At 40.1% G+C, this 288,358-nt stretch overlaps 3 protein-coding genes across 3 annotated transcripts; 1 reads left to right on the forward strand and 2 right to left on the reverse strand.

The window, feature by feature from the left end:
- The first annotated feature begins 4,317 nt into the window (after positions 1–4,317).
- Positions 4,318–7,130, forward strand: LOC124789760 (piggyBac transposable element-derived protein 4-like). The gene is made up of 2 exons (XM_047257215.1): positions 4,318–5,575; positions 5,700–7,130. Exon 2 carries the CDS (start codon positions 5,816–5,818, stop codon positions 7,088–7,090), a length of 1,275 nt encoding a protein of 424 aa, XP_047113171.1. The 5' UTR covers positions 4,318–5,575; positions 5,700–5,815; the 3' UTR covers positions 7,091–7,130.
- An 805-nt stretch (positions 7,131–7,935) lies between these two features.
- Positions 7,936–59,466, reverse strand: LOC124789111 (tektin-2). The gene is made up of 7 exons (XM_047256398.1): positions 59,449–59,466; positions 54,895–55,124; positions 51,856–52,072; positions 49,645–49,859; positions 39,925–40,147; positions 9,039–9,262; positions 7,936–8,065 (listed from the first exon to the last, which is right to left on the reverse strand). The coding sequence occupies exons 2-7, from the start codon at positions 55,095–55,097 to the stop codon at positions 7,936–7,938; spliced, it is 1,212 nt and encodes a 403-aa protein (XP_047112354.1). The 5' UTR covers positions 55,098–55,124; positions 59,449–59,466.
- A 30,205-nt stretch (positions 59,467–89,671) lies between these two features.
- LOC124789455 (folylpolyglutamate synthase, mitochondrial-like) lies at positions 89,672–218,945 on the reverse strand. Its single transcript, XM_047256817.1, has 10 exons — positions 218,834–218,945; positions 210,426–210,478; positions 166,177–166,304; positions 159,371–159,617; positions 144,075–144,211; positions 137,416–137,599; positions 123,122–123,275; positions 109,470–109,680; positions 93,115–93,257; positions 89,672–90,145 (listed from the first exon to the last, which is right to left on the reverse strand). Exons 2-10 carry the CDS (start codon positions 210,474–210,476, stop codon positions 89,907–89,909), a joined length of 1,494 nt encoding a protein of 497 aa, XP_047112773.1. The 5' UTR covers positions 210,477–210,478; positions 218,834–218,945; the 3' UTR covers positions 89,672–89,906.
- Positions 218,946–288,358: the final 69,413 nt, after the last annotated feature.

A 288,358-nucleotide genomic window follows, 5' to 3' on the forward strand; every position in this document is an offset into this window, starting at 1 on the left:
GTCAATAAGTAACTGGAAGCACTGGTTAATTAGCAAAGACATGCTTAAGATCTTACAAAATAGACATCGCTGGTATATAGACCAGAGCTACCTCAAAATCAGTCTGGGTTTTGTAAAGGAAGAGTGACCAGAGATCAAACTGCCAACATCCAATGGATTATGGAGAAGGCAAGAGAGTTCCACAAAGATTTGTGTCTCTGCTTTATGGATTATGTTAAAGCCTTTGACTGTGATGATCACAATAAACATTGGGAAGTGCTCAAAAGCTTGCGAGTACCAGATCACCTCATTTACCTCATATGGAATTTATCCTCTGACCAAGAAGCCACAATGAAAACCATATATGGATCAATTAAGTGGGTCAAGATTCAGACAGCAGTATGGCAAGGCTGCATACTGTCACCTTATTTATTCAATCTTTATGCAGAGCACATTGTGAGGAATGTCAGGTTAGATGAAGAAGAAACTAGAATTAAAATAGCTGAATAAATATAAATAACCTTAGATATCAGTTGATGCCATACTGATGGCAGGAAGTGAGGAAAAGTTAAAGATCCTCTTACAGAAGGTGAAAGAAGAAAGTGCAATTCTGACTCTGTGCTCCCATAAACTAAAGAACACCAATTTCCTCTGGCCTGGACTTTATTCTGCAGACTTTCCGGGTTGAAATCCATTACTCCTATGATGCTATTCACCCATTTCATTCTCTACTGCCCTCTTCTCCTCGTGCCTTTGATCTTCCCCAGCATTAACGTCTTTTCCAGCACATGTCTTCTCATAGTGTGTCCAAAATAGGTCAGTTTCCGTTTGAGTATCAGACCTTCCAAGGAGCAGTTTGCTTTCATTTGAGGTAATACTGATCTTTTCATTCTCTTTTCAGTCCATGGGACTCTAAGGAATTTCTTCCAATGCCACAATTTAAAGGTGTCTTTCTATGCTGTTCATCCTTTCTTATCATCCAGATTTCATTTCTGTACATCACAACTGGAACACTAGCCCTTACTATACGAATCTTTGTTAAAGCTGTGTTTCTGCTCCTTAAAATATTGTCAAGGTTGGACATTGCCTTTCAGCCAAGTAACAAGTACCTATTGATTTTGTGGCTACAGTCATTGTTAGCAACAGAAATCTGAGAGCCAAGATAACTGAACATAGAAACTACCTCCATTGTTTCTCCTCTCATATGCCATGAAGCGATAGGGGTAGTTGCCATAATTTTCATTTTCTTGATGTTCAGCATTAGACCAGCCTTTGCATTTGATTCTTTCACCTTCCATCAGAGGATCTGTAACACTTCTTCTCTTGCACTTGGTTATATTTATATCCCAGCTATTTTAAGCCCAGTTTCTCCTTAATCTAACCTGACATTTCTCATAATGTGCTTTGCATACGGACTGAATAAATAAAGTGACAGTATGCAACCTTGCGAAACTCGTTTCTGAATCTTGACCCACTTAGTTACTCCATATATGGTTTTTCATTGTGGCTTCTTGGTCAGAGTATAAATTCCATATGTGGTAAATAAGGCGATCTGTTACTCACACATTTCTGAGTAACACCTTACCATACTCCTTTCTGAATCTTGACCCACCTATTTGATCCATATATGGATTTTCACTGTGGTGCCTGGGTCAGAGTATAAATTCCATATGATGTAAATGAGGTGATCTGGTACTCAAATGCTTTTGAGTACTTGCCATAGTTTACTGTGGTTGACACAGTGAAATGCTTTATTGCATAATCCATAAACATATTTCTGAAATTCTCTTGCCTTAGTCACAATCCATTGCTGTTGGACTTATGATCTCTGATCACTCTTCCTTTACAGAACCCAGCTTGTTTCCCAAGTAGCTCCGGTATATGTACCGGTGATGTCTATTTTGTAAGATTTTAAGCATATCTTTGCTAATTAACCAGTGCTTCTAGTTACTTATTGAACATAGTTTAATCATGGTTAGGACTTAGCCGCAAATGAAAGAACATGGTTCTAGAGACCTTTTCAAGTCTCAAACATCTATGATGTACATATGCAGACTGAAGCAATGAATTAAAATTTGTACCAAGCTCAGGATTTGAATGCGGCTTACCTGATCACTAGGCAGATGCACTAACCACTACACCACCCTGGCACATTGGTTTTTCACAACTGCATGGACTACACTGCATGCCTCCCTCTTCAGTCTGACTTCCCATTCCCATCTCAGCCCATGCGATGTTCCCCACTCGAACAGAATTTCAGAGCATCTTCAACTGTATTGGAATAGCACATTAGCATCAAACCAAAAGGGGGATCTTGCCTGACACCCAGGCTGAAATGAAACTATATGGTTCCACAGTCCTATTCAAGTCTCAAAAATCTATGATGTATATGTGCAGAGTGAAGTGTCAAATGAGATTTTGTACCAAGGATGGGATTCACTCAGTCTCCTGCTCCCTAGACAAATGCACTAACCACTAAGCCACCCTGGCAACCCTCTGTGATGCTGTTCGAGTTTAGGGGGAACACCAAGTTGGCTGAGGCATGGATGGGAACTTGGATTGAGGAGGGAGGCACACTAGGGTAGTCTGTGCAGTTCTGCAAATCCACTGTCCTATGGTGGTGTAGTGGTTAGCGCGTCTGCCTTACAAACGGGAGACCCAAGTTTGAATACCAGCCTAGGTACGAATTTTCATTCGTCACTTCAGTCTAAATATATACATCATAGATGTTTGAGACATTAAAAGATCTCTGGAACCATATAGTTTTATTTGATTAATGCCTGGGTTTCATGCAGAATTCCCCATTTTGTTCGATGCTGAGGTACTGTTCATTACAGTTGGAGAGCCTCTGCAGTGCTGTTCAAGTTTAGGGGGAATACTGAATGAGCTGAGGAGTGAATGGGAATTTGGATTGAGAAAGGAGGAGTGCTACAGTAGTCTGTACAGCCATGCAAAGTCACTGTGCCAGGGTGACATAGTGGTTAGCGCATCTGTCTGGTGAGCAGGAGACCCAGGTTTAAATCTCGGATGTGGTACAAACTTTCATTATTCATTTCAGTCTGTATATGTACATCAAAACTGTTCTAGCATAACCACAAGCACCAGAACAAAGAGGAAGAACACAAGACCAGAGAAGGCGGTGAGCTGATGTCAGCCAATAGCCTGCTGATGAGGACCATGCCACAACAGGAGCGACCTCTGCAAGAAGACAATATAAGTGCTGCTCCTGCCAGCCTCGGCCGGACATTAGTGGGCAGTATTTGCAGAGTATTAGCACGGCCTAGCTGAGTGTGCTATGGTAGCAGTTATTAGTGATCCACAAACTGTGTGTCAAACTTGCATGAACATTATATATAGCAAAGGACTCAGATGTATGTTGTATCTCACCCAATGCTTGTGACACCATTGTTATTTCATAGTTAAATGTTGTCAGTCTGCTTCATTGAAATAAAACTACTAATGTTATTTGATTGAATTGTTGTATAGCATTCCGAGAACGCAGCATCCCTCAGGCACCCTATAAGTGACTAGTGGGCTGGACCCCAGAAAAACACCCCTTATTTACATTTTTCCTCATACCTGTATGTGCTCAATAATCATTTAACTTTGTAGTTAACGCTACAACAAAAATTGTTGAAGGTTGCAGATGCCACCAATGACCCACTTGTCCTGTATCCAGCTAAAGGTATGACAAAGCTGCACTATGTTAATGATCATAGTGACATAATTGGGTTATGCAGAAGAGACATGTTTATTTAATTGCATAAGTGGCAATAGTTAAAAGCTATACATTTATCATGAAAAATTATGAGTCTACAACTAATATTGAATGTTTTCAATTATTTTTTCTGTTGTATCCTAGCCAGTAATGCCACCCGAGCCCGCTGCCCAAAGGTTGGCAGCATCAAAGTTCGGACGCCGTCCGCATAAGCAGCGCCAGCGATACAGGAAATCGCCGCAAGTCTGCGCGCGCCACCGCTGGCTTCTGGCTTCTTAAGCGCTGGAGTCGCGAGCGCTAGGACAGTTCTGTATTCGCCGCTCAGTTGTATACTCGCCACCGAATTGTGTACTAGCTAGTCAGTTGTGTGTTCATCGCAGCAGAGTTGTTGTTTGTCGTCAGCCGACGCTGACCTAGCCGCTCTGACTCGAACTAGACAGATTTCTGTAGACACCGAGTTCACTATTGTGTTTCTGTATCTTCACCAATAAAGATAAGTACCGACTTTTATTTAATCAGAGTGTTTGGGGTTTCATCTTTCTGTTTACTGTTCCAGCGGACCGGTCGGCCCGCTATTAAAAGTGTGGCGGTGACTTCGTAAGCCATTTCTACAGCCAAAGTGTTTGTCGCTACGAACACCGCCACAAAATTTTCTATGTCACTTCCTTCCCAAACCCATCCCCCTCCCCCAACTACTAGCCATGCTGCAGGTGTCTTAGCGCAGCGTATATTTTCCTAGTAGTAAGCTATATATGTATAGTTTGGTTCAAAATGCTCCAAGCATTGCAAAGTTAAACTTTGTCACACCTTTCTCAGCCATCCCACTCCTAAAAATTCAATTTCATCTGGACTGTCGCCAGTCAGCCTAGCAAACAGAAAAAAAACCTGTAGATTTGTTAGTAATAGAATTCAGTTTACATTATTTATAGACATTGCCCCCTTCACGTCTGCATCCCAGCCCTAATGCTGCTTAAAGTGTTTTATCCCAATGGTAATTTTTTTTCCACACAGTAAGTCATATATGTACCAAGTTTGGTTGAAATTGCTTTAGTTGTTCCAGAGTTAACACTAGCAGGACCAAGGGGCCAAATAGGCCCCTTTTCGATCTTTTCACTTGTTTTCTGAGCAAATTGTAAGTTTGACTAACTTGATATTTTGTGACTTTTCATCAGTCATATGAAATATTAATCAACATGTTTTGGAGTGTCCTATTTTTATTAGGTTGAGAAATATGAAGCTTACCATCTAGAAGGACAGCGGGGCCAATTTAGCTCCTCCGACATTTCTCTTTATTTAGAGGCTACTTCTTTGCAATACTGCATATCAAATCACATCAACTGTTGTCCCTTTGTTGTTCAAATATGCGACAACTATGTCATTCAATCCAGCGCTGATTGTTGGTTAGTTGACGCAAGGATTTCAGTTCTTGTCTGTTGTGACGGTATCTGAGAGTCGTCCCTGCAGTCATGAGCTACGGATACAAGAAGCGGCTAACAGACGCTGAAACACTAGCAGAACTGAGAAAAATAGAAGATAAAAGTTCAGGTGAAGAATTTGAGTTTTCCGACAGTGATCAGTACAATGAAGAAAGTGTAGTAGTTCCAGTATGTGCAAATGAAGAATGTGATTCGTGCAACGAATGTGATGATGTAAACACAGCCCAGGACAGTTTTCCGCTAAATTTAGGGGAAAATGAAGCTTCTACATCCAGCATGCCTTCTGATGTTCCAAATTCTAGCTCTATAAGATCAACAACCCGGACAACATTTGCTTCCCCTGGAAGTCAGTCAAAAACTGATACTGGGCAACCTACTGAATAAAATGAAACAGCAAAAGATGGGACTGTGTGTAAAATTGTACCAGTGGGTTCTAATGCAGGTCAGTAATATTTCTACTCTTTGTGTAGAGTTTTAGTTTGTAAAATTACAAGAACAGATATACTCAAATAATATCAGTACATTACACATTCTAAAAATACTGTTCTTTTTTCATATGTTTTCAGGTCATCTACAAAGTCATAACATTTTGCGGGAGAGCTCAGGACCAACATCATATACTAAAAGGAAAATTCAAAGTGGGAAACTTCTTAGTGCTTGGCAGTTAATTTTCAGTGCTTCCATGATGCGTCACATCAAGCACTGTACTGAAGCTGAGGCTCGTCATCGAACACAAGATGATTCCTGGACAGTAGACACTGAAGAACTGGATGCTTTTGTTGCCGTAATGTATGCAAGAGGAGTGTATGGGGCAAAGTATTTTCCTCTCAAAAGTCTATGGTCAACAGTATGGCGTCCTCTGTTTTTCAGACAAACTATGGGACAAAACAAAGTTATCGAAATAATGAAGTATATGAGGTTTGACACCAAGTCCACTAGATCTGAACGCCTCAAGGCTGACAAATTTGCTCTTGTCTCAGATACTTGGAATGCTTTCATAGAAAACAGGGTGTCATGCTATAAAACAGAACCTTATCTTACAGTTGATGAACAACTTTTGCTGTCTAAAACAAGATGCCCATTCACACAATATATTGCAAGCAAGTCAGATAAGTTTGGCATAAAATTCTGGTTACTTGTAGGTGTTTCTAGTAAATACATACTGAATGGATTCCCATACACTAGTGCTGATCCCCTTCGACTAGCTGACCAAGGCGTAGGTGAAAATGTTGTTCTTAGGCTCATGGGACCATACTTAGGCAAAAGTTTGAATGTCACTACTGACAGTCACTTTACTTCACTAAGCCTTGCACACCGTCTGAGGGCAGCATCCACAACTTTAGTAGGTACTTTGAACCGTAATCGAAGGGAGGTGCCTCCTGCTGCAAAGACCAGAAAACAAACACTCCACTCGACTATTGTGTATAAAAATGATGAGGGAACAACATCAACAGTTTATCAAGGGAAAACAAATAAGAATGTTTTGTTACTGAGTTCACTTCACTCTCATGTATCACTGTCTGATAGTCAGAAGAAGACTCCTGTAACAGTGCAATTCTACAATGAAACAAAATTTGGGTTCGATGTTGTCGATCAAATGACAAGAATGTGCTCTGCAAAAGCCGGTACAAGACATTGGCCAATGCATGTATTTTACAACATTCTTGATTTGGCTGCCATAAATTCCTGGGTGTTGTATAAGGAAGTGACTGGTATGCGACTTAGCAGGCGGAAGCATATTTTTGATTTGTGTGAAGAGCTTCAAGCGCAGTATGTATCACCAAGAAATAAAGAGCCAGACCAGAATCATGTAGACACTAAAGGCAGACCACAGAGGGCAACTAAGAGAGAGAAGTGTAAAATCCGTACCTCATGTAAAGGAAACCATACTGCTACTGTTTGTTCAGGTTGTGAGAAAGCAGTATGTGGCAAATCTGAGAAGAGAAGACGAGTGTGATATGACAAGTGCAGCAGTAAACAGTAGTGAACTACGGTGGAGAGAGAGAGAGGAGGAGAGAGAGAGAGAGAGAGAGAGAGAGAGAGAGAGAGAGAGAGAGAGAGAGAGAGAGAGAGAGTGTGTGTGTGTGTGTGTGTATAATGCATTTATTTTATTAATAAAAATTAACAAAAGCTATATATGTGTGTTACATTCCATTCACAATATGATCAAATAAACAAAAATAAACATGGCACCAATTTGGCCCTGTCGGTCCTTGTAGGTAGTAGCCTGCTCCTAGTGTTAAACTTCAATATTACCAATTTCCCATCCCAACCCCACAAATAGGGATGCCAGGGGATGTCTTAGTCCCCTGGTAACTGTTTCCTTATACTAAGTCACATTCGTGTACCAAGCTTGGTTGAAACTGCTCCTGATGTTCCACAGCTTTGGTAGATCATACACATACATACACAGCCATCCATTTTTATACTGTTGATTAATATCACGTAACAACCAAGCATTAACAGTGGACAGTGTACAAATGAAACAATAAATGATGCTGACTTTTTTCTGCCCCAGCATCTCTTGTTTTGTTCCACATGTTTAAAGGTGTATGCATGTGTGAATGAATCATCAAAAGTTCTATAAAAATGCTGTACCAAAATTACTGAAACATAAGTAAGCTGTAAACCACATGCTTTTATTACTAAAAAGTATCAATATTGTATACAAATGAAAATTAACATCTCAGTTGGTTACGGAATCTTCTTTGATGAATAACATGACGAGACCAAAGAACAAGTTGTATGTATATTACTGTAAGAATAATTCTTAAGCACAAAGTGGGAGGCAGCAGGATGAATCTACCTCTCATCAGGGTGCAATGCAGACCGTATGTCACAACAGCGGTTCAATAAAGTCAGAGCTTGGTTCTTGCAGTCGATATCGGCGGCCAGTCGTGCACTGTGCTGCTGCAGAACATTGTATGTTGCTCTGGAAGAATAGACATAGTCTAACATCATTTATCTTAAAAGTTTAACACAATAAGGCAAGTATTACAGATAAAAATCGTGTGTGTGTCTTGAGACAGCACAACTGATGCCACGCAATGACACGGACTTCAGTCACCCAGTATTTGAGAATGAGAGCGCTTTGCAACTTCCAACGAACTTTACAATCAGTTTCAAACTTTTATGAAACCTTTTATCACTGTCAACCCCCACGTAGTTCACTTTTTGTTTGAAATGGAGCACAAATTGTGCTGACTGTATTGTTACAGTTTTTCATAATGTCAGTATCTCATGACTTCCAACAAACTTCAAGAACAATTTCAAACCTCTTCTAATCTTTTTCTCGCTTAAATGCATAATGTCAAGTATTTGTCACAGCAACTCATTTGTAAAGTAATCAGACACATTTGAAGCTGTTTGATACATGGGTGTCTGATCCTTAAAAGAATCGGTGGTTTTGCTGCATCAGTATTATTTATTGTTCTACCTCTTATTTTTTTACAGATCATGTTATGTTGAAATTTTTTGACCACTAAAACTAGACCATATTTCTTAAATTTGTTATGTAGTAGACACTCCTCTCTCTGTACAAATATTTTAAACTATTATCAATATTATTTCCAATTATTAGGTGATACATAATATATTTCGAAATGGTGGTATGAACATTGTCAGAAATAAGAACTTAAAGGCCATGGTGTTCACAGTAGTGTAAGAGATGTGCTCATTGATGATCCTGAATTCATCCTAAATTGTTTATTTAAAATTGTGATCCAGACTACTGACTGCACTTTAGGGTTAAATTTTTTTTAATGTCATTTGATTAAACTTTCAAAATTTATTTTATTGCATGAAAAATAAAACTAGACATAGCTTATAAAATTTCTTGCTAAAATGTATGCACAGAACTCTCGAACAGTATTAGAAAGGAAAAAGAGTAGTCATGAATTCCTTACTTTGCATCAGCAATCTGCTGTGTGAGCTTTTGTCGAGACAGTTGGAGCTGGAGTAGTTCATTTTTTATTGTCTGTTGGGCATCATCATACAAAAGTTCTGCACGTGGCCGCCACAGACGTATCTCGAGACGTGACTCTGCCAACTTTGATGGACCTGTTTTATCAGCTAGAGCTTCTTCCAATAGCGAAATTTCACGATTTATAACACCCATTTCATTTTCAGTCTGGGGAAACAGAGGACAAGCTTTTGTTACTGGACAAGATGGTCAGCTTCATTTAAATTCTGAGTATAATAAGTATTTCTGGTGCCACTGAAATAAAGCAATGACCTTAATTCACAGATAATGTTAGAATAAAAAATAGGAGAAAAGAAAAACAATTGCATAATAAGCAATAGTATTTATTTCTCTCTCATTGTGACCTCTTTTCTCCACCAAATCTCCAACCAGCTGTGATATTTGTTGCTTTGTTAATTGATCCTTGTACAGTCCCATTCCCTTCAACCTCCTCTTCTCTTTGCCACATCTTGGAATGTCTGATGCTGAAAGCCAGCATTTCTGTCATCTTATATTCACATGTGATTTCTATAACTGTCTGATAGGTTAACAGTTTGCAAAACATATTACCATCTTCAAAAACGAGAAATAATGTGTGCAGTGTGGCTTCTGAAGAAAATATGCTGTGAATGTTAATGTATACTGAGGAGTTAACTTATTCTGTTGGGTGTAGGAGAAAGGTATGAAGGATTTTACCAAACAAGAAAAAAATTAGATAAAGAGAAATTAAATGAAGACATTTGCAGAACATACTTGCAGACCATGGGTCTGTGACCTCTTATAGTTTGTTGCCTTATATATGTGTTGTCTGTTCTTTCAGGTATATCCCAAAGAACAGACACTATTTTGATTCTGAAATCACTATGAATCAAGATACAATGGAATTAAAGACATTAGCTGCCAGTGGGCATTGATTTTATATGAGTGAAACAAGTTGAAAATTTGTGCCGGACTGGTATTCAAACTCCGATCTCTTGCTTTCAAGGTGGTGAGATGCCATGAGCAATGAGGCTGATGAGCAGGGGCTCTACATCAGTAGTGTGTGGTATAAGTTGAGAATTTGGGTCTGCTGGGAGGGGTGCTAGGGCAGTCCTCGTGCTTTTGCTGACCACTGTGTCCATATGGCATAGTGGTCAGCGCATCTGCCTGGTAAGCAGGAGAGCCAGATTCGAATCCCGGTTTGGCACAAATTTTCAACTTGCCCCACTGGTATAAAATTAATGCCCGCTGGCAGCTAATGTCTTTAATTCCTTTGTGTCTTGTTGCTTCAGCACCAAAATTACCTGTGAAAAAGAGTGACACAGTCCAAGGTGTGACATTGTAAGCACATTCCAGTGTGAGCTGTCCTTGAGCAGTCAACTACAAGAACCTTCACAGTACTACTCATTCTGAGATGTGGAGTAGCAGTTAAATTTACAAAATGAGAAAAGTAATACTGCATTTTCTTAGTATTAATTGTGACAGTAGTAGACAGTTGAACTAGAATCGTTAGAGAGAGGAGCATGATTCTCAGTTGGTCCGACACACACATTTTCAATAATTTGCTAGCTGCCATAAAAAGTTTAAATACTGATAAAGTTTGGTCTAAGAGGAACGTAAATGATTTGTTGGTGGTCAACTCCTTCTACTCCATTGACGAATTTTTTGGTAGAACCAACTGATTTGTATATATTACTGGTAATATCAAATAATGCAAGGAGGAGGAGGAGGAGGAGATTAGAGTTTAACGTCCCGTCGACAACTGTCCTGTCGACAACGAGGTCATTAGAAACGGAGTGCAAGCTCGGGTGAGGGAAGGATGCGGAAGGAAATCGGCTGTGCCCTTTCAAAGGAACCATCCCGGCATTTGCCTGAAGCGATTTAGGGAAGTCACGGAAAACTTAAATCAGGATGGCCGGAGACGGGATTGAACCGTCGACCTCCCGAATGCAAGTCCAGTGTGCTAACCACTGCGCCACCTCGCTCAGTCAAATAATGCAAGTATCAGTGCAGTAATGACAACATTGTAAGAAAGTGCTGTAAAATTATTTTGCCATTTGGTGATGCATGGCTACAACAGCCTAAGGATTATCATATGCAGCTCAGTGTATAGAACATTTACTTGTTTTGTAAAAGTTATATATTACCATTTAAATAAAAATACATTTTAAGATTTTTTTATTTATTCCACATTCACGTGAACCATTTCACCTGGAATCTATGGAAGGTACATATTCATTTTTCTTTGTAAATATTTATTGTGCATGGTTGTTGTTCTGGTTTGTTCCACACTCTGGATGATCTCCACACTATGCAACAAACATACTATGGAACAAAAAGTATATTTAATCTAAACTAATCTACAATAATGACTATTGATGATGGTGGAGACTCCATTAGCTCTGCACATTACCGCTTGCAAGTGTTTACATATTAGAAATGTCTTAAGTTTGTTAAAAGTAATGTAGATGTATTCACAGAATAATCTGGTATTGTAGAACAATACAGAAAATGAAACTTCACTTCACACTTTTTTTAAAAAATTGTAATTTTCAGAATGAAGATCTGATACGCAATAACTTGCCAATGGAAATAAGTTTGTTAAAAGTAATGTAGATGTATTCACAGAATAATCTGGTATTGTAGAATAAGACAAAAAATGAAACTTCACACTTTTTTAAAAATTGTAATTTTCAGAATGAAGATCTGACACGTAATAACTTGCCAATGGAAATGATATTTAAAAATAATAAACTAGGTCTATTTTCTTGTTTGGTTGGAATCTAAAAGTCCTCTTAGTTGTGACTGTCTGAACAGTACACCTGAAATTTTTGTGCAAATGAGTTCAAATAAATATAATAATTAAATGCAGAAATAATTTTGTAAAAGAAATATACACAATCCAGTCACATTAATCTGATCACCCCATATGCTCAACATCTACATGCGATAACGACTCACCGACGACAGGTAAGGCACTATCAGTGGAAGGTATACAGCATAAAGCAAACTGGGGAACGCAGAAAACAGTGCAGTCGTTGTCATTGTGTAGAAACAGAGCACTATATCTGACATCCAAAAGAATATGATCATTGGCTCTCGGGCCAAGGATGGAAGCATTTCTGAAACAGCTAAATTTGTAAACTGTTAACATATTGTTGTGGTTAAAGTATACTATGCATGGCAAAATGACACTATTCGAAACCAGTGCCGAGGCAACTGTGGTGCAACATAGGATATAGATGACAGGGGTGAACAATGGCTGCAGAGATTTGTACAGATGAATCGACATGCAACTGTTGAGCAAACAACCACCCACATGAACCAATGGGCTACCAACAGTGTCTCCTCAATGACCATTCAATGAACGTTGCTACATATGGGTTTCTGCAGCAGGTGCCTGGTTCATGCGCCCATACTGACTGCTGTCCATTGGGGATGAAGACTGGAATTTGCATGCCACTACTGCAACTGCATCTACATCTACATCTACATCCATACTCCGCAAGCCACCTGACGGTGTGTGGCGGAGGGTACCTTGAGTACCTCTATCGGTTCTCCCTTCTATTCCATTCTCGTATTGTTCGTGGAAAGAAGGATTGTCGGTATGCCTCTGTGTGGGCTCTAATCTCTCTGATTTTATCCTCATGGTCTCTTCGCGAGATATACGTAGGAGGGAGCAATATACTGCTTGACTCTTCGGTGAAGGTATGTTCTCGAAACTTTGACAAAAGCCCGTACCGAGCTACTGAGCGTCTCTCCTGCAGAGTCTTCCACTGGAGTTTATCTATCATCTCCGTAACGCTTTCGCGATTACTAAATGATCCTGTAATGAAGCGCGCTGCTCTCCGTTGGATCTTATCTATATCTTCTATCAACCCTGTCTGGTACGGATTCCACACTGCTGAGCAGTATTCAAGCAGTGGGCGAACAAGCGTACTGTAACCTACTTCCTTTGTTTTCGGATTGCATTTCCTTAGGATTCTTCCAATGAATCTCAGTCTGGCATCTGCTTTACCGACGATCAACATTATATGATCATTCCATTTTAAATCACTCCTAATGCGTACTCCCAGATAATTTATGGTATTAACTGCTTCCAGTTGCTGACCTGCTATTTTGTAGCTAAATGATAAAGGATCTATCTTTCTGTGTATTCACAGCACATTACACTTGTCTACATTGAGATTCAATTGCCATTCCCTGCACCATGTGTCAATTCGCTGCAGATCCTCCTGCATTTCAGTACAATTTTCCATTGTTACAACTTCTCGATACACCACAGCATCATCCGCAAAAAGCCTCAGTGAACTTCCGATGTCATCCACAAGGTCATTTATGTATATTGTGAATAGCAACGGTCCTATTGACATGTGCATCCACTGAGTTCCAACATGTGGCCTTTCCAGATGAATCACATTTTATGCTCCATGAGACAGATGGGCATTGATGTATATTGTGTGAAATGTCTTAAAGCAAATGCCCTGAATGTGTTATGGTCTATGGAATGTTTTCGTGGCATTCCTGGGGTGATCTTTTCATTCTGGAAGCCACAGTGGATCAACCCAAGCAAGCATCTATCCTTGCAAACCATGTCCATCCCTAAATGCAGTTTGTTTTTATTTGGCATGATGGCATCTACCAGCAGGACAACACAACATGTCACAGCTTACACTGTATGTGTGTGGTTCAAAGAGCACCACGACGATTCTACCATATTCCCCTGGCCACCACATTCCCTGTATTAAAACCCAGTCAAGAATCTGTGGGACCACCTCGAATGGCTGATTGCGCCGTGGATCATCAACCAAGAGACCTAGCACAGCTGGTTACAAGATTGGAGTCAGCATGGCTCCACATCCCTGTTGGAACCTTCCAGAACATCACTGACTCTCTTCCTGCACACCTTACAGCGGACTGTGCTGCAAAAGGTGGCTATTCGGGCTTTTGACAGGTGGTCACAATAATGTGGCACTGGTGCATTCAGTGTGTATGCCTGGAAGCACATTGGAGACGCTACTCCGGCAGCCATTGAGGGAACAGGATGCAACCAACTGCAGATTGTGGTGTATGTTAGAACAAATAATGTCTGTCGTCTGGGCTCTGAGGTCATTCTTGGGTCATTCCAGTGACTGGCATAGAAGGTTGAGAAGACCAGCTTTGCTTGTGGAGTTTAAATGGAGCTCACAATTTGCAGCATTGTCCCCAGAACTGATTGTGGCCCTTTGGTTCTGAGTCAAATGGAAGGACTGAACCAGAGACTTCAAAGGTTCCGTGACAAACTAGGCTGTGGCTTCCTGGGCTTGCACCATAGGGTTGAGAACTGTAGGGTCCCCCTAAATAGGTCAGGTGTGCACTATACATCAGAGGCTGCTACTGAGGCAGCTGACTGTGTGTAGGGGGCACGCAAGGGTTTTTAGATTAGGTGACTCTCCATCCAATGCAGATAATGATAACTGTAGGAAACCCAGCAGTACCTGTGTAAAATCGAAAGAAATGCATCCCATAGGTGAGAGTATTAAAATCCTAATGGTAAACTGCCGAAGCATTCGCAACAAGGTGCCAGAGTTTGAAGCGCTAATGAAAAGCAGTGAAGCTCACATAATACCAGGTACAGAAAGCTGGTTGAAACCTGAAACTGATAGTAGTGAGATTTTTGGGTAACATTTAAGTGTATATCGAAAGAATAGGCAAATGGCAAATGGAGGTGGTGGTTTTTGTGGCGGTGTTCGTAGCGACAAACACTTGGCTGTAGAAATGGCTTACGAAGTCACCGCCACACTTTTAATAGCGGGCCGACCGGTCCGCTGGAACAGTGAACAGAAAGATGAAAGCCCAAACACTCATATTAAATAAAAGTCGGTACTTATCTTTTATTAAGGAAGATACAGTAACACAGTCGTGAACTCGGTGTCTACAGAAATCTGTCTAGTTCGAGTTGGAGCGGCTAGGTCAGCGTCGGCTGACGACAAACAACAACTCTGCTGCGATGAACACCCAACTGACTAGCAAGTACACAATTCGGAGGCGAGTATACAACTGAGCGACGAATACAGAACTGTCCTAGCGCTCGCGACTCCAGCGCTTAAGAAGCCAGACGTCAGCGGTTGCGCGCGCAGACTTGCGGCGATTTGCTGTCTCGCTGGCGCTGCTTATGCGGACGGCGTCCGGACTTTGATACTGCCAACCTTTTGGCAGCGGGCTCGGGTGGCATTACTGGCTAGGACATAACACTCCTCCCCCCCAAATCGCCGCACCGTTGTTGAATAATGACGTGGCGAGCGTCGACGGCGGGGGAGGGGTCCGGCCGCAGGCGTAGCAGAAGAAAATGGGGTGGAGACTGTTGTCGGTGGCAGTCCCCGGTCCGCACCCCAGCATTGGCTGCGCGGGGCCCCGGGAAACACCGACTGAAAACCGAGGTCAGGGTGCACGCCTGTGACCACGGGCGCAGCTTCTGGTACTGGACGCGACGGGGCGTCGGGACCCACGAAGAGAGGCAGCGTCTCCTGACGCTGCGTCGACGGCTGCTGAGCGGGCGCCGGACAAGGCGCTGCGGTGTCAGACTCCTGGGGGGTGCCCAAGGAAAGCGGCTGCAGGACAGGCTGCACAGCCACCGCTTGGGAAGGCGGCCCGGCTGAGGCGTCGACGTCCATCAGCTCCGAAGGCGGTGGCGACTGAAGAGGGACCGCAGGCGCTGGAGCGACCACCTGGGGCGCTCCCGAATGAAGCTGCGCGGGAGGCATCAACGGGACGGGCTGTCGGCGTGGTAGTGGCGACGGCTGCTGCTGCTGCTGCTGCTGCTGCCCTGGGGGCGGCAGCGAAGTCGGATGGCGCAGCTGGAACCCGCCGCGGACCAAATCTGTGGACAAAGAACGAGCGGCAGAATCCGGGCGGTCAGCGCGGCGCAACTGGTTCTGATGCCTGCTGTGCACCCCAGTAGCACCTTGAACAGTATAAAAACCGCGACCCTGGACACTTATCACGGTACCACGTTCCCAACGACGGCGACCGTGATAAACTCTGAAAAAAACGGCGTTGTTGCGCTGAAAACGCGTGCGATGCTCAGAAGCGGCAGGTCGGTCCGGGGGGTGCAACAACCGTAGTAGGGTGCGGTGACGACGGCCGTGGAGAAGCTCTGCAGGCGAAGGGCCGTCACGTGGCGTGGTCCGGTACGACGACAGGAACGTGATGAGGGCCTGCTGACGAGAGTGCGTAGCACGAAGGCGGTCCATATGATCCTTGAATGTGCGTACAAAACGTTCCGCTGCACCATTCGATTGAGGGTGGAACGGCGGAGTAAGAACATGGCGAATGCCATTGGCAGAACAAAAACTTTCAAATTCAGCAGAGGTAAATTGTGGACCATTGTCAGACACTAAAACTTCTGGAAGACCCTGAATACAAAAAATTGAAGTCAACGCCTGTATAGTTTGTGCAGACGTTGTAGACTGCATGGGCACAACAAACGGAAAATTACTAAATGCATCTATCACGATGAGCCAACGAGAATTCCAATATGGACCAGCGAAATCAATATGCACTCGCTGCCAGGGACCGGCAGGGCGTGCCCACTCAAAATAGCGTTGAGGCGGAGCAGCTTGGTGTTCGGCACACGTCGAACAATCTGTAGACATCTGCGTAATCTGCTTATCAATGCCGATCCATGTACAATGACGGCGGGCAAGCTGCTTGGTGCGGACCACTCCCCAATGACCTTGATGCAACAAGGCGAGGACCTTGGATTGGAGCACTTGGGGAACCACTACACGAAGCTGGTCATTCTCGGTGCGTAACAGCAAAACTCCGTGCGAAACAGACAACAGATGACGTTGCGGATAATAGCGACGAACCACAGGATTCGATATGTCCTTTGCCTTGGACGGCCAACCACGTTGAACAAAACGTAATAGTAAACTCAGATGAGGATCCGTAGCTGTCTCACGTGCCACCTGACGATAATCAATCGGAAAATCCCGGAGGGATTGATGCTCATCGGCGTCAATCTGATGGCAAGAGTCTTCAGAGGAATCGAAGACATCATCCGCAGCAATCGGCAATCTAGAAAGCGCGTCAGCGTTTGCATGCTGAGCTGTAGGGCGATACAGTATCTCATACTGGTATTGTGATAACAAAAGAGCCCAACGTTGTAGTCTCTGAGCTGTCCGCTGAGGAACTGGTTTAGACGGATGAAACAGTGACGTCAGGGACTTGTGATCTGTTACTAAATAGAATGGTCTACCATAGAGGTAGTGATGGAATTTTGTGACACCGAACACAATAGCCAACGCTTCCTTGTCCAATTGGCTATAATTACACTGAGCTTTGTTGAGCAATTTAGATGCGAACGCAATAGGACGTTCGGTGTTGCCGACTCGGTGAGACAACACAGCACCGAGGCCGAAAGAAGATGCATCACAAGCTAACACCAGAGGCTTGTTAGGGTCGTAATGGACCAGACAACGATCATTCAATAAAGCCTCTTTAAGCTGCTGAAAGGCTGATTGGCAATCAGCTGACCACACAAACGGAACATTCTTACGGCGGAGACGATGCAACGGTGCAGCAATCTGAGATGCATTAGGTATAAATCTAATATAATATGTCAATTTGCCAAGAACTGCTTGCAATTCATGCAGATTGCGAGGGGCGGGCAAATCACGAATAGCTGCTAAATGTGACTGGGAGGGATGAATGCCTTGAGTATTAATAACATGTCCCAGATATTCCATCTCCGTAAGGAAAAATGAACATTTATCGATGTTGCAACGTAGGCCTGCCTGAGACAACACTTTAAACAAACACTCCAAATTACGGAAATGTTCAGCAGGCGTCCGACCGGACACAACAATATCGTCTAAATAGTTGCAACACGATGGCACATTAGCCAGAAGTTGAGACAAAAAACGCTGAAAAACAGCTGGAGCTGACGCACAACCAAAAGGCAAACGCAGAAAACGGAACAACCCCAACGACGTGTTTATGACAAAATACTGTTGTGATTGCTCATCGAGGGGCAATTGCAAATATGCTTCACGGAGATCAATTTTGGAAAAGAAACGAGCTTCCCCTAACTTATCCATCAGCTCGTCCGGCCTAGGCAAAGGAAAAGAATCAATGATAGTCTGAGGATTAACTGTCGACTTAAAATCAGCACACAAACGTAACTTGCCAGACGGTTTCTTTATAATAACTAAGGGAGAAGCCCACTGGCTCGCTGAAACGGGTTGAATAACACCGTTGTTTTGCCAACGACGAAGTTCATCTTCTACAGGTGCCCGGAGGGCGTGAGGCACTGGACGAGCACGACAAAATCGAGGCTGAGCGTTATCTTTTAACGTAATATGAGCGGCAAAGTTCGCAGCACAACCTAGTTCGTCTTTAAATATGTCACTGTATCGTTTACACAAATCGGTTATGCTGTCTTGAGGAACAACAACAGAATTAAGTTGCAACACATTGTCTTGGATAGACAGGCCAAACAAGTCAAAACAGTCCAATCCGAAAATGTTTACACTGTCTGTAGCGCGGAGCACTGTGAATGAAACTGTTTTTGTATTGCCACGGAATGTGGCTGGCACGCTACATACACCTAACACAGGAATTTGTTCGCCACTGTAAGTAGCCAAAGAATGTTTTGCCGCTGAAAGTTTAGGGCGGCCGATAGCCGCATACGTAGCACTATTTATGAGAGTCACAGACGCACCAGTGTCTAATTGAAAATTGAAGGTCTTATCCTGGATGCGTAGCTTCACAAATAGTTTATTACACTGTCTCTGGATCGGTGCAGTGGAGGCGGAAGACACAAAATCAGCGCGTTTAGCGCGTGTTCGCTGCTTACGACAACTCGTGGGTTGGGTGGGTGGAACAACAACTCCCGCTTCACTTGCAGTCTGTACATTACGTTTTACAGCGTTTGAATTACACTTGGGTCGCATAGCAGAGGGCTGGGTGGGTGGCTTATTGCGAACAAGTTTATTACCCACACGAACCGTGGAAGAGTCTTTAAATGCGACCTTCTGGGCGGGCTGGCTTTGAAGAACATGAATATCCATGGGCTGGGCAGCACTAGAATCGTTCTTGCGTTTACGCAAACAAACAGTCTGGATGTGTCCTTTCCTTTGACAAAAGTGACAAACCGCGTTTCTTAACGGGCAACGTTCACGAGGATGAGCAAGAACACACTTAGGGCAAGACTTAACTCTGGCATTTTGCACACGCGGCTGACGAATGTGTTTAACATGATGCGGCCGGCTAGTGTTTACAGTCTGACTGGGGCCGCGGGCGTGACATGACTTGCTTAGCACAGGCAATTTGAGAAATACATGGCTGATCTAACTCACACTCAGCATAGTCAAAAGTATCTTGGGCTTCAATGATGTTCACCACAGTCTCTAATGACGGGTCAGGCAACTTTAAGATAGCAGCACGAATATGAGAATCTGCAATGTTTTGAGTAATAGCGTCTCGTAACATGACATCACTGTAGGAAGCTCCACACACACAATTAAATCGGCACTGACGGGTGAGGCCCCGTAAATCTGTTAACCACTGTTTATTAGATTGATGTGGCAGTTTCTTTAATCTGAAGAACTTGAATCTGGCTGCTGCCACATGAACTCGCGACTCGAAATACTCAGCAAGCTTGTTAACAACAACGTCATAGTCTAAAGCTTCTGGCTGGGATTCCGGGAACAACTTACAAAGTAGTCGATAGATTTCCACGCCTGCAGTGGAAATTAAATAAAGCTGCCGCTCAGTACCTGTGATTGTGTAGACTGTCATGTGCGCCTGCAACTGCGCGAAATATTCTCGCCATTCTTCTCTGGATTCCTCAAAAGCCCGGAACTGTGGTGCTGCCTGTGCTTGTTCCTTTTGTGTTGGTGGATTAGCCGCTTGTTTGGCGATTGCTTCCACCAGACTTTGTATTTGCTGACTCTGTAACAAGATCAACTGTTGTAATTCGGCAGACATAGTGAACACAAATTAAACCAGCCCCCAAAAGTTTATCGCTATAATTAATATAACAAGAAGTAGTTGAACCAGCCCTGCACACGAGTTCGGAAGACCTCGTCGCCAGTTTTGTGGCGGTGTTCGTAGCGACAAACACTTGGCTGTATAAATGGCTTACAAAGTCACCGCCACACTTTTAATAGCGGGCCGACCGGTCCGCTGGAACAGTGAACAGAAAGATGAAAGCCCAAACACTCATATTAAATAAAAGTCGGTACTTATCTTTTATTACGGAAGATACAGTAACACAGTCGTGAACTCGGTGTCTACAGAAATCTGTCTGGTTCGAGTTGGAGCGGCTAGGTCAGCGTCGGCTGACGACAAACAACAACTCTGCTGCGATGAACACCCAACTGACTAGCAAGTACACAATTCGGAGGCGAGTATACAACTGAGCGACGAATACAGAACTGTCCTAGCGCTCGCGACTCCAGCGCTTAAGAAGCCAGACACCAGCGGTGGCGCGCGCAGACTTGCGGCGATTTGCTGTCTCGCTGGCGCTGCTTATGCGGACGGCATCCGGACTTTGATGCTGCCAACCTTTTGGCAGCGGGCTCGGGTGGCATTACTGGCTAGGACATAACAGTGGTATTTGTCACAATAGGCAAAACGCTCAAATCCACCGAGATAGAAAATGAAGCTGCATGTGAGATTGTTTGGAAAAGACTTAGTATCAGGGGTGGGCATTAACCATAATTGGACCCTTCTATAGCCCACCATGCCTATCTCCTGATGTAACCAAAAACTTTAGAGAAAACTTATACATAAGTTACCCAATCATACTGTAATCATCAGTGGAGACTTTAATCATCCAACAAATAATTGGGAAAACTACAATTTTGTTAGTGGTGGGCATGATAAAATGCCCTGTGAAATTTTACTGCATGCCCTGTCTTAAGACCACCTAGAACAGGTAGTTAGGAACCCCACTCATGGTGGAAATATATTGGATCTAATGGCAACAAACAGACCTGACATCTCTGAGTATGTCCACATCAAAACTATTATTAGTGGTTATGAGTGATAAAATATCAGTGGTTATAGTGTTCAGAAAAGACCCTTTTTTTAGGATAGAGAGGACAGAAAGAAACCAAGTTTTAAGAGAGGTTACGATTGAGACAAACCTTCAGTTTGAGAAAGAAACCAAAAAACATAATTCTAGCTAATTACATCAGCATAAACAGCTGTTGGTTAAGAGTTTTCAACAGTCAGCAGAAATTTCAACTCTACCCAATTTTAACTCAGTCAATGTGAAATGTCAGCTGTCTTTATTGCAACAAAATATTTGACGACTGAGAAATAAAATTAATGAATTAATTATCTGCATAGATGAATAAGAGTCCTCAAACCCAGATGACATAATTTGCCTCTCTGAACATCATGTGACCACTGGTATAGAACTTCTAAGTGTTACAGGATTTAGGTTAGCGTCTCACTTTTGTAGAGCAGAAATGGAGAAAGCAAGAGTTGTCACATTCGTCAGGAACTGTCATAAATTTAAGAACATAGACATTCATAAATTTTGCCTTGAACAGCATACGGAAGTATGTGCAACAGAAGTAGAATTTCACTAAAAATCCTTCATAATATGAAGTGTATATTGAGCACCTGCAGGTAAATTTAATCTGTTCATAAACCACCTTGAAGCTGTACCAGCCCATTTAACAACCAAAAACAAAGAAATAGTGGTTGCTGGTGACTTCAATGTAGATTTCCTTAAAGACTCTCCCAGTAAGAATTTATTTGAGTTAGTAACACTATCATTCAACTTAATTCCCACTGTAAAGTTCTCACTATGGTAGCCAATTGCTCACAAACAGCCATTGATAATATCTTTATTACAAAACCAATAGTCAATGGCCTCTCAGACCATGACATGCAGTTCCTTCTGTTAGACGGTAATACTGAACAGGATATAAAATCTGTTAATTATGTGCTCAAGAGTGTAATCAATAAGCCAAAAATTGATTATTTTAGGACACTTCTCAGAGACATTCACTGGAGTGATGTTTACAGTGCTCATGGCATGAATGAAAAATATAACACTTTTGCTAACAAAGTGCTTACCTTATTTGAACACTGTTTTTCCCAAAAACTAACCAAGGTTAGAGCAAACTCTACAAAGAAGCCATGAATTACTCAAGGAATAGAGGTATCTTGTAAAACAAAAAGAAAACTGTATTTGTCAATCCGAAACAGTTCTGATGTTTATGCTATAGCACATCACAAGAAATACTGCAAAATATTAAAGACTGTAATACAGACATCAAAGCAAATATATTAAAAAGAAAAGATAGTCATATCAGATAACAAAATAAAGGCAATATGGGATATAGTGAAGGAGGAGACCAGTAGAACCAGACATGAGGAGTGACAAATAGCATTAAGAGTAAATGATACATTGGTGACAGATGTGTATAGTGTTGCAGTGCTTTTTAACAAACATTTTATAACAGTTACTGAAAAGATGAGGTTGTCAGGTTCTGTAGATGCTGCTATGGAATACATCAGTCCAGACATTTCAAGTAACTTCCACAATACGAATTTGACCCTCGCTACCCCAGCAGAATTAGTGTCCATCATAAAATCTTTAAAACCAAAAACATCTAGTGGGTATGATGAAACATCAAAAAAGTTAATTAAAGACTGTGATTCTGAGTTAAGTAACATATTAAGCTATCTTTGTAACCAGTTGTTTATCAGTGGAATATTCTGTGAATGGTTGAAATATGTTGAAGTTAAGCTCCTGTTTAAGAAGGGAGATAAAGAAATAGCATCAAATTTCTGTCCAATTTCACTTTTGTCAGCATTCTCAAAAAATTTAGAAAAGGTAATGCACAATCAGCTTTATAATCATCTTATCACAAATAACACACTGTCAAAGTTGCAGTTCGGATTTCTAAAGAGTTCTGATATTGAGAAGGTTGTCTACACCTACAGTGAAAATGTACTTAATACATTAGACAAAAAATTGCAAGCAACTGGTATATTTTGGGATCTGTCAAAGGCATTTGACTGTGTAACTCACAGTATCATTTTAAGTAAATTAGAATATTTTGGTGTAACAGGAAATGTCTTCCCCTGAACCATAGACCTTGCCATTGGCGGGGAGACTTCTGTGCCTCAGCAATACAGATAGCCGTACTGTAGATACAAACATCCATACTGTAGGTGCAACCACAACTCAGGGGCATCTCTTGAGAGGCCAGACAAACATGTGGTTCCTGAAGAGGGGCAGCAGCCTTCTGAGTAGTTTCAGGCATAACAGTCTGGATGATTGATTGATCTGGCCTTGTAACACTAGCCAAAACAGCCTTGCTGTGCTGGTACTGCGAACGGCTGAAAGGAAGGGGAAACTACAGCCGTAATTTTTCCCGAGGGCATGCAGCTTTACTATATGGGTAAATGATGATGGTGTCCTCTTGGGTAAAATATTCTGGAGGTAAAATAGTCCCACATTCAGATCTCCAGCCTGGGACCACTCAGGAGGGCATCGTTATCAGGAGAATGGAAAGTCAGACCCTTAATCGGGCAGGTAGGTTAGAAAATCTAAAAAGGGAAATGGATAGCTTAAAGTCAGATATAGTAGGAATTAGTGAAGTTGGTTGGCCAGAGGAACTACACTTCTGGTCAGGTGAATATAGGGTTATAAATACAAAATCAAATAGGGGTAATGCAGGAGTAGAGTTAATAATGAATAAAAAAAATAGGAGTGCGGGTTAGCTACTACAAACAGCATAGTGAACGCATTATTGTGGCCAAGATAGACATGAAGCCCACGCCTACCACAGTTGTACAAGTTTATATGCCAACTAGCTCTGCAGATGATAAAGAGATTGATGAAATGTATGATGTTTTAAAAATAATTATTCAGATAGTGAAGGGAGACGAAAATTTAATAGTCATGGGTGACTGGAATTCGATATAGGAAAAGGAAGAGGAGGAAAAGAAGTAAGTGAATATGGAATGGGGGTAAGGAATGAAAGAAGAAGCTGCCTGGTAGAATTTTGCACAGAGCATAACTTAATCATAGCTAACACTTGATTTAAGTATCATGAAAGAATGTTGTATGCGTGAAAGAGGCATGGAGACCCTGGAAGATACCAGATTGATTATATAATGGTAAGACAGAGATTTAGGAACCAGGTTTTAAATTGTAAGACATTTCCAGGGCAGATGTAAACTCTGACCACAATCTATTGGTTATGAACTGTCGCTTAAAACTGAAGAAACTGCAAACAGGTGGGAATTTAAGGAGATGGGACCTGGATAAACTGACTAAACCAGAGGTTGTAGAGAGATTCAGAGAGAGCATTAGGAAATGATTGACAAGATCGGGGGAAAGAAATACAGTAGAAGAAGAATGGGGAGCTTTGAGAGATGAAATAGTGAAGACAGCAGAGGATCAAGTAGGTAAGAAGATGAGGGCTAATAGAAATCCTTGGGTAACAGAAGAGATATTGATTTTAATTGATGAAAGGAGAAAATATCAAAGTGCAGTAAATGAAGTACCCAAAAAGGAATACAAATGTCTCAAAAATGAGATCGACAGGAAGTGCAAAATGGCTAAGCAGGGTCAACTGTAAGGATGTAGAGACATATCTCATTAGGGGTAAGATAGATACTGCCTACAGGAAAATTAAAGAGACCTTTGGAGAAAAAGACAACCTCTTGTATGAATATCAAGAGCTCAGATGGAGACCCAGTTCTAAGCAAAGAAGGGAAGCAGAAAGGTGGAAGCAGTATATAGAGGGTTATACAAGGGCAATGTATTTGAGGACAATATTATGGAAATGGAAGAGGATGTAGGTGAAGATGAAATGGGAGATATGATACTGCATGAAGAGTCTGACAGAGCACTGAAAGAACTAAGTTGAAACAAGGCCACGGGAGTAGACAACATTCCATTAGAACTACTGACGGCCTTGGGAGAGCCAGTCCTGACAAAACTCTACCACCTGGTGAGCAAGATGTATGAGACAGGCAAAATACCCTCAGACTTCAAGAAGAATATAATAATTCCAATCCCAAAGAAAGTAGGTGTTGACAGACGTGAAAATTACTGAACTATCAGCTTAATAAGTCACGGCTGCAAAATACTAATGTGAATTCTTTACGGATGAAATGATAAACTGGTAGAAGCCGACTTCGGGGAAGATGATTTTGGATTTTGTAGAAATGTTGGAACACATGAGGCAATACTGACCCTATGACTTATCTTAGAAAATAGATTAAGGAAAGGCAAACCTATGTTTCTAGCATTTGTAGACTTAGAGAAAGGTTTTGACAATGTTGAGTGGAATACTCTCTTTCAAATTATGAAGGTGGCAGGGCTAAAATACAGGGAGCGAAAGGCAATTTAAAATTTTTACTGAAACCAGATGGCAGTTATAAGAGTTGAGGGACATGAAAGGGAAGCAGTGGTTGGGAAAGGAGTGAGACAGGGTTGTAGCCTATCCCCGATGATGTTGAATCTGTGTATTAAGCCAGCAGTATAGGAAAGAAAAGAAAAATTCAGAGTAGGAATTAAAGCCCATGGAGAAAAAATTAAAAGTTTGATGTTCACCAATGACATTGTAATTCTGTCAGAGACAGCAAAGGACCTGGAAAAGCAGCTGAATGGAATGGACAGTGTCTTGAAAGGAGGATATAAGGTGAACATCAACAAAAGCAAAACGAGGATAATGGAATGTAGTCGAATTAAGTCAGGTGATGCTGAGGGAATTAGATTAAAAAATGAGACACTTAAAGTAGTGGATGAGTTTTGTTATTTGGGGAGCAAAATGACTGATGATGGTCGAATTAGAGAGGATATAAAACGTAGGCTGGCAATGGCAAGGAAAGCATTTCCAAAGAAGAGAAATTTGTTAACATTGAGTATAGATTTAAGTGTCAGGAAGTCTTTTCTGAAAGTATTTGTATGGAGTGTAGCCAGGTATGGAAGCGAAACGTGGACGATAAATATTTTAGATGAAAAGAGAATAGAAGCTTTCAAAATGTGGTGCTACAGAAGAATGCTGAAGATTAAATGGGTCAATCACATAACTAATGAGGAGGTATTGAATAGAATTGGGGAGAAAAGAAATCTGTGGCACAACTTGACTAGAAGAAGGGAGTGGTTGGTAGGACATGTTCTGAGGCATCAAGGGATCACCAATTTAGTATTGGAGGGCAGTGTGGAGGTTAAAAATCATAGAGGGAGACCAAGATATAAATAATCTAAGCAGATTCAGAAGGATGTATGTTGCAGTAGGTACTGGGAGAGGAAGAAACTTGCACAGGATAGAATAGCATGGAGAGCTGCATCAAACCAGTCTCTGGACTGAAGACCACCACCATCACAACAACAATTACAGGAAATGCTGCAAAATGGTTCAAATCTTATATCTCTGGCAGGAAACAAAGGGTGTTATTAGGAAAGAGACATGTATTAAGCTATCAGGCATCATCCAACTGGGAACTAATTACATGTGGGGTCCCACAAGGTCCCATCTGAGGGCTCTTACTTTTCTTGTGTATATCAATGACCTTTCATCAATAACATTACCAGATGCCAAATTTGTTTTATTTGACAATGAAACAAACATTCCAATAAATAGCAAATCAAGTGTAGATCATCTAATAAAATATTTGTGGACATTAATCACTGGTTCCTAGCCAATTCTTTGTCGCTGAACTACATGCAATTCAGAACTTGTAAGGGGTGTCCCATGAGTATATGCCTAACATATGACGACAAGCAGACAGAAGAAGTGGACAGTGTTAAATTCTTGGGATTACAGCTTGATAATTAATTCAACTGGGAGGAGCACACCACAGAACTGCTGAAGCATCTTAACAGATCTCTATTTGCAATGCAAATTGTGTCAGACATAAGGGATATAAAAATGAAAAAGCTGGCATACTATGCTTACTTTCATTTGATGATGTCATATGGGATTATTTTTTGGGGTAATTCATCAAGCCAAGCTAAAGTTTCTTGGGCACAAAAACGTGCAATAAGAGTTATTTGTGGTGTGAACTCAAGGACGTCCTGCAGAAGCCTGTTTAGGGAACTAGGGATAGTAACTACTGCTTCCCAACATATTTATTCCTTAATGATATTTGTCATTGAAAATATATCACTTTTGCAAACCAACAGCTCAATTCATGGAATCAATGCTAGAAGTAAGAATAATCTTCACAAAGATTTAAAGTCACTTACTCTTGTACAAAAAGGTGTGCATTATTCAGGAACACACATTTTCAGTAACTTGCCAGCAGCCATAAAAAGCTTAACAACCAATGAAATTCACTTTGGGAGATGCCTAGAGCATAAAAAGAAAAACTTTTTTTTTCATTTTAAATTCAGTGCATTAATGCAATCTTAGTAAATGAATGTTTGTAAAATGATTCTTTCATATAGTGTTCATTATAAAAAATGATGATCATTCCACTTGGAACCTGTGGAAGGTTCATTAGCTTATTTGTTTCAGTTGTAAATATTTGTCATGTATTATTGTTCTTCTGACATATTCTATATCCTAGAGTACCTCCTCATTATGGATCAATTGGAATGAAAGTAAATCTAATCTAATCTACTAATCATGACACGGTTGTGGCAACAATGATTACCAAAGTACAAAGGACAACTAAAACAAGGAGAAATATATATATATATATATATATATATATATATATATATATATATATATATATAATAGGGAAACATTCCACGTGGGAAAAATATATTTAAAAACAAAGATGATGTGACTTACCATACGAAAGCGCTGGCAGGTCGATAGAAACACAAACAGACATATACATACACACAAAATTCAAGCTTTCGCAACAAACTGTTGCCTCATCAGGAAAGAGGGAAGGAGAGGGAAAGACGAAAGGATGTGGGTTTTAAGGGAAAGGGTAAGGAGTCATTCCAATCCCGGTAGCGGAAAGACTTACCTTGGGGGGAAAAAAGGACGGGTATACACTTGCACACACACACACATATCCATCCACACATATACAGACACAAGCAGACATATATATATATATATATATATATATATATATATATATATATATATATAAAAAAAAGCAAAGGTGATGTGACTTACCATACGAAAGCACTGGCAGGTCGATAGAAACACAAACAGACACATACATACACACAAAATTCTAGCTTTCGCAACCAATGGTTGCTTCGTCAGGAAAGAGGGAAGGACAGGGAAAGACGTAAGGATGTGGGTTTTAAGGGAGAGGGTAAGGAGTCATTCCAATCTCGGGAGCGGAAAGACTTACCTTGGGGGGAAAAAAGGACAGGTATACACTCACACACATGTCTGCTTGTGTCTGTATATGTGTGGATGGATATGTGTGTGTGTGCGCGAGTGTATACCCGTCCTTTTTTCCCCCTAAGGTAAGTCTTTCCGCTCCCGGGATTGGAATGATTCCTTACCCTCTCCCTTAAAACCCACTTCCTTTCGTCTTTCCCTCTCCTTCCCTCTTTCCTGATGAGGCAACAGTTTGTTGCGAAAGCTTGAATTTTGTGTGTATGTATGTGTCTGTTTGTGTTTGTATCGACCTGCCAGCGCTTTCGTATGGTAAGTCACATCATCTTTGTTTTTTATATATATATATATATATATATATATATATATATAAAAATAGAGGGAAACATTCCACGTAGGAAAAATATATCTAAAAACTAGGATGATGTGACTTACCAAATGAAAGTGCTGGCAGGTCGACAGACACACAAACAAACACAAACATACATACAAAATTCAAGCTTTCGCAACAAACTGTTGCCTCATCAGGAAAGAGGGAAGGAGAGGGAAAGACGAAAAGATGTGGGTTTTAAGGGAGAGGGTAAGGAGTCATTCCAATCCCGGGAGCGGAAAGACTTACCTTAGGGGGAAAAAGGGACGGGTATACACTCACACACACACATATCCATCCACACATATACAGACACAAGCAGACATATTTAAAGACAAAGAGTTTAGGCAGAGATGTCAGTCGAGGCAGAAGTGCAGAGGCAAAGATGTTGTTGAATGACAGGTGAGGTATGAGTGGCGGCAACTTGAAATTAGTGGAGATTGAGGCCTGGTGGATAACAGGAAGAGAGGATATATTGAAGAGCAAGTTCCCATCTCCTGAGTTCGGATAGGTTGGTGTTAGTGGGAAGTATCCAGATAACCCGGACGGTGTAACACTGCGCCAAGATGTGCTGGCCGTGCACCAAGGCATGTTTAGCCACAGGATGATCCTCATTACCAACAAACACTGTCTGCCTGTGTCCATTCATGCGAATGGACAGTTTGTTGCTGGTCATTCCCACATAGAATGCATCACAGTGTAGCCAGGTCGGTTGGTAGATCACGTGGGTGCTTTCACACGTGGCTCTGCCTTTGATCGTGTACACCTTCCGGGTTACAGGACTGGAGTAGGTGGTGGTGGGAGGGTGCATGGGACAGGTTTTACACCGGGGGCGGTTACAAGGGTAGGAGCCAGAGGGTAGGGAAGGTGGTTTGGGGATTTCATAGGGATGAACTAAGAGGTTACGAAGGTTAGGTGGACGGCGGAAAGACACTCTTGGTGGAGTGGGGAGGATTTCATGAAGGATGGATCTCATTTCAGGGCAGGATTTGAGGAAGTCGTATCCCTGCTGGAGAGCCACATTCAGAATCTGATCCAGTCCCAGAAAGTATCCTGTCACAAGTGGGGCACTTTTGTGGTTCTTCTGTGGGAGGTTCTGGGTTTGAGAGGATGAGGAAGTGGCTCTGGTTATTTGCTTCTGTACCAGGTCGGGAGGGTAGTTGCGGGATGCGAAAGCTGTTGTCAGGTTGTTGGTGTAATGCTTCAGGGATTCCGGACTGGAGCAGATTCGTTTGCCACGAAGACCTAGGCTGTAGGGAAGGGACCGTTTGATGTGGAATGGGTGGCAGCTGTCGTAATGGAGGTACGGTTGCTTGTTGGTCTCTCCCATCTACTCAATCTCCCACTTCCAGCTCCACTCCCTCCAAAACCTCAAAATTCCAATCAACACAATCTGGTACCACAACACCCTAATTCAGTAGTTAATCTTTCCTCCAAACCTCTCTCCCAATCCGAAACCTCTGTCCTATCCAAAGGCCTCACCTTCAGCCCCACTCCCAGATTCAACCAAACAGCCCTCATCAAAGATTTACTGTCCTACACTCGTACTCTCTGCTGGAAGTATCACTTTGCCACGAAGAAAAATGGTCCTAATCCTACCCCTAATGATCCAACTCCCCAAGACACTATCCAAATTGAACCCTGCCTGGAACAGTTCCGTCCTCCGTCACAGCGGGACCCACCTCCTCTTCCTCAAAATCACCCTCTCCAAACCTTCCAGGAATTTCTGACTTCCAGCCTTGCCTCTCAATCCTTCTTAAAAAACCTTAATCCTACTCCCAACATCACCACTGCTGAAGCCCAGGCTATCCGTGATCTGAAGGCTGACCGGTCCATCGTCATTCTTCCGGCGGACAAGGGTTCCACGACCGTGGTACTTGATCGTCGGGAGTATGTGGCTGAGGGACTGCGTCAGCTTTCAGACAACACCACATACAAAGTTTTCCAAGGTAATCCCATTCCTGATGTCCAGGCGGAGCTTCAAGGAATCCTCAGAACCTTAGGCCCCCTACAAAACCTTTCACCTGACTCCATCAACCTCCTGACCCCACCGACACCCCGCACCCCTACCTTCTACCTTCTTCCTAAAATTCACAAACCCAATCATCCCGGCTGCCCCATTGTAGCTGGTTACCAAGCCCCCACAGAACGTATCTCTGCCTACGTAGATCAACACCTTCAACCCATTACATGCAGTCTCCCGTCCTTCATCAAAGACACCAACCACTTTCTCGAACGCCTGGAATCCTTACCCAATCCGTTACCCCCAGAAACCATCCTTGTAACCATTGATGCCACTTCCTTATACACAAATATCCCGCACGTCCAGGGCCTCGCTGCGATGGAGCACTTCCTTTCACGCCGATCACCTGCCACCGTACCTAAAACCTCTTTCCTCATTACCTTAGCCAGCTTCATCCTGACCCACAACTTCTTCACTTTTGAAGACCAGACGTACCAACAATTAAAGGGAACAGCCATGGGTACCAGGACGGCCCCTTCATACGCCAACCTATTCATGGGTCACTTAGAGGAAGCCTTCTTGGTTACCCAGGCCTGCCAACCCAAAGTTTGGTACAGATTTATTGATGACATCTTCATGATCTGGACTCACAGTGAAGAAGAACTCCAGAATTTCCTCTCCAACCTCAACTCCTTTAGTTCCATTAGATTCACCTGGTCCTACTCCAAATCCCATGCCACTTTCCTTGATGTTGACCTCCACCTGTCCAATGGCCAGCTTCACATGTCCGTCCACTTCAAACCCACCAACAAGCAACAGTACCTCCATTACGACAGCTGCCACCCATTCCACATCAAACGGTCCCTTCCCTACAGCCTAGGTCTTCGTGGCAAACGAATCTGCTCCAGTCCGGAATCCCTGAAGCATTACACCAACAACCTGACAACAGCTTTCGCATCCCGCAACTACCCTCCCGACCTGGTACAGAAGCAAATAACCAGAGCCACTTCCTCATCCTCTCAAACCCAGAACCTCCCACAGAAGAACCACAAAAGTGCCCCACTTGTGACAGGATACTTTCCGGGACTGGATCAGATTCTGAATGTGGCTCTCCAGCAGGGATACGACTTCCTCAAACCCTGCCCTGAAATGAGATCCATCCTTCATGAAATCCTCCCCACTCCACCAAGAGTGTCTTTCCGCCGTCCACCTAACCTTCGTAACCTCTTAGTTCATCCCTATGAAATCCCCAAACCACCTGCCCTACCCTCTGGCTCCTACCCTTGTAACCGCCCCCGGTGTAAAACCTGTCCCATGCACCCTCCCACCACCACCTACTCCAGTCCTGTAACCCGGAAGGTGTACACGATCAAAGGCAGAGCCACGTGTGAAAGCACCCATGTGATCTACCAACTGACCTGGCTACACTGTGATGCATTCTATGTGGGAATGACCAGCAACAAACTGTCCATTCGCATGAATGGACACAGGCAGACAGTGTTTGTTGGTAATGAGGATCATCCTGTGGCTAAACATGCCTTGGTGCACGGCCAGCACATCTTGGCGCAGTGTTACACCGTCCGGGTTATCTGGATACTTCCCACTAACACCAACCTATCCGAACTCAGGAGATGGGAACTTGCTCTTCAATATATCCTCTCTTCCCGTTATCCGCCAGGCCTCAATCTCCGCTAATTTCAAGTTGCCGCCACTCATACCTCACCTGTCATTCAACAACATCTTTGCCTCTGCACTTCTGCCTCGACTGACATCTCTGCCCAAACTCTTTGTCTTTAAATATGTCTGCTTGTGTCTGTATATGTGTGGATGGATATGTGTGTGTGTGAGTGTATACCCGTCCCCTTTTCCCCCTAAGGTAAGTCTTTCCACTCCCGGGATTGGAATGACTCCTTACCCTCTCCCTTAAAACCCACATCCTTTCGTCTTTCCCTCTCCTTCCCTCTTTCCTGATGAGGCAACAGTTTGTTGCGAAAGCTTGAATTTTGTGTGTATGTTTGTGTTTGTTTGTGTGTCTGTCGACCTGCCAGCACTTTCATTTGGTAAGTCACATCATCTTTGTTTTTATATATATATAGACACACACAGTAAACTAGATAAAAAAATCAGTTATGTCGTATCTCAGTGAGGAACTTGAAAGTTGGAGCACAGGTCAGGAGCATGTAGAGGAAGTATGACTCAAATTTTAGAGAATAGTTGACCACGCACTGGATAGGCATGTACCCAGTAGAACAGTTCATAATGGGAGGGAACTTCCATGGTATACACTCATCATAAAGAAATTTCTAAAGATACAGAGATTACTGCATAATAGGTGTAAAACATAGTGTAAGGCTATAGATAGAGAGATGCTGAATGAAACACGTTTGGCTGTCAAGAGTGCAGTGCATGATGTCTTCAATGACTATTGTAGCAGAATATTGCCAAATGACATTTCACAGAATCCAAAGAAATCTGAACCTATATAAAAGCTGTTAGCAGCAGCAAAGTTAGTGTCCAGTTGTTAATGAATGAGACAGGAACTGAAATTGAGGGTACCAAATCAAAAGCTGAAATGCGTAACTGCTTTTTCAAATGATCCTTTAAAAAAGGAAAACACAGGAGAATTGCCCTAATTTAATCCTTGTATCACTGAAAAGGTGAATGAAATAAGTATAAGTGTCAGTGGTGTTGAGAAACAGCTGAAATCGTTAAAACTGAACAAACCTGTAGGGATCAATGGAACCCCTGTCAGATTCTATACTGAATTTGTGGCTGAGTTAGCCGCTCTCCTGGCTATAATGTATCATAGATCCCTCAAACAAAAAACTGTGCCCAGTTCTTGGAAAAAGTTATAGGTCACACACATCTATAAGAAGAGTAGTTAAAGTGATCCACAATACTAGCGTCCAATATCCTTGACATCAATTTGTTGTAGAATCTTAGGACATATTCTGAGCTCAAAGATAATGAAGTATCTTGAACAGTGTGACTTCTTCAGTGTCAACCAATATAGATTTTGAAAACATCGATCATAGGAAATACAACTCACACTTTTCTCAGACAACATACTGAAAGCTTCGGATCAAGTCAGTCAGTCAGATCCAGTGTTTCTTGATTACTGAAAAGCATTTGACTCAGTACCGCATCTACTCTTATCGTCAAAAGTACAATTATATGGTGTATCAAGTGAAATTTGTGACTGGATTGAGGACTCTTTGGTAGGGAGGGTACAGCATGTTAACTTGGATGGAGAGTCATCGACAGATGTAGAAGTAACTTAAGGTGGTAACATTTAAGTGTGTTGCGACCACTGCTGTTCATGTTGTGTATTAATGACCTTGCAGACAATAGTAAAATCAGGTTTTTGCAGATGATGCAGTTATCTATAATGAAGTACTATCTGAGATAATCTGTGTAAACATTAAGTCAGATCTTGATAAGATTTCAACATGGTACAGAAATTCGCAACTTGCTCTAAATGTTCAGAAATTTAAAATTTTCCGCTTCACAAAATGAAAAAATTGTAGTGTTCTAAGACTATAATATCAAGAGTCACTGTTGGAATCAGCCAACTTTTACAAATACCTGGATGTAACACTTTGTAGGGATATGACAGGGAATGATCACATAGGTTCAGCTGTGGGGTAAGCAGGTGGTAGACTTCAGTTTATTGGTAGAATACTGGGGACATGCAATCAGTCTACAAAAGAGATTGCTTACAAATCACTTGTGTGACCCATCCTACAATACTGCTGAAGTGTATGGGACCCATACCAGGCAGGACTAACAGGGGATATTGAACATATACAGAGGACAGAAAAGTGCAGCATGAGTGGGGTTTGTTTAACCAATGGCAGAGTGTCGTAGAGATTCTGAAGGAACTGAACTGACATACTTTTGAAGAGAGACATAAACTATACCAAGAAAGTCTGCTCTAGAGATATACAACAACCACGAACATACTGCTCACACAGGGATCATGAGGATAAGATTAGAATAATTATTGCATGCATAGAGGCATTCAAACAGTCATTCTTCCCATGCTCCACATGTTAATGGAACAAGAAGAAACCCTAGTAACTGGTACAATGGGACGTTCCCTCTGCCATGTATCTCATGGTTTGCAGAGTATAGATGTAGATATAGATGTAAATGTGACTGGACATAGTATTATAGTGCAAAATCTGTTTACACAGGGTTTTGCATTTACATAACTATAACTTAATCTATCACATAGTCGGGTCTGGTGGTCCAGTGGTAAAGCATGTGCATGGAAACCAAAACGTCGTGGGATCAAATCCTGGTCTGCCTTTAACCTAGTCTTCACCTCTCAGTAATGTGAAGATCTCCCAGAAACAACATGTGGTTTGGATTCCACATTAAACAGTAGGTCACTTTTCTCCATATGGATACCTGGGGTAGGTTGGGAATGTGAAGGTGGCCAAAGTGGTGTCCAATTAAAAGACTTGCATCAGGCCACTGAGCCACATGAAGTTATTAATTATTATTGTGTGTGTGTTTGTGTGGGTGTGTGTGTGTGGGGGGGGGGGGGGGGGGGGAGATAGATAGATAGATAGATAGATAGATAGAGAGAGAGAGAGAGAGAGAGAGAGAGAGAGAGAGAATACATTAAGGGAAGCGAATGCATATTACTTGTCCCATATCATAATGGATCTATTTTCCACCATCTGCATGTCTTGTACAAAAATGGACAAAAAATATCAATCCACTGGTCATTAAAACTGTAACACCACAAATAATGGCAAATCATGAAGTTTTACTTTTTATCTCCCTACAGTACAGTGGGAAAAATCCATGACTAAATTTAGAGGTGGCTAGGGGTGTCCAGAGTGTGAAATTTAGCAAACAGAACTGCCACATCTGGCAGAGACAATGACTCTAATCAGGGTGGGTGCTGAGTCAAAGTGAGCTTGGATGATCATTCCAAGCTGCTTCAGCAATATGCTAGAAGTCATCAGTTGTAGTTTGTTGTATTCAGCCTTCATCATGTTGCAGTTTTAATGAGCAGCAGTGTCTATAATAATAATACAAAATTAGCAGTCCTATAAGATGGATCTGTGGAACAATGAGTATTTGTTGTATTTGTAAATTTATTAGTACTCTCATTTGGTTAAATGATTTTTACTAGATGATAGTGGTAATTGCATCATTTAGCTAGTTAACTGAATGTCGTCCTTCCTAGGAATTCTTGTAGGCAAATATTTCCACTGAAAAGGTAGCCTATAGAAGGTATTGTACACACTTTGCTGCACAATTGATGTTCGCACAACAAGCAGTGTGGTGACATGTGACTATTTTCCTCTTAGCCATTGGTGAAGCAAAGTGCCACGTGATGCATCAGGCATTCAGAGTGACGAGAACATTTTCAACAATATAAACAGTGGTTCTGTAACTACCTTAGTAGTAACACAAGTTATAATTTACTATCAAAATGATTGCTCAACTGGGTGAAATACAAAAATAAATGAACAAAGCTAATAGTGACAAGATGCTTCACAAGAAAAGAAACCTTTTTTAAAAAAAGACAAACAAAGGGGTAAGAAGATCATAAAAGATACATGCTATTTAGGACTAATGTACAGGTGACATGACTCTCTCAACCAAAGGATCTGTTCTCAGCGGCCATAGTCTCTTTGCGGCTAACGTTTCCTGATTATTTACTTTTCTGTTCCCAGAATGAGATTTTCATTCTGCAGCGTAGATTAAAGCTATGTGCCAGATGGAGACTCAAACTCCAGACCTTTACCGTTTGTGGACGAATGCTGACTGGGTTATCCAAGCATGACTTATGAGCTGTCCTTACAGATTTACTTTTCTGTTAGCATTTAAAATAGATTCAACATAGTTCCTGTTTACAGTGCCCACGAAAGCCAATTCCTGTTCAGTAAATAACCAACACCAAACACAAAGTGCCATTTGTGGAGACGATTAAACTCAAGTTGTAATGTCTACCATCATGGTCACTTGACTAGAATATAAATGAGATGCTGAGATCCATAAGGGCCTAAAGCTCACCACCATCAGACCCACATTTAAGTGCATATCAGAGAAACTAGTGATACAGCTTTTCACGGATTTTCATACATATAATGTGTGCCTCACTATCAATGGTCATGTGCTTTAGGCCCTTATGACTCTCAGGGCCTCAAATGGATTACTGTATGATAAAATTCGTAACTTAATATACTATAACTCATTCAGAAACCAACAAAATAAGTTTACTGTAAGTAGAACTTTATCATCTTCCAATCTAATTTTACTATATAGTGAGTTAATTAGCATATCTGAGGAGTGTGCTATCATATAGCAGGATTTATGCTGAACAGACAAGGATAAAAGTCTGCCACAGTGTGCTACCACCTTATGGCACTGTCTTAAACTTCTAGTTGAGTGGCAAGGGCCAGCTGTGCACATCATGAACCATGCACAAATCCACATGTATTTGGCCGTAAGGCAATTCTGTCAAGCTCCTTAAAACATGTACAACTGAAGGTGTGCTCATGACCCTCATGCCAGTTTTCATGATGTTTAGAGGAACAGCAACGCGATAGATTTAAGTGCCATATCTCTCAAATTGCAGCATCTATGTTACACTTAACAGTATTCAAAGAAAAATAACCAACAATTCCACAAGGCGTCAAAATTTAGGGTGCTCTTGTGTTCTTACACAGCAGCTGCCATTGGGTGCCAATGAAAATATTCTCAGTGTGCTGAGAAAAATGTCAGACAGAATGGACCTCATTTTACATCTTGATTTTACGAAGTCATAGCCTTGTTGAAGCAGCTGATTAATATATTCAAGAGCAGCATAATACTGAGTGACAGGCATACTCACAGGCTGTTTCTGGAGGGATCAGCAGTACCAGGATTCAATGTGATGGCCTGGGAAGTCTGCTTTTGAACTAAGCTGGTGGGGTAATTACTTCCAATAAAGGCTGAGGTGAGAATGGTGGTGTATTACTATGCAGAATCTGCATCTGAACAAATATGTTTGTCTCAAATGGCAAGGCTTTATGGGAGGGAACATTTGACATGGAAAGAATGGCAACTGCCAAAATGTAAGTATTATTGATTTTTAGTAGGTTTAATGTTAACAGAAGTGTGTAGCTGACTCTTGGTAAAGAGGAGGTCAACATCAAGGAAAGCAGCATGGGATTCAGAATAGGGGCATGTGAAATTTAGTTGGGAGAATGTATTTAGAGATTCCAACCATTTTAATATGTTAGCTTTACCATGAGTCCATATGGCTATGATGTCATCAATGTATCTACACCAAACCAGGGGTTCTATGGGATCCCTGGTGTGGTTTTGATACACTGATGACATCTTTGGCAGATGGACTCATTGGTGATGCTGACTTTTACACTTAAATTATATTTTCAAAAACTGATTATTTTCATTGGTATACTAAACGATAATTTGTGCACCACAGTGGGACACAATGAAAATGAACCATGGACTGTTCAAATAACTAACTTCTGTTTCATTTAAAAACAACAAAGAACACATGTTTGCACTCTCTCTCTCTCTCTCTCTCTCTCTCTCTCTCTCTCTCTCTCTCTCTCTCTCACACACACACACACACACACACACACACACACACACACACACACACCAAGAGAGACCGGGTGGGGGGGGGAGGAGGGAGATAGGCTGTGGCTGTGTAGGGTGGGGTAGGTGAAAGAGTGAGATAGACTGTGTAGGGTGGGGTAGGTGAAAGGAATGAAGGAGAGGCAGTGGCTGGAGCAGCAATGTGGGACACATGAGCCTTCCTGGTTTGTTTAGGGCACACAATGAAGAAAACTTCCAGAGCTTTGTCTACCTATCATTGTGCTCTAAAGTGAGGAACACTGTTCCCACTTCTCCCAAAATGGTTTCCTGCCACCCACCCAGTCTACAACACATCCTGGTCCACCCTTGTAGCACACCTACATTCAGATCCTTGTCACATGAGTCATACCCCTACAGAATATCCAGGTGCAAAACCTGTCCTATGCATACCCCCAGCACAACCTATTCCAGTTCTTTTGCTGTAACATTTGCACAGCCCTTATATGGACATGATCAGCAGTAGACTGTCCACCCATATGATGGCCACTGCCAAACTGTGATCAAGAAGAAAGTTGACTTCACTGGGACAGAACATGCCACTCAGTGCAAAATGCTAGAGTTTAATGAATGTCTTACAATCCATGCCTTCTGGATCCTCCCCCCTCCCCAGTTCCAATTATAGCTCCTCTTAACTCCACAAATGGGAATTATCCTTCAAGACCACAATCTTCCAAATTCCTTCTCCGTAGCCCTTGTCTCGTACCTACCTCCATTCCCATCCCCCTGCCTTCCACCGCCCCCCCCCCCCCCCAAAATAAATCATATATGTCACCATGATTGATGTACTTATTAATCTCTACCCCCATTTCAACATTCAGTGTTTCACACAACCAGCTGTGTGTTTATATAGAGTGGCTGACATTGGTATCAGTAATGGATATGTCTATTGGTGCTTCAACACTGAAGGTAATTGGATCAAAGAAATGCAGCTGACAATGACTTTTGCCCTGTGCACTTGTACCCTTTTTGAGCCATCTGCAACTGAAAATAAGCGAAAGCTAGATTTAGAAGTCATGGATGGAGCAGATCGCTATTCTGACATAAAATTAAAGGCTTATCACATAATGTCTATCCATACACCTCCACTAGTAAGAAAACCTGTCCTCAATTTGAAGGTTAGTTTGAATACTGCAGTGCTTTTTGCAGTTCTGTTGCAGGTGGTACATCCCCAACCTCCTCAAATCACTGAACTAATTTACCCATCTATTTGTATGAGCTCCTACGGCAGGTGGTATACCCCTGTCCTCCTCCAATCTTTGAACTGTCTTAAACATCCATTTATAAAGGGCCTACAGTTTAACATGGGCTCCAAACCCCAGTGCAACTTTCCATTTTCACATTTACAAATGTTTGTTTGAGGTGAAAGAAGGAGTAAGTAACAAAAAAACCATAGATAGGGCTGACTGGGGTTGAACCTTTGGATTGTTGGCCTGGCACTTACTGAGTCATCAAGCCATATGCTATCTTCATCTAAATGTCAAAACTCTGAAATACCAGCTTGTGTATTCACCCACCATTGTGGCATGAGCCATTCAACACAAAACTAACAAATATTGAGTTTCTGTGTATGGTTCCCATTCTGGTGTATGTCTACTTTAATTCTCACCTCCTCCTTCTGCCACTGAAGTTCATCGTGGGCTCGCTGGACTTCATATATGCGTCTGCTGAGAGCATGGTCTGTATCAGAATGTTGGGCATGCAGTGAATTAGTGACATCCGCTCGCAATGAAAACATGTTCAAGCGTTGACTTCGAGACTTTTGAATTTCTTCTTCGGCTCTGTTCATATTAGATTCGGAAACTTGTTGCCATGTCTCATATGGGATACATCTGAAATGTCAAAAACAAATCAGTGGTCTTTATCAAACATCTTACAATTTTAGCCATTTGATGTTTTGAAAAAGCCAGAATTAAAGGAGTGGGGAGGAGATGTACAAAATAAAAAGTTCTACGGGATGTCAAATCAGTGAATACACAAGAGAAAAAGCAAAATTAAACTATCATTCATCTCATTTCCACAGTTTATTGGTAGAGCTGTGCACAGATTAGATTAGATTAGATTAGTACTTGTTCCATAGATCATGAATACAACACTTCGTAATGATGTGAAACGTGTCAGGTTAATAAAAGGTGTCTATACAAGATATTACATTACACAAAATATTACATGACACTTAATATTTTTAATTCTTTTTTTTTGGGGGGGGTTGGGGAAATTACCCACTTACTATATACAAAAATTCATCTAATGAGTAGAAGGAGTTGCCATTAAGAAATTCTTTTAATTTCCTTTTAAATGTTATATGGCTATCTGTCAGTCTTTTGCTGCTATTAGGTAAGTGACCAAAGACTTTTATGGCAGCATAATTTACCCCTTTCTGAGCCAAAGTTAGATTTAACCTTGAGTAGTGAAGATCATCCTTTCTCCTAGTGTTGTAGCCATGTACACTGCTATTACTTTTATATAAAATAGAAAGAAACATTCCACATGGGAAAAATATATTAAAAACAAAGATTCCATGACTTACCAAATGGGAAAGCGCTGGTAGATAGACACAATAAAAACACAAACACACACACACAATATGTGTGCTGGAAATGCCATCAATTCCATGTGAGCTTTTATTCTTGAAAGAGCTGTGTGTGTGTTTGTGTGTTTTTTTATTGTGTCTATCTACCAGCGCTTTCCCGTTTGGTAAGTCATGGAATCTTTGTTTTTAATATATATATTAAGACTTACCTTAGGGGGAAAAAAGGATAGGTATACCCTCGCACACACACACATATCCATCTGCACATGTGTGTGTGCGTGTGTGTGTGTGTGTGTGTGTGTGTGTGTGTGTTTATATATATATATATATATATATGGTTATAATAGAGGGAAACATTCCACGTAGGAAAAATATATCTAAGAACAAAGATGATGGGACTTACCAAATAAAAGTGCTGGCAGGTCGACAGACACACAAACAAACACAAACATACACACAAAATTCAAGCTTTCGCAACAAACTGTTGCCTCATCAGGAAAGAGGGAAGGAGAGGGGAAGACGAAAGGAAGTGGGTTTTAAGGGAGAGGGTAAGGAGTCATTCCAATCCCGGGAGCGGAAAGATTTACCTTAGAGGGAAAAAAGGACAGGTATTCACTCGCACACATGCACATATCTATCCACACATACAGACACAAGCAGACATATTTAAAGACAAAGAGTTTGGGCAGAGATGTCAGTCGAGGCAGAAGTGTAGAGGCAAAGAAGTTGTTGAAAGACAGGTGAGGTATGAGTGGCGGCAACTTGAAATTAGCGGAGATTGAGGCCTGGCGGATGACGAGAAGAGAGGATATACTGAAGGGCAAGTTCCCATCTCCGGAGTTCAGATAGGTTGGTGTGGGTGGGAAGTATCCAGATAACCCGGACGGTGTAACACTGTGCCAAGATGTGCTGGCTGTGCACCAAGGCATGTTTAGCCACAGGGTGATCCTCATTACCAACAAACACTGTCTGCCTGTGTCCATTCATGCGAATGGACAGTTTGTTGCTGGTCATTCCCACATAGAATGCATCACAGTGTAGGCAGGTCAGTTGGTAAATCACGTGGGTGCTTTCACACGTGGCTCTACCTTTGATCGTGTACACCTTCCGGGTTACGGGACTGGAGTAGGTGGTGGTGGGAGGGTGCATGGGACAGGTTTTGCATCAGGGGCGGTTACAAGGATAGGAGCCAGAGGGTAGGGAAGGTGGTTTGGGGATTTCATAGGGATGAACTAAGAGGTTACGAAGGTTAGGTGGACGGCGGAAAGACACTCTTGGCGGAGTGGGGAGGATTTCATGAAGGATGGATCTCATTTCAGGGCAGGATTTGAGGAAGTCGTATCCCTGCTGGAGAGCCACATTCAGAGTCTGGTCCAGTCCCGGAAAGTATCCTGTCACAAGTGGGGCACTTTTGTGGTTCTTCTGTGGGGGATTCTGGGTTTGAGGGGACGAGGAAGTGGCTCTGGTTATTTGCTTCTGTACCAGGTCGGGAGGGTAGTTGCGGGATGCGAAAGATGTTTTCAGGTTGTTGGTGTAATGATTCAGGGATTCCAGACTGGAGCAGATTCGTTTGCCACGAAGACCTAGGCTGTAGGGAAGGGACCGTTTGATGTGGAATGGGTGGCAGCTGTCATAATGGAGGTACTGTTGCTTGTTGGTGGGTTTGATGTGGACGGACGTGTGAAGTTGGCCATTGGACAGGTGGAGGTCAACGTCAAGGAAAGTGGCATGGGATTTGGAGTAGGACCAGGTGAATCTGATAGAACCAAAGGAGTTGAGGTTGGAGAGGAAATTCTGGAGTTCTTCTTCACTGTGAGTCCAGATGATGAAGATGTCATCAATAAATCTGTACCAAACTTTGGGTTGGCAGACTTGGGTAACCAAGAAGGCTTCCTCTAAGTGACCCATGAATAGGTTGGCGTACGAGGGGGCCATCCTGGTACCCATGGCTGTTCCCTTTAGTTGTTGGTATGTCTGGCCTTCAAAAGTGAAGAAGTTGTGGGTCAGGATGAAGCTGGCTAAGGTAATGAGGAAAGAGGTTTTAGGTAGGGTGGCAGGTGATCGGCGTGAAAGGAAGTGCTCCATCGCAGCGAGGCCCTGGACGAGTGGAATATTTGTGTATAAGGATGTGGCATCAATGGTTACAAGGATGGTTTCCGGGGGTAACAGATTGGGTAAGGATTCCAGGCGTTCAAGGAAGTGGTTGGTGTCTTTGATGAAGGATGGGAGACTGCATGTAATGGGTTGAAGGTGTTGATCTACGTAGGCAGAGATACGTTCTGTGGGGGATTGGTAACCCGCTACAATGGGGCGGCCGGGATGATTGGGTTTGTGGATTTTAGGAAGAAGGTAGAAGGTAGGGGTGCGGGGTGTCGGTGGGGTCAGGAGGTTGATGGAGTCAGGTGAAAGGTTTTGCAGGGGGCCTAAGGTTATGAGGATTCCTTGAAGCTCCCCGTGGAATGTTTCCTTATATATAAATATTTATATATATATATATATATATATATATATATATATATATATATATGTGTGTGTGTGTGTGTGTGTGTGTGTGTGTGTGTGTGTGTGTGTGTGTGTGTGTGTGTGCAGGATGGGATGAGCTCCAGCAATTATTCTGATTAAAAAAAAATTACACGCTTTTGTGCAATGAACACTCTTTTACTGAATGATGAGTTCCCCCAGAATATGATGCCATACAAAAGCAGAAAATGAAAATAGGCGTGGTAAGTTAATTTACTGAGATGTATATCACCAAAATTTGCAAAGACCCTAATAGCATAAGTAGCTGAACTCAAATGTTTCAGCAGATCCTCAGAGTGTTTTTTCCAGTTCAACCCTTCATCAATGCATACACCTAGAAATTTTGAATATTCTACCTTAGCTAGCGATTTCTGATCGAAGTCTATATTTATTAATGGTCATCCATTTACTGTGTGGAACTGTATATACTGTGTTTCATCAAAGTTTAATGAGAGCCCATTTGCAGAGAACCACTTAATGATTTTCTGAAAAACATCATTTACAATTTCACCAGTAAATTCTTGTCTGTTGGGTTTGATAGCTATACTTGTATCATTGGCAAAAAGTACCAGCTTTGCATCTTCATGAATATAGAATGGCAAGTCATTAATATATATTAAGAACAGCAGAGGACCCAAGACCAAACCTTGCGGCACACCATTCTTGATTGTTCTCCAGTTTAAGAAATCACCAGTTTTTTGCATATTATATGAACTGCTTATTTCAACTTTCTGCACTCTTCCAGTTAGGTATGATTTAAACCATTTGAGCACTGTCCCATTCATACCACAGTACTTGAGCTTATTTAGAAGTATTCCATGATTTACACAATCAAATGCCTTTGAGAGATCACAAAAATCCCAACAGGTGACTTCCGTGAAAGTATATATAGCAGTTTCCATTGAAAAACCCTTCTGAAAACCAAACTGACATTTTGTTAAAACTTTATTTTTACAAAGGTTTGAAGCTACTCTACAATACATTACTTTTTCAAGACTTTTGGATAAGGCTGTCAGAAGAGAGATTGGGTGGTAGTTGTTGACATCAGATGTATCCTCTTTTTTATGCAGTGGTTTAACAATGGCATACTTCAGTCTATCTGGGAAAATACCCTGCTTCAGAGAGCTATTATATATGTGGCTAAGAATCCCACTTATTTCTTGGGAACAAGCTTTTATTATTGTGCTGGAAATGCCATAAATTCCATGTGAGCTTTTATTCTTGAAAGAGTTTATCATCTTCCTAATTTCAGAAGGAGAGGTGGGTGGAATTTCAATTGTATCAAATGGTGTTGGTAAGGCCTCTTCCATCAACTGCCTTGCTTCTTTTAATGAACATTTAGATCCTATTTTCTCTATAACATTTAAAAAACAATTATTCAAAATGTTTTCAACTTCAGGCTTGTTGTTTGTCAAGTTTTCATTTGCTTTGATGGTGATGCCGTCATCCTGTACTCTTGGTTGCCCTGTCTCCCTTGAATAATATTCCAAAGTGTTTTGATTTTGTTATCAGAGGTATTAATCTCAGCCATGATGCACATTCTTCTGGACTTTTTAATAACCTTTCTTAATGTAGCACAGTAGTTTTTATAATATGTGGCTGTTTCTGTGTCATTACTCTTTCTTGTTGTTAGATACAGTTCCCTTTTGTGGTTACAAGATATTTTAATTCCTATAGTAAGCCAAGGTTTTTTGCATGGTTTCTTATAATTAGATTTAACTATTTTCTTGGGGAAACAGTTTTCAAATTCTTTTACAAGTGTATCATGAAATAAGTTATATTTTAAATTAGCATCAGGTTCCTTGAACACCTCATCCCAGTCTAACTGCTGAAGATTTTCTCTGAAATTTCTAATTGTTGAGTCATTAAGTGAACGCACAACTTTGGAGGGTAGTTTTGAATTACTGAATGGAGCTATGTCATATACTGTAACTAGCTGAGCGCCATAATCAGAAAGGCCATTCTCAACAGGACAAGAATTTATGTTTTTAAACCTATCTTGGTCTATAAAAAAAGGACAGAGAGACCATGGGTATGTGGGATGTTTGTGTAAAGGGATGTAGCATCTATGGTGACAAGAAAGGTTTCGGGTGGGAGAGGAGTTGGAATGGATTTGAGGCATTCTAGGAAGTGGTTTGTGTCTTTGATGTAGGATGGGAGTCTGCGGGTGATAGGTTGGAGGTGTTGGTCCACCAGAGCTGAGATACGTTCTGTTGGGGCTTTGAAGCCTGCCACAATGGGATGGCCAGGATGGTTCTCTTTGTGGATTTTGGGTAATAGGTAGAAGGTATGGGTACATGACTCAGGTGGAGTGAGTAGGTCTATGGAAGCCATTGTGAGGCCTTGTGAAGGATCTTGGATTTTTAGGATTTTCTGCAGATCAGTCTGGATGGAGGGAATGGGATCCTGGGTAACAGCTTTGTAGGTTGAGGTGTCGCAGAGTTGACGCAGTACTTCTGCCACATACTCCACACGGTCAAGTACCACAGTTGTGGACCCTTTATCCGCCGGGAGGATGACAGTAGAGTGGTCTGTTTTCAGCTCCTTAATGGCACGGTATTCAGCTGGGGTGATGGGGTGATGTTGGGGGTTTAAGTTGACAGCCACATGCTTCTATATGTTGCTCTAGACAAAACTTTTTTGTATCTAAGCTTTTTACACAGTGATAACTTTTGACATATAAGGCAACTCCTCTTCTCACCTTATTCTCTCTGCTCATATGTGCAGCTGGTTTATAACCACTGATATTTACATTTTCCATATCAGACACAATGTGATGCTCAGACAGGCATAGTATATCTATTACATTATCAGATTCAATGTCATCTAAACAAACCAGGAGCTCATCTACTTTATTCTTCAATCCCGGAATATTTTGGTGAAAACTGGAAACATTTTTTTTACTTTACTTTTGTGAGAATCTACTTTTTTTCTTTAATCCACCAGTATTTTGGTTAAATATGGTAACATTATTATTTACTTTCATATTGTGAGTATTTTGTGAGTTTTGGACCTCTTTAGCACCTGCCTGCCTGAACTTCTCATTGGACACTGATATTAGTCTAAAAAAGAGGTACACCCATGAGTACTAGTGTCCCCCCTTATGGATTTTGCTAACAACCCTGCCAGTTTACCCTTCCCTTTCCTATTGAGGTGTAGGCCACGTCTTGTGATATCCCCCCTATCAATAGCCTCGACAGGAACCAATCCAATGTCTGACAAAGCGGCCGCCCTACGCAACTGATCCGACTCCATATTTACCCTCCTGACAGAACCGTTCAACTGGGGCTGATCATGCCGCATGAAAGCAGGCACCAGCCCAACATTGGTATGGGTTGTTGCCGAGACTATTTTCTCCAGGTCACACTCAATACTGTAGCCCTTATCCCTATCAATACTGTTTCCCACTCCACCCACTATCATGACATGATCCAGCTTTGTGAAACCCTTGCACAAGGAACCTATATTCTCTACCACCTGCTCATATCCGGGTAAAAGCCAGTTTATGATATATGACAATATTCACAATAATAATTACTCATCAGTATCGTAACATACTTTTCATTGACATTATGTGCCACTGATGAACATGACTGCACAAAGTGACAACACTTGCCAGTTATAAATTTAGCTGGAAACTTGAGTCTGTAGGTATTTATGGAACATTTTGAAGACCCAGATACAGCAAAAGTCAGTCTCATTTCTTACATTGTGCCTACAACTGTTTTACCTCCCTGCAGCAAGGCATACAAGACAGCTTCAGTGAAGTTTGGAATGTAGTAGAAAGCTGCTGTAGAGCTGAGGCTGTAATGCTGTGTCCTGAGAAGAATGTAGCCCATGACTGACAGAGGCAAAGGCAAAAAGCAAACACTCCAGGTTTGAGTCTCAGTCCAGTATGCAATTTTAATCTCAAAAAGTTTCAGAACCAGATTATTAAATGTTCTGGCATTTTTACATTAGTATGTATTCAAAACAGTTTCTGTACTATGGCACTTGTCACTGAGTGCTAAGTATTCTAAGCCGTCATCTAATTTGCAAAATTAGAATACTATACCAAGCTTAAGACAATTTCTGACTCATTCAACACTGTTAGAGGGTCGCCTTTTAAGTTTTTACAAATGACCTCTGTATAGCACCACTGAGGCAGACATCACTATTGTTTTAAAATTTGTTAATGTTAAAACAATGGTAGTTCAGAAATTGGCCAAATAGTTTGTCTACAGTGAACACTGAAAGAAACAGTGTTATAAAAAAATGGAAATTTCATGTGAATGTGCCTGTTCGATAATTTTTATAATTTTTGTAAAGACCTTATTCAACATCAGTGCCTTGAGTCACTTCATTCAGCTTTAGGTAATCAGTCACCTTCAGGCAGCACAGTTTATGACTGGTTTGCTGAATTTTGCAAAGATCAAATGTGATCAGTTGCTGTCCCAAGAAACAATCACACTGTACACAACTCGATCGAAGAGGACCACCATATGACTGAGTGTGAGACAGGGGCATCCTTAGGCACATTCAGTTCAGCATTAAAATTTAGGTGTGAAAAAAGATCTGTTCTCGATGGATTCAGCACAATTTGACTTGAGCTCAAAAAGAGACTCTGTCAATTAGTGTATGGAAATGCTTTAAAAATTCAACCAAGCATGTGTAAAACCTGTCTATAAGATCATAACAGGATATGAAACTTTGATATATACATACAAGCTGGAAACTAAGCAGTAGACAATTGTTTGGGTGTTTCAAGATGAGCTGAAATCAGCAAAAGTGGTTCAGTTATGAAGTTCATCCAGAAAAGACTTGTTACTTTTATTACACAGGACATGTGGCCATTGCTTTAAAGGACTGACAAACAGTAAATGCTATATGAGAGGTTGTGTACCACAAGTCACTGATGCAATAAGAAAAAACAATTGAAAATATTGCATTGTTCTTCATTATGACAATGCCAGCTATTGCACAACTTGTCGAACAATCAAGCTAATATCTCATCACCTACATTCATCCGATTATCACTGACAACTTCTTTTTGTTCCAGTACATCAAACAAAATGTGCGTGGACAGTCATTTTCATCACGTCACGATGTAGCTGAATCTTTCAAAAAGCACAGTTTTGAGGTATGAGTATCAAAGTGTCAAAAATGTTTCCAAAATTGATACAAAGGCATACAGAACTGTATAAATTCTTATATTAAGGAACAACAAAATGGTTTGTATCAAAACTCTTTTGTTTTTCATTGAGTTTGTGAAAACTTAAAACAGGGCCCTCATATTCCAGATACTGAGTCATCTAATAAATGAGAATGGTTCTGTAGCACTATAAAACAGAAACTCAATATTGTAAATGCTGAAGGACTGGTAAGGAAAAGTCAGGTTGTGTACAATCTTCATGGTTTCAGATCAAGGATGGAGCAAGGCACTGCACTATCCTCTCTACTGTTCATCATTGTCATGCATGATATAATACAGAACAGAAAGAAAAGTTTTGGTGAACTCCATGCAGTTCCTTTGCTTATGATGTCATGATCTGAGATGGAGAAGAAGAGGAATTTCAGACCAGACTCAACATATGGAAATCACAGTTGCAGGAGTAAAACCTCACATGAGCAAGACCAAGACAGTGGTGATGCCAACCAACAGAGATGGGCATCCTGCAAGTGGGAAACTACGATACCACCAACTAGAGTGATCAGACAGTATTCCATAGCTCATGAAGTATAACCTCCAGGGACAATTTGATTAGACAGGAGATTATCAACAAAGTGCAGAAGATTTCTGAATTCTAACGACAAGTTAGAATCCTGTTATGGGACAACATGTTTTCAGAAAAAGCAAAAGCAGTGATAGTTAACAGTTAATTAATACCGGTATTGACCTATTGTACCAAATCATGAATTCTCACAGTATCATTGAGACTCCAAGCATCAAAAATGAAATTCCTTAGCTCCACTATCTAGAAGACCATGTCTGCTTGTGTCTGTGTATGTGCGGATGGATATGAGTGTGTGTGCGAGTGTATACCTGTCCTTTTTTCCCCCTAAGGTAAGTCTTTCCGCTCCCGGGATTGGAATGACTCCTTACCCTCTCCCTTAAAACCCACATCCTTTCGTCTTTCCCTCCCCTTCCCTCTTTCCTGATGAGGCAACAGTTTGTTGTGAAAGCTTGAATTTTGTGTGTATGTTTGTGTCTGTTTGTGTGTCTATCGACATGCCAGCGCTTTCGTTTGGTAAGTCACATCATCTTTGTTTTTACATATTATTGAGAAATATGCTCACTCTTTGGGATGTCTTGTTGGGTCCTGCCTGAACCCAATACCACTACTGGAGGGTTTCAGACCAAGTGCACTCTCATCCACTGCGATTGCCTCACCCTTGTTCTGCAGGTCTCTAGACAGCTGGTTGAGGCACTCCCCGAGTCTCTGCAGCTGCTCCCAGGCTGCCTTGCACTCTGCTTCCAGGTCATTCTTCTTCTGTTCTATCAGTCCCAGCTCCTGTACACAATAAACAATTTATAAGTGTAACAGTACAACCTTGGCATCTGAATATAGTTAGTGATTTGGGTTAATTTGTAATTTCAGAGTCTCTTACAACATATGGTGCAGTGGTATGTGTCAGCTGGTGAGATGGAACAGCAGTTGCCAGGGCACAGTTATGGCCATTACTGGCTAACCTGGTGGAAGTCTTGAAAAATGATGGGAATCTATGTATGATACCACATATAAACATAACAATATAATTAATATACTGGAGTCATTGAAGCAGGGATATTCATTTAGTTATGTAAAATTTCTAGGGCTGGCTGGATCTTGGGAGTAGTTCACTCTGTAGACTACTTGTAATTGCTGTTACATCTAATATATTTGACATTTGTGTTAATTGTGGTGAAAGTTACTGCCGACTAAAGAAACTTGTGGAATATTAAAAGTGTGTGGAAGCTGACAAGAAGAGGCAGTGCAGTTCTAGATTAGTATCAGTATGAGGAATAAAATACAAATGCCTGCTGTCAATAATTTTATCTCAAAACAAAAGATTGCCTTCAAAGTTTAATACAAGAAGCCTGTTCACTCACAACTGGATATTCAAAAATTGATGCAACTTTATGAAAGAATGCTTCTTTCTGTTGCATCTTCCTTGTTCAGTTGTTCATCACCCTTGATGTTTCAGTTGTACTGAGACTTGGAATGACTTTACAGAAAAATATTGTAAGTTTGCAACAAGCAAGTACTGCAAGATCTGAAAGAAGTGAAATATTGCAGATGGAACTAACAGACGCATAATCTTTGAGCCTCATGAAGTCCATGCAGTGCCTATCTGCCAAGTCTGGTGTCTCAGTTGGTGCCACCCAAGTGTTAAAAGTTGCACCCCTACAAACTTCATGCTACTAATGACCTTTTTAATTGAACACAATGGAAAAAGCGTATCTCTCTGTCAGTGCAGGGTTTCATTTCATCTATAATGTCAGATGGGAAAAAACTTCATGATTGGTTTTGGTTAGATGAGGCGCGGTTTCATCATGGTCGACATGTGATGCAGAGAATTCCTGTATTTGTGCTATAGTTGCACAAGTCTACTCTGCACACACAAAAAGTTTCAAGTTGATGAATCTTTTTCACATTCTTTCATGGCACAGTGAACAGTAATGCTATACACAGATGGTGCAAAAATTTGTAAACACCGTAATTGAAGACCAGCTACAGTGTAAGTGGTTTCAGAGGAAGAACGCATCATCTCGTTCAGCCAACAAAATCAGTTCATTCTTGGATAAGTGTTTTCACAGAGAAGAAATTCTGAAGGAATAGTAGTTCCACTGATCTCGAGATTTATCCCCACTTGACTTTTTCTTGTGGCTACAACTTGAGGATACTGCTTACAAAACTCACCCTCACATTATCCCTAAATTTCAGAATGAAAGTCAACAGTATGTTCCTGTTTTTGGATCTGAAGATGGATGTAGATCACAGCTGAAAAATAAAAATCAGTGATTGTCATCATGCATAATAAAAGAAAAAAAATCATTTTTCAATCACAGTCTCCTGAATGGACAATTACATCATATGTCACAAGTGGAAAAATTCAAATGGGGAAGCCACAACTGTGTAAGTCTATTTTGTGAAATGAAGAAGCCACACAACAGTTGCTTGACCAATGACCTTTTATTATATATATGAATGGTTCCAGAACACTTACAGTGCCATCACTTGGTGTAAAACATAAATCATTTAATCAGCCTCACTCCAATGTTGTCATGGAACCAAAAGTTCCATGTCAAAAGGATAAAAGGGGGGCCATAAATTTCATAAAAACCATTCCCTCTGTGCTATGTGACTGGGAACACATACAGATAAAAACAGTGTTCTGAAACCTGTCGTATATACAGTAAAAGATTTTTAATTAAGTAGCTGGTTTGTGGTTTCTTCATTTTACAAAATGGAGAAGTACACTTTGTAAAAGCAATGAGATCTCACTAGGAGGCCACTGAGGAGGTACCTTCTGCAGCTGCAGATGCACAGGGTCTCTAAGGAGGTCAGTGTCCAGTCTCTGGTCGATAGCCAGTTGGCACTCGACGGTCACGGCTCTCGGCACAGACAGCAACTCTAGCTGCCGCTGACACACAGCTTTCTCCTCCTCTAGGCGTTCCATCTCACAGACTGTTGCCGCCCTCTTCAATTCCAGCAGGTGTTCCACTCGGTGAACTTCGGTACATCTGTCAGCATATTAAGTAAAACCTAGCTAATGTCTGCCACACTATGGATTACATCATTTCTGCAGATCAATAGACAAGGGGTAATTGTCACCCTGAGAAGTGAATTATTATTCAAAATGGCAGACGGCATCAGTATCAAAAAGTGAGCCCCAGAGCTCCATTCTAGGGTCTTTTATTGTACTTAAATGATTTAGCCATAATACACATTGACCAGCAGGTCTGTTTAAAGATTACACTATGTGTTAATTGAAGGTAAGGATGCAAAAAAATTGTAGGCTCTATTTCGAACACCATAATATCCTAAAAATTAGTTCAATTTAAGTTGGTTGAAACTTGTCATCATAGAAACCCATTGGTCTGAAAACCAAGAGTTAAAAATGCCAGGAGATTAAAATAAATCAAGCATCAACATACTGAAGAAGTCGAAGCTGTAAAAGGTCTTCTAGCAATGTTCCAATGAAGACTGTCTGCTGTGCACCGATTGTCAGCATGTGTGTTTCTCTCACATTTGTAAGTTTATTGGTATTCAGTATTATGAATGGAGATGCAGAGTCGCAGATCGGCACAACAAAAAGGCTGTTCCAAATAAAGCTTTCGGCCCGTAAGGCTTTTGTGGAAACAATTGTTACAAAATGTTTCCACTGGAAAGTTGGTGTATAAAAAGCATTGTACACATTTTGCTGCACAACTGATGTTGAAGCAACTAGCAGTACAATTATGTACCATTGTATTTACCTCATTGCCCTTAATGATGTGTAATCAGAAATAAATTTTTCAGCCTCTGAAATACCTATTACTTTTTAGAGAAAACTTTAAGAACCTAACTCATGAAATAAGTATAGCTGTCATCATCCCACAGACCTTGTAATAGGAGATGGAACATGTAGCCAGACCCTGAGGAGTGTTTGCCTTTCATTAAACCCCTGGCTTGCTGCTGAATTCTAGGAGACGTAGGAAGCGAAACTTTAATCTCTTCACTCTAGGGTTCAGCAGCAATACAAAATCATAATATATAAGTTTAAATTATCCAAGTTACATGAGTTATACAAAGAAGGATACCATATCTTCTGCATGAGAAGAGATCATAACAGGCATCCCATAGAGTTAGATCAAGCGAGTAATACTGTTCTTGCTATATATCAATAATCTACCAATTTATTTGTATGAGGCAGCAGAATTAGTCCTTTTTGTAGATGATACAAATATTGTTGCCAAGATGTGCAATAAAGTATAAACAGCAGAAACAGTAAATAATGTTTTTGTAAAAGTTGTTAATGGTTTTGCACCAATGGGTTAACTTTGAACTTTTGAATAGACACAGCTCATCCAGTTTTGTACTCTCAAAAACACCATATCTCCTGTTAATGTATTGTACCAACAAAAATAAGAAACACTGTTGAAAGATTTAAGTTATTGTGTGCACATACTGATGAAAACTCAAACTGGAAACACAATATAGGAAACCTGCTAAAAAGTTTAGCTTCAGTTACTTTTGTCAAGAGAATTGTTGCCAAATAAATCACTTCATTATCATACTTCACAGATTTTTATTCACTGGTGTCCTACGTGATAATATTCTGGTGTATCTGCTCAGTTAGGCAAAAAGTATTCACTGTACAAAAGAAAGTAATTGTAATTACATGTGGGGTTCATACACGTACATCCTGGAGGAATCTCTTTAACCAACTGGGTGTATTAAGCCTAGCCTCACAGTGAATGAACTTTGTTCTCAACAATCCACTGCAGTTTTATGGTAGTAGAGACATTCATAAATACATTACTAGAGAGAAAAATGATCTGCACTTCACTGTAGTGAATCTACCTTAGGCACAGAAATGTGTGAAGTACACAGCTGTAAAACAGTTTGACAGTCTGCCTATGAAAATAAAATGTGTGGTGGATGGCAGCAGCAGAAGTGTTTTCTACAGCAGATGAAAGCTGTTTCTCTGTAACTCTTCCTCCTATGCCATAAAAGAATTCACAAAAAACATTATTAGTTAATGATTTTTAGATTATGTCTGCATATGTGCATCTAAATAAACATGTCTGATCTTAATTTATTGAGACATCTTCAACTGCAGTGTATGTTGTTGCCTGTCTCATATATACTTACTATTCTTCTAGTGAAGCTGTTGTCCTGGCTACACCACTAAGTAACCCTATCAGCAGAACATGCAAACTGTATGACAACTTTCCACAATGTTATTATGTTTGCACAAAGATTTCATTGTGATGTAGGCAGAAGAATAGCTTCATCAGAATAACAGCAAGCATACATGCAAAAAGACAGCAACACATACTGCCACTGAAGAGGCCTCAACAAATTGAGGCAAAATACATCTCACTAAACAAAATTTACATTAATTCAACTGCATATAGTCAGACATAAAATCATAATATCATATTACTCTATAAATGGACAGCATGCAACAACATAAATAATTTCCAGAATTGTGGAAAGTTGTCATACAGTTTGCATGTTCTGCTGATAGGGTTACTTAGTGGTGTAGCCAGGAGACGAGGTACTGGCAGAAGTAAAGCTGTGAGTACCGGGCGTGAGTCGTGCTTCGGTAGCTCAGTTGGTAGAGCACTTGCCCGCGAAAGGCAAAGGTCCCGAGTTCGAGTCTCGGTCGGGCACACAGTTTTAATCTGCCAGGAAGTTTCAAGTTACATAAATAATTTGTTTTAAATTTTCTATGCAATCTTTGTCCAGTCAACATGTTTCTCATCATACTCTTTACCATGAGTATGATATAAGAAAGATATTATTGGACAACTGAATTGAGTATAGAGTGTGCTGTCTGATCTGCATATTGTCTAACCTGTCTTGTAGAGATTGTGAACTTTGCAGCAGGCTCCAGTGTGTTGTGACAGCCGTGTCAGCACGCAGCTGGATACTCTCTTGTCGCAAGTCGTGAGCCTCCTTCCTCCTCCTGCGTGCTGTCTCTCGCAGCTCCTGAATGCGAGCATCCCAGTCTGCGACTGTTATGTGGTCAACAGGCTTTTCTGGTCGTCGGTCACACATTTTTTGTCATGAATAGTAGAGCAATTCCTATAGAGGAACAGTATATGTAACATAAGCAACAAATTGCTTTTGATAAATCTGAAATTTTTCATTTTGTGAGTCCATCTCCTTGTTGCATCACTGACCAACCAAGGTGAATTATTTCTGCTTGCATTTGATACAGTGATTTATTTACATCACTCATCATACATGTCACAAAAAGCGGGGAGTAAAATATAGAACCAGAAATATTCATGGAAATCCATCCACTAGCCTTAAGTTGGATTTAGATTCTGTATTTTCTTTAATTTTGATTCTTCAAATGTCATAACAAGACAAGTTTCTGGAATGAAAATGATTAGATGGAACAGACATAAAAGTGCTTGCTTATAATAAAGCACACTTAGTAGTAGATATTTCTGTACAAATTTATTGTCTTGTTTATTATAATTGAAACTGTGACCTTACACAAGTGGTATCCATAGCTCATTAAACTACACAATTATTAAGGGAAAAAATTCAGAGCCTTTACCAAGTTTGCTATTGAAATTACATATCACTGTTGGGAGAAGGATCAATATTTGTGCAGATAATCTTGTTTGCTCAATAACTGTATTACTTGCAAAGTAAAACTTTCGTAACCCAGCACAAAGTTTAATTTGAACCATGATCTAGTCTGCCAATGTGATTTGACAATTCAGTTTTGTTGGATAAGTATTTCCACAGTGGGTGAGTACATAGTCAAATTTTTCTCCCTCTGAGCAGAAGCATTTCCCAACCCAATTGAGACATAACAGTCCATTAAAACCAATTTTTTAAAAAATATTTTCAACCATAAATAGAAAATTTCTTATGTAAATACTATAGGGGTGTAGATAAACATGTACTTGTGGAATAGTCACTAACAAGTTAATTAGTATACTAAAATTGTATTGAAGAGTGTAGGTCCTGTAATTGGTAGGAATGTTCACTTCAGTATGAATCTTTTATAATTAATAAAAACATCCAAAGTATTGTTAATATTTCATGTTTGAGTATTTTCACATTTATAAAACATCAAATGGTTAAAGTTCGTTATATGTATTCGTTCTGTAAGTGCCAATGCAACTGATGGAATCAGACATTAATATATAGATAACAGTTTTAATTGTAATTTTATTAAAAAATCCTTTATAACAATACTGAGGATTGTTCGGATTTGTATATAAAGGGGCAGCCATATTGGCAAGTGAGTCAGTACTTTGTGTGTATTTGGACAGAAAGCATGTAGCTTGTTAAGATTCATTTCATTACTGTAAGTATGTTACTACTTATTTGAGTTTTGTAAAGATTCTTTGATATTCTTTGAGATTGTAATAAACACTCTATTGAAACATAATACAGGATTAAATATTGATTTGATCAAATAGTTAAATGTTACAGGAACTGTCTAAGAATCCAGGACTACAACTGCGACAGATCATCTGTAGCGATGAGTACAAGACCTTAAATCAAACTAATTCATAAAAACGTTTTACAGTTCACTGATATTTATAATAAGACAGCTAGTCCACCTAAGAAAGCAAAATTTTCTCCCTCTGAGCAGAAGCATTTCTCAACCCAATTCACTGATATTTGTAATACGACAACTAGTATGTCTAATGTGGTAGCAGATATCCACAATGTAAGACTGATACAAATCCAAACAAGCATCTCTGTATTCATCTATGGGGTACATTAGTGTAAAATAAACTAAGTCTTTTGATGCTATTATGAAACGTAGAGCTGCTACTCATCATACAATGGAGATGCTGAGTCACTGGTAGGCACAACAAAAAGATTGTCAAATAAGTAAGCTTTCACAAAAAAAGGCCTTTGTCAGAATTAGACAACTCTCTCTCTCTCTCTCTCTCTCTCTCTCTCTCTCTCTCTCTATGCAAACACAACTTACACACACACGACCACAGTCTCTGGCTGCATTTGCATAGTATGTGTGTGTATGTTGTCTAATTCTGACAAAGGCCTATTTGGTGAAAGCTTGCTTGTTTGACAGTCTTTTTGTTGTGTCTACCTGTGACTCAGCATCCCTGCTCTATGGTGAGTAGCAACTATCATTTTCATAATACTGTCATTATTCCATCCTGGATTTTCAATTGTTTAAACTAATTCTTTTGCCTCTTTGTAGCTTCTTGTCAATGCCCACATCACAAAACAGAGAGATCTGCATGTTCTGCTCACTTTACTTCTAACATGTTCAACAAAATTTAGGTATCTATGTCTTCATACATTCTACACAAACCATTGTACAGAAGTGGCAGAGGCAGTATTCTACTATTTCTAGTCATTCCCTTTCCTGCTCCATTCTCAAACAGAGTTCACAAAAACACTTTGGTTCCAAATCTCTGTACAAGAACTTGACCTTAAGCCATTTGGGGAAATGTACGTGAAAGGTCATAGAATCATTCAGTTGCAAATGTTGATCCTCTGAACTTTCTATATATTATTTCATAAAAAGAATTGCTTTAAATCCCAAAGGTTCATGTAGCAGTTTCATAGCAAATCAACCAATAGTAAATCTGGTAGCATGCATTTGAATTGCTTTTATGTTTTACATTAATCAAATCTGATAGAGAACCCAACCAACGTGTCTATTCAAATTTGGGAAAAAATTCCTGTGAATTACAGATGTAAGGAGGAAGATGGTGTCAAGAAGCTCCTGATAAATTTATGGTGAGTGGAAGAGGGAAAGCAGGTAGGGGGGGGGGGGGGGGGGGAGAGGGAGCAGCATACCAGAATAAGGACTTTTCTTTCCTCTTAGCTGAGCTGTATACAAGCCATAAGCAATAGTATAAGCACAGTTTGTAAACATCGGTAATGTATGTAGAAGAATATTCATATAATTAACATACTTTGAGATATTAAGTATTTTAAAATTGGTGATTTATAAAACTAAATAAAATTCGATTTCAGTGCTAGGTAAAAACGCAGAATTTCCTGAGATTTTATGAACTTTCAGAATTCCCTGAGATTTCCCCGATTTTTCAAGGTAAAATTTAATTCCCTGATAATTTCAAGCTTTCTAAAAGAATTGCCACACAGCCAAATACTCAAACAGTATTCAAGAATCACAGTGTTCAAGACATTCACCATGATCTTCTTCATAGGTGCCCTACAATTTTCCAGTAGACAACATATTTAATAACCAACTCCTTGAAGTAGCTCATAAGACTGGCATGGATAGTTCAAGGGATAAATACATTCAAAACACAGTTGTACATACATGTAGGCAAATCACAATCACTCCATGTTCTACCAAACAAATTAAGAATGTAATTAACACCTTCAAAATCAGAAGAAACTGTCAAGGAGTTGATAATACCTGAAGCACTAAAATCCTGTTCTTCACATATATGTAATGTTTTCTGTGACATACATAATTGTAGGGGATGCTTCCAGACAGACTGAAATACACTATTGTCAGACTCCTGTACAAGAAAGGCAGAAAGACATATTAATAATTACCAATCAGTCTCACTATTTACCTACTTCTCAAAGGTACTAGAAATGATTGTGCATGCAAGAATCAAAATGCACCTCTTTCAAAATAAGGTACTTTGTCAGTTTCAATTTCGGTTTCAGAAGATTTCCTCCACAGAATACACAAATTTGCAATTCACGAATCAGATTATACACAATTTAAATGACAAAACATTGGCAACTAGTATTTTCTGTGACTTGAGGAAACCTCTGATTGTTCAATTCACAGTATTCTAGCTGAAGATCCCAAATATTATGGTATGAAAGATCTTGCTGGTAATTGCTATGTATACATTTAGTTTTTGTATGTTTGCTTTTAAAGTCCTGTGTCACATATTTACATTCATGGCACGCAGTGCACATTTTAAGTAGTGACTAATGCAATATGATGGCTTAAACCATTTCAACCTTCATCTGTGAATATAGTCCAAGACCGAAACCGGTAGATGTTTGGGTGTAACATAAAAACAGCTGATGGTTCAAATATACATTTTATACAACTGCTTTTCATTCAGTCTTACTAAAAGGATGCACACATTAAGAACCCCAAGAAGTGTACACAATGAAAGGGCACCTTCAGAATGAGGAGTAGTAACTACATGTGTACCACAGAGATCAATATTGGATCTGCTGTTTTCTTGTATACAAATGACATCAAATAAGAAGAAATAGTTTCATTTGCTGATGATGCAACTATTATAAACGGACATCAAACAAGCAGAAATAGTTTCCTTTGCTGATGATGCAACTATTATAAACAAGCCTAAAGGAATAACTTCACCTGAAAATGTAAATAATCAATGAAAAATGCAAGATGGAATGTAATAATATTACAAGAAGGAAAGTTGCTACTCACCATACTGTGGAGAAGCTGAGTCACAGATAGGCACAACAAAAAGACTCTCACAATTAAAGCTTTTTGCTATTAAGGCCTTTCTCAACATTAGACACACATATGCAAACACACACACTCATGCAAACGCAACTCACACACAAACTCACAGTCTCAGGCAACTGAAACAACACTGCGAGCCACAGCACCAGTTCATAATAGGAGTGGTGACTGGGTGGGGATGAGGAGGAGTCTGGGGTGGGGAGGGGGAGGGATAGTATGGTGGAGGGCAGGAGAGGGGAGAGGGGTGGGTGGGAAGTAGTGGACGGGGAGAGAAATAAAAAGACTGGATGTGGTGGTGGAATGACAGCTGTGTAATGCTGGAATGGGAACAGGGAAGGGGCTGGATGGGTGAGGACAGTTACTAACGAAGGTTGAGGCCAGGAGGGTAACAGAAACTAGGATGTATTACACGGAAAGTTCCCACCTGCACAGTTCAGAAAAGCTGGTGTTGATGGTAAGAATCCATATGGCAAAGGCTGTGAAGCAGTCATTGAAATGAAGGATGTCATGTTTGGCAGCATGTTCGGCAACAGAGTGGTCCACTTGTTTCTTGGCCACAGTTTGTCGGTGGCCATTCATGTGGACAGACAGCTTGTTGGTTGTCATGTCTACATAGAATGCAGCACAGTGGTTGCAACTTAGCTTGTAGACCACATAACTGGTTTCACTGACTGTGAAGGAACATGATGTCCTTCATTTCAATGACTGCTTCATAGCCTGTGCCATATGGATCCTTCCCACAAACACCAGCTTTTCTGAATTGCGTAGGTGGGAACTTTCCCTGCAATACATCCTATGTCCCCGTAACCCTCCTCGCCTCAACCTTCGTTAGTCACTGTCCTCACCCATCCGGTCCTTTCCCTGTTCCCATTCCAGCACTACACAGCTGACATTCCACCAACATATCCGGTCTTTTTACTTTTCTTCTACTTCCCGTCCCCCCCCCTCCCCGCCTCTCCTCTGCCCTCCGTCTGACCTGCAGCACTTCACTGTCCACCACCCCCACCATACTATCCCTCCCCCTCCTCACCCCAGCCTCCTCCTTACCCCCACCCCATCGTCACTCTCATCATGCATTGGTGCTGCTGCTTGCAGTGTGCAGTGTGGTTTCAATTGCCTGAGACTGCAGTCGTGTGTACTAGTTTTGTGTGTGTGTGTGTGTGTGTGTGTGTGTGTGTAGTGTTGACAAAGGCCTTAATTGCCGAAAGCTTTAATTGTGAGAGTCTTTATGTTGTGCCTGTCTGCGACTAGCACCTCTGCTATATGGTGAGTGGCAACTTTCCTTCTGATAATGTTGAAAGTGCGAGTAATATTTTCTAGAAAATTAATAACTGATTCTCTGCAAATGAACTGTCACTAAACATAGATAAAACACAATACACAAATTCTGTACTGCACAAAGCTGACTGTACCATTTGAAATAAAATGCAAGGGGTAAATCAATAAATGAAACAGAATATTCAAAATTCGTATGTGTTTATACTGATAAGAACCTGAACTGGAAATCAAATGTTGCAGATCATCTTAAATATCTCAAGTTTGTAAGACTGGTCAGGCACAGTGAAAAAGCACTGCTAGATATTATAAAATACCAGACTAACACACACACACACACACACACACACACACACACACACACATATATATATACACGTTCATACATTCATAATTCACACACACATGACCACTGTCATCTCTAGGCGATAAAGCCTTATCAGTCTGTGTTCAGTGTGCTTGTCTGCCCCTCAGTGCCTCCTTTATAAGATGATTATCAATCTATCCTTTTCACAACGTGGGGTTATCAAGTTCGGTGAACAGTGCAATGGAGTATCTGAGACCAGTCTTTCAAAATAACTTCAGTAAAATGGAAATGACACTCACATCTCCCAAAGAAGTAGCATCCATCATAAAATCCTTAAAATCTAAGTATTGTAGTGGGTATGATAACATACCAATGAAGTTAACCTAAGAGTGCTCATGCACATTGAGTTCTATCTTAAGTTATTTGTGTAATCACTCTCTTATCAACAGAACATTTCCAGACTGCTAAAATATCATGAAGTTAAGCCTTTTTACAAAAAGGGGATAAAGAGATGCCATCAAACTATCAACCAATTTTACTTTTGCTGGCTTTCTCAAAAATATTTGAAAAGGTTGTGTTCAAGCATCTCCTTAAGCATCTGACTGAAAATAATATATTGTACAAGCCATAGTTTGGTTTTCTTAGGGGTTCTGATATGAAGAAACCTATTTACACTTAAGCAAGAATGTACTTAATTCATTAGATAATAAACTAGAGGCTACTGGCATTTTCTACGATCTGTCAAAAGCCTTTGACTGTGTGAACCACACCATTCCCCTAAGTAAATTAGAATATTACGGTGTCACTGGCAGTGCTGTGAAATGGTTTGAGTCTTATGTTACAGGAAACAAAGGGTGTCGTTGCAAAATAAATGTGCAATAAGCAGTCAGTCTTCATCTGATTGGGAATTAATTCCATGTGGTGTGCCTCAAGGTTCCATCTTGTGTCCATTGTTTTATGTTGTGTACATTAATGACCTCTCATCTGTTACACTGCCAGATGCTAAGTTTGTTTTGTTTGCAAATAATACAAACACTGCAATAAGTAGCAAGTCAAGTAAATATTTAGAAATAGATGCTAATCAAATTTTCACTGAAATTAATAAATGGTTTAAAGCTAATTCACTGTCATTAAACTTTGAAAAGACCCACTATATGCAGTTCAGAACCTATAAGAGATTTTCTTCCAGCACGCGTATAACATATGGAGACATGCAGATCAAAGATGTTGCCAGTGTTAAATTTCTGGGATTAAAACTCGATAATAAATTCAGTTGGGAAAGGCATACCAGAGAACTGCTTAAGTGCCTAAACAAGTCTGTATTTGCAGTGAGAATGATGTCAGATGTAGGAGATATAAATATAAAAAAAAAACTTGAATACTTTCATTTTATTATGTCATATGGGACTGTATGCTAGGATAAATCATCAAACCGAGCAAAAGTTTTTAGCATGCAAAAGTGAGTAATAAGAATTCTTTTGTAGTGTAAATCCAAGAACATAATGTAGAAACCTGTTCAAGGAACTTTGTATTCTAACCACTGCTTCTCAGTATATTTATTCCTTAATGAAATTTGTTGCAAGTAATATATCTCAATTACCAACTGATAGCTCAATACATAGTATCAATACCAGCAATAAGAACAATCTACATAAATACCTAAAATCTCTTACCTTTGTCTAAAAAGGGGTCCAATATTCAGTAACACACATTTTCAATAAATTGCCAGCAACCCTAAAAAACTTGGCTTCAGATAAAGCACAGTTTAAACAGAGTTTGAAAGATTTTTTGATAGGCAAACTCATTCTAATCTATAGATGAGTATCTTAAAATAGACTGTTGTTGTTGTTGTTGTTGTTGTTGTTGTTGGTGGTGGTGGTGGTGTTGGTGTCTTCAGTCCAGAGACTGGTCTGATGCAGCTCTCCATGTTACTCTATCCTGTGCAACCTCCTTCATATTCAGGTACCTACTGCAAGCTACATCCTTCGGAATCTGTTTAGTGTATTCATCTCTTGGTCTCCCTCTATGATTTTTACCCTCCACACTACCCTCCAATACTAAATTGGTGATCCCTTGATGCCTCAGAACATGTCTTACCAACCGATCCCTTCTTCTAGTCAAATTGTGCCACAAATTTCTCTTCTCCCCAGTTCTATTCAATACCTCCTTATTAGTTATGTGATCTATCCATCTAATCTTCAGCATTCTTCTGCAGCACCACATTTTGAAAGCTTCTACTCACTTCTTGTCCAAACTATTTCTCGTCCACGTTTCACTTCCATACATGGTTACACTCCATACAAATACTTTCAGAAAAGACTTCCTGACACTTAAATCTATACTCGATGTTAACAAATTTCTCTTCTTCAGAAACGCTTTCCTTGCCATTGCCAGGCTACATTTTATATCCTCTCTACTTCGACCATCATCAGTTATTTTGCTCCCCACATAGCAAAACTCATTTACTACTTTAAGTGCCTCATTTCCTAATCATTATTTTCATCATTACAGCAACACCAGCAACTGCTTCAAAACTTTTTTTGAATGAAAAACAGACCACAGTTGCACTAATTATGTTTGTACTAAATCTTACAAACATAATTAGTGCAACTGTGGGCTGTTTTTCATCCGGGGGGGGGGGGGGGGGGGGGGGGGGGGGGGGGGGGGGGGAAATCATTTTCTAATCTAATTCCCTCAGCATCACGTGATGTAATTCGACTACATTCCATTATCCTCGTTTTGCTTTTCTTGATGTTCATCTTATATCTTCCTTTCAAGACACTGTCTGCTCTTCCAGGTCCTTTACTGTCTCTGACAGAATTACAATGTCATTGGCAAACCTCAAAGTTTTTAATTTTTCTCCATGGATTTTAATTCCTACTCTGAATTTTTCTTTTGTTTCCTTTACCGTTTGCTCAATATACAGATTGAACACCATCTGGGATAGGCTACAACCCTGTCTCACTCCCTTCCCAACCACTGCTTCCCTTTCATGTCCCTCAACTCCTATAACTCCCATCTGGTTTCTGTACAAATTGTAAATAGCCTTTCGCTTCCTGTATTTTACCCCTACCACCTTCAGAATTTGAAAGAGAGTATTCCAGTCAATGTTGTCAAAAGCTTTCTCTAAGTCTACAAATGCTAGAAACATATGTTTGTCTTTCCTTAATCTATTTTCTAAGATAAGTCGTAGGGTCAGTTTTGCCTCCCGTGTTCCAACATTTCTACAAAATCCAAACTGATCTTTCCCAAGGTCGGGTTCTACCAGTTTTTCCATTCGTCTGCAAAGAACTCGCTTTAGTATTTTGCAGCTGTGACTTATTAACCGGATAGTTCAGTAATTTTCACACTTGTCAACACCTGCTTTCTTTGGAATTGGAATTATTACATTCTTCTTGAAGTCTGAGGGTATTTTGCCCGTCTTGTACATCTTGCTCAGCAGATGGTATCTATCAGTAGTTCTAATGGAATATTATCTCCTCCTGGGGCCTTGTTTCAACTTATGTCTTTCAGTGCTCTGTCAAATTCTTCACACAGTATCATATCTCCCATTTAATCATCATCTACGTCCTCTTCCTTGAGTGAGAGAGAAAAAAATCGGCAGCCTGCATGCAAGAATGATCAATCATCAAAATGTGAATGATTGGCACATGCGTAACTTCCAAACTGGCTCTGGACTTCCACGCACGACTTCTACTTTGGAACAGTCAATGGCAGGAGTAAACTTCCTTGAAACATCACCATTTAATTTAAAACTCCCTGGGTGTACCCAGCACGTTTTCTTCACAATTTATCTGTAGAACCTTCTGACTGAATTTCAAACTTGGACTGAAAGCTATGAATGCATTATGAACCTCGAAATTGTATATTTGTCTAGAAATGTATATATTTGTTGTAAATAACTGTCTAGCATTTTCATGTGTTATCATACAATAAATAAATAAATGTGCCTATCTGGCACTTGACACCTTCTACATATACTGAGTAGCAATCTATCCTTTTCATATTGTTGAAAATAGAATTGGATACATAAAAATACTTACTCTCCAAGTGGTGGCAGGAGGAAACACATATAAAAGTTACAGAAATGCGCAAGCTTTTGGAGCCAATGGCTCCTCCTCCTGGCAGAAGGGTTGAAGGAAAAGGGAGGTGGTCTCATCCCATGTGGTAAGTCTCTCCTGGCCCAGGGTTCTAGGTGAGTTTCCATAACTCTACTGTTTCCTAAATCTCACCAGTCCTTTTCCTTCATTCAACTTCCTTTCCCTTTTTCAGTCAGAAGAAGAAGCAACAGGCTCCAAAAGTGTGCGCATTTTCATAACATTTGTATGTATTTTCTCCTGCAGCCACTTATTAGATGTTTTTTATCTAACCAATAATATTTTCAAAAACTATTATTCCATCTCAGATTTTCCATTGTTTGGATACATGATATGAAATTTATTTAGAATAGTGTGGGCACTAACACTGTTATTTACCTTGTACTCTGTATCTGTTTCTCTTTATTGTTTTGAGTTGTTATGAAACAATAGATTTAATATTATAATGAATTCAAAAGTACTGTAAATCTTATGACTGTGAAAGTAATTGTAAACATAAAAACTGACTTGTTCCATGTCCTGGCAAGTTAAACACAGTAGAACCTATTGAATGTGAAATAAAAATAAATTATTTTGTTCTTATTCACACTGATATCTTAGCAAATAATGAAAGCACTGCAAAAGTTTTTGTGATCTATCCAGCAAATCAACTGCAGAAGAGGTGTACTCTTTAGAGTTCAGAATGAGTTTTAAATTCTGATGCAAAATACTACAACACGTTGCTGGTAGACATGAGGCTGGAAACTGGAAATGATCTGATGAATAAGAGAGTACTTTGTTAGCCACTCCTTCTACAGTTTAACAAATGTTTGGACTCTGGCATGTAATTTCTAGTTAACACTAGTGTTCAGATTAAACAGTTTTTAACTTCTCTGATATACAAAAAGCCAATTATGGTCTGTGAAATTGATGAAGTTACATCAGCGCTAAATACAGGGAGCCCAGCAAAGGAGTCATTCATTTCAAAATTAAAACAACGGTGACTCCAAGTTGGAATATCAACAATATTAGTAAAAGGATAGATTGCTACTCACTGTAAGGATGATTCACTCAGTTGCAGACAGCACAACAAAAAGATTTTTTTGTTGTGCCTATCTGCAACTCAACAGGTCATCTTTATGGTGGGTAGCAATCTATCCTTTTCTTAATATTGTTGATTTCAGAATGAAATACTTCAAAAACTAAGATCAATATGCATGTGCAACAAACCGCATGTTTACTGTGCAAGTTGTAAGAATTTTATACAGAAGTTTTAAAATATTTCAAAAAGCTGTCAGATGGTGCTATAATGACAATACATAGTTCTTATAAAAATTGTGCAGTAGCTCAGAGCAATCAGTTCCATCATTGAAACATGACAGGAGGTTAGCATACTGAAGAAAGAGGTTGATGAAATCTTATATTCCACCAAACAATGTGTTTTTCTGGTAAATGGAATGCCACAGGTTACAACACAGTCCTAGGGCAACAAGGCACAATTTTCAAACATGATGTAATGTTCCAAAAGAACCAAATTTCAGCAGACAGGCCGTGTGGCTGATGATCTAATTGAAAGTGCTGGTCCCAAGGCAAACTGTAGTTAATCCTGAAAATGTTAGCACGATTTCTGGAATTATTCAGCAAATTCCACGAAAATCCATCTGAAGAATTGCAGCAGAGGCTGGTCTGAAGCATTCCAGCAACCAGAAAATACTGAAACAGAGCCTAATGTTTCCATTCAAAACTCAAAGTCACCAGGTCATACCTGTATGAACTGTGTGACAGAGGCTTAACTTTGTGAAGCAGGTTCTCACAACTGTTGACAAAGGATTTGATGCTGGCTACATCTGGTTTACAGATGAAGCACACTTCCACCCGAATGGAGCCAGAAGAAACAAAATTGGCAATTTTAGGGTAACGAAAATCCCCATTTGTGGCAAGCAAAACCACTGTATTCTCCCAAAGTTACACTTTGGGCTGTGGTATGCAGCAGAGGCATTACTGGCCCTTTTTCCATGTGAGAAATGATCACTAGTGAACATTAACTTGAAATTTTGGAATACTTTGTCACCATTGGAGGATTAACAAGACAGAAAATGGTTCATGCAAGTTTGGGGTAGATTACATAGCATTGAGCACATGTTTCACTTTCTCGATGAGTTCTTTGGGAATAGAGTCGTTGCATTGGATTATTGCAAATTTACTGGTGCAGGGATCGATCGGCTTCCATATTCACCAGATCTAACTCCTTGTCACTACTTATTTGGGGGACACTGAAAAACACTGTCTACCAGAGTCATCCCACCCTCCTGTTGAGACACTATGGGATGTAATGCCAAATTTCATTGTTTGCCTGCATCTACTCTGTACTGCAAGTGGTGGACATTACATTTTAAAAAGATTGTGATGTGACTGCAAAGTATGCTTGCAGAGGATGAGTTTAATTGCACGCACTGATACTATACAAGTTACAACATCTGTTAGCACTTTTTTTAGCTATTTTGAAACTTCTGTATAAAATTCTTACAGCTTTCACTATAAACATACCTTTTGTTGCACTTGTCTATGAGTCTTAATTTTCGAGATATTTGATTTTGAAATCAGTAACAACCTCTTTGAGGTAGAAGATAAAACAGCATAGAGCAGGAGGAAGGTAAGTGCATTTTCTAGAGCAGCTGCCCCCTCCCCCTGTCCAGCCCACGCACACATCTTATACATATTGTAACTATTGGTATGAGTAGATTAGCTCTATTCATAATTGGATTTTACAGATATAGGACACAGTGGTTGTTCCTGCTTGTTAATGTATAATATGACTGATTCCACATCCATGAGGGCTCTCCTTCATGATGGAATTTGTGGAACATGACATGTGAATGAATGAGATGACAAATAAATGAATGAAGGGCTTTCTTAGATTAGAGAAGTGAACTCAAACGGGATGAGTGTTAATGGAAAAAAAGATCAAACAGGAAATGAAATCATATTTCAATGCACTGAAAAGGGGCAGGGGTGTCCTACTCAGAGGTGGTGTCTTCAGTGCGAAAGAATATGTAAGTCTCATTTTGAATAGTGTACTTCCAGGTAGTGTCAATACCAATATTACTGGATTATTGGTCTTGAAGTGGAACCAAGAAGAGCAGTAAGCTCTTCAGGAAACTGTCATTTATTACAGTACATGGAGAGCCATGATCAGATATCCTAAATGAAGATGATAATTGAACAAGAGGCAGAGTAAGTTCAAAGTAAAATCTAAACTGTACTCACGGAAAGTGGCTAAAAATGAATAGTCAGGTGTTTGAGATAATTTCAGTATAGAAGATTGCAGGACTGGGAGACCAGACATTGACATAATCATCATCATCATCATCATCATCATCATCGTCATCTTTAACAGGTTCCAGCCCTAGGCTGAATCTCTTTGGAACATAAGCCTCACCAGGTAGTTCTGTTTTCCCATCACCTTTCTGCATTCACTCTGGTCCAGTTCTAGCCTCTTTTTTTCAACACACTTATCCTAGCCTTTCTGCCATCTATCCCTTGGTCATTCTCTTCGCACCTCTATTTCATGTGTTTTCTTGGGAATCGTCTTGTTTCTCACTTGCTTTAAGTGCCCATACTACCTCAGCCTTGATGTTTCTATCCTGCTCTGCAAGGGTTCCTCTTCCGCTGTTTCCCTTGCCCTTTCATTCTTCATCCTCTCTCTCCTTGTTATTCCCATTTGGCTTCTGATGGAATGTCTTTCACATGCCTCTAATCTGCTTACATCATACTAATTTCTATATATTACTTCTTTGCCTTTTTGTGGGACGTCTTTGTTCCAAACCAGGCTGCTAACACTTTACAGGAATGCTTTACCCATTTGCTATGTTCACTGATATCTTTCTCATTTCTTCCATTTCCCACTACCATGCTTCCCAAGTACTTGACACTTCCCACTTCCTTCAATTGTCCATCTCCTATCCTTATTCAACTAGTTGGTCAAGCTTTCTTTCTAGTTGTAACATGAATTTCACATTTGTTTACATTACATTTTGTTCCATACTGTCTCTCAGTTTTTTCCCAAGCATCTAGCTGTTCCTGAATCTCATCCTCCCTGTCTCCCCAGATCACCAAGTCATCTGCAAACACCATTGCTTTCATCTTGTCTTCTCCAGTTTTTTCTGCCACCTTAGTCATAATCTCATAAAAGACCACAATGAAGAGGAAAGGTGACAATGCATTGCCCTGTTTCATACCACTCGTTTGCTGGAATCAAGCTGTCCTTTCATTTCCCACTTTCACACAACTCAGACTTCCACAGTGTATCTCAAACACTCTGCTTGTTGCCTCTTTTTCCACTCCCTTCTTTGTGTTGCTTCCCAGGCCTTTCTTCTTTTTCTGCATCAAGAAAGGCCATCACCACATCTACACTAAATTCCTAGTGATGCTCCTGAGGCTGTCTCAATGTGCATACGAGGTCAACAGTTGACCTCCCAGGTCTGAAGCCATGCTGTTCCTCTCTCAATTTCTTCTTGAGACTTATTCAGTTTATACTCTCCTGGATCTTTTCGTATTCCTGGGCAAAGTGTGACTCTCCTGTGGTTTCTACACTAGGGACTAGACGTTGTTTACAAAATAAATGTGTTTCAATATAACACAGTAACGGGGAGCATATCCTTGACAAAAAGGGAGTAATGGATTGAAACATTTTGTGAAAAGGGTTTGTTAACCCTTGTTTGTAACACTACACTGTTTCAAAAGGGGGATGGAATGCTGTGATGTGGAGGGTGTGCAAACATAAGTGAGTCATGCATTTATTGCTTATAGTCTGTACATTTGTTAGTCAATAGCCGCTCACTGAACAAGATGGCACAGTGTGTAAGGAACTGGACTCACTCAGGAGGAATGAGATTCAACTCCCCAGACGATCACCTATATTTAAGTCGTCTGTGGTTGTCCCTTTCTCACAAACAAGATCATACTCAGTTTCATTCTTTCTGTATTCTCATTCAGTTCAAGCTTGTGACCTTTCACCACTTACCATATCACTACTGAAAGGTCTTCCCATTCCACTCTCAAACACAGTGCAGGAACAATGTCTACTTAAACACCAGTAATTAGTCCAATATCATTTACTCTGTTCATATGAGAGTGATACACCGGGGGATGAAGTATAATTCTGGAATCTTCACTCAACACTGGTTCTCAAAACTTCACAAAGCAGGGTAGTTGACATCTATCTTCAAGCTTCTGCCATTTTAAGTTTTTCATGATACTCTCCTGTGAGTCAAGTATACCTGTCATTATATAATAATAATAATTATTATTATTATTATTAAATTCCAGTGTGATCAGTAAGTGTCAAAGTTTTTATTTCTTCTCCATGAACCCTAATACTCTCTCCAAATCTGTCCGTGGTTGTTGTACAGACTGAACAACATAAGAGAGAGTCTACAACCCTCTCACTCATTTTTCAACCACTGCTTCCCTTTCATGTCCTTTGACTCACAACTGCAGTCTGGTTTCTCTAAAGGTTGAAAATAACCTTTTGCTCCTTGTATTTTATCACTGATAATTTATTCCATTCCTCACTAAAAATGCACATAATTTTCTAAAAGAACTGTGATGATGATAATTACTGTTGTTATTATCACAGGTCTTTGAGGAAATTATGTGCATTTTTAATGAGGAATGGAATAAATTGTCATGATAAAATAGAGGGAGCAAAATGTTATTTGCAACTTTTGTAGGAACCAGACTGCAGTTGTGAGTCAAAGGACACAAAATGGAAGCAATAGTTGAGAAAGAAGTGAGAGTGTTGTAAGCTATATCTCATGTTATTCAATCTGTAAAATGATCAGACTGTGTAGGAAACCAAGGACAGATTTGGAGAAGGTACTAGTGTTCATCAAGAAAATAAAAACTTCGAGGCTTACTGATGACATTGAAATTCTCTCAATGAAGCAAAGGAATGGATAGTGTCTTGAAAAGAGGTTGTGAGTACCAAGAAAAGTGAAAGAAAGGTAATGAAATGTAATGGAAATAAATCAGGTAATGCTGAGGGAATTAAATTAGAAGATGAGGTCCCTGAGAGTAGTTGATGGGCTTTACTACTTAGGTAGGAAAACAATGGATGATGGCAAAGGTAAAGAGCATGTGTAATATGTAAACTGGCTGTAGCACGAAAAGCTTGCCTAGAATAGAGAAATATGCTAAAATTGAATACAAATTTAAGTGGTAGTAAGTCTGTTCTAAAAGTATTTATCTGAACTAAAGCCTTGTATGGAAGTGAAGTGTGGTTGGTAAAGAGTAAGGATCAGAAGAGAAAGGAAACTTTTGAAATGTGGTGGTACAGAGGAATGTGAAAAACTAGATTGATAGATCAGATAACTACTGAAGAGGCACTGATAAAACTGGGGAGGAAAGACCTTTATGAAACAACTTGCTTTAAAGAAGTAGTAATATGAGAGACCATATCCTCACTCATCAAACAACAGTTAATTTGGTGATGGACAGAAGTGTGGAAGAGTAAACATTGCAAAGAGAATACAGTTAGTAAATTCAAATACAATAGTTACATGGAGATAAACAGATTTGCACTGGTTAGGATAATGGGAAGATCTGGTTCAAACCAGTCTTCATATTAACAACTTGGACAAGTATGGAAGAAAATATAAATATTGTTTCATTAACATGCACAGAGCAGAATGTTTGCTTTTGCTTTATGCTCTTCCCATGGTCTATTATTATTTCAACTTTTAGATGTGGTATAAAAACTGGTGTTACACATACAATTATGAACTTACCATTACTAAAATGAGAGTTATATGACAGTTATAGATTATTCTGCGAATACAGAAATTTACTTCAAGGGATCTGATACTGATCACTGTAAATTACAATAACGGCTTAAGTACTCTTTTTGCCTCAGTTTTCATTACTGGCAATAAATGTATATATCTTATAAATAAGTAATGACAGTTGAAAGTGGCAGTTTACATAAAGCTTCATCTTCACACAAACCAACAAATCTACATCCAACAATATTATGAAAAGGACAGATTACCACTCTCCATGTAGATGAGACACTGATTCACAGACATGCACAATGAAGACCCTGCTACACATTTCACCTTTTGGCCAAAAAGCCTTCTTCTGAAGTAGAAAACACACACTGCTTCAGCAGAAAGCCTTTTGGCCAAAATCTAAAATGTATAGCAGTATTTGTGTTGTGCTTGTCTGCAACTCCATGTCTCCTCTATACGGTGAGTAGCAATCTATCCTTTTCATAATATTGTTATTATTTCATCCTGATTTTATGAAGGCAATATGATGTTGATTTGTCAGCAGACAAATTGTGGAAATTGAACTGCAATTTTAACAAAGTAAATGTAATAAAAATGGGCACTAGTCACTTGAGAAAATCCTCAGTTCTAGATTTGTTAAAATATTCCAACTTGAGGTGACCAATTAGAAAGCAACAGAAGATATTTCTGTGCAAGAAAAAATGGTGGAAAAATGTGAATACCTTTAAAGCTTGCTTTCATGTGGTCACCTTTAATAAGAGTCTGTATAAGATCTAGGCAGGGAGACCATGCAGCACAGCCTGTGGACATTAAAAACCATTTCTGTAAACTTTGTTTATGTAAACCAAACTGTTTCTCTCTCTTTTCTGTAATAATGCAATACAGTTCAAACTGTTTTTGAATATCACTGTTATTTTGGCCCTTAACTAAGTGCCAAAGATTTGTTGTTAAGTACTCAGGCTACTGGAACCAAGAAAGAGAGAGAGAGAGAAAAAAAATATATATTTCACAAATCTACAAAAAACAATTTTATTTTCAAAAAGTTAGTGCTTCAACTTTCATCACGATGCTTAGTAAATATTCATTGTTAATTATTTAGAGTGTAATTTCCAAATTTTGAAACATAACTCGTAATTTATGTTTCTGAGCCCACTAAACTGAATTTCCAACCACTCTGTGAAGAAGCTTGTACAGTTTACAATAACAAACTGTACAGTAGATAAATGTGCAATACAAAACAATTTCATTACATACCACTCCAAAAGCTAGGAAGACTGAAGACATTACATGGCAAATTTAACAAAACACTCATTAGTACACACCACTTAATTACTAAAACAGTAATACTACAATATGCTAAATTATCTTGAAATAGATAACTTGAAAACTATGGATCAGGTCCCTGCAAATATATAACTGTTATCAGACCACCTATGTAAATACAATTATCAGAGAACATATGGATAAACTGGAAAGTTTAATTATTTATATATTAATAACATGAATATTCTATTCTTTGTGAGTATATGAAATGGAGACCAACATATCCCATCCTGACTGGCTTCAGCAAGTGTAGTTAAACTTGTCAAATTAGGCTGAAACAGTGAGCTCTGTACCAAACCCAAACAAGTGTTCTGTTACTATGGTAACAAACTCTGTAAATATTGTGTTGATGGAGAGAAAATTCTCTCATGTTTCACATACATGTGTGTATTCTTTCTTTTTTAATTGGTAACAGATATTGGTTTCATGTATTAATTCAAACAATAAAACTGTTGTGATTATGCCAGTTATAAAAGTTGAAATAGGAACATAACAATTTTTACTGTCATGCTCAGTATTTTATATTTATTCTGGTTTAAATACACTTGTATTGAGCAAGTGTTACTAAATTACCCTGCTACATGTATTGTTAGATTTTGGCAAAAGATAAATGCAAAAACAAATCTTTTGAATGCTGTTTCCTCAAATTATACCTATAAATACTTTACTCAGTTACAAATGAAGTGAAAACAGATATTTAATTGACAACTACTGCTGCAGTGTTGATAAATAATCCAGCAAGTTGTAAGTAACTATTTCTATATTTGTACAAAGGAAGTTAGCTTGTTATTAATTCTCTAAGGACACATACTGTAATCCAACAAGCATTCAAATCATTTGGTGTGCATTTACTGGAAATACTTCATAAGCAATCATAAAAACCTAAATTTACTTTATTACTAAAAAAATTGCATATTTGCTAATTTAGAGGCGTATATTAGTGAACCTTATTATATTATGTTAATGAATACTGTATGCATCCCTCCACTTCTCATTTTAGTTAATCTTTAATATATTCTCTTTCTTCACATTTTGTGTAAATCACATGAGGAATGCTAGTCTTGCAAGCTTTGCAGGTAAGCTTCTGTGATGTTTGGAAGGTAGGAGATAAGGAACAAGCGGCAGTAGAGGTGAGAGAACACATTTGAGTCATACTCGGGTAGTTGAGACGTACAACATTGCCCACGAAAAGCAAAGGTTTTGAGTTCGAGTCTCAGCCCGCACACAGTTTTAATCTGCCAGGAAGTTTCAGTAATCATGTTGTGAACAAGTTAAACAATGGAAACTCCAGGGAGGAACATCAACAATGTAAGAAGCTTGCTACTCACCATGAAGATGACATGTCACGTTGCAACCAGGCATACTTAAGACAGTTGTGCCTGTCTGCAAATTAACGTTCATCTTTTCTTACGTAGTGCACAAGCTAATACATTTAGTTTACTTGGAAGACTTTGCCTGCTTGTACGGGATTTATATAGCTTATATAGTGCAGTGCAAAAAATTCAACACGGCCCCCTCTAGGCATAAGGCTACAAAATGACAATCTCTGCAAATTAATGGGAAAACAAATATCACTTACTAGCCATCCTTCTAAACATTACATGTTTATCTACAGTCAACAATAGAAATGCTTTGTCAAAAGTATGAAAAATAATCATTTTCACTGTTTTCATCATATTGTTCCACAAATATCAAGCAAGCAGTGATATAAAGAACAATATATTTGGTTTAACTGATGAAGCAGTAGCTTTCCTAACAATTTTATAGGTTCAGTTATATGCTACATAAGTGCAGACAGATTGCACCAGTCAAATGATGATAAATTGTTAATACAATCTACAGAATTAATATGAGAGTTGCCCCTCTCTGTTATACTATACCTTGACTTGTTCCACAACCCTGAAATTCTTCTTCATGAAGAGAGCTACAGGTTGCCATAAATGAAGTGTCAGGGACTGTCAATTTTAGAGGTTTTTATTTTTATTTTTTTTTAAATAACTTAAATGCGCACACACACACTCTCTCTCTCTCTCTCTCTCTCTCTCTCTCTCTCTCTCTCTCTCTGTGTGTGTGTGTGTGTGTGTGTGTGTGTGTGTGTGTGTGTGTGTGGCCTAACTGTGGTAAGTAAGGTTGGTTGTGGTGAATGTAGTAGCAGTGTGGGGAAAGGAGGGGGGCAGTAGGGTGGGATATACAAGGGGATAGCAGAAGAGGGAAGGACAAGAATATGTGAGCTACAGGCAGAGGTGGTGTTGTAGTGAGGAGCAGAGTTGAGGGAGGTTGCTATAGAAACAATCAAATATTGATTTATTTGTTTGTGCTTATTGCAGGTTTCAAACAATATGTACCCTCAGTTGGTATATGACACACAATAATACACTGCTCCTATGTTTCATACATCAGACAAAACTTGTTAGCTTCACTCGGGTAGCAATTGCAATGTACTTCTTGTTAATATTGGTACTGAGAATATCTTTTATATTGTTATGGTGTGATCATTTATTTGCACTGTAATAGATTCAGTTCCATTGATTATGCAGATTAATACCAAAAAATTTACAGTTATACTTTTACGTACAATAAATGAATATTTTCCCATTTTTGTGTAAGGGGACTAACTATGTTTCCTAGGAAACTATATTGACCAATCTACCCTGTTTTCACCATATATTCATTCACTGTAATTTTTAAATGTCGTCTTTTGTAATTTGGTGGACTATCAGAGATGCCACTTTCAATACATTGTTATCTTCTTTTACTTCCCTGACAGTGAAATTAAGCATGCATAAGTTGATACCCTATAGGCATCATTCCGTTTGAAGTTACTGTACATGAACTGTAATGTAATGAATACATACAGCAGATATATGGTGCACAGTTGCTTCATGTAATATACATTTTGTACATATAATTATACTTTTATTGTTATTTCTAATGTCTGCAAAAGCTATCGATTTGAAGATTCTATGAAAAATATGCAAATTAATTAATTAATTAATATGTGAATATAGCATCACAAAGTCTAAAACGAATATAGGTGTCCTATTTGTAATACAATAATGTTTCACTCCTGTTTCAGTCAGCTTTGTTTATTTTTCAATGTATTTTATATGGCAGTTTCTTGAGTTGCATCATCCATAACTCTTCCTCTTTCATACAATTATCACCCATGATACATTTCAGCTTATTGAACTGTGGCAATTCTGGAGAATCTAGGACAACTATTTCTCATTTATTTATACTCCACATTGCATCTGAGATAGAAGGAAAAGATGAAATGGGAGAAGTACATGAAAATCGCTCTGCTTCATAAAAACCAGGACCTAGTGTCACAGTAAGATATCCACAGGGAATAGTCTTATGATAACAATCATGAGCAATATGAAAGCAAGGCAACAGTCTGTGAAATGAACTGCTGAACGTTTTGAATGTATCTAAGGTATTACATTTGATAGATTAATAACAGATTCAACAAAAAAGACTAATATAGCAGAAAGATTGCCAAAATTTCTAGTTACCATTTAAACACGAGGGCATTCTATGACTACATTCTAAAAGGAAGCATGAAGATATAATCAGTTTGATAAATAATGCACCTTAACTGTTGATCACAACATTCAACACAAAAGGAAAACAGATTTTACAAACAGAAGTCTTCAAGCCTTCTGGTGGATATAGGGTATTGCTTCAATTTAACAAATAATATTAATACTGCAATTTAACTCTGATATCTGGCAGTTATAAGAGTCGAGGGACATGAAAGGGAAGCAGTGGTTGGGAAGGGAGTAAGACAGGGTTGTAGCCTCTCCCCGATGTTGTTCAATCTGTATATTGAGCAAGCAGTAAAGGAAACAAAAGAAAAATTCGGAGTAGGTATTAAAATTCATGGAGAAGAAATAAAAACTTTGAGGTTCGCCGATGACATTGTAATTCTGTCAGAGACAGCAAAGGACTTGGAAGAGCAGTTGAATGGAATGGACAGTGTCTTGAAAGGAGGATATAAGATGAACATCAACAAAAGCAAAACAAGGATAATGGAATGTAGTCTAATTAAGTCGGGTGATGCTGAGGGAATTAGATTAGGAAATGAGGCACTTAAAGTAGTAAAGGAGTTTTGCTATTTGGGGAGCAAAATAACTGATGATGGTCGAAGTAGAGAGGATATAAAATGTAGGCTGGCAATGGCAAGGAAAGCGTTTCTGAAGAAGAGAAATTTGTTAAAATCCAGTATTGATTTAAGTGTCAGGAAGTCATTTCTGAAAGTATTCGTATGGAAGTGAAACATGGACGATAAATAGTTTGGACAAGAAGAGAATAGAAGCTTTCGAAATGTGGTGCTACAGAAGAATGCTGAAGATTAGATGGGTAGATCACATAACTAATGAGGAAGTATTGAATAGGATTGGGGAGAAGAGAAATTTGTGGCACAACTTGACCAGAAGAAGGGATCGGTTGGTAGGACATGTTCTGAGGCATCAAGGGATCACCAATTTAGTATTGGAGGGCAGCGTGGAGGGTAAAAATCGTAGAGGGAGACCAAGAGATGAATACACTAAGCAGATTCAGAAGGATGTAGGTTGCAGTAGGTACTGGGAGATGAAAAATCTTGCACAGGATAGAGTAGCATGGAGAGCTGCATCAAACCAGTCTCAGGACTGAAGACCACAACAACAACAACATCTGTATCAGACCTCTACCAAAGACTATGCTCCTTATTTTTACAGATTAAGTATTTATACGATTCTTTTGCTGTTCAGAATAAGACTCCAGCACTGTAGTGCAGATTTACTTCTGTTATTACAAGAAATTATACACCATATAGGTGAACACTACTTTCTTAACAACATTAAACAATGGGATGGAATAACAATATGAATTAGGACAGACCAGTAAAACACTGATTCTTCAAAGAATCAAACTTCCTTGTGCAAAACTACTTTAAACTTCTGTTTACTTTAGAAATGAGTTAATGTGCTAAATATTCCACATTAAGGATGTAAGTGAGACAATGTGTAGAAAAATGTTTTAAATTATGGTTAAAGTTTGTTGGAAGTTGCCAAGTGGTCTCATTGTCAAATACTAGGTTAGAGTCTACGTCATTTGTACATCGTGAGCTATGCTGCCTCAAGACATATATTCAGTTTCTAAATGTAATACTTGTCTTAATGTGTTAAACCTTTAATGTAAGAGCATGAGCAGATTCTGACAGCATTTTAAATTTGGTCAGTAATTATATGAAATGCTGAAATTCAAATTTTTGTTACCCTGGAAGCCATTAGATATGCAAGCATCAACTGGATCTGCACACCATGAACCACCCAGTGTGGAGGCGACCATGGCGCTCTCTCTCTCTCTCTCTCTCTCTCTCTCTCTCTCTCTCTGTGTGTGTGTGTGTGTGTGTGTGTGTGTGTGTGTGTTACTGATGAATATGTCACAATTTATTACTACACAGATAATGTTTCATTAAAAGTATAATAATTATGTCGAGTGTACTGAAAACATATTTGTATTTTATATTTCAAAAGTTATTTGCGACAATTTTTACACTAAATGCAACCAAGTGTTGAAATGAGGTGACAAAAATCTTAGTATAATTTATGACTCAGTAATTGCATCTATAATTAAAAGTAACATTTATGCATTGTGATTACAAATTTTTAGATTTTTCTGATGAACGCTTTCTATATTGCATGATTTTATGTAATTAATCTCTGCATCAGGATAGTGTTATTCATAAATTTGTATGTAAAGAACAGCCATGTGACCCAGGACTGGAGCAACTGAATTACATTCTCTGCCAGGGTTTCGACTACCTCTCAACCTGCCCTGAAATGAGAAATGTCCTACCCATTATCCTTCCTACTCCTCCTGCAGTGGTATTCTGCCGCCCACCGAACCTACACAATATCCTCATCCATCCATACAGAGCTCCTGCTCCCAACACCTTGCCTCATGGCTCATGTCCCTGTAATAGATCTGGATGTTAAGACCTGTCTCATACATCCTCCCACCACTGCCAACTCCAGTCCAGTCACAAATATCACCTATCCCATCAAAGGCAGGGCTACCTGTGAAACTAGTCATGTGATCTCCAAGCTAAACTGCAGCCAGCAGAATTCGTGGTTATGTGTGTGCTGAGTTGTGGTCAGTGGGTGTGTGTCTATTTTTGACAAAGGCTTTGTTGGCCAAAAGCTTATCTTGTGACAGTCTTTTTGTTGTGCCTATCTGCAACTCAGCATCTCTGGTATATGGTGAGTAGCAACTAACCTTTTCATAATACTGGCAGACAGCTCTCAAATGCATTTGTTGAGCTGAGGGATGGTGAGAAGCATATAAAATAAACTTCAAATATATCAGATGGAATAATGTTTTGGGTTAACTCCTCTTTATGAAAGGAAGTGTTCAATACTAAAAAACGCACTGTAAGAATACTATATGGTGCTCACCCATGATTGTCTTGTTGACAATCTGTTTAAGGAGTTGCGCATTCTGACTACTGCTTCGCAGTATATTTACTCCCACATAAAGTTTGTTGGAAATAATCCACTACAGTTCAAAAGGAACAATGAAAAACATATTTACAACACTAGAAGGAAAAATGACATTCATTACTCCACTAAGGTTGTCCTTAGCACAAAAGGGTACATAATGCGGCAACAAAAATTTTTGATAACTAACCCTGACATAAAATGTCTAACAGAAATTAACGTAAAATTTGATAACAAACTTTTATCCTTGACAACTTCTTCTATTCTATAAAATAATTTCTATTATTGTAATGTAAAAAATGTGGCAGGTAGGAACACACACACACACACACACACACACACACACACACACACACACACACACACACACAGACAGACAGACAGACAGACAGAGAGAGGGAGAGCTTATAAATATTCAGCATGTAACCATATGTACAAATTAATTTGCAATGTGTATGTAAAGTGACTCATTCCATGCATTATGATTTATTGAGCAAATGATCCATGGAACATGAAACTAACTAACTACGAAAACAAAAGACTGTAATATAGAATCATTTTCATTATTTATTGCCTTTGTGGGTTCTTACTGAGATTGTATCATGGCTGAAGTGGGTCACTGGCAATTATAATTCTTAAGGGTACAGCTGAAGTGTGTGGCCAAGTTTACACAGCATAACCTGCACAGACAGCACTATACAGAGCTATATGTTAAACTCTGGAAGTTGAATGTAAAATCTCTTTGTATATGAAATGTTTGACGTTTCTATGTACTTTCATGAAATTGTTTTAAAGGGCTTCATTATCATCGTTGACTATAAATTTGTTTATTGATAAAATACACTTTTATTGCAATTTCAGCAATAAGACAATCATCAAGACCCTGAACGTACACACAAAATTTCAGTTATATAACTGCCACGCGCACGGCAGTTATATAATAAAATGACATATTATTCATTTTATGCTTCAGTACATGTAAAAACTTAAAAAAAAGACATGTAAGTATGTCATCTCCACAATTTTATGTTCAGTTTTTAACTAAAAACACTTCTACTTTAATCGAGACTGAGACTCTGTACATAATAAAAATGAGATCATTTACATGCAGTGTTATTGCTGCTATAATCTTTTACATAAATTACATCAAATAACTACACATATATAGTGTATTAGCTGCCATTAACTGACTTTCTGTCCAGACACAAAAGTGATGTTGCTTCAATCAAATGATGCAATGCTCTTCAGACCACAAAATTAGAAGTAGTGTTAATTGATGAGCTATCAAACACTAGCACAAATCTTGAGCACTGAAGAATACACACACACACACACACACACACACACACACACACACACAAAACCAGGGAATACAGAGTGTATTATCATTAACTGTATTTTTACAAATACAAATACTTCAATCACCTCCCTTTTTAACATCATGGTCATTTTTGTGACGTGTTTGTGGTAGGAAGTAGTATGATCAGAGGGAAACATTCCACGTAGGAAAAATATATCTAAAAACAAAGATGATGTAACTTACCAAATGAAAGTGCTGGCAGGTCGACAGACACACAAACGAACACAAACATACACACAAAATTCAAGCTGTCGCAACAAACTGTTGCCTCATCAGGAAAGAGGGAAGGAGAGGGAAAGACAAAAGGATGTGGGTTTTAAGGGAGAGGGTAAGGAGTCATTCCAATCCCGGGAGCGAGTGTATACCCGTCCTTTTTTCCCCCTAAGGTAAGTCTTTCCGCTCCCGGGATTGGAATGACTCCTTACCCTCTCCCTTAAAACCCACATCCTTTTGTCTTTCCCTCTCCTTCCCTATTTCCTGATGAGGCAACAGTTTGTTGCGAAAGCTTGAATTTTGTGTGTATGTTTGTGTTCGTTTGTGTGTCTGTCGACCTGCCAGCACTTTCATTTGGTAAGTCACATCATCTTATATATATATATATATATATAATCCAGAATTAAATAATCAGAAACTCTCAAGAACACTGCACCTCACCTAATTAACAACAAAAGGAGCTTATTTCTTGAGAATGGGAAGCAAATCATTTCAAATTTAATAAGTTGACTGTTAAGTCATTACAGGTTCTCACAAACACTTGTGGCATTTCCAACTCTGCTCTGAGATGATGATGTAGACAAATTTGAAAGTATTTAATGGGAGTATTATGCAAGTTAATATTACATGAAATATTACTGAAAATATTTTTTAATAATGTTTATTTAACATAAAATATACTATTAAAACGTAACATATAACAAGACTTCTTAGTTTCTATCCCAATTATAAAAAGCTTATATTAATTTTAAAATTAATCACAGAATACATCTCCTGTCACCTCAAATTTGTCTGTAAAAAATGTCACAGAATATTGTTCTTCCAGATTTGTCTGAGGCACTAATGACACTGCTGGCACCCTCCTCGAGTCACTCTTAGATATGCAGCACCTTGTGTATGGTAGGAGTTTTCATGTATAGATCCACTGTATATTATTGAACAAATGATAACAAACTAGATCTGTTGTATTGACTGGTTCTATAAGAGACTTCCACATTTTTTTAAAAAAAAAAAAAAAAAAAAAAAAAAAACAAACCTACAACAACTGCAATGTCACATGATTTAACATAGATAAGTACACTTACTATACTAATAATGCCTCACTGTGCGAGTAACACATTTACAAAGCAGCCATGTGACTTAAACAATAACAACTCACTTCCCTATAAATGAGTCTTACAACTTTTATAATGAATTACAAAATTACAATATGTCTATTACACTTCCCTCATTCTATTAGTGCTATAGATGATCACACATTGACTCTTATCACATTTTGATAAAAGAGTGATTCAAATGATCTATGGAACAAACTAATCAATGAGACAGCAAACATGAGACAAAAGAAGAGTCTTCTTGCATTCAAAATGGCCATTCATCATCATCATCATTTATTGCACATGCAGCTAAACAGGCCATTTAGGCCAACGGTAGAAGACAAAATATCCAAATACATAAACATAAAGCATAACAAAATGATCAACGCATCCAGTCCACAAATCATGAGTAAATACTCATAGAACAGTAAAATCACAAAAATTGATAACATATGCTTGCCCATTTGATTTCAAAGAATTATTTCATTTTTTGTTGGGTGATTGCAATTACTATCTAAATTCCTGATGATATATCAATGAAAGTAACCAGTTTTTGAAAATGTAATGTAATTGGTTAGATAAAAAAATCTACTCAGGAAGTGGCAGCAGGAGAACACATATGCAAAGGTATTAAAGTTCAATCCTATACACATGTGTTCTCTTGCCACTGTTTGGTGAGCAGACTTTTTATCTATCCAATAACATTATAAATTCCTAGGGAATATGACAAGAAAATACTGTGTGATGACATCTGTTTCAGTTCCAAGAAGTCTACACATTGAGTCTGACGCCATACAATGTATCATGCTTACATTATAACAGCATAAAATAAAACACACAGATAATTAACCGACAAGTAATACTGATGACAAATGGTATTGTTTGCTACAACTAAGAACCTTTAAGCTTCTACAATTGTTTCATAAGGCACATATATTTTTTTCCATACAGTGTATGTAATTCTGATGAGAAACTGTTGAGCAAATGCATTTATCATTATACATCAGAGTAACAGTTTGAATGAAGAATAAACATTAATAGCATATGAGATAGGAAAGTTATGTCTACCTATCAATTGCTCAAGCAGACACTGTTGGAGAAGGGTTGATATAAATTAATATAACTTTCCAACTCTTTTACTTCACACAGTTGACTAATTATTTCATCGATTCTGCCACCTCACCATGGGTGTTTTGGCACGAGCATAGTTATACAACCAAAACCAGTCACCAAGTACAAATAAATAATGATTTTACCTGTTTTAAGATAATGTTTTGATTATCGCTTACTGAAAGCTCAAATCCAAAGACTGTGTGTTGCTTAAGTATTTCCTCTGGTCACTAACCAACCTTTGTTATCGAACAATACTGTACGACATTACTACCAACTGATAAATACTGTATTTCATTTACCGGTGCTGTGTTCAAACTGTATGTGCTAGAATGAGTGCTGGAGCAGAACAAGATCCTTCTGATAGCACTTATGACTCCTCTTAGGAGAACAAATTCACAGTGCACACTGTCCATAGAAAAATAGCAAGAAAATTGTAGCTAGGAAGGGGGTGGGGGGTGGACATCTGTATGAATTGTAGAGGAAGAACAAGATTTGCCTGCAGTCAGATGGATGCAAGTTGCAGTAATTATGCAAAGGTGAATACTGCTTAGGACAGGGTAGCATAGAGCTTATTCCCTCTGTCACACTCCTCTTTCTGTAGTAGTCCACAATTTATTGTTAAATCAATTTCAGAGTATATGGTGATACATGTGTTCAGAAGTATATGTAATGTGGAGTTCACATGAAGTTTAGAGATATCTGTTTATACTTATCAATTGACAATCGTCATAGAGAACAAAATCTGTTGTTTATGTTAAGCTGTACACAGAGTGTCCCAGGAGGAATGGTCAATGTTCAAGAACATGAAATGAATGATTATTCAAAGTGCAAAAGCCTAGTAAACACTGACTTTAAAATGCATACCTTAAGAACTATGATCACTTGTTCATCTCTGCTAATGCGAAACACATCTCTTCTACTGAATAAGTGCCCATAACTCTTAAGGTATGCACTTTAGAGCCCATGTTTACTGGACTTTTTTTTACTTCGAATGATCTCCCCTCTCATACCCTGGAGTACTGAAATTTCCTCTTCGGACACCCTGTAGACATCTGTCTAATAACTGAACTCTATTAAAGAATGTCTGCACAAAAATGTGACTGCAGTTACACAAGTGAAGGACATGAAAGGAGGTAGTAGCTGAGAAGACGACCATCGTCAACGAATATGGCGGCGACCTGGGGAGAGGCCCCATTCTTACAATATTCTGGAGAGCCACAGCAGTGTTACTCCTGGTGTCAAAGTGTGGGAAGCCAATGCGTATCACTTCAGGTCATGGCTGGTAATGATTGTGGGAACTCTGACAGAGACCATAAATTACTGGTGGGATAATGGAAAATGAATCAGTGTGTGAAAAATAGAAAACAGAAGAAAATGGTGAGGATACAGGATTAGAAACTGAAGGAGAGTGAAAGTGCTGAGAAGTATAGAGAATTAATCACACAAAAATTTCCAAAAGAAGTTTTCTGCAATGCAGAAAAAGAATGGAGTTTATTGAAAGAGAATTTAGTCGAAGCAACACAAAATGTATGTGGTAGAACATCTGGAAAGGAAAAAGTAAGACAGGCAAGTCGGTGGGATGATACCACAATCCAAGCAGTTAAAAAAAATGGAGCACGGAGAAACTGGTGGAAAACTAAAAATAACAAGGACCATAAAAGATATATACAGGAAAAGGAGACGTGCAAAGAAATAGTGGAAACAGCAAGGAAAAAGGCATGGAAAGAGTTTACAAAAAAAATTGAAGAAGATGTAAACAGCAATAAGAAAATGTTCTATAAAATGATGAAAAATAAAAGGAAGGCTTCTGAAGTACCAGTAAAGATGGAAACAGAGGACGGTACTGCGATTGAAGATCCAGGGAATATAACAGATCTCTGGAGAGAACCTTTTAAGAAACTGTTAAACACTGAGAAGCACGTACACGAGGAAACAACAAATAGTGGAGAAATTGAGAGAAGTTGGGAAGCGGAAGTACGACAAATTACTCAGGATAAAATGTAAATACCTGTGAAGAAGATGAATGGGGGGAAAGCCCCAGGACCTGATAAGTGTCTGTGGACAAGATAAGAGCAGCAGGTCCAATGGGAATGCAGTGGCTGTAAAGAGTACTGCCAAGTGACGATTGGCAAACAGGAGACAAGTTCCCATCTTCAAAAAAACAGAATAAAAGACTTTGTAAAAACTACAGAGGAATAACCCTTATGAGTCATACAGCCAAGATTTTTGAAAGAATTTTACTAAATTGAATAAGTGAAAAGATAGAAAAGGACCTGAGTGAAGAACAGCATGGGTTTAGGGTAGGAAGAAGCATGATCTACCTGATGTTTTCTATCCGTCAACTGACGGAAAAAAGTTGGGATTATAAAAAAAGGGTGATAATGGTTTTTATAGACACAGAAAAGGCGTATGACTCAGTTAACAGGGAAAGACTCTGGGAAGAAATGAAGAAGATAGGTGTAGAAGATAGATACATTAAAGACAATATACAGAGGACACAACTGTAGAATTAGAACATCACTGGGGAACTTCTAAATAAGACAAGGACTTAAACAAGGAAGTATTCTATCCCCTGCACCTTTTAGTGTTGTGATGAATGGAATGAATAGCGCAGTTAAAGATATAGTAACAGAAAAAGGCAAATAGATGATTTTTGCAGACAATATGGTGATACGGGGCGATAAAGAGGTAGATGTACAGTTACAAGTTGATGTGTAGAAGGTAATAATGAAAAGGTATGGATTAAAAATAAATAAAGATAAGAGGGAAGTAATGGTGTTTGGAAGAGACAAAGGGATAAACAGGAATATTACTTTGAATGGAGAACCCCTCAAATGGTAGACAGTTTCACTTATTTAGGGAGTGAAATGTCTAGTGATGGAAGAATAACCAACGAAATTAATGGGAGGTTACTGAAGGGAGGCAATTTCTACTGCCGGCCGCTGTGACCGAGAAGTTCTAGGCACTTCGGTCCGGAACCGCGCTAGTGCTATGGTCGCAGGTTCGAATCCTGCCTCGGGCATGGATGTGTGTGATGTCCTTAGGTTCGTTAGGTTTAAGTAGTTCTAAGTCTACGGGACTGATGACTCAGATGTTAAGTCCCATAGTGCTCAGAGCCAGTTTCTACTAAACAATGAAACACCTGATTTGGAATAAGGAAGTTTCAGAAAAAGCAAAACTCCTTATGTATAATAGTTATTATTTCCCTATTGTCACCTATGGAGGAGAAACCTGGACAATGACAGAAAGGGACTAAAGCAGACTGCAAGCAGGGGAAATGAAATTTCTCAGAGCAGTTAAGGGAAAAGCAAGTATGGCCAGAGTAAGGAATGTAGATATTAGAAAGGACCATAAACAAGAAAGTATCAGAAAAAAAGAGATTAAGATGGCACAGGCATATTAAGAGGATGTGTGGGCGGAGACTACCCAAAATTATGAAAGAACTAAAGATGGATGGAAAAAGACCAAGAACACGGTGGAAAACAGGAGTGAGAATATCTGTGGAAAGGAGAGGTGTGACCTGACAGCTAGTGGAGGAAGAAACGTGGTTGGGGGACAGCCAAATGGAGAGGACTAGTCAGCACCCAGACCCGGCAGTAGCTGGATAAAACAAACAAACAACAGGTATCCAGGATGTCAAGCACCAGTTACACCAACTGAGAGGCAGCTTCGCACAGGAGAGTAAGACAGCATTACAACACCCTTCCCAACTGAATCAGTGCATGCATCCAGGCCAGAAGGGGTGCAATGTCATATTGATAAGTAGGCTCATGCTGACAAGTTCCTAGTAAACTAGAATTGATTTTATAATGACTGAAATAACATCACATATCCTCTCAAGCCACAGAGTTATTTCTTTTCCTCCTCCCCTTCTGGTTGATTCACTTCTTTTGACAGGTAGGATGCAACTAAGCTAAAAGGGGACAGAACAGGAGGGGAAATCCCCTTACTGCCGACTGAGACACATAAGAACTACCTCAGTTTTCAGAACTGCTAAGTTGTTTCCTTATGGAGGATTAGAAAGGAATGCTAGAATTACTCAAACCCCAGGATGAAAGGGCGCTACCGTCTGTGACGTTGAGACGAGACGGTTGAGAGGAAGGTATCAGAGAGTTGGATAACATTGCAGACAATGTTCTTTCTGTCTGAGCTAACCAGGCACAACTCAAGACATGCCCTCATGGCTTCAATTCTGCCAGAACCATTTTCTTACTTTTCATACATCACAAAAGCTCCTATACAGTAGAGCTCTGCTGGATTACCAACTGTTGAAGAAAGCATATTGTGGAGAAGTGGCTTACTGTTTCCAGTCTTTCAGTCTGCAGCTAATTGGGTGCTAGGTATGCTTTCTCTCTTACATAATGCAAATGATTTTGCTTACTAAGGACAAGCCTTTAATTAGCATTTTTTGCCTTCTTTACTGATCTGAAAAAGATTGCTAACAATTGAAACTGGTTATTAGGCTTATAGTAGTCATTGATATGATTAATAGTTAAAATTATTATAAAATAAATAAAGGATTACCAAGGAGTGTGTTACACAACAATATTGAAGACAGCACAACCAAATGACAAAGTAGAGACAGTGAACACTAAGGTGTACCACAGTACTTAAGTATTTTACACCCCCTAGGTGCTGAAGGTCTACTGGAAACCAAATCAAACGTGAAAGTAATTCCAAGGGATTACAGTACAATGCAATCAAATTTTGGACTACAATAAAGTCATTTAAAAGACAAGCAGTGACAAAGAAAGAATAAATATAGGAGTCTGTGTGTAAGGTATACAATATGCCCCACAGATAAATTTTAAGAAGAGAGTTTTTGAAGGAAAAAATTAGTATTTTTAATCTTAGTAAATAAAACCTGTCTGTTTCATTACTTCTGTCTCAATCTTGTGCTGCAGGACACAACAATATACAGACTGATACTGTAAATTCTCTTTTAAGAAATGTGTTTACTAAAGGCGATATACATTCCGAATGTTCACAATGTAAATGTCCATGCTGTAAATGTTTACTGGAGAAATGATAGTTTTATGGATCATGAAAGTCTTTAACAAATGCTGTTAAAAGAGAAAATGGCTACACAACATGAACAAATTATTGTATTTGTTCTGGAATGAATACTGACTCCTTTCAGTGTTTTAACGTGAGGGTATACAAGTCTGTAAGACAGCCTAACAATAATCCCAAAATAGTATTCTAAACTCTTAACCTGGAGCCAAAAATAAGTCAGGCATCAGAGGGCCGTCGTTTAGTATTAATAATATAAGTGACATACTGGACAATGAAATAAGAGCTCTTATATTGCTTTTTAGTGTATTTACAGGACATGGAAAAATATTTTGAAAAAGAAAAACAGCAGAAAAATCTACGATGACTTGCACAGAATTTGGATTTTTGTAACAATGAGCATTATTTTAACTGCTGATAAAATGGGGACAATGCACATAATGTAGTTACAGTATGTGAAATAATGAAGATGAAAGGCAACCCAAATTTCTCAATACTGAGTTAGATTCAGCTTTCTGGAAAGATTCCCGAAAATATTTTGCAGAAAAGTTATGTAATGCATATCAAATGTCTGAGAAGATCCTTATTTTAATGTAAATAATGAATTCAGGATGTAAGCTTAAAATCTGAATGAGAATGGTACAGAGTGGCTAGATAATAAAGGTGGAGGATGAATGTAAATTATAATCACCACCATAATAAAGTATTGTGAGGAAAAAGTTACCCTCAAAATATTTTGTGCCTGCACCTTCCCATTTCACTTGGAAAACAAGTATAATATCACAAAAACTGAAGCACATTTTTTCTGTCAGTGGACTTCATACTCATTAACACGTTTCTGTAAACACTTCTTCTGTCCAGAAATAATGTGTTGTACATTAAACTTTTTACCTGAATTCCTTTTTTGGCACACTTTTCACCTCTCCAAGAACATGTAACAAGATAAAATAGTTTATATGCTGGAACTTAAGGTTACCTCATTTTGAATAGTTTAAACACAAGAACATGAAGTACATAAAGAACGAGGGTACAAACACTGAAACTGCAAACTCACAAATCAAATTAACTTTCACTTTTAGAAGTATTTACAATGTCTTCTCATTTCACTGAAACCTTTATCACGAGCCCTCATCTACTTAAACACAACACAAATGGAATGTTTTTATTTTCAGCAGCAAGGCAAATGTTATCAACATGTGCCTATCAGAGACAGCATTTCTGTCAGAAGCATAACTTGCAGTATTCCATACTACGAGTTCTTGAAAATAACCGTATCAAGATATGCCTTCACGATCCATTGCATTGTACAAAGCTTTATCCTGTTCTGAGTATACACATACAGCCTCCTACTTCCTCAGATGCCGCTACATCACTGTCGGGACTGCAGCAGCTGCTCCTCTGGGTCCAGTAGGCTGAGTGCAGCCCCTACCAGGTGCAGGGATCCCGTGACCAACACGTGGCACGGACCCAGAGTCCTCACGTGAGACAGCGCGTCCTGCATGCAGTCCAGCCGGCACACACCTGTCGTGCACAGTGAGAGCCACGCCTCGCAGTTGTGATCGCAGCGCTCCAGTTGCTGTGCCAGTGTAGTCATCAAATTAGCTTGGTCTAAAACAAGGAAACGACAGTCAGAAGCTGATGCATAAGGTACAGTTCACTGAAAATGCAATTAAATCCCAAATGGGGACATTTATGCACTGAGCAGTAAAATGAAACTTTCTGAAGGGTAAAAATAGGACGTGTTTGATTGTGGTTGAGTCAAGAAATACTGCTATTGCTGTTAGAATAGTATTTATCACATCAAAATCATCTAATTGCTACAATATCCACCTTACCAGATTTGAAAATTTGTTGCCATCTCCAATTGTGATAGTTAACCCACAAACAACTTCATCATTACGTACAAAAACTCAAGTTACATGCATTCTGAACATCGTGAAATGACATAAAAGATGTCAATAAATTATACATTGTGCTGTTAAATGGTACGAATAGATATGATGTGTAATTCATTGACCTATTTTGTGTCATTTCTTGAGATTCAGAATGCATATAACTTGAGTGTACACAATATGGCAAAGCTGTTTGTGGATTAATTATCACTCCTGAAGATGGGAATATACAGCAGAAACCGATGATACGAATACTGTAGTACTTAGATTGTCCTGATGTAACAAATTACTATATAAACAATGATCTACTTTTTCCTAAATGCAAGCATTAATCCACGAAGTGATGTTATGAAACCGTGAAACATATTCCTGATGTGGACCCATAACACATGTTTCAACCTTCATAACATGTATCTGCAGCAATACAAACTGAGACACAAATGCTTAAGTATCTCATGAAAATGCCTACTTCGCCCACAATGGACCACAAATTGTCCACAAATTGACAGCATAACATTAATGCCAAAAGGGTGGCAGTGGTTGGACAGGACGCAAAATACTGCTTAGCCGAAAGTCTTCAGACTACTGACAGTCCAACAATCAAGTGATTTAGAAACAGTAAGTAAAGTTTGCACTCTTTAACTTAAGGCATAGAGGAGGCAAATATCTCAAGCGAGAAGAGTGGTATGGAGGTAGTGCATAAGCAATTATCCTCACTGTAGGCAGTGAGCTCTCTTTACTGAGTCATTGTAGGTAGCACCTTCGATGGACCAAAAACTACTTTGCCATTCATTCTGGCATACATACAACCCAAAGACAGAATCTTTACTCACCCCACAGCCCAAAAGATTATTTTAAGACAGCCACTATACAGAAAGTGCTACATGGAGGGTTTTCTGTTAGTTTTTACTTGAGGAAAAGTTAATTTCCTGTGCCTGAAGTGAGCCAGGAATGTCATTTTATGGAAGATTAGTTTAACACAAAAGAATGAGATGGTGTCAAATGCTGCAGTTTTTAACATGAAGGAAGGAAGGAAGAAGGAAGAAAGGGAATTGGGGGTTTAATTTTTTGTCACTTAGAGGTAGAACACAAGTTCAGAGAGGACAGGAATAGGTAAGGAAATTGGCCGTACTTTTTTTCAAAGAAACCATCCCAGCACACAATTCAGTGAAACAATGGAAGACCTAAAGAAATTTCTCCATTTACAATCAATGATATGAAATAAACGCCTAAGTGTGAATTTCAGTCAGCAGTGACCACCTTCAAATCTGAATACAAGCACAAAGTAATGAGATAAAACATGGATATGCCAGCATAATCATGTAAGGTAACAACATATGCACAGTGCGATGATGATAAAAATCATGTGTTTTCTAGGACTGTTACAAGCATACGAGATCTGTTTGAAAAATTCTGGAACTTTACCTGCAAATTTTTTCTATGCTTATCTTTTACTTTCTGTGCATGTCTCCTTCGAAATACTCTCTTTGACAATTGATACTCTGCTCCCAATGCTGTTTCCACTTCTGGAAGCAGTATCGGTATGCCTCTTGCTTTATCTCATTTGTTGCTGCAAATCTTCATCCTTTCAACAGGGTTTTCCAACTTTGGAAATAAAAAAAAGTCCGCCGGGGTCAGGGCTGGAGAGTACAGAGGATGAGGCAGCACAGTGATTTCATGTTTTGTGCAATAATCATGCATGACTCACGAGCCATGGGACGAACTTGGCAGTAACGCGATGCATTCCATGATACTGTGTCAGGATTTCATGAATGATCCAACTGAAATGTTACATTCTTCTGCAATCTCTCGGACAGTCATTCTTTGATTGGCCAACACAATTTTGTTGATGTTCCTGATATGAATGTCGCCGATAGACGTCAAAGGGCGTCCTGAATGAGGGTCATCTTTAACTTTAGTCCGGCCATTTCCAAACCATGTGAACCATTTGTAACACCGAGTACAGCTTAAGCACTCCTCACCATATGCTTACTGTGTCATTTGGTGTGTCTGTAAAGGTTTTCTTGAGTTTCGTGCAAAATTTAATGCAGATGTGTTGCTGCTCTAACTCTGCCATCTCGAAATTCGCAAACTGTGTAACACAACATTCACTCAATACAGCACTGAACAATAACTAACAGACATACAACAATGAAACTTCCGACAGTTACACATTAAATACAGGTGTGTGCAGGTATGCCAATCGCATTCTGCTCCAACACACCACTGATACGAAATTACGAATGTGCCAGAATTTTTTGAACAGACCTTGTACATTACAGAGGCTACCTGCAATTCTAAAATGTTACTTAGTTAAATGTGTCATAGATTATTTGAACGATTCTTTTATCAAAATGATATTGAACAAGTCAGTTTACAGGATACATACACATGATTAGTATTAACATCAATGAACACATTATTTGTAGTTCTTGTCAGGCAACTGCTCTTTTTCAACTGGATACTAGTTTAAAAGTCAATGAAATAGAAAGTGTTGTCCAGTAGAAATGATTTTAACACTTGCTTCACACTCTGTCAGACATGTTATGTTATTGGGCGAATGCACAGAAGTGAGAATGTGCTGTAAAATCTTCAGTGTACACAATGACCAATATTTTTACAATACTAGAACAGTGACTTAGAAACTTCCATGATTTAACACATTTATGCACCTCAGCAACTAACCTGATGATGAATCTACTGTTTTGCAGACAAGATTGGGGCAGAATACACACAAATCAAAGTTGCACTCTGTTAATGGTGCCAACAGTTGCACTGCATCTCTATCACCAGTTGCATTGAAAATTAGAACTCGCTTTGATGCATCACTGAAACAAAGAATTAGTTCTTAGAAAATCTGACAGTAACAGACTTGGAACAGAATTACATTAACTGTAGCACAATAAATAAATGATATACAACAGTGACAAGTGGACAGTACTAACTGAATTAAAGGCAAATGAAACGACCAAGTGGGTTGGGAAATGGCAGATAGAAAGGGAGAAAATTATATAGTGTCAAGCAGTTTTCTGGAGATCAGTTCACAGAAATGAAATTAGAAAAAGAAGACTACACAACAAAATTGAGGAGAGATCTTTCAGCATTTCAGATAGACATATATGTAGATAAAACACACACACACACACACACACACACACACACACACACACACACACAGAGAGAGAGAGAGAGAGAGAGAGAGAGAGAGAGGGAGAGGAGAGAGAGAGAGAGAGAGAGAGAGAGAGAGAGAGAGAGAGAGAGAGAGAGAGAGAGAGGGAGGGGGAGGGGGGAGGGAGGGAGGGAGGGAGGGAGGGAGAGAGAGAGAGGGAGAGAGAGAGAGAGAGAGATTTGGGGGGGGGGGGACAGAAAAATAACCATGTCTTCCCACATTTTGCGTTAATCTGTCATGAGATTCTCACCATCACGTTTCAAAATTCAAAAGAATTTTTACATCTTATACTTGCATTCTGCTGTCCCTTAAACTTAAACAGTATTGCTTTAGTAAAGATGCATCTAAGACTTTTTTAGTCACACAACCCCAACATAGTTGCTCTTCTACTTTCTGAAGTCAAGGCATCATTTTTGTGGTGTATACTTGTCAGCTACAGAAACACCAAAATTTCAACAGAATTCTAAAATCTAAATAGCATTAAAATTTCATACTGTGCATGAATCTGCTTTACTGTGCTGATACAATAACACAACAGGCAAAAAAGAGCTTTGGAACGAAGTGCCTTGAGAGAACAGATGGATACATAATGTGGTATAACATGCTGATAAAAGTAAACTTATTTTCATTGGAAGAACACCTTAGTAAACTATCTCCTTACTTCAATTTGGTAACTTCCCATTCCAGTGTGAAAATGACAGTGGCATTCTTATTTTCATTAAAAAACTATATTAAACTAGAGGACACAATTAAGGAAAATCTATCAAGCAGCTGTCGAAACAAGAACAAGACAAAAATTAACACATACCTGAAGGATTTCTAGCTTGTAGAAATCACAAATGGTACAGACAGAAAACAGATGAAAACAAGGTTAAGATTATGATGAATTTTGCATGTGGTTCATTAACAACAACAAGAAGGAAAGGATAGGTTGCTACTTGCCACATAGAAGAGGCACTGAATAGCAGACAGACACAATGAAAAAGAATCTCTGAAATGTTCAGTTTTCAAACTACATCCCCCATGAGAAGTAAAAAACACACATCCACACAAGCACAACTCTCACACACGCACACATTGCTATTGTCATCTCCAGGTGCTAAGGCACGACTGCAATTGCATCTGAGGTGAGCAGCAACCTAGCTGTGGTAGGTGGCACAGCCTCACCTATCAACCCTATCCTATCCCACCACATCCCTGCATGCTCCCACAGGCACCACTATCATCTCCCCCACCCTCCACCCTATTATCCTTCCTCCTTCCCACCACACACCTCTTCCATGCCTCCACTACCCACAACAACTAGATTAGTGCTGACTTCAGTCACAGTTGCTTTGGGCCTTAGCGCCTATACACTGTGGCCACGTGAGTGTGAGAGTTGTGCTTGTGTGAAGGTGGGTGTGTTTTCTACCTCTGATGAAGGACGTAATCTAAAAGCTAAACATTTCTAGCATTCTTTTTCATTGTGCCTGTCTGCTACTCAATGATGAGTAGCAATCTATCCTTTTCATATTGTTATTCCCACATGGAATTTCCATAGGTGGTTCAATGCTAGAGAATACTAAATCTCCTTCGCTCCTTTTTCATTTAAAATAAATGCGTGGGCATTTCTGTGGGTAGGAAAGTATAGGGTTCTTCGGCAATGTACCACTATGAGTTTATCTGTACCATGATGAGGATAATATGCATGACCTTGTGTTTACACTTGGTTATGCATCAACTTAACAATGACAACAGCAATATGATGCAAACAGTTTCTAAGTAATGCAAATTAAGTTCGTCACTTATTAATATACTGTTTTCTGGACGCATCACTTCTGTACAGTGGCTATCATAGAAAGAAGAATCTTTGGGGTGGGGGTTGAGTCAATGCAAACATTAAAACAGAAGTAGATTAGCACTGTGTTTTGGGCTGGAGCTTGAACCTTTTGCACCCAAGAGTTCTACTGATTGAGCTATCCAAGTATGATTCACAACCTGCCCTTACAGCCTCAGTTCCGCCAGTGCCCAGAGATGGCAGTGGCCGTGTGTGTGTGTGTGTGTGTGTGTGTGTGTGTGTGTGTGTGTGTGTGTGTGCGCGCGCCTTGAGGGATTAATAATTCTCAAAGAAAGGATACAACAAAGAAATGACTTAGCCATGGTCTAGGAGATTTTTTCCTGAAAATGTTTTCACTTCACAGCAAAATGTGCACTGTGTTTGAGTCACAGCTTGCACACAGTTCCAGTCTTCTATTGTCTTGATTCATACCTTCACTCACACCCATATTCCAAAAAATCCTTCTTTCTAAGACTGACACAATGAGCAGAACTTGTGCATTCATAAAACAATGTGTAAACAAATGATGAACATAATTCGTATTTTCTAGGAAATGTGTGCATCATATTATTGTTATCATTATTATGTTAGCTTTTCATACTTGTAGAAAGTTGTAAAACCGTTAGCTTACAGGGTCGCAGGTGGCTTCACACACAGGAGAGGAAAGGGTAGGATGAAGAGGAATAGTAAGGCTCAAGGCCACAAGACAAGTCACCCAGGATCCCGATGATGATGACGATGACATTTTCAAGGCACTCAATGGCACAGTTATCAGCATCCTTGCAGAATATGAGATAAATGCTTAGTGAGAATAAAGTCTTTCCTCAAAAGCAATCTTCTTAGTATAATTGTCCATGGACATGCCAAGAAACTTGAAGACTCTGGTAATGGCAAAAGATGCTTACTGATATATTACAATGGATAGTAAATATCATGCACGAGAGTGTGAATGTGTATCTGTTGATTCATTCCCTACACTAACAGGATATAATCATACTCCATAAAATGACAATTAGCAGAAAAAAATGCTGCAAGTTAATCCCTGGGTACAGATGTCTTGCTGACTACTAATAAAAACTGAGAAAGATCCAGGTACTCGGAGAACAAGTAAATGTTGGATAACAGTTAAATACCAGGCTATTACAAGGGCTTCAATAAAAGCCTGAAACTCAGTTAATAATGTACATCAAAAGAGAAATCAACAAACAGACAATCAAAATTGTAAAACTGTGATTCACATAATCACAGCTAGTTTGATTACTGAAAAAGAAAGAGTGAGCCAGTCACTCAGAGATACATTAAAGTAGTTTACCCAATTGGGACAGAACTCCATACAACACAAAAAACCTTAAAAATTATTTCCCACACCTGTCTCATTGTTATTTAAACAGTAGACAAATTGTTATCAAGAAAACTGCAGCCTTCTTGGCAGATTACAAAATGTGATCAAGTAAGCTGTGGCACACTGACAGCAGTATACAACAAGCACTGCACTCCGGTGGTTTTTCCTGCCAGAGGTGATGCCTATATGAAAGAGGACTGTGCCCTATTTGCAGTTGTTTCCAAGTCACTTCTTTCCATTTGTGTGGCTGGAACAATGTTCACCATGGCAAAACTGCAGGCCTCACCTGGCCTTAATTTGTTATTTTATATCTGTAAGCACACTTTCTCCCACCATGGATACTGAGTCAACTGCCACTAAGGGAACCTGGTTGCAAACTCCATGATTTTAAATTTGTCTACATTTTCAATCAACTACCATTTGGTGAACAGCGTGTCTTCTAGTTACATTATGAATATTTTCAATTCTGAGAAGGTGTTAATTAAATGTCAAATTTCAAAAGATACAAATAATTATCTAATTCAAACACAGATCATGTCATTATATTTTAAAAGCACGCTAGAGGCTTTTCCCTATATCATTTCACCATTTAATTTTAGCTACACATGATAATCCTTTTGTTTTCATCCAAGTTTACCACATTTTCAAAATCTTTCACCAATTGCCAAAATTAATAACATTTCAAGAAACTGGCAAACTGTTTTAGAAATCTGATTACTGTCTGTATAGCAACCCTGTCAGGGTGTTTCAAACATACTTTCATGATCTTTGGGGACAAGCTCTTTACATCAAAATGAGAAAAAAATGTCATATAAATCCATATAAAAAAATCCTGCATGTCAGAGTTACTAACGAGAGTTGACTTTCATCACCTTCCACGGAAACTTCTTTACATTTGTTTGTCTTCAATGTGTCCATTGTGCACTTGTAATACAGATTGTGAGTTAACTGCCTTTTGTGTTGTGTACTGTTGCATTGCCGAGACAGGACCTGTAGCACCACAGATTATGGACCGAGGAATACCGTGCGTTGCTCATACAACTGACTGGGAAGTTCTATGGGCTGTTGAAGAAGAGTCAAGTATCAGTGCAAGAAAAATGGTGCTAGCGTATGCTACATCTCCCAGTTCAGCACGGAGAATACTTCAGGAGCATCTCACGTATCCGTGTGGCCTCCAACATATGCAGGGCCTTCAGCCAGGGAGTAAACAAATTTCCAAACCAACACATATGGACCAATTGCAATCCTCATGCTACAGTACAGGTTAGACATCAACATCGTTAAAGATTGATGTGTGGGGTAGAACTGCAGGTGACTGGTAAGGTCACATGTTTTCTCAGCACTTCTTATAGAACTTTTCTCTAGGGACAACTTAAACAATTGGTCTATGTGGCACACAACAAAGATACAGAAACTTAATGACATGTCACGGAAGTTGTGGTATCAGCCCTTATCGGGTCAGCTGCACTTACTAATATGTTTGCCATGAGTTACACCACCGCATTTCCTACAGCCACCCCCGTGGCACGAGGATGCTGACACAGACAATTGTGCCACTGATGATGAGATGCAAGTGTTCCTTCTTTGAAGCTCTGGCAACAGGTCTACTCGAGTGTGAACATTCGTGCACTGTGCCCATTTTGTGTGTTTGCCAGTTGAATAACATTTACAGACTTTCATAGTGACCACAGCTCGATATCTTCTGAATAGACATTGCATTGAAAGAGTGCCAGTTTTATAAATATTTTTACCCGTGTATATTTCTACATTCAAATCTACTGTTCACAACTGACGCTGCAAATACAGCAACAAGATTATGCATTATTTTTTCTATTTGATATTAGACATAGAATAAATTAATATCCAAATTCTTTGATCATGAATGGCATCCACATGCAACAAGATATTTGTCAATTTACACAGTAGTATGTCACATAAAAGGTTAAACTTCTCCAAATTTTTACTCACAAAGAATATCCTATCACTAAAGAAGAAGTGGACTGTGGCCAAAAGAAAGACTGCAGCTCTACTGAGAGCTGGCTTGGTCAACTGACTACGTACAGCACCATCCATTTAAAGCAGGGCATGTTGTTACAAACCTGCTGCTAATAACATTAACTTTACTGGCTTTGCTTTCACCTTAATTAGGTTGGTTACAAAATAGATAACAAAGAGATAAATATTGATTTAATTAATATACAACATGTGTATATGAATTTATTTATTATGTTATGATTTACAACATTTAGAGTGGTACTTACCATATGAACACTGGTAACAGAAATTGTTCTTGCACCTTGAACACTGTATGGACAATTTCAAATAAAATGAAGGGGAAAACATATGTCATCAACATACCACAACATTGGTTTCCCTATCTTAATTTTGCAGCAAAAAAACCAGAATCTAATGAAGTCAATGGTCTTTTTCTTATACTGTTGCACACATAGTTAATTTCTTGGAGGGGGGAGGCCAGTATGATACTATACAAACTGAAATATCTAACCACTGCTAATAGGGTGTCCGTTTTAATGGATTGTACAAGAACTTATCTTGTCCAATTTTGGAGGATGGTCTCTCCTGTATGAAGACACATCAGTGTGAATAGCTTTAGTGAGAGACAGCTGGCTCCTAAAGTTACATCACAATTCAGTCTGTTCTCTGATCTCAATCCCTGAACAATGTTCTGTTGTTAGAGGAACTGTTCTCTTCGTGAAAGATTTTTTTTTTAAATGTGCCAGAATGAACAATTTATTATGTATACAAGAGATGATACAGTTCAAGAAAAAAGGCAAACTACAGTAGATCTATACAAAAACATGAGGCATGAGAATTATGATGGATAGTGTCACAGGTGGCAGTGCACCACCTGTAAGGAGAATGAGTGTATGCTGTCACCGCCTCCTCTCATATCTTGAGCATAAACACAACAATGCTACCACTCCGGCCGTGTATTCAGTCTGCTTTTCCGAGAAATAGGTACACTAAGTGATCAAAAGTATCCGGACACCTGGCTGAAAATGACTTACAAGTCCGTGGCACCCTCCATTGGTAATGGTGGAATTCAATATGGTGTTGGCCCAACCTTAGCCTTGATGACAGCTGCCACTCTCGCAGGCATACATTCAATCAGGTGCTGGAAGGTTTCTTGGGGAATGGCAGCCCATTCTTCAAAGAGTGCTGCACTGAGGAGAGGTATCGATGTTGATCAGTGAGGCCTGGCACGAAGTCGACGATCCAAAACATCCCTAAGGTTTTCCATAGGATTCAGGTTAGGACTCTGTGCAGGTCAGTCCATTACAAGGATGTTATTGTCGTGTAACCCCTCCGCCACAGGCCGTGCATTAGGAACAGCTGCTCGATCATGTTGAGAGATGCAACTGCGATCCCCAAATTGTTCTTCAACAGTGGGAAGCAAGAAGGTGCTTAAAACATCAATGTAGGCCTGTGCTGTGATAGTGCCATGCAAAATAACAACGGGTGCATGCCCCCTCCATGAAAAACACGACCACACCACAACACTACTGCCTCTGAACTTAACTGTTGGCACTACACACGCTGGCAGATGACGTTGACCGGGCATTCGCCATACCCAAACACTGCCATTGGATCGCCACAATGTGTACCGTGATTCGTCACTCCACACAACGTTTTTCCACTGTTCAATCGTCCAACGTTTATGCTCCTTACACCAAGCAAGGCGCTGTTTGGCATATACCTGTGTGATGTGTGGCTTATAAGCAGCTGCTCGACCATGAAATCCAAGTTTCCTCACCTCCCGCCAAACTGTCATAGTACTTGCAGTGGATTCTGATGCAGTTTGGAATTCCTGTGTGATGATCTGGATAGATGTCTGCCTATTACACATTACAACCCTGTTCAACTGTTGGCGGGGTCTCTGTCAGTCAAGAGACTAGATTGGTCTGTATGGTTTTGTGCTGTAATTTTTTTAAGACCTGTTCACATTACAAATTTTCTGTTTCAGTTTTTGCTTACTTGGACTATCATCATCATCATCATCATGCACCATACAGAGTTTTCTTTTAATTTGTCCCAAATGCATTTCTATTTTTTGTGGTTTTTTTGTGTTTTTTGTTTTTTTTTTTTTTGTTTTGTTTTTGTCTGGAAATGCTTCATATTTGTAGCATTATGTTGGTTTCTGCCAGAAGGTGACTAACTCCACTATATGTTGTTCTTGGTGTACTCACTTTCAATTCATGTGATGGCAGATTAAGCTGATCACTAGATCCCTCACATACTGCTGAAGAACCAGTATCAGATGTAAATTTTAGAGACACTCCTATGTGTGTAAGCTGTTGTTTTCCTGCTGTTCATGAATGTTTTCTCTTCAAAATGAGCACCACACAGGTGTCTGTTGTGCAACTTTTCTGGGTTCATATCCAGCAGTCTGACACAGCCTGTAATGATAACTGTCTACCAGAAAAATCAAAATATAATTTATATTTCATTAATAACTTTAAAAGCTCAAGCAGTGTTAGCTTAATGAAAAGAAATCTTTATCATGAATTTTCTAAGAGTTCTTTATTTTCAAGCCTTGTTGTACTAATTTGAATACTTTGATTCCCAGATCATTACATAATTCAATACACATGCTTCAAGAGACTGTTGTACATTACATTTCAGTCTTTCAGTTCTGGAAAAGTTATCTCTACTGCAAGAATATTTTAAGCCTGGTTAATAGTAAATGCTGATTGCATTCTGTCATGTGTAAAAGGTATGCAGGTGTTAGCAAACTACATTCAAGTCAAGTTCTGCTTAGTAGTTCACTTGTTATCTACCATACATCTGATGTTTCTGAAAAAGTTAAGAAACAAGTGATTCCTAATCTCTTCTTGTATGTGACATTACTTACTTCATAGTTAAACAAATTCTGTTTATAACGTGTTTTCCCTTTAGTTCTTACTTATTTCTTAGTGGGAAACAGTCCAGTAGCTAATGCATAATCTCAATGTTTGCAAGCATTTGCGCGATGAAATCCTCATTTTGTCGTATCCCCATCCATTCACTGGAACAGACACCAAGTAATAGAAAAAAATGGCAGAGAACACTAACAAATTGCTCAATTTGAACAAACAAGTATCAGTGAATCAGAATTCTATAAGGTACGCAAGGTGGGTGAGCGTTAGAAAAGACTCCTTCATGTCTGGTACTCATTCACTGCTGTTCACTCGTCTGCAGCTGGTTGTTGGCCTTTTCATGTAGCTTCAAAGAAAGCTGCTTTGACACTATGATCACAAAAAGTAGTCTTCCGTTGCAAACTAATTTATTTTCACTGTGAGTAATTAATGCTCTGTTTTTAAATTTCCTCCTCAACTATAATGAGGAGTCAGTGGAAGGCATCAACTGAAAAATGTATAAAGTTTTGGAATGATGCTAAAGAAGGTTACAGCTGCAATTCAATTTTAAGTGTACTATTTTGACGTGTTTCACAATTATGTAGGAATTCAGAAATGTACATACCTATTTTCCTATTCCATTTAGCTTCCTTCATCAAAACACCAGGCAAAATAAATCTATCTCAACATCACAGATTTACATTGTAGCTATAACTAGTGCTGCTATCATGTGAAACTTGTGTGATGATTATTACCAGTGGGGGAATGGGTGTGGGGAATTTGCAGCATCAGTAGAGTTAGCACGCTATGCTCATTCCTTCATGTTCTCCTCCCATCCATCTATTATAGAGTGGACGCTTGTCCACAGGTACAAACGACTGCTAGTGAACACTGGCAAATTGTAAATGGTTGTTCACTTGTGTTCACTTCCCTTCGCTGGGCTGTAAATGAGGCTGTACACTAGTTCAGTCAAGTTCACTCCAGTATACACCAGGCTTTACAATAGGGAAATGATGTCATATGATGATTTTTCCTTGGCTGGGTCCCATAACCATTACATACTTTTTAAATGAAATAATTGCTGCCATTTGACAGTAAGTTTTTATTATTCATTTATTTCACTATCACAATTTCACCTGTAGAGCTATTTTCAAGTGCAATGTGACAACTCAAGTACTGCTCCTTAAACGTTATCACATTATGCCTTGCACTTAGTTACCCATATGTTTTACAGGTTTCAGTTCTCACCTTGTACCTGAAAATGGCTCTACAGCCAAAATTGCAATAGTGAAATAAATAAATAAATTCAAATGACAGCAATGCTTTCAGATTAAAATGCCAGATAGTTCTTGTGCAGGTAGTGCAATTGCTGCAATAGTTCAACATGTAAGCTCAACATAATTTAGACAGAATTGAGTGTGTACGGCTCTTTATTAATTCTTACTTGTAACTAGTTTATTTATTCACCTGAATTCCCAATCCACTTATATAACCTTTCTTCATATTTGACAAGAAATCAGAAATTTTTACTCTGGGACTTGTCTGTCTGCTCCTTCTACAGTTAAGGTACTTCAGGCACTAGCGATGCTTTTTTAGCTGTACTTTGCAGCCACTAGCCAGCACTTAGGGGAACCTTGCCTTTGCACAAGGTTGCTGTTTATTTCACCAAACGGAATGCCATCTAGTCGCTGGTGCAAAAAGTAAGTGTGCGATGCTGTCGCCACCTGGAGGCTTTCACCGCTCAGGGTTGCCTGTCAGAATAGGTGCTCAATCAATCTGTTTATTACCTGATCTGGGGTGTCATAAATCAGCATGTGTATATGTTAGCTTTAAGGAAATTTCAGTTTCAATAACAATAAAAAATACATAGAAGTTCGTAATTACATTTGTAACGTGCTATACAACAAGCAAAAAACACAGGCCCGACTTCTCTTGTTGGCATGACTAGAAGACCAATATGGCACAAAGACATGGTTAGACATCAGCGTAAATTCACACACATACACATCATCATATCTAAATGAATATAGCTGTCATTCTCTCTGACAGGCAGAATGGTTGCCAGTGTGTGTTCATGCTGTTCATGTTTGGTGTTGTTTCCAGGCCTGGTAGGGTATACAAGGAATGTCCATAGTATTACATGATGTGTGATCATTGTGAAGGGCACACATTGCCACATACTTGTGGGAGGCAGCATTATCAGCTTCTGACAGGAGTTTTACAGAATCCTCACTGTGGATTTCCTTTTAGCCAGCTGGCTGAAATGTGCAATATAAAGATTTGTGGGGCATTCGGATGCAACAGTGGCCCAATGTTGGACCATGTGGTAATGTGTCGGCAAGCATACTCATTGTCAAGGTTCTGGTCGACCACGTCTGACCACAAGGGAGGATAGGCATATTGCTTACCAAGCACATCATAACCCTTTCAAAACTCTGCTTGCCACCTGAGAACAAGTAATGGAGTCTCTATAAACATACTGTGTCGTCCTGCACCTTTGGTTGAAGACTGGCAGTAGACGGATTATGAAATTACCGTCACATGCTTAGACTACCATTTCCAACACAAACAGCTGCATTTGGAATGGTGCCATCACCAGGAAGCACAGACTGTTGATGAACAGCATCACATTGTGTACAGCGGTGAATCGCGTTCTGCACTACCCTGGATGACTGCAGCAACATGGGGAGATGTCCCATTCTTCCAACATTTTGGAGAGGCACCTTGGTGTTTCTCCTTGTATCACGGTGTGACTCAGGTCACGGCTAGCAGTGACTGAGGGAACTTTTGACAGCACAACAGAATGTCTATTACCTAACATGCTACAATAACATGGACCATTTCGCCCACACACGACACCTGCCTCTGAACTGTGCGTCATGTTGAGGTATTCCCCTGGCCAGTAAGATCACCAGAAATGTCCCCATAGGACACATGAGGGACGACCTTGAACGTCAATTGTGCCCCAGGGCCAGTGTCCAGAATATCAAGGATCAAATACAACAGTTGTAGGCCAGCTGGCCTCAGGAGAGGATACAACAACCTTATGACACCATTCTGAAATGAATCTTTGGATGTATCCAGGACGGAGGGGGTGCTATGTTATACTGATAAATCAGCTCGTAGTGTCAAGTTCTTTGTAAGTTTGACACGATTCTGTAATCCCTGCAATAACATCACACTCCCTCTCAATCTGTGAAATTTCATTTCGGATTCTCCTCCTCTCATGGATGTTCTCCTCCTCTTGTGGATGCTTTTCAATTTTTTTGTCAGGCAGAGAATTTGGTACAGTTTGCTCTCTCCACAGCTACACCGTCTCCCACCCCTCTCGTGTTTCAATTCCACTTTGAGTGCCGACATAACCGAAAACTAGGAAGATGCAGCAAGTTGTGCACCTCCTCATACATTTTGAAAGCCTTTGGCTGTTTCAAAATAGCAATCTAAATATGAATGGAAGAGGAAAGGAAACGACTGATAGTGGTACAAGATAGGCTCCGCCCACCGCACATGGTGGTTCGTGGAGTATGTATGTAGACGTAGATTTCAGTAATTTCATAAATTTCAGAACTTCAATGAACTTTTCTTACATACTTGAACAACAATGACCTCAAGTTATGCCTTCTACTTAGTATGCTTAAATAAATATCATTGTTTCAAAAAATATCTGGCTGAGTTGGCTTTAGTAACTGGGCCATCTTCACGCTGCACCTCTGAACAGTAAGTTCCTTTCTTGCCTACGAGTCATCAACTCACATGCACTAAGAAACAAATTACCTATTACAGCAGCAGCACCCCTAACTTCACTGTCTGCTAGTTCTCCATGACATGGCTCTCCCCACAACCAACAGTTTAATTTATTCCTTTCATAAATGAACCTTATGGTGCAGTCAGAAACATTATAATATGATTGAAATCTTCCTTTACGTAGCTGGATAAATGCTCTCAGTATGCAGCCAACACAGTTCCAAGTACACAACTGAAAATTATAAACCAGAAAATTCTTGAGTATGGGGAATACTATTACTCAGAAAAATATAGGATGAAAGGCCATTTGGAGCTAAGCAGTTGTTTTCATTAAGTAATTAGGTGTTTACAAGTAGCCAACAATCACAACAGTCAACCTTAACAGCTAGTAAAAAGTTAAAACTGTGTACTGGACTAGGACTCTTCATCAACAGCTCTGCTTTTCTCAGAAAATTAGCTGCTAGCTGCTTGATTTGTAGCATACTGCCCATGAAAGGCACGCATCCTGGTTTGAGTCCTATTCTGGCACAAAATATTAACTTATGGGGACCAGAAAAAGTGGTTTTATTTCTTGGTCAAAATCTATGTCATTTTTTGCTCAATTTGGTGTAATTGTTTCACAGTTTTAGTATTATTTTCTGAATACTTGTATTCCAAGTATGTTCTTTATTTCTGTCTTATTTATACCTAACTGTCACATTATACTTATTGGCATCACTATCTCATTTATTTCCATTATTGTAAAAGGAAACCATGTTAAACCTTTCAAATACAATCCATTGAAGAACAGTAACTCTGCCACTAGACAAAGCTGAAATTTTTTTGAAAGAAAGTATTGTCATAATGCCCACGTTCTCTTGTGAGAGACAATTCCAGTAACCCATGAACACTTCACCATAAAGTGAAAAATGCCACTCGGAGCCTACATTTAAACATAGAAGCCTCGATCACAGCAGTAGACATTTGAAGTGTCCACAATAATGACCACATCTCCTGCTGGCATGGAAAACCGCTTTTTCACTAGATTCCGAGTTAAACTGTCATATTGGATGGTTTTTGTATTTATACTTGCATTTCATTTCACAAAAATCTGCAGTTTCTCTGATGCACCACACTAAAGATCAGCTACAACTAGTGAGTTAGTATTGAAGCCAGCTTACTCTCCTTCAAATATTATTCCACTGTTCCACATCACTCTGCACTCAACACAACACTGAACAATCAAGCCCAGATTTTGATTTCAACTCAAGTTGTTTATTGCTCACCATTCATTAATATAGAATTACTCACTACAAATAGGAAATATCACACACTTTCAAACTGCTCCCTACAACAATGCATAAGTGCAGAAAGTGCGAGAAGTCAAAAATACTCTCTCGACTTAGCTACAGAAATTTTATAAAATCACACAATAACATGTTAGGTTGGTGCATTAGTTTGTGATGTTTCTCATACGTTTAATAAACACAACAGATACACATAACAAGAGACTAGTCATCAATAACATAATCACCTTCACCATTTACAACAGTCTGCCAATGCAGGGGTAACTTTTCGATTCCACAACGGTAGAAATCATGAGGTTTTGTGGCGAAGAACTCTTAGAGCTATGTTCAGGTCACATTTTCATCTGGAAAGAAGTTCCTTGAAGGGTATTCGATAGATAGCGGAAAAGGTGAAAGTCTGATGGCAGAAGATCAGGTGAAATATGGTGGGTGCAGAATGACTTCCCAACCTAACTCCTATATAGTGTTTTTCGTCAATATAGCAGAAAGCGGGTGGGCATTATTATAGAACAGCATCATTCACATAGTGTTTCTAGCCATTGTTCTTTGACTGCGACTGCAAGATGTCTCAGTTGTTGACAGCAAATGTCAGCAGTGATGGTTACACCTTGATGAAGCAATTCATTGTACAGCACATTGTTACTTTTCCACCAGATGCATAACATTATCTTTTATGGGTGTGCGCAGATCTTTGTATGGGGAGTTACTGCTTTTTTTAGGCTCAACCATTCCTTTTTCTTTTCCTTATGTTAGCATAAAGACACCACTTCCTATCACCAGCAATGAGGAATAGTCGGTGTGGTTCACAAGCGAATTGATGAGGAGCAAGCAGACACACACACAAGGCCACACACTGATTTTCATGATTTCGACTTTGAGCATGCGGTGTCCATGCACCCAGTTTCTGAACCTTCCCCACTGCATGCAAATGGTTCATAATGGTGGAATGATCACAGTCCATCACATTTCCCAGTTCTCTACTACACTGACATGGATCATTGAGAATAATTAATGTGATTAAATGATCTCCATCAAGCCCCACAGGTCTTCTGAATATGGAGAGTCACTAATGTCAAAACAATTCTCCTTAAAACAAGCAAACCATTTATTGCTGTGCTTATTATCCCCCCACACAGCGCAAATCTTTCTGGCTGTCTCCACTGCTGGCATCCCTCTCTTGAAATCAAACAGAAGATTGTTCTGATTTCTCCACCTAGCATTCCATTTTCTGGCATCAACAGCTCCACTCACTATGTCAAAATGACAAAATGTAAACTCAAATAGTAGCAGTGAACCACAAATAAAAAATGACAATGATAAATAAACCCATTAGCAATTGGAATAACACTAAGCAAAACAAAATCTCTACAAACTTATGCACCAACCTAATAGTATAGTAACATTACCTGCAAAGATTCATACTGGGGGGTAGGCACTCTTGATGTTTCAAGGTGACTGGTTGCCTTTCCCTAATTTTATGTATTGTTCTATCCTGGAATTTTCTACATAGTATCCCATCCAGGAATTTCCATTATTGCTGATCTTTACATACACTACGTATGCCTACCTACAGCTCAGAATGGAGTTCCATATTCTAATTGAAATACCTACAACACGTTTCCTGTAGACATAAGGGCGAAAACTGAAAATCTCCAAAAACGAAGTAAAGTCACACATCTTATTGACAATTGTACCTATAGTTTACCAGACTGTTTAGACACAGTACTGTAAGTTACAGTAAATCCTAACTTTCATATTTTTTTGTTTTACTTTTCATTTTTACAGGTTGAACCCAATCCCTACAAACAAAATTTTGGAGATTGTTCAGGGATACTTTCTGGGTATTTTCACATAAGTAACCAGCTGTCTCTGGCAGCTCATCACAAAGTAATTGCATTTAATTTGATTTCTTACACAGCCATGCAAATGTTGGCAGTATGCACTGTGTGTCTTGTTTGGGAACAAACATGGTTCTTTCACTCACAGTACTTGATGTTGTCCTCAAGTTTTCATTCAGTAATGCCCAGTTCTATCTAAGGTTTGTGTTTCTGGCAGTGTTAGTTGTGTGTTGACAGTGATACACAACAGTATGGGTAGTTTTACTGATGAAGTATTGGCCAATATACATCTTGTGTCTGGGTTCACCAAATGCAATGGAAGAGGAGGACAACAACCCCAAACTGAGAAGTTCCCACAGGGATGGCAACTGAATCAGAATACTTCCCAACTGCAACATTTCATCAGTAAACCTATCCTTATTATTGTCAATGACTGTTAACATACAACTAACATAGGTGGAAAGACAAAGAGTGAAAGCAAAGAGTGAAGTGGGCATAACTGTTGTCACCATCAAATGGAGAAAGTTTCCATACAAAATCTGCAATGCAAACAACTGACATAATTGAGGAGCAAGAAATTAAATGAGATACAATTACTCTGTAATAGTGGATCCTATATATCAAAATATTCAGGAAATATCTCTGAACAACCTCCAGAATTTTGTTAGTGGAGTTTGGATTCACCCTGTGTAAACATTTACAGTGGTCTCTGAAATCAGTACAGTTACATAAATGTTTCATTTGGAGTGTCAGATAAAAACAGCAACTGAAAGTGGCACCAGCTTTTTTTTAAAGTATCTGCTTGTGTTCAAATCTTTAACTATTCATGTAACTTTACTTGTTCTACACCTATTCAGGCTCTTCTTCCTGACGGGAGTTACAGAACATAAAGTATGAAACAATAATGCAAGGAGTAGGAATTTTCTATCTTGTCTACTAGTAAATTGCTAATGTTGCCTTTATCAACTTTGTTACTGCTTTTCACTTACTAATCTGGCTCCTTGGGTGAAACATTTCGGAACCACTGGGAGCAGAGAGCCATGCTTTCAGCTGTGTGGGCTCCGTCCAGGAAGAAGGTGATAGGGGGCACCCTCAGCACCTGCATCCTGCCCGGCCACTGACACTGCGTTAGACCCCGCTCGGTGCTGCAGGAGATGGCAAACGTTGGAGCGACTGGCAGCATTGTTGACTGCAGGATGGCTGCAAACAAACGAGCAAACGACTAATGTACAACGTGACTGAGAACACCATCGTGCAAACTGCAGAGTTATATTATAATTTTTTATACTCATTACAAGCAATTTGTTTTTGGCACATTGAAGAGTACACAAGACAAGTTTTTCACCTTCACTCAATCTAGTCTGTTCTGAGGAAACAACAACAACAACAACAACAACAACAACAATAATAATAATAATAAAATAGAACAAAATTATCAATCAAACTTATCCTGCATGTATCACAGAAATAAAAATGACAATACATGGATAGAAACTTTCTGTTCAAAGGAAAGATGAAACCTTAGCAACAAAAATGTGAAAAACCAACTACTCTAATTAGTTCTAATGGACGAAGAGATCAGATGAACCTTCACCTCCCATGAATTGCAAAGAGTTCAAACACAACATCGACTAAGAATCAATAAGCCTGCTGGATCCCATAATAGCAAAAATCGCGGAAGTTCGCGCATGAAGAAGCAAAGATGTACACAAAACAATAATAAACATATGTGAGAAGGAAGAAGTACAAGATGACTGGAAAATAGCCTCGATTCATCATCTGCATAATAAATGCATAAATACATAGGTGAATAACTACTGTGGTATCTCACTACTTCCAGTAATGTACCAGACATTGTCACTACTCACCTTAAATGACTATAACAAAAAGGTGAGCATAAACTGGGAAAATATCAAAGAGGATTCCAAACAGGTCAGTTGACAGTAGAACAAATATTGAATCTGAAAACACTGAGAAGGTGGAGCGCACTGAGAGCAGTTCCTTGCTGGCCTCATTGTCATGCTCCGATGATTGCTTGTAGCTCACTTATACATAGGATGGCATGAGCTTCACTTTCAATACTGACTGATCTGATTGCCATGCATGTATGATTATTTTTAATTAATTATTATCACCTGATGATTGTGTAATGCTCTGAACTTGCCATGCAGTTAATAAACAAATTTTCATTACAACTGACGCATATTCTTACTTTATGTGTTACTCAGTTGCAGATGTCCACCACATCAAATCCTTTGTAAGAAATTGAAGGTAACATGACTCTATATGGTGAAAAAAAAGTACACTTTCACCATAACAATCTGCCAGCATATTTTCTTGTTTTCAAACAAAGAAATGGAATTTTGACAGTATTAGGAAAAGAACAGTTTTCTGTTCAATGTAAAGATGACACATTGAGTTGCAGACAGGCACAATAAACAGACTGCAGTCTGAGCTGCCAGATAGAGCGGTCATGCATGCGTGCATGCCTTTTCGTTGTCTTACACAGCACTGCGTCAGAGGAAGCTCAGTTGAAGATAGTCATCCATTTTTGATGCACAAAAAGTAAATTAAAATCAAAGGAATTGTCTGACTGGCTGTTAAACTGGGCAGTGGGAGATGTGCTACAGTCATACTGTAAACACAGTGGTTGCACTACAGGCAGCCAACAGTCTTTTCACCTTGCACTCAATCTAGTCTGTTCTGAGGAAACAACAACAACAACAACAACAACAACAACAACAACAACAACAATAATAATAATAATAAAATAGAACAAAACTATCAATCAAACTTTTCCTGCACGTATCACAGAAATAAAAATGACAATACATGGATAGAAACTTTCCATTCAAAGGAAAGATGAAACCTTAGCAACAAAAATGAGAAAAACCAACTACTCCAATTAGTTCTAATGGACCAAGAGATCAGAATAAACCTTCAACTCCCATGAAGTGCAAAGAGTTCAAACACAACATCGACTAAGAATCAATAAGCCTGCTGGATCCTATAATAGCAAAAATCATGGAAGTTTGCGCATGAAGAAGCAAAGATGTACACAAAACAATAATAAACAGTCTCTTCAGTCTTTTTATTGTTCCTGTCTACACCTCAACATGTCATTTTTACAGTGAGTACTAATCTATTCTTTTCCTAATATTGATGATATTACAACCTGGATTTTTTGATTATTTGAAATGGAATTTCGATGAGGCCTGGGTCCACAGCCTTAGTGCAGTTACTGAATCAAGCTGTTGAAAGTACTTATTACATATTACAATTGTAAATCGACATTTTGCCACTGTCAAGCATTCTGGGATGCTACAGATGTCTTTGCCGCATTCTGTAACGAGTGCTGCTCTGTTGTCAGCTGACAATGCTACCTGCACTGAGAGACCACGTGCGGGCCACTCCTGTAACTGGTTTTCCTGCATAGCCTGGCTCTCCTTTGCTGAATATTTTTGGTGCTGGGTGTGACAAATTTGTTTGCTGCTCTGGGTTTCGCCACTATTGAAACAAAATAAATATAGTTACCCTGACAGCAAATGTTTTTCATTTAAATGCTCCTCCAGAAATCCAATACTGCAGAGATAAACACAAAGGTAAGTAAATATGGTTTCCTGCCTCAGCATTACATTTTTCCTGTAATTTTTAGCAGAATTTTAGTAGCTTGTTATAATAGCAATGTGTTGCTTCAGAGTAACTTCAGTAACTTAGTGTTCTTGCTTAGTTACTCTTCCATGATACCTGCTTTCCTCTAAATATCCCTCACTCTAATAACCCAAGGGAAGGAGGAATCTACCTGTGATATCGCTCTAATACATTGGCAGTCACTGCGAACAATAATAACAACTTTTTTACTTCACTTTTGTTGATTGCATTTCGCAAGCCGTCTTTGACAATTTCACATACAATTTCTTTCATGTGTGATAATAAATAAAATGCTTTTGTCACAGGAGGAGGACAAATTGGCTGCCTGTGTGCAACCACTGTGTTTACAGTATGACTGTAGCACATCTCCCACTGTCCAGTTTAACAACCAGTCAGACAGTTCCTTTAACTTCAATTTACTTTTTGTGCATCAAAAATGGATGACTATCTTCAACTGAGCTTTCTCTGATGCAGTGCTGTGTAACTCTTAGTTTTTGGATGGGAAGTCTTGAAATAAACACTGTAAAAGTGGAAAATTCAAACGTTTCCTGTTTGTCTGTGCTAATGCAACAGTACTCCAAGCAACTTTTGGGGGACACGTCTCTGTACTGGAGAATTCTTTGTATGTTAAGAACATAAACCCAACAAAATTTCTCTAGGCAACCTCCAAAACCATATGTTTTCAAATACTTTCTATTGGTGTCCGAATAATAGTTGCATATTGGGAATAGGCTGTCATATATAATTTTTTACATTTAATTTTTGTACTTCATGCACTAAATACATATTATGGCATCTGGAGCCTATGATGGTTTTTGTGAGCACAGTAATTCACCTGGAGAGAAGTTCTGAAGTCAGGCTATGTAAGTGTTCAGGTATTTTTCATGCCTTCTGCATATATGAGGGTGAGTCAAATGAAAACCTTAAATTTTTTTAAAAATATTATTAATTGTGCAGAAGTGGTACAAATCTGTATCACTTTTCAACATAATCTCCACCATGCTCAATGCAAGTCCTCCAGCGCTTACAATGTGCATAAATTCCTTTAGAAAAAAAATTCTTTTGGTAGACTGTGCAACCACTCATGAACTGCATGGCGCAACTCTTCATCAGAACGGAACTTCTTCCCTCTCATTGCATCTTTGAATGGTCCAAACGTACGGAAATCACTTGGGGCAAGGTCTGGTGAGTATGGTGGATGAGGAAGACACTCAAAATGGAGGTCTGTGATTGTTGCAACCGTTGTACGGGCAGTGTGGGGCCTTGCATTGACATGTTGCAAAAGGACACCTGCTGACAGCAATCCACGTCGCTTTGATTTGATTGCAGGCCGCAGATGAGTTTTTAGGAGATCTGTGTATGATGCACTGGTGACAGTGGTCCCTCTAGGCATGTAATGCCGCAAAATGACACCTTTTTCATCCCAAAAGAGGGTCAGCATAACCTTCCCTGTTGATGGTTCTGTTCAAAACTTCTTTGGTTTTGGTGATGAGGAATGGCACCATTCCTTGCTTGCTCTCTTTGTTTCCAGTTGGTGGAAGTGAACCCAAGTTTCGTCCCCAGTAATGATTCTTGCTAGGAAGCCATCACCTTCTCGTTCAAAGCGCTGAAGAAGTTCTTCACAAGCATCAACACATCGTTCTCTCATTTCAGGAGTCAGTTGCCGTGGCACCCACCTTGTAGACACTTTGTGAAACTGGAGCACATCATGTACAATGTGGTGTGCTGACCCATGACTAACATGTAAACATGATGCAGTGTTCTGTGGAGTCACAACTCGTTGGACCTGACCTGGACGAGGAGTATCTTCCACTGGAATCACACCATTTGCGGACTTCCTACTCTATTTGTAGACTTGCTGCTGGGACAAACATGCATCACCGTACTGAACCTTCATTTGTCGATGAACTTCCATAGGTTTCACACCTTCACTACGCAAAAACCGAATAACAGAACACTGTTCTTCCCTGGTGCAAGTCGCAAGTGGAGCAGCTATCTTTATACTGATACTGTGACACTATGTGTGCATCTGCACTATGCTGCCACCTACAGGCCATTCTGCACGCTGTTTGTAGCACACTTACCAACTCACAGGATAACGGCGCAAAATTTCGATTTGTTATTACAAATTTAAGGATCCTCCTTTTGGATCCAGGCTTTGAATCAGCACTAGAAGTTAAAAATATATTTTTATTTTGTTTTTGTTTTCATTTATTTTTAAACACATTTTACTCTAATGTCATTTTTCCTGTGCTATAATCACAGTTAATGATTTTTTTTTTTTTTTTTTTGTACGATAAGCCTCAAAACATGGCACAACTTACAATGGTATACTGCACGTTCTGCATTCATAGCACATTTCTCAAAGCACTTTCTGTTTGGAGCAAACAGCACATTTAAGCATTGACATACTCTTCTTTGGAAGTTCACTCTCAATAATATTTCAAAAATGACTCCCAGTAGATCGTAGGGGATTACCATCATCAAAGCACTTTTCTCGGACAACTTTCCTCCTTTCTGTGGGATAAGCTTCAACAATTTCTCTTACCAGAGACAGATGAAAATCTGCTATTGGCGTTTTTTGCCCTGATGGAGAGCACGAGTATTTAAAATGCACAAGGTGAGCAAGTGCAAAAATAGCTTTTTATACCACTTCGCCATCTTCCACATTGATCTGAGTGAACTCAGTAATATATCAGTATGGTCAACTGTCCCCATACTCTAGTTATAATGTGTAACACACTGCAGTTTTTTGATTCTTACACCTGTCTTTCTGTTAGTCTTTTCCGTCTGAAATATTTCTATAGTATTACAGGTGGTCAGTATCCATGTTTCTCTTTTTGTCACACCTTTTCAGGGCAAGAATTATACCAGTGGACATAAACTGGATGTCTCCTCATTTCAGATGTGTTGCGCTAATGCCACAAACTTTCCCCAAATTCTGGAAACCAATTTCTGCAGTTAGACCTGTAAACGCAATAAAATCCAGAACATAACCAGTCCAACAGTCACACAGCACAAATATTTTTATTCCAAATCTACTGCTTTTGGACAAAATACACTGTTTGAAAGATAATCATCCTTTACAAAGCAATAGGCTTTCATCAATGCAGAGCTTCTGATATGCATGAAACGCACTCTGGAATGGTGTGTGAACTTTACCCTTAATGTTTCTAATATTGAATAACCTGTCTCCTTCATTGTTGGTAAAGTTTTCACTATAATGAAGCATTTAAAAAATTAAAATAAAATGGTCTCTGAACATAATTTTGCCGAATACCAGTGTGTTCAAATGTATGTCCTTGTACCAACAGTCACTAATTTTCAGCTTTTTCATACGAGCCATAGGCAGATAAAGAGCAATGAAGGACTAGAATTCCACAAATTCCATTTCTTTCCATCTTGAGAGATGAAAATGCACCAAGCATAATTGCATTGGTCTATCAGTAAAATCTGCTGGTTTCAATTGCAAAAGATTTCATTAGATCTTCTGCTAACTATATGGGGGAAAGTGTCATAATGCTGGAATTTTGAGCTAATCCACACTTGTGCCCTGGAGCTGAATTGCCAAACGCATGCACAAATGGATGAAAATCACTTTTCTTCCAGTCAAACGTGTCGCTAAAATATTCTCTTTTTCCACACATTTTGCTCTCACAACCAGAAAACTTCAGGTTCTGAAGAATTTTCATGTCTTGTAGAGATAGAGGGACACGCTAGTCAGCTGATTTACTTTGCTCACAACTGCTACTTCGAGACTCTGTAGAAGAGTCATCTATCAAAGATTTCACTCTCACTGTTGTTTCCCATTAGAATCTCCACAATTTCTTACTCCATATAATCATGACAGTGTACCATTTTCTCAATCCAAAATGAAGACGAAAACAGCAACACAAATAAGATCACAACAGCAAATGCACTACACAGACTAAACATTGGAAAGCTACCGAGGACTTGGGCAGAAAATGCAGCTACTTGGCCACTCTACCCGGCCATTGGGTGCCTTGCACATAATGTGTCTGGAGCAAACAGACCTGAGCAGCAGCCCATCTCGACACATCGGGAGCAGAAAGGTATTGGCAAGTTGGCGTGTGTACACATCTTCTAAAGCACCTGATGGGAGGAACAATGGCACACGAAAACACGTTCAGAGTACCTGGGGACAGCAGCAGTGGCACGTGTTAGCAGATCTAGAGCAGTCAAAGGTTAAACCCAGATCTAGAACATTATAACCTCTTGGAAAACAGTTCACAGCAATCAAACCACATATGAATGGTGGTATAAGTATACTCACTGTTCCACATACCACGTGGGTATGAGCCATGTCATGCTACATGGTGTGTGTCAAGATGAAAAAAAGAGCAATATCATTCAATGAACTGCTTCTAGCTTTTTGATGGGAAAACTTTAGACGAGAAAAAATGACATTCGATGCCGTTTATGGTAACATCTCAGTCCCTCGCATGGTGTGTGGAACTGTAGGTATATTTATAAAATTGGTTTCAGACTTCTCCAGCACCTCATCTGAACTGCCCCAGCATGTAACAACTATATGTTGTAGAGTAGGCTTGAACATCCCACAATGCTTGATAAGAACAAAATGTCAAGACTGCAGTTGCAGTAAATATTTTTAACAGCAATTTGTAGAATGACTTCATTCAATAAAGAAATGGATCACAGGTAAAAGACGTCTGATTAGGTGCAGGAAGGGAGGGTGGTGTCATCACTGAGACACTATTTTGAAGAGTTTGACGATTTCTATTTTTGGAGACATTAAAAATTGACTAAAACACTGGGAAACATATATACACTGACGAAAGGAAATCAGAACGCTAAGGAGGAGTTGAGGAACATAAATGAAAGTTGGTAGGCACATTCCTACATCTTAAAGACGATGTCTATTCAAATTTTGATTCATATAACAACGGAAACAATCAATTATTGATAAAATTATTTACCTGGATAGATAAAAAATCTACTCATCAAGCTGCGGCAGAACACACAAATAAAAGACTGTTGTGATTGGCAAGCTTTTGGATGCAGTGGCTCCTTCTGCAGGCAGAAGGGTTGAAGGGGAAAGAAGAAAGGTGAAGGAAATGGACTGGTGAGGTCTAGGAAAAGGGGTAGATTTTGGGAAAGTCACCCAGAACCGTGGGTCAGGGGAGACGGGTTGAGAAGGAAAGACTGACTGTTGGGGAATGCATTGGACAAGAATTGAGAACCTGAGAGCTTAAAGGTGGATGACAGGGTAATATGCAGGGCAGAGATTACTACTAAAACATCGTGCTCGAGTGAATAATAGTGAGAAGCTAAGTGCTTTGTATGTAACAGAGGTGGGAGGGGGCGGTGAAAAATAAACGGAAAAGACAATGAAAGATGTACGAAATTAAAATGGAGTGAAGCAAAGAGTAGTTACAGTGAAGGAAAGCTTTTCTTCTCATCCCATATGGCAAGTCTCCCCTGACCCGTGGTTCTGGGTGACTTTCTCAAAATCTACCCCTTTTCCTAGACCTCTCCAGTCCTTTTCCTTCACGCTTCTTCCTTCCCCTTCGACCCTTCTGCCTGACGTAGAAGCCACTGGCTTCAAAAGCTTTCCAGTCGCAACAGTCTTTTATTTGTGTGTTCTGCCGCCACTTGGTGAGTATTTTTTATCTAACAAATTTCGCTTAAGTCGCATAAGAGTGGTGCTAGTAGTACCACTATGAGGATGCAAATCAGGTTTGCTTTAAAAACATACTGTAACAATTGTGAGCCTCAGGCTACATCCTACGTAAGCAATGGAAGCAACCAACAATGCGCAACAGCTTCAGATGACAAAATACAACCGCAAGTACGGTTACGGAAGTGTCCTAGGTGAGTGACGTCCGTGGTGCTGCCTGTCCTCTGCTACACCTTGTGATGTTTGAATTTGCTGCAGCACGCATGACAATGAGAGTGACAGCTACGAGTCTTCTCGGCAAAGTACTGGATCAGACATGCTAGCTGCTATGAAATACTTATCATTCAATTTTAAGAAAATTATTTGTCAAAAGAATTTGATTCTTCTGCATCTTACACATTGCTAAATGAAGGACAGAATTTATTTTCATTATTCGTCATAGTAACTGTACTGCATGAAACTAAGTAAATGACCGCATGAAATTTTTAAGACTGCACAGGCCATACATTATTGCATATGAAATGTAGCCAACATATCGAAATTGTACTTAAAAGGTGAGAGAGGAATAATCTCTTAGATATTGGTTGTTACATCCACAGATGGGGCGCCCACAATATATCCGAATTGCTTCATGTGCATCAGGAATTGTTTCCTGTGCTTTGGGAACCAAGTGATTGTAGAAATTGTGATATTTCATAAATGGTTCAAGATATCGAAATGAGATTTTTTTGACAAAGACAGCACACAGAAAGGACTTATTCTGTTGTATGATTAACACGCTAATAGTTTTGGTGAAACGATCAAGCAGAGCAAAAACAAGACTCCCTATAAACTACGCAATGAGTATTTGTCTGAATTTACATAGCCAAATAAACAGTGTGGAATGGACGAATGGAGTATCAAAGTGACCAGTGTGAGGTCTAATATTGAAAGAAAATATTTAACTGCTTGAAAGTAATCAGGATAATTAAGGAAATATTAATTGCCAATTTGAGAAAAACAAATATTTCATGAACAGTTGCTGCTAGCTATGTAAATGAAGATTCAAAAAGTTCATGTCTTCAAGGTCTAGCTCTCTTGTGTGTAAGAAGATAAATTGTTGTGATATTTAACTGTCAAAAAGGCTTCCTTTGAATTAAGTGCTAAATTTAGGAATTTCGAGAAGAAGTTAGGAAGGCAAATTAAGTATCAATAAGATCATGCTTTCTGAATGAAACATGAAAATATAAAAAGAAAGAAATCAGTCAAATATTTTTTGAAATTATTTGTCTAAAAGAAAACACATCTGAGAAATATTTGATGTGCCTTTGAATGATGCTCAAAATCATGTACAGAAAATGAGGCGCAACAAATATTTCTCTCATGAGTGTTATTTCTTACTTTTAGACAAATTGTTTTGCAAAACATTTGACTTTATTTTCAAAAAATTGTATGCTTCACCTATGCAGACTGTTCAGATTAATTGAAACGCTTGGCCTTAACACTGATTCCTGATGAATTATGTTCCGAACAATCAAATATCAGTAATAGTTATGGTTGTTCACAGTGTTTTATTTGGAATTTAATGTGTATGATGTTCTGGGATAGGTGTGAACACACTTAAAGATAAAGTACTTTGGCAAGACCTTAAAAATATACATTGAGATGCAATGTAAACAGTACAAATAAAACTTAGTAAACAGCACTGGTGACAGGATTGTAACAGAGTCAGTTAAAATGTAAGTTGGGGGCAGGATTGAACCTGGGTCCCAACAATGATCCTGACTGCTAACATATGATGCTACCGTTACACCATGCTTATCTTGTACTGAAGGTCACTCATTCTTCCATATTTACCCTAGATAGTCACACTTCCGCATTTATCGGCTGTTAAAAATTCTCAGTCGTGTAAGAAACATTTGTTTTTAATTTCTTGATGAGACAGTCAATGTCTCTCTGCTCATCCATGTATTTTCAAAGAATCTGTCTGGTGATCTTTGTAGTTGATGAAATAAATTATGAAATCCTCTGTGAAGATCCTCCCTTCATAAACAGTGCTCCATTATTGCCTTATTTTCCTAAGCAAAGCTAATTCCGTTGCCTTACTCTCAAGCTACAATATTTTACATTTTAGGGCACTGTTTTAGAGAAATGGCTGGTTGACTCTAGTAGCCATCTTGTACCGGGAGATCGTCGCGCACATGCAGAACACCCGAGCATATTGCCCAATGCTGCCCCTTGTTGCTGGAGTGTCATGTATCCAGGTGTAAACTGCTGTCGGATGGTGGCCAGAAGAATGTACAGTTGCAAGAAGACATGACTCCAGATGGCAAAGTACCATTACCAAGAGGAAAGACCATCATGTTTGGTGTACTGCTCCAGTGCATCATACTGCGTCTGCAGCAGCAATATTAGCAGCAGTTGGCACCACAGTGACACAACAAACAGTTACAAATTGCTCACTAGTTAATACAACATTAGGTGAAGTTACCCTTTTTTCTACTCTATCTTGGATAAGCTTAATTTCTCTCAACACATCATCCATACCCTTCCTGGTATCATTGTGTTCAGAAGAAGAAATAGGCAATATGTTTCCAGATGTTATTCTCTCGGTAACCTTTTGATCTATAATTTCTCCAAATTGTTCCTTCAAACTAATTACATTTATAATATTAGAGTTAGCTATTTTCTCTTCGAAATTTCTTTCTATATTATCTACCCGTGTATTGACACCTGTAATTTGCGATTATTTTCAAAAGATCCTAACTTTTCAGTAAGTTCGGATTCTACATTATTACATTTGTTCTCAATGTTAAGTTCTAACCTTTTTGATAAATCTTCAAAAGTGTCCTCCTGTTTCTGACTAAGGTCAGTAAACATATGATTTATACGAGTGGTCAAAGAATTTGTCAACTTGTTATTTAAATCTACTTTTAAATCCTTTACTTTATTACTTACAGCGTCGAACTCAGTCTTCAAAGCACCCATGCCTTCACATAGATTACTAATTTCTTTGCTTTGAGACGTGTTTAACAAACCTAAATTTGTCGTTTGAATATTTACAGTTTCACTCTGAGAATTTAAAGCTTCACCCTGGGTATTTAATTGAGAACTTAATGAGTTTAACTTAAGAGTCTGAGCTTTGATTAAATTTATCAACTCATTCCAGTCAGGCTCTTCTTTGCCAATTTTCATGGCCACAGCCGGTTCCTGAGTTTCCCCAGCTTCTTGTAAATTTTTCATACTTTTAAATCCTTTAGGTCTTGTAAGCATTTAAAACTAACTTTAAATACGATAATTACACAATAAAAGTTCATTCAACAGTATCTTGTACCACCTCATACTAAAGTAATCAAGTTATGTTTCACGCTCACCCAGCATAGAATTCACATTGCGTAGGTGAGCAGATGTGGAGGCAAGTCAGCACAAGGGAACAGCAGCTGGTGCCGGCGGCGTTGGATGTATAATGGTTTCCGAGTCTGCATCCCCCTGCGATGTGTGTGAGAGCTGTATACTCTCCACACTGGATCTTCTTGGTCGAAGCATTCTATGCATACTTCTTCTTAGACAAATACATCGAAATCATCTTTGCTGTTTTAGCATTGTGAATTTTTTAGTTCTTCACTGTTTTTCCATTTACATTTTGCTCCAGTGCATACTTGAACATATTCCAATTTTCATCAAGTTACCTTCCATTCAGAAAGCTGTTGCACTCAGCGACTGTTATATTGACTTGTAAATTATAGATTGCAGTGATCAGTCATTCTTTTTAAATTTTATTGTGCAGATCTAGATTTTGGCAATGCACTATTGTTTTCGTTCAATGCGTTGAGAGAAAATAATAGTGCATTGAGAATGGCTAGCTTCTAGCCGAAATCAAGATCTGCACAATAAAATTTAAAAAGGACAACAGAGTGCTGCAATCTATAATTTATAATCAATATTCAAATTCCTCAGAGTAATTTCCTTGTGTTATTACGTCTGGTTGCTATGGCAACACGTAACCGCTTCTTCTCTCATTTCTGACTTATAATTCCTGTTTTCTCAGTCCTTTCACACAGGTCGCCACGTTCTAATGACTTAAAGTGTGAATCTGGGTTATATCAGTTTATTCCCCAAACCACCTTCCACTTCTTTATGAGGTGACTTACTAGGAACTTGTAGACACTCTTCTTTATTGGCTAGCCGGCTGTTGGAAACCCTCTTGACTTCTTCTCCGTCGAATAACGCTAGGTACAGGAATTTTTTTGACTCTTCTACTTATGAAATAGGTAGACTTACAAACTTTACTTTTTGTCAATTAACGATGTATTTGCCCTCCATACACAATAAACTCTCACTTTCCACATAAATATGTAAATTCCTGTAAGTCTCTCATACAGCCAAATGTCAGAAATAAATTGATTTACAGTTAAAAGAAAGTTGGCTTAGATACCATAACTTTTCTTAACATGAATCAGGAAATAAGTCTAGCCTACATCAAGCTTATGTAAAGAGTTTTTAACTGTCTTTGCTTTAATAACTATAGTCAGACACAATAAGCACAGAGCTGCATATAAACTCCAGGGTTCTTCCTTACACACTCACTAAAACATCTATGCATTGCCTGACAGGTACTTGTTGGTGCTGTTCGTCCGCCGCGTCTACTTTCTTCCCACCACTGATTTTAAACCTGCACACACAAACATATGACAAGCAGTAGGTAGGATTCTAACATCCCACACTCATAGCCAGAATATAGTGTGTTCGAGACGGTACAAGGCTGAGTGGTTCTAGAATTTACACAGAAATTCTCGAATCACTACACCACCTGTGACTTCTGAGATGTCAAGTGAGAGCTCATCGGATAGCAGCATGAAGGTCTGTCATGTTTCCTGATGAAAGCTGGTTCTGCCACAGTGTTGGTGACTGCTGTGTGGTGGTTAGGAGGAGGCCAATTGATGACCTGCAACCAACCTGCCTGCAAGGTAGACACACTAGACCTACACCTGGAGTTACGGTCTGGGGTGCAATTTTGTATGACAGCAGGCACACACTCGTGGTTATCCTATGCATCCTGACTGCCGATCTACATCTCAATCTGCTGATATCAGTGCATATCTAAAAGGTAACTGTAGTGAAAACTAATTTGTTAAATGAAAATGACTGCTTCATTCCTAATACACATACATACTGAGCCATTCTCATTAGACACAGGACATATAGAAATATCATATAACATCACTAATTAAAGGACAATTACTATAACAAACATAACAATTTATTTCTGAACATGTACCTTCACAATGTGAAACATTCTGAGAATTTATCAAAAAACTAAAATCTCAGTCAAAGGCTCACGTGTTCACTTACCTGTGGCTGGTGGTTTGGTAACCATTCCCAGACAGATTGCTGTCAGCTGCAAGGCAAGGGAGGCATTAAGCTTTTGCACATCCACACTCAGGTCTGGCACCCTACTACATGGCCAATTGTATGCTTCCAGTGGAGGTGCTTCGAACAGTGGACACTGTCATTAAAAAAAAAAATTAAAAAAAATCATGGTAAGTTAGATATTCTCAATGCATTACATGTATACTGCAACTATAGAAAGTTAGGAACAATCTGAAACAGTCATTTCATTACTGTAACTACTTTAAAAAGAAAAATATTGAAGTGTAATCATCAATTAAAGTCATAGTTATTTTTATTGACCTCAACTCAGTCTACGATAAAGCACGAATTGAGTGATTCCTAGCGAAGCCCACAAGGACAATCAAATGTAAGCAAACATATACTTTATTCAAAAGCATGCCAACTGAAGGAAAAGCTTAAGTTACACTTACTGGGAAAGTTAAAGAGAGAATAATGATGAATAAAGGTTTACCGCAAGGATCAACACTGTGTCCTCTTGTTTAATTTATAAATACCAGATATGATGAAAGTGTTATCTCATAAATACATACTGTTTGTCCACGTTAAGCTGACGACTGGAACAGTGGCTTTCGGGAACGCCCATGCCCCCATATTACAGCTGCCAAGGGGAGAGGAGTAGTGGGGGGGGGAAGTCAGCATTGGCTGCCTCCAGTGCTGGCACAACTACCGGCTTTTTGTGTGTAACATGAAATCGGAGGCAGCACTCGCAGAAATACTGCCCACTTAAATGACACATCCGCTGGATCAGAAATGACCTAATTTGTTGACATACTCCTTGCTCGAGAGTTTTACCTATAACTTATGTGTTATTTATTTACTGCAAATAATGAAACATGAAAAGTAGATGAATGTACAACTTATGACACTATCAATCGAAAGTTAAGAACTGATTTTTGGAATATTTTTGCACATTGCATTTATTTAACACAATGCAACAGTAATATTTACAAAGTGTAATTAACTGTGCTTGAAAGAACTGTCAAAATGATGTTGACTAAAGAATATTGTCATTTGTGTTTGATTCAAGATCATCACTGTTTGATTCCAGATGATCATTATCATTGAGGGCATGGCATTCATGAGAACTTAATCAATGACAATTTCCATTACTACATCTTATGTCCAATACTCTTGCACCAGTTGCTGCACTTTCCTACAGTAACCTTGCCAGTCCTGTGCAGTAACTGAAAGGAAAGCAGCATTAATAAGAGTCTGCAATTTTCCTTCAACATGTCACCAGTGACATTGTGTTTTATTTTGGCCCATGCCAATTCCATCAGATTTAGATCACAGTTGTAGAGCAGTAAACGTATTCTGTGGCCTCGGCTCTCAGCAATTTTATACATGAAGTACACATTCATGGTTGGTTTGTTTTCCTTTCTAGGCAATGGTTCAGTTTTCCTCATTGTGTTGTTGCCTTTCTAGGCAATGGTTCAGTTTTCCTCATTGTGTTGTTGCAGTTTATTTTTCCTATCTTTCAACTACTATAACATGGTAATCCTGAAATCATATTTATCAGGCATTCTGTCAAACTTTTTGCTGTGGTATGGCGCACAATTCCATCAGATTTAGATCACAGTTGTAGAGCAGTAAACGTATTCTGTGGCCTCGGCTCTCAGCAATTTTATACATGAAGTACACATTCACGGTTGGTTTGTTTTCCTTTCTAGGCAATGGTTCAGTTTTCCTCATTGTGTTGTTGCAGTTTATTTTTCCTATCTTTCAACTACTATAACACTGTAATCCTGAAATCATATTTATCAGGCATTCTGTCAAACTTTTTGCTGTGGTATGGCGCATTATCCAGACAATCGCAGAACTGGGTGGAATATAGGAACCAACAGATCTGCAAACAGCCCCCATCCCCCCTCCATCTACACATCCAATAGTTTCATCAACTTCAAGAAATTCGCAAGTTAGTGAAAACAATTTCTTGCATGAAATTTCTTGACAAACTATAACTGTGTGCCAGGTTGGGTTTCCAGGTTCGAGTCCCAGTCTGGCACACAGTTTTAATTTGTCAGGAAGTTTCAAATCAGCACAAATTCCGCTTCAAGGTGAAAATTCGTTCTAGTTTCTTGCATCTTGCAGAAAGTACTTGCCGAATTTCTCATTTGTTTTCCCAAACTAACAGAAGTTGTCTGTGTTCAGTGGCAATGCAAAAATGTCAGTCTTGAGAGTGAGAATGGCACAAAGACAGATGGGCCAAAACAAATGTACTATTGGAACCCATAAACACACACAATTGGCACCACCAGTCAAGGAAGTATGAAATGAGTTTACCAATCAATTTGTTTCACCATAAGTGAAAGCAGAATGGCAGTATAGACGTCTTTTAATTTTAGCTGATTTTGTAATGTTAGCATAAACATAAATGCATTTCACATATGATAAAAGTAGTAAATACTGCCGGCAAAAATTGAAGGGTAATTAAAAGGCAGTCTCTTGGTTGAGATACCGCTCATCATTTTTGTTTCCTATTATCAAATATTTAATTATACAGTAGACAAGGGATGTTCAAGATTTGCATATGACATCCTCAAATTTTTTAATCTAAGCAAAATGCTCTGACTTTAGTTAACTGAACAGTGATTCTTGGTAACATCATTATGTACTCCTCTAACACTTTTTCCTACTCTTTTATTTTTGTGTTTCATGATTTTTATCCAATAATAATAATAATAATAATAATAACAACAATACGACAACAGTACAGACTGCTTTGGTTTTTAAGAATAACTGCACTTCTGCAACAAGTACTTGCAGAAAGTTCCTGAAATAAACTTGCCCAGTAACTTGGACAAGTAAACTTGAGTAAGATTTTGTTGTACTGTAAACACAGCAAGTGCTTACACAGGTTACTTGCTAGTAAACTCAAGCCTCTTGGAATACTTCGTGTCTAGGGGCAGCTTGAAGCTGGCAGCAGACAAATGAATATATTTCAACTGGTGCTGATTTTCTCTTATGGTTGTTGCTATGAAAAATAATCATTAGTAACACTGGTAGTGATGGCGCATTTCACTGTCCTACGTAGTGATGGCGCATTCCATAGGCCTAACAATTTGCATCAGGGCAGAGCAAATGGAAATCACATGTTACTTGTCATAAGCCACCTCTGTTTGACTTCTCCATGATTATTCATGTAATAATAACTAAACAGATAAATCATCACTGACAATACAGAAAGAAGCACTACAGGTCTTATTTTCTCTGTGAGAATACCAATGAAGAAACACTAGAAATCGAACCTCATCATGATATTTATTGACAGAGAAACGTGTAAATTGGCCACAGACAGCAGATCTTGAAATGCTTGGAAAATATACATGTACCAATCTTTCTGATCAATAAGGCAACAATGTTATTACAGAGATGCTAAAGTGGTGTTCAGAAAGCAGATGGAGGATCTGAGTGGTTTCAAATACAGAGAGGATTTCAACAAGCAAACGTTTTATCACCACTATTTATCACAGTTTGAGACAGAACAATAAATTCAGTTCCATAGAAAGCAGGTGCTGGCAAGTGTAAATATTGGCAAACTATCAGTTTAATAAGTCATCTGCAATATACTAACACAAATTCTTACAGAAGAATGGAAAAACTGGTAGCCAATCTCAGGGAAGATCAGTTTGGATGATAGAGATCTGTACAAACACACGAGACAACAATGACCCTCCAACTTCTCTTAGAAGATAGGTTAAGGAAAGGCAAAGCTACATTTATAACATCTGTAGATTTACAGAAAGCTTTTGACAATGTTGACTGGAATACTCTCTTTGAAATTGAGAAGGTAGCAGAGGTAAAATACAGGGAGCGAAAGGTTATTTACAACTTGTACAGAAACTGTATGTCTGCTACAAGAGTCTAGGAACATGACACGGAAGCAGTGGTTCAGAAGGGTGTGAGAAGGGAGACAGGGTTGTGGCCTATTCTTGACGTTATTCAATCTGCACACTGAGTATATAAAAAAAAAAAAAAAAAAAAAAAAAAAATGTGGAGCAGGAATTAAAGTTCCATCAATATGAAACTGATCGCCTCAAACCTAAGCGTACAGCACTTAACTGGACGTTTCTGGATCACTAGAATGCTTGCTCCTCTAGTCCAAATGTATTTAGATACTTATGAGATTACAAGGAAGTCATTGGAGGACTTGGACTAGATAGTTGTAGCATACCACTACCACTGAAATTGCCTAACGTGTACGTAACAAATGGAATTAATTTTGATCACAGGGCTCACATTAACAATAAAACTTGACACCATTCTTCAAGATGGTATCTGGAGGCAATATAAATATATATTAATGACTCCAAAACCAGTGGCCATCAAAAGCATGTACTGTGTAACATGTTTGCAGGAAATTTGAATGTTCAAATTAATGGCAGAGCCAAGTATTGTGACCACAGAACTTGTTGTAATACCAGAAGCACTTCGTTTCTGATCCTAGATGACAGCATCTCTATGTTTGCTACTCAGTGACACTGTTCTAATGGTACTTCACAATTTTGACACCTATAAGACAGAAAACCCCATCACTGAAGTGCTGGAATCGATGCGTGAAGGCCCAGCAGTTAATTTCATTTGGGTGAAACAATATTGTGAGATCACTGGCAATGAAGCTGCTGACCACTTAGCCAAAGAAGCTGCAGTGGCAGAGCATATGACCCGGATAAAACCTGCAGTAGGGATTACCGATACGTCCAACATAGGCGCACGACAGAAGACTGGCAAATCCATACCTGTATATTTTATGTAATTACGAGCTGACTGTACGGTCTACAATAAGGGCCAATAAATTTAAATTTAAACAGTTAGAAAAAAAAAAAGAAAAAAAATTGGCCAGGTGTGAGTAGGACTCTTCCTCTGAACATTCCATACAAACTTGATTACGTATATGGAAAGTTTATTCATCCTAGGAAACAAAAATTTAGACTATTTTTGCCCGGTCCTGATACTAGGAAGACATCGGCTCCAGGAATGCCAAAACTTCCAAGAATGTTTTAATTTTAAGTTTAAATTTTTGTATAATTTTGCATTTGTTAATGTAATTTTTCACTTACTTTATTAATCCTGCAGTTATATTACCATGCTGTGCTAATTAGCAATACCAATAATTTAAACTTTTTAAAAATTTGCTACTTAATTTGTTTGATTTGAGAACTTTTAACATTGCAGCGCATTAGCAATCGTGAATAATTTAATGATTATAAAGTATCCGCCTCAATTGCAAATAGAAACTGGATGTTGACCTAGGTTTACCTGAGAGCCCGCAGCCCACCGAACATTGGCTGAGGTGAGGAAGCACGCTTCTGACGTTTGAGCTAAGTACAGCTATTGACATGGTACACACGTACCATTTATTTTACATTTTATGCGAATCTTTTTGCCCTTTTGGGCATTCTGTATTAATGTTGGACCATGTCTCTTTAGGCAGTTTGTAATTTTAGTGTGATACGAAGAAGGCGTGGTTATCCGCCACCGAACACTAGGTCAACATCCGGTTTCTATTTGCAATCGAGGCGGATTTTTTATAATCATTGTTTGATTTGCTGAATCAAAATTTAAATATCAGTGAGCGTAATTATTTGTAATCCTATGCGCTCGCACATCATTTAAGTTTTTAAATTATAATATATGAAGTAATGCAATGATAACAGAAACTGACTAATAGATACTTAAGACTCATACTTCACTTCAAACCACAAGTAATTTAGAAATTTAATCCACAGACTTAAATTCCCAGCTAAACTGGAAGTAGATATCCTACTAATTAATATTTCCCAAAAAAAAAGGGTCCCCTAGACATATAACCATAACACTGGGATCTTTAAGCCTATAGTGATCATATATTTACAACACCAGAGGACCTTTGACATTACCTTCACTCATAATTAGGTGAAATTGTGGTCAAACATGGGTTTAATAGTTTGTATGAAAGTCAAAAACTAAATTAAAATTATTATTTAGGTATTACAATTGAACCAAATTGTTAAGTGGTGACTGGAAAAAGAACTAATAGTACCACATTGTACATTGAAGTTGGAAATAACACTGTCAATCATCATGTTAGCTCTTGTAGTGCCTTGGTTTATAAATGGAAACATTTCTTAGGAGGAGAGAGATAGTAAAATTGTGTTTTGGGGTTTGGTTTTAAAATCTAAGTTGAAGTCTCCTACAACAATCAGATGAGAAATGTAACTGCTGTCATTGTTATAACTTATCACACTGTCTATGGATTCTATAGTAACATTGGTTAGACATTGTGACAACCTTTAAACAGCAATCAACTGGACTGAACCTCTAACATTTCAAAATGTACACATCCAAAACAGTTGTAGTGCTTCGAGAATTTCCGTGTAAATTCTAGAACCACTTGGCCTTCCTCCGTCTCGAATCCACAATATTTTAAATGGAAGAGTGAGAGAGACGAATCCGACCTACTGCGCACTGCATGTTTGTGTGTGCAGGTCTAAAAATAGTCATGAGCAAAATGTGGACTTGGCGACCGAACGGCGGCCGACAAGTACCAATGCTGACTGTGGTTTAGTGACTGTGATGATTGTTAAGAACAAATAAAGAAATGAGATTAGACTTTTAAGTAATTCATGTGTTGGACTTGCTAGAAGCAAAACATTTTCATATTTTCTGGTGTTTATTAAACCAACCCTATTGTAAATGTATTCTAACAGAGTCTAATGTTTGACGACTTGGTTGACTCGCACGAGTTCAAATATTTATATGAGAAGTGGTGAATTTGTTTTTTTGTGGAAGTTGAAATACACCATCACTGAACTAAAAGTATTCTTCGAGTACCAAAATTATTTCAAGAGTAGAGAGAGAGTCTGATAAATTCCCTTAATGAGCATTATTCTTCAGAGAAGAAGTTTCTGGAGACCGACATGTTCGGCTATCCAGAGAAGAAGATCGGCTGTACATACCATCGCTTCTTGTCGTCTAAAGCGTTAGACGGTCATTTGCATCACACGGGTTATTTAACCCTGTAATGTCCATGGCATGTTTAATTATACATTACACTTTTCTTTTTATTTGCTGCTGTTACCATTAATTGGAATTGTGTTGGTTGCTTACAGCTGTTTCTGTGGACAGTCAGTTGGAAGCTGCTCTTAACAATGGTTGTTTTTAGCAACACAAAATACTGTTAAGAGCACCAAAAGCCATTTTCTCTTAGTGTTCCTCTGAACTGACAAAATATTGTGAGAGGTAAGAATTTCATCCTATACTAAAACTGTTTTATTTTTGGCTTATGGTTTTAGTATTTACTCTGAATAACAATTGGGCACTATGTTGTTTTTAGTTGCAAAATAATCTTTATGTACACTTATGTGATATAATACTACTTTGTCATATCATATATTATACAATGGGAAACTATCACCACTATTATATCTAATTCACTTAACATTTCTTTTTGTACTTTTTGAGTAAAATAATGGATACAATTGTTTGCGGACGCTATTTTTAACCCTTGACACAAACATCAAGCTGTTACAAGCTTAATGCGTGTATGTGTATGTGTATGTGTGTGTGTGTGTGTGTGTGTGTGTGTGTGTGCGTGAGAGAGAGAGAGAGAGAGAGAGAGAGAGAGAGCGCGCTGGTTTAACAATGATGGTTCTTAGCTCTGTCCCATGAAAGTCTGTTCAGTCATTTAAATTTCATCAGCTACATTATGTAAAAATGTTTCCACCAGAGTACTCTCTTGATATACACTATGAAAGACAGCACACATGTTTATCTCTGACAGTTGACTAACAATGATGATTTTTGTCTTTTGAATGGAAAAAAATGAAAACTGTGGATCAACTGTAAAAGACAAACAGATGTTCTTGCAACCGTCTTTGTAGTTCTTTTTGAAGTCTACAATTCAGTACCAAATCAAATGATTTTGTCCCAACAGTTTAGGAAGCCTATTGCAATTGGCAGCCCACTTTCTTCTGACTTGATTTAAAATTATTGCCACTGCTTATTGCTTATGTTACATAAATTAGCTAAATCAAACAATGGAAACTCCAGGCTGGAGTATCAACAATGTAGGAAAAGGTAGATTGCTACTCGCCGTAAACATGACATGTTAAGTTGCAGACAGGCACAACTGTGGCCTTCGTCAGAAGGCTGTGGCCACAAGCTTATGAGAAAGTGTCTTAACTGTGTCTGTCTGCAACTTAATGTGTCATCATTATGATAAGTAGCAATCTACTTTTTCCTACATTGCTAAATATACACTAAAATACAGTCAATCAATGTAAGTGTGAATTAAAAGTATTTCCATGTATGTGGGGATAGTGTGTCCATCATACCATGTCTACTAGTAAAATATAAAGTTTAAACAAAACTAAAATTTAAAATTTAAAAAGCCTTGACACAAAAAACCACTTAAAAACAGAATACATATAAAAACAATAAAGTATGAAATTTAAATACATGTATGCTGCCTAGGCAAATATTCCCTGGTAAATATCGAAACAACAATATCAGATAACTGAGTCTAAGTCTTAATTAATTTACACTGAAAAATTCGCAATATAGATACAACCATCAATGACACCTGCCATCACGCAACCGCCCATTTGGGTCACCGCACTTGGTCAAGCCCTGTGCACCATGAACTGCACACTACACAATTCGTAATTCAAGGAAGCATAAGTTAGTATGATATCATCACACCACTGCAGGACATAGGCCTTGTCAGGCAGGTTAATGGATGAAACTAAGTCATATGATATAAAATAAATAGGTAATGCTATTCTTTAACAATTTAAGCTAATTAAAGATGGATTTATTTGTATATGTTACGCAAAAAGTAATTACAACTTTACTAGCTAGTTTGAGGTCTGGATGGTGGGTCATGCAGGACTGGAAGAGATGAAGCTGAACAGAATAGGTTTACACCCAGCAATAATGAAAGTATGCTGTTCTAGAAAGGATAGCTGCTATTAACTTCTAATTTGTTTTTTATTTACTTAGCAGCCCCTGAAGCAACAATGCTTGTATCAAAATATTACTACTTATATTAAACTTAAAGGGGCAAAACAGTTTTTTTTTTTTAATTTTTAATTTAAGTTTTAAGCTAGATCCTTTTGTAGCATATTTTATTAGGAGGTCAAACAAATACTATTACAATTCAGATGATTCCTCTAATGCAGAAGAGGAGTGTCTAAAAATACTTGAGAATCTCAGTGATGAAGATAGTATCTGCAGTGAAGTAGAATGAGGAGATGATCTGGATTTAGTCCTCGTTCCATCATGTGATGGAAATGATTCTGATTGTGATGATGCTCCTAGTAAGGATAAAAGACTCATTATTTCAGTGATATTGATAAAGGAGTTCATTTGCAGCCAATGGAAGTACAAGCCATTTCAGACGGGAACAGAAATGATGATGTGGAGCCTGTGACAGAAAGCAACAATGGGTATAACGACACACCAGAACAATCAAAGAAATCTAAAACAATACCACGAAAGTGTATATCAAAGGAACTGAATACCCTGAAAGTTGGCAGTCAAGTAGATTTCATGGATAATATATCAGAGCCTTTTTTTGTGTCTGACATGAAACAGTCTCATAAGATACCTGTAGATATATTCACAGAAGTTTCAACGAAAAATTTGTGGAATCCATCTGTAAAGAGACAGTGAAATATGCTGCTCTGAAAGGATATTTATAAATACAAGTTTCAGTTGATGAGATATACAAATATTCTGGAATTCTTATTCTTTCCGGTTACAATCCAGTCGCATTTCAAAGAATGTATTGGGAGACCTGTAAGTAATTCACTCAGCAGAAATAGGTTTGAATAACTCCATCGATTTCTGCATTTCAATGATTATACAACTACAGATCCAAGTAATAAAGCTTACAAAATTGATCCTCAATTGAAATGCCTCAACACCATATTTTTGTAACTTTTTCAGCCACTAGGATGTATATTCTCTTTAGACGAAGCCATGGAGCCCTGCTGTGGGCATAACAGGATGAAACAATTCAGGGAAAAACATATTTGTTACTGGTACAAATTATGGTGCCTTGCAACATATGAGAGCTTTGGTTGTGAAGTTCAGTCAACACACTGGTGTTGGTGACAAGGAAGAAGAAAAAACATTGGGAATTTCAATTATAGAAAAATTCTGTGCAGTGTTTCTTCCTCCTCATGCTGCAATCACTGTTGACAACTCTCTACAACTCTTGGAACCACTGATCTTGCATGAGTTTCACTGCATTGGCACTGTCCTAAGAGGTAGGATTAAGAAAGCACCAGTGAAAGACTTAATGAGGTTTCTATAGAATCAGGATCCGGTCCAAGAAATAGTACTGGGTGCTTGTTAGATTCTGCCTTAATGGTAACCTCGTCAGTATGTGGATGCTGTATAGAAAGGTGAAGAACATACATTTGTTGGAGCTCTGATGGAGTATTGTAACATAGCTATTTAAATTGCCAGAAATGGATAAACCTCAACAGCCCATGTCAAGATCCAGAAAAGGTGTATCAAATTATATCCCCAGAGAGAATGCTGGACACCTAGCGGACAAAATTCTCACTCAATGGAGATATGAAAATTGTGGAAAATGCACGCAATTTCATTGTATAAAATGTAATGTTGGTCTTTCCCCAGATTCTTCTTTTTTACAATATCTCAGGTAAAAATTGTGCAAAACATAGAAAATTTTGCTGATATAATGTGATGTTCAGCTTCATACGGATTTTTCCCCGCAATACCATTAGTGGCTGAATTACAAATGGGGAAATCAGTAACATGTCAGTCTTCTATGAATAAAATAAGATTTAACATTGTTTCCTTGGTACACAAAAAATTACATTGTGCTACTAAATTGTAAATATTAATGCCTGGTGTACGTTTTACCATATACAAAATAAATCTGTGTAAAAATTAAAAAAGTAATATTTTTGTCACTGATACACACTGCTACTCTCAAATGAACTACTTTGATCCAACTTCATCATAATCGAGAACAAGAAAGTAGTTTTGGGGATTGATGGGTTAAGCAATACCTTTTACATGACCCACCTGTCACAGGATCTCTTAGATTGTGATGTGCATACGCAAAAGATCCAAAACCTGGATTTGCAGTAGCTACTGCCAGGCTGTCTACTCTGCACACCTCATCAAACCTATCAAGTTTAAAGGTGTTTCTTTGACATCCCCAGTTTTCATCATGATGTCCGGCAAAGGGATGATAGACCTTATTATGTGACAAATTTCTGCTTGATATATCTAACCATCCCTGAGAAACAGGGGTCTTAACAAATGGACAGTCATAATTCTTGATTCACAGGCGGTACCATATAAGTTTCGATGAGCAAGTTTGCGAGCATCAAAATATGTAAAACCAGTAGCTGCATCTTTTGATTGCATTAATGTAAAAGCTTAAATTTTCTATACCACAACAGGACTGCAGACCTAATAATATGACATAAATTTTAATTTCATACCTCTACCAGATCCCAAGAAAAAGGTGTCACACACACACACACACACACACACACACACACACACACACACACACACACAGAGAGAGAGAGAGAGAGAGAGAGAGAGAGAGAGAGAGAACAAAGTGGTCTCACATTTCTACAGCAAAGTGAAATCTACTGAAAGGTAACAAAGTATCCAATGAAATTAAAGTAACCATGTTATGACCCATGGGCTGGTACACATGTACCTTCATAGCCACAGAAAAGAAATTCATCAGCCCGACCAATTCAGAAGACTGAGAAAGACAGGGGGAAAATGAAATAAAGGGGAATGCATTTCTTATTAATTAAGCTTGCGGGATATGGACAATTTGTGAAAATACAGAAATGTAGAACAGCAATGAAGTATTTCGACACAGAAGTACAAGTGAAAAGACCACAAAGGAAGGCAATGAAACTGTGACTAAAGACAGTGAATTTATGTTAGGGAAAAACGAGCTAAAACTGAGAAGATATTACGGACCATATATTATATAATAATATGAAGAAATGTTAAGCATTTGTGCACCATGTCTGAGAAGATGGAGTTGGGAAACGATGTTGACATAGTATTTTGCAATCTACACTACATACGGATTTATTTAGTTTCTCAATAGTCACTTGTTTTCCAGCAACCAACATTCACTGATAGTTTCAATTTCTACTTGACACAACCATTTTAGCATTTTAACATGACCATGAACGCAACAATACAATAAATAAATTATAATTACGGTCAAACACTGGAGCTGGCAAATAAAAATGATCACTCATGAAAGAAATAGTTCTGGGTAGTATCCAACCACTTAACCAAAGAATTTATTCCAAAAGCGAGCATGTTTCTTCTCTCTTTTGTGTGTGCCTGTTGACAACAGGCTGCTTCTGCTATTCAGCGAGTGGTCTCCTTTACTCATAATAATAAAATGTAATATGATAAGCTATTTTACAATCATATCCACTACTACAGTAGCAACTGTCTTCTCTACGTAAGGTTCTGCGGTGATGGTTCCTACACAGTAAGCATGTGACGCAAAAATGAAATGATTGTATGGCATTGTTGGCCAGGATATCCCAGTTCAGCTGCCAAGTGCAAGCAGTTTTTGACCTTGAGAACCGTGTCTTAGCTTGGGGAGAGAGGGAACTGAAAAACCGCAAAGTTGTGGCACATTTTTCAGTGTTTTGTCTATAGCTTTTCTCCTTGCTTTCCACAACAAAAAGCATTTAGACCTATCTTGTATACTGTAAAATTTTCTATAATTTACATTGGTTAATCACAATCTTATAATAAATACTTACAAAGAGAGAGAGCTTTGAAGGAACAGTACACTTCCAAAAATTGCAAGAAGTAGTCAGAGTGATGATAATGAACATCACTATCCCATACACTGCTGCATATGATTGTGTTGCCATCACAGATGAAGACACATATCCCGGTACTGCTGATGGTTTTAGCCCTATTTCCAAAAGAGTGGGAAAGATGTCCAATTTGACTCCCAGCATTCTGTACTTGTTCGGATATTCTTTCCCCTCACATATCAAGCAAGTGTGACACTAGTAGAATTCCCTTTGGACAAGAGAATACAAAAGTTGGCACCATTTATGACAAAAACCCTACCACGCCTGTCTTTGTACTTTTGAATAGTCATTTCTGAAGCATGAGGAAGGCTTCTTGTGACATTGTAGGGTGGAGATATGAACAGAGATACCCTGGACAGTTTTCTAAATCTGGAGCAAAATGAAGAATTCCATCAGTTCGTGACTGGACACTAACAAGAGAAGGGGTGATCACCATAACAAAATGCAAAATGCAACTTCAGATTCCTTACTGAAAATCATTTCCTGCGAAAGGATGAAAGGGTGTAGAACAAGGAACTGTAACTGCAAAAAAGCAGAACTCCAGTACTCAGCAATTGCCAAACATTGTTGTGGCCATGCATTCGAGAATTCTCCCATGCCAGACATTTATGAGGAGGATACAGAGAGGGATTATAATGAAGGGGAAACCCTAATTGACAGCATCATCACTGAGAAAGAAACTGATGGCTAATTTGACTTTGCATGTGGGCCAATGAGGTCAAAGCATAAATTTTGTGAGCTTCTGTACGCTTTTACATATTCTTTTCCTTTGTAATACTTCTCACTTTTAAAATATACTATCAGCTGGTATTAGAAATGGATGATGTTCTGGCAGTTGTGAAGCTTTGGCCATTAGAAGTGTCTACCGCAAAAAACCTGTGTTTTGTGACTTTTTGGACAGCTTTACAGAAATGAGTATCCAACTAGGGTTAGGTCTTCATGTTACACACTGACCATTACAGAGACCTACCATGACCCTTTTTTAAAAAAAAGTTCTAATATTAAAATTATAAATCTAAAACCTGTCCTTTTTGCTTAAGTTTATGTTAACCTGAGCATTCTGCCATTCCTTTGAAGCACGGTATTCTTGGCAGCATAGTGTAAACATACGTTTGACTGGTGCAAATTGTAGAAAATTTTGCGCTCTACAAGAAATGTCTGAATGCTTGTTGTTGTAAGATGTAGGGCAAAAAATTTATAGAGAAAAACTGGAAAAATTCCCAAATTCCCACCTGATAAGGTGGCATGGTCATTTGTCAAACTATAGCACACATGAAGGGAACTGTCCAACTGGTTGGTGACCCTAAAGCAATTCTTCATACAGGTCTGCCAGTAAATAGAATGGAGATTCCAAGACAAAAGAATATGGAAACTACAAGTGTGCTAACTTACCCGCTTCTCTTCTGCCCGCGCCTGCAATACCCTTATGGTTTCGTGTGGTTGCCCAGGCACCGTCACAGCAACCGCACCTTCTTTCATAATTCCTGCCTTTTGCCAAGCAATCTTCTCCAGAGTATCTCCCAACAGGCTTGTATGATCAAGACCAAGAGAAGTAATACCTACTGCTTGGACCTTCCTGAAAATAACGAATTGTGATTGGTTGATTATAATCGTGATGCAAAACTGATATTGTACGAAAACACTGTTTCAATGTTATACACAAGTTAGCTCTAAATTTCTCAATAGTGTTTTGCAAAATGAATGTCATTTTCATACCTGGGATTCTCATTTGGGCTCACAAAGCATCTCTAACACTCATATGTTGAGCAAACCTGCCAATAACAGTCCAAGCAGTACACCCCTGAATTGCTTCAGTGTGTTTCTTTAATCAAACCTGGAAAGGATCCCAAGCACTCTAGCAGAATTCAAGAATGGGTCACACTAGTTTTCTATATGCGGTCTGTTACAAATGTGCTACATTGTCCTAAAATTTTCCGAATAAACTGAAGTCGACCATTCATCCTCCAACAGCCAACCCCAACTACTTGCCCCGTTTCACGTCACTTTGTAACGTTACACCAAATAAAACATTTAGCCATTATGCATGTGGAACACTGCAACTGTGATGAATAAAAATTTCCAAAAATTTCTACCACCAATTGCATTTTTTAATTCTTAAACTTTTCAATATTTTTTCTTCAATTTTTATTTACTATTCTCATACTATTTGTCATATCATTTAGGTATATAGAAAACAAAAGTGGTCCTATCACACTTCCCTGGTGCACTCCTGATGATACCCTTGTCCCTGATGAACACTTGTTGTGAAGTACAATGTACTGGGTTCCGATACTTACAAAGTCTCCGAGCCATTCAAATATGTGGGAACCTAATCTGTATGCTCAAACCTTTGTCAACAGTCTGCAATTGGGCACTGTGTCAGACACTTTCTTCGAATCTAGAAATACTGACTCTGCCTGTTACCTTCATCCATGATTTGCAGGACAATGTGTAAGAAAAGGTAAAGCTAAGTCTTGCACGAATGATGCTTTCTAAATCTGAGCTGATTTGCACACTGAAGCTTTTCCGCTTTAAGGATATTTATTATATTCAGACTTCGAATATGCTCAAGAACTCTGCAGCAAATCAATGGTAAGTATATTCCGTAATTTTACAGGTCCTTTCTTATACCCTTCTTGTGTGCAGGAGTCACTAGTGGTTTTTTCCAAGTACTTGAAACTCTGCACTGGGAGGGAATTTGTGATGAAAGAAAGTCAATTAAGGGGCCAATGTCGAAGAGTGACCTCCACAAGAGCAAATTAGGATTCCATCCAGACCTAGTAACTTATTTCTTTCCAAATCTTTCAACTGATTCTTAACATCAGGGATTCCTATGTCCTCCACATGGGATTCTGTATGACATTCCAACAACGGTACGTCCATACGATACCCCTGTATGTATTATTTTTTTAAATGTAAATTTTGAAACTTTGTCTTTGCTTTGCCAGCCTTCAATTGCCACACCAGACTGGTCAACAAATGAGTGAGTAGAAGCCTTTGACCCATTTACTGACTATGTAGGACTAGAATTTTCTCAGGTTCTCACCAGGATCTATCGCTTAAGTATGGAGGTGCATCATTATTTTTATAGAGACACAAGCTGCTACTAACTTTTGCCTGTAGACATTTCAGCATCCTTTTTGAACCAGGAATGCAACAATCTCAGATTCCTCAGAATTTTCTGAATTTTGTTATTACCCATTGTGGCCCTTTTCCATCCTTAATATACTTACTTGGAATGTACTTCTCAAGAGCATGATTTACAATCACTTTAAACTTTGCCCGTAAGTCCTCTGCATCCAGCATATTTAAATTAAATGATGTTCTTCCACAATCTAAGTAGGGAACTAACAACTACTTCTTGACTTTTTCAAGCATAAAAACTCTTCTAGCCCTCCCAATAGATTTATAAACTTCAGTAATCATTGTCTATTGGATTTGGCATGATTAATTTAAGGGGTGGCCAGATGCCATTCCTGTCACCACCCCATTAACCACCACCCGCGGCCCCCGCCTCACCCCACCCCTATTCGCAGGATCAAATATCTGTACCCCAATTGTTTGGATATAGTGTTATTCAAGTGTAAGAGAGAGAATGTTTTCTGAATGTTACTGAATTGTGTAAGTGAGGGGGGCCTTGAGTGCCAGCTCAGTATTCATGTAGTCAGATGTGGGAAACTGCTTCAAAGCCATATACAGGCTGACCAGCACATCAGCCCTCATTGTTAGTCCAATGGGGTGATTTGATGCAGTGCCAGTGCACCTGCCTATTATGCTAACATATATAGCTATCCTGGTGGGTTACATCATTATCACCAATCTCTCTCTTTATACCGACAGTGTCAATATGACTGGACTGATTCATTTTCTGTACTCTGAAAGGACTAAAGAAGCAGATTGTTTGTAGAATGGGACTGTAGACTGGTGATAGCTGTCTTAGTGAACAAAACATTTACTAGTGACTACACCGCTTTAACAATTAAAGTATCTGTTTGGAATGAAAAGCCTTCAGATGGGTCATCCATTTCGAAAATGGTCAGGAACATTGAACTGACATACCTAAGCAAATGATTAGTGATGCCCATTGTGCCAGAACTGATGATATTGCACATTAACTGAACATTACCCACAGTACAGTATTTTCACTCACCCAACAATCTCTGAAGTATTGAAAAATTTGTCTGCATTTGCTACCACTTTGACAGACAAGCACAAACAAAGAGGAATGTAATCTCGCCACTTTCAACGTGCTCTGAAGAGAAATAAGTCTTTCTCATTCACGTGGTCATCACTGATGAGACGTGGGTCTATCACTATGAACTACAGAGTAACTGGCAGAGCATGATATGAAAACATCCAGTTTCAACTAATGCCATCTGATCATTTCATCAATCTTCACCTAAAAAAAAAGTTCTAAGGCCAAACTTCTGCAGGAAAGTTGATCACAGTGTTTCAGGTTATGAAATGATCAGTTATGATACATTACACTCTCAAAGGTCAGTTAGTGATTGGTAACTGCTACTGTAAACTACTGTGAGATCTGAGAAGCAAAATCAAAATGAAGAGAAGAGGGGAAGCTTTCAGATGGTGTGACTTTGCCTCAGGATGATTCCCATCCTCACACAGGTGGAAAAACGACCCAAGGCATTTAAAATCTTGGTTGTGAGGTGCTGTATCACCAACAGTACAGCCCTGACCTCACTCCAAGTGATATGCACCTTTCTGGTATCGTGGAGGATTACTTGTATGAACCTTTGTGTGAATCCAAGTTGCTGAGGTTGTGGAGGTGGTACACGAGTGGATACACACAATGGCACAGAACTTCTGCCAGTACAGAATTAGGAAGCTTGTCAAAAGATGGACCATTGCAATGTAGTTTTTAAAAAAATCCAAATACCTTGCCTTCACTTTTTGACTTGTCACATATTTGTTTTTTGAAGTAGTTTCAGTTACACAATGCTTCAGTCAATCATTGACCAATGTTCCCTTTGAAACACTCCAAGTGGTCCTTTCAAATCCAGGTCTCATAACCTCCGCAATTTCTTCAGTTTTAATCTCAGTTCATGAGCAATAAATTATAGTCAGTGTCCACATCTGCTCCTGTAAGTGTTTAGCAGTTTAAAATCAGTTTTAGAAATCTCTATCTCAGCATTACATAATATGTCTGATATCTCCTGGTGCCCCTAGGTCTTTTCTAGATATAAACCTTCTTTTATAATTCTTGACCCAAGTGCTAGCTACGCCCTGTGCATAATTCTGTCGCGTGGCTGCCCCTTTCATACCTCCTTCCACACACAGCCTTGTTGTTCTACCACTTCTCCTCCTCCTGCTATCAAAATGCAGTCCCTCACCCCAATTATATGGTTCTCTTCCTTATTTTACTGAATAATTTCTTTTATTTCACAACATATGTGTTCAATATCTCTACTGGCAGAACTAGTAGCCATATATACTTTTACTACATGGTGGAGTTGGCTCCATGTCTACCTTTGCTATGATAATTCAGTTATTATGCTATTCAATATAGTCCATCCATATACCGATTTTCTTATACATTATTAGACCGGCTTCTGCATTACCCCTGTATGATTTGATGCTGATAATCCAGTACTAGCAGCCGTAATGAATTTTATTCCTGCCACCACACTTCACTAACTCCCACTATATTCAACTTCAACTGATCCATTTCTCTTTTTCAAATTCTCAACTTACCTAACTCATTGGGGGATCTAACATACCCCACTTTCACCAGCAGATCATCAGATTTGTCTTAAGCCACGTAAAAAGACGACCTGAGAAGGAGGAGGAATGGCAAAAAAAAAGAAAGTAAGAAGAAACTGTAGGGGCTGCGATGGAGGTGACTAATGCAAGTTGAATCCAGAAGGTGGGAACAGAGAGATTTGAATGTCTCCTATATCACATCAGGTTTTTTTTCCTTTATGCGAACATTTTAGGTTAGGCTTTACTGTGACTGTTATTGACATTAAATGGAACAACAAGTATACTGTTACCAGTCACTGTTTATTTATCTCCATGATGTGTTTCAAAGGTTTAAACCTCCATAATCAGGTGGATTTACATTTGTTAGTATGACATTTGTGTGTGTGTTGTGTTATGATTTTTTGGAGAAACTTATGGCACTGTCTAGTGGAGAAACAAAACACTATTTCAGAACATGGTTTTGGGTTTCTTTTGTCAAAAAATTAAACGTACATATAACGGTAAACAGTGGTCACAGGTACCTTTCACTGTCTTAAAACATCACATGTATACTGTCATATATTGTAAGCAAATGTAGCGTATGGAAACTATTGGGAGCAAGGATTGTATAGCAGAAGAGAAAACATTATAACAAAGAGCAAAGAATATACATAATAACAACATTATTACAGAATAAATTTTAAAGGATTTGGAGGTGTTTGTTTTGAGGTGTCGAATACATGGGTTGGAATAAATACTTCAAGTGGTATATAAATCCGATTTTGACAACTCAGAATAGTTTAAACTTCATACTCGTTTATACAATCAGGTGAAATGTTACAAACTTTAAGTACAATAAGCATACAGGCTAAAGTGGTAAAATTATACACAAATAACAATTTTGGTTGGGATTCATAGATAGACATGAAAGGCTAGAGACAATACCAGAGAAGGAAAGTTGCTACTCACCATATAGCAGAGATGCTGAGTAGCGATAGGCACAATAAAAAGATTCACACAATTAAAGCTTTTGGCCTTTAAGGCCTTTGTCAGCAGTAGACACACATACACATACACACACACACACACACACACACACACACACACACACACACACACACACACAAACGTAACTTGCACACACATAAATGCAACATCTGCAGTCTCAGAGAGCTGAGACCACATCGTGAACAGCAGCACCAGTGCATGACGGGAGTGGCGACTGGGTGGGGGTAAGGAGGAGGCTGGGGCGGGGAGGGATAGTATGGTGGGAGTGGCGGACAGTCAAGTATTGCAGTTTAGACGGAGGGCAGGAGAGAAGGTGCGGAGGGGGGAGACGGTAAGTAGCGGAAAGGAGAGAAATAAAAGAAATTAAAAGACTGGGTGTGGTGGTGAAATGGCGGCTGTGTTGTGCTGGAATGGGAACAGGGAGGGGGCTGGATGGGCGAGGACAGTGACTAATGAAGGTTGAGGCCAGGAGGGTTATAGGAACGTAGAGTGTCTTGCAGGGAAAGTTTCCACCTGCACAATTCAGAAAAGCTGGTGTTGGTGGGAAGGATCCATATGGCACAGGCTGTGAAGCAGTCTTTGATGGGATTGGTGATGTCAGTGACCGGAATGGAGTAGGTGGTGGTAGGAGGATGTATGGGACAGGTCTTGCATCTAGGTCTATTACAGGGGTATGAGCCATGAAGTAAGGGATTGGGGAAGAGACAGAGGGAGAAAAAGAGAAAGAGAAAGTGAGAGGGAGATAGGGTGGAAAGAGTGATTGTATGAGAGCAAACATTACAAAGCAAGGGGTCTTAAGATTACATCTGTAACATGTAATAACTGCTTAAAGATTGGGCTTATACATTGGTTAACGCTTTAAAATATGCAGATGGTGTACAATTTGTGCCAGTAGTTGATGTACATATAGTTTCAAGCTGACAAGGGGTACAAGCTGTTGGTGTGATGATATAACATAAATAAATATTTATAGTAAATATTCACATACGTGTGTGTGTGTGTGTGTGTGTGTGTGTGTGTGCACGCATTACAATTTTAATGACATAGGTAGTTGCTAAAAACAGAGATGATAGTATTGTAAATATCGTAATTGTTCGCATTTAAGGTTAATCTGCCCAGTCAGGCAATCAAGGCTATTTTTGAGTACCAAAACACGTGTGTGTGTGGGGGGGGGGGGGGGGGGTCTATTTTTGACAAAGGCTTTGTTGGCTGAAAGCTTATTCTGTGACAGGCTTTTTGTTGTGCCTATCTGCGACTCAGCATCTCCGCTACATAGTGAGTAGCAACTATCCTCTTCATAATATTGCTAGAGAAAAGAAATATTTACAACTGGTAGGACTTACCTTAAAACATTAGTACAATCATATTCACCACCTATACCGACTTCAACAATTGCTACATCCACCTTTTCATGTAGGAACACATTAAATGCCATTATTGTCAGGAATTTGAAGTAGGGTGGCATATCAGTATCACTTTCCTGAAAACATTCATACATTTAGTTCAAAATGTGCAGTCACAGTGTTATATATGTTTATTACTTAGTGACACATTTGCATTAGACAAACACGGCTCTTCAAACATTCACTTACAGGAGACCTGATATTTTGTTTCCAGTGTAACCTCATGTATATGCATTTCTGAGAGTTACTGAATACACAAAGTAACTAAAAGGAATACAAAAATTTTATATAATAAAACAGTTCCAACCACATAAAGATGTTTATGAATTTTCTAGTGACTGAATTCGATCACTGTTCTAGTTATCATCCAACTGCTTATTCTGTGATGAGATTAACATGAATGTACTTAGAGGAATGTAAACTACAAGCACAAAAATAAAAAAATAGCAAATAGACAGCTGTACCCATGGGAGTCTGCTAGGTGGCATATAACCACTGTTGCATGACAAGCAATTTACATCGCTTAAATAGTGGAAGCTCTGCCCAGCGTCCCCAGCCTACATCACTGTCAGTCAATGGCCATAAAACACATTAAATAAAGTCTAAATACAATTATTTGTGTACAATATTTACTTACAGACCATACGTATATCAAAAATACAAATATGTCTTATCAAACCATAACATAAAACTTAAAACTGAGAAAAAAGAAAATAAGCTATTAATGTATAAGGATATGTGCGAGGCCTTCTATGGGCCCTGTGTGTAACAACCATTAGGCAAAAATGTTTAGCAGGAATCCCACAAAGTAACCATGGTAACATTCTGAAGAGTGATGCATTACAACTACACATCAAAGATACAATCTTTGGCCTACAATCTTTGTATCATCAGTAATCGAGGTACCATCATCAACATCAATATGTTATTGCTACCGATCAGAAAACAAAACAGTTATTATATTTTGAAAATTATTTCTGTCACAATTATACTCAAAAATTAATGTGGCCTTTAAATACTAATAGGAGTTACAAGCAAACAATAGCAAGATATAAAACATTAGTGCCCTTCTATAGGGACAATTACACAGCGTATTTCAGGTACAGATGTGAGAAAATATTACTTATACTCATGGTAATCATATGAAGATTCATATGCCCCTATTCTTAGTATTATGTACAACATTAGATGTGAGGTATTAACCCCAGAATTTACAATTATGTTTAAGACATTAAAAACATTCAAGAACATTAGTCGAATAATACAAAAATAAATTGAAATAAACCTTTGACGTTCACATCAAATGTCCACAATTGTAACTTAACCATACATTTGGTAATAATGATTAGGAAAATGCACCACCAGTACTCCAGCAACATCATTATACCCTCATTATACACTAAACGCTCACCTGCTATTCCATCTTTGTTTATGCAAATGTTACACCATGATTTGTAAAACAAAAATAAATAGTGTTACATCAAATGTAATAGGAGTGAACTAGTCCTTTTGTCAAAACCAATATTCCTGAATATACAGTGCCTTCAGCATGAAACATGTGCTAACATTGGCATGCAACGGTATTTCAACATTCCAATCAGTATTTAGACATTAGTCATTAAAACTTTGATTTAAATTGTAATTAGCTATAGCACAAAAATGCGAATATAGAGTAATAAAGTGGACTATTACTGAAACTATACCTCAACTTAACACAGTTGTTTATTAAACTTAGGTCAGTCCCATAACATTAAAAAAAAAGTCAGTAAATAAAGTGCCCAGGACGTTGGCTATTAAAAGCATCACCAAATACAACAAGGATATACTCACAGGATACTTTTGCCACAACAAAATATCAAACCTATATTAAAACAGACAAGCAACGAAACCTAGAGTAAATCCTCAAAGAGATTGAAAAACAATTTTTCTCTGAAATCTAACTGTTTTATTAAGTAATGATAGTCTTTTTCTTTTACGATGAACACAAATTTCTAATTTTTCTTTGACACTATAGTAGATAGTCAAAGTGAAAAAGTTTATAAATAAGTGCAAAGTTCATATAGTGTAGGCTTACTTCTTTGTTTACTTTTGTTTCATCACAGACAATACAGACTTAATTGTTTCCATTTCTATTGAAGTTTTGAATTAGTATCCAAACTTTAGGCCTGAACTTTCTAAGAAATTTAAGATATTAATTGAGTAGACCAGGAAGTTAGTCTTGTTTACTTTAGACTAAAGCTGAAATTTGTTTGGCATGAGTGAGAAGTGTATGATTTGCATAGAACTGTTAGTTCTGGGGTGTGGTGTGAGGATTGTTGCAGTGGGTGACTGTAGTGGTGTGGGAATTAGAGAGATAAACAAGGCTTATAGGTTTTGTAGGATTTGCTATAGAGATAGGCAGATAGTGGAACAGGAGGAGGAGACTGCTGACCTTCAGGTGGAACTAGATAAGGCAAAATAAGATCCGGAAAGATTAATGGGGGAGAAGAGAAAAGAGGTGGGAAGTGGCAACAGGTTACAGAAGAAATAGGAATAGAGCATTCTCAGACAGTTTTGTTGTTAATGTGAAAAACATGTTTGATTTGTTGCCACAGTTGGAAACTGATGAGCCCCAAGTAGATGTAGGAGTAGACAAGACACAACAAACTTTTGAAAAGTGAGAAATAAAAAGTCAGAAAAAGATATGAAAAAAAAAGAACGTTTTGTTGTTAGGTAATTCGGATGGTAGAGATGTTGGTCAACTGTTGCAGGATGACGTAGGGTCAGCTTACCAGGTCATAAGTTCATAAGATAGAGGATGCAGGTTCACTTTGCAAAGACTTCACAAAGGAAGATGCCATGGTAATAGCGGATGGGGCAGACAGCAGCTCAGACAGGAACACTAAGTATTAGACTGAAAGTGACCTAGTAAAGATACCTTCAGCAACAAGACATACTGGTGTTGGCCTTGTATCTGTTCAGAGGCACCATGACCAGCCTCATTTAAACTCTTCTGTTAGGAGAATTAATTTAGAGGTGGAATGGCTGCTTGGATCAGGTATGGCGTTTCATATCGGTGTGGTTCCTGTTGACTGACTATCAGTAGTTCGATGATATTAGGCATGGCCTTCACCTCAACAGGAAAGAGACGGGAAAACTGTCTTGGCTAATAGCAAATAACTTAAGGTGGGGAGGGGGGGGCATAGCATATGTAGTAAAGAAACAGTGGTTACAAGTGACAGAACAGCATATTTTTTAGGGTATGAAGGGCAGGACCAAAAGATGTTCAGAGACATGTTGAAAACGACATTCACATTGTTAAAACAGGCAGCCAGAAAGCAAATTTTAATGTACACAATTCATGAAAGCAGCTCCTAACCAAAACTGGAAATGTTCAGAAATTGACAGAAAAATTAGGTTCATCCAGTTGTAATTCAGCCAGTGCACAAAATTAGTTACCCTTATTGCATCAGAATATCTGAGGACTGAGGGGTAAGCTTAATGAGTCGCTTACCATGATTTGTATTGAAGAATTAAGAGTTGGGCAAACCAGTTTAATATGCTCTGCCTCTCTGAGCATTATGTGACCACTGGTGTAGATATGTTAAATGTTACAAGATTTAAGTTAGCCTCTTACTTCTGTAGAGAAAACATGGAGAAAAGAGGAGCTGCCACATCTGTCAGAAACCGTTTTACTTTCAAGAATATTGATATTATTAAATTTTGCTCACAGCAGCACTTAAAAGCTTGTGCAACAGAAGCAGCATTTCACAATAAGTCCTGCATAATAGTAAGTATATACAGAGCACCTTCAGGAAACTTTAACCTCTTTATAAAAAATCTGGAAGCTCTGTCATCACACCTTACAGTAAAAAACAAGGAAATAGTGGTCGCTAGTGATTTTAATGTGGATTTATTGAAATTTCTGCCAATGAACATTCATTGCAATCAATAACGCTATCATTTGATTTCATTCCTGCTGTTAACTTTGCAACCATGGTATGTAAATGCTCAAAGACTGCTATTAATAATATCTTTGTAGACAAATTTAGGGAAAAAGTAGTCATATTACAAAACAACTATGAACTTCCTCATTTGAAAATTGTTTTCTCTCACAGGTAACTCAAATCAAACAGATGCAAACAAATAAACCATGGATTACACAAAGAACAGAGATATCATGTGAGACAAAATGGAGACTGTATCTACTGTCTACAAACAGCTCTGATGTCAGCATTGTAACACATTACAAAGAATATTGCAAAATATTGAAGCAAGTAATCAAGAAATCTAAGCAGCTTCATTATGAGAAAAAACTAATTACACCAGACAACATAATAAAAACTACATGGGATCTAGTGAAGACAGAGACAGGTGGGGCCAGAAAGAAAGAGGAACAGATACCTCTAAAAATTAAGGAGACATTGGTAACAAATGCATATAGTGCTGTAAACCTCTTAAACAAATACTTTGTCTCCATAACTGACAGTTTGGGCTTATCAGGTTCAGTGCACAGTGCAGTGGAATATCAGAGACCAGTCCCTACAAATAACTTCTGTGAAATGGAAATGACACTAACTACTCCCAAAGAAATAGCATCCACCATAAAATCCTTAAAATCAAAGTTATGATAATGTGTCAATGAAGTTAATTAAAAAGTGTTCATGTTGGTTGAGTTCTATTTTAAGTTATTTGTGTAATCAATCTCTTATCAGCAGAACCTTTCCAGACTGACTAAAATATGCTGAAGTTAAGCCTCTTTACAAGGAGGAGGACAGCAAAATACCTTTGAACTACTGACCAATTTCACTTTTGCTGGCTTTTTGAAAAATATTTGAAAAGGTTGTGTTCAAGCCCATCTGACTGCAAATAATATACCGTCAAAGTCACAGTTTGGGTTCCTTAAGGGCTCTGATATAGAAAAAGCTATATTCACATACAATGAGAATGTACTTAACTCATTAGAGGCTACTGGCATTTTCTGCATAGGCCGTTGACCGCGTCAATCACAGCATTCTCTTCAGTAAATTATAATATTACGGTGTCACAGGCAGTGTTGCAAAATGGTTCGAGTCCTACCTAACAATAGGAAACAAAGGGTGTCATCGTGAAATGCCTGTGGAGTAAGCACTTAGTCTTCATCTCACTGGGAATTAATTACATGTGGTGTTCCTTTAGGTTCCATCTTGGGTCTGTTGCTATTTCTTGTGTACAATAATGATCTCTTGTCAGTTATAGAGCCAGATGCTAAGTTTGTTTTGTTTGCAGATGATACAAACATTGCAATTCTTAGCAAGTCAAGTACAGATTTAGAAATGGCTGCTGATCAAATTTTTAATAACATTAATAAATGGTTTAAAGCTAATTCACTTTAATTAAACTTTGAAAAGACCCGCTAAATGCAGTTCACAATGTGTAAGAGATTTCCTTTTAGCATGTATGTAACATATCAAGACACGCAGATACAAGAGGCTGACTGTGTAAAATTTCCGGGATTACAACTCAGTAATAAATTCATTTGGGAAGGGCATACCACAGAATTGCTGAAGCACCTAAACAAGTCTGCAATTTGCAGTGAGAATGGTGTTAGATGTAGGAAATAGAAAAAAATTGCATACTTTGCTTACTTTCATTATATTATTTCATGTAGGATCATATTGCGGGGTAACACGTCAAAGTGAAAAAAGTTTTTAGAGTGCAAAAACATATATAATGAGACCCATTTGTAGTGTAAATTCAAGATCATCATGTAGAAACCTGTTCAAGAAACAGGGTATTCTAACCACTGCTTCTCAGCATACTCCTCAATGAAATTTGTTGCAAATAATATGTCCCAAAGACCTAACACCACTTACCTTGGACCAAAATGGGGTCCAATATCCAGGAACACATGTTTTCAATAAATTGCCAGCAACCATTAAAAACTTGGTTTCAGGTAAAACAGAGTTTGAAAGACTTTTTGGCATGCATCTCCTTCCACTATATAGATGAATATCTTAACGGGGTCTGTAAGACCAATTTACATAAAAATGTCTTCTAGATTTCAGTTTTGTCAGCATTTGACCACAACAGTCAAAATTAGGTATTTTGTATACGATGAATTTATTAAAAGTGCATAATTATGTTTCATTCTGACAGTGTATCAATTCTGCAAATACTAGCAGTTCCCATTTTCTGTAATAAATCTACATATTTTGACAATCTCCTGACAAATGATCACGGAAGTGAGTATTATATTCGAATAATCTATGTCCTTTATGTCATACTTTCTGACATGTTCCACACTTGTGAGAAACATCTCATTTTTGGGTCTACGGAACAAAAACTGAATGTAATCTAATTCCAAATGTTTCTATTTTCTTCTTGTCTGTTCAACACCATGCTCTGTTAACCGCTCATCACTATTCACAACACCCCTATTCCATCACTGTTAGTTTACTAACACTCAAAGTGAATGCCTTGGAGTGTTCTCAACCTCTGATAACCCTCCAACATCCAACTGTTGGCATTGTTGGGGCTGAGAGGGTTGGCTCTCCTCACAAATCTGGCCCAAAGAGATGGTCTTCTTTGTTCTCTAAAGTGTTGGTGGTACTAGAGGGTCTCTGAAAATGAGCTAGTGTGCCTCAATGGAACTCTGTGACAGTAAGTCTGCTTGTAGAGAATGACTTTGTTCGTTTCCTGAATTCATATAGTCAAGAATGGTGTTGATAATCATGCCCTCGAATGCCCTAAAATCAACATCACATATGAGTTTCACGTAAAAAAAGAAATAATTGAGGGAAACATAAATTAGTTGATATGAGTTGCTCAAGTAAATTCCACAGTAGTATTGAGCAAAACTATAATACCAAAACCAGCTAGGCATGCTAGTTATAACTCTAGCACTTAATAAACTTGCTCTCTTATAAAGGTATGCCATGAACAGAACAGGGTACTGCCAACTGCAAGTGGTGGCTGGTGTTGGTACTAATGATGTCTGTCGCTTTGTATTGGAAGAGATTCTCTCTGGTTTCAGGGAGATAGCTAAAGTGGTAAAGACTTGCTTGCAAGATGAAGGTGGAGCTAACCATCTGCAGCATCATCAGCAGAACCGACAGTGGCCCTTTGGTAAAGAGGTAGAGGGTTTCAGGAAACCACAGAAAGCGTTTCAGTCTAAAAGGGCGCCCAGCAAACAAAGTACAAAGAAGAGCTAGCAGCAATTTGCATCTACATCGATACTCCGCAAGCCAATGTACAGTGCGTTGCAGAGGGTACCCTATACCACTACTACTCATTTCCTTTCCAGTTCCACTTGAGAATAGAGAGAGGGAAAAACGACTGTCTATATGCCTCTATAAGGGCTCTAATTTCTCATATCTTATCTTCATGGTCCTTACACGGAATGTATATTGGCGGTAGTAGAATCATTCAGCAGTCACCTTCAAATGTCAAATCTCTAAATTTATCAATAGTGTTCCTCGAAAAGAATGTCATTGGTGCTACAGTTGTAAATTGTCATAGCTATGTTGGGAAAGAACCAGAGCTCCAAGCACTGACAGAAAGCACTAAAGCTCAAATCATTATAGGTACGGAAATAAGTTCAGCGGAAATTTTTACAAAAGGCCTAACCGTGTTCAGAAAGGATAGATTAAATTCAGTTGGTCGTGGAGTGTTTATTGCTGTCAGAAGCAATGAAATTGAGGTAGATAGTTACTGTAAGTTAGTATAGGTAAGGGTTATGCTTGACAACAAGAATAAATTAATAATTTGTTCCTTTTACGAACCTCTAGGCTCATATGATACAACTGCTGAAGATTTCAGAGGAAACTCTAGTGTCATTTCAAATAGGCACCCCACTCAAACAATTACAGTTAGTGCTGACTTTAATTCACCTTTGATATGTTGGCAAAAATACATGTTTAAAGTGGGTGATAGGTATAAAACATAATCCGTAGTACTGATTGCTTTCTCACAAAATTATTTTGATGAACTAGTTCAGGAGCCCACTTGGATTGCAAAAATGTAGTTGACTTCTTAGCAACAAATATGTTGTTGTTGTTGTTGTTGTGGTCTTCAGTCCTGAGACTGGTTTGATGCAGCTCTCCATGCTACTCTATCCTGTGCAAGCTTCTTCATCTCCCAGTACCTACTACAACCTACATCCTTCTGAATCTGCTTAGTGTATTCATCTCTTGGTCTCCCTCTACAATTTTTACCCTCCACGCTGCCCTCCAATACTAAATTGGTGATCCCTCGATGCCTCAGAACATGTCCTACCAACCGATCCCTTCTTCTAGTCAAGTTGTGCCACAAACTCCTCTTCTCCCCAATTCTATTCAATACCTCCTCCTTAGTTATGTGATCTACCCATCTAATCTCCAGCATTCTTCTGTAGCACCACATTTCGAAAGCTCTATTCTCTTCTTGTCTAAACTATTTATCGTACATGTTTCACTTCCATACATGGCCACACTCCATACAAATACTTTCAGAAACGACTTCCTGACACTTAAATCAATACTCGATGTTAACAAATTTCTCTTCTTCAGAAACGCTTTCCTTGAATTTGCCAGTCTACACGTTATATCTTCTCTACTTCGACCATCATCAGTTATTTTGCTCCCCAAATAGCAAAACTCCTTTACTACTTTAAGTGTCTCATTTCCTAATCTAATTCCCTCAGCATCACCCAACTTAATTCGACTACATTCCATTATCCTCATTTTCCTTTTGTTGATGTTCATCTTATGCCCTCCTTTTAAGACACTGTCCATTCTGGTCAACTGCTCTTCCAAGTCCTTTGCTGTCTCTGACAGAATTACAATGTCATCAGCGAACCTCAAAGTTTTTATTTCTTCTCCATGGATTTTAATGCCTACTCTGAATATTTCTTTTGTTTCCTTTACTGCTTGCTCAATATACAGATTGAATAGCATCGGGGAGAGGCTACAACCCTGTCTCACTCCCTTCCCAACCACTGCTTTCCTTTCAAGTCCCTCAACTCTTATAATTGCCATCTGGTTTCTGTACAAATTGTAAATAGCCTTTAGCTCCCTGTATTTCACCCCTGCCACCTTTAGAATTTGAAAGAGAGTATTCCAGTCAACATTGTCAAAAGCTTTCTCTAAGTCTACAAATGCTAGAAATGTAGGTTTGACTTTCCTTAATCTTTCTTCTAAGATAAGTCGTAGGGTCAGTATTGCCTCACGTGTTCCAACATTTCTACGGAATCCAAACAGATCTTCCCTGAGGTCGGCTTCTACCAGTTTTTCCATTCATCTGTAAAGAATTCGCGTTAGTATTTTGCAGATGTGACTTATTAAACTGATAGTTCGGTAATTTTCACATCTGTCAACACCTGCTTTCCACGGGATTGGAATTATTATATTCTTCTTGAAGTCTGAGGGAATTTCGCCTGTCTCGTACATCTTGCTCACAGGATGGTAGAGTTTTGTCAGGACTGGCTCTCCCAAGGCTGTCAGTAGTTCTAATGGAATGTTGTCTACTCCCGGGGCCTTGTTTCGACTTAGGTCTTTCAGTGCACAGTCAAACTCTTCACGCAGTATCATATCTCCCATTTCATCTTCATCTACATCCTCTTCCATTTCCATAATATTGTCCTCAAGAACATCGCCCCTGTATAGACCCTCTATATACTCCTTCCACCTTTCTGCTTTACCTTCTTTGCTTAGAACTGGGATTCCATCTGAGCTCTTGATATTCATGCAAGTGGTTCTCTTTTCTCCAAAGGTCTCTTTAATTTTCCTGTAGGCAGTATCTATCTTACCCCTCATGAGATATGTCTCTACATCCTTACAGTTGACCGTGCTTAGCCATTTCGCACTTTCTGTCGATCTCATTTTTGAGATGCTTGTATTCCTTTTTGCCTGCTTCATTTACTGCATTTTTGTATTTTCTCCTTTCATCAATTAAATGCAGTATCTCTCCTGTTACCCAAGGATTTCTACTAGTTCTCGTCTTTTTACCTACTTGATCCTCTGCTGCCTTCACTATTTCATCCCTCAAAGCTACCCATTCTTCTTCTACTGTATTTCTTTCCCCCATTCCTGTCAATTGTTCCCTTATGCTCTCCCTGGGTTGCAAAATTCTACCAGGCAGCTTCCTCTTTCATTTCTTAGCCCTAATCCATATTCACCTACTATGTTTCCTTCTCTTCCTTTTCCTACTGTTGAATTCCAGTCACCCATGACTATTAAATTTTCGTCTTCCTTCACTACCTGAATAATTTCTTTTATCTCATCATACATTTCATCAATTTCTTCATCATCTGCAGAGCTAGTTGGCATATAAACTTGTACTGCTGTAGTAGGCGTGGGCTTCTTATCTATCTTGGCCACAATAATGTCTTCGCTATGCTGTTTGTAGTAGCTTACCCACATTCCTATTTTTCTTATTCATTATTAAATCTACTCCTGCATTACCCCCATTTGATTTTGTATTTACAGCCCTGTATTCACCTGACCATAAGTCTTGTTCCTCCTGCCACCGAACTTCACTAATTCCCACTATATATAATTTTAACCTATCCATTTCCCTTTTTAAATTTTCTAACCTACCTGCCCGATTAAGGGATCTGACATTCCATGCTCCGATCCGTAGAACGCCAGTTTTCTTTCTCCTGATAACAACGTCCTCCTGAGTAGTCCCCGCCCGGAGATTCGAATGGGGGACTATTTTACCTCCGGAATATTTTACCCAAGAGGATGCCATCATCATTTAATCATACAGTAAAGCTGCATGCCCTCGGGAAAAATTACGGCTATAGTTTCCCCTTGCTTTCAGCCGTTCGCAGTACCACAACAGCAAGGCCGTTTTGGTTAGCGTTACAAGGCCAGATCAGTCATTCATCCAGACTGTTGCCCCTGCAACTACTGAAAAGGCTGCTACTCCTCTTCAGGAACCACACGTTTGCCTGGCCTCTCAACAGATACCCCTCCGTTGTGGTTGCACCTATGGTACGGCTATCTGTATCGTTGAGGCACACAAGCCTCCCCACCAACGGCAAGATCCATGGTTCATGGGGAGGGAGCAACAGATAACCATGAGCAAATAGGGATCACCACCACAGATATAGGGATCAGTGACCATGAGGTGGTTGCAGCAAGACTGAATATTGTAACATCCAAACCTCAAAAATTCACACAAAATACATCTAATTAAAAAAAGCAGATAAAAATTCTCTTGATACATTCCTAAGAGACAGTCTCCAATCCTTCCAATCTGACTACGTAAGCATAGTCCAGATATGGTTTGAATTAAAAAAAATAGTTTTGACTGCAATTAGAGATGTACACAAAATAAATTAATAAGACATGCCACTGATTCCCCATGGTACACTGAACAGGTCAGAACAGAACACTGGAAAAAAGCATCCCAAATTTAAAATAACACACAATACCAAGATTGACAAAGTTTTACAGAAATTTGAAATTTAGAATGAACTTCAATGTGAGATGCTTTTAATAGCTTCCTCAATGAAACTGTCTTGAAATCTGACAGAACAATCAAAGAGATTCTGGTCATACCTAAACAACACCAGCAGCAAGAGGCAATCAGTATCTTTCCTCCATGATAACAATGATGATGTTACTGATGGCAGTGTCACTAAAGCAGACTCATTCCATACTGTTTTCCAAAATTCCTTCATTAAAGATGATGAAGTAAGTATTCCAATTCGAATAAAGAACAACTGCCAACATGGGTAACTTTGAAGCAGTAATCTTTGGTGTAGTTAAGCAGCTAAAATCACCTGGCAAGGCCTCTGGTCCAGATTGTATACCAGTCAGCCTCCTTTCAGAATAAGCTGGTACAATTGCCCCATACTTAATGATCATATACTGCTGCTTGCTCATGAAAAGTTCCATACCTAATGACTGATAAGTTTCACCAGTCATAACAACAGCAAAAAAAGGAAATACCAGTAATCCACTGAATTACACATCTATATCACAAATATCTATATGCAGTGGGATTTTGAAACATATTCTGTGTTTGAACATTATGGGGTACCTTGAAGAAAATGATTTACTAACAAGTAGCCAACACGGTTTCAGAAAATATCGATCATGTGAAACTCTCTCTTTATTAAGTAATGAGGGCTAGCAACGAGGGAAGTCAAATTGATTCCATATTCTTAGATTTCCATAAGGCTTTGGACATCATTCTTCACAAGCAACTTCTAATCAAATTGTGTATCTAAGACGTATCATCTCAGTTGTGCGACTGAATTAGTAATTTCCTGTCAGACGAACATAGTAATCAATGAAAAGTCATCGAGCAGAACAGAAGTGATACCTGGCGTTCCCCAAGGAAGTGTCACAGGCGCTCTACTGTTCCTGATCTACAAAAACGATTTACGAGATAATGTGAGCATCCTTCAGATTGTTTGTAGGTGGTGCTGTCATCTACTGTCTTGTAAAGTCATCAGATGCTCAAAACCAATAGCAAAATGATTTAGGCAATATATCTGTACAGTGCGAATAGTGGCAATTGACTAAATAATGAAAAGTGTAAAATCACCCACATGAATGGTAAAAGGAATCCATTTAATTTTGCTTGTATGATAAATCACACAATCCTAAAGCCTGAAAGTTCAGCTAATTACTTGGGGATTGCGATTATGAATAACTCAAATTTGAACGAACACACAGATGTTTTGGGGATGACAAACCAAGACTCTGATCTTTTTGGCAGAACACTTACAAAATGTGACATGTCTACTAAAGAGACTGCTTACACTGTGCTTGTTTGCTCTCTTCTGGGGTACTGTTGTGCAATGTGGGAGCTGCAACAGAGAGGATTGACAGAGGACACCAAAAAAGTTTGGGGGCAGCTTGGTTTTGTATTATCGCAAAATAATCAAGAGAGTGCAACAGATAAGATACACAAACTGGGGTGGCAATCATTAAAATAAATGAGTTTTTTGTTGCGACAGGATCTTCTCGTGAAATTTCAATCATCAACTTTCTCCCCAAAGTTGAAAATATTTTGCTGGCACCCACCTACATAGGGAGAAACGATCATTCATGAACCCTCTGCCAAGTACTTAACTGTGAAACGCAGAGTAATCATGTAGATGTTGATGTAAATAATAACGCATAATGGAGACAACTTTTAAACACTTTTATTTCCATTCTCATAGTATCATTACTGTTGTGGCCTTCAGTTCAAAGACTGGTTTGATGCAGCTCTCCCCATTAGTAAGCCTCTTCACCTCAGTATATCTACTAAAACCTGCTTACTGTATTTACGGCTTGATCTGATTTAGGAAAAATATGGTAAAATTTGACTAAACGAAGGGATAGGTTGATAGGACTCATCCTAACACACCGAGGAATAGTTGATTTGGAAATGGAAGGAAGTGTGGGAGGTAGAAATAGTAGGAGATCAAGGTAATTAATAAAATTCACAGTGAATGTAAGCAAAGCTAAGAGATGGAGGATTGAATATCACTTCTTATTAATGTACCTGGCTGCTCACTTGGTAAGAAAACTGGGTGAGACAGCCACTCTGCTACACATTAATATTTCCTCTTAACACCTTAGTGAGGAGGCTATGGTCATCAACAGAGCAAGTTTCAGCTTGCCCAAACTGGCTCACCTAGCAAGCCGAGTTCCACAGGCAGAGGGCTAGCAGGAGAGCCTACTGCACTGTGCCCTTCCATTACACCAAGCACTCTAGCCCATTACCTGTGTTGCATCGCACTATGCGTCTTGTCTGCAACTGTCCAAAACTTACGGATAGAAAATATGACTTTGGTGTTATGTTCTACTTGATTCCTACTGTGCATCAATGGATTCTTGCATTGCGATTATCAGTGGTTTCATCCTATAAGATGGCAATTATATTAATTCTGTCATTGTATGCTTCATTTTCACTATTTGGAAGTAAAAAAAGAAATATTCATATCAATGATTTATAATTCCTATTGCTGCCATTTACCCATATAACACAAGAAATATATATATTTTAAATGTCTGGAACGAATAAAATATGAATACACTGGGACTACACTGAAGCATGGAGGCTCTAACATTCACTGAAACCATTGCCAACCTGTCCCTGCATAGTTACTGAAACTCAACATGGCCGGACTGCCGGCGAATTGCACTTGGCTGCAGAGTCTTCAGAACCACACGCATGGGCCTGTGTACCACACACACTGGGCATGTGGAAATCAGCACTGTGCATAATTTTGGAGGGACCCCAACAACAAGGCTGCTCTATTCCCAACAAATAAAACCTGCCTAGTAACAATAATAGGTATACATGTTGCACTGTACACATTGCATACTGGTTGGCATTCCTGTTTAATACTTTGGAGATCGAGCCCGAGCGTAGCTCGGGCCACAACATTGTGTTATAAAGATCGCGCCCGAGTACAGGTCAGGCCGCAATTTTCTCAATGCGCAAGCCACCTACTTCTTAAAAACTGGACTGATTTAATATGAACACAATGTACGGACATCTTGCAAACTGTCCCTTGACTGTTGCTGCCTGCTGTTGTCAATTTCTAGAATTATTTTGAGAGAAACAGTACCAAACATAACAGCTGCTGTCGTGAACGGCAGAGTCGACTGTGATCACACTGACATAATTTCGTGTGCATACTCATTCAGTTTCTCAATTTACTGTAATTCTGGTACAAATACATCACATACGTTGAGTGAATGAGAAATTTTTGGAAGCTCAAGAGGAAGAACTTGCTCAATAACCGACCTTGAACTTTTTTCTTGAAAGGATAGTTATACTTTCTGTCATCAGTATTTTACAGTTTATAATCTATCAAAGAACTAAAGTAAATATGAAAAATGAATCTTGAACTCTGATTTTTTTTAGTATGTATTACTCTTAAATTACCTATGTACCAGCAATGTTTTAAATAACAGCAAAAGTGACCAGTTTCCTAGGCCCAACATTCTTCTGAGTGGCTGGCTGGTCTCCAAAGTGTTAAAAAGGGAGCTTTGGGTCATAAAGCAGTGGCCTATTCTGTGTGTGCTGAGCACCACTTACTTCCATCTACATTGTGGGAGCTTGTGAAACTAAGCTTATATTACTCACAATTTTTCCCCTTCTTCTGTGACAGGGAATGTAAAACAATTGAATGAAGCAACAGTATCTCCCGAACACAATAATGAACTTAGTTTGGTCGCTTTAAGTAGATACTGCGATAACTATTTACCTCATTACTACATATAAAAATTAGGATATGCAAAAATTTCAAAGAAAATAGTTAAAATGAGGCTATTTTAACTTGCCTTCTGGAGATGCAGTTTATTATAGACATTCCAGAAGTGCTGTGTAAAGTCCTCTTGACTGAGGGGCTTTCCATTAATTCTAATCCTCTCCCGCACCGCCACCAGATGAGGCGATGAGAAGAAGCCAGTTTTAAGTCCATACTGCCTGAGCAGCGAATCACAAAAGGCACAAACAGACCCCTTCCCCTTCGTACCAGCCACATGGATTGTTCTAAGCGTATCTAGCTGTTCCAAAGTCACACCAGACCTGTAAAGATAAGAGTAACTGGTCACAACAAGTTTAATATACATTTAAAGTAATGCCAAAACATTGTCTTCGAGAGAAAAGTGCCATCATTGGTGACAACTTCAACAAATCCTGATTTTAGCATATGGTTCCCACCCCCCTCCCCTCCTCTCTCTCTCTCTCTCTCTCTCTCTCTCTCTCTCTCTCTCTCTCTCTTTCTTTCATTTACTCCCTCTCACTAAGCTACAGATCACAATTTTTTTATTCCATTGCTTGTTGTGTTTTGCATATTTTTCTTCTTGCTGAAGCATACATCATGCGTCACGCTGCAAGCAATGCCTACTAATGAAAATCATACTTCTTATAAGTACTGTTCTGGAGCAATCAACAACCATATGCAGTTTCAAGGAGTGCCTCGGAGCAGTGGGAGATTGCATGGATGATGATGATGATGATGATGATAAAGAGTAGCATGTAAAAGATGAATGTAAGATCTTAGTTTATAAATGGCCATGGTAACGATTTGCATCATAAAGCTTGAAATTATTATCCAGCTGTTCTGCAGTATAATGTTCTCCATAAATAACAGTTGTACAGTGGATTAATTCTAGATACATTAATCAATATCCACTGAAGATTCTATTCCATTTTCTATAAGTACATTTTATCATCTCTAAATTCAATCTGTGAAAGGTGTACATTGATGAAAAGAGGAAATCTGGAGATATCCAATTCAGCTGTAGGAGAAAACAACATTAATTCCTTGGAGCCATTATAGAATGGGAGAAGATATTGAAACACTTTTCAACATACAATGTACCGAGATGTGGCGATGTGTAACTCCTGTAATCGTTTTCTTGTGATATCTTTCATAATCATGGTAGCTGGCAAGTGCACTTTCAATACATTCACATGGAACACCCAGTCAGCTCATGTAAAGGTCCATTGGTGTCACTACCAACATAATTTGTCAACACTGTCAAAAGCACTGTGGATTTCCAAACACGAATCCTGACATTCTGGCAAAAGCTGTAACGGCAAACTATATAGTTACTGTGGTTGTTACTTAGAAGCATGAAATGGCAAAGGCCACAAGGCCCACAGACTTACCTCGGCACAAATCAAAACAATGAGTTTACAAAAACCCTTATGCAAAAAAAATTTATAGGTTTTAAGATACAAGCTCAAATTTCAAGAGTAACCCCTTGAAATCCTTATATTAAATGAGACAAAAGAAAAATTCAGTTGAGAAAACTACTAAAGCACAAAGAGACACAAAACTCCAAGTACTGCAAACAGAAATACTTAAAACTATAAAGAACAACAATATAAGGAAAAGATAGATTGCTATTTACCATAAAGGTGGCAAGTTAAGTTGCAAACAGGCAGAATTAAAAGACACTTACACATCAACTTTCAGTCACAGCCTTCATCAGAAAAAGGAAGAGAAACACACACACCCATTCATTCACACAAGCAAACACACCTCACGCACACATGACCACCATCTCCGGCAACTCAGACCAGAATGAAAGTTTCGTGTGGAACAGAAACAGCAATCTGGAGGTGGTGGGCAAAAGGAAGGGATAGCAGTGTATGGGTGGAAGGAGAGAAGAGCACTGTGTGGTGGAGCGTGCAGCGACTATACTCCCAACAGATGCAGCATTGGGAGGCTGTGGGGCAGGGAGGTGGGGATGGGGGGGAGGGATGGAGTGAAAAAGTAGAGGAGTGTGGAAACATGGGTGGATGTGTTGGCATCGGGTGGCACACAAAGAGGGTGGAAAATGAGAACAGGGAGGAGATGATAGGACAGAGGTGGTGGGAACTGTTGGAGGGAGGGTGTGGGGTGTGCTTACCTGTGTGAATGAATGCGTGTGTGTTTCTTTCTATTTCTGACAAAGGCTGTGGCTGAAAGCTAATGTGTAAGTGTCTTGACTGTGCCTGTCTCCAACTTGACGTGCCATCTTTACACTAAGTAGCTATCTATCTTTTCCTTACATTGTTGACAAAATTCACAGAAGCACAGGTCACACACACACACACACACACACACACACACACACACACACACACACACGGCCACTGTCATCTCTGGGTGCTACTTTCTCTCTCCTCTCCCCTTTCACACCACCTCCCTTCCCCCTCCTCCCCAGCACAGCCTCCCAATGCTGCACCTACCTGTCCCTATCACATCCCTGCACACCACTCCAACAGGCAGCATTAACATTTTTCCATCCCCCACCCCAACCCCTATCCTACTATCTTTCCCCCTCCCCATCCCATGTCTCCTCCACAGCCCCACAATACCCCCATTCCAGTTATGTCTGCTGCTCACCTCAGACAAGATTGCAGTTGGGCCTTAGTGCCTGTAAATGGCCCATTGACACTCAGTCAACACACATTTAGAAAACACCGTTATTGTGAAACACAACTAGCTCTTTACTTGCATGAAGTGTTGAGTGCTATTGACAAGGGATTTCAAATTGATTCCTCGTTTCTGGATGGCTTTGGACACTGTACCACACAAGCAGCTTGTAGTGAAATCGCACGCCATCTCAGTTATGTGAGTGGATTCGTGATTTCCTGTCAGAGTGGTCACAGTTCGCAGTAACTGACAGAAAGTCATCAAATAAAACAGAAGTGATTTCTGGCGTTCCCTAAGGTAGTGTTATAGGCCCTTTGCTGTTCCTTACCTATGTAAATGATTTGCGAGACAATCTGAGCAGCTCTCTTAGGTTGTTTGGAGATGACACTGTCGTTTATCGACAAGTACAGTCATCAGAAGATAAAAAAAAATTGAAAAATGATTCAGAAAAGATATCAGTATTGGCAATTGACCCTAAACAACAAAAAGTGTGAGGTCATCCACAGGAGTGCTCAAAGGTATCTGTTAAACTTCGGTTACATGATAAATCAGTCAAATCTAAAGGCTGTAAATTCATCTAAATACCTTGGAATTACATTTATGAAAAACTTAAATTGGAAAGAACACACAGAAAACGTTGTGGGGAAGGCTAATCAAAGATTGCATTTTATTGGCAGGGAAGATCTACTAATGAGACTGCCTACACCACGCCTGTCCGTCCTCTTTCAGAATACTGCTGCGCAGTGTGGGATCCTAACCAGATAGGATTGAAAAAGTTCAAATAAGGGCAGCATGTTTTGTATTATCGCGAAATAAGGGAAAGAGTGTCACTGAAATGATACAGGATTTGGAGTAGACATCATTAAAGCAAAAGCGTTTTTGTTGTGGCAGAATCTTCTCATGAAATTTCAATCACCAACTTTCTCCTCTGACTGCAAACATGTTTTGTTGATGCGGACCTACATAGGGAAAAATGATCACCACAATAAAATAACAGAAATCAGAGCTTGCATGGAAAGATATAGGTGTTCATTTTTTCTGCACGCAATACAAGACTGGAATAATAGAGAATTGTGAAGGTGATTTGATTAATCCTCTGCCAGGCACTTAAACGTGATTTGTAGAGTATTGATGTAGATGTAGATGACACGACAGTGACCATGTGTGTGAGAGTTGTGATGACATGAATTTTTTTTTACAAACAATGAAGAACTGCGTTCCAAACCTGAATGTTTCTAGCATTCTTTTTCATCATACCTGTATGTGATTCAAAATCTCCTCTATGTGCTGAGTAGCACTCTATCCTTTCATTGTTGTTGTTTTACTATTTTGATTGCTTCTGTCTGCAATACACCAAATTTCACTTTCTGAAAGTAAGTACTGGCCAATTACACTGTTTCTTTGTAATTTCTCAATACATATTATGGCAGTCATACCTGAAACTGTTTAGAAACTTACTTTATGAGGGAATTCTTCAAATGAAATCATTTCTCCATGTACTTAGGAATAAAAGCAATCTTCCCAACATGATCTTCATCCCACTGAGTCTGAGGAGCAGATTTGAGTACTGGCATTGAGCTTCACAGAGAAAAACAAAGGTATCTTTTATGGAGAGCTGTAACCCACTTTACAAGTTATTAACTGCCTGCAACATACCTGTTTCCAATTAATCACAATTTGTGGGTAACTAACATACCCCTTAATGTGATATTCACAAGGGATGCACAAGTTAAAAGTATTTTCGTCAGCAATATGTACATGATAACTAATTTATTTCTGAATGCCAAGGCGTGAATCAGCTCCTTTGTATGCTGTTAGGTATACAGTTATTCACACATTTCTTACTTAAAGGAAGCAAATAGCAGACGCATAATACCATGTTGCAAAAACTAAATTAAGTTCATCACTTAAGAGATCTACAATGACAAAGTCTTAATGACCTGTGGCTGCTCTTGCACAGCATTGCCCACCTGGCTGAATACCTGCAGGAGGAATAAAACAAACTTAGGATTTAATGTCCTACTGATTACACTTAGAGATGAAGCACAAGTACCAAGTGGAGATACAAACTGGTCATGGCCTTTCAAAAGAATAATCCCGACATCTGCCGTAAGCGATGCGGGAAAAGTGTGGAAAATCTAAAAGATGATGGTCAGGTAGGCATTAGAACTGCTGTCCTTCCAATTATGACCAAATACCTAAGAGCATTTTAGTTCAAGACCACAATGCATTGCACCTCCCATTGTCACCGCTGCTTCGTGCATGTCTCGTCTGGTTAGCAGATATTACTCATAAATTCTTCCTTTCTATCCTAACCATTCCGTCTCTAATAGTTTTTTATATATATATCTGCATGCTGCTCTCTCATTTTATCCCAGAACAATTCCCATGGGGGTTGCAACATTTTGAAGTTGCCATTTTACATATAAGTGAGTCAATGAGAGAAGATACCTCACACCCCAAAACAAAATTTTACAGCATACACAAGAATCTCATCACATCTCAAACAATTTATAGTTACCCACTCAATATTAGTGATACAGGTAGATTACTACAATACCTGAAAGGTAGAGATGAATCTCTAATATTCACTAAATTCACTTTTTATAATATTAATTTCATTATTGATGTCATTTTTTCAACTGCAGTATTTTAAGTTATTTGCTCATATGACTAACCTAGAAAGTAGCCAAAAAATGATAAAATTAGAAAATGAAGTTACATACAACCACAAAGGATATTTTCATCTATATATTATCAATGATGTCAGGTTCACACTAAAAATTGAAAATCTGAAATAAATAATCATCATTAAAAATTAGTAGTCACAAAGTGTCATATGCTAACTTTTCTCAAAAAAAGGCTATGCTATCTAAGCAGTGTTTCTGAAAATACTTTGAACAGGTATTCATTGCACCAAAACAACAGGAGTAGATCAAAAAACCAAATGCCAAAAATTTCTCCATTGCTGAGTCACATTGAACATTTCAGACTAAACCAAAGGTCAAAATTCAACCACAGAAACTTGCTAAAAATAAACAAACTTCATGTTGTCACAGTATCAATATAAGTCAATCTGCTGATGCACATACTCACTGTATCCTAGATGACAATTTGCTATTATGTAGAAATATTTATATTTAACATTCGCATATGTTTGAAATTAGTTTATCTTTTAACAAGTCATGCATCTAAATGATACACGTAATGCACTTTTACTAACTACTGTTGGCTATTCATTTTTTGCAAAGTTTGTGTAAAGTTCTATGAATGTATACCTGACCACAAAAAATGTATACTACTAAGATGAGCCAGCTACCAGTACATGCCACATAGCCATACCATTTGATACATCTTAGTAAACATTAATAAAAAACATTACAGCTGTATTTCAGGTATGTTTAATGCATCACAAACTGGTTTTGTTCTAACTGAATGTCTTCAGGAGACTACAAATTCACCAACAGTCTTTGTAATTAGTTCTCACAAAGTGGCAGAAATGTGCTAGTATCATGCCTATAAATGTCTGATCACCAAATACAATGCTAAATCGGATATTCTGGAATAAGATGAGCATGTTGAGTTGTGTTGTGTAAGTAACAAACATACCTAATGCAGAGAGACCTGGTCACATTACCATGGACATCTACAAAAGCATTTGACACAATTCAGAAGTGTTGAGAGAGTTGTATGTTTGTGCCTCAGCAAGCAGAGGATATTTTGGGTATCTGGTATCAGTTGTCGATCTGAAAACTTTTAAGAGTGTTCTTTCATTAGTAACAAATGATAGAAACATTTTCATATATGACATTATGTTTAGGAGAGAGAAGACCTTTATAAAGCTCTAGAAATTTACACTGTTTAACAGCACTACATCACATTATCACCATCCATTTGGCAGCCACGGAATTAAGAAAATCATTTGCTGTTATTATCATCATCATCACCACCACCACCACCACCACCACCACCACCAACACTACCACCATTGTGGAAAATATGAAGGAGAGAAATGTGTAGCTGCCTGCACAGTTTCCTTGTTTACTACATACAGACCATCACAAAACATAACCGGTACCAGGTGAAACATTAACCCAGAAAATAAGATGCATTTCAGCACATAACTTAAAGTATTTTATCAAATCATACATTCCAAATTCAAAATATTGAAAAGTAATATCACAGCATTTAGCAAGAATTTTGTACTTGTCTCACCTTATTAAATACTTTTTCGTGTCTTCAATGTTCTGTCTCTGTTCAGAATGAGTTCGTGAACCTTTCTTTCTGTACTCCTGAAGTAATGCTGCACTTGTCTGCAGAGAATTTAGGGTCTTCACAGCTTCCTGCACAGGAAATTCAAGTCCAATAACATAAAAACAATACCACTTATTATTAAAACAGAAACAAACAAAGACACCAAGAGTATAAATCTTACATCAAACCTATTCCGTACATTGTGAGATGCCTCTGTTTCTTGTCTGCACACCATTATAAGGCAAACAAAAGAAATAAAAGCATCATATCACTGATTCAAAGTACAGCACTCGGAGGAAAAAACGTCACTGATATCAACAGTTGTGTAATTGATGCCCACAGCTCAGTCAAATATCTTATCATGTATGACATAATAACTGACAATGAGTGATCACACAGACTGGGATTTACATGAAAGTAATTTTAGATAGACGCCAGCAAAAATGCACAGTGACTACATTAATATGTTACATATTTCTGCACAGTCATGTAAAAAACTTTCAACCTCTGATCACTTTTAGCACTTAGAGCTTAACAACAGTAACTTTACACAACATATATGCTGAGGCTAGTTGTCACTAATATGTAGAGTGTGCTATTAGCTTTCACAGGATGTTTTAAAATAAAACGTTCTCCACTTACACAATAAAATCCAAGTGAATTATTTCAAGTCGGTTTCAACATAAACTGAGAAGATATCAGTTTACTATTTATTCAACATAGAAAATTAAGTAAATCATCCAAATTTGGTTTGAGCTGGGAACAACCATTGAAGTATACATGGTATTAACACTATGGTCTATATAACTTTGTCAATTTTCGAGTTATCTAACACACAGTTAAACCAGATTATTAATTGAGTCACTGTGTTTCCACTGCCACTAATTTTGACCTTCTTCTCACTGTAAATCAACATGTATTTTCAATATCTGACAGTTATCCATATGCTCATCTGTAAGTAGAACCATTAGGCATTATTTCAGCAGTCTGTCTTTAGTCATCAACATGTTAACATCTCTGCTCAAAGTCTGCATCTCCATGTTGTCAGCAATCATTCAGGCTGTACAAGAGTCCTCATCTAGTGACAAGCTCGGGAACACCTATGTCCAAACGTCTTAAAGAATCTGTGGTTAGTATTTACTCAATTAATATCTCTGGACCAAATGTTTTACTAAAACTTTAGTGGCACACTCTATGAACAGTTAAAAATTGGCAATCATCATTTAATTGTGTTTGTGGGCATTTAAAATGTGTGATTTTAAGTTCTATATTGAGATTGTTGAATAAGTACTGAGCCCCTGTTTAAATTTGTTAAATGCAGCTGCTAGCCTGTGTTTTCTCAACTCAATACAAAATCACAAGAATGGTCATTCCATGGTAACTCATGTTACAAGGTGATGTTTATATTATAAGTTTTGGACAATTAACAGAAGGAAATGTTTCTATTAAATATTTTTTATACCTCAAAACATACTTTATGTAGAACGCTCTGTAAACCTATATCACATTGTTACATTTTTATATTTATAAAACCAAATCTGATAATTATTCTTGGTAACTCACGTTACATTTCCAAGAAATGGCTTTTGCATGTGATAAAGAAAATACAAAAGTATGCTCTGTTTTATGTGAACATTTCTTGTAAGATTTACACACAATACCAGAAGATCTTATAAGTATTTTAACAAAGTTCCGAACATTTAATCTCCAATAAAATAAATATTAAAACATAATTAACAGGTAACTTGCATTACAACATACGGTAACTCACGTTACATTATCACAGATCACAGTCAAACCTGAAATAACCATGGGAATTTACAACACTGGGAGGGTTCAATTTTCTGATAAACTTGTCTTTAGTGTAGTACATCTCATCTTTAATTTCAGGCCACTTCCTATCTTTCATCATAACATCGGTTTTACACTCACCATTTTCAATTTTAGTAACAGTACCAAGAAAAAATAAATTGTCATATTTTACCACCACCCAGTCATCTACTTGTATATCTAGTGATTTTTCTGTTCTGTTAGTGTTTCCCTCTGGAGCCGACGAAGTAGTGTGTCTCCTACAACTTCAGTATTATAGAGTTCCAAGGGATGAATTTTAGAAATGTTCAAGAAAGGCTTGAAGTTCTTGATTAAGGCTGAGAGGTGTAGTTTTTTGCTTCTTTGGCTAAAGTCTTCTTCACCCATAAAAACTGCTGACACCTTAGGAGAAGAATTCAACAATGCTTTTACAAAATCTGTTTACAACACATTTCCTGTTTTTCACCCGAGACCAAACTTGGCGTTTGACAGCCCCACCAATTCCATCCACTGGCCCCTTCCCATGAGAAGTTGCAAAGTACTTCCATGTAATTATTTTGGCATGACTCTTACTTAGAACTTTTATAGCCTCTGCAATATATCTGTTTTTAAACTGGGAAGCAGGACCATCTGACCAAATTGTAACTTCTCTAATATTTTTTGGTAGTTCTTCAAGAAGTCTATCAACATAGTGAATGACATTGTTTTTTGTGTGGTCCAGATCATCAGATACCAACTTGTAGGCGTGAGAAGTGCCTGAATGCGAAATCATGGCAGTAAAAATGGTAATTTGATTCTGCTGCCAATGTGTACTTTGCACTTCATCTTGACTTACACATGTAAAAATTTCAGAAAAATTGATTTGTATCATGGCAGTTAGCATCGCAGAAGACAGTAATTTCTTGTCACTCTGATAGTTCTTTGATCGTTCTCTCTTAAAGTAGAAGTGCTCTAAACATTTAGGTCCCATGGTAAGAATATGATCAATAAGATTCTGCAATGTACCTTCTTCCTCTACTTTCAAAATTTTGCCATCACTCTCCTGCCACACATACCATTTCATGCTGTACTCTTGTACAGCAGTACATAAATCAAGAAGTTTAACTGCCAATAAATCTTTACATTTCATGCACTTTCCCAACCAACAATCAGCTGTAGGCTCTGCACATGGAAAAAATTCTGGCCAGTTACTGGTGTACTTAGGTATTTGAAGTACTATGCTACGAAGAGAGTTAATAGCACAGATGATATCTCCAGAGACATACGTTGTGTGGAAGTTTATTTGCAAGCATGACATGTATGGGTGTTAATCCTGCGAATTTACTTTTACCAATCACTTTGCCATTTCCTTCACAAAACACTGCATGGGCTTCTTTCAAAGAAAACATCAAGTGTCATACTTGCAACTTACCTTTCTCATCTTTTACAGTCACAACATCTTTGCATCCAGGGGCCTGTCTGCTAATGCCATCCCTTTCATAGAAATTTCTCACTGCACTTATTATTTTTCATCACTTATTTTTTGTTTAGAGATTCTTTCTGCTTCTAAAGGTTCATCAAATGTATGATACAACCTTCTAATAACACATTTTTGTTTTCTGGGTGATGCTGGAAGTACACGTTTCAATTTTGATATGGCGTTTCCCAATGAAGAGTATTTTTATATGCTGGAGAGGCAGAACTACTTTGTGTAGCTGAAGATGCTTCCTTTAGCTGCTTCCTGTCCTTGGCAACTCTTTCTCTAACATTCCATTTCCTGTCTGCAGCAATCCTTTCTTGTTCTCTTTTATTCAAACATTTTTGCTTTTCCTGCTTCTTTTTCCTGAATTTTTTCATAGCTTCCTTGTGTTTGATTTTATACTCTTCATATGTGCCTTCATCTTTCAATTTCTGCCTTCTTCTTCTTCTCCTCATCTTTTCAGCTGCACTTAAAGGCATTCTGCAAGAACTGAAAATTGTTGTAAAATAGAAATAGCTATTCCCTATGGGATTTTATGTGGCATATGGAGATAAATATACATTAAATATGTTGAAATATATTGTTAGTTGTGTTGTATGGAATTCAGAACCAATCTGACTGCTCAGAATTATAACTAATCCTACAAAAATTATGGTAACTCGTGTTACATAAATAAAGGTAACTCACGTTATGTGAATTAAATATCCTATACCAGGAGAAGGCTTCCAGGAGGAAATTTATTTGAGACACCAAATTATCAGGTACACTTATGTGAAGGACAGCATAGCATATAAGATTCTATACTGTAATGTATTTTGTGAAAATCTTAAAAAAATTGGCATTTGGTAACTCGTATTTTTTGGGTTAGGTTATACAAATGTTTTTGTATTTATAATGCTTATTGTTTGCTTCTAAAAATATACCAAAAAGAAGAAGAAGTGATGTATAAACCACAAAGAATTATTATAAATTTCATGATTTTTTTCTTACTTTGAAATTGATCAAATCTTCTGCATGAACAAACTCAACGCTATAATCTTCAAAACAATGGCTCCCACAAGTAAACAATAGGTTTTGGAGGGGAAAATAAATCTTGCCAACAAAATTCAGTGCCCAGCCTACATATGTAACAGGGGAAAATATTCCCACAGAAAAATTAATTTTTTGATAATGATTCCTCATTTACATGGAATGACCCAGAAGCTGATAAATAGTAACATGTGTTGAGAGTAATAAATGTGATAGAAGATTCCAAACATATCTCAACAGTATTGTCATACATTTAACAACAGCATTACGAGACCAACCAGTTTCAGGAACAGACGCAGCGTACTTAGAACAATATAGCTCTTCAGCTAAAAAGTTTCCAGTTTACTTCTCATTCTCTCTAGTAACTAAAAACAAGCCAATCCTCTCATCTGAACACACTGGTAAAATCATCCACTGAGCAATGTTAATTTCTTTGAACTTAATAGTCTTTCTTACCCAAAAGTAATAACTGAATGGTTACAGTATTTATGGCTAGAATTTAATTTAATTACAATACAGAGTAACATTCACCATTAAGGCTGTGTGTGTCAGAGGAGATAGGCAAGGTACATACTTAACTATGAGACAGTCAAGACACTTGAATGTGGAGTGTGGGGACATTTCAGTCAGTGGAAGATGCTGTAAGTAGGCTTTGCACCTACCCAGCCAGCAACCAATGATACATCCAAGGGAAGCAGTCACATAATTCATTGATGCCAGTCTTCCCACAGACAGATGCAAACTGACAACGATCCACCCTGCCACCAGACAGTATCCCAGACATCAATAGAGGTCATTGGCCCCATAGACCTATTCTCCTCTATAGGCCACATGACAAAATGGTGCCTACAGTATCCTAACACCCGGGCTGTTTTTAGACTGGCTTTCGAGCCCCGACGGACAGTTCACTCCGAGTGGGCTTCCTGGACCAGTGCTGAATGCAGTAGCATTCCATTAATCAGGAACTCACACTGGAGCTGCCGTATCAATGTCTTCAATTCCTGAGTCAGTGATCAGCTAGTGGACTTGCAAGATTTCAGATCTTTTTTTTCCATTAGTGCTACGCTGGATTTGCTGTGTTCCATCATACTGAAATTCTGATCCTTGACTGTCCTTCAGGGACTTTAACCTGTATCAATTCCAAATTCACAACTATCACGATACTCTTTGGACTGTCCTATCGGGACCTGAATTTTTGCTAGTAGTGCATTGTGTATTTATTAATTAGTGACATTTTCAGGTAGTAGTTATGTTCTAAAGACCTTCAGTCTTCAGTCAATACTGATGTATATTCTTTAACCAAGATGTGACTGTTTTGCTCAGGCCTTCAGCCTCCATATAATTGCTGCTGTTATTTCCATATTCATGAAGGGACTCTTTATGCATATTTGAGAAGAAATCGTCTTTCTAAATTAATTACTCCTTAAGTGGTACTCAACACACAACAGAGAAATTGTATTCTTTCTTGTTAATTAAATTTGTTCTACCAAATTTGCATGAATATTTCTTGTCTGTCAAACCAGGCAGATACAACAGGACACTTCATCCTTGAGCTACAGTAGAAACACCCACACAAATCCAGCAGAATTATGCATAATTCAAGTGATAACAATTACTAAATAAGTTATTAAAAACCAAGCTGAGCATACAGAAACCCTTTACACACACTGAGTTTTCATATTTGTAATACTATTTACTACAAAGAACTTCCGGAAGATAAACAAATAAGTCAAATTAATGTGACGAATGTCAACGGAGGTGCCAATCTTCTACAAACATGTTCTACGTAGCCAAGTGAGAAACTGTTCAGTATGGTCATTACACAGCATAGCTGAGGATTCGATGCTGTTAAGCCATAACTTGTTATCAAATTACCATTTTGTACTTAAAAGTAAAATACATGTTAAGAGTGCCTCATGTGACATATAATGTAATATTACACAACTATCATGAAGATATAGTGATTCTATGTACAAAAGTTGAAGTGTTCAATATACTCGTAGTGATTAGGCAATATAACCATAGCACTGACTTACAGATTGGTCTCACACGGCACTGATTTTGCCATATAGTTAGACAGATGTGTTTGTTTAACACAAGTGAAGAAATAAAAACTTAGCATATTATTGTAGTGGCAATAATAGTGATTCCATTTACTTTCATTGCAGAAAGTAGTTATGTTAGAAGCAGCAACCTTAAAAGAAGAATTACAATGGGAAAAATAAGACAGCTTTTGGAGACTTAAGCTGAGCAGGTCTCTCTTCCTACATCAGCAAAACCACTGAGTGCAGATTGTTGGGATTTACTCTCGCATTTTATCTGTCACAGCCCTTCATATGCAACTTAATGTAGGAAAGAACTTATGGAATTAGCATATTCATATGCAGTAACACATCACAGCTTAGCAGTCCAGGAATCACAATAACTAGATGAGAAGATTGGATTACAATCAGGCCTTCCCAGTAGTGAAAATACACTGTGTGATCAAAAGTATCTGGACACCCCCCAAAAACATTCATTTTTCATATTAGGTGCATTGTGCTGCCACCTACTGCCAGGTACTCCATATCAGCGAGCTCAGTAGTCATTAGACATTGTGAGAGAGCAGAATGGGGCACTCTGTGGCACTCACGGATTTCGAACGTGGTCAGGTGATTGGGTGTCACTTGTATCATACATCTGTATGCGAGCATTCCACACTCTTAAACATCCCTAGTTCCACTGTTTCCAATGTGATAGTGAAGTGGAAACGTGAAGGGATATGTACAGCACAAAAGCGTACAGGCCAAACTCGTCTGTTGACTAATAGACACCGCCGACAGTTGAAGAGGGTTGTAAAGTGTAATAGGCAGACATCTAGCTAGATCATCACACAGGAATTCCAAACTGCATCACAATCCGCTGCAAGTACTATGATAGTTAGGCAGGAGGTGAGAAAACTTGGATTTCATGGTCGAGCAGCTGTTCATAAGCCACACATCATGCTGGTAAATGCCAAACGATGCCTCGCTTCGTGTAAAGAGCGTAAACATTGGACGATTGAATAGTGAAAAAAACATTGTTTGGAGTGACGAATCACGGTACACAATGTGGCGATCCGATGGCAGGGTGTGGGTATGGTGAATGCCCTGTGATCATCATCTGCCAGCATGTGTAGTGCCAACAGTAAAATTCAGAGGCAGTGGTGTTATGGTGTGGTCGTGTTTTTCATGGAGGGAGCTTGCACCTGTTGTTGTTTTGTGTGGCACACTGATGTTTTAAGCACCTTCTTGTTTCCCCACCGTTGAAGAGCAATTGGGGGATGGCGATTGCATCTTTCAACATGATCAAGCAACTGTTCATAATGCACGGCCTGTGGTGGAATGGTTACACAACAATAACATCGCTGTAATGGACTGGCCTGCACAGAGTCCTGACCTGAATCCTATAGAACACCTTTAAGATGTGTTGGAACACCGACTTCGTGCCAGGCCTCACCAACCGACATTGATACCTCTCCTCAGTCCGGCACTCCGTGAAGAATGGGCTGCCATTCGCCAAGAAACCTATTAGCACCTGGCTGAATGTATGCTTGCAAGATTGGAAGCTGTCATCAAGGCTAAGGGTGAGCCAACACCATATTGAATTCCAGCATTACCGACAGAGAGCACCCAGAACTTTTAAGTCGTTTTCAGCCAGGTGTCCGGATACTGTTGACGACACAGTGTATTTATGAGATTACACCAAACATGAAAATACGCTCAGAAGCATCCTGAAAGTAAAGGTGATCTTATTAGTGGGCATGTGCCATATTCATGGATAGAGACTTTCAGAATTGGCACAGATCTCTTGAGGCTTCACCTGGTCGTCATCCCAAAAGGCCACCTTCCTCATGTTGACCTTCACTTTAAGGATGGCGACGTCAGTACCTCTGTGCCCTAAAATGAGAAATATCCTCACCACTTTTGTTCTGCTGCCCACCCGACTTAAGCAATATCCCTGACTGTCGCTACTCCATCTCTGGTTCCAGCCCCTTGCTTCATGGCTCATATCTCGCCGGCAATAGCCCTAGATGCACCCCCCCCCCCCTCCCACCCACTCCAGTCCGATCACAGGTATTTCTTACCCCCATAAAAGCTAGGGCTACATGTGAAAGCAGCCCATATATGATTTACAAACTAAACTCCAACCACTGGGTTACATGATACGTGGGCATAACAAATAACAAGCTATCTGTCCTCATGAATGGTCACCGACCAATTGTGGGTGAGAGAAAGCTGGACCAGTCAGTTGCTGATTATGCTGTCCAACACAATGTGTTTCTTTTCAATGACTGCTTCACAGCCTGCGTCATCTGGATCCTTCCCACCAACACCAGATTTCCTAAAGTGTGAAGGTGAGAACTCTTCCTATGACAAATCCTTTGTTCCCGTAAACCCCTGGCCTCAACCTTCGCTAGTCACTGTCCTCCATCTACTTTCCCCATTCCCAATTCTCACTTCAGCCCTACACATCAAATGGTTCAAATGGCTCTGAGCACTATGCGACTTAACTTCTAAGGTCATCAGTCGCCTAGAACTTAGAACTAATTAAACCTAACTAACCTAAGGACATCACACACATCCATGCCCGAGGCAGGATTCGAATCTGCGACCGTAGCGGTCGCGCGGTTCCAGACTGTAGCGCCTTTAACCGCTTGGCCACCACGGCCAGCCCCTACACACCTTCAGTCTCATCTGTTCAAGTGTACAGTCCTTTCTCCTTTTCTGTTTCTCTCACCTTTCTGTGAAGACAATGTGTTGAGTCGCTGTAAAAGCCATATCTGGGCTGGTACTCTAACAATTTTACTGATTAAAGGATTTTCATTCTAATACCCCTAAAAACTTGTGCCGTTATCTGTGAAGTAGTAATAACGTGAATAATAATTTTTTTGACCACCTATAAATAGCTATATGATTTGAGGCTCTCGCAGAGAATATGCTGCTTCAATGGTTTGCGCTTGTACTGCTGGATCGGATCATCAGATGTCCACAATATTATGGAGGACAAGTTTTTCCCCATCATCAGATGATGCTGATGGAATGAAATGTCTGCTGTGAGTGCAAGATATTTATACCTGCCAGTCCAAATCTCAAGCCTAGACAGCCCCGCCACATGCTCAGTGGTTGGAGTGTGTGCATCTGCGGCAATGGAGGGAAGAGTCTCAGTTACCTTCCAGATGCCATCCCTGTTGCATCTCGTGTCCAGGTGTCACAGTTTGCTTCAATTGAGCTTAATATAAGCTACCATGCCTTGCTGAATTGGAAGCCAATGACCCTGTCGATTAAATTGTTAGTCACAAGAATTTCAATTGCTTCTTTGAAAATGTAGTCTCAAAATTTATCAGTGGTGGCCAGGACTTTCACTTGCTGGTATTTCGTTTGATGAGCAACTGCAAATGTGGTGTTTTGCTACTGCAGACTTGTGTATACCTTAAGCCAATGCAGACGGCTCTATATCTCCATGCCTCCTGCTGCCACCATCCCTCGTATAAGAAAAGCATGCTCAACACTCAGTACACGAGCCAGAATCCATCTCATATGAACAAAGTTGGATGGTGCAGCTGCGGCACCTGGAATCTCTCTTCCACAAGAATGACTACAGCAACTGACATATTCAGACAGCTCTGTGATGAACAAGCCCCAAGAACAACACAGAAGACGAAAACACGGAAGAAGATGAGAAGACCGCTTTCATATGTTTGGCGAAATCACCACATAATGCCAGTTTCCTGTCCGCCAGCAAAAACATGAGCTTTGTTAGGGACAGTGAGAAATGACTTAAGTCTCAAGAAAGTGGGGATGTACGAAGTTATGTATGAATGTAAAGAAACTTATACAGGACAAATTATCCACAGAGCTGAAGACTGATGTTTAGAACATGGGCGCCAAGCCTGCTTACTGCAGCCCAACAAGCCTGCAATAGCAGAACACTGCATTCAAAATGGACATAAAATGAATTACCAGCAAACGAAAGACATGGCTACCACCAGTAAATTTTGTGATTGCATCTTCAAAGAAGCAACTGAAATCCATGTGACTGATAATTTAGTCAACAAGGACACTAACTTCCAATTGAGCAAGGCATGAGAGGCAATACCATGGTTCATCAAAACATAGCATGACACCCTAAGCGACACTCATGGCATGTGGAAAGCAACTGGGTCTCCCCCCCCCCCCCCCTCCCCGCTCCCCCACTGTTGCAGCAGCATGCACCTCCACTGAAGTCATGGACTTTCAACGATCGGATCCGGTATTACACCCAAGAACCCTGGAAGCACAACAAACATCTAATTTTTATTTTCTAGTATTTCCTTCTAATAGCTGGAAGGAACTTTGCTGGCATAAAGTTTTTCTTCCATACAACATTAAAGAAATTCTCATTTATGTAAAACCAAGATATTAATTTGTGTGTGTGTGTGGGGGGGGGGGGGGGGAGGTAGGGTAAGGAAGGTTATGTTTTAATACCCCAACATTAGTGGAGAATGTCAGCAGAGTCCTTAACATCTTGCCATTTGCCTTAATCTATTTAGTGAAATCAAGGGAAACCTAAATCAGGGGTTTAAATCTTGCTAGCCAATGTGCTAACATCCTTGGTATACATTCAAGAACAAGGATGGGATGATGAACAACATAAATATCTGGTTGCATTAAATTTGGAGACTGAGGCGGTGATACTTGTATTTGCACCACACAGTGGTGCACACGTGTTATATGTTTGCTGACTAAATCAGCAGGTCAGTATTTGTTCTGCCTGCTCCAATTACAACAGGCAAGAGTAATGGTCAGAACCTGACCTGTTAAAACAGCCAAGCACCACAGCGGACAGATGAGATTGTTGCCATTTGGAACCGTAGTAGGTTACAACATTACTATCTGCCACTAACAACTCATCTTGTATCTTTTTTCTCTCTCTTGAATGAACTAACAGTTCTGAATATTAATTATTATTGTTTACTGGCAGTTCTTGGCATTTAGTCTCCTGAAAGTAAGTGCTCACCAGCCATTTGTTTCTTTTAATTTCAATTTTTTCAGCTGAATTTTCCTTTTGTCACATAATGTTTACTGTATTTTGCTCTAATTACTTGAAAGTCACACATCGCAATGTTCCAGCAAATTCTTCTTGCTCATTTCTCCTCTAGCACTAAGAGGTATTTTGTAAAATGTCTGTCACTGTGGCATATAAAACTCTAGTCCTCATAATAAAATGTGTTCAGCAGAAAAGTTGTCCACAGAATTAACGCAAGACAAATCAAAGAAAACAGAATCCAAACCAGTACAACAGAGGCTCAGGATGAGCTTTGCCACAGATTCTTCAGTACTTCTGAATCTCATCGTATTACATATTTACCATGCATAGAATTTATTTACAATTATCCATAAATCTTCATAGTTTTCATGAAAATGCATGTATTTGTTTCTGTGCTACAGCTGGGAGAAGCAGGTTATTTATTGCCTTGAATTCCAGTGCAAATTGGTTTAAAAATAAGGTATGTGGATGGATGAGAACATTAAAAGGACTAAATGTCAACAGAAGCAGAAGAAAATCTAATGTTATTACACAAATAGTCAAACAGTGATAACACTAAGCAATTAAATGTTAGTAATAAACTGCATGGGAAAAGAGGAATAACTATGATGGTTAGGAAGCACAGAACTAAAACTATCAATGGCTTGATTTAAATGTTTAAAAGTGTAAAAAAATGGATATCAAACAATGGAAAACTACTAACTAAAAAAAAACAACACACACACAAATTTGCATGCAATTTAACAGAAAGAAAGAGTTCTAGCATTAACTATGTGAGTTAACATCTACAAAAACCACGCAAGTGTACTAGTCACTGTAAAACATTAACTTCGTAAATGGCTAGTTTGAGTTTGACATGCTTCTTACTCATTAGTACTCGTAATTTATTCCCCATGTGTGGATTGGTGTACACCCGTCACACGTCGTGCTGGTTTATGGAAGTAGATCTTTGCAGATTCTGTTAATTGGAATAAAAAGAGAAATAAATGTATATAAGAATAATATGTAATTTACTCTCTGACATGCTTGACATTATATTTCAACAATGTAACTATAACTCCTCCTCCTCCTCCTCCTCCTCCTCCTCCTCATCATCATCATCATCATCATCATCATCCTCATCATCATCATCCTCATCATCATCATCTGCCTCCTGACATACGCTGGAAAGTGTTCTCCCCTTAGTATGTGCAGTGGGGAATATTTTGAGCAAACTTATGGAGAACCCACAGGTAGGCTGCTTTCTCCAGTGGCAACAAACCTATTCATGGAGCACTTTGAGGACAAAGGTTTGCAGCTGTCCACATGTAAATCTAGTAATTTTTATTCCACTATGTGGATGATACTTTTGTCACATGGCTACATGGATTGGAGAAATTAATTGGGTTCCTTCAACACCTCCACTCACATGGTACCAATATACTGTTCACTGTGGAACTAAAGAAGGAAAGACAGCTATCTTTCTCAGGTGTCCTTGTGAGATTGGACAGTTCACTTGGCCACAGCCTACACCACAAGCCTATGCACGCTGACCTATGCCTTCATGCAAAGAGCTGTCATCTTCCATAACAGAAGAACAATGTTCCCTGAGCTTTGGTCCACAAACCTATAAATCAATGAGACCAAAGACAGAGATATAGCTCCCCTACATGGGTGTGATTTCAATGAAAATCACTGGAATTCTGAAGAAGTATAGCATTAGGCACATAGCTTGCCCACTGAATAAGACAAGCAATTTACTGGGAAGTGCAAAAGACGACACAGGATTACACAAGCCTGGAAAGCATTGTGTGTCCATGTGGTGTGTCATGCATCAGCCAAACTAATTGGAAAAATGGAGACCCAATATCTGGAGCAAGAACACCACACACATTTCTTGCAACCAAGCAAAAAAAAACACTTCTAAAGATTCCAAAATTCTGGAATGGTCTTATCAGAGAGGCAACTGAAATGAGATTAGCCACAAGTTCAGCACAGCCCAAGATCCCACCATACAATCAAAAGAAGAGTGGAAGTGGACTCACATGAGTCCAAAAACATGAGAAGTGGCTCCTATCAATCCATTTGAATATCAATAACCATTCATAGGAACACACTGATGGACCACAAACACTTGAGGTCTTCTCAGGGAATGTCAGTGGGTGTTAGGGAAGCAAAAAGGCAGAAGAAGGAAGGAATCAGTGGATATAAAGGGGAGAGCAGCTTCCTCGGATGAGCCAATACCTCAGGTAGCATCTAATGATAATCATGAGTTACACTGTTGAAATGTTGTGCGAAAAGGACATGACATCCTGGCTGCATACCTGATAGACGCTTATGTATCATCAGTGGCAGCAGAACAAGGAAACTTACAAAAAACAATATACTACTCTGGCATACATACAGATTTCACTCTGTGTGAAATATTTTTTTAAAAATGTGACATAGCAAAAGATGGAACTTCTCATTCCATACGATAAAATTCATTTTTAGTGTAGACTATAGATTCAATGGTGCCCCTTTCCTTGTTCTGTTTGTCAAAGTTAAGTAAAGCTACAAGTTACGTCACTTAGAGAGAGAGAGAGAGAGAGAGAGAGAGAGAGAGAGAGAGAGAATTTAAATGTTAGGACGCCTTTTCAAAGGTATCTGTCTTGAGTATAGCCCTTCATAGTAGTGAAATGCATATGATAAACAGTTCTTTTAAGAACAGAATGGTAGCTTTTTGAAATGTGGTGATACAGACAAAAGGTGAGGATAAGATGGACAGACCAGGTAACAAACTGTTAAAGCAGATAGCACTTTCTTTGCTGATGATGCAACCATCATAATCAAGACCAAAAGACCTTCAACAACAGAATGAGCAGTAAATCAAATATTCAGATGTATAGTCAATTAGTTTGCAGTACATGGTCAGTCACTTGGAAAAAATAGTGTTATTCTGTTCCGTATAGAAGGCAAGGTACACAGTCAACAATGATAACTGAACATGAGAGAAATGAAATATGTAAACTTGACTGTGCACGATTTCTGAGAGTGTATTTTGTTTAAATTGTAATCACATATTACAGATTTTCACAAAACCTTGAGTTCGAAATTTGCTCTATGTGAATTGCTGATTTTAGAGTTGAAAGGATTAATAAATTATCTTATTTAACATACTTCCATTCATTTATGTCATCTATACTAATAATAAATCTGTAAAACCGCCATGTCTTCCTATCTCTTAGAACAAGCTAATATCCAAAACTACTAGACAAACTTTCATGGAGGTTTTGCAGGTATCTTGAGTAGCTTTGGGCACCATATAGGCTTTATTTCATCAAAATCGGATCATGCAAAAAAGATGTCCATACATATTATAAAACTGTATATATGTGTGTATATGTTCCACATCACATCTGAAAGCACTGTCTGAAAGTATTGGACAGGTTTCAACCAAACTTGGTGGACATATCACTTACTGCCTGGAGAGAACTGCTGCGGGGATAAGAATCACCTACCTATCAAGGGGTGGGAAGGGGTGGCAGAGGCAAGGGTGAAAAAGAAGTGTAGACCACAATGTGTAAATGCTAAGATTTTATTCATCTACATGGATCTCTGAAAATCATACTTCAGTGTCTGGCAGAGGGTTTATCGAATCACCTTCAGAATAATTCTTTATTATTCCACTTTCTAACAGTGTCCAGAAAAACAAACACCTATAACTTTCTGTGCGAGATCTGATTTTCCTTATGATTGTTTCTTCCTATATAGGTCAGTGTCAACAAAATATTTTCACATTCGGAGGAGAAAGTTGATGATTGAAATTTTGTGAGAAGATCCTACCACAACAAAAGTGTCTTTGTTTTAAAGATGTGCACCCCAAATCCTGTATCATGTCCTGATATCCGCTCCCCTATGTCGCAATAATGCAAAACATGCTGCCCTTCTTTGAACTTTCTCAATGTACTCCATAAACCCTATCTCATAAGGATCACACACCTCGGGCAATACTCCAAAAGAGGACAAGCAATTGTAGTGTAGGTAGTCTCTTTAGTAGACCTGTTGCATCTTCTAAGTATTCTGCCATTAAAACGCACTCTCTTGTTCGCTTTCCCCACAACATTTTCCATGTGTTCTTTCCAATTTAAGTTTTTATTAGTTTTAATCACTAGGTATTTAGTTGAATTTATGGCCTTGAGATCTGATTGATTTATCGTGTACCCAAAGTTTAACAGATTGTTTTTAATACTCGTGGATTACGTCACACTTTTCATTATTTAGGGTCAATTGCCAATTTTTACATCATACAGATATCTTTTCTGAATCGTTTTGCAGTTTCTTTTATTTTCTTTTGACTTTACTAAACATTAAATGACAGAATCATCTGCAAGCAACCTAAGACAGCTGCTCAGATTGTCTCCTAAATCGTTTATATAGGTAAGTATTTGAGAGCAAGAGCACTTGCAAGTCTTCTTCTATAGTAGAAAACACGCATGGGCATGTGCGTGTGCGCGCTCACACACACGCACACATGTGCACACGCACGCACGCACGCACGCGCGCACACACACAAACACACACACACACACACACACACACACACACACACAAACACACACACACACGGTTAATGTCACTGGCCACTTTGGCTGGACTGCCACAGGGGCCAGAGACATTTGGTCGTGTGTGTGTGTGTGTGTGTGTGTGTGTGTGTGTGTGTGTGTGTGTGTGTGTGTGTGGGCGCGCGCATGTGCGTGTGTGCGTGCACGCGTTTTGTGCTTGTATGAATGTGTGAAGACGGCTTTTGGCCATAAGCTTAATGCACAGCTGTCTTTCCTTTGTGCCTGTCTCCAACTCAACATCTCATCTATATGGTGAGTAGCTGTCTTTATTCCATCCAGCACTTTCCATTGTTAGGTATGTTGAGAGACTTCTTGTTTCATCATATCTCCACACTGAGATCATTATCAAGGTTTCAGAATATGTCATCAGAGCTATTTAAACAAACTTGCTGTATGTAGTTCAGAGCCTGCAAGAGGTTCACGCTCAGCTTACAAGGAAAATATGAGGATGTGCAGAAATAAAAGGCTAAAAGTAAAATTCTTGATATTAAAGCTTTATAATATGGCAAGGAAAGGGTTTCTGAAGAAGAGAAATTTGTTAACATCGAGTATAGATTTAATTGTCAGGAAGTAGTTTCTGAAAGTATTTGTATGGAGTGTAGCCATGTATGGAAGTGAAACATGGGTGGTAAATAGTTTGAACAAGAAGAGAACAGAAGCTTTCGAGTGGTGCTACAGAAGAATGCTGAAGATTAGATGGATAGATCACATAACTAATGAGGAGGTACTGAACAGAATTGGAGAAAAGAGAAATTTGTGGCACAACTTGACTAGAAGGGATCGGTTGGTAGAACATGTTCTGAGGCATCAAGGGATCACCAATTTAGTATTGGAGGGCAGCGTGGAGGGTAAAAATCGTAGGGGACACCAAGAGATGAATACACAAAGCAGATTCAGAAGGATGTAGGTTGCAGTAGGTATTGGGAGATGAAGAAGCTTGCACAGGATAGAGTATCATGGAGAGCTGCATCAAACCAGTCTCTGGACTGAAGACCACAACAACAACAACAACGGAATCATCTGCTACTTGCATACAACAGAACTGCTGAAATAACTAAACAACTTGACATGAATGTTGTTAAGACACAGGTGCTTCAACAATAAAAAGCTTGTTACTTCATTTATATTCGTTCCAAATGTTGTAAGTTAATATACTTTGGGATAGCTCAATCAGCCAAGCAAGTACAACAATTTCTTTTTAGTCTGAATTCAATAACACCTAGCACAAAGCTGTTCAGAGACCTGAATAAAGTAGCTACCGATCCTTACTACATTTAGTCCTAAGTGAAAATTGTCACAAGTAGCATTTATGTTTCAAATCAACAGCTCAGTTCACAGACTCAATACCAGGAATATGAATAATCTTCATATAGACAAAGCCACTCGCTTTTGTTCAGAGAGGTGTCCATTACTGAAGAAGATGGAATTTAAATAATTTGTCAGATGCAATCTAAATAGTTTAACACCAATCATCAGCAGTTAAGCTACTAACAAAATACATTTTAAAGCTACTAACAAAGAACATTTTAAGAGGAGCATATTGAATTTACTGGTTGCCAACTTAATCTATCCAGTGATCAATTTCTTAGAAAAACTGATATGTTTTGTAGTAAATAACAAAACACTTAAGATGAAATTATGTAATACCTGACTTCGGCACAGAATCTATGCAATAAAGCAATTTGCATAATTAAGCCTTTAAACCGTTTTTAGTTTTTGTAGTCATTGGCTACAATGATCTAGGAATATCTGGTGCCCTTTATTGTTGTTATTGTGGTCTTCCGTCTGAAGACTGGTTCGGTACAGCTCTCCATGCTACTCTATCCTGTACAATCCTCTTCATCTCCAAATAACTACTGCAACTTACATCCTCTTGAATATTCTTACTATATTCACCTCTTTACGCCCCTCTACGATTTTTAACCCCCCACCACCCAATACTAAACTGGTGATCCCTTGTCTCAGAATGTGTCCTGTCAACCAATACACTCTAGTCAGGTTGTGCCACAAATATCTTTGCTCCCAAATTCTGTTCAGTTCCTGCTCATTAGTTACGTGATCTACCCACCTAACTTTCAGGACTCTTCAGCAGAACTACATTAAAAAAAGTTTCCTTCCATTTCTATAATATTGCCTGCAAGTTCATCTCCCTCGTATAGACTGTCTACATACTTCTTCCCACTTCCCCTTCTTTGCTTACGACTTTTTTTCATCTGAGCTCTTGATATTCACACAGCTACTTCTCTTTTCTCCAAAAGCCTCTTTAATTTTCTTGTAGGCAGTATCTATCTTTCCCTAGAGAAGTATTCTTCTAAATCCTTGCCTTGGTCCTCCAGCCATTCCTGCTTAGCCATTTTACATTTCCTGGCGATCTCATTTTTTTAGACGTTTGTGTTCCCTTTCATCTGCTTCATTTGCTGCATTTTTATATTTTCTCCTTTCATCAATCAAATTCAATATCTGCTGTTTTATCCAAGGATTTCTATTGAGTCTTGTCTTTTTAACTGTTTGATCCTCTGCTGCCTTCACTATCTCATCTCTCACAGCTACCCAGTCATCTACTACCATAATCCTTTCCCCTCTTCTACTCAACCATTGCCTATTGCTTCCAATAAAACACTAAACAACCTCTGGTTCTCTCAACACAACCATGTCCCATCTCCTTATTTTCCTAACTTTTTTCAATTTCTTTAGTCCCAATCTACAGTATATTATCAATAAATTGGGGTCAGAGCCCAGATCTGCTCCTGGAAACATCTTACAATTAAAATCTGGTTCCCAAATCTCTGTCTTAGCATTATATAATCAATCTGAAATTATGCTCTGTGCAAAATTCTAATAGGCAGCTTCCTATTTCATTCCTTTCCCACACTCCATATACACTTACAACTTTTTCTTCTTTTCCTTTTCCTAATATTGAGCGGCAGTCATCTGTCACAATTAAATTTTCATCTCCATTAACTATCTGAATAATTTATTTTACCTCATCACACATTTCTTCAATCCTGTGTCATCTGCAGAGCTAGTTGCCATATAAACTTTTACTATTGTGGTATGTGTTGGCTTTGTGTCTATCTTGGCTACAATAATGCATTAATTATGCTGTTCATAGTAACTTAGCCATATTCCTATTTTATTATTAATTATTAAACATAATCCTGCATTACCCCTATTTGATTTTGTATTTCTACTCTTGTAGTAACCACACCAGAACTCCTATTCCTCCTGCCACTGAACTTCACTAATTCACACTATAACTTTAACCCATCCATTTCCCTTCCTACATTTTCTAACCCACCTGCCCAATTATGGGATCGAACATTCCACGCTCCGATCTGCAGAACGCCAGTTTTGTTTCTCCTGATGACGACATTCTCCTGAGTAGCCCCTGCCTGGAGATCTGAATAGGGGACTATTATATCTGTAACATTTTATCCAAGAGGCTGCCATCATAATTCAACTATACAGGAGAGTTGCATGGTCTCATGAAAAATTACAGCTGTAGTTTCCCCTTGCTTTCAACTGCTTGCAGTACCAGCACAAGCAAGGCTGTTTTCGCTGATGTTACAGAGCCAAATCGATCATCCAGACTGTTGCCCCTGCAACTACTGCAAAGGCTGGTGACCCTCTACAGGAACCACACATTGTATGGGCTCTCAACAGATAACCTCCTGTCATCATTCCAACTGTTGTACAGCTATCTGTACTACTGTGGCACGGAAGCCATCCCAACAATGGCAAGGTCCATGGTTTAGTAGTAAGCTTTTTGATTACCGTGTAGATTAATTTTCTTACTCAGTACCCTTGAGTGCTGTTTCATTTAGGATGTGTGGAAAGAATATTAGTGTATCAGCTGTTTCGCAAATATGTATTACATGTTTTTGTTTTTCTGACTTGTTGCACATCCTCAATGATGCCAACTACATTGAGCACTGAAACTGTAATGACAAGCAGGTGGAAATTTAAGGAGACGGAACCTGAATAAACTGAAAGAACCAAAGGTTGTAGAGTGTTTCAGAGAGAGCATTACGGAACAATTGACAAGAACAGGGGATAGAAATACAGTGCAAGAAGAATGGGTAGCTTTGAGATGAAATAGTGAAAGCAGCAGAGGATCAAGTAGGTACAACGGTGAGGGCTAGTGGAAATCCTTGGGTAACAGAAGAGAGATTGAATTTAACTGATGAAAGGAGAAAATATAAAAGTGCAGTAAATGAAGCACACAAAAAGGGATACAAACGTCTCAAAAGTGAGATCGGCAGGAAGTGCAAAATGACTAAGCATGGATGGCTAGAGGACAAATGTAAGGATGTAGAGGCACATATCATGAGGGGTAAGATAGATACTGCCTACAGGAAAATTAAAGAGACCTTCAGAGAAAAGAGAACCACTTGTACGAACATCAAGAGCTCAGATGGAAAACCCATTCTAAGCAAAGAAGGGAAAGCAGAAAGGTGAAAGGAGTATATAGAGGGTCTATACAGGGGCGATGTTCTTGAGGACAATATTATGGAAATGGAAGACGTGGTACATGAAGACGAAATGGAACATACGATACTGCATGAAGAGTTTGACAGAGCAATGAAATACCTGAGTCGAAACAAAGCCCCGGGAGTAGACAACATTCCATTAGAACTACTGATAGACTTGGGAGAGCCAGCCCTGGCAAAACTCTACCATCTGATGAGCAAGATGTATGAGACAGGCGAATTACCTTCAGACTTTAAGAAGAATATAATAATTCCAATCCCAAAGAAAGCATGTGTTGACAGGTGTGAAAATTACTGAACTAACAGTGTAATAAGTCATGGTTGCAGTAGAAATGTCGGAACACACAAAGCAACACTGACCCTACGAGTGACCTCAGAAGATAGGTTAAGAAAAGGCAAACCTACATTTCTAGAAGTTTGTAGACTCAGAAAAAGTTTTTGACAATGTTGACTAGAATATTCTTTTCAAATTCTGAAGGTGGCAGAGGTCAAATAAGGAAGCAAAAGGCTATTTACAATTTGTACAGAAACCAGATGGCAGTTATAAGAGTCAAGGGGCACAAAAGGGAAGCAGTGGTTGAGAAGGGAGTGAGCCTATCTCCGATGTTATTCAATCTGTATATTGAGCAAGCAATAAAGGAAATGAAAGAAAAATTTGGATAGGAATTAAAAATCCATGGAGAAGAAATAAAAACTTTGAGATTTTCTGACGGCATTGTAATTCTGTCAGAGACAGCAAAGGACCTGGAAGAGCAGTTGAACGGAATGGAAATAGTCTTGAAAGGAGGATATAAGATGAACATCAAAAAAGCAAAACAAGGATAATGGAATGTAGTCAAATTAAATCAGGTGATGCAAAGGGAATTAGATTATGAAATGAGAAACTTAAAAGTAGTAGATAAGTTTTGCTATTTGGGAAGCAAAATAACTGATGATGGTCAAAGTAGTGAGGATATAAAATGAAGACACAATTGCAAGGGGAGCATTTCTGAAGAAGAGAAATTTGTTAATATCGAGTATAGATTTAAGTGTCAGGAAGTCTTTTCTAATAGTATTTGTATGGAGTGCAGCCACGTATGGATGTGAAACATGGACGATGAATAGTTTAGACAAGAAGAGAATAGAAGCTTTCAAAATGTGGTGTTACAGAAGAATGCTGTAGATTAGATGGGTAGATCACACAACTAATGAGGAGGTACTGAATAGAACTGGGAAAAAGAGGAATTTGTGGCACAACTTACCAAGAAGAAGAGACCGGTTGGTAGGACACGTTCTGAGGCATCAAGGGATCATCAAGTTAGTATTGAAGGAAAGCGTGGAGGGTAAAAATCGTAGAGGGCGACCAAGACATGAATAAACTAAACAGATTCAGAAGGATGTAGGTTGCAGTAGGTACTGGGAGATGAAAAAGCTTGCACAGGATAGAGTAGCATGGAGAGCTGCATCAAACCAGTCTCAGGAGTGAAGACCACCACCACCACCACAACCACAACAACAACAACAACATGCAGTTAAGTGTTGCTGGGTATACCTTTTTGTTGGAGAAGCAAACTGTGTATGGAGTGCTGTAAAGAAGTATTGTAGTATAAACAAATTTCAAGTGAATGGCAAAGCGTAAACACCGTGCTAACGTAGTAGGTTTAACCACTCTAAACTTATCTCCCCCACCCCCCACCCCACCATGTGCATCAACTCACTTTCCAAACACCACATAACAGCGCCCCATTAATGAGATTGTGGCAACATTTGACTGTGCAAGTTGCCGGCACAAGAGAGAAAAGGTGAACCGCTGATTTAGCAGAGTATTTACTGTTGATGTAGAGTTTGTTCATTATTTTTTTGTATTTATGTTCATACGATTTAGTGTGTAATGAAGGTCTGTATTGAGTAATCATCGTATTCTCAGTTTATAAGGGAATTATTTCTTGTTGTCTAAATACCCAAGGTGGTGTTCCTTGGGGAGGAGACTCTTTTTGTGATTATAATGAACGCGACATTGCAACTGCCAGAGACTGATGATAAAGTGAAACAAACCACATCTCTAGCTACGTCACAGCCACTGACACTAATTGGCAAAACACGTATTCCATGACTTGTTTTAGTCATGTCAAACTTCAACCTTTATGGTACAATCACCCACTGATGCAGTTTATGGACATAAAGTGCACCTTTAAAAACATTTCATATTGAGCAACTAGATAACAGATGCCCATCTCAAATCTTCGTAAGTTACCAGTTGGTATTTGCACAGTCATGGTAACACATCAAGATTTGTCATTGCAGATATTGGCAGAGATGGCTGATGCCGTACTGAAGCACCAGTAGGTGCTAAAATTGGGAGTACAACTGACAATGGTCAGGGAACGAGCGTTGAAGTAGCAAGCACCAGCTCTACCACTGAAATGCGTATCATGAGTGCTGCTGTGACAACACAGGAGGAAAGAGTGAAACAGTTAGAACATCAAATCATACACTTGGACTGGACGCAACCAGCACAGCTATGAGCATGCTCTTGAGTGTGGACAGGGCACTGGAAAGATGAACGGCGTAGATTTGATACAACTACTGACCAACAGCTTTGGTATAAAAAACGTTTAGGAGATGCGGCCCACCATAACAACAGCCTCTGATGTCACCGAAACGCTGTACACATACGTTAGAAGACACTGACGTTGTCATCAACAATGCATGTGCCCGCAAATGAAGGCTGAGAGACACCGTATAAATGCAACACTGTCGGCATTGCACTGGTAACTGAGGTTACTCGTGTACAATAGCATCTCCAGTAAAATTTCCTTGTAGATTCGGGGTCTGAACAGTGTCTACCCCAAATAGCCGAGAGTTGTGCATGCCACACCGACACAGCATATCCTCACCAATGCAAACAATCCATGGATGACACTGGCTTTGGGCCTTCAATATGAGCCTACCTGGATATTTATTATACCAATGTCACTGGCACCACACTCGTAGCAGATTTTTTTGGCTCATTTTCATCTATCAACGGATTTAGTCAACCATTATTTAATTACAGTGAGCTGCAGTGCCAATCTGTCAACTGCGTCATCTGTGATGAGCCAACTCTGGCTGTACACCAATGCACATGATGCTGACCACAGGTCAAAATGGTTTCTGGTCGACGGAAACCGTTATTACAGTAAATGATGGCAATCATTCTGTCCACATACTTCGAGAATTTGCACCACTCATCGATCTGACCACACCTGGCGGGAAGTGTCACCAGTCGACAGTGCACTATATCCGTACATCACCTGGACAACCTGTTGCAACTAGTCTGAGTAGCCCTCCACCTCTCAAGCTGCTGGCATCACAAACAGGGCTCGAGGAACTTTTGAAAGCAGGTACTGTGACAAGATCTGATAGTTCTTGGGCATCCCCATTCCACATGTTGTGCAAAAAACAACAGCTCCTGATGACTATATGGGGAATACATGGAACTCAATGCAAGCACGACTTCTGATCATTACCCTGCACCTTACGTTACTGACTTTAACAGCGCCACCGCTCATGCTCAGGTGTTTAGTGTGGTCAATTGTACAAAGGCATTTTTGCAAATTCTGGTGGTGCCGGAGGACACTAATAAAACTGCTGTAATAATGCTTTCTGGGCTTTACCTATACAAATGTATGCCTTTTGGATAGAGGAATACCATGTAGACATTCCTGTTCTGTTACATGGATGATATCCTCATATTTTCACCTTCTGTTGTGTAGCATGTGGCCTTATGTGGTGTGACTCACCTTTGGCAGCTTTTCCAGTGCCTACAAGAGTACGACATAGTGATTAACACCACAAACAGCACTTTCGACAAATGAGAGGTGCAGTTTTTGGGATATGTAGACTCGTCAGCCAGTCTGTCACCACTTCCTGGACATGTGGCAGCAGTGCAAGGTATGGTTGGTTGGTTGACTGATTTGGGGGAGGGGACCAAAGTGCGAGGTCATTGGTCCCACAGTATTAGGGTCGGATGGCGAAGGAAGTCAGCCAAGCCCTTTCAAAGGAACCAGAAGCAATTTAGTGAAACCACAGAAAACATAAATCAGGATGGCCAGATGCAGATTTAAACTGTCGTCCTCCCAAATGTGAGTCCAGTTTCCTACCCACTGTGCCACCTCCTCAGTTGCAAGGTATGTCTTTGCCGACAACCTACAAACGATTGTGCAGATCATGTTACGTTACTATCAGCTACACCTTCCAGGGCTGGAAAGTGAGCAGGAACCACTTAACCACGCCACTCTCAGGCAAGCAATTGGAAGAACTTTGAAAAGTGAAGCAGCATTTCAGAAAGTCAACCAGTTTGTCACAAGCAGCACAGCTGGTTCTCCTGCAAATTAGTGTCCTTTTGGCTCTAATGGTAGATGCGAGCCAAAATGCAATCGGCACAGCACTGCGACAGGGTGTAGATGGTCAATGACAACCGCTCACCTTTCACTCACAGAACCTTACACCGCAGCAGAAGAAACTGGGTTCTATCGACAAGAAATTTCTGGTGTTCTACACTGCCATTAAACATTTTTGACATGTAGGGTACTGTTCAGTTTTTTGCACATTCAAAGGATCATATTTGTGACAACTTGCCATGATGTGGAACATGTCAGGAAAGGGACAGATGACCTCAGCAGTTTGGTCCCACAGGAACTTACCACCATGTCAGAAAACAGAGCTTGTACTGCAAGCTCCAATTAAAAACCTTGTTTTCAAGGAGTACTGCATTAAAGATATTCCAGCTGAACAGTAATGCCAATCCATGTATAGTGCAGTCATTACTGTGGTACGCCCACAGTTGTGTGCCACAACAATTACTTACATAAAAACATTTTTAACATGATCTGCCTGCATTGAATCTTTCACATTTAAGGGATTTACCATTTGGCAACAAGTTTGCAGCCATCCAATGGCATTCAGCCAAAACAACAGCACAATAAAAGTCAACATGATGAATTCCATTTTTACACATTCTTAAAAAAAAATCATGTTGCCACATTCAACAGCTGTGCCACTGGCAAGATACTGACATGGTCATTAGTGGTGGTAAAGAGTAACATGAATCATCAAAACTCAATGGGGCCCCAGGGCCCAATCAAGTTCCTGTTTCACAATCTCTGAGTGATAGTTAAGAATTATCTGGGAATAAAGGGGATGACTCACCAAAAGGAAGAAGTGCTGCATCGTCAATAAGCACACAAGCAAAAGGTGCAGAGCATTGCTAGCTTTCATAATGAACTTCCTTTTTCAAGCTTGTAGGAAAAATATGCATGCACACACACCTGCGCACGCACACACACCCGCGCACGAGCACCCGTGCACACGCGCACCCGCACACCTGTCCCCCTAAATTACGCTTAATCGATTGCCAGTTCTTTCCTGGCCCAAGGTGAGTGTCCTGGGCTGAGGAGAGGCTGTGGGTGGGGTGGGGTGAGGTGAGGGATGGAAGGTTGTGGGAGACAGGGACGGGATTGTTGGGGTGGGGGGGAGTGTCAAGCAGCTCATGGGAGAGCATATAGCCGTCTGTGGGGTAGCTAGGGGTGCAGGTAGAGGGGGCAGGTGGCAGACAGCTGGGCGCGCGCCCACACACACACACACACACACACACACACACACACACACACTACTGAGTAGGAATGGGGAGCCAGCGAGTTAGCTTAGGTTTAGGCCAGGAAGGTTACGGGAGCAAAGGATGTGCTGTAAGGATAGTTCCCGTCTGCACAGTTCAGAAAATCTGGAGGTGGTGGGGAGGATCCAGATAGCATGGGTTGTGAAGCAGCCACTGCAATCTCACATGTTGTGCTCTACTGTATGTCATGTCGCTGGGTGGTTCACCTTGTTTTTAGCAACAGTCTGGCAGTGGCCATTCATTCTGGTTGACAGCTGGTTGGTTGTCATACCAATGTAAAACGCTGTGCAGTGATTGCAGCAGAGCTGGTGTATAACATGGCTGATTTCCCAGGTGTCACTGCCTCTGATGGGATACGATAAGCCAGTGACATGGTTGGAGTAGGTGGTGCTGCATGGGTGGAATGGGCAGGTCTAGCATCTCAGTCTTCCACAGCGGTATGACGCCCACAGCAGGGGACTGAGGGTGGGAGTGGCACAGGAATGGATTAGGATGTTGTGGAGGTTAGGCCTTTGTGAGACCTTCAGCATACTGGGTGAGGGAGTTCTCATCACTGCAGATGCACCTACCACGAGTGGCCAGCTTTTATGGGAGGGATTTTTTGGTGTAGAAGGGGTGGCAGCTGTCAAAGTGCAGGTACTGTTGGTGACTGGTGCGTTTGATGTGGAGTGAGGTGTGGGTAGAGCCATCTGAGAGGAGGATATTGAGATCTAGGAAGGAGGCACGATGGGTGGAGGAGGACTAAGTGAAGTGGGTGAGAGAGAAGATATTTAGGTTGTGGAGGAATGAGAATAAGGTGTCCTGGTCGTGGGTCCAGATTATAAAGATGTCATCAATAGACCTGAACATAGTTATTGATTTGGATGTAGTTGGTTAGGTGTATGAGGAATGAAGTGGTGGGTTTGGAATCTGCAGAGCACTGGGGGAGGTAGCATACAATCGTGGCAAGGCCATGGCCATGGCCGTGAGGGGTGTTGCTGTATAGGGAGGTTGCATCAACAGTGACAAGTAGGGATCCATGAAGTAAGGGTATGGGGATGGTGGAGAGTAAGTGCAGGAAGTGGTTGGTATCTTTAATGTGAGAGGTTAAGTTTTGGACAAATAGTTGGTTATGTTCATCAACAAGGGCCGAGATTCTTTCAGTGGGGGCACTGTAACCAACCACAATGGGGCACCCAGGATTGTTAGGTTTGTGGATTCTGGGGAGCAAATAGAAGATGGGTGTGCAGGCTGCTGTTGGGGTGAGAAAGAAGATTTATTCAGGGGAAATGTTCTGGAAAGGGCCTAAGGATTTCAGCAGTGATTGGAGGTTATGTTGGACTTCTGGGATGGGGTCACTTTGACAGAGCTTGTAGGTGGAGGTGTCAGGCAACTGGCAAAGGCCGTCTGCCAGGAAGTCACTCCAGTTCACAACAATGGTGGAACCTTTGTCTGCAGGGAGGATAAGGTCAGGACCCATTTTTAGGTTGTGTAGGGCAGTGCTTTCTTCTGTTGAAAGGTGGTTGTTCTTAGGGAGGGACCTGGAAAAGCATGGTGAGGCCAGGTTGGAAGTTAAACATTCCTGGAAGGTAACCACGGGATGCTTAGGTGGGACTGTGGGAGTGTAACATTTGGATGGTGTTATGAACTGGGACAGGCAGAGTTCAAAGCTGGGATTGGATTGGCTTTCGTTGGAGGAATTGGTGGCAAAGAAGTGTTTCCACTGTAGGGAGGGGGAGATGGAGAGTGGGTCTTTCACAAGTCCAACATGGTTAAACCTGGGAGTAGTGCTGAATGTGAGGCCCTTGGACTGAAACTTCTGTGGAGCTAAGGATTTTGGTGGGGAGGTTAACAACAGTGTTCTGGGACTGTTTCAGCTCTGGATTTTGTGGAGTATTGGTAGGGTATTTTAGAGGATGCGGTAGCTTGAAAAGATCAACTAGGCACCGTCTGGATGCTATGAGGGGTTGACAAGGAGGAACACTGTGGGTAGGATGGGGGTTGGATAGTGGTGCCCCAAGGCGGGAGAAGCATCTCAGCAGGCTGGGTAAATTGTGGAGATGGTGTCTGGAATGTTCTTCTAGCTGTTGGAGAGTCATGATTTCAATTTGGATGATGAGTTGTAGGTAATGGGGATTGCATAGTAACATTATTCTGCGGAGGCAGCGGAGGTGGTTCAGGGATACTTGTGCCATGGAGATGTGTTTTTGTAGAACCAGGTGTGTGAGGGAAAGGAACTGGCAGAATCTGAAAAGATGAAGGCCATTGAGGAAGGAGGAGTGGGATCCACATGTAGGGATTTTTATGGTTGGGCCATTGGGGGAGAGGGGATGGGGAATTCCATGGCTTAGACACTCTTTAAGGGACAGAATATGGGACACAGTTTTTGGCTAGGGATAGGGGAAACTTTCCTGAATTGGTGCAGTTAAATAGAGCAGGGGTCTATTGTGAATGGAGGGAGGGGTGTGATTTTGGATGGGGGGGGGGGGCGAGAGGGAGGGATGGGGGAGAGGGAGGGATAGTGCTGAGGTAAGAAGTTGGGGTTCGAAACAGCGAGTAAAGATGTCAGGCGGTGATGGGGGGGAAGGGGGGGCGTTGAATAATGTTGATGGCTGTAAGGAATGAAAAGCATTGTTCTGGGAGCCGTGGCTGGTACTGTGACTGGGGCATATCCAATTGCACGTGATGTACCATCACACAAGCGAAATAAATATGATTGCACACGATTTGTCATCACACATAGGAAATAAAAAGGAAACAAGTACAAGCAAATCAGGAGCAATACCTGTGAGTGAATTAACTCTGCTCTTGATCATAACTTATCATATGTCCTTTCAGCAGAGATATCTCTTATGAGTGGAAAAGATGACAGGTCCACTCACATGCAAAAGAAGACAGTAGAAGTCGTCCACAGAACTACAATTCCCTATCACTGACACAATTGAAGGGAGTACTAGAAGATATTAAGAGTTCAAATACATTAAAACCTACACAGAATAAAATAGCCTTCTCCACAGAAACCAGCACAGGTTTCAAAAACACTTATGTGAAAAGCTCAACCCTCTCTTCACATGTGATACCCTCAGAGTGAGGTTAATTCAGTACTTGTAAGCTTTCACACAGCCTCTGATTCAACACAACTCCTGAAAAATCTATGTTCCTATGGGATGTCTGGATTAGAAAATTCTTGACAGGCAGGGCATAGCATTTTATCCTGGGTAAGATTCTCCGACAGACACTGCAGTAACATCAGATGCACCCCTGAGGAGCATAGGAGGACTCCTGCTGTTCTCGTTATACATTAATGACAATGGACAGTATTAGGTGAAGTCTAAGACTTCTCATGGATGATGCAATTATCCATGTGGAAACTCCACCTAATAATAACTGCGGTAATATGCAGTTAGATCTCAACACAATATCAGTATGACTTATCACTGGCAATTAGCTCTCAATCTGGAGAAATGAACAACTTGAGAGGTTCCATGCCCTCTTTGCATGTCTCTTCTCATTTTCATCAAATTTATTAATGTTCTATGTCATTGCACGGTAGTAACAGACTGAATAAGGTCACTGTAATGAGAGCATTTGTACTGAGAGCACAAAAAATACTTTTCACTTAATTCCTAAACATGTCGGGTTACTTCCCTGGGTGGCCTGTGCGAGGCGAGCATCAGAGGACGCAGCACACTGCGTTTCCGGTTGGGGGCTGCAATTCCCTGTATTCTGAGGGGTTCGTACAATAGGCTTCAGCACCTGGCGGAATGACTGATGTCGGATGAGTTTTGCCTATTGTATGCAGGGCGGAACGACCTGCGAGACATCTGAGTGTCGCCGCAGTTTATGTGTTTACCGTTCCGGCGCATCCAGAACGAAGATTCCTGGCACCGACTGACTGCATTATCCTCTTGATTCTGAGACTACTTGTGGACTGTGCCCTGCTGGGTGCGACTGTCTGGCACTGGATGGCCGGTGGTCTAGGCAAGTTGTTTTCGTAGCCGGTCAAATGGCAAGTTCAGTGCCCTCAGCTGAACAGCAAAGGCATGATTGATTAACTTGACATCATAAAGCCCGGCTCGAAATTGGAGGGATCGGTCGCTATTGGAGCGAATGATGTTCTGAGACAGTGCTGGGGAATTTTGGAATCAGAACTGAATGCTGATTCGCAGTTTTTCGAGGAGAGTAGGGAGTAGAGCAATGTTGGCTTCACTCTTGCGTTGCGCGCGGGCAGTGGATTCGGGATCTGACCTTCCTCAGAGTCAGACGGTCTTGCGACTTGGTCACTCATTTTCGAAAGAACTTAGAATTCTCGAACAGCCTTCGCGGACAGGGGTTGACACAGAGTTGCTGCATGACAGAACTCGGCACCTACATCATCAGGACGCTGCCTACCGACAACGTGCAGCAGATTTCAGTACTGGTACAGTATTTTGCGGCTCCGGCACTGTAGGACCTTATCAATTTTATACTGAATCCCTCAGCAGCACGCGCTCTCACTTTACTACAAGTCCACCTTGCTTGTTTCTCCATGTGATCCCATTTGAGCTCTCACTACTAATTGTGATACTGCTAAATAGGTGGGAGATTAATATTCGATTCATTAGGACCTCCAGTCATTATCATCAATCTATTGCATCACAGAGAGTAGGAGCCCCTTGTTCTCCAGCCAACTTTTATTCTCATAATAATCCAGTACACCCTGTCCTTTAACCTACTGTGTGTGCTGACAATCATGAGCATTTATCTTCTGATATATAATAAATCTCATTGTAATATTTAATCTGCATATCATTTCATAAATATAGGCAGAATCCCATTTCCTGTTGTTTATTATGATAAAGTTCTCTTTTTTAAGTAGATTACAATTTTTATTAAATTATTGTGAGTGTGCACTCCGTATTTTACCAACTAGCAGGATCCATCATTATTTCCTTCCATTACCGTTGTGTGCATAATTAATTATGCTGGTAGATAAGGAGGGGGTCAAGTGCATGTCTCGTTCTCATACAAAATTCAACTGAATTAAAGAGGTACAAACTCTTCTCCACCCCGGCACCTCGCAAACTGTGCAGTTCACTGAGCATAAAAATGTGGCTTCCGTTGACTATAGAATTAATGAGTCACAACCAGACTCATTCTTGTCACATAAATATTATGGAGTAATAGTTTTGTATCAAAATGACACGGAATGACCACATATGCTCAGTTGGAGGTAAAGCTAACGGCAGCTAATGATTCACTGGTAGGATACTAAGAAACTTCTGTTTATCCACAAAATAGATGACATATAACACACTTGTATAGCCCATACGGCCCAAGTTTGATACCATCTCATATCAAGCCGGGCTATCAGTGGACATCAGCATGTAAAAAGACAGGCACCGAATGGTCACACGCTTTTTAACTGGTGAAAGAGTAACATAATTGTTGATAAATCTTAACCATAAAGTCAGACAAGGAAACCTCCAAGTTGGAATTGTGCTGGAGTAAGTTGTCACCAGCACACCAGTCGGCAAAGATTAAGTGTGAAGATTGATTAGTAGGCACTGGATCAAGCGCACCAGAGACACATCCACAAGCAACACGCCGCCAACGCCCTCTCGACAGCATGTATTTAGGCTGCTGCCACTGACCGGAGGGACTATCTCACTCAACACACTCACTCACTCACTCATCCAGTTTGGCATCTGTCAGTTTACTCGCAAAGCGGGTTTAGTTCATCACAGGCTACAACAGTACATAGCACCAGATTAGTGACTATAGCAGGACTATTACTGATGTGCTTATACTACAAAGATGCATTCTATTCAAGGTACGTAAATGTTCCAGTTCATGTAAATGAACAACCATATTATCCATTTGTGCATTTGCGTTGTAGAAAGAGGATGCCTGCTACCCATAACAGCATTCTCTCCATTGCTTCCTTGCGGTGCAAGACTCTACAGTGGTGAACGGGGATAATTTAGTGGCAATCGAAGTTAATCAACTTGGCCAAAAATTTGGCTTCCTTCTTTTCTGTTTCAGCTTGCAGGGGGTGCTCATGTTCAAATGTTTCTAACTGCTGATTTGTTGTTGTGTTCATGCACATATTCTAGGAGGGGAGCTGCAAAACTAATCAAATTTCTCTTTTCAGAGGCTTTGGTTGCTTTTTGATATAATGTATTTGTATAGACCATAAATTTCCCGCCCGCTCCACCCCCTGCCCCCATGCCCCAGCCACAGGTGGCCAATGTGATGGATCTAACACAAGATTTTCCATTTCAGAACCAACAAATCACTACCTTACTGACATTGGTACAACAACTACTGACTGTACAAGCTGCATTCGCTGCACAACTACAACTGACCAACGAAGCTGCTCAATAAGCGCTACCGACCAGTATACGAACGTTCCTGTAATTTACGGAAACAGAGGAGGAATGGACTGAATACCTTACTCAGTTCCAAGCACATTGTCAAGTTCATCGTGTTCAAGGTACTGTAAAGTTACAGTACTTTCTTTCAATTGCAGGGTCCCCAGTCTTCAGGTTAATACAAAAACTATTCCCAACCGCATCTCCCCCGAACTTAGCTACGACCAAGTGATCGCTGCATTAACTCCACACTATGACCAGCAAGTCCAAGTAGCAGGGGCTAGGTATCAGTTCTTTCACTTGCAGAGAAATCCGGAACAGACGTACTGCCAGTGGTACACAGCATTAATCGGTATGACTAGGAAGTGTAAATTTAAGTGTAGTTGTGGCAACTTTTGCAGTGATTTAATAGTACTTGATGCAATAACATTCAAAGTCCCAGATAGTAGAATACAGGAACATCTTTTACACCTGTGAATTTAGTGAAGTCTTGCCCTAGATGTTTTGCCTGCCATAAACGACAGGACTGCCCATCACGTAACACAAAGTGTTACATGTGTGGAAAAAAAGACAATATCCAAGGAGTCTGTTTATGGCACGAAAACGCCAAATTTGCCACTCCCAGAAAAACCAGGCTTGTGCACATACAGTGAATGCTGCATTTTCAAAACCTACAACAGGTTCTGACAAAAGTAAGATTAAGGCTGTGCCACCTTCCTGCCCCAGCACTGTGCAATGACATTCTAACAAACTATTTGTCTCATTACAAATTGCTGGCCGCTGTGTGAACTTTCAGTTAGGCACAGGTGCCTGAATAACTTTGCTTAATCGTGCCACGTACGAACAGTCAGGCTCACCATGCCTTTCTAAATCTAGCAAGCACCTCGCTGCTTACAAAGGACAGGAAATTCCAGTGCTTGGACAGTGTAGTTTGCCTGCCTCTTACAAATCTCACACTAGGACAGTAAATTTTCCATGATGAAATCAAGAGACAGTGAGAACATATTCAGTTTAGATGACTTTGATTTGTTTGGACTTGGGATGCAAGATGGTGTACTTGAGTGTCTGCTTTTGAACCAAAAGACAGTGTGGCTAGCTTTCTTAATGAATTTCATGACCTATTTTCAGAAGGAATGGGAAAAGCTAATTGCTTTAAGACACAGAGCAGCCACTGAACTGAAAGAATTGCAAGATAATGGTGTAATTGCTCCCATTAAAGCTAGCCAATGGGAAAGTTCTCTCATTTGTTGCCTAAGCCTTCTGGTCACACTCGCATTTGTGTTGACTTCAAGTCTACAGTCAACCCACAGATGGTAATTGACACTTCTCCGTTATCTGGCCCTGAGGAACTTATGAACTGGCTTGGTACAGGCCATTACTTTTTTAAGATAGATTTGCGAGATGTCTACTTGCAAATGCCATTGGATGAAGAATCACAGAAAATTTTTGTTGTAAATACACACTCAGAATTTTTCAAGTATTTGCATTTGCCCTTCAGTAGTGCTTCTGCACCCGCCATTTTTCAACGTTACTTGGAACAGCTGACTGCAAAAGTGCCATTTTGTTCAAACTACCTTGACAATATTGTCGTTTCAGGTCATACACCAGAGGAACACACTGCCAATTTGCATACTCTTTTTCGAGTGTTGTCAGAAGCAGAACTCGAGTGTTGTCTCGAAAACTGGCAGGGCATGGACGCCAACATTGAATAGATGACGTCACAGTGTCGCACATGCGCGGACAACCACCAGCTCTGCCACAGACATTTGCAGCTTGGCCTAAGTCTCAATCACCATGGCAAAAAGCGCACACAGACTTTGCAGGACCATTTTGGAACAGTTGTTGGCTCATAGTGGTAGACTCTTTTAGCATCATTCAACCGTTGTCCTCCATATTTTGCCTAAAAGGTTTGCCCGAAGTGCTTGTGTCAGACCACGAAACACAGTTCATTTAACATGATTTTGAATGGTTTTGTGACCAAAATGGCATTTGTCACCTAACAAGTGCTCCGTTTCACCCCCAGTCCAATGAGGAAGCAGAACGCTTCTACACACTTTTAATCAACAGATGGCCAAGCTCCGCACCACCCAAGAAAGGAAACAAGCACTGCAACTTTTTCTCGCCTCCTATCGCTCCAACACACAAGAAAGACCATCACCAACTGGCCACTGCCTTCGGACGCTGCTACACTTGCTACAATCACCGCAGCATCTGGCGACACCAATGGTCTGCAAGTATTGCTTTGCACCGTGTCACCTCATTCTTTTCACGATTCATGGCAACCGTGGGTGCTGGGAAAGAGGCATGATCTAGGAATGCATTGGCTCTTTTATGAATTTGATTGCAGGTCCCAATGGTTTCCAGCACCACCACCAGAACCAAATTCATGTGTGTCAGCTGCCCTGCGATTCTGCTAGGTTTCTTCCCACAGATTACGGCCTCTCGGGACCGTGTGGCCTTTGCAGCTGCCCATTGGTGAAACCAGGGCACCCCAGGAGGAGCAGATGGATGATCCACCCTCACCCCCACCATCCCCGCTTCATGACCTGAAGCATGTGCACCAGTCGTTGTTGCCATCATTGTCCCAGGACACGCCCTTAGGCATGGATGTGTGTCGTGGCAGCAGTTTTCAGTATGAATGTATGGAGTCTGTTCTTCCAGCCATGTCCGACAGGACCGACCCCAAGCATTCATATAACTGATTCGCCTGGATGGACAATGGATCCATCTCCTTCAGTGCAGATGCACAAATACATCCAACCTCCTGCGGGAATCTCAGAGTAGTGAGCTTGGAGTAAATGGACAAGGACTGCGGGTAGGTGGCACTCGGTGGGAGTGTAAGTCGGCTGTGAGGTGTGCCGAGATAGTTCGTGCAGCTGCAGTAAACACTGTGTTCCAGATGGCGCAGTGGTTAATGCACCTGCCTAGTAAGCAGGAGGTCCTGGGGTTGAATCTCAGTCCAGCACACATTTTCACTCATCACCGCTGATTCCGCATAATGTCCCAATGCAGCTGACATCAGTAGGCTCACCGCTTTCCTTTCCTTTCTCCCCTCTCCACATCCAATTTACGTACTATATTTTATACAATAAATTTCAATACAATGTTCCCGGTTTAGAAGCTGCATCACTTTGAATAAAACACTCAAGCTTCCAACTGTTGTATCCGCCTCTGTTATTAGGGATTAAAATTATTGACTGCCGGCGCTGGCATGGCATTGTGCTAACATATATTCTACTAGTTGACACTAGAGAGGTAGTTGGCTGCACAGCTTCTCCCAGCAGTACACCAATGGCATCCTGGCACTGTCTGCTCCCAATGTGTCGTCACTTCCGCTGCACTGCCAATGTAGTATTTTGAGTGTGTGTGTGTGTGTGTGTGTGTGTGTGTGTGTGTGTGTGTGTGTGTGAGAGAGAGAGAGAGAGAGAGAGAGAGAGAGAGAGAGAGAGAGAGAGATGCCGGATCGCCTCTACTTCCTTTGGATAACGTGGCGGAGTGAACTGCAGATGCTCTACAAACCACAGAATGATCAGTGATAATGATCTGCAAGGAGAAATTTGCAAAAGAAGAATCAGGTGAGTCATATAAATTGGAGACACCTGGGAAGAAGAGGCGCCTGGAGAAGAGGGTCACAAATCTCAACTCTTTTTCAGGAAGATGTGATTGGTCATCAGATATACGCATACTATTCAAGAAAGAAAATCTGACACAAAAAGCTACATGTTACCCGTGTAGCAGAGGACCTATTTCAGGGTAGTAAATCATCCTTGTTACGAGTCATGGAGAAGCTAAGATGCCGCTATAAATTCATTTCTGGCCATAAGGTATTAATGAAGCACCAAGATATTGCAACCTGTTGTTGCTGCTTCCTTATAGAAGTAGTAGGGACAAACGTTTGACAATATTGTTTGGCTTGCTGAAACTTGTGTGAATGCAGGACACAGTTTAAAAAAAGACTGGGCAGATGATACTATCAATGGTAGTATGGCAGCTCCGACAGGGAGAGAAAAAAGAATAACTGTAGCACATGCCAAAAATTCAAAAGGGTTCATTTCTAATTTTCTGCTGTTATTCACTTCAAATAAGGCTTCCAATTACCAAGAAGAGACGAACCAGAATATTTTTGTGAAATGGTTTGAAGACACTGTGCTTCAAAACTTAATGAAAAACTCTACAACTGTCATGGGTAATGCTCCGTATCATCAGTTATATAAGACAAGGTGTCCACGAAGACAATGAACAAAAATGACACTGTTTGCTGGCTAGAGAAGCATAAGATAATGTTACACAGTAACTTGACAAGGGTAGAATTATTAGAAGTTGTCTCACAACACACACCAAAGAATCCAGTTAACAATGTGGATGAAATAGCAAAAAAATATGGACATAAAGCAGGCTGCCTCCCACTATTGCGACTCCAATGCAACAGAACTGATTTGGGCTCAGTTTAAACACCATATTGTTGCAGAAAATGAAAAAAAAAATTACATTGACCAAAATGCAATGGCTCTTGAAAGAAGCAGTTAAGAAAATGACACCACAAGACTAGCAAAAGGTAGTGAATCGTGTGAAAGGAGCGATACAGGAAGCATGGAACAATTAGGTGTGTTACAACAGTGTGTCAAACTCTTGTAATACCTGCCACTATGAGTAGTGACACTGAGATACACTAGCACTGACTCTTAATTGAGCAGTGTCTTCCCACTGTCTGTAGTGTTTAGTGTATGTTAATGAACATCTTACTTCCATTAAAGCTATTTTGATCAATTTCTCTTTCCTTTTGTCAGACTAAGGAATACTGTTCATCTCCTTATGGTAAGTGAGACTCCATTTTAAATACATTTCATTTTGTGTAGACACAAAGACGTTATGAGATATTCAACAATAAGAAGGAAACTTTACGGTATGTGGAAATTTCTCCTGTTTCAATAACCAACATTACATTGGCCCTAATTAAAATTAAAAAAAAAAAAAAAAAAAAAAGACTTTTGACAAGCTTAGAGAGAGCACTGAGAGTGATACTATACATAAATTTCAGAATTTGTACATTATTTTTGTAGGAGATAGTGACTTTAAACTTGACACTTGTTAACCTTTAAATAGTGACACAACTGCATAAAAAACGCAATGAGGTACAAAAAAATTTTAAACAATTTGTCGCCAAGCGAGGTATTTTAGTAATCGATGAAAAAAAAGTATTGCTGTGAGAGCAATAGTTTTTCAGATGTGATATGATAAGTTTGAAGCAGTTTACGAATGGAAAAATTTAATCTGTTTCAAACAAATTAACGTAACTACTTCCATAATTAAAATTAAGAACAGATTCTTGACATGCTAAGAGACACTACAGAGGTCTACATTTTATATGAATTTCAGATTTCTTTTACTTGATTTTTGCAAAAGATAGAGACTTTAAAGTGATTTTCTTTCGCTGAAGAGAGCACTGTGCTGTGGCGGCTGCCTGCTGACAGTACTAGACATGGCAACGTTACAACTCTGGAGCTTGAACGTCAAGTGGCCACCGCTTTAAAACCAGTTTAGATGTGACTTGTAAACTGAGAGGATTTTATTGAAGCACATTACCACCAAAGACACCAAGGAAACATATGATAAGAGTTACCTGGAGAAAACTGCCTGTGAACCAATGAACACAGTACAACACGGGTCAACCGAATGAGGCAGTGAAGTTGTTAAGACACAGACCTCATATTCTAGAGGTTAATGATCGAAAAGTCCACGGGTGTACTGCTGGTCCACTGTATCAAATGGGCATTATGTATAGTGACCATTGGACACTGAGGACTGGCAGTACACCTATGGACAGTTCAATTGACAAATATGCTGTCTATAATTGTGAAAGTGTTATCAGTGAAAGATTTTGTGCACGAACTGACCTCTCGATTATGTCCCATAAATGTTCAATGGGATTCATGCCGGGTGCTCAATGTTCTTCAAACCAGTCATGAACAATTTTGGTCTGGTGATATGGTGTATTCTCATTCATAAAAATTCCATCTTTGTTTGGGAACATGAGGTCCAGGAACGGCTTCAAATGGGCTCCAAGTAGCTGAACATAACCATTTCCCGTCAATGATTGGTTCAGTTGGACCAGAGGAACCAGTCCACTTCAAGTAAACACACCCCACACCACAATGGAGTCACCCACCACCAGCTGGCGCCGCGCCTTGCTGACAACCTAGGTCTATGGCTTTGTGGTGTCTGCACCACACTCGAACCCTACCATCAGCTTTTACCAACCGAAATTGGGACTCTTCTGACCAGGCCACAGTTTTCCAGTCCTCTAGGGTCAAACCAATATGGTCCAGAGCCCAGGAGAGGCGCTGCAGGCAATGTCGTGCTGTTAGCAAAGGCAGTCACGTTGGTCATCTGAAGCCATAGCTGTTGTTGTTGTTGTGGTCTTCAGTCCTGAGACTGGTTTGATGCAGCTCTCCATGCTACTCTATCCTGTGCAAGCTTTTTCATCTCCCAGTACCTACTGCAACCTACATCCTTCTGAATCTGCTTAGTGTATTCATCTCTTGGTCTCCCTCTACGATTTTTACCCTCCACGCTGCCCTCCAATACTAAATTGGTGATCCCTTGATGCCTCAGAACATGTCCTACCAACCGATCCCTTCTTCTGGTCAAGTTGTGCCACAAACTTCTCTTCTCCCCAATCCTATTCAATACTCCCTCATTAGTTATGTGATCTACCCATCTAATCTTCAGCATTCTTCTGTAGCACCACATTTCGAAAGCTTCTATTCTCTTCTTGTCCAGACTATTTATCGTCCATGTTTCACTTCCATACATGGCTACACTCCATACGAATACTTTCAGAAATGACTTCCTGACACTTAAATCAATACTGGATGTTAACAAATTTCTCTTCTTCAGAAACGCTTTCCTTGCCATTGCCAGCCTACATTTTATATCCTCTCTACTTCGACCATCATCAGTTATTTTGCTCCCCAAATAGCAAAACTCCTTTACTACTTTAAGTGCCTCATTTCCTAATCTAATTCCCTCAGCATCACCCGACTTAATTAGACTACATTCCATTATCCTTGTTTTGCTTTTGTTGATGTTCATCTTATATCCTCCTTTCAAGACACTGTCCATTCCATTCAACTGCTCTTCCAAGTCCTTTGCTGTCTCTGACAGAATTACAATGTCATCGGCGAACCTCAAAGTTTTTATTTCTTCTCCATGAATTTTAATACCTACTCCGAATTTTTCTTTTGTTTCCTTTACTGCTTGCTCAATATACAGATTGAACAACATCGGGGAGAGGCTACAACCCTGTCTTACTCCCTTCCCAACCACTGCTTCCCTTTCATGTCCCTCGACTCTTATAACTGCCATCTGGTTTCTGTACAAATTGTAAATAGCTTCTCGCTCCCTGTATTTTACCGCTGCCACCTTTAGAATTTGAAAGAGAGTATTCCAGTCAACATTGTCAAAAGCTTTCTCTAAGTCTACAAATGCTAGAAACGTAGGTTTGCCTTTCCTTAATCTTTCTTCTAAGATAAGTCGTAAGGTCAGTATTGCCTCACGTGTTCCAGTGTTTCTACGGAATCCAAACTGATCTTCCCCGAGGTTGGCTTCTACTAGTTTTTCCATTCGTCTGTAAAGAATTCGTGTTAGTATTTTGCAGCTGTGACTTATTAAGCTGATAGTTCGGTAATTTTCACATCTGTCAACACCTGCTTTCTTTGGGATTGGAATTATTATATTCTTCTTGAAGTCTGAGGGTATTTCGCCTGTTTCATACATCTTGCTCACCAGATGGTAGAGTTTTGTCAGGACTGGCTCTCCCACGGCCGTCAGTAGTTCCAATGGAATATTGTCTACTCCGGGGGCCTTGTTTCGACTCAGGTCTTTCAGTGCTCTGTCAAACTCTTCACGCAGTATCATATCTCCCATTTCATCTTCATCTACATCCTCTTCCATTTCCATAATATTGTCCTCAAGTACATCGCCCTTGTATAGACCCTCTATATACTCCTTCCACCTTTCTGCTTTCCCTTCTTTGCTTAGAACTGGGTTTCCATCTGAGCTCTTGATATTCATACAAGTCGTTCTCTTATCTCCAAAGGTCTCTTTAATTTTCCTGTAGGCGGTATCTATCTTACCCCTAGTGAGATAGGCCTCTACATCCTTACATTTGTCCTCTAGCCATCCATGCTTAGCCATTTTGCACTTCCTGACGATCTCATTTTTGAGACGTTTGTATTCCTTTTTGCCTGTTTCACTTACTGCATTTTTATATTTTATCCTTTCATCAATTAAATTCAATATTTCTTCTGTTACCCAAGGATTTCTACTAGCCCTCGTCTTTTTACCTACTTGATCCTCTGCTGCCTTCACTACTTCATCCCTCAAAGCTACCCATTGTTCTTCTACTGTATTTCTTTCCCCCATTCCTGTCAATTGTTCCCTGATGCTCTCCCTGAATCTCTGTACAACCTCTGGTTCTTTTAGTTTATCCAGGTCCCATCTCCTTAAATTCCCACCTTTTTGCAGTTTCTTCAGTTTTAATCTACAGGTCATAACCAATAGATTGTGGTCAGAGTCCACATCTGCCCCTGGAAATGTCTTACAATTTAAAACCTGGTTCCTAAATCTCTGTCTTACCATTATATAATCTATCTGATACCTTTTAGTATCTCCAGGGTTCTTCCATGTATACAACCTTCTTTCATGATTCTTAAACCAAGTGTTAGTTATGATTATGTTGTGCTCTGTGCAAAATTCGACGAGGCGGCTTCCTCTTTCATTTCTGTCCCCCAATCCATATTCACCTACTATGTTTCCTTCTCTCCCTTTTCCTACACTCGAATTCCAGTCACCCATGACTATTAAATTTTCGTCTCCCTTCACAATCTGAATAATTTCTTTTATTTCATCATACATTTCTTCAATTTCTTCGTCATCTGCAGAGCTAGTTGGCATATAAACTTGTACTACTGTAGTAGGCGTGGGCTTCGTATCTATCTTGGCCACAATAATGCGTTCACTATGATGTTTGTAGTAGCTTACCCGCATTCCTATTTTCCTATTCATTATTAAACCTACTCCTGCATTACCCCTATTTGATTTTGTATTTATAACCCTGTAGTCACCTGACCAGAAGTCTTGTTCCTCCTGCCACCGAACTTCACTAATTCCCACTATATCTAACTTCAACCTATCCATTTCCCTTTTTAAATTTTCTAACCTACCTGCCCGATTAAGGGATCTGACATTCCACGCTCCGATCCGTAGAACGCCAGTTTTCTTTCTCCTGATAACGACATCCTCTTGAGTAGTCCCCGCCCGGAGATCCGAATGGGGGACTATTTTACCTCCGGAATATTTTACCCAAGAGGACGCCATCATCATGTAATCATACAGTAAAGCTGCATGCCCTCGGGAAAAATTACGGCTGTAGTTTCCCCTTGCTTTCAGCTGTTCGCAGTACCAGCACAGCAAGGCCGTTTTGGTTATTGTTACAAGGCCAGATCAGTCAATCATCCAGACTGTTGCCCTTGCAAGTACTGAAAAGGCTGCTGCCCCTCTTCAGGAACCACACGTTTGTCTGGCCTCTCAACAGATACCCCTCCGTTGTGGTTGCACCTACGGTACGGCTATCTGTATCGCTGAGGCACGCAAGCCTCCCCACCAACGGCAAGGTCCATGGTTCATGAGCCATAGCTCATTAATGCCAAATTTTGCAACACAGTCCTTATGGATGTGTTTGTCGTATGCCCCACATTGATTTCTGTGGCTATTTCACAGAGTTGCTTATCTGTTACAACTGACAACTCCATGCAAACGCCACAGCTCTTGGTCATTAAGTGAAGGCCATCAGCTACTGTGTTGTACACGGTGAGAGGAAATGTCTGAAACTTGGTATTCTTGGCACACACTTGGTATTGGATCACGGGACATTGAAGTACCTAACAATTTCCAAAATGAAACATCCCATGTGCTTAGCTCCAGCTACCATTTCGCGTTCAAAGTTGTTAATTCCTATCGCGCGGCCATAACCACGTCAGAAGACTTTTCACATGAATCCCCCCCCCCCCCCCCCCCGAATACAAATGACAGCAATGTCCTTTTATATGTTGTGTACACAATACTAAAACCATTTGTATATGTGCATATTGCTATCTCTCTACTTTTCACCTCAGTCAATATATTCTGTGTATGTACATTTTTGAGCTATTTATTTTCATTGTCTTATGTGACAAATCCAGTATATTGTAAGATGATCCATGGATGGATGGATGGATGGATGAATGAATGCATAAATAAATAAATGTATCTATCAGAGTAGTGACATTTCTCCGAGAGATAAAACTTTTAGTAAGTGGAGAAACCACAAATATGCTTCAGTTCTTTACTTATCCATACAGTGAAGATTTGAAAATTATATACAATCTGTTACAGTTGTTATTAGCGGTCTTTGATTTTCTCAAAATAAAAATTAATTTGCCCAGTCTTTGGCTTCTACAGACAATTATCTGCTCGTTTATAGCTAAGTAAGTTGGTCCATGACAGTCACAGTGGACTGGGCATGGCAGCTTCGCGGGCGAAACTCGACCAATAACGTAATTTGTTTTAGTGAACTACTCTATGACAATGCCTGAGAGTTGTCACAGAACTATAGATGGCTAATGTTTTCACCTGCAGCCATTAGTGCTTTGCAGCTGAAAGCTGGCAACAGTGCTGGGAGCTGTCAGGGATCTCCTCGTGTTGTCTCTATTATAGTTATTTCTGTATTGTATGGAATTCACCACAACACTTTTCACTATATGTGAACATGCAACTTTTCAGTTGAAAATATCCAGCGTTTTTATATTCTACAATTGAAAACAAAGTCAAATTAATGTTAGAATCAAACTGTAGTTTGATGGATGTTAAAGGCAAATTACAGTGAAGTGTAGCATTTGTTTTGCAGATAATCCTACATTTCACTTGACAACATTTGCATCTCTATTCAAGTGAATTATGTCATGCTGAAGTTTCCCAACTATGGACTCATCACAAAACACTGCTTTTAGATAAGTCTGAACTTCTACAGGCATTCTGTTGTAATCCTTTTGGTCTAAAGGACTATTATGTGAGATCGCCTTATAGGTTGTTACTTTGGAAACAGCTGATCAGGTGAAAACTATGACCAAGAACAATGTTAAATCTGGTTAGAAAGTTACAACAGAATTAATCTTCATCACCATCAGAAGATGAAGCAGAGGAAATACATCCATCGGAACCACTCAACACCATCTCAACTGTTCTCTTCTCTGAAATTACGATGTGTGCCAATGAGGAATGCCAGAATGGTAGTAGTGAACTTACAGGGTACCCAGGATTTTCTGTTGTGTTAGTTGGTAACTGTTTGCATAATGAGCGATGGCAAGCAAACACAACGAATCAGGAGGTGGATGATTAGACAATACTGCAGAAATTAGTGTTTGATAAACACTGTCATGAAGCCAAATGTATGATGTTACCTGCTGGCAAAATGGAATATAATGTGCAGAATTCTGTCATATAAAACAGAGCATTCCGTAACATTTTAACTGTACTCTTCGGCTCATACTGAACCACCACCTCTGAAATTAGAACATTCTGAAAATATGCGATAATGTTTTTGGAACGATCCTCAGGCTATGCTACTGATCAGTCCATCACCACAGTCAATTTTCCTCCAATCACAACCGCTGGCTTCATCATCTCCCAACATGTCTATAATACTGGAATACGAAATAATAATCCAAGGAATCCTGTCATATTCTGAGAAACATATACAAGAAATAAATATGTAAACCTGCAACCAACCTTATAATCCATAACAGCCAGATCAATAGCCACCAGTCTCACACTCTCCATATCTAAAACAAAAGTAATCAATTTGTATCTTCTGCTGAAGAAAGTCATTAGATTCCGTGAATCTCAGTGATTACCGTATACTATCACCCCACTGGCTACAAACAATAGCAACAAATTTCCAACAGCAGCGTGAAAAAGAAGAGCGGCGGTACACAGTAAGCACACACTTCAGCCACCAAGCGATTGCACACACCATTGCTGCTGCTGATCAAAAAGATTTTCAAGCACGTAGTACAAGTGCAGCATGGTGTTAGAGGTTATTAGATGGCAGGCAGCTGATTAAAGAACTGAAAGAAAAATTGCAGCTTCCAAGGCAGATAGAAAGAAAAAGTGCAGATTTTGTCATCACCACCTCAAAGTTAAACTACAGAAGATGTGATGCAGGGATTTTGTCTCAGAAGAATGGTAAAATATTGGCACATAACATGCAGAATTATCTGCAAAACAAATGCTACATTACAATTAAATCTTACCTTGTGCATACACCGAGCTACAATTTGATTCCAATGTCCACTTGCCTGTTTTCAAATTTTAATCATACAATTGCTGCATATTTTCAGCTAAAGAGTTGCATGTTCACAGATGGTGAATTCCAGGACAGCAAACAAAAAAACTAAATAAACAGATAAATATTTCTCAAAGTCAAAGGCTGAGCAACTTACTTTTTGAAACTTCCTGGCAGTTTAAAGCTGTGTTTGCGTTTCACAAGCAAGTACTCGACCAAATGAGCTACATGAGCAAGACTCGTAACCCCTCTCACATGTTACACTGGAGAAGTGTGAAATTTGGAAGGCAAGAGACAAGGTACTGGCAAAAGTAAAGCTGCAAAGACGCGACATGTCGTGTTCAGGTAGGTCAGCTGGTAGGGCAACTTAATCACCAAACGTAAAGGTCCCCAGCTCAAGTTCAAGCTTTAATCTGCCAGAGAGTTTCATATCAACCCACACTCCGCTGCATAGGGAAAATTCAATCTGAACATTAATTTTTTATTTTAAGAAAATAAAAAAATTAATAACAAATTCAACAGATTTTACATCATTTTGAAATGTGCATATTCAAAAAGTCCATACATTCTTTGCCCATAATAGCAGGCAGAGCACATTCTTTAACTTCTTTATAGCTTTTGAACTGATCTGTCTCAAGAATTAAACAAAATTTTCCTGATCAAACAAACAGGTCTTTTCAATGATGTAGAGAAAAAGAGGTCTTTTCAATGATGTAGAGAAAAATGAAATCTGACAGAATTCTTTTGGAACTCAGACTAACTGATGAATAAATTTTTTTGAATCAACTACTTTTATCTTGGATAACTCAGAAATTATTTGAGTAACCGAGATACCATTTGCACAGTCTTATGACATGCTGGCTGGCTGGAAGTCAGGGGAAAAAAAAGTCAGCACCAGGAAGTCATTCTATCATTAAGACAAAAGCTGCTAAAACATGATCCAAATTTGTCACGACAAGATTTGTGAGCTACTTTGATGGCAAATTTTGATTATTATTTATTATTATTTTTCTGGCCAAATAGCAAAACTGATTGATAACTTTTCATATATCACTTCCTAATCTACTCCCCTCTGCATCACCTGATTTATTTCAATGAAATTCCATTATCATCATTTTATTTTTATAAATTTTGCCGTCTCTGACAACTTTGCAAATTCATGGGCAAAGGTAGAAGTTTTCATTTGTTCTGCCTGAGCTTTAATTCCCTTCACTGCTTGCTCAATGTACAGAATGAATAGCATTGTGGATTGAGTGCAACATATCCTCACTCCCTTCTCAGCTACTGCTTCCATTTCACGTTCTTCGACTCTTCCAACTACTAATATGTCATCATACATGTTCAACAGTGCTAATGAGTCCAAGTCTTGAAATTTATTGTTAGCTTGTAAAATAAGTTTGCAGATTGGGTCACTTTCAAGTCTCCTGCTTCACCATAAATACACAGTGGAGCCAATGAGCTGTGTGCTCTACAGAGGCTGCTCACATGGTGACAGGGCGCGCGCACACGCACCCGCACGCGCACGCGCACGCACACGCACACAGTCCACAGACCACATTGCACATCCGCAGAGCACTAGTCGACCCTCATCATTGGGAACGTACCAGTTTCTAGCAGCTGTTGTAGCTGGGATGAAAATGGTACGTGACAATCTGAGGAGATTCATCAAAACATTCTTGAGACAAGCGTTGTTCAGTTCTACCATTATGCACCATTCCATGAAACAGGAGATTTGACAGTGATCTAAAATTCAAATTTATTTTATATTCAAATCATACACTTCCAGACATGGGTTCTTTATCAAAACTTATCCACTAAGTTCCCTCTACAGCCCCTAAGAGGCCTTTACTATGAGCTGTGAAACAAAATTTACATTCCTTACATCTTCCAGCCTTCCTTCTTCACTTAGTACTGGTTTGCCATTTGAGCTCTTGATATTAATACAGCTGCTTTTCTTTTCTCCAAATATTTCTTTAATTTTTCTATAGATTGCATCTATCTTTCCTGTAGTCATGCATGCTTCTACAGCTCTGTATTTCTCCTCTAACCATTCCCAAGTTGCCACTTTGCACTTCCTGTCAACCTCATATTTTATATGTCTGTTGCCTATTTCCTGTTGCCTGCTTCACTTGCTGTGTTATATTTTCTTCTTTCATCAATTAAATTCAATATCTCGTGTGTTATCAAATGATTTCTACTACAACTTCTATTTTTGTGTAGTTGTTCCTCTGTTACCTTCACTATTCCATCCCTCAAAGCTACCTGCTCGTCTTCTATAGTGTACCTCAGCCTCGTTTTAATCAAAAGTTGTCTTTATGCTTCCTTAGAAACTCCACAACTTCTGGATCTATCAATTTCTCAGGATTCCATCTCCCTAGTATCCTACTCCTCTCCTCTTTCTTCATTTTCAATGTCCACTTCATAAACAAATAATTATGGCCCAAATCCTGCCACTGGAAATGTACTGAAGTTCACAATCTGGATTTGAAATCTGTGTCTAGAATCTCCAGGTCTCTTCCATGTATGCAACCTTCTTTCACTATTTTTAAACCAAGTATAACCGATAATTTAACTCTGCACTGGGCAAAATTCTTTCATTCATTTCCACCATTCATTCTCCAACTATATTTTCTTTTATTTCTTTTTTACTATTGAATACCACATTTTTATCTCCCTTAAAGATCTGAATAATTTCTTTCATCTCCTGATACGATTATTCAATCTCATCAACATTTGCAGATTAAATGGGATACACAGTATGTGTGAGACTTTTCAGAAATAAAACTCTGGAAATGTTGACCACATCTAGCAGAAGAATAAATGATGTGTCTAAAATAGCAGAACCAACTGCAGGATGCCAGACACAAACAATAGCACAGCAGCCATCACCAGCAGCTGCTACTTCAGCAGAACCAACACCAGTGTCAGCTAAATCAGCATCAACAAAAACAAATCTACTATCAGAAGCAGCCATAACAATCGAAAAAGCAATGTCATCATCACCCCAGTCAACAGCAAAACCACAACCACCATTGGCAACAGCAGCAGCATCCCCAGAATCATTATCATCAGAAACACAGGCAACAAGAGAAGAATCAACACCAATAACATAAAATGCATCATCAACATTGTCAGAAGTAAAAGGAACCACTCATCCCCTTAACAAGATAAGAATTTCACCACCATGCCATCTGAAGGAGCAGTCAACATTGGAAAACTCATCACATGGTCATATACTGCAGAAGAGGAAAGCAGCAGTTCCATTCCATCCCAATGAATTTTTGCTGGAGGGCTACAGTAGAACCACAGTAAGATAAGTACAAGTGTAATGTTCATACATATTAATGTGCAGTCTCTTAAGAGCAAACTTAATGAACTTCAGTATTGGCTGGAAAACTTAAACTGAACTGTGATTTCAATAAATTAACACTAGCTTCGCAATGAGGAACTAAAATTAAGTGTACCATTGGGATATGAATTGGCAACCAACTACTGTAGAACAAGTATTAAACATGGTGGTGTATATGTGTACGTTAAGGATAGTGTGAGCCTAATCTATGAAGTTACAGATGTAAGTGGACTGTGTATAGAAGCAAAGTTTGAAGCTGCAGCCATAATGTTGCCAAAACAGGAAATTAAAATAGCTTCAGTATACCGCCCCCAAGAACACAATGAAGATCTGTTTGTGGAGCTTCTGGAGAAACTGATATTCTTGCTACTGAAATACAAAGATTACAGAATACTAATATTTGGTGATATCAATATAGACATTAGGTTTAAGAATAGAAATGCTGATCAATTGCTAAATACATTAAGGTCCCTTAACTTCAGTTGCGTAAATGACAAACCCACAAGACAGGAAGCATGTCTAGATAACATAACATGTAATTTTCATCTAAACAAAACAGAATTCAACACAATCAAGCTAGGCATTTCAGACCATGACAGACTAAGGCTCAGGCAAACTCTTAACAGTAAAGCAACTGAAACATTCACAGACTGCACAAAAATTTTAAGAACAATTAATGAATGAATGCTACATAAGTTGATAAGTAAACTGAATTTAATAAAATGGGATAAAATAATAACCACTGTGGGTGCAAATGAATCTACAATCAAATTTTTACAACTGTTACGTGAAAATGTTGAAGCACCTTGTCCTAAACGTTGCAAGAAAATATCACAGCAAAATCGTTACACCAGACCAATAAATCCATAAAGCTGGTACACCCTACACATAAGTAGAATAAGAATCATAATGCTGTTCTACCATGATAGGTCTAAGCACAATAATGCTGACAAGGAAATGTATATGAAAGTGAAAAAGATTTACAGGTCTGAAATCAAGGCAGTTAAGTGCAAAGCAAATGATGCATATATACTGAACTCAGTGAATAAATGCAAAGCTGCATGGGAAATTATTAAAAAAGAAATAAACTGCGATGATAAAGTATACCAGACACCAATTCTACCTGATATTCTAAATGCACATTTTGTCAGTCCTCAGTCAGATAGCAGCATAATGGGGGATGTGAGTAAGGCAGAGGCACTGCTACCAGCAATGAACAGTAAGCAGACAGACAGCTTTCAATGGCCTCATGTAACAGACAAGATGGTTAATTAATCAATAGCTAACCTCAGTAATTCTAGAGTAGAGGATTACTATGGTCTCTCAAATTATGTTATTAAATATACCAGAAATCAAATTGTAACAACACTGACTAAAATAATCAACAAAATTTTAAATGATGGTAATTATCTGGAATGTTTAAAAATATATGTAGTTAAAACATAACATAAGGAAGGAGATATAGCGTCTCCATATAACTGTCAACCAATATCACTTACACCCCCAGTATCAAAAATAATAGAATACTGCATGCATAAACAAAGGAATCAATATTTTGAACATAATGATATACCTATCTCCTCACAGTATGGTTTCAGATCCAGCCTTCTACAGTCAAAGCAGTTGAGAGTATGGTACCAAAAATATAAAATTGTTTTGAAAATAAAGATATTATCTGTGCAACACTGTTGGACCACAGGGAAGCTTTTGATGTGGTATACAATACTCTCATGAAAAAGCTCTACCACTACGGAGTGAGAGAGAATGCTCTATGCCTAATACAGGCTTACTTGGACAATAAAAAACAGTTAGTTAAGGTAAATAATCAAATGTCAGGATGTCTCCCAGTTATACAGGGTGTACTTCAAGGATCTGTCCTTGGACCTTTCCTTTTCATTATTTACATAAATGATTTACCTGCAGTTGTATCATGCGATGCAGTGCTTTAAGCCGATGACACAACATTCATCACATGTGATACCAACCTTGAAAATGTGCAGCAAAGTGTGGTACTGCCAATGGAGAGATGCACTACTTGGTTTGAGGCAAATGTACTGCATAAGAATCATAGTAAAACTGAAGCTATTGTATTCAATCTGAATGCTCCCAGTCATGATAACAAAACAGTAAAATTATTAGGATTTCATATACGGGCTAGATCAAAAACTCAGCTGGGATACCCACACAGGGAAGTTGTGTGGCAAATTGGCACGTGTCATCTATCTGCTGTACAAGCTGAGGAGCAGCATCAGCAAGGAACTTCTATTATATGCATACTTTACATTCTTCCATTCCCATCTGAGTTACAGAGTACTATTATGGGGCAATTCCGAATGCCCAAAATTAGTGTTTAAATGGCAAAAGAAAGCCATAATGTGCATAGCAGGACTTAGCCCATATGAATAAAGTCAAGATTATTTTACGAAACTAAATATAATGAAAGTGCCTGGCCTGTATATTTACAACTGCCTTGTTTTCGTTAATGAGAATATGAGTAAATTTGACTTAAGGAAGACGGTTCATGACCATAACATAAGAAGTGGACATAGAATTAATATGCCATATGCTAGGCTTGTAAACGCACACATCAGTTACAAATGTTTTGGTACTGTCTACTTCAACAAATAACCTGAAAATGCCTATATCGTGCCAGTAAATAAATTTAAAACTAGTCTTTCGGGGTGGATGAAAAGTAAAGTAATTTACTCTGCTCCCGAGTTCCTCGAGTATGTGACAGATGATCCACTTTCCTTATGAGAATGAACAACAAATTAACTGACTGTATCATGTACTTATTGTTAATTATCTGTTTGATTATTTATTTGTCATTTGCTGAACTATGTAGTTTATTTATCTTGTAATTGATCTGTTAGGAAACTTTTTGTTGTCTTGACATTTGCATAAGTATGTATTGTATCCATCTTGGATTATTATATTGTAGTTAATGACACTTGTCCACTTTATTATTATTATTATTATTATTGTGTTAACACTAATGACACCAATTGTATGTAAACATGCTCAAAGGCGGAATACAACATTAGTACCTGTAAAACATTTGTATTTGTGTGTATAAACGTGGTGGGAGTTGCCTTTGTGCCTACGATAATGCACTCATTAGGCTGTTCACAGCAGCTCATCTACATATCTCTTTTTTCTTGTTTAGTATCAGAGCTATTCCTGCATTACTCTTACCAATTTTGTGTTGATAACCCCGTATTAACCTGACAATTACATACATAAATTCAACCTAACCATTTATCTTTTTGAATTCTCTAACATACTTGCCCAATTAAGGGATTTAACATTCGATGCTCCAACCCGCAGAACTCCAGAGTAGTTTGTCCCAAAGATGACGTACTATTACGTGGTCCACACCTGGGCATCCGAACTGGGAGCCTCCAGCATATGATACGAAAGTGGATTCCATCATCGTTAAAGTATACTGAGAAGAGGTGCATGCTCTTGGGAAATATAACGGCTGTCGTTCTCCCCTGCCTTCAGCAATTCACAGTATCAACGTAACAAGACAAATTGGTTAATGTGTTACAAGGCCAATCAGGCAATCATCCAATTGTCGTAGCCCAATCAGGCAATCATCCACTTGGGTGTCTGCCTCTCTATAGCTGCGTGGTCAGTGCAGCGGAATGCCATGCAAGGGGCTCGGGTTCGATTCCCAGCCAGGTTGGAGCTTTTTCTCCACTCAGGGACTGGCTGTTGCGTTGTCTTCATCATTTCATCCTCATTCACAACCAAGTCGCCAATGCATCAAATAAAATGACTTGCACCAGGTGGCCAGTTTCCACACAGTATGGCTCCCGGCCTAGCTACATATATCATTATTATCCACTTGGTTGACCCTGCAAAAACTGGAAACACTCTTGACCCTCTTCAGGAACATTATGTTAGCCTGACCCATGCACTGGCAAACACTGAATGTTATTATACCTATAGAATGGCTACCTGTGTTGCACAATTCACAACACAGCAGTGATCTCCACCGCTCGTGGTGGTCTCTCAAAGCTAACAATTGTATTAAGATTACCTTTTTCAGTTTTCCATGTTATTGATATGTGTTATACTTAAAAACAGAGTAATAAAGTTAAATTATATCTGACAAGTGGTTAAACAAAAACCGTGACAGATAATGTTTACTGCAGTCTACGTACGCTAATAAAGAATTTGGAGCAATAGGATAGTAATTCAAATTTTACTACAGTAAGAGTTTACTGTACAATAGACAGTCTCGATCACATATCTGTTACAAATTATTTTGGAATACTCTGCATGGGAGCTAAAATGTGAATTGTATGCTCTTCAAAGCTATATATTAAGATCTCTATGGTGCTGGAATTTTATTTAAGAAATAAACACTACATAGTAATTGATGTTATTTCAAGGCTGTGTTATTATTTGTACACCCATATCAGTGTTTCGTAACACTATGCTCAGGACACATGTATTTCTATTACTTTTAATGTGTCACTGATGTTGCTTACCCACCTCGTATTTATAAGAGCTCTGCGTGACCGATCGCCAACGTTTACATGAGAAATAAAGACTGTCTTTTACCATCTTTGAACGCTGGAGTATAAAACACATGTGCAAATCTACAACAACCTTGAGGATTTAATTCAAATCACAAGCGCTTATACAACCACGCCACAGATGTACAAAACGTGCAGTGTGGCCAACACAAATCCTACATCCATCTACTTCAATAGTGTATGCAAACCATTGCGAAGTGTATAGCAGAGGGTACTTCCCAATCTCCTCGTTCCATATGATGCGCGGGAAGAACAACTGTTTAAATGCATCTGTGCGTGCTGTAATTAATCTAATCTCGTCCTAACGATGTCTACGGAGTGATGCGTACGGGTAATAGTACATTCCTAGAGCCATGTTGTAAGTCCAACAGGTTTTCTCTAGGTAGTTGGCGTCTATCTTCAAGTGCCTGCCAGTTCAGCATCTCTGTTACATTCTACCACGGCTCAAACAAACCTGAAACCATTGACCCTGCTCTTCTGTCTATAATTTCAATATCCTGTCGCTGTATACGTTGAATATCCCCAGCTAGTCATTTTTGGTATGAGTCCCACATACGTGAGCAACATTCTACGATGGATCGTAGGAGAAATTTGTAAGCAATGTCCTTTGTAGACTGATGGCATTTTCGTAGTATTCTGCCAATAAACCGAAGTCCGCCACCTGCTTTACCTACGACTAGGCGTTTGAGGTCATTCCATTTTTATATTTCTACAAAGCGTTATCAGCCAGGATTTTGTGTGATATGATCGATTCCAACTGTGACTCTTCGATACTGTAGACATAAAATACTATGTTTTTTTTCTTTTTTGTGAAGTACATAGTTTTACATTTCTGAACATCTAAACAAGTTGGCAAAAGTTGCAGGGGTAACTCAGTGGATGATTGCCTGATAGGCATTGTAACATTAGCCAATATTGTCTTGCTTTGGAATCTTATCAAGATCTGACCGAATATTTGTGCAGCTCTTTTACAGATAGTTCTTGATTATAGATAAATGCATCATCTGCAAAAGCCGGAAGTTACTATTAATATTGTCTAGAAAAGCATTAATATACAACACGAACGGCAAGAGTCCCAAAGCATTTCCCTGGGTACACTCGAAGTTACTTCTAATCCGTCGATGTCTCTCTGTCCAATATAACATGTTGTGGCCTCTGTAGCAAAAAATCCGCAATCCAGTCACAAATTTCGCGTGATGCCCCATACGATCGAGGTTTTGATAATGAACGTAAATGTGGTACTGCGTCAAATGCTTTTCGTAAGTTAAGAAATACTGCATCTACTTAATCCATTGTTTTCGGGATGTAGAGTGAGAAAAGCGCGAGTTGGGTTTCATGTGAGGGGCGTTTCCGGAATCTATGCTAGTTTGAATGGAGGGCGTCATTCCTTTCGAGATAATTCATTATGTCTGAGCTAAGAAAATGTTCTAGGATTCTACAATAAATGGACGTCAATGATATTGGACGGCAGTTTTGTGGATCGCTTCTACTACCCCTCTTGTAGATGGGTGTGACCAGTGCTTTCTTCCAACTACTGGACACAACTTTCTGTTCAAGGGATCTGCAGTAGGCTAAAGTTAAAACAGGTGCTAACTCAGCTGCATAGTCGGCATAGAATCTGATAGGATTACGTTAACTCCTGGAGTTTTGTTCAGTTTTTAAGATTGCAGTTGTTTCTCAACACCACTGACACTATTTAATGTCTATTTCACTCATCTTTAAACTGGCGCAATACCCATGTATTTTCATTTGTAAAGGAACATTTGTAAATCGAATTCAACACTTTCCTTTTAGTCTGCTACCCTCAATTTCTTAAGAATGAATTTCCGAAAGATCGCAGTCATCAATTCATTTCGTCATTACCGAACTGGAGGCAACCTATAGCAGCTGTGGGTACATAAAAATGCGAACCAAGAGGTATCATGTTTGTGTCATGAGCTCAGAAGGAGCCGTAGTACATTAATTTGGAATACATTCAAAACATTTGTGGCCGCCCTTCGTCCATGAGTAGCATTTCGCATGGGAAGAAGCTTTAACTCCATACCCGAGGCGAAATATTTGCTTTAGTAGGCATCAGAGTGATACCGAATTGAACACTTTTCGAAAAATACATAAGAAATGAATGCCTCTCGCTCCTACTATCCATGGCGATTAGAATTGTAAAACTCTAAGAAGTACATGGCAAAGGATACTTCCTATCATACCATTCATTGTGGCTTCTGCCATTTCCAATAGTGTGTGGAGCAGAGAATACTGACTGCCCAAACGCTTCTGTGCACGCCATAATTAATATATTATTGACTTCATAGTTATCCAGACAGTGATGTGTAGGAGGCTGTAGTACATTCCTAGATTGTTCACTTATTACTGGTGCTGGTAACTTTAAAACTACACTCCTGGAAATGGAAAAAAGAACACATTGACATCGGTGTGTCAGACCCACCATACTTGCTCCGGACACTGCGAGAGGGCTGTACAAGCAATGATCACACGCACGGCACAGCGGACACACCAGGAACCGCGGTGTTGGCCGTCGAATGGCGCTAGCTGCGCAGCATTTGTGCACCGCCGCCGTCAGTGTCAGCCAGTTTGCCGTGGCATACGGAGCTCCATCGCAGTCTTTAACACTGGTAGCATGCCGCGACAGCGTGGACGTGAACCGTATGTGCAGTTGACGGACTTTGAGCGAGGGCGTATAGTGGGCATGCGGGAGGCCGGGTGGACGTACCGCCGAATTGCTCAACACGTGGGGCGTGAGGTCTCCACAGTACATCGATGTTGTCGCCAGTGGTCGGCGGAAGGTGCACGTGCCCGTCGACCTGGGACCGGACCGCAGCGACGCACGGATGCACGCCAAGACCGTAGGATCCTACGCAGTGCCGTAGGGGACCGCACCGCCACTTCCCAGCAAATTAGGGACACTGTTGCTCCTGGGGTATCGGCGAGGACCATTCGCAACCGTCTCCATGAAGCTGGGCTACGGTCCCGCACACCGTTAGGCCGTCTTCCGCTCACGCCCCAACATCGTGCAGCCCGCCTCCAGTGGTGTCGCGACAGGCGTGAATGGAGGGACGAATGGAGACGTGTCGTCTTCAGCGATGAGAGTCGCTTCTGCCTTGGTGCCAATGATGGTCGTATGCGTGTTTGGCGCCGTGCAGGTGAGCGCCACAATCAGGACTGCATACGACCGAGGCACACAGGGCCAACACCCGGCATCATGGTGTGGGGAGCGATCTCCTACACTGGCCGTACACCACTGGTGATCGTCGAGGGGACACTGAATAGTGCACGGTACATCCAAACCGTCATCGAACCCATCGTTCTACCATTCCTAGACCGGCAAGGGAACTTGCTGTTCCAACAGGACAATGCACGTCCGCATGTATCCCGTGCCACCCAACGTGCTCTAGAAGGTGTAAGTCAACTACCCTGGCCAGCAAGATCTCCGGATCTGTCCCCCATTGAGCATGTTTGGGACTGGATGAACCGTCGTCTCATGCGGTCTGCACGTCCAGCACGAACGTTGGTCCAACTGAGGCGCCAGGTGGAAATGGCATGGCAAGCCGTTCCACAGGACTACATCCAGCATCTCTACGATCGTCTCCATGGGAGAATAGCAGCCTGCATTGCTGCGAAAGGTGGATATACACTGTACTAGTGCCGACATTGTGCATGCTCTGTTGCCTGTGTCTATGTGCCTGTGGTTCTGTCAGTGTGATAATGTGATGTATCTGACCCCAGGAATGTGTCAATAAAGTTTCCCCTTCCTGGGACAATGAATTAACGGTGTTCTTATTTCAATTTCCAGGAGTGTATATTTTCATCGGTAGTTGGAGACTATCGTTTACCATTTGCCAGCGTAGGTTATTCAGCATTCTCATGACACTCTACTGTGGGTCAAACGAACCTTGGACTATTTTCTAGTCTCATTGTGGTTAACTTCCGTAATGGATTTTAGGAGGATCTGGTTTCAAAAGCCAAATGGTAGCCACCCCTGTTAGTTATTCTGTCTTGTCCACAATCATGCTAATAGGTTAAGGATAATGCTGATACACGGTGAAACAACGCTCTAGTGGGCGGTTTGTGGGTTTAAATCACCTCGGGGTATGACCGTGCAGTGCTTTTGACATGCTGTCGTCGCATGGTGGCGCTGGCAGCAGTCCACATATGCAGAGGTGTGTTGGTGCATGTCAGAGTATGGTGCATTAAGTAAGTGTGCAGACGTTTCCAGACGTGCTAATGGTGACAGTGTGTTGGAAATGGCTCAAAGAACACATATTGGTGACATTATGAGGGGTAGAATACTAGGGCTACCGGAGGCTGGTCAAACACAGCAGGTCGTAGCACGGGCCCTCCATGTGCCACAAAGTATGATCTCAAGATTATGGCAAAGATTCCAACAGACATGAAACGTGTCCAGGCGCTACAGTATGGGAAGTCCACAGTGTACAACACCACAAGAAGACCAATATCTCACAATCAGTGCCCACAGATGGCCATGGTGTACTGCAGATAGCCTTGCTCGGGTCCTTACGCAGCCACTGGAACAGTTGTCTCCAGACACACAGTCTATAGACGACTGAACGGACATCATTTATTCGCCCAGAGACCTGCAAGGTGCATTCCACTGACCCCTGGTCACGGGAGAGCCCATAAAGCCTGGTGTCAAGAACACAGTACGTGGTCATTGGAACACTGGTCCCAGGTTATGTTCACGGACGAGTCCAGGTATAGTCTGAACAGTGATTCTCGCCGTGTTTTCATCTGGCGTGAACCAGGAACCAGATAACAACCTCTTAATGTCCTTGAAAGGGACCTGTATGGATGTCGTAGTTTGATGGTGTGGGGTGGGATTATGATTGGTGTACGTACAACCCTGCATATCTTTGACAGAGGAACTGTAACAGGTCAGGTGTATAGAGACGTCATTTTGTACCAGTATGTCCGCCTTTTCAGGAGTGCAGTGGGTCCCATCTTCCTCCTGATGGACGATAACGCACGGCCCCACCGAGCTGCCATCGTGGAGGAGTTCCTTGAAACAGAAGATATCAAGCGAATGGAGTGGCCTTCCAGTTCTCCAGACCTAAACCCCATCGAGCACGTCTCGCATGCTCCCGGTCGATGTATCGCTGCGCGTCTTAAAACCCCTACGACACTTCAGCAATTCTGACAGGCACTGGTGCAAGAATGGGAGGCTATACGCCAGCAGCTGTTCGACCACCTGATCCAGAGTATGCGAACCCTTTGTGCGGCCTGTGTATGTGTGCATGGTGATCATATCCCATACTGATGTCAGGGTACATCCGCAGGAAACAGTGGCGTTTTGTAGCTCATGTGTCTCGGGACGGTTTTCTCAGCTTATCACCAATACCGTGGACTTACAGATGTGTGTCGCGTGTGTTCCCTGTGTGACTATGCTATTAGCGCCAGTTTTGTGTAGTGCCACGTTGTGTGGCACCACATTCTGCAATTATTCTTAATTTATGAGCATGAGTGTAATATGAAGATGTGCAAGGCCTTCCTCTATTTCCTTGATGCAGTGGATTTGTTGTTGTTGGCTACCTTGAAGATATTATGGGATAACCTACGGGGTACATTCTGTACAGGTGGCCCTATTAAGCTGGGTGTCTTCTTCTAACTGCATTTGCGAGGTTTTCTTGGTGTTGCCAAAGAATTCACAATTATATTTGTACCACAGTCTGGTATGATTCTTGGTCCAATTACCTTTAATGTAATTTGAAGATCTTACTGGGATCTTATTGGTTAGGCATAGACACTCTGCTGTGTAGAGGAGTTATAGTATCTTAGTTTGATACTCAGTTATAGACATTTTGAGGCCCAAGTTTTTCTCCAAGCATAGTATGTCTTACGTTAATTTCCTTTGATCGAGAACTGTTGTTTCACTGACATCTCCAGCGTTCTTTAAGGTTTCAGTTCTGTTGAAAAGTTTAGTTGTGCTGATTCTCATCATTCTAAAGGCATTTTAATGTTGTTGTTGTGGTTCTCAGTCTGAAGATAGGTTTGATGCAGCTCTTCACACAACTCTATCCTTTGCAAGCCTCTTCAGCCCTGAGTAACTACAGAAACTCACATCTATTTGAACCTGTTTGCTGCACTCTACTCTTGGTCTCTCTTTGCAGTTCCTATCCCCACACTTCCATCCAATTCTAACTGACGAGTTCTTGATGTCTCAAAATGTGTCCTATCAATCAGTTCCTTCTTTTAGTCAAGTTGGGCCTTAAACTTCTTTTCTCCTCAATCTGATTCAGTACTTCCTCATCAGTTATTAGAGCTACCCATCTAATCCTCAGGATTCCCCTCTAGAACCACATTATACAATATTCAATTCTTTTCTTGTCTGAACTGTTTATCGTCCAAGTTTCATTTACATATATGTCTACACTCTAGATAATGTCTTTGGAAAAAGAGTTCCTAACATTTAAATTTATATTCAATGTTAACAAATTTCTCTTCTTCAGAAACACTTTTCTTGTCATTGCCAGTCCACGTATTATATCCTCTCTTCTTCAGCTGTCATCGGTTATTTTACTGCCCAGATAGTAAAACTCATACATTAGTTTAAGTGTCTCATTTCCTAATCTAATTTGCTCAGAATAGTCTTCAGTATCAGCAATTAACTTAGTCTTTCCGGTGTTGATCAAGAACTCTGCTCTCTCCTAGTTAATGCTAAGCTTGGAGTTGCCTAGACGTCTCTCGAATGTCGTCTCCCAGTAAGACAATGTTATCAACAGCCATGAGATCCTTTGATCCCAGTTCTTAATCTGGTGTCCACTGGTACAGATCTGCTTCGCTCCCTGACGACTTCATTTAGGACACAGATAAATAATATACATGAAATACCGCTTCCATGTCTCATTGTATTGATCAATAACTGTCTCAGAGTTTTTCGCTAAACTTTAGACTGCACCAGCTTACTGAGTTTTTCATTGAATCGTAGTTCTCTTAGAATGCCAAAGAGAATGATTCTATCACTGGAATCAAACTCTTTTTGGATTCGTTACACTCTGCACTGGAGGATGATTTTGAGGTTTTTGTATTTGTCCAATACAGGATCTCCATGCTCTGAAACCTGCTTGATACATCCCCAACTCATTGACCAGCTGTCTTGTTACACATTGTTTGAGGATTCTGGAAAAGGTTTTCTATGTGCCTACAAGGAGAGATATTCCTCTTTAGTTGCCAGGACCTCTTTATCTTCCACTTTTTGATAGTCAAGTTGATAATGGCTGAGGCCCAGTCGTCAAGGAATTTCTGGGATGCTCAAACAGTTAGGATTACTGTATCTATGCGCCTATGTTTATTTTCTCCACCTAGTTTCTGCATTTCTGCCACTATCCCATCTTCCTCAGAACTTTTGCTGTGTTTTTCGGAGATTCACGATTTCTTTGCCTTCTTTGTATGTTGGAGGAGGAATCTGCTCGGCGTTAGGATTGGTGGGTTCTCTTGAATAGGTTCTTCTGGACTGAGAAGTTTCTGGCAGTAGTCAGCTAGATTTTTAGTGTATTCGCTGTCACTAAGGCGCAGTGATCTATTTGTTTGCTGGGGATGTAAAGCAGGTGGAGCAAATTGGGGCATCTATTGGATGAGGTTCTGGTACAGGTCTCTAGAGTTATTCTTTTGAAAGTTCTCTTCTGCCTGTTTGTTGTACTTCCTCTTTGCTCCTCCTGTGATGCAAACTGTGGTCTTCCTTTTTATAAGAAAGGCTTGTAGGCTATCTTCATTTTTGTTCTGGTGCCATTTGATCCACACTAGCTGTCAGGCTTGTTCACCATCATCACTTTCAGTGGACCACCAAGTCCTCATTCTCCTTAGATCTGCTGGAGATTGTCTCCTGAATTGGCATCCCTATAGTGGTCTCAGTTTGTGGAGGCGTTCGTGATGTTGTTATTCTCGTTCACTCTCTCTTGGTAGCTAGTACCACAGTTTTTAAGTTTCATAGTATAAAATCTAGGGACCATCTTATTCTTCAATGTGTCACGTTTCCTATCACTGGATGTCAAAATCAATTAAGCTCTGGGCCCACATAAATTAAAAAGACGCCACAAATCCATCTAATGGACCTCATCGATAACAATGATTTGTTTAAAATGGCTGCAGTTCCATTCCAGGAGTTGGTCCCTGGGTTCACTTTTCCAGTGTTCCAGATGTTAAGAGAGAAGTCGAAATATTAATTCATAATATGTGGTTAATTGGTAAACATCATTCATACTGTTCACCGAAATCACAGTTCATACTCTAATAAAGCATTGGCCATATTGTTTCAGAGTTACCAATTTAATTTTGGCAGGATATCACCAAAACTACATGGAAGATATGGTATTGCAGTGGTTGTGTTGTTCAGAAGTATGATGAAATGTTCCTTCGGAAATGCATGCATGTCCAAAGTAACATTCACTGACGTGACTACAGCCATTATCAAACACATGAAATGTATTCACAGTTGCGAATATGTATCATCATCAACTGTATAATGGAATGACGAAAATGAAAATTTGTGCTGGATCGGGACTCGAAACCGGATTTCCAGCTTATTTTTTGTTTATAGTTCATTGTTGCTATTTGAATTTACATATTGCCAGTTTGTCATTTATAGGTAGTGAGTGGAGCTGTCGATGCCAGAAAATGAAGTGCCAAAAGGAGGAATCAGAACTTTTCGGACATACTCTTCTCTTAGAATTCAATAGAGGAGTGACAACAGTGGAGGCAGCCAGAGACATTTGCGCCATGTATGGGGATAATGGGATTCGACAGAGCATAGCAAGAAAATAGTTTTCTCGTTTCAAGGAGGACTGTTTTGACAATAGTGACTGTCCACGTTCAGGAAGACCTTCGGGATCTGATGAAGATAATATTAGTGCATTAATCCGCAGCGATCCACATCAGTGTACTCGAGAACTGGCAGATGTGATGAACTGTAATCATACTACCTTTGTGCGACACTTGCATCCAATGCGGAAGGTTCAAAAATCGGGTGTATGGCTACCACATGCTCTAAGCCAAAATCAAAAAAATCATCGGCTGGTCGATTGTGCATCTCTACTTGCTCATCATCAGCTGGCTCGTGACATAAGAAAAAGAAGAGTATGGTTGAGCAAAAACAAAGTAGCCTTTCCCAATAGGAAGAGCTGTGGGCATCATCAAAAGATAAGTTATGCATCCGATGGAACAGCGACAGTGTGATGTGCTAGAGACTGCTTCCCCAAGGCTATCATTGTTGACATTCATTGTCAATAACTGAATTGTGTTGCAGACGCAGTCCAAGAAGAGCGACCAGGAGGACTGAATTAACCCATTAAGTGCCATGATCCCCATTTGGGGATTTGTCTTTGTAACGGAAATTTTGTAATTCTAATAATACTGGCAGTGAATGCTACAATTTCCCATTGTTGTCCTACCTTTGTCGAGTGCTTGCATTGAAGTTTCGTCAGTTGTTTTTAAACGAGCCAGTTGTAGACTTTTATTTCTGTGAAGAAGCTACGTTTTTCAGCATTACAAGAGAGCGTAAGTTATATTATTATCTAAATAACTAGCAGTATCTGTCTACAGGCATGTTCTGTAATGATTTGAGAAGACGTTTATCAATCATTTATTTCAAAGATCCTTTTCATTTCTACATGACACCTGTTAGACCTTCGATCCCCATTTTAGGCTCATGACAGTTTCCATGTAAAACTTTATTTTGCTTTTATTTGCGCCTCAGGCACAAAGACTCGTTATGAAGCACATTCTAGGAGGAACATTGAAGAAATTGTAAATGACCTGAACTTCATGGCTTCTTCTGGTGATGATGGTAATGTGAATGAAGCCATTGACCTCTTCGAGCTCCTTCCAGATCGTGTACGTGATATATCTGACTGTGAAGATATCGACGAAAATAAGCACACATCAAAAAAAGTCACCCCAGTTCCCAGAACCCTGTAGATAGACGTTGACTGTGGATATTGTGTAACAGACACAGTGCCTTTGACAGTTCAGAGATGTCACTAAAACCGCCCAAAGATGTAAGCAACCATTCATGAGCAGTGCCTATTAGATGGAGGGGGTCCTTCAGCCGATCAGTTCCAGTAGTTCTACAAGGAAGGAGGTACATGACTCGTATTGTCTGTAGTTCAGTCATACCTAAATGGTCAATGCCGCGGTTCGATCGCGTCCGCATTGTTACTTTGTGCCAGGAAAGGCTCTCAACAAAAGAAGTGTTCAGGTGTCTCGGAGTGAACAAAAGCGATGTTGTTCGGACATGCAGGAGATACAGAGAGACAGGAACTGTCGGTGACATGCCTCGCTCAGGCCGCCCAAGTGCTACTACTGCAGTCGATGACCGCTACCTACGGATTATGGTTTGGAAGAACCCTGACATCAACGCCACCCCGTTGAATAATGCTGTTCGTGCAGCCACAGGCCATCGTGTTACGACTCAAACTGTGTGCAATGGGCTGCATGATGCGCAACTTCACTCCCTACGTCCATGACAAGGTGCATCTTTACAACCACGACACTGTGCAGTGAGGTACAGATGGGCCCAACAACATGCTGAATGGACCACTTAGGATTGGCATCACGTTTTCTTCACTGATGATTGTCGCATATACCTTCAAGCAGGCGATTATCGGAGACATGTTTGGAGGCAACCCGGTCAGGCTGAACACCTTAGACACACTATCCAGCGAGCGCAGCAAGGTGGAGGTTCCCTGACCGTTTGGGATGCCATTATCTGGGGCCGACGTATGCTACTTGTGATCATAGAAGGCGCAGTATCGGCTGTACGAAATCTGAATGCCATCCTCCAACCGATAGTGCAACCATATCAGCAGCATATTGGCGTGGCATTCGTCTTCATGGACGACACTTCGCGCCCCCATCGTGCACATCTTGTGAATGACTTCCTTCAGGATAACGACATCACTCGACTAGAGTGGCTAGCACGTTCTCCAGACATGAACCCTACCGAATATGCCTGGGATAGACTGAAAAGGGCTGTTTATGGACGACATGACCCACCAACCACTCTGAGGGATCTACGCCGAATCGCCGTTGAGGAGTGGGAGAATCTGGACCAACAATGCCTTGATGGACTTGTGGATAGTATGCCGCGACGAATACAGGCATGCATCAATGCAAGAGGACGTCTACGGTTTATTAGAGGTACATGTGTGTACAGCAATCTGGACCACCACCTCTGCAGGTCTCACTGTATGGTGGTACAACATGCAATGTGTGGTTTTCGTGAGCAATAAAAAGAGTGGAAATGATGTTTATATTCATCTCCATTTCAGTTTTCTGCACAGGTTCCGGATAGTGTTACTTAAACAACGATAGTTGTCACATCTGATATTATCGATATTGTTCTTAATGGCGTTCGATGTATCGATTGATTATCGATTGTTTAGGGAAGGTACTTCAAATGAAAAATAGCTTTCTAAGACTTTGTATTGCTTAAAATATAACAATAGAAGATATGCAAATTATGTTTTATAAAAACTAGGGTATTTATTTAAATTCTTGTCCTTTAGTCTGCTGTTAAAAATACAGCATTAAAATGTTCACTTAAGATGTTTAAATTATACTCCTTCAGTCTGGTGTGTTTTCAAGTAATCATTTATCCTGCCTTGGAGAAAACCCTCTCTGCAGGAACTGAAGTCGCTGGCACCACAAAAATTTAATGACCGTTACACGCAACATACTATTAGATTTTGCACAATATCCTAAAACACAAGCGTGCGTGTCTACTATGGATTGTTCAAGTTATTGACGTAGGCCAATTATGGATTCACTGTCTGGTGTAACGACATCGACGTTACGCTGTTGCTAATTGGACAAGAAAAGTAGATCATCCGATTTCAATCTTGTAGACGCATTAGTAGACCTAGGCCTATTAGCACTGCTCATGGACGCTTCGGTTCCAGGTATTATTTTTGTAGTTGGTTCGATGATAGCAGCATACTCTTTCTGGAGTATTTGTACAGCGTTCTCTGCCTCTTGAAATGTCCTGAAGCAAGTTTTTTAAACCTATATGCAGCGAGAGACAGCAGTGCTGGCATCTTCACCCATCATACCGATGTATTCCTATAATATACCTGCGCCGCTCAGAGTTTGCACTTGACAGAACCTGATAGATAGCGTTTCGTAGGCTTCACTGTGGCGGCGATACAACAGCTTCGATTACCCAATAGCTGAGAGTTTTCTGTTACCACTGGAAAGTTCCGATTCGGTTAGTACGGCCTTTATGATGCTTGTTTTGTCGGGCGCTCAACTGCGCTGTCATTAGCGCCCGTACGAAGTCCCAATTTTTCCACAGACCAATTTTTGCACAGTCCAATCCAGCCACTGTCACGAATGATGATGATCATGATGAAGAAGAAATGATGAGGACAACACAAACACCCAGTCCCCGGGCGGTACAGCCTATATCTACAACATGCTGTGGTTAGTATTTTCTGGCAAATACATGCATTAATGCTGACGCTGTTTTAATAAGCACCGAAAGTTTTAATTCTGTTCCGATTCGCTAACACAATGGTAGCACTTGCGCGTACATCGCCACAAAAGGAAGTTGTTGACATACTCGGAAGAATGCAACACAATAAACGTAAAGCCACTGCCAGCTGATTTTGCTATAGTGTATATTAATTTTGGTTCAGGCGGTGTTGGGGTTCACGTTCGTTTCTCATTTGTTAGTCTGCGATCGCAAAAACTCTCAAGTGGATACTTTGGACGCGGAAGTAACAACATTTGAGAAAACGCAATATAGAGACGTCTATGTTCAAATGTGTTGCTTATTTGTAGCAATGAGGAAGAAAATATATTAAGCCTGTTGTGACGCAATTATTCAATGATTTGTTGCAGTTGGCAGTGTCTGTAAACAGAACACAAATGACACGACGGCTTCAGATTTCTACCGACAAAGGGGCTGGGGGAGGGGGGGGGGAGGGTTGAAACTGCCATGAAATATCTTACAAGTTACGCCGACTTGACTTGCACCGACATGTATCGATCACAAGGATGAAACGAAATTAGCATGACATTGACGAGTTAAAGAAAGAAACATTTAAAAAAATGTTAGTTACATGTGCATAGATTCTGCGTTGTGGTGGCTTGCAGTTTTTGTCACTTTTAATATGGTTGTAACTAATTTTTCGTCTATCAGAAAGTGGCAAGTCGATGGTAGTATGGCTTCATTCGCGTTGCTTTTCCCCATGTCCGTTGTAACACTAAAAAAATTACGTTTTGTGAGGGCTTTCTCTAATTTACTTTTTATCTCTTCCTATACTTTTCAGATCAGTAAACATTTAAGTGTGGTTTTATCTGACAACTCATATCTGTTGTCTAAGGCATAATCAATTTTTTTCAAACCTTGATGGTCGGAAGTTCTGTACGGCAGCATATCGATAGCAATCATTTCTTTCTTTCTTTTTTTTTTTTTTACTTTTGAACTGGCATCGTACAACTGACTTCTGTTAAAATAATTTCTTATAGAGCTTCTCGGTTCTTTTGGTTGCACCTCTTGCACTTGATCTAGCTCACAAGTTGATCCCTCACCTTTCAGTTCTGTTACTAATTCGTGGTTCTCTAGTTTTACACTGTGCTTTCTTTTTAGGTGTCTCTTAAATTAGTTCTATTCCCTAATCATGTTTATAATCTTTAATGCAGATGATACACTTCACAAACTGACTATTATCCCCCACTTTCTTGAAAAAAATCCACACATATTTGATTGATTACGTCCAGCCACCACACAAATAAAAAATCTCGACAGTAGACGGGTTGTGCTTTTACTATATTCAGTTTTGCGGGATCTGGTGTGTCCTTGAAGGAACAAGCTCCGCTAATCAACCACAACATGGGCAACCAACATATCAATGATATTTGTGCTTCTGCAAAAGCAGAAGTGATGCAGGGGCATTAGGTTTGCATCAGTGTTCTGTGTCTTCGAATTACTTTACACATTAACATGTACAACTGAAAACACTTGTAATTACAATGAGGACTCGGAAACAGAAGAGGACAGTAGCGGGTGTGTTAAGTAGCCGGCCTCTGTGGCCGAGCGGTTCTAGGCTCCTCAGTCCGGAACCGCGCTGCTTCTACGGCCGCAGGTTCGAATCCTGCCTTTGGCATGGATGTGTGTGATGTCCTTAGGTTAGTTAGGTTTAAGTAGTTCTAGGTCTAGGGGACTGATGACCTCAGATGTTAAGTCCCATAGTGCTTAGAGCCATCTGAACGATTTTTGTGTTAAGTTAATAACGACAATAATTGTATTTATTTTAAAACGCATTGTACAGGGTGCCCATAAAGTAAGTATCCATTTTCATTTTCCAGATGTGCTACAACAAAATAAACATTATATTTAGAGAGAGTAGCTAATACTGTTCAATACGTCCACCTTCATTGGCAATACACTGTTTCCATCGCCCTGTGGTTGCGTGGAACACGTGCTGTAACATTTTAGGGGTTATTAGCAAGCATGCCTCTGCTATTCGCCGTTTCAGTTCATTCAAATGTGGCACCCTGGTAGCATAAACTCGGCTCTTGATGAAACTCGACGCAAAAAACTCCAGGGGAGTGAGGTCGGGGGAGCGAGCAGTCCACATGCGACCTGCAAGGAAAGGCCTCGTTCAGGTAGTCCCGGAAAATGTTTGCATAGTGGGGTGGTGCCCCATCTTGTTGATACATGACAGAGACAAGGATACCATCCTGTTGCAACTGTGGCTCCAAGAACAACTGCAGCACGTCCAGGTAGGTTGCTCCAGTAACTGTCTTTTCAGCAAACATAAATGACCCATAGATCCTATCTTTCATGAGACCAAGCCACACATTGACTTTGGGAGAGTCCCTTTGCCACGCAGTGAATTCATGGGGTTGCTCCTCTGCCCAGATCCGGCAATTGTGTTTGTTGACAACGCCGCAGACATGAAATGTCGCCTCGTCGCTGAACACAACATGATTCATCAGGTCCTCCACAGCTACAGCCACCAACAGATCTTGACACATGGCTGCTCGTGCCGCATGGTCTTCATCCTGTAGCCGGTGACGCACCTGGATATCATATGCCTTCTTTTTAAGGGTGTAGTGTAGCACTTTCTACATAGTGGATTTCGGCATGGATAGTTCACGACTCAGCCGGATAGATACCGTTGGACTTCTTTCGATAGCTTCCCTCACACGCTGTGCAGATTGTGGGCTTACCGGTGGTCGCCCATCGTGTCTCCCATCAGGTACAGATCCTGTACGTAGGAATTTTTTGACGAGCTTACGAATGGCAAGTTTTGTAGGGGCATCCTTCCGATACTTTCTCTCAAACAGCCTCTGGACCTCAGCATAGGTTTCGCCACGTAAACGATGTTCCAGAATTGTGATTCTTTCGGCAATTGTTAATACTGTGATGTCTCTTCACGGTACCTGTAACAGAAATAATCCACATGTACGTTTTCCGCAAAACGGATATTTACGTTATGGGCAACCTGTAAAGTACAATCAGAAACACTTAACAAATCTTTAAAATGTCATTTTTTCCTCTGCTAACTGCGTTGTATTACAATAGCCTAATTCACATTTGTATTCCTTGCTACAAGCAAGTAAGCTAACACATTTGAAGATGAAAATCAGTATAATGCGTATTCATAAATCCATCTTATTTAGGTCTGTAGTTTTTACCATAAGCTTCTAATCGGTAAGAGATGCTCACGACCGTGAGTTGTCATCAGTGGAAGACAAACGAGAAAATTCCCTCTTTCGCGACGTCTCCATCACAGAGACCAATCTATTAACAACATAGTTTATAAACAACTTTGGCTAAGGCGCCACCATATTTGTTGTTAATTAAATACCTCCATACAAACTACTTTGCCTCTGCACTCCAAACACCATGGAGGTAATGCGAACCGACAATTTTTCAGGCGCCAATTCAAAAAGAATTATATTATAAAGAATAAGACTATCGATAGTTAAACCAGACTACCGATAGTGACGATAGTGCAGCTACTATTGATTAATCGATAGCTTAACGATGTTTAAGTAACACTTCTTCCGGAAGTCTCGGGACCGAGGTGATGCAAACCTTTTTTGATGTGTGTATTTCAAAATACTGTTCCATCTGATGTGCCAGGTTCCTTGGAAATTCATGTCAATGGAGAAAAGGAAAATGAGGAGCACGCAGACCAACGAAAGAAGAAAGCGAAAACAATTATCATTTCTAATTGGACAACAGATGACGTGACTTACTCTAAAACCTATGCTGATATAGTAGAAATTGAACAGCGAAAATCCAGTTTGGTGGCAGCACTAAAAGGAAAATCTGCTGTTGAGTGCTTTGAAGACTTTTGTGATGAACAGGTATTGAGATTGATTGTCAGTGAAAGTGTCCGATATGCTACACGAACAATTATCACAGCTATGAGTTATCCAGTGGGTGCATAAAAAGTTTCATAGATATACTACTCTTCACTGGATACTATGCTCTTCCACGGGAAAAGCTATGCTGGAATGAAGATGAGGACTTCGACATAAGACGTGTACGACAGTGTATGAGTCGCAAGAGATATCTGGAAATAAAGCGCCACCACCATTTCAATGATAACACACGTCTGAACAGAATCCCACCTGACGAAAGGGATAAACTTTTTTAAGTTTGTCAATTGATGGATTTACTGAATAATAATTTCATGAAATTTCAAGTTTTTTCCGACATCCTGAGCGCTGATGAGCAAATGGTACGATAGTGTGGACACCATTACCTAAGACAGTTCATTCGCAGGAAACCAGTGAGATCTGGATTCAAACAGTGGGCCGTGTGCCGTTCTCAAAGCGGTTTCTGTTACCATATGTCAGTCTATGAAGGAAAATCGAAGACTCCTGAACAACACAAAATATATTTTAATAACTTTTTCACGAGTTTCTGATTGATGAAAGGGCTCTCAGAAATGAGAGTAAGGGCAACTGGAAATGTCCATATGAACCGAATCAATAACTGTCAAATAGAATCTGAGAACAGCATGAAGAAGAAACGAAGAGGAGGGTATGACTATAGGTTTGACAAGAATACGGAGATAATGGCAGTAATGTGGAAGAATAACAATTGTGTAAAGCTCTTGTCAAACCATGAGACAGTGCATCCAGTAAACCAAGTAAAGAGGTGGAGCAAAGCTAAGAACAAAGAAGCGCGAGTTTCACAGCCAAGAATGATTTCAGAATGTAGCAATTATATGGGAGGTGTAGACAAACTGGACTGAAATGTGCAGAAATATTGTGTAAGAATTCGATGTAAGAAGTGGTACTTCCCATTGTTCACCAATGCATTTGATGTAGCGTTTGTCAACGTCCACGACATCTACTGCCTCTAGAAAGAAAATATTCCACTTCTTTTTTTTCTGGAGGATGGTGGCAAGGACATATCTTGTTCAATCATCTGCTGCTTCTGATCCGAAATGGGCAGGACGTCCATCATACCCACAATCATCCCTTCCACGTGTTTCAGTTGAACTCAGGACAGACGTGATTGAACCCACTTCACTGGGGAAGCAAAGAAAATGTGCAATTTGCAAGAAAAATGTGAGGAAACAATGTTCTGTGTGCAATGTGGGACTCTTAGACTGTTTTGTTGTCTGGCACAAAAAATGAAAGAAAATGTAAAAAGAAAGTGGCATGTGCCATGATCCCCATTTGGGGATCGATTAAAATAAACCATTTATTTCAAGATTATTGCAGTTTTTATTTTATGTTCCTTTTCATCATATCTATGTCAATCAGACAACGCAGAAATAAATGTAGATAGAAGGAAAAATATTTGGTGCTTAAATGGGTTAAGTGATGCTCCTCCACGATAACACCTGCTCGCATTCTGATAGGCTGACAAAAAACACTATAAAGGAGTTGGGGTTGGGAAGTCTTTCCACACCCACCTTATTCACCTGATCTTGTGCCCTCAGATTTTCAACATTTCCGCTCTCAGTCGACCAACCTTCAAGGAACTTCCTTTCCAGATGAAAATGCGCTCCAAACATGGCTCGACGACTTCTGCTCCTCAAAACCACGTGATTTCTACAGTCGCAGAATCGAAAAGCTACTCTAGCATTGACAGATTGTTGTAAACAGTGAAGGTAACTACATTGTCGACGACTTAAGTCTGTGTTGTGTGTCTGCTGTGTTTAACTTATGGAAAAACGTTACGAACTTATGTGCCAACCTAATACGAATGTCGTCCACAGAGTAAGTTCCGTTTGTATTTCTATCCGCGGCAGCGCTACGATCGCAGTCCCGAGCATGCGCGGCAGTCACTCTGACTCAATGGGAAGACATGTACGCCATTTTCAGATCGCTGCTGCCATCGTGTGCTTCGTAGTGCTTCTTTATAATGTCACCAGTAACTGAAAATGTCGCCGCATGTGAAATCAGATGTGTGACTCGTTTTCTAAATGTAAAGAAAGTTAAACCAAAGGAAATTCATCGTCAAATCTGCGAGGTTTACGGACAAAATGCTATGAGTGATTCAATGGTTAGAAGATGGGTCAGACAGTTCAATGAGGGACGTGATCAAGTCTACGATGAAGAACGAAGTGGATGCCCGTCTGTGGTTACTGATGAACTGGTTCACACAATAGAAGAGAAGATTATGTACAACTGTAAGTTTACACTTAGTGCCCTTGCTCTGGAAGTTGTACAAATCTCACGATCAGTAATTCATGAAATTGTAACTGAAAAGCTGAAATTTCGAAAACTTTGCTCACGTTGGGTACCCAAAATTCTTACTGAACAACACAAAAACCAATGGATGAGCTGTGCACTTCAGTATTTGACACGCTACAAAGAAGAAGGCGACGGTTCTCTTTCTCGGAAAGTCACGGGGGATGAAACTTAGGTATCGTACAATTCCCCTGAAGCAAAATGGCAATCAGTGGAATGGAGGCACACTTCATCCCCAACGAAGGTTAAGCCTAAGCAAATCTTCATACCTCGAAAAGTTATGTGCACCTTTTTTTGGGGCAAAAATATGCATTTTGCTAATTAATTTCTTATCACGACGCCGAAAAATCAATGCACATTGTTACTGCGAGACCATTAAGCAATTGCGCCGCGCAATACAGAACAAGCACCAAAGATTACTGTCAAAAGGTGATGTTTTTTTTCCACGAAAATTGCCAAACTCACACGGCGAATGTGACCAAACAACTCTTACGGGAATTTCACTGGGATGCATTTGATCATCCTCCGTACAGCCCGGACCTCGTTCCTAGCGACTTTCGTCTCTTCTTACACCTAAAATCTGTCCTTGGTGGTCAGCACTTCAACGATGATGACGAGCTGAAAGAACATGTTACCACTTGGTTGAATACAGAGGCGGCAACCTTCTATGAAGAAGGCATACAAAAACTTGTGCCACGCTGTGAAAAGTGCCTACAAAATTTCGGAAGCTATGTACAAAAGCAGTTTAATAGTTGTAGATTTTTGTACAATATATATATTTTTTCCGTATCTGTTCACATTTGTTTTATATAACCAAACGGAACTTATTTTGTGGACATACCGCGTATATTCCTGTACAGGGGAGACATTTTAATTGAAAGTCGCTTGCCCGCAGTCGTCGGGTAACTACAATACTTCAGCGCCCCCTTTGTTCAGAAGTACGATACAATGTGGAGACTACAGTCGTTACGAAATAAATTCGCAGATGCGAGTATGGACAACCATCAGCTGTATAATGGCATGATGATAGTGGCAATTTTGCCATGCCGGGAATCGAACCGGGATTTCGCGCTTATCACGAGCGGTCGCTCTACCATTAGGCTATCTGAGCACGACTCATGGACGGACACAAACTTCCATATGATGTCAGCCATGTGTCTAGCCTAACGGTAAGGCGACTGCTAGTGATAAGCGGTAAATCCAAGTTTGAGTCCCAGTCCAGCAGAAATTTTCATAGTCATCATTCCATTATATATTCGCTACTACGAATATACTTCATGTACATGAATGGTAAGTCAGACGACATATCCTAATCTTACAAAGAACTGCTTTTGGTGCCTCTCACCACCAGATTAGAGGATGTGAGGTCACAGAAATGACAAATAAACATGTACTTCATTGTAGAAGTAAGTTAACTTGTAACAAACAATATTTTAATTTATACTACTCTTAACACAAAAGAGATTGTCACTTGCAAATTAAATTGATTGGAAACTATCCAAAGGTGGTTGCAACAATATTTCACGAATTTCCAGCATGCTGGAGTAATTACAGGTCAGCAGCTTCTGCTAATCAGTGCAATGGAAAACCAGCCAAAGTTGCATATTTCAGTTTTTTTTATTTACTGGATATGTTACCTGTATGCATTGTTACTGTTCATTTGCACTTTATAGCACATATACAGGGTGCTCCATTGATCATTACCGGGCCATATATCTCACGAAATGAGCGTCAAACGAAAAAACTACAAAGAATTAACTAGCTTGAAGGGGGAAACTAGATGGCGCTATGGTTGGCCCGCTAGATGGCGCTGCCATAGGTCAAACGGATATCAACTGCGTTTTCTTAAATAGGATACCTAATTTTTTTTAAATTACATATTCGTGTAGTACGTAAAGATATATGAATGTTTTAGTTGGACCACATTTTTCGCTTTGTGATAGATGGCACTGTAATAGTCACAAACATATGGCTCACAATTTTAGACAAACACTTGGTAACAGGTAGGTTTTTTAAATTAAAATACGGAACGTAGGTACGTTTGAACATTTTATTTTGGTTGTTCCAATGTGATACATGTACCTTTGTGAACTTATCATTTCTGAGAATGCATGCTGTTACAGCGTGATTACCTGTAAATACCACATTAATACAATAAAGGCTCAAAATGATATCCGTCAACCTCAATGCATTTGGCAATACGTGTAACGACATTCCTGTCAACAGCGAGTAGTTCGCCTTCCGTAATGTTCGCACATGCAGTGACAATGCGCTGACGCATGTTGTCAGGCGTTGTCGATGGATCAGGATAGCAAATACCCTTCAACTTTCCCCACAGAAAGAAATCCGGGGACGTCATATCCGATGAACGTGCGGGCCATGGTAAGGTGCTTCGACGACCAATCCACCTGTCATGAAATACGCTGTTCAGTACCGCTTCAACCGCACGCGAGCTATGTGCCGGACATCCATCATGTTGGAAGTACATCACCATTCTGTCATGCAGTGAAACATCTTGTAGTAACATCGGTAAAACATTACGTAGGAAATCAGCATATATTGCACCATTTAGATTGCCATCGATAAAATGGGGGCCAATTATCCTTCCTCCCATAATGCCGCACCATACATTAACCCGCCAAGGTCGCTGATGTTCCACTTGTCGCAGCCATCGCCGATTTTCCGTTGCACAATAGTGCATATTATGCCGCTTTACTTTACCGCTGTCGGTGAATGACGGTGAATGACGCTTTGTCGCTAAATAGAACGCATGCAAAAAATCTGTCATCGTCCCGTAATTTCTCTTGTGCCCAGTGGCTGAACTGTATACGACGTCTAAAGTCGTTGCCATGCAATTCCTGGTGCATAGAAATATGGTTCGGGTGCAATCTATGTTGATGTAGCATTCTCAACAGCGACTTTTTTGAGATTCCCGATTCTCGCACAATTTCTCTGCTGCTGATGTGCGGATTAACCGCGACAGTAGCTAAAACACATACTTGGGCGTCATCATTTGTTGCAGGTCGTGGTTGACGTTTCACACGTGGCTGAACACTTCCTGTTCCCTTAAATAAATAACTATCCGGCGAAAGGTCCGGACACTTGGATGATGTCGTCCAGGATACCGAGGAGCATACATAGCACACGCCCGTTGGGCATTTTGATCACAATAGCCATACACCGATATCGACCTTTTCTGCAATTGGTAAACGGTCCATTTTAAGAAACTTCCTGGCAGATTAAAACTGTGTGCCGGACCGAGACTCGAACTCGGGACCTTTGCCTTTCGCGGGCAAGTGCTCTATCAGCTGAGCTACCCAAGCACGACTCACGGCCCGTCCTCACAGCTTTACTTCTGCCAGTACCTCGTCTCCTACCTTCCAAACTTAACAGAAGCTCTCCTGCGAACCTTGCAGAACTAGCACTCCTGAAAGAAAGGATATTGTGGAGACATGGCTTAGCCACAGCCTGGGGGATGTTTCCAGAATGAGATTTACACTCTGCAGTGGAGTGTGCGCTGATATGAAACTTCCTGGCAGATTAAAACTGTGTTGGTAGAGCACTTGCCCGCGAAAAGCAAAGGTCCCAAATGCGAGTCTCGGTCCGGCACACAGTTTTAATCTGCCAGGAAGTTTCATATCAGCGCACACTCCGCTGCAGAGTGAAAATCTCATTCTGGACCATTTTAACACAGGTAATGCATCACGAAGCAAATACCGTCCTCACTGGCGGAATGTTACGTGATACCACGTACTTATGCGTTTGTAACTATTACAGCGCCATCTAACACAAGGGGAAAAAGTGGTCCAACTAAAACATCCATATTTCTTTACGTACTACACGAATATGTAATAAAAAATGGGGATTCCTATTTTAAAAAAAACGCAGTTGATATCCGTTTGACCTATGGCAGCGCCATCTAGCGGGCCAACCATAATCCCATCTGGTTTCCCCCTTCAGGCTAGATGAGTTTCGTTCTTTGTAGTTTTTTCAGTCATATGTTCACCCGGACTTTCACAAGCAAGAATTTCTTACAGGTGCATCCGCCCACCTTACATGCAGATTAGCGTTTCCACACACTGAAGTTGGAAATGCTACTTATGCAATTTTCAAGATGGCGACAAGTTAGGTTAGGGTTAGGTTAGTGGCGTTTAACGTCCCGTCAACAACGAGGTCATTAGAGACGGAGCGCAAGCTCGGTTTAGGGAAGGATGGGGAAGGAAATCGACCGTGCCCTTTCAAAGGAACCATCCCGGCATTTGCCTGAAACGATTTAGGGAAATCACGGAAAACCTAAATCAGGATGGCCGGAGACGGGATGGCGACAAGTGAAATTATTCGTATGGGAGTTGTGCAGCTTTCAGCTTAAGAGCTTACAGTGACGTTGATGAAGAAAAAACGAATCCACAGGTGCTGGGTATGGAAATGGGCATATCGAAGAAATAGTTTGGGAGCATGCAATACGCTAATAAGGGAATTATCTACCAAGGACGACGTTTCGTTCGGAAATCACTTTTAAATAAGTAAATTCAATTTAGAAATATTTTAGGCATATTTATGGCTCTAAACAAAAGTCTAACACCGATACACATATGCTACATGCTGTTCCAGCTCGCATTAAATTAAAGGTACCAATGGAATACAAGTATTGTATTCCGAACAGTATGTTACTTGCAATGCATCGAAGGGATATCAGAAAGTAAAGTTTTTTCTAACAGTTCAATTTATTTTGTCTTTAGAGTTAGTAGAGGTTCTGATTGCTCATAGGCAGGGCCATATTTAGGCAGATGCAACATGTCCAACTGCACAGGGTCGCAAAACATTGGGGTGGCAAAATGTTGCTACAGAAAAAAAATTAAGTATTATTTTAGTGTTCATTGCATCAGCACTCACGCACTCAATACTCTATTGGCCGAGTATTGACAAATATTTGTACCTGTCATTAAACTCGTATTTTACTGCTATTCCATCCGTATAACTTCTACCATGTACCAGCACATTCAAGTTCTGTCAAACAATGAAAGCGCAACCTGTCCGGTAAGCCGCCGCGGTTTCTGTGTTTCACGCTAGGCTGTGGTGTTGTCGCGGGCAAACAGGAGGCCTTTGATCGCCCTTGGCTGAGGTGTGACGCTGGCTGGCTGTGATTTTGTACAAAGTCTGTGGCGAGCAATTGTGCGCAATATGGCGATAGAAACGGTAGGACTGACTGAGTTGGTGCATGCATATGTACTTTTGTACGATGTACGACATCGTAATTATAAAAATGTGATGAAAAAGGCGGCAACAAGCAAGAAAATTGATGCAAGTGTGTATCAAACAGGTGTTTTCTTTGTTTATAAACAAATGCGAAGTTTCAAGATATACTGTATTACCAGATGAATATTGTAGTGTACAACACAGTTCAGTTGAAATAATGATGTGCTGGCACAAAATTGTGATGCCTTTGTAATGCAGCTTAGACAACAGCTTCTGCAATATCGATCGTTGAATCTATAGGCCTTAAAAAGACTCATCACTCCTCAGCTAGTATACAGTAGCCATTTGCCATCACACGACGGCCCCTGCGTATTTGTTTATTGAAAATTGCTCCTGAAGGGTCTTCCAAGGTCGCTGATTTGGGCAAAAGGGTCATCAGATAGATTTGTAAGTTAAAACCTTCATCAAGTCTCAGTACATGAGGGACGGGCATGTTTGAGCCCGACAACGATTTATGAGACAGAATTCATCTTCCTCTTATGAATTCGTGGAAAAAATGCAGAGTTTTCGAAACCTGTTCTGTCACAGTGGCTGACAGAGCTGCCCACGTTGATCACCACATAGCTGTAATCGTGATCAGTAAATGAAAGTAGGACAATTGAAAACAAGTTTTCGCAACAAAAATAATTTGAACCACTGTATTTAGGACGCTTCATGCTAACATGCTCCCCATCTATGCTGCCAGTCCAGTTAGGGAATTGCCACCGTTCCATCAATCCCATCTGAATTTTCTTCCAGATTTCCTCTGCTGGTTGTGTTTGTAAAACGTTGTACTGTTCTTGACACAGCCGGCCGGATTGGCCGAGCGGTTCTAGGCGCTTCAGTCTGGAACCGCGCGACCGCTACGGTCGCAGGTTCGATTCCTGCCTCGGGCATGGATGTGTGTGATGTCTTTAGGTTAGTTAGGTTTAAGTAGTTCTAAGTTCTAGGGGACTGATGACCTCAGCAGTCAAGTCCCATACTGCTCAGAGCCATTTGGACCATTGTTTGTTCTTGACACACGTATTTGATTAAACTGGCATCAGTTGTCCATCCCATGTGGAATTAAAAAGTGACGGTGTGTTATGGATCACCAGTGGCCAAATATCTGGAACAAAATGTACTATTTTTCATAAATGCGTCATATGAAATAAAATATTTTGCGTACGCTTGACTGACAGGTGAGACTGTTCGAACAAAACGGAAGAATCTATGAGACACTTACTGCAAATACCTAAAACTGACAGAGAGAGGCACTGGTTCAGCCAAGGAATATCAGAATTGGCCATGGGCAGGTCATCTGGAGTTTCGTCTTGACACAATGTTGCCGTGTTATACATAATCAAATTTTGAAGAATCAAAGGGTTGGATTGTTTTGGGGGAGGAGACCAAACAGCGAGGTCATCGCTCTTATCGGATTAGGGAAGGATGGGGAAGGAAGTTGGCCGCGTCCTTTTCAAAGGAACCATCCAGGTATTTGCCTGAAGAGATTTAGGGAAATCACGGAAAACCTAAATCAGGATGGTCGGACGCGGGTTTGAAACGTCGTCATCCCGAATGGGAGTGCAGCGTGCTAACCACTGCGCCACCTCGCTCGGTGAAGAGTCACAGGAACCATTTCCTGACGAAGGGGGTTGAGAGGAAGAGGCATAATTGAATCAGTAGTGTCTGTTCATTCAGCGAAAAAAAAAAAAAAACGGAAAGAAATAAATGAACATGTAGCTGCAGTCACACATTATCAACACACCAGAGACAGTAACAGAAAAGAGAAGTGCGAGCTCGACCACATGGCAACTTATTTTTGAGTTGTGCACAGTCGTTCAAGATATTCCCATCTCAAATATAAACTCATTTAAAGTGCAACTGTCACAGTATTCGGAGAGATTGAACTTGAGATATTAGACACTGAAACAACGCCATATCTTCTCTCACAATCCTCGCATCATCCAACTCAGCAGTGTCACAATGTATCATACAATCAACTCACTAATGGAATTTTGGAACCAGGAGAATCTTCCAATGGCTCTTCTAGCTCTAGAGAAATGTATGAGAAGGCAAAAGTTCATTTCGGTGTAGATGCTGACGATCGACCTGTGGCTCGCACTTGTGTGCCCACAGTGTTGACAAGTTTTTCAGTTTAAAAAATGGTTCAAATGGCTCTGAGCACTATGGGACTTGACATCTGAGATCATCAGTGCCCTAGAACTTAGAACTACTTAAACCTAACTAACCTAACACACATCCATGTCCGAGGCAGGATTCGAACCTGCGACCGCAGCAGCACCGCGGTTCCACACACAAGCGCCTAGTACCACTCGGTCACAGCGGCCGGCTTTTTCAGTCAGTATTTCATTTATAAAGTTCCATATTTTATGATTATTACTGTTTTTGAAAACATAAAGTTAAAGTAAATAACAAAATAAAGTAAGTGGTTTCTGCCATAAATAATGTTATTTCATAAATAACGTTCTGCTAAGCAGCGACAGAAGACTCAGTTAACATCATAAATAATATGCTTGCCTCAAATAAACTGACAAGTCTTTCCTCTGCACCCGTGGCCTTTCTCTAGTTCATTTCAGTTTTTTGGAGTTTCGGTTAAATAACTTGTGTAACGTTGCTAGTTGTTTGCGAGACATTCGAAAATAACTGAAGAAGCGGACTTCACAGGATCACAGTTCCTCTGTATCTACACCTACATCTATACCCTGCAAACCACGGTGAGGTGCTTGGCAGAATGTACACCCCATAGTGCCATTTATTAGGGTTTCTTCCTGTTCCATTCACGTGTAGAGCAGAAGAGGAATGACTGTTTAAATGCCTCTGTGAGTGAACTAATTATGAAGTAATTATTCTTATTTTATCTTTATGATCGTTACGTGAGAATACGTAGGAGGCTATAGTACATTCCTAGAGAAATCATTTAAAGTCAGTTCTTGGAACTTTATTAATAGACTTTCTCGGGACAATTTACGTCTATCTTTGAGAGCCTTCCAGTTCAGTTCCTTTAGTATCTCTGTGACATTCTCCAACGGATTAAACAAACCTGTGACCATTCATGCCACCCTTCTCTGTACAGTTCAATATACCCTGTTGGTTATATGTGGTATGGGTCCCACATACTTAAGCAATATTCTAGAACCAGTCGCACAAGTAATTTGTAAACAATCTCCTTTGTAGACTGACTGCACTTCACCGGTGCTCTAGCAATAAACCGAAGTCTGCCATCTGGGTTTCCTACACCTACCGTTATCTGGATTGGATGGAGAGTCTATCTACACTCCTGGAAATTGAAATAAGAACACCGTGAATTCATTGTCCCAGGAAGGGGAAACTTTATTGACACATTCCTGGGGTCAGATACATCACATGATCACACTGACAGAACCACAGGCACAAAGACACAGGCAACAGAGCATGCACAATGTCGGCACTAGTACAGTGTATATCCACCTTTCGCAGCAATGCAGGCTGCTATTCTCCCATGGAGACGATCGTAGAGATGCTGGATGTAGTCCTGTGGAACGGCTTGCCATGCCATTTCCACCTGGCGCCTCAGTTGGACCAGCGTTCGTGCTGGACGTGCAGACCGCGTGAGACGACGCTTCATCCAGTCTCAAACATGCTCAATGGGGGACAGATCCGGAGATCTTGCTGGCCAGGGTAGTTGACTTACACCTTCTAGAGCACGTTGGGTGGCACGGGATACATGCGGAAGTGCATTGTCCTGTTGGAACAGCAAGTTCCCTTGCCGGTCTAGGAATGGTAGAACGATGGGTTCGATGACGGTTTGGATGTACCGTGCACTATTCAGTGTCCCCTCGACGATCACCAGTGGTGTACGGCCAGTGTAGGAGATCGCTCCCCACACCATGATGCCGGGTGTTGGCCCTGTGTGCCTCGGTCGTATGCAGTCCTGATTGTGGCGCTCACCTGCACGGCGCCAAACACGCATACGACCATCATTGGCACCAAGGCAGAAGCGACTCTCATCGCTGAAGACGACACGTCTCCATTCGTCCCTCCATTCACGCCTGTCGCGACACCACTGGAGGCGGGCTGCACGATGTTGGGGCGTGAGCGGAAGACGGCCTAAGGGTGTGCGGGACCGTAGCCCAGCTTCATGGAGACGGTTGCGAATGGTCCTCGCCGATACCCCAGGAGCAACAGTGTCCCTAATTTGCTGGGAAGTGGCGGTGCGGTCCCCTACGGCACTGCGTAGGATCCTACGGTCTTGGCGTGCATCCGTGCGTCGCTGCGGTCCGGTCCCAGGTCGACGAGCACGTGCACCTTCCGCCGACCACTGGCGACAACATCGATGTACTGTGGAGACCTCACGCCCCACGTGTTGAGCAATTCGGCGGTACGTCCACCCGGCCTCCCGCATGCCCACTATACGCCCTCGCTCAAAGTCCGTCAACTGCACATACGGTTCACGTCCACGCTGTCGCGGCATGCTATCAGTGTTAAAGACTGCGATGGAGCTCCGTATGCCACGGCAAACTGGCTGACACTGACGGCGGCGGTGCACAAATGCTGCGCAGCTAGCGCCATTCGACGGCCAACACCGCGGTTCCTGGTGTTTCCGCTGTGCCGTGCGTGTGATCATTGCTTGTACAGCTCTCTCGCAGTGTCCGGAGCAAGTATGGTGGGTCTGACACACCGGTGTCAATGTGTTCTTTTTTCCATTTCCAGGAGTGTATATCCGAATCCCGCTCCATCTACTGCCGGGTCTGGGTGCTGAAGAGTCCTCTCCATTTGGCTCGTCCTCCCACCACTTTTCTTCCTCCACTTGCTGCCAGGTCACACCTCTCCTTTCTACAGATATTCTCACTCCCATTTTCCACCGTGTTCTTGGGCGCCCTCTAGGTCTTTTCCCATCCATCTTTAGTTCTTCCATAATTTTGGGGAGTCTCTGCCCACGCATCCTCTTAGCATGCCCATACCATCTTAATCTCATTCTTTCAATTTCTTCTCTCATACTTTCTTGTTTGAGGTCCTTTCTAATCTCTACATTCCTTACTCTGTCCATTCTTGTTTTTCCCTTAACTGCTCTGAGAAATTTCATTTCCCCTGCTTGCAGTCTGCTCCAGTCCCTTTCTGTCATTGTCCATGTTTCTCCACCATAGGTGACAAAAGGGATGTAATAATTCTTATACACAAGGAGTTTTACTCTTTCTGAAACTTCTTTATTCCAAATCAGGTGTTTTATTGTTTGGTAGAAATTGCCTCCCTTCTGTAACCTCCTATTAATTTCGTTAGTTATTCTTCCATCCCTAAATATTTCACTCCCTAAATAGGTGAAACTTTCTACCACTTTGAGGGGTTCTCCATTCAAGGTAATATTTCCGTTGATTCCTTTCTCTCTTCCAAATACTATTACTTCACTCTTATCTTTATTTATTTTTAATCCATACCTTTTCATTATTTCCTTCCACGCAGCAAGCTGTAACTGTACATCTACCTCTTTATCACCCCATATTATCATATTATCTGCAAAAATAATCTTTTTGTCTTTTTCTATTACTATATCTTTAACTGCCCTATTCATTCCCTCTATCACAAAATTAAAAAGTGCAGGAGGTAGAATACTTCCTTGCTTAAGTCCTTGTCTTATTTCAAAGTATTCAGAGTTCCTCAATGGTGTTCTAGTTCTACAATTGTGTCCTCTGTACATTGTCTTTATAACATTAATGTATCCATCTTCTATATCTATCCTCTTCATTTCTTCCCAGAGTCTTTCCCCGTCAACTGAGTCATATGCCTTTTCTATGTCTATAAAAACCATTATCACCCTTTTGTTATACTCCCAACTTTTTTCCATCAATTGACGGATAGAAAATATCAGGTTGATCGTGCCTCTTCCTTTCCTAAACCCATACTGTTCTTCACTCAGCTCCTTTTCTATCTTTTCATTTATTCGATTTAGTAAAATTCTTTCAAAACTCTTGGCTGTGTGACTCATAAGGGTTATTCCTCTGTAGTTTTTACAAAGTCTTTTATCGCCTTTCTTGAAGATGGGAACAATGTCTCCTGTTCTCCAGTCGTCAGGTTGTTGTTGTTGTGGTCTTCAGTCCTGAGACTGGTTTGATGCAGCTCTCCATGCTACTCTATCCTGTGCAAGCTTTTTCATCTCCCAGTACCTACTGCAACCTACATACTTCTGAATCTGCTTAGTGTATTCATCTCTTGGTCTCCCTCTACGATTTTTACCCTCCACGCTGCCCTCCAATACTAAATTGGTGATCCCTTGATGCCTCAGAACATGTCCTACCAACCGATCCCTTCTTCTGGTCAAGTTGTGCCACAAACTTCTCTTCTCCCCAGTCCTATTCAATACTTCCTCATTAGTTATGTGATCTACCCATCTAATCTTCAGCATTCTTCTGTAGCACCACATTTCGAAAGCTTCTATTCTCTTCTTGTCCAAACTATTTATCGTCCATGTTTCACTTCCATACATGGCTACACTCCATACGAATACTTTCAGAAATGACTTCCTGACACTTAAATCAATACTGGATGTTAACAAATTTCTCTTCTTCAGAAACGCTTTCCTTGCCATTGCCAGCCTACATTTTATATCCTCTCTACTTCGACCATCATCAGTTATTTTGCTCCCCAAATAGCAAAACTCCTCTACTACTTTAAGTGCCTCATTTCCTAATCTAATTCTCTCAGCATCACCTGACTTAATTAGACTACATTCCATTATCCTTGTTTCAGCTCCTTTTCTATCTTTTCGTTTATTCGATTTAGTAAAATTCTTTCAAAACTCTTGGCTGTGTGACTCATAAGGGTTATTCCTCTGTAGTTTTTACAAAGTCTTTTATCGCCTTTCTTGAAGATGGGAACAATGTCTCCTGTTCTCCAGTCGTCAGGTTGTTGTTGTTGTGGTCTAAGGGTTATTCCTCTGTAGTTTTTACAAAGTCTTTTATCGCCTTTCTTGAAGATGGGAACAATGTCTCCTGTTCTCCAGTCGTCAGGTATTGTACTATTTCTCCACATGCTTGATAGTACTCTATACAGCCACTGCATTCCCACTGGACCTGCTGCTCTTATCATGTCCACTGATACTTCATCAGGTCCTGGGGCTTCCCCCCCATTCATCTTCTTCGCAGCTTTTTCCATTTCTTCCCGTGTAATTTGTCCTAATTCTGCTTCCCAACTTCTGTCAATTTCTCCATTATTTGTTGTTTCCTCATGTACCTGCTCCTCAGCGTTTAACAGCTTCTTAAAATGATCTTTCCAGAGAACTTTTATATTCCCTGGATCTTCAATAATGTTACCGTCCTCTGTTTCCATCTTTACTGGTACTTCAGAAGCCTTCCTTTTATTTTTCATCATTTTATAGAACATTTTCTTATTGCTCTTCACATCTTCTTCAAGTTTTTTTGTAAACTCTTCCCATGCCTTTTTCTTTGCTGTTTCCACTATTTCTTTGCACTTCTTCTTTTCCTCTATATATCTTTTATGGTCTTTGTCATTTTTAGTTTTCCACCACTTTCTCCATGCTCCATTTTTTCTTCTAACTGCTTGGATTGTGGTATCATCCCACCAAATTGTCTGTCTTATTTTTTGCTTTCCAGGTGTTCTGCCACATACTTTTTGTGCTGCTTCGACTAAAGTGTCTTTTTCTACATCGCAGAAAATTTCTTTTGGAAATTTTTGTGTGATTAATTCTCTGTACTTCTCAGCACATTCGCTCTCCTTCAGTTTCCAATCCCGTATCCTCATCAATTTCTTCTGTTTTCCATTTTTCACACACTGATTCATTTTCCATTGTCCCACCAGTAATCTATGGTCTCCATCTGCACTCACACTTGGTATTACCTTCACATTTGTTACTTTCTCTCCCCATTCCCTATCTACTAGAATATAGTCAATTACACTCTTGGTTCTTCCATCCCAACTATATCTGGTGATAACATGGCTTTCTCTCTTCATAAACCAGCTGTTTGCTATTTTCATTCCACTCCTCTGGCACAAATCCAGGTGTCTTTCCCCTTCTTCATTTCTGCCTCCATATCCAAAACATCCCAATACTTGCTCAAATCCCTTTCTGTCTTTGCCTACCTGTGCATTAAAATCTGCCATCACTATATTAGCATCTCTATATGGTTTTCTAACAGATTTTCAAAGTCCATCTTCTCTTCTTCGCTACATCCCACCTGAGGTGCATAAATCTGGATTATTTTTAGTGTTTCCTTTGGGAATCACAGGTTTAAGATTATGATCCTGTCTGATATATATCTCACATTTTAAATACAGCTTTGTAAATTCTTATTCACCATCACTGCCACACCATTTCTTCCAGACCTGTTATTCCCACTCCAGTACAGTTTTCCTCCTCCTCTCAAATTCTTCTCACCTTTTCTCTTCCAATTTGTTTCGCTTAATCCCAATATATCTTAACTCCCTCTTTGTTAGTACATCTGTCATTTCTTCCATTTTTCCATTGAGGGTTAATATATTAAGGGTGCCAATATTTAGGTTATTTTTTTAGTCCAGTTGGTTTCATCTTCTTGTACTGATGAATATCATCAGGTCTCCCATCTGCACCAGTACTTGATGAAGCAGTGGGGTCAAATCCTGAGTGGTTTGTTCCGAGGCTCGTCTTTGTTTTGAAAGCAATATATGAAGACTTTTCTACTGGCTTGCTAGGCCTAACGCAAGAAAGGATTTTCCGTTGGGGTTGTCTCCCTTAGCCTTTGGAGTTTCTCCTCCACCACAAGGCAGTGGTTCCCTTCTCATTTAATCCCCAGAAAGGAGGGTTGCCTCATCTGCCAGCTACGCCTTTCCGAAGTCTTCCTTCTCCGCCGTCGCTGCCATTAAGGTCTTCACCCGTAACCCTGGGCATGGGTTCCGTGTTATACGCTGGACAATGCTGCTGGATGGAGAGTCGCCTAACTTAAATAACCCTTGTGTGTACCCCACACTGTCAGCTACCTGGTTAGCAGCCTCTGATGTATAGTGCACACCTGACCTATTAGGTGACCCTACAGTTCTCAACCGTATGGCGCAATTCCAGGAAGCCGTAGCTTAGCTTACACAGAACCTTCAAAATCTCTGGTTCAGTCCCTCCACTCGACTCAGAACCAAAGGGCCACAATCAGTTGTAGGGACAATGCTGCAAATTGTGAGCTTCATTGAAACTCCACACGCAAGGCTGTTCATCTCAACCTTCTCTGCCAGTCGCTGGAATGACCCAAGAATGACCTCGTAGTCCAGATGACAGGCATCATTTGTTCCAACGAGCATGACAATCTGCAGCTGATTGAACCCTGTTCCCTCAACATGTTGAATGAGGCCCTCAGGCATACACACTGAATGCAGCTGGTGTCCTTTCTTGTCCCTAGCTGCCATTTCTGTAAGGAGTACCATCATTCACCATACATTGAAACTGCTGACTATTAATAGAGCCTGTCCCTTTGCGTTTGCCCCCTCCTGACACCAGACAGAACAGATTTTCCCAAAACAGGTGAACTGAGTCCCATTGGCTCAGTTTCAGTTACAGTGAAAAACAACAACTCAAAGTTGTTGTTCGGCGGGACCATTACAACACCCTGAGTCCTCCTTGGTCCCCATCCACCTTGTACAGGATGCCTAGATCTACCACTGACATGCCAGTCGCAGTCAACTGGATGGGTAATAACAGATCCTGTACTTTCTGCAGAGGAGATAGGATCCACAGGAGAGGATAGTACCATATGTAGCTCTGGTACAGGTATCACAGGAAAACGACTCTCGGGAGCTCTTACAGCACACCGATTTACAGTAGCTGCCAACCGATTGACTGTAGTCATTGCGATTTCCAGCTGCTTACAAACTTAACCAACTCATCTCGTGATTGACAACAACATTCACAGTGGGGCTGCATTTTGGGTGTTGCAATGTATTGCAAGGTAGTGAATAAATTACTTTAAATTAAGCCCTTTGATTATCTTTTAATTTGTTGAGCCAAAAAGCTACTAATTCCCTATGAGAATTGAAGCAGATACACAAAACGGAACTTCCATTAAGGCGTCACAAATACATGTGGCAAAAATTACTAGTTTCCTAAAACGTTTCGAAGCTGGTTATAGTTGTTAGCAAACTCGAAAACGGAGTTAATTTACGATAAATGCAAGTAATATATAGGGCTACGTCTCTATAGGGTGTTACAAAAAGGTACGGCCAAACTTTCAGGAAACATTCCTCACACACAAATAAAGAAAAGATGTTATGTGGACATGTGTCCGGAAACGCTTAATTTCCATGTTAGAGCTCATTTTAGTTTCATCAGTCTGTACTGTACATCCTCGATTCACCGCCAGTTGGACCAATTGAAGGAAGGTAATGTTGACTTCGGTGCTTGTGTTGACATGCGACTCTTTGCTCTACAGTACCAGCATCAAGCACATCAGTACGTAGCATCAACAGGTTAGTGCAACAGGTCAGTGCAATGTTTACAAATGCAGAGTTGGCAGATGCCCATTTGTTGTATGGATTAGCACGGGGCAATAGCCGTGGCGCGGTACGTTTTTATCGAGACAGATTTCCAGAACGAAGGTGTCCCGACAGGAAGACGTTCGAAGCAATTGATCGGCGTCTTAGGGAGCACGGAACATTCCAGCCTATGACTCGCAACTGGGGAAGACCTAGAACGACGAGGACACCAGCAATGGACGAGGCAATTCTTCGTGCAGTTGACGATAACCCTAATGTCAGCGTCAGAGAAGTTGCTGCTGTACAAGGTAACGTTGACCACGTCACTGTATGGAGAGTGCTACGGGAGAACCAGTTGTTTCCGTACCATGCACAGCGTGTGCAGGCACTGTCAGCAGCTGATTGGCCTCCACGGGTACAGTTCTGCGAATGGTTCATCCAACAATGTGTCACTCCTCATTTCAGTGCAAATGTTCTCTTTACGGATGAGGCTTCATTCCAACGTTATCAAATTGTAAATTTTCACAATCAACATGTGTGGGCTGACGAGAATCCGCACGCAATTGTGCAATCACGTCATCATCACAGATTTTCTGTGAACGTTTGGGCAGGCATTGTTGGTGATGTCTTGATTGGGCCCCATGTTCTTCTCAACAACAGATTCGGTGACCGATGGATTGGTAGAGGCGAACCACTTCCATTGCCTCCACGCTCTCCTGACCTCAACCCTCTTGACTTTCATTTATGGGGGCATTTGAAAGCTCTTGTCTACGCAACCCCGGTACCAAATGTAGAGACTCTTCGTGCTCGTATTTTGGACGGCTGTGATACAATACGCCATTCTCTAGGGCTGCATCAGCACATCAGGGATTCCATGCGACGGAGTGTGGATGCATGTATCCTCGCTAATGGAGGACATTTTGAACATTTCCTGTAACAAAGTGAAGTCACGCTGGTACGTTCTGTTGCTGTGTGTTTCCATTCCATGATTAATGTGATTTGAAGAGAAGTAATAAAATGAGCTCTAACATGGAAAGTAAGCGTTTCCGGACACATGTCCACATGACATACTTTCTTTCGTTGTGTGTGAGGAATGTTTCCTGAAAGTTTGGCCGTACCCTTTTGTAACACCCTGTATAAGGGAAAACTAGATGTAGCACAATATGTTAGTTAGAAAATCTGGTGCAGTAACTAAATCACAAATGCTGATTTGCTAAAAAGTGCCCGTACCAAGAGGGCATGGCAGGGGGGTGTGGCACTTTCCCGTCATCTTTGGTAATGGTACTCGCGTCGTCAGCCGACGTCACGGCAGCCATCTTGAATGACGTCAACACGTCATCAGCTGACGTCACAACAGCCCTCTCAAATGACATCAATGGCATCACAGTGAGAGGTATAGTTTTCTGGGAGGGGCCGTGGACCAGAAAGTGTAAATGTCAGTTTAGAACCTTCCACAGACCTCCAATTAGTGGCGGAAAAACAAAATGTATGGCAATGTGTAAAGTGTATTAGAGCAGAAAAAAACAGTGTTTCAAACAACGACACAGGGTCACAGGGAGTGTTTTTTGCGACTTTCAGTATATTCTGTGGGATATGGTCATCCTCCTACAGTACTGGTGATGAAACTTTAAACTGGTCTGTGCAGTTGATCAATACCTTATATTTAACAGGATCATCACATGTGCTTGAGGCTGGTATGCAGATGGTATTTGTTTTCTGTATATGGGAAGAGAGAGATGCGGTAAAAGTCTTATCGAGTTCTACATTGGATGAAGTTAGTGAAGCTTTTATATTTCGTAATTTTTCTCTGTTGTGAGGTACAGAATAACGATGATAGCATGTTGGGCTGATAGACATGAATGGGAACTGAGGGACGTGGATCTGCTTCAGACTGTAGTACCTGTATATAGTTTGGGGACACACCATAATGCATCCATTTCCACCAAGTGGTCAAAACATAGTCCTGTTGCACTAACTCAGATCGCTCTGTTTCTACACATGTTGCAGATGGTGGTGGATATGACTTTCCCTTCTACCCAGTTCCAACTTAAATTGGAACAATCACATGTGCAAAGCTGTGGAAATGGGAGCAGTCGCAAGATGCATAGGGACCGGCTAAAACCACATTGGAATTTTACTGTAGCAGACAGGTTCGAGAAAGGTGACTCGTTTCGAAATATGAGAGTGCCAGAAATAGGATTCACTTTTGGCTGTAATCATAAGAGAACTTCTTCATAGGATCCAACACAGGTATGAGGTTGAATGGAAAGACTTGATTCCAAATCATAGACATCATTTCTAGCAGATAGCGTAACACTACAGATCTGAAAATCTAGCGTACATTTCTTACGACCTCAGTCAGCACACCATCTACTACTGTTTGTGATCCTTCTCAGTCAGTCATCGTCTATAACTCAGTGGATATATCGCAAAACCCCTGACGTGGCATTGAGACAAAATACGTTACAAATACTGGAGAAATATCTAGTGGTGGCTGCGTGAAGGGCTTGCAAATAGTGGCTTCATACCACGTTCCTTAGCCGAATCACTTTCAAAATTCAGCGATTTTATGACGAATTGCATCGTGGGCTACGTGTAACCAGACTGCTGGTCTGATAATATACACTCCTACAATCACCGTCTCGGTATTTGGCTGGAAAAACCACGTGATTTGTAGATAATGTCGTACCTCGATTTGTAAAGCCGATATTTAACATGGATACTTGTTTGCACATGTAGAACCAAGACCGCTTGTGACAGTAACATACAGTAGTTGTTGGGATCGGTATTTTTACATCTGGCGGTCTGTGAGACGATTAAACCTCTCTTTCGAAGACACAGTGGTAGCACTCACAAGAAAAATTATTAGATATGCACACCCATCGTTGATTTTCGGTCAGTATTATTTCGTATCGCCACTAATCAGTTATTGACGAAGTATAATACTTAATAGTAGGGGATGAGTGATATGTTCGCCTTGAGCATCAGGTTTATAAAGTATGTGTTTGTGTTCTGACATATGCAAAGGAAGGTATGGATTCGACATCGAATACTGTAATAGCAAAGGAAGGCATACTTCAATTCATAAGAATGGCAAAGATATTTCTATTTCCAGAGCCACAGCAGTCAGCAGGGTGTATGACAGATATATCGCTCATTGTCGAATGTCATTCAACTGAAATGGATATTCTAAAATTTAATTCTAAGTATAGTGATCAAATATATAGGTGACCGATTTCTTAGGATTATGATCCTACCTGTGCATGCTTGGTGTGCAGCGCCGGTGACCTGCGCGGCGATGATTCACGTTTCCCGTTAACGGTAGGAGATGTCTGAATGGAGAGGTCAGCCGCAGTGTAGGAATGTAGATGACTTAACTGTAAATTATTCGGTTGACTGCTTCTGCACATTTCGCGCCTTTATTTAGCTGAGAGAAGATCGGTTGTGGTGTGTGCATCTAGCATATGGAAGACTAGATTGCCAGTTCTCTAGACATGAGAAACACCTTAGTTGACCTTGTAAAACACAGGGAGGATTTGGAATCTGCTACATCACCGACATTGGTATACGCAAGTGAAAATATCAGTTTTCTCTATTTTTTTCAAGTTAACACATAAATGTCTTCGCAGATGTGACAAGTCTCTAGTTAGTCAGTGGTTCACAGCACGCCCCCCACCCCCTTGCTAAAGTTTTGGGTTTGTAGAGAAATAATTTCCAGTCTATATCTTCGGAATTATGTTGCGCGAGTGATCAGTAGGATACTGCTCTGTGCTTGATATCGAGAAGTTCCACGAAAATGGTATAATATTATGGCAAACCACGCAAAAATACATGTGTTCTTGTAATCCCAGAGTCTGGAGAAGGGTGTAGAAAAAGCAAGCAGGTCCGGACCTGAAACAGTAATGAGTTTGTGCTGAGGGGGAACAAGCCCGAATTTGTAGAACAGTTCTGAGAGTGATGTCAGTCTGCTGAGGGCGCTCTGGTCACCTGTCAGGGGTGGATGACCACTGACCTCGTAGGGAAATATCTAGTGCTGCAAGGAGTGTACACAGTGTTGTCTGTCTTCACGGTATATGTATGAATGATGTCAAAGGGCTGATTTTGTACGGTGCAGGATACTAATTGTAGGTTTACTACATCGACACAATACACGGCGATATATAGCTGGATTGGAGATCTGTTTCTGGCTCTAATATTCAAGCTCCTGTCCTCAGTTGGAGAGCAGTGTAATTGAGTGAGAGTCTTTCCATATTTGACGATCTGTAGGCCACTTTGCAGGGTTTAATTGTTGGTACAATATGGTGATCTGTACAAATTACAATGATAATGCTCTATTCATTCACAAGACATCCTTTGTGCCAGGACATAGGAGCATCTACAAACTGATTCAAACAAGATGGATACAAGGTATGTATGGAAAGTTCTGAGAAAGCAAGTGTTCAAAGACAGGTTGAGGCAGACCATCCATCTCTGGTGGGGATGCTGTCACTCATCTGCCACTGTGGCATTAGGACATCTCCAGACCTGTAGCTGTAGGAGGCCGAAAATTCCAGCCACTTTTTTTCTCTTCTATAAGACAGTGCTTCGAATCCTGTTTGTGTAATTGTTCTGATTCCCCCCTCCTCCCAATCTGTGGTTAGAGAGTGCTCCCTTTCCAACCATCAAGAATGCTTTTATGATTAATGGTGTTTTCGCGAGCGTGCACAGGCTTTTAGCAGTGAGAACGTTTAACATTTCTGAGATGTATATTGATAGCAGGACAAACATTTTGCATGATTCATGAGCCATGCTGGGTATGTGTGCACAGCCAGGCATAGCTCGCATGTCCCGTTAGGACCGCTAGGAGTAATGCACACTGTGCTATTCTGTGATGTCAGTATCCATGGGTATCGCATCAACAACAGTAAACACACGTGGTGCCCAGAGGCGTCTCGTGTGTGGGACTGGTGTGAACGCCCCTTGGAGTTCTGTGACGTCAGTACAACACTAGAAGAACTCTAACTGTATACCTGAAAACAGATCCATTTCACCTGCTTACTGTAGGCAGCAGTGGCGTGAGAGCGATGGCTTATGCTGGCTTGCGTCCGGCGATGGCTCACAGCGACGTCGACACACACGCGCCCTTGGAGCATCTGCACTCTGCAAATAGGTCTTCACTCCCATCCGGTCGTGTCAGCAATGGTGCCTAGGTGATGATGTATTTCGAGAGGAATTTCTCAGGTGTCAAGTATGAAAGGGACGCCACCGCCTCATGCTTGAGGGACCTGAATGGGCTGCTGATACATCCCAACTTCTGGGAGCGTGTGCTGTAGCCTCCTGTACGGTCCAGTGGACAGTAAGTGGCGTGTGGTGCCTGTGCATGTTGTTTGCATGTCTGTTGCATTATTTTGCAGACATGGCTGTAGGCTGTGGTATGCTTTATTGGGACAGTTTATGAGTTGATTTCGTGTCTGCACATCACTGTACTGCATTATTTAGGAGGAGTTTGCATATCTGTGTGCTGTGTCCTGAAATTATTTCGGTAATTTAGGTGTTGTTTCCATGTAAACCAATAGTAATTTACTATTGGTTTACAGGTCTGTAGGCTATGTGGCGTGACCCCAAGCATGTCAGAGGCTGTGTTTAGTATCAGTGTGATAAATATACTATGTAAAATCCATCCCTAAAAAATTGTTCCAAAATAAATAAAGTACACTCCTTCCTCTCTCCAGCAGCCCAGCAGAGGCTGAGTCATTTTCCCCTCCAGACAGCCATCTTGGTTTACATCACAGAATGGATGACAGTACTGGTGGCAGTACTATGTACTGTGTCAGTTGGACTCCAGACCCCATGTCGACCACACTGTTTTCATCCATTTTCCCCCGCCATCTTGGCTTACATCATGGAACGGATGACAGCACCCTCTGGTGGCAGTAATGTGTACTAGGTCAGTTAGACTCCAGACCCCTTGGCGACTACACTGTATCGTGCCATTTCCCCCCACCATCTTGGATAATGTCACAAAACGGACGATATCGCCTTCTGGTGACAGTACTGTGTACTAGGTCAGTTGGACTCCAGACCCTGTGGCAGCTACACTTTATGGTGGTACTACCTCTAATTGTTTAAATAAATAGTGCTTGCAAAATATAAACTTATGTCCAGTAAAGATCGAGTCCTCTTACTTTCAATTCCCAGAACAAGGTGTAGGACAAGGTGGCGGTCGGATGACTTAGGTCAATAGAGGTAGCCGAACTACTCTTTCTTTCCTGCCATTTTCTTACATTAGGAGAGATAGCCCAATTGACCTATCTTCCCTCCACAATTCAAACTTCCCACCAGTTCCTAGAAAGAGGTGGCAGTCATATCACTTAGGTTACTGGAGGTAGCCAAAGTGACCTTTTCCCCGCCATTTTCTTACATTAGTAGAGGTGAGTTTCATTGTAATGATGGAATTTGAACTTACCACCATTTTATGGGGGAGGGGAGAGGATGCGGGGTTAGGTTAGTTGAGATAGCCCAACTGCCCATTCTTTCCCGCCATTTTTTTAGGTTTTTAGAGGTGTGATGCATTGTCCTGATGGAATTTGAACTTCCTGTCAGTTCCTAGGAAGAGGTGGCGGTTGGATGACTTAGGTTAGTCGACCTAGCTTCCTGCCAAAATCCGCCACCTTGAGGGACGTCACAGCTGCCATCTTCGATGACATCATGCGCTGTTGCCAAGTCTTCAGGGCGTCATCTTGGATGATGTCATCTCCGCTATGTTGGATGCATCTGGCAACAATGAAGAGTAGAGTGGCACTCCCGTTGTTCCACTATTACTGTGTTGTGGGACAGACACATTTTGCATCCAATGCGAAGGGTCACAGCAGTTCAGGACAGCGATCTTTTCTGGTCACCTGCTACAGGAATTTCCATCGCTTACCCATTAGGCCGCCATTTACCAGAAGATATATCTCACGACAGTGCACCACTTTCACACTTCAGTGGGACAATCCATGGCTGCTCGGCGGAGAAGACTTCTCCCTCACAAGGCCCTGGTAGCACAAACAGGTTTCAAATAGATACTGAAAGCAGTTATTGTGAACAGTCTAATAGTTCTTGGGCAACCCCACTCGACATGGTGTGCAAAGGGGACAGATAACGGCGACGTGTAGGGATTCCAGGACCTTAACGTCTGTACAATCGCCGATCGTTACCCACTGCCTCTGGTGACTGACTTTAAGTACATTATCGCTCAAGCTCAGATATTGAAGAGTATTTTACTGTAAAATGGCATATTTAGAAATTCGTTAGCGCTAGAGGAAGTGAAGAAATAGCGGTAATAACATCTTTCGGCCTTCTCCAACGCAACTTCATGCATTTTCGGTTGCGAAACGCTGTTCGTTGTGATGCAGTTGGAGACACACATATATGTGTTCTGCAATTGCTTATTGTAACTTAAATCGTATCTAGCACAACGTCCATGGAATAACAACATAAATTTTAAATTGCTAGTAGATACTCTTTGCTCAACGAAAGAATCTTTCTCCATCCCTTGCACAGGGGTATAATAAGGGAAGAAGCTGTCATGATGTCACAAACTTGAAGCTGATGTCTGCCATGTTAGTAGGGCTAAATATCAACTTCTGGTGGAGTGTTTTGATAAAAAAAATGCCAGCTTGCATAATTTGCAGGTGTACTAGTCCTTCTGATTATAGTCTAAAGTGTAAAGGAATCACATATCAGTCGTAAGTGGCTTCGTTCAAGTGATATTTTTTGTTTATGCAGTTGAATTTCGGTTGCGCTGTTTAGTTTTACTGTACCATTTTTTTCTCTCATCTGACTTTAGATTGCATTTCAGTACAACTCCAAAAGCACTCTAGTTGAACTCTGAGAGAAAAATGTACTGCAAACCGTCCAGATGTAGTAAGGTATGTTCTCAGCATTTTGCGAAGAGGACACAGAACATGATTCGTCATTCCGTATTAAGAAAAATGTTGGGTTATGACTGCTGCCTGTTCACATTAAATACTTCTCTTCTTGGTTATTCGAAACGTATAACAAAGGAGGTTACATTAACAGGGTGAAAAGCTTTTTATTACTGGCTCAAATAGCCGGCCGTTTTGACCGAGCGGCTCTAGGCGCTTCAGTCTGGAACCGCGCGACCGCTACGGTCGCAGGTTCGAATCCTGCCTCGGGCATGGCTGTCTGTGATGTCCTTAGGTTAGTTAGGTTTAAGTAGTTCTAAGTTCTAGAGGACTGATGACCTCAGATGTTAAGTCCCACAGCGCTCAGAGCCATTTGAACCATTTTGAACTGGCTCAAATAGGCACTCAAGACCAGAAAATCGTCTGAAAATGCCTTCATAACTCTGTGTTACTCCAAAAGCACTGGCACATTTACTCTTTAAACCAATAGTTGCGTGCACACGACAGAAATGAAGATCTAGAAGCAACTGCCTGCTAATGTTATGGACAAATTAACTTGGCGGCCCCAGCCTCAAAGCAACGTACATGAGAAATCGTCCACGCCATCTCCCCTTATCATATCGCAATGGTCCCTTGTTTCGCAAGTGCACATGCCCGAATCTAGTGGGCGGTTGGCGGGTCGGTGAGGGGAGGGGGAGGGAAGGAAGCGAACCGGGGTGTCTGCCCCGGGCGGCAATTTCAGGGGGCGACAAATTCCTATTCTTGAAGAAAAAGACTTTGTTTCACAAACCGCCTACCATCCAGCGCACTTTAGTCTATCGATTATTCGTATGGTTTTGAAACGCATCCCTGCTAGTTTTAGAACATTTTTGAGCACATTCTAAGTTGATTTCTGAACGTGTCATAAGTTGATTTTTGAATGTGTGCATAGTGTACGTAATGCCTCTGCCAGGAGAATCCCTGCAGCATCTAGAAATAGATAACGTTCCCGCACACAAAATAGAACGGGGGTATATGAGCTGATACGAATAAATTCGAACGGGTGAACGCCAATCGCTGTTTGTTTATGTGATTGATTGGATGCATAATCAGCGTTGTTATAATTATTAGCGAAATCCATAGATTCAGGCTGCCAGAGGGGAAATAAACGACCGACAAGAATAACAGATAAGAAATATTACATGTTAATCTTCTCGGTGTATCCAAGAAAGTGAAATTTTGAAAGAAAATTTTTGCCAGATCGCTGCACTACTATGGGCCATTTGTACAGTCTCCGATTAGCAGCCGCTCAAGTTCTATTCTCGGAATTGCGCGTAAAACGTGCTGTACGAACACTTAACAACCCCTAGCCGGAAAATAAACGCGGGATAAGTAAACTGGTATTTCTGGCAGGGTTAGTGAAGATAACTGGAGAATAAGTTTTGAGATTGGCAGGAATAGTTAAAGAATTCGTGTTGACAAGATCGATTGTTGAGAAAAAAACGGGGACATCACATAAATTATGTGGAAGAATATGAAGACTCCAAATTTATATAAAAATTTAGTACTGCTACTTTTCGGTCTCATGCTTGAGAAACTGGAGCGTATGAATGAAATGTGAAACTATTTCCTAACATAAAACTTTTTGGTTGCAGTAGGCATAATAGGCATTTGATATTGGTACTTCGTGAAATATATTCTGTCGTGTTATTTTTGTTAATGATTTGAATAAAAATGACCATTTGTGCCGAACAGTTTCGCTTATTGGCGTGTGTTACAATTGCTGCAATATTAGAAAGGCCTAGTTCGTTTTATCTAGCAGACAGTGACAAAACAAACGTAGTCAATTCGAGAAACCACACCAGTCTTTGGTACTAGTCATGTTAAAAGCTTTTTTGTATTAGACAACGGCATTTTGATTTTTCATGTAGCAAAACTTTGATGACGTCACTGTGTAAATCTATAGCAAGATTAGAGAGCAAAAATGCTGAGACCTAAGGATTGAAGAAATGTGTACTGTCTTGCTTGTCTCTTCTCTTTACTCGTTTTTGTTCCCTACATTTAATTTCATGTCACACAAAAGATAACGTTATTAGCTAATAGGAAATAAAAAGAGCAAATTTTCTGAAGAGATCTTATTCTCCTGATTACAAAGAATCCCACCCAGTATTACTTGTGAGTCTTTTTAAGGGAGTTGGGATTTCAAACCAGCTGACTGAGAGCAGGAGAGGCACCACAGGACATTTTATTTTCCACTGTCCTGAATACGGGTATGGTGGCTTCCATTACAAAATATATGCGTATGAATACCACAGAGCGAAGTACAGTGACGTGTTATAGAAGAATGCTTGCTGTGTGAAGAGACGTGGCTCTGCACTTTGGCATACTTAAGACCGAATAACATGTCTTACATTTCCTCGAACATGTATGTTTTATACATCGAACTCTTCAGAAAGATTTGCGCTACAAATGAATATACTTTTTGAAAATCGTCTCAAACTCTCCAGGGTGTGTTGGCGAGGGGGGGGGGGGGGGGGGGGGGGGCTACTATCAAGCTTTTGCCACGATTCGGAAACATTGTAGATCTGGGGCTGCCTGTGCACATAATGACTGACTTTGTCACATTGAAAGCTATTTTTTATTTCAGTATAATGATTACAATTTTTGCTGTACTTATTGACTGTAAATATTACAGTGAAATAGAAATTTACTTCTGGCTTCAGAGATTTGAAACTTTTCCTGGCCCTTCTTAAAATTCTATGTAAACAAACTCTCTTGTTTGTAACAGATGAGTTTTTCCCACCATCGCGGTTAACGGTACTCGCGTCATCTCGAATGATGTCAATCACGTTATCAGCTGACGTCACAGCAGCCCTCTTGAATGACGTCAATCGCGTCACAGAGCGAGGTCTAGTTTTCTGTGAGTGGCCTTGATTAGCTCGTGTTAATGTCAGTTTAGAACCTGACACAGATCTCCAATTCGTCTCAGAAAAACAAAATGTATGGCAATATACAAAGTGTGTTAGAGCATAAAATATAACTTTCTATTAATATTACTTGAAAGAATGTTAAATCTTGCTAAATAGAGAGAATATTTTATAATTGAGATGACTTCTATTGACAGTAAATAGTAACTCTTATAAGTCAGATTAGCAACGTGAGATTTACCTTCTGTAGTTTCTGTAGCAAAGTTCTGGAAAAAGTAATTCAGCGGTAAATATATCGTTTTTAGTTTGTATGATGGCTAGCTTTTAAAGAGCAGGGTAAACCTTTGGAAAGAAAAGTATTTTTTTCTTATTGGTGTCCAGAAGTGGGGTCGCTAATGATGAAATATAGAATATCTGAGACTCTGGAAATCTAACTACTAAATAATTTTCTGAAAACGCCTTTTTTTACAATTCAGGTTATTATTTAGAAAAACTGTTTCGTACATTGACAAGTTTCATGGCAAACAGCTTCTGCAAAGAAAACACAATGGAATTTGCCAACTTACGGCGAAAATTAGTTATCGTTAATAATGTTTAATATTTCCCGCTTAGAAAGAAGAATGCTCATCAGCAGAGCAAATCATTGTGGGAAATAATAATATCGCGGTAATTGCGATGAATAATACGACATTAGACAAAAATAATAATTATAATATTAAGTAATAGAGCTCACTAGAGCTAAAATGTCTGACGAGATAGAATCTGTTAGTTCGATAGGCTAACAAAAAAGCGCTAGAACAATAGAGAGCGGAAAACCGGTCACGCATCGTAATTTATAGTAGTAAAAGAGATGTTAATGCCGCGCCGATCACAGTAATCTTGACATTAACACTCAATCAGCGTTACATGATCACTGCAATTAACGCAAAATATAGTTTTCCTTAGACATAAATAATTAATTATTTCTACCGAGTCACGGGAGGCGTTATTTCACATGCTCCCCGGACTGGTATTTTAAAATTATATTTGAAATTGAAATTTTAAAATAACATGTCCTAGTATTGACGATTACAAATCTTTTTCGGGTTTACATGTCTTTAGTCACTTACACAATTATGATTCCATTTTGGTTAAAAAATTATATAATCCCATAATTTACTTAGTTATTTCAAAAAATCAACAGTTTCTCTAGTGCGGTAGTTAAAATAGTTACAGAAGTATACGTGTCATATACAACGTTATGCTTTCTCAACAAATCTAAATATTTTCCAATTGTTGATGATTCTTAGTTTGGTTAAAGCTGCCAATGCGAGTGAGTTAAATAATTCAAGTATTTTATGTCTTACAGACGAATCATATAGACTTCACATTAGGATAGCGAATTGTTATTGCAAAAAAGAAAATCTTTATAGCAAATATTTCATTATATACAACTGTATAAGATGTTAAATACATTTTTGTACTCGCTAATATCTCAGTTAAATCTGAAGAGAACTTAGGTAAATTTCTTACGTATTTCAATTTAATACTGTTAAATAGTAATGCATGTGACAGTTTATTACGGCTTAAAAAATGAAATTTAAATATTTCAGGTATTTTATACAATGCAAAAATATTATTAGAATCGCTGTTACTGTTATACAAGATACTTGTTGCAGAAGTCAAATAAATGCGTTCGTGAATTTTACTGCGTGTGTACTGCATAATTTGCGTTAGGTGTTAGTTTACTTTAGAGACAGCTTTTTAGTTAGATGTGGTTTGATTTCAAGAATGACTCTATATAATGCAAAGCGTACTCGATGTCTTCATGGCGTCGGTTGATTGTAGGATGTTGATTGCAGTGCTGAAACAAAGGTTATGAAGCGTAGAATCGTCGTGCGGGGGCCTACATATAAAAGTACTGAAGACGGATTTGCCACCCGGATTAATCGGCTGCAATTCATCCTCGGCTCCCGGATGCAATCTTCCTTCCTTCGGAATGGATCGGAACTCTTGCACTTCTCTGCATCGCGGCCCATTAAGGTGGGATGGCGGCTCGGTGGCGATGTACATGAAATAGGTCGAGTACATATTGTAAAAACAGAATTTTCAGATGTTAGTGTCCTGTAAGGTAAGTCAGGTGCTTCAACAAATTCAGAGTCCTGAACTTCGTCATCCTCGCGGTGCATTTTAAGTTACGCAGGGCGCGACAGAGACGTGACGCACGGAGCTGCACTACAAGCCGTCTGGCAAATATTGGTTTGCTCCGCGCACCGCGGCGGTAATTTGTCAATAATGGTTCTCCCGACGCAGATTGCGGCTGATATGTGAATGTTCATGCCGAAGCAAAAACGTCGACTCAGCGTTCCGATGCACTTACGAAACAGTCTTTCACAAGTAGATCGAAATTGCAGTTCCGGTACGGACTTTGTCCTACGATCATACTTGTCCTCGGTTCGTCACACTAACGTACATGGTTCAGAGATCAATATCTGGTTTTCACACAGTTTTTGCTCAGTGAAACAAGCATTTCACACAATTTACACGTAGAAATGTATGGGGAAATGTCACCACACAAAACCACGGTGCACAAGTCTAAAACTCTTCTAACACAAGACACAGTTGTGATAAACTTTCCCTTGTTGTAAAGTTGTCAGAGAATCACGTTTGTCCACAGGAAACTACGCCAACATGCTTCATGGTGGAAGTCTCTATCGACGCATTCACTGCAAATTGTCCCATATAAGTTCCACTGAAAGTTTAGTTAACACAGTCCACGTGAAAATCCCTTTGCTGTGCACAAAATTTACACACACGATGGAGGTCTCATCGTTAAGTTTCACAGTAACAAATGCTGATCATTACACCATCATTACTGTCCAGAATTAATATAAATTTCACACAAGAGGTTTACAAAATTCAGTCTGCCGTATTGTGACGAGCCAGTTTCTCGGCCACCATTGACCAGACGTTTTCAATTGCTGAGAGCTCTGGAGAATGTGCTCGCCAGGGCAGCACTCGAACATTTGCTGTATCCAGAAAGGCCCGTACAGGACCTGAAACATGCGGTCGTGCATTATCCTGCTGAAATGTAGGGTTTTGCAGGGATCGAATGAAGGGTAGAGCCACGGGTCATAACACATCTGAAATGTAACGTCCACTGTTCAAAGTGCCGTCAATGCGAACAAGAGGTGACCGAGACGTGTAACCTATGACACCCCATACCATCACGCCGGGTGATATGCCAGTATGGCGATGACGAATACTCGCTTCCAGTGTGCGTTCACCGCGATGTCGCCAAACACGGATGCGACCATCATGATGCTGTAAACAGAACCTGGATTCATCAGAGAAAACGACGTTTTGCCATTCGTGCACCCAGGTTCGTCGTTGAGTACACCATCACAGGCGCTCCTGTCTGTGATGCAGCGTCAGGAGTAACCGCAGCCATGGTCTCCGAGCTGATGGTGCATGCTGCTGCAAACGTCGTCGAACTGTTCGTGCAGGTGGTTGTTGTCTTGTAAACGTCCCCATATGTTGACTCAGGGATCGAGACGTGGCTGCACAATCCGTTACAGCCATGCGGATAAGTTGCCTGTCATCTCGACTGCTAGTGACACGAGGCCGTTGGGATCCAGCACGGCGATCCGTATTACCCTCCTGAACCCACCGATTCCATACTCTGCTAACAGCCATTGGATCTCGACCAACGCGAGCAGCAATGTCGCGATACGATAAACCGCAATCGCTATAGGCTACAATCCGACCTTTATCAAAGTCGGAAACGTGATGGTACGCATTTCTCCTCCTTACACGAGGCATCACAACAACGTTTCACCAGGCAACGCCGGTCAACTGCTGTTTGTGTATGAGAAATCGGTTGGAAACTTTCCTCATGTCAGCAATTTGTAGGTGACGCCACCGGCGCCAACCTTGTGTGAATGCTCCTAAAAGCTAATCATTTGCATATCACAGCATCTGCTTCGTGTCGGTTAAATTTCGCGTCTGTAGCACATCATCTTCGTGGTGTAGCAATTTTAAGGGCCAGTAGTGTAGAATCCATTAATAACATACAGGACGTTAGCTATGTACGGTATATACACATCATAAAAATGAATCACACCTCAGTAATAAAGTTCACTTCACGAAGTGTAGGAAGTGTTTGTTTTCCTATGTACACCTTATCATTCATAGTACTTTCTCAAGTCCCTTTGGTTATATACATAAACCTTTAACTTTATTTGTAAATGGCACTTTTAACTAATAGCTAGCTCCGTGAGGCATCTCACTTATTATATAGGGTCCAATAAAAAGTCTTCGCCAGCCTCCTTTTCAGTCCATGGTACGGCGTACGATGTTCTGCAAAATGTCTCAAGTGGGGCAACTTCCATGTCATAGTCAAAGTTTTTTATTACGCCGGGTTTATCTGCAAAAACATTTGCGTACTCCTGAATGAGATTCACCAGCTCTTCCTTCTGTATGTTTTCCTGATAGGTTGATCCTGATACTTTAGCTCTGATAGTGGCAAGATTACTGTGTATGGCTGCTTCTGAAACATTTGAGTGCAGGAATTCTGTCTTCCCAAATTGTTCCGCAGTATGTAGTATGCGTGGACCTACTTCATTTACAACAACGTTACGACAGTATGTGTTGCGCACGTTCGGAGTTTTAATGAGCTGCAGTGCAATCCTTTTACCCTCATTTGTGACTACACATCTTCCCGTCTGTAGGTCGATCATTGCATCGCTGCTGCGCAGAAAATCCCAGCCAAGAATGCAGGAAACCGATAATTTTTTTATGAGTAAGAAGTGGTATTGTATGTGCTCGTCTTCTGCTATCAAATCGGCCTGCACCTGTTGCTTCACACACTGTGTAGATGCGCCTAATGCCCCCGAAACGCGGCAGTCTTGCACAGGCAGGACAGGAAGTCTCCTTATGCGATTTACTTAGTTGTATAATGCGTAATTCATGACACTTGTTGTTGCTCCTGTGTCTATTATAGCTTCCACACTGATACCGTTTATCAAGACTTTCGTTGCAGCTTGCATAACATAATCTTACGTGCATGTGTTCGGTTCTTGTAAAAGTTCTTCCCTGATATCCACACCGTCGTTGTACCTCAATGTGTTCAGGTCAGATTTGAAGTTGCCTCCACTTTGGAATACGACCGCACTAGGAAGGCTGTTTAGAACGGTCGGTTCTAGTTTAACTGTTGTGGATTGGTATCCTGTTCTACGACTTTGCATAAGCGATTCGTTGTAGGGCAGCCGTTGTCACTGTTATTGCAACTGTTCGGGTTCGGAATAACAGGCATGGCTTGCATCATGTTTTGCGTTGGATTCCCAAACCATAAAACTGGCTGCTGGTTAGGTCAACCATTTCCATGATTATGATTTCGCTGACTACTTTTGTTCCTGTCATTTGCACCTTGCTGGATCGGTACATTACTGCTATTATTCCAGGAATTTCTCGATTGTTTTTTCCATGGCGTTTTCCTATCGTGGTTGGAATCATTGTAACCATTTCCGCTACCATCCTTACGTTTTCTATTGGAACCATTTGCCGGGTTAGCGTTGTTATGATTCAACTTATTATTTCCGTAATTCGTGTTTGGTTCATTTGCTGAGCGGTTATTTTGACTATAGACAGCCGCATTCACTTTTGCGTCCTGGTTCTTTCCACTCTGGTGTTGTTTGTTACCATCACTGACGTAGTGTTATCACTATTGTGATACCTATTGCAGTTGTTGGAATAAGCCTGATACGACTTAGCATCTTCTTTGATGAGATCGAGTGAGTCGATTATGAACAGAAACTGTTCCAAGGCCTCATCCGGTACATTAATCAACTTTTTCTCTTAGGTGGGTAGGAAGTTTTGCCTTCAGTTCACAGAGCACTTCTTTGTGAAGGTTTGGCTCCAACCAATACCTCATCTACGCAATATATCTTTTGAAGTATTTCCGCAAGCTTCCCTTACGCGAGTAGTGGGGCTAGGCCGATGCGGCCCCACTCTCCGTTGTTGCCCGATGTATCCAATATGGCGGCGATGATGTCATCCAAAATGGTGGCGTATAGACTTGGCAACAGTGCATGATGTCATCAAATATAGAGGCCATGACGTCAGCCAAGATGGCGGATTTTGGCGGGAAGATAAGATAATTGGGCTACCTCCACTAACCTAATCTGCCTCTCCTCCCCTCCCTCAGAAAAATGGCGGGAAGTTCAAATTCCAACAGGATAATGCATCACACCATGATTACCTCTACTAACCTAATAAAATCGTGGGAAGATAGGTGATTTGGGCTACCCCCACTAACCTAAGTCACCTGACTACCGCCTCCTCCTAGAAACTGGCGCCAAGTTTGAATTTTGGAGGTAAAGAAAGGGCACTTGGGGTTTGTCTACCAACCTAAGATAATTGGGGGAAACAAAGCTCACCTCAACTAACCTAAGTCACCCGACCGCCACCTCTTCCTAGTGATAGGTGGGAAAAGGACTCAGCCTGCACTGGGCTGATGGAGAGAGGAAGGAGTGTACTTTATTTATTTTGGAACAATTTATTTAGGGATGGAGGATATTTATCACAGTGATACAGAACACACTCTCTGACATGCCACACAGCATACAGACCTGCTAACTACTCCTAAATAACTCATGTATAGTGCTCTACACATGCGCTTGCTAATTGTTAACTGTCAAAATAACGCATTGCACAGCCTACAACCTGCAAACCACTCGTAAATAATGCAGTACATTTACGTTCAGAGAGGCAAACAAAGTCGTAAGTTGTGTAAGTAATAATGCATCTAAAAGACTCTGCAAACATGCTTGCTAATCGTCAACTGTCAAAATCGTGCACCAGTCTTTATTTAAACAATTTGAGCCACTACTGCCATCCAGTGTGCTTGCCATGAGGTCCAGAGCCCAACTGACCTAGTGCACAGTACCATCACCAGAGGGTGCTATTGTTTGTTCCATGACATAATCCAAGACGGCAACCATGACTTCAGCTGATGACGCAAGTACTGTTATCCAAGATGTAGGAAAATAGTGTGTCACCTATAGGTCTGGACCTAGTACACAGTACCGCAGCCAGAGGATGCTCTTATCTGTGATGTAATCCAAGATGGCAGGGGAAAATGGCAGGAAACAGAATCTTCACCAAGAGAACTAGAGTCCAACTGAGTCATCCCTACTGCGATATAATCGAAGATAGTGGTCTGGAGGGGGAAAATGGTACGAAAATAACTCAGCCTGCACTGGGCTGCTGGGGAGAGTAAAGAAGGAGTGTTCTCTATTTATTTTGGAACATTTTATTTAGGGATGGAGTAAGTTTATCACCCTGATACAAAACACACACTCTGACATGCATGGGGTCACGCCACACAGCCCACAGATCTGTAAACTACTCCTAAATAACGCAGATAACTCCTAAATTACCTAAATAATTTCAGTGCAGACATGGTAACTCCTCCTAAATAACGCAGTACACACATGTGCATACACGAAATCGTAAACTGTCCAAATAATGCATAGCACAGCCTACAGACCTGCGTGCAAAATAATGCAACAGACATGTAATCAACACGTGCAAGCTCCCTACGGCACCCCCTGTCCACTAGATTGCACTGGAGGCTACAGGCAGCCCCAGCGAAGAGCTGCGGCCATCAGCTGCCAAATCACGCACAGCTGTTCCCTAAGCATGAGGCAGCGACATCCCTTTCATACTTGGTACCTGAGAAATTCATCTCGAAATACGTGATCACCTAGGCACCATTGATGACAAGAGCAGAGGGAAGTGAAGATCTATTTCCAGAGCACATACGCTCCAAGGTGGGCCGCATGTGCATGTGTTTGCTGCTGCTGGCTTGAACCCTCCCTCTTGCGGTCCGGCGAAGAGCTAATTGCTGAGCGACACTGCAGAAATTCGTTCCAGAGTAGCACAGGCTGCTTTCCCCCTAGCGATTCTAATGGACCAAGCGTGACGTGTGGCTGACGCATCACTGCGCGTAGCTACATACCAGAACAAGTGCATCTAGCAACATTCTCAATGTCATACTGATATCACGTGGCTATGTAAAATAAGAGCCAAGTCGACCTGTCAGAAATTGTATAGTGTCCCAGAAATAGTTAACAGTCTCTTTTGTAAGAACTTTCCCGATGTCTCAGCTTGTATGCACGGAAATTCTGATCCTAACAGAACCTGGTTACGAAAACAGTGCATAATAACCTAGTCCACCACATTACCCTTCCTGCTCTCAACATACGCAAATGTTCTCACCGCTATGTACAGAGTCCTATACCCCAGCACAAAGACTGTCTTGTGAATGAATGGAGCATTATGACTGGCTCTTATCGAATTTACCTGCCAAATTACTGATGCCGCCGGTATCGAAGCACCATCCACCTTTTCTTTCTTTCTGCACACAAGGAAAACCTGTGAAATTATTTTGTACAAATCGCTAAATTGCATTGACAGTTAAACCCACAGAGTTGTCTACAGATCATTGAATACATATGAGATGCACAAGAATATTGGAAGCCAGGAAGATATTTACCAGTGTAACTACAATTAAATATTACGATTGCTGCTGCAGTCTGACACCGATCGATATACAAGTAATGTCTCCTCATGACAACTGTGCTTCTGGAATGAATCTCAGTATCTATAGCGCACATAATTTTCCATGCAAAAAATCTCTCTCATACCTTCATGGTTATCGATGTGCTGAATCTATACGTCGCTCTCGATAGGACACATAGTCATTCTCTCTAGTCATGCTACAACATAAACCACAGTAACTTTACACAACGTAAGCCACAGTAACTTTACAATACACTATATACACATTTTACACAAACAATGCAGTTACCTTTTATATCTGTACAGCACCCGAAAAAATCATGGTATACCTAAACTCACACCAGCTATATGTCGCGATGCGTATCAGTCCTAGGGTTAGCACCATCAGCCTTTTCTTTCTTTCTACAGACATGTCATTCAGCGGCAATAAACTATCTTACACTGATCACCACATTGCACCGACAACTAAACCTCACAAAGTGCCATACATATCGCCAAATACGGAAAGACTCATACTCAATTACACTGCTCTCCCAGTGAGGACATGAGCTTGAATATTAGAACATGAAACCAATCTTCAGCCCAGAAATATATCACCGCGTACCACGTCGATGTAGTAAACATACAATTCATAACATCCGCCATGCAAAATCATCCCTTTTGCATCAGAAAGTCGTCAATGGATCGAACTCACTCTCAGAACTGTTGTGCAAAGACTGATTCGTTTCCTTCCCTTGGTACAAATGGGTTACTGTTTCTGGTCCAGACCTGCCTGCTTGCTCGCATTTCTACACCCATCTCCAGGCTCTGGGATTACAAGAATTAATTTCACGTGGTTCGCACACAGCAGTATCCTACCAATCGCTCATGCAAAATAATTCCAAAGATATAGACTGGGAATTATTTCTGTACAAACCCGAAACTGAGTAACTAGAATCAAAGAGACGAAAAATGGTATTTCCACCCGTGAACACCAATCTCAGTGACGTAACTCATTCAAAATCATCCCTATAATTTACAAGGTCAACTAAGGTGTTTCTCATGTCTAGGGAACCAGCAAATGTGTCTTCCATATGCTAGATGCACACCCTACAATCGATCAGGCGTGAAATATGCAGAAGCAGTCAACCGAACAATTTACATTGGAGGGAATAATGGTCCAGCACAAACGCACCTCCATTTTCATTCTCAAATTTCCACGCGATCACAAAAGCTAAGTATTAGTTCGCTATTCGGTCGTCTAGAGGGCAACACGGTTAATTCATCTACATTCCTACACTCCAACAGGCCTCTCCATTCTGACAGCTCCTACCGTTGAAGGGAAACATGAATCACCCCCGCACAGGTCACCGACTCTGCAGACCAAGCACGCACAGGTAGAATCATCATCCTGAGGAATTAGTCACATATACAGGTTGAGTCACCTAACATTACCGCTGGATATATTTCGTAAACCACATCAAATACTGACGAATCGATTCCACAGACCGAACGTGAGGAGAGGGGCTAGTGTAATTGGTTAATACAAACCATAAAAAAATGCACGGAAGTATGTTTTTAACACAAACCTACGTTTTTTTAAATGGAACCCCGTTAGTTTTGTTAGCACATCTGAACATATAAACAAATACGTAATCAGTGCCGTTTGTTGCATTGTAAAATGTTAATTACATCCGGAGATATTGTAACCTAAAGTTGACGCTTGAGTACCACTCCTCCCCTGTTCGATCGTGTGTATCGGAGAGCACCGAATTACGTAGGGATCCAAAGGGAACGGTGATGGACCTTAGGTACAGAAGAAACTGGAACAGCACATTACGTCCACATGCTAACACCTTTTTACTGATCTTTTTCACTGATGCACATGTACATTACCATGAGGGGTGAGGTACACGTACACACGTGGTTTCCGTTTTCAATTACGGAGTGGAATAGAGTGTGTCCCGACATGTCAGGCCAATAGATGTCCAATGTGGTGACCATCATTTGCTTCACACAATTGCAATCTCTGGCGTAATGAATGTCGTACACGCCGCAGTACATCTGGTGTAATGTCGCCGCAGGCTGCCACAATACGTTCTTTCATATCGTCTGGGGTTGGAGGCACATCACGGTACACAGTCTCTTTTAACGTACCCCACAGAAAGAAGTCCAGAGGTGTAAGATCAGGAGAATGGGCTGGCCAATTTATACGTCCTCCACGTCCTATGAAACGCCCGTCGAACATCCTATCAAGGGTCAGCCTAGTGTTAATTGCAGGCTGTGCAGGTGCACCATCATGCTGATACCACATACGTCGACGCGTTTCCAGTGGGACATTTTCGAGCAACGTTGGCAGATCATTCTGTAGAAACGTGATGTATGTTGCAGCTGTTTGGGCCCCTGCAATGAAGTGAGGACCAATGAGGTGGTCGCCAATGATTCCGCACCATACATTTACAGTCCACGGTCGCTGTCGCTCTATCTGTCTGAGCCAGCGAGGATTGTCCACGGACCAGTAATGTATGTTCCGTAGATTCACTGCCCCGTGGTTTGTGAAACCCGCTTCATCGGTAAACAGGTAGAACTGCAACGCATTCTATGTTAATGCCCATTGACAGAATTGCACTCAATGATTAAAGTCATCACCATGTAATTGCTGATGTAGCGACACATGAAACGGGTGAAAGCGGTGACGATGCAGTATGCGTATGACACTACTTTGACTCAGTCCACCGGCTCTCGCAATGTCCCGTGTACTCATGTCTGGGTTCATGGCAACAGCAGCTAACACACCAACTGCACCCGCTTCTCCTGTAACGGGCCTGTTACGGACACGTTTGCGTGCTACGACCATACCTGTTGCATACAGTTGGCGTTAGATGTTTTGCAATGTGCGGCACGTTGGATGCTCTCTGTCCGGGTACCGTTCTGCATACACCCTGCAGGCTTCAGCTGCATTTCGTCGACACTCGCCGTAAATGAGTATATCTCCGCCTTTTCAGAGTTCGAATACAACATGGTCACAGTTCCTACTACACTATCACAGACGTCTGGTAACGCGGTGTACTACAGTTGGTCTGCGTGCGGAGACGAATGCAGAATAACAATAGCAGCAAGCGCTACATGCGGACACTGCGACAGCTAGACCAAACCACAACAGTGCACTACAGCCACACTCGTAAACACGGTCGTCATCGTAAACATGTCCCTGCAGATGCTGCTCGCCGACCGTGGCCCGTGTTTGTTACAACACGCAACTGAACGTCGAAGGTTTCAAGCGTCAACTTTAGGGTACAATATCTCCGGATGTAATTAACATTTTACAATGCAACAAACGGCACTGATGACGTATTTGTTTATGTGCTCAGATGTACTACAAAACTAACGTGGTTCCATTTAAAAAAACGTAGGTTTGTGTTAAAAAACATACTTCCGTGCATTTTTGTATGGTTTGTATTAAACAATTACACTAGCCCCTCCCCTCACGTTCGGTCTGTGGAATTGGTTCGTCAGTATTTGATGTGGTTTACGAAATATATCCAGCGGTAACGTTAGGTGACTCACCCTGTGTATTCGATCGCTATAATTGGAATTAAATGTTAGGATATCCATGTCAGTTGAACAACATTTGACGATGAGCAAAGTATAGGAAATACACCCTGTTGATGGCTATGGCTCTGGAAATAGAAATATCAGTACCATTCTTATAACTTGACATACTCTTCCCTTTGCTGTCACAAGCGGACGTGGTTCTACAGATGCATAAAAGTATCAATGTTAAAAGCTAAATTTCCACAAATCTCCTGACCAATTATTCAAACACTGTACACTCTCTTCTCAAAAACAATACTCCTCTGAACTCCTTTTTCCTATATCCTACAACATCATATAGAATGAAGATATTATAAAAAAAGTAGAAAAGATTCATTTTGCAGGGCGTGATATGATACCCTGTTTGTTACTTCATTAGTGTTCAGACTACATCAGTGGGCCCCTGCTGAATATCATAAATATCTCATTTCTAGAGGGAATATTTTTTGATCTGGCTACACCTTGCTAAGATTATACCCCTCTAAAAGAAGGGAGAGAAAATTGACATAGCAAACTATAGGCCAGTTGCTATGCTATTTGTTTTCTCAAAAATCTTTGTATACTGTATGTCAGTAAGATTAGAAATACTTTCAAATTCTGACAACGTAACTCAACTTCCCAATATGGACTTCGGAAAAGTAGCTCCACCACACATGCTTTATATGCATTTTTGGAAAAGTGCTCAAGCTTTGTTGACTATAAATAACATCCTAAAGGTATATTTCTTGATCAGTCCAAGGCGTTTGAGATGGTCGACAACAAGCTGTTCCTTATGAAACTCCAGAGGTATGAGATTAGAGCTGTAGCCCACAATTGGTTCAGTAGCTACCTCAGTGAAAGAAAGCAATATGTAGAAATAAGAAATTCTAATACATCTAGGTATTGCAGGTCAGATATGTTACAAAAAAAAGTTGGTGTCTCTTAGGTGTCCCTTCTTGGCCCTGTCCTTTTCATATTGTTAATCAGTGACTTCCCTGAACACATATCAAAGGCTAACTCCTTTCAGTACACTGAGGACACAAATATTTTAATAAAAAGTAGAGATGACATGTTGCAAGATGCAGTCAATGAAATTACTTGTCAATTACAATCTTGTTTTGAAACAAATAGACTATTCATAAGTACACAGAAAATTGTAAGTAAGACCACCCTTTCAATGCAGTTGTAGTTGGTGGCGAAAATAACATTACAGATAAGCAGGAGAAAAAAATTTCATGGACTTACCATCAGTAACACTCTAAACTGTGAAAACCATATATTGAGGTGTTGGCATAAAAGCTTAACAAAATCTGTTATTTATTAACATAATTAAAAGATGCAGCCAGTGTAGATATTTTGAAGCTGGTGTACCATGTCCTATTTGAGTCTGTCTTGAGCTATAGCCTGATATTCTGGGTAAATAGCTCTGAATCTCTCATAATTGTCAAACTACAAAAGCAAGTGGTAAGAATAATGACATTACAAAAAAGAATGGAGTAGCTTAAACCGTTGTTTAAGCAGTTAAAAATCCTGCAACTACCATGTCTCTATATAATGGAATTGACTTGTTGTACAGTACAGCACTTGAAAGTCCTCCACAGAAATTTAGACTGCCACATACATGACACCAGAAACAAAACCAAATCACAAATTATAGTACACAACACAAAATTATATGCTAATGGGACTAAATGAATGGGCATTAAAATATACAGCCACCTCCCATCAGATATCAAGCCTAGAAGAAATCAAAAAATAATGGGATTAAATTAAAGGAATTATTACTAAGTCAGTGTTTCTAAGCTGTACACGAATTTCTTGACACAAAATGTTAGGTACTTCTAATTAGCTGTATTCTGTTTTAAATATAATGTGTGGCACATAATTCTTATCTGTGTTTGCGCTATGTGAACAAAACTTCATAATACAAATACAATCTCAAGTAAGCACCCATCTGTATGGAATATTCTTGATAATGATAACTATGCAAAACATGTGGATTATTTCTTAGTAATGTAAATTCTTATTTGTTGGCACTTGTATGTATTTCTACTTAGTAATAATTTAAATTACTGTATCTTAAGCTATAGCTTTAGCCTTAAGTCTATAATTCTTACATGTATTCTGCTATGCGAAATATGTACCACCACCATCTTACCATAATTTTTAATTGACATGTCCTATATCATGATGTGCTTTACTGTACAAAATGGAATTGATGGCATTACCAAGAGAGTACTAAAAGCTTGTTCCCAACAGGGAAGAAGGATTGTCAGCCACATATGTAGTAACTCACTAAAACAGGTAATTTTTACAGATACTGAAATACGCTATTGTGAAACCATTGCATAAAAAAGTGGATGGGTCTGATGCTAGCAACTATCAGCCAATGCTCTGAATAACTGAACATCACCCATTAGGATATTGCGTGATCTCTCAAAGTCTTTTGACTATGTAAATCATGACATTCTTCTAGATAAGCTTAAGTATTGTGGTATGAGTGGAGCAGTGTACAAATGTTTTAATTCATATTTAACTGGAAGATTGCAAAATGTTGAAATTAACAGTACAGAGAGACTGCAAAAATAGGCAGAGTCCTCAAACTGGATAGGTAGCAAGACTGGTGTCACACAGGGCTCAGTTTATGGTCTCTTATCGTTCTTAATATATTTTAATGACTTGCCACTCTACATTAATGAATATGCAAAGCTAGTTCTTTTTGCTCATGATACAAGTGTAGTATCACACCCAACAAACAAGAATTAGCTAAGGAAATTGTATATAGTGTCTTTCAGAATATTATTGAGAGGTTCTCAGCAAATGGACTATCGCTAAAGTTTGAGAAACCACAATGCATACAATTGAGTACAGTAAATGGCATATATCACTGATAAATATAGACTTTGAACAGAAATATGTTGCTAAGACAGAATATTCGAAATTTCTGTGTGTGTGTATTGATGATAAATTAAATTGGAAGAAACACATTGATGATCTGCTGAAATTGTTATGTTCAGCTACTTATGCTATTAGGGTTATTGCAAATTTTTGTGATAAACATGTCAGTAAATTAGCCTACTATGCCTCTTTTCAATCACTGCTTTCATATGGCATCATATTTTGGTGTAGTTCATCATTAAGAGAAAAGGTGTTCATTACACAAAAGCATGTAATTAGTATAATAGCTGGAGACCACCTAAGACCGCCTTCCAGGCATTTATTTAAGGAACTCAAGATATTCACTGTACCTTCACAATGCGTATACTCACTTACGAATTTTGTTATTAATAACCCATCCTATTTCAAAAACAATAGAGAAGTCCATAGCTACAACACTAGAAGAAAGGATGATCTTCACTATTCTGGGTTAAATGCTACTTTGGCCCAGAAAGGGACGATCACTCAGCCACAAATATCTTTGGTCATTTGCTAAATAGCCTTAAACGTCTGACCAATAACCAACCAACATTAACAAATAAATTACAAGACTTTCTGAATGGTAACTCCTTCTACTCAATAGATGAATTTTTAGATATCAAGCAGTAGCTGCAAAAACTAATTTAATGTAATCTATGATCTACAGAACTAATGATAACTAAATAAACCATCTTGGCCCCATAATCGATAATCGATTACTTAAATTATATCGCAGCTGGCTTTTAGTGGTTTTAAATTAATCTTGTTCAGTCATAGGTAGTGATCGGAATCAGTGTCAGCTCCTGAAAACACCTTGACATATATAAGTCACCCAGTAGCTCTGTCCATCCTGTTGCTATGTATCCCATCTGGACCTCTCTGAGCATGCTGCTTTGGCTGCACCAAATTTTGGTCTTCGCCAGTAGATGTATAAACACTGTGGACATCAGAAGTAGTCCATACTTGCTGCATAGGCTGAGTAAGCGTTTGCCATTTTTGTTGCTTCTCTTACTGGCAGGATATCTTCCAAAAATCTTCTGATATTTCTGTTTTTCACAGTCTGGGTGCTGAAATATCCTGGTAATATAGTCATATGGTCATGCTGGGCCTCATACAGGACCAGGACCAGGTGTTCTTCGGATTTTTCCCAATGGAATCGTTGGTGAGAGTGTTGGAATTATCACAAGAGTATCCCATACTGTAAGACCTGAATGTTGCTGCGGGTCTGTGGTTGGGTGAGAAGTCAAGAATGCTTGTAACCCATTTGTGATGTACTGCAAACTGAGGCGCCAGCAAGGGTACATTTTTCATAACTCTCTTACCAAAATTTCCTTTATATGTTCTATATCCTTGAGATTCGATGGCTTCTTCGTTTGGAGATCTAGTAGTTTTGTGGGCGGTTATACTGATGCTGTTCAGAACTTCCAACGTATATTGAAGTTTCTCTGTTTTGATGCGCAAATTTGAAATGATTACAGCAATATTAGTGGAGTTCCTTTTACAGATACTCTGATTTATATTAGGGCCATTTGCCCGCCTTTTCAGGGGTGCAGTGGGTCCCACCTTCCTCCTGATGGATGATAATGCACGGCCCCACCGAGCTGCCACTGTGGAGGAGCACCTTGAAACAGAAGATATCAGGCAAATGGAGTGGCTTGCCTTTTCTACAGACCTAAACCCCAACGAGCACGTCTAGGATGCTCTCGGTCAACGTATTGTTGCACATCTTCAAACCGCTAGGACACTACAGGAGCTCCGACAGGCACTGGTGCAAGGATGGGGGGCTATACCCCAGCAGCTGCTCGACCACCTGATCCAGAGTGTGCCAACCTGTTGTGGCCCCTGTGTACGTGTTGTGCATGGTGATCATATCCCATATAGATGTCGGGGTACATGCACAGGAAACAGTGGCGTTTTGTATCACATGTGTCTTGGGACAGTTTTCTCAACTTATCACCAATACCATGGACTTACAGATCTGTGTCATGTGTGTTCCCTATGTGCCTATGCTATTAGCGCCAGGTTTGTGTAGCGCCACGTTGTGTGGCACAACATTCTGCAATTGTCCTTAAGTTATGAGCATGAGTGTATAATAATAAGTCAGACAACGGTGGTCATTGTTGTGGCGTAGCGGTTGCGATAGCTTCAGGCTGTGTTGCTTGCACACATGAACACATCTCAGGGTTAATTGCTGTCTGTCAGGTAAATTACTGATAGCACTGATGGCGCACATAGAAAGGCAAAATCCATATAGTGTCGTCACATGAAGCAGTCTATATGCCTGCCATAGCAAAAGATGGATGCATTATTTGCCTGAAGTAGACCAACGCGAGCGAACTTCTGTCCTGCGCGAATTATGCTGGAGTTGAGGCTCACCAATGTGTTAGATCTCCATTACACGTGCAGGGAGATGTACTAAAATGTAGGTGACAGAGTTATGATTAATAACACTTTATTAGGACCGAGTGAAATATAAAACGCCTGCACAACACGATGTTCTAAACTGAAATGTCCTCCCATATTACTCTCGCATGTGCCACACTTTGGGGCTGAGGCTTATTGGTCAGTGATATCGTTGGTGTTGGTGTCCGCATACTGTGTTAGAGTTTCAAACAGTAGCCAGTTTGTATAATAGTGAACAATATTATACAGTAATAATTTATGTAAGTACTATTCCTTAACATATACCAATGAGCTATTTATGAATACCGGAATGTAATAACTGTAGATGTCATCATCATCATCATCACCATCAGTTCTTTGTTATATTATCAGGTTCTTACCTCTCATTTCCTGGGATCAATTTCTTTCTTCTTAATGTTGCTGTATGTGCTGTCATCCATCACATCAAGCAGGATCTGAAATCTCTTCCTCCCTTACCTCCTCGTCCCTTTCATAGACAATTACTATTTTTATAAATCCCTCCTTCTGTGTTGACATGTATCCAATCCTACGACAGACGTATATAAGCTTTATATGACGACATCGACTGCATGTAGACATGTTTAAAGGTGAATGAAGAATCTATTCTATCAGTTCATACCGTAATCTGAGGCGATGGTGTAACATAGGGGTGCAGAGGGGGCCGTGGTCCCGTGCAGCACAGATGTGAGGGCAGTGGAGAGCGACCAAGCTGGATAGTCCTGTCTGCAGTGCTGGGTCTTGGTAATTAGATCAGATAACTATATTGTTACAGGCACTAAATACGTACTTATGCAGAATTTCAAGAACACTGGACAGATGGAAGTGGTTCACAATAGGGTTGAAAGATTTGATCGAAGCAAATATACCATAGAGTCGGGTTGCTAGAACCCTATGCTTATCTTGAGCCCAAAAAACAAAGGAAGGTTCGGTGTGTTGTTAAAGGCGACAGTTATTGATCCTTAACCAGTTTGTTGTTCTTTTATAAAGTAAACTACATAAAAAAGTTGTGTTATGGCATAAAGTCAGCGCCGGCACTCCGATCGGGAACCAAAGAGAAGAGAGGGCTTTGAGAAGAGGTCAGCCAATTGAACGCTGACTGACCTCCCTCCAGGACGACAACGCAACAGCAGCGGCCCCTAGATGGGGAGAACATAAGCACTGCTATTCAGTGTTTTCAGGTGGACGTTGGTAAAATTTTCTTTGCTTGTGTGCTTATTTTTATTGCTTGCATCGTCTGTTTACTGCATTTTCCTATTCCACAATGAGCAACCCATCTTTCCCACCCACTGCTCGGGCGCCTCAGCTGCAAGCAATAGATGCAACATAGCTAACACAGACGTTCAGTTTAAGATGCAGCAGACTGCGACCGTGCTAAACACGGTATAGCAGTCACTGGGAAATCAAGCACCGAATGCAGCGCAACATGCAACAACTGTAGCTCCGAGTGCCATACTGCCTCTTCGCCAGTTTAACGAAAAAGACGAGGAATGGCTCGAATGGTTGCAACAATATGAAGGCCACATTGTTGCTCACGAAGTATCACATACTGTGGTTCAAGTGGCTCTGAGCACTATGGGACTTAGCTTCTGAGGTCATCAGTCTCCTAGAACTTACAAGGGAACCTCCCCATCGCACCCCCCTCAGATTTAGTTATAAGTTGGCACAGTGGATAGGCCTTGAAAAGCTGAACACAGATCAATCGAGAAAACAGGAAGAAGTTGTGTGAAACTATGAAAAAATTAGCAAAATATACAAACTGAGTAGTCCATGCTCAAGATAGGCAACATCAAGGATAATGTGAGGTCAGGAGCGCCTTGGTCCCGTGGTTAGCGTGAGTAGCTGCGGACCGAGAGGTCCTTGGTTCAAGTCTTCCCTACAGTGAAACGTGTACTTTCTTTATCTTCGCATAGTTATGATCTGTCCATTCGTTCATTGACCTCTCAGTTCGCTGTAATAAGTGTAGTGTCTGTGTTTTGCGACCGCCACGCAAAACCGTGCGATTAGTAGACGAAAGGACGTGCATCTCCAATGGGAACCGAAAACATGTATCGCAAGGTCATAGGTCAATCTATTCCACCACAGGAAAACACGCCTAATACATTCCATACGACACTGGTGACGGCATGTGCGTCACATGACAGGAATATGTTGTCGACCCACCTAACTTGTACACTTGGCGAATGGGTAAAAAGATTCTGCTACCTTGCACGATTTAGGTTTCTTGTGGATGCGATAATCACTCCCAAAAAAGTGATGAAAACATACGAGTCTGTCACATAAACAGAAAATAAAAAATTAAACTTTTCACTCGAGGGGAGACTTGAACCAAGAACTTCTCTTTCCGCAGTTGCTCACGCTAACCACGGGACCACGGTGCTCCTAACATCACATTGTCCTTGATGTTGCATATCTTTCGCATGAACTACTCAGTTTGAATATTTTGCTTATTTTTTCATAGTTCCACACAAGTTCTTCCTGTTTTCTCGATTGATCTGTGTTCAGTTTTTCAAGGCCTATCCACTGTGCCAACTTATAACTAAATCTGAGGGGGGTGCGATGGGGAGGTTCCCTTGTTAGAACTACTTAAGCCTAACTAACCTAAGGACATCACACACATCCATGCCCGAGGGAGGACCGCAGCGGTCGCGCGGGTCCAGACTATAGCGCCTAGAACCGCTCGGCCACTCTGGCCGGCCCACATACCGTGAAACTACATTATTTTTTGTCAACAGTAGGAAGTGCAGTCTTTCGCCTCATTCAGAAATTGTTCCTTAACGCCACTCTGCGTGAACTTACGTATGATCAGGTTGTAGGTTCTCTAACTAGCTATTATGACCAACAAGTGAATGTGGTTGCAGCTAGGTACCAGTTCTTTCATTGCAAGGAAATGTCAGAACAAACTTATTGTGAGTGGATAACAGATTTGCAGGGTATGACGAGGAAATGTAAATTCAGATGTGCTTGTGGTCGTTTATATTCAGATGTTAAGTTGCTTGAAGCGATCGTTTGCAATGTAACTGATGTCAGTCTTAAAGAACAGATTTTGAAACAGTCATGATTCAGGTGCCGTAGTGGCTGATAAATTTGAGCAGCCACTGATTTGTCGGGTTGAGTCGTACCTTGCTTACAACTGGCCCAGTAAGCAGCAACAGCATGTGCGAGCTAATCCAGATAAACAATTCTCTAAACAAGCAGCTACATCAGTGAATAGAATAAAGTCATGCCCTCAGTACTGTTCACGGCACAAACGCCAACATTGCCCATCCAGACAAGCACAGTGTTACGCTTGTAGCAAGAAAGGTCACATACAATCTGTTTGTTTGCAGTGGAACAAACGTAAGAATGCTGCCTACTCACAAATATCTAGTCACAAGGCCCAAGTTATCAGTGCAGTGTATTCGAGGCCTGTTGCTGACATTAGCAAAACTAGGAAGCAAACAGTTTCTTCAGTGTTACATCAGTACAACAAACTTTCTTTCTTCATCCGCGTCTTAGTGGAAAACGTGTGAAGTTTCAGTCCGACACAGGTTCCTCTGTTACATTGCTGAATCTTAACACATATGAACTGTTAGGCTTTCCATACTTGTCTACAACTAGCACACACCTGACGGCTTATAATGGACAAGACATTCCCGTTCTGAGAAAATGAACTTTGCCTGCCATGTCTCGCTCCCACAGGCGACATTTGGCTGTCACTGTGCTACAATCACGCGATTGTCAGAACATATTTGGCCTTGATTCGTTTGATTTCTTGGCTTTCAAATTCAGGACAATGTGTTGTCAGTGGCTGCATTCAATGCCAAAGACAGCTTGCTGAAAGAATTCTCTGAACTCTTTTCTGAGGGTTTAGGCAAGGCTAACAATTTTGTTGCACATATTACTATGAAAGACAGCCGAAATGTTGCCAGCCCAAGACTGTTCCCATTGCATTATGGGACAAAGTCGCTGCTGAACTTATAGAATTGCGAGATAGCGGAGCTATTGCGCCCGTACAAGCTAGTCAGTGGTTAAGTCCACTAGTTTTGCTCCCCAAACCTTCAGGTCGCATTCGCCTCTGTGTTGACTTTTAAGCCTACAGTCAATCCACAATTTGTGATTGATACTTATCCATTGTCACGCCCAGAGGATGGACAGAATAGGCACTGGTCGCTACTTTCCAAGAACTAATTTGGGCGACGCATTTCTTCAAATACCAATAGACGAAGAATCTCAAACCGTTTTGTGTTGTGAACACTCATTTAGTCTTGTTTAAATATTTCCGTTTGCCTTTTGGCAGTGCTTCCGCATCAGCCAGTTTCCATCTATATTTGGAACAGCTGACTGCTCAAGTGCCAAACTGTTCAAACTACTTGTCGTAGCAGGTCGTACACCTGAAGAACGCATTGCAAACGTGCGTGCTTTGTTTTGTATGTTATATGATGCAGGACTAAAGCGTAGACTGGACAAGTGTGATTCGTTTAAACCTGAATTGCAGTATCTTGGTCATGTCATAAGCAGTCAAGGTCTACAACCTCTTCAGTCACATTTGTTAGCCGTACATGACCTGCCAGTTCCTCGCAATGTCACAGAATTGAAGTCAGTCTTAGGGAGAATTAAATACTGTATTCCGTTCATACCGCATTCTGCACACATCGCAGCTCCACTGCATTGCTCGCGTCGCAAGAGCGTCCCCTTTGTTTGGACAGATGAGTGACAAGCAGCTTTTCAAAAACTTAAAGATGCATTTCTCATTGATCGCTGCTTGGTTCACTTCGACCCTGACAAACCAGTTATGTTGCAAGTTGACGCTTCCTCTTACAGAACTGATGCAGTGCTTTCGCACAGATTTGGTGATTGAGTCAGGCCTATTGCTTTCGCGTCAATAGTGTTGTCCAAAGCTCCGTGTAACTATTCACAAATAGAGAAAGCATTGGCTACTGTGTATTGTATCACCGAAGTCCACCACTATTTGTATGGCAGAAAATTCTACTTAGTAATGGATCACAAGCCACTGCATTCCTTGTTTCATACGATGAAGCCGGTTCCTGTACGAACTGGTCAAAAATTGCAAAGACGGGCTTTTTTGTTGTCGCAATACCAGTGCGAGATTGTGTATCAAGTGGTTCAAATGGCTCTGAGCACTATGCGACTTAACTTCTGAGGTCATCAGTCGCCTAGAACGTAGAACTAATTAAACCTAACTAACCTAAGGACATCACACACATTCATGCCCGAGGCAGGATTCGAACCTGCGACCGAAGCGGTCGCTCGGTTCCAGACTGTAGCGCCTAGAACCGCGCGGCCACTCCGGCCGGCGATTGCGTATCGTCCGACAGATCAACATGGTAATGCGGACGCACTTTCACGTCTCCCGATTGGCCCTGATACAGCCTTTGACGCTTCAGCTGCATGTTTTTGTGACATCGATGCTCAGGATTCTGAGTTGCTTCAATCCTATGAACTATAGAAAAATTGCACAGGCCAAGGAAGCTGATTCCGATTTGAATATTTTGCTAAGATACGTTCACACATCTTGGCCTCGCTCATTGCATGACATAAAAAACTCTACAGTGCGTCGATGCTTTGCACGTCGGCATAGCCTCGCTATACAGCAAGGTGTGATTCTCGTTCAATATTACAGTGGACAGTCACTGTGGCGAAATAAATAAAAAACATTTTTACATTTTAAATTCCACGTCATTGTTGATTTAATCAGAGTTCTCACCTTAGACGTAGAATTAGTCCTTCTGCCACAATATTAATTCATTAGCCGCCATCGATGATCTTCTCTTTGTTGACCGTGTGTACCATCATGAGTCGGCATCGGTTCACTTCACGAAGACGGTGGAAACCAAGGAATACAATGCTACGTTGCTTTAAATAATTTTCGTAACACTTCGATACTTTTCACTATTTTTTATTCACAACACAATAAGACTTGCTGTGCTCGTCGCACAAACCATAATTACCAACCATATGGCTGCCTTTCCGCACAGTCCAAAAATCACGTCCATCCTCCACAAGGCAACAATCGAAAGTGTGTCCCTTAGCTCCTTGGAGTATCAAACAAAAGAGAATCCAATGTGAACTTTACAAAGATTATAATATACATGCCTCTCAATTTATCTTTGGCGCTGCTTTTAAGATATTGTATGTCTCTGCATAGGAATGTGTCATTACATCACGTATATTGATCCCTGAAGCTTTTGAAAAACAAGTGTTGCAGTCACTTCACCAAAGACACTGGGGGATTATTCGTAAGAAACAGTGTGTCGACGCTATAGTTGGCAGGGTACGGACTACCAAATAGAACAGATTACGTCGCAGTGTCACGCATATCCGGAAAATCAGTCCGCTCCGCCACAAAAATTCTGTACTTGGTCTAAGTCGAAATCCCCATGGCAACTTGCGCACATAGACTTTGCGGGGCCTTTTTTTCGAACATTCGTTGGTTGATTGTGGTAGACTCTTTAGGAAGTTTCCTTTTGCTGTGCCAATGAACTCGACAACGTCACGTAGCGCAGTTCAGGCTTTGTCCTCTATTTTTTGCCTCGAAGGTTTGCCTGAAGTCATAGTTTCAGACAACGGCCCTCAGTTCACATCAATGAATTTGAAACATTCTATGAACGAAACGACATATAGCATATAACTAGTGCACCGTTGCATCCGATGTCAAACAGCGAAGCGGAACGTTTTTTAAAAACCTTCAAGCAGCAGATGGCCAAACTTCGCACCGCACACACAAGGGATGACGCATTGCAACTGTTTCTCTCCTCCTTTCGTTCGCATCCACTAGAATCAGGGCCGGCCAAACGCTGCACAGTGTGCAGCCGTGCGGATGTGCTGCACATGTGCGCACGTGTGCGACAGCGACATCTATTATTAGACATGTGTCCTAAA

This window comes from Schistocerca piceifrons, chromosome 3, assembly GCF_021461385.2.
Source record: "Schistocerca piceifrons isolate TAMUIC-IGC-003096 chromosome 3, iqSchPice1.1, whole genome shotgun sequence".
NCBI classification, from domain to species: domain Eukaryota; kingdom Metazoa; phylum Arthropoda; class Insecta; order Orthoptera; family Acrididae; genus Schistocerca; species Schistocerca piceifrons.

What these genes read in the sequence shown, in the direction of transcription:
- LOC124789760 (XM_047257215.1), top strand. Translation starts at nt 5,816, where the DNA reads ATGATGCGTCACATCAAGCACTGTACTGAAGCTGAGGCTCGTCATCGA.
- LOC124789111 (XM_047256398.1), bottom strand. Translation starts at nt 55,097, where the DNA reads ATGTGTGACCGACGACCAGAAAAGCCTGTTGACCACATAACAGTCGCA. An exon ending in CCAACAAGACATCCCAAAGA is followed by an intron (nt 40,148 to 49,644) that starts GTGAGCATATTT and finishes TTGACATTTCAG; the next exon opens with ATGTATCCCATATGAGACAT. An exon ending in TTCAGTGGCAGAAGGAGGAG is followed by an intron (nt 9,263 to 39,924) that starts GTGAGAATTAAA and finishes CTGTTTCCCCAG; the next exon opens with ACTGAAAATGAAATGGGTGT.
- LOC124789455 (XM_047256817.1), bottom strand. Translation starts at nt 210,476, where the DNA reads ATGGAGAGTGTGAGACTGGTGGCTATTGATCTGGCTGTTATGGATTAT. An exon ending in TGGCTGTTATGGATTATAAG is followed by an intron (nt 166,305 to 210,425) that starts GTTGGTTGCAGG and finishes TTTCCTGTGCAG; the next exon opens with GAAGCTGTGAAGACCCTAAA. An exon ending in TCACCCAAGGAGCCAGATTA is followed by an intron (nt 93,258 to 109,469) that starts GTAAGTGAAAAG and finishes TCTTTGTTTCAG; the next exon opens with TGATGCATCAAAGCGAGTTC.